The sequence below is a fragment of the Cryptomeria japonica genome, chromosome 11 (assembly GCF_030272615.1).
Source record: "Cryptomeria japonica chromosome 11, Sugi_1.0, whole genome shotgun sequence".
NCBI classification, from domain to species: Eukaryota; Viridiplantae; Streptophyta; class Pinopsida; order Cupressales; family Cupressaceae; genus Cryptomeria; species Cryptomeria japonica.
The window spans coordinates 570,304,995-570,593,352 of NC_081415.1; the positions used below are offsets into that span (position 1 = coordinate 570,304,995).

The 288,358-nt window shown below is 35.6% G+C and overlaps 1 protein-coding gene, 1 long non-coding RNA gene and 2 pseudogenes across 2 annotated transcripts; 3 read left to right on the forward strand and 1 right to left on the reverse strand.

The window, feature by feature from the left end:
• Positions 1-22,407: 22,407 nt before the first annotated feature.
• On the forward strand, positions 22,408-25,743 carry LOC131064772 (uncharacterized). Its single transcript, XR_009111313.2, has 2 exons — positions 22,408-22,539; positions 25,408-25,743. It is a non-coding gene; the product is annotated as an uncharacterized LOC131064772 (long non-coding RNA).
• A 2,992-nt stretch (positions 25,744-28,735) lies between these two features.
• LOC131064763 (subtilisin-like serine-protease S) lies at positions 28,736-88,904 on the forward strand (annotated as a pseudogene).
• Positions 88,905-96,403: 7,499 nt separating this feature from the next.
• Positions 96,404-188,672, reverse strand: LOC131064761 (subtilisin-like serine-protease S; annotated as a pseudogene).
• A 21,450-nt stretch (positions 188,673-210,122) lies between these two features.
• On the forward strand, positions 210,123-219,822 carry LOC131064771 (cellulose synthase A catalytic subunit 4 [UDP-forming]). Its single transcript, XM_057999036.2, has 3 exons — positions 210,123-211,441; positions 211,541-211,669; positions 219,433-219,822. The coding sequence occupies exons 1-3, from the start codon at positions 211,304-211,306 to the stop codon at positions 219,526-219,528; spliced, it is 363 nt and encodes a 120-aa protein (XP_057855019.2). The 5' UTR covers positions 210,123-211,303; the 3' UTR covers positions 219,529-219,822.
• The last annotated feature ends 68,536 nt before the right edge of the window (positions 219,823-288,358 follow it).

The following is a 288,358-nucleotide window of genomic DNA, read 5'->3' on the forward strand; positions in this document are numbered from 1 at the left end:
TACATGTGAGTGGCACAATCTCCTCTCAATTTCTCTAGTTTTTCTTTTTTTTTTAATAAAAGTGGAATATCCACTAAACTTATATATTAATAATAAAGAGTTTACATTGGGTTCAAACAAGGCATACCAACAGGAAATAACCCGCAAGAAAACCTCCTGTTATAGCCTTTAAAATAGATACAAGTAGACACTACCCTTACAACATATATACTGTCCAGCCATACCCCCACCCTCCTATTTCTATAATTTTTACAAGAGTCCCACATGATAATTCAAAAAACTAGAGTATCCACAACAGAAGAATAGATGAACATGTAGAACCACCAAGCAAATAAATGAGATAAAATTCCCTGTCAGGACCATAGCTAATCAACCAAGCAAAAATGAAGCCGTATAGACTTCAAGCCTACAAAAAACCATTCCACCAGCTACAAAAAAAACTTTGTTAGTTATCCAAAAACTAGGAACTAGAGCTCTCATCTGGAGGTTCATGAGATGAGGCTAGAAGAGGAATCACCCTTAGAGGGAACGTCACACAAGTAGGAGCAGAGCACAAAAACCCCAAAGTGATTAATGAATGCAATTCCTGGAAGACAACCCAAGCTTTATCCACATACTAATCAGGAGCCAAATACAACAAAAAATCCATAGAGACCTGAGTGTTTTCCATCGAATCACATATCAAACCCATTCATAATTCATGCAGTAAATGGATAGACCAGCCATTAGCCAAAATCTCATGACGAGGGAGAAAGCCACCATTGTAAAAAGAACCCATATCAAACTGATAACCAGCCAATGCAGGAGAAACCAATGCCCAATTGCATACTGTTGGAAAAACAAACGTGGACACCAAGAGGCAGACCAAGTCCATATCAAGTAAAACATCAAAACAAATAGTAACAAAGCGAGAGAGAAGCTCAGCATAAGAAACTTGAGGACAAACCTGCAACCACAACCATCCCAAAAGCCTACGGAATTCAAAATCCACCGCAGGAGTAAACAAATTAAAAACCTTACCAAGCTTGACATAATTGTCCTCATTTTCATTTTCTTCCCCCAATGATCGGGCTTCTAAAACCACTCTGTAAACACCAATTGGTAGAGAAGAAGACATTTGTAGTAGGAAGGGCTCCAAAAAAGCCACAAAAAGCATAACATAATCCACTTTGACAATAACATAAGATAACATATTTGAAAGAGAAACTGTCCTAAATTTTCCATAAAGACACTGCAAATTATCCATTTCAAGCATGCTTGATTAAATCAATTCACACGAATTAATAGCCTTCCACTAAAACCCATAAGTGGCTCTCCCACAAGTAAGGACGTCACCTACAAATATGATTATTCCATAAGCCAATTCTGTCAGGACCAGACATACTCAAGGTGGCCAGCGATATGGTACTTACATCAAGGAATAACACCTCAGGAGCGTACCAACTATTTAAGAAGTTATAAGCATGTGAAGTCTTATTGAAGGACTTGAAAATAAAGACTGCACAGATCACACATGCCACCATCCTATAAATCCTATAAATGTCTTGATTAACTCACTTGTCACAGATTAATTTATTTATGAACTCAGAAAATGAATAGTTGTTTGAATTGATATAATACAAAATTCCCATTTTTACAGAACTACAGATATTGATAAACTCACTTGTCATGGATTATTAAATATTTATGAATTCAGAAAATGAATAGTTGTTTAAATAGATACACAGTAGAATTTCCACGAGTTCCAACTACAACTCTGAGTTATACAATATTCTCTAGCAAAATAAGTATCTTTTCATATTCCAAGGAAGAGGTTCTAAATCCACCAGTTTAATCCAAAAGAAATATCTATTATCAACATGGGAATAGAGAAACTAGATTATTGGGTTTGCAAGAACCATGCAATGCTAACTGAATCACCACTACATATATTTATAACCTTCTATACAAAACTAGAGAGATTGATAAAATCACTTGTCACAGATTATTTTATTTATGAACTCATCCATTGAGAAAGAAGCATACAAATTAGTGGAAAGGTAACATACTGTTAGGCCCATATAAAATTTCCATTTCATATATGTCCTTGCTTGGAGTAATGCCCTTCTAATCCGTTGGTCAAGTCATTTGCTTAATTTTCCCCGTATAACTTGGCCTTTGTTAAGTTTCACTGCGTTGAACTTGAACCTTTTTGGTTCAAGGTTCAAAGTTCAACGAGCGTTGTTTTGAATGTTTTTCCCTTTCACACGGTTTTAAGTTTTCGCTAGTCCTTGTTAGCATTTTACATTCTTTGAACCTTGAACTTGAACCTTTTTGGTTCAATGTTCAAAGTTCATGATTTGTCATGTTAAATCTGTGTTATGATTTTTTTGTAATGTTAAGAGTTCGTGTATTGGTTTCTCAGAAGACATGTGACTTGGCGCAAGGTGATGACACACATTTCAAGAGATGATTAACAAATACAAAAGAGAGGGATATTCTTTCTCTAATGATTTGAAATCTGTCATTTATAGCAAGTATGTGTGAGGATCCGTAGTGTCAGAAGTGAAGTGATCTAGCATTTAAGGCATGCTCCAGTACAATCATTTCAGAGTAAGGCCACACGAATGAAGAGTAAGGGAGATAGTTTGTGGTAATGATGGGTAAGATTTTCTTGGCTTTAAAACTGAGTAGATGTCACGTAGATATTATTATTTTCTTGAGAAGGTTTTGAGAAGGATTTTTTGGAGCAGGAAAAATAGACTGCGATAGGGGTTTGCAGAGGACAAAGGAAGGTATGTTCAACAACTTTCTAAATTGTTGCAGTTTGCTTTAAAGATCTGCGTATTCTGTTAGCTGTTTGTTTCCGTTTCCACTTTCCTTCCTTACCTGGGTTGATTTGAGAAAATCAAGAGCTATGAGACCTATTTTTCCCAAATTAGTGAGCTCATCTTCTCTTGTAAGCACCTTACCAGAGTTAGGTGATACCGCATTAGTCCAACTGGATTTAGATGATTTTCTAGAAAGAGCCCGAAATCCAGACACAGATCCTATGAGGAGAGATGTTGTACAAAGTGGGTTATTAGAAGCGGCTGCATTTCCTACAGCTGCCCCTTGCCCTGAATTAGTTTTAGAATGTATGAATCACTATGACAAGGGTAATAGATGCATAAGGAAGAACAATGGTTAGGTTTTGTTATCCATAGATAGACAGACAGTGATGGCAGCTATGGGTATCCCACACTGGGAACCCTATGAAGATTGGACGATTGGAAAATCCTATGGAATTTTCTCCGAGAAGAAGCAGTATTATAGAATTGTTATTGCGTGGAATTGGCTTCGGAAATTCCAGAAAGGAGGTTCAAGGCTGCCAAGACCTTTAACTGGTGAACATTTAATTCCTGCAATTTGGGACTTGGTAATATTGTTGAGCCGAGTAAAGGGTAATTCCCACTCCTTTCATTGGGAGGAGTGGATGTATTTCTTCACCCGGGTCACTCTAGATAAGAATCAATTCATTGATTGGGGAACTATTATAGTGGAAAGGTTGCATGAAGGTTTGAGTAATTACCCTAGGATGGGGAACTTACATATGTCTTCATACTTGTTATATATGCTTGCTTGTGTGAGAGAATGGTCTAGACTATCCCATGTAAAATGGGTTCAAGGCATAAAGATTTTTGAGTATCATCCTAATTTGACTTTGAAAGGGCATGTAAATGACTATCTACGCTAGAATGATATTTTCGCTCGGAGGTTGACATTTGAATTACAAGGTAACTTGCATAGGAGGATGTCTGTAGAAGCCATTGAACTTGTTAACATTTATGGCAATTTCTTTACATAGTTTAGTCACTTCACTTACCTAAGGGTTGGAGGATTTAAAGGTGAACCCTTTAAGCTACCCAGGTATGTTTCAGACTCCTGTATTTTGATCAAAGTTTCTAGGCAGCTTGCCTATGTTGCAAGGGATTATGGTGAGGACTCAGACACAAGTGGAATTTTTCCCATTGATTTAGGTTATTATAGTTGTAGGTCTGTCTCTCATGCGTTGAACCTCGAGCTATAATTTAAGGGATTACATTTGAAGACCTTTGTAAAAAGGGATAATTTTGATAGCAAAGGTTTTATCGCCCAATATGTAAAGAAGATGGTGCCTGATCAACATGTGTCTCAGTCGGAAGATTATTGGAAAGGCTGCTCAGATGAATTTGAAGCGAGGAAGAGGAGTTGGTCCAGGTTAATCTTGAAGCAAATCCATGACATGAAATTGTCAATGGACACTTCAGGTGTCACCACTAATGATGAGGATATACTTGACTCAGAGTTTCTGAAGCGGGTGCATAATGAGCCTCTTCCAGAGGTGGATTGGAGTAAAAACATGGAAGATAGTATTCAGACGTGCACCTTCAATGTAATTCGCAGGACATAAAATTGGCTTAAGAGTTGCCGATTTCAGCCGGCAAGGGCAACTAGTTCAAGAAGCAAAAGTGGGAAGAGGAATACCGCAAGAAAAACTTCTATTGTAACTAATATTCCCGTTTGTGTTGTAGGAAAAAGGAAGGCAAGGATTAAATAAGAGAAACTTGACACCGAGGTTGGGCTTGCTATTAGTGGTCAAATTACCAGGTCAAGGTCCAAGAAGAGTTTTCAACTACCGGCTCCCCATCTCATTCTTGATCTAGACGCAGAGGAAACACTGTGTGATATGGCATCCCCTATTTCTGATGTAGACAAAGTTTCAACCAGCATAGACACTACTTTCTAGGATTCAGGGACGCTTGATATCTAGTCTCATATAGACAGTGCCACATTGCCACCCTCAGCAGGATTTCCAACCATGTCATCTAAGGAACTGACTCTGGCACCCAAGTGGTTAAGTGATTCAATCACCAGGAAAAGGAACATGGTTCCTATTTCGGTATCGATGGAGGATGCTGTGAGTAAATGTCTCAGGGGAAAGTCTACAAAGCCCAAAAAGTTAAAAATGGAGGCCATGATTGATTTTGATGAAAGCTCGAAGCATTGGACCACAGACATTGCCAAACCCGCGTCCGACAAAGATGCGGTTATTAATTCAAAAGTGGACTATGCTATTGAATGATTTGATTTGGGGGTCAGAACCAGAGCCAACGATGTGAAACATCTGGAGACTTCAACTAAACGAATTATCTCTCGTACTTGGAAAGATGAAAGAGACAAGGCTGAGTTAAAGCAAAATTTAATGCAAATGGCTCAGTATATTCATGCTTTACAGAATAGCCTATTGCCGTTGTCTCAAAGTTCAGGACCATTTAGCCCAAAATCACCTGGTAATCAGAAATTCTTTGATGAGGTTCAACGAAACATAATTTTTTTTGAGGTCTTCTCAAAATGGCTCACCTCAATCATGCATCAAGTGACCAATTACATAACGGATTTAGTCCAAATCTTTAAAGATGCAAATGAAGTCACCAAGGCATTGGACTCCGACTTAATCTCATGGTAGAAAGAGAAAACTAAATGGGCGGTGATTTCAAAATAGATGCGTGATATTCAATGTTATGGTCTGATGAATTTTCTTGTGGAAAATCAAGTGCCAGGGTTAACTGAGGATGTAATTTTTATTTGTAAAGAGAGTATTGAATGGCACAACCAGATTATTGAACAGGGTCATAATGAATTGGCCAGTCTGCATGGCAAATTAATAGTTCTAAGGGCGACCATGCAAAAGGATTTGCACTACGTGGATGTTCAATTACTTAAGGAAGATAACAAAACCCTGGAAGATACCACAGAGATGATTAACTAGTTTAGCAGTCACATTAAACAAATCAAAGTACATAAATCCTTGGCTGTGGATGATTTCACGAGGATTTCCAAAGTGGAGTTGATGCTCACAGTTTGTCTTGATCACCTAGATTCTCATAGAGACAAAGTACAAATGGTGAAGAGAAAGAAGGAGCTCTAGAAGAAGAGAGTAATTCACATCAGTTTGCCACACGTAACCATAATTCAAGAATTTTCAAAGGTGCATCAAGAGTGGAGTGCGGCGAAGGCGGTGATGGTGTCTATCCAAAACACCAACCCAAGTGATCACACCAGAACCAAGCAGACGACATGACTAGCACTGTTGGTAGTTGTTCGCTAGCGAGTCTAGTCATTTTCTTTAGTTTCGATTATGCAGTTAGGGTTGTTCTCTATTAACTCTTACGAGTTATCTTTACTTTGGTTAAAAACTATTGGTCTGGCGACCTATATATATGTTTTGTAATGACTTTGAAAGGGTTCACTAAGTTTTTGAAAAGACTATCTTTTAAATTAGCTATAGATACTATGTATGCAGAAGGTGGATGCTCATCATTGAATGAAAATCTCATTAACAGTTCTCTTTGATTTCAAATCTGTGCGTTTGTTATTTTGGAATTTGATTTCTGTGAAAATCTGTTTCAAGGAGGGAACCGTTATACTTTCTATGTGTGCAAAAATTATTAGCGAATTTCATCTCCTAAGGCTTTTTCATTTTGTTTTAGTGCATGTGTGAAGTCTATTGGCTTTATATAAAGAGTTATATATAAATCAGTGCTTGCACTCATTTTGTATTGACTGGTGAATGCAATTACCTTTTAGTGCTTTCTAGTTAAAAGCATCCTATTAATTATGTGTAATTTGGAGCTGATTGAATATTTATTAGAGGGAGTTGTACCTAAATTCAGAGGTTAATCAAATATAATGTTTTTTCAACTGATTGGTAAAGAATTTGTCTTTCTTTACGTGAGTCCTAATATGCAAGCTTAAATAAATAAGGAAAGACCAATCTATTTACCAAAAGGTTTTTGGCGACTCTACTAGGGAAGAAAAAGAACAATTGATTTTAAAACAAGGTTGTCATTACAGTTATGCTTTGTTCTTCATAAATGGTATTGCCTCTTGAAGGGTTTTTGCCTGTCCTGCAACCAAATTTAAACTTGGTACAAGAAGAACAAAGTAACATTACCTCTGAGCTGGATACTCTAGCCTAGAGGCATAGAATAAGCTGAGTAGAATATGACAGAATAAGTGCTCTTCTTAGCAAAATAGAAAGACAAGCAGATCAGCCTGTGTTAGTTTTTGAAAGGGTAGTGGTTCCTAGGGTTTTCTTTATTCACATCCCTAATAATCAATTACAGAACCCTATATGTTTGTTACCCTGATTGTTCCACACTAGACTCAGGGCCATATACTAGATCCCAAAGAAGGGAGGGTGTTTTTGATCCCATCTTTGAAGAACTACATAATTTAACTTACCAACCTACCTTCTCGTCTCAACGAAGGGCAAGAAGTAGACCTCCATCCTCATTACCATCATCACCTGCGTCTCCAGTTTGCCAAGCTTTGGTCTTGCATGGTGTTGCCTTGCCAATTTCATTTAACCCTACCCCTCTTAATATCATACTCCCAATGGCAGCCAATAACCCGTGGGGGGCAGCTGTAGGCCCATTGAATTTAGGATTGAACCTTAACCCCTTACCAAAAGCTACTAGGGATCATTTACCTAAATTCAGCAGAGATGGGACGGTCACTGTAGATGAGCACCTGAAATCTTTCAGTGTAGCATGTGGAGTAGTAGCAGTTCAACATGAAGATGTGGCTGTCAAGCTGTTTATTCAGACATTGATAGGAGTGGTGGCTGATTGGTTTTATCATCTGCCGAATAGTGTGATAACGAACTAGTAGGACCTGAAGACAAGATTTGAAGCTAGATTTAAGGTAGTTGAAGAAGAATACTCTCTCCTAGCTCAGTTATCTCAGTTGAAAAAGGAACTTCCTAAATCCATGAGGGACTTCATAGCGAGATTTGATAAGATCCTACACAAGATTCCGGTTAACCAAAAACCTTCAGATGATAATCTCAAATGTTTTTTTATTAATTCTATGCCCTCTAAAATAAGTTTCCTGATTCCTAGGAAAAGGGTCACAGATTTGAATGCCATTAAAACTCTCGCAGTTGAATTAGAGGATGATTTGATCACTGTGGGCAAATGGAAAAGAGAAGTGCAAACTTCTAATGCCCATCCCACTACTTCCTCATATCTTGTTATCCAACGGTTAATGAATGATGCAATTTCCCTTAAGAGGCACACCCCCAAAGCAAGTACTTCCTATTCACAACCATATCAAGACATTCCTAGGAGATATCCTAATCAATAGGGAGGAGGTGGAGAAAGAAAATTACAACTACCCCCTATACAGCAAAGACTTGCTATTGAAGCACCACCCCCCAAGGCGAACTCTTGTGTGTTTCATTTAATTGATGAACATGATGGTTCTTCATGTCGAGAGATGGTTCATTTTTCCCAAATGATCAGTAAAGGAGAGACAATCTTAGAATTTGATGAAGGAAGTTCCCAAAGTATGCCTAGCAACTCTGAAATTCATTCTATGGAATATGTCTCCGACTTAGAAAGGGGAGGAAACATGTTGGTTTCTTTGGAAGATCCTTCATATGCAATTCTTACAATGACTCAATAGAGTTTGAAATCTCAAGATGTGATAACATCGGCTCACAGCACTGTGAAAGGAAAAGAAGTTTTGACCTGTCAAGGAGGTATATCAAAAATTGTTCAAGAGGTTGCTTCTTCTAGTTCTGATTCTTTTACTAACCCTTTTGATATCATTGAATTTTGCAAGACAGATAGATAGATTGGTTGAATTTGTCAAAGGGGATGATGCCCATGCCTTAGCAAGTGAAACCCAAACATCGATGAGTAGTGATTCTCGAGCACACGATAATGTCAATCCTACCTTAGTAATTCCTAGAAGCGTATCAGAGACTATTCCTCTACAAGGTGATTTGCTTGAACCCAATTTTGAAAATAAACCAAAACCTTTTTATGTGTCCTTATATATTAATGGGCATAAGTTGAGTAATTGTATAATATATTTGGGAGCGTCTGACAATGTCATGCCCTCAGCTATAGCAAAAGCCTTAGGTTTAACCCTAACAAAGATATTCAACAAGTGTTACTCAATGGACTCCATGCAGGTTCCTTTATTAGGGAAAATTAAGGATGCACAGGTCGCTTTAGTAGCACACAATGCGAAGAGAATCAAATTGACAATCCTAGTGGCTGACATCTCAAAAAATTATGGCATGTTGTTAAGCCACACTTTCTGTAAAGACATGGGAGGGGAAATTAGGATGGATTGGTCTCAAGCAATGATCACAGTTGGAAAACAAAGAGTCACTCTGGACCCCGAAACAAAAGCTAAATACACAGTTTTTCCTTCAGATGACCCGAAGGCCTAGATTTTGCATCAAGACTGCGGTTTTGATAATTACATGATATCGACTGACCCTCAAAATGAGAGTGTGGTAATGGATTCAAGAAGATTTGACAAACTCTGGTTTATGGAATTTGATGGGAGTTGTTCATCTTCTGGATCAGGGGATGGGATTGTGTTGATACCTCCCCAGGGCAAGGTCATTCCTTATTCTTTTAAATTGGATTTCCAAAACATGAATAATATGGCCGAATATGAGGCTCTGATATTGGGTCTAGCTAAAGCAAGGAAATTGCAAATCAAAATGTTGAGGGTGAGAGGTGATACTAAACTTATTGTTAAGCAAGTGAGGGGTTTATTTGCGATAAAAAATGAGAGACTGAGACATTATAGGAATCATGTTTGGGATGAGATAAAAGCCTTCGATGCTTTTTTGATTGAAGCCATTCCTTGGGAGTTTAACTTGAAAGCTGATTCTTTGGCGGTATCTGCAGCCTTACTGGTACCACACCCATATTTCATGACCGACACTTACAAGGTTGAGTTGGTTTATAGACCTTGTGTGCCTGATAATTTTGAATCCTGGTAGGGGTTTTGAAAATGATAAAAAATTTCAGAGCTTTCTACAATGTGCTGACATTTTTACATCCTTATTTTATGAGGGGTCAGAGGCGAGTTGTAAAGAGTTTTCTCCCAATACGCCGGAAGAAGCACATGATGGAATGTTGTAGCTAAAAGGAAATAAAATCCCAAAGGGTTTAGTTTCTCTTGAACACCTTTTCGATAGGAAAGATGGATAGGTTAAGCAAAGGGATAGGGAACCTCCTGTAATTCAAAGCTCTGGTGAGTATGAGAAAATTAACATTGGTAACATTGAGGATCCTAAATTTATTAATTTGAGAAAATGTTGTTCTGAAGTGGAGAGAAGGAAGTTCACCGATTTGCTGGTCGAGTTTAAAGATGTTTTTGCATGGAGCTATGATGATTTGAAGAATTTTAGGGATGGTAAGTTCCAACATTAAATTCCTTTGAAACCAGGTGTCAACCCTTTTCGGCAGAAGTTAAGGAATTTTAATCCGAAGGTAGCTGAAGCAATTTTTCATGAGGTTGACAAAATGTTGAAGGCCCGAATCATTTATCCTCTACATCACTCTACCTTGATTGCAAACATAGTTCCTGTTTGGAAGAAAAATGGCGAGATACGAATTTGTGTTGATTTCAGAAACTTAAACCAAGCAAGTTTGAAAGACAATTACCCCCTGCCTGCAATGGATCATATTTTATAAACTATTTCAGGCTCCGAGATGATGTCCATGCTGGACGACTTCTCTAGGTATAACCAAATTAGTGTTGCAGAGCAAGACCAACACAAGATAGCCTTTATAACCCCTTGGGGCGCCTTTGCGTATAACATAATGCCTTTTGGGTTGATTAATGCAAGGGCAATGTTCCAAAGGGCGATGGATCTTTCCTTCAGGCATTTGAGGGATAAGATTATCGTGGTGTATTTAGATGACCTGACCATTTTCTCTAGAAGAAGGAAGCATCATGTACAAGATTTGAGAAAAGTTTTGGTGAGATGTAGAGAGCATGGGATATCGTTGAATCCTAAAAACGTTGGTTTTTGGTGTCACAGAAGCAAAACTTTTGGGGCATATTGTCTCACAGGAGGGGGTAAAGGTTGGTCCTCAGAGGGTAAAAGTGATACAGCAGCTCAGTCTCCCCTCGAATAGAAATGGAGTAAGGTCCTTCTTTGGACAGGTGAACTTCTTAAGGCATTTTATTCTTGATTTTGCTGAAACTACTAAATACATTGTAAATATGATGAGCGAATAGGTAGCCTTTAGATGGAATGAAATAGGCATGAAAGCTTTTGAAGAGATTAAAAGGGCCATCGCATATGCACCTACTTTAGTTAATCCAAACTTTAGTAAGGACTTTATTATTTATTATTATGCATCTGAGCATACCATGTCTGGGATTTTGGTACAAAAGGGTGAGGATAATGAAGAGGTGCCAATTTATTTCATGAGTATCCCCTTGAAAAAGAATGAGTTAAAATACTCACAGATAGAGAAGAAGGCTTATGCGGTGGTAAAAGTTGTGAAGCAATTCAGGTATTACATACTTCACTCACATGCAACTGTTTTTGTTCCCAATTCTGCAGTAAAAGCTGTCTTGACTCAACAGGATGTCGGCATCAATAATAGAGCATCTTGGGTCTCCAAGATTCAAGAATTCAATTTCGACATTAAGCCCACTAAACTGGTTAGAGGACAGGGCCATTGTAAATTGATAGCAGAGAATGAGTTTAAGGAAGAGGACAGTCTACCACTAACCCTGTTCATCGGCCATCAGGATTCTTGGTTCACCAATGTTGCGTATTATCTTACGTATGGAGACTGTCTAGATTATCTTTCTCCTAGGGAAAAAAGAAATCTGAGGTTGAAAGCTTCGAAGTACATCATCTTGAATAACATATTGTACAAGAAAGGCTTAGGTGACACTTTCCTCCGATGTGTCAATAAACCGCACCAAGAGGCTCTATTGAAAACTTTTCATAATGAGGCATGCGGGGGTCATTTCTCTTCTACGGTTACTGCATACAAAATCCTGAGGAATTGCTATTATTGGCCGGGGATGTTTAGGGATGCATATGCCTGGGTGTTGAGGTGTGAGAAGTGCAAGTTGTTTATAGGTAAACCTCAGTTGGCCACCTTACCCTTGAGACCCGTGGTAATTGAAGAACCTTTTAAATAGTGGGGATTAGATTTCATTGGTCCTTTGAACCCCATTTCTAGTGCGGGGAATACTCACATATTAACAACAACAAATTATTTCACTAAGAGGGTGGAAGCTATCCTTGTTAAAAAAACCACTTCAGAGATTGTGTGCATGTTCCTTAAGGATAATATTCTTGTCAGGTTTGGAGTCCCTTAGAAAATAGTTACAGATAATGCATCTAATTTTTCTTCATCTGAGTTAAGTCTATTTTGTTATGACCATGGAATTTCCTTGGCACACGCTTCTGATTATTATCTGCAGGGTAATGGTCAAGTAGAATCAAGTAACAAGAATTTGATCAACATCATGAGAAAGTTGGTTAGTGAGAATTTCAGGGATTGGAACAAGAGGTTGCATGAAGCACTATGGGCAGATCGAACCTCACCAAAACGAGCCATAGGGATGTCACCATTTGAGCTAGTATATGACATTGACACACAACTCTCTCTTCCTTTAGAGTTAGCAGCTTCTAGGTTGCAAACAGTGATTGAAGATGCATTTTTCCAGAGCTCTCTTGAAAAAAGAATTATGTACCTAACTAGGATCAAAGAAGAAAGGGAAAAGCTAGTTGACAGGATTACAGAGCATCAGATGAAGGTTAAAAGAATTTTTGATTAGAAAGCAAGGCCCAGGAAATTCATGAAAGGTGATTTGGTGTTGTTGTGGGATAAAAGGAGAGAGCCAAAAGGTGCTCATGGCAAGTTTGAGTCGCTATGGAAGGGACCTTATGTGATTCATGAAGAAAAGGGCCCCAACTCTTTTAAACTTGCTTACCAGGATGGTTTTGAACTACCCTTGTCCTATAATGGGTAGGACTTAAAATTGTATCAATTGTAAATAGGCATCCCCTGTCGGTTTGTACATACTTTCTTTTGTTGTGTTAGTTTAGGTGTGTCATTTTTGTTGTGAGTCAAACCTTGGATTAGTCATTTTGTGAAACCAAATATTTTTGAGGTTCATTGCTTGGTACTTTAAAGTCCCAGTCCCCATGCAGAGCCACTATTAGGCCCATATAAAATTTCCATTTCATGTATGTCCTTGCTCGGAGTAATGCCCTTCTAATCCGTTGGTCAAGTCATTTGCTTAATTTTCCCCGTATAACTCAGCCATTGTTAAGTTTCACTGCATTGAACTTGAACCTTTTTGGTTCAACGTTCAAAGTTCAATGAGCGTTGTTTTGAATGTTTTTCCCTTTCGTGCGGTTTTAAGTTTTCGCTAGTCCTTGTCAGCATTTTACATCCTTTGAACCTTGAACTTGAACCTTTTTGGTTCAAAGTTCAAAGTTCATGATTTGTCATGTTACTTCTATGTTATGATTCTTTTGTAATGTTAACAGTTCATGTATTGGTTTCTCGGAAGACATGTGACTTGGCACGAGGTGACGATGCGCATTTCAAGAGATGATTAATGAGCGCAAAAGAGAGGGATATTCTTTCTCTAATGATTTGAAATTTGTCATTTATAGCAAGTATGTGTGAGGATCCATAGTGTCAGAAGTGAAGTGATCTAGCATTTAAGGCATGCTCCGATACAATCATTTCAGAGTAAGGCCACACGAACAAAGAGTAAGGGAGACAGTTTGTGGTAATGATGGGTAAGATTTTCTAGGCTTTAAAACTGAGTAGATGTCACGTCGATATTATTATTTTCTTGAGAAGGTTTTGAGAAGGATTTTTTGGACCAAGAGAAATAGACTGCGATAGGGGTTTGCAGAGGACAGAGGAAGGTATGTTCAACAACTTTCTAAATTGTTGCAGTTTTTTTTAAAAATCTGGGTATTATGTTAGCTGTTTGTTTCCATTTCCACTTTCCTTCCTTACCTGGGTTGATTTGAGAAAATCATGAGCTATGAGACCTATTTTGCCCAAATTAGTGAGCTCGTCTTCTCTTGTAAGCACCTTACTGGAGTTAGGTGATACTGCATTAGTCCAACTAGATTTAGATGATTTTCTAGAAAGAGTCTGGAATCCAGACACAGATCCTACGAGGAGAGATGTTGCACATAGTGGGTTATTAGAAGCGGCCACATTTCCTACAACTGCCCCTTGCCCTAAATTAGTTTTAGAATGTATGAATCACTATGACAAGGGTAATAGATGCATAAGGAAGAACAATGGTTAGGTTTTGTTATCCATAGATAGATAGACAGTGATGGCAGCTATGGGTATCCCACACCGAGAACCCTATGAAGATTGGACGATTGGAAAATCCTATGGAATTTTCTCTGAGAAGAAGCAGTATTACAGAACTATTATTGTGTGGAATTGGCTTCTGAAATTCCAGAAAGGAGGTTCAAGGCTGTCGAGACCTTTAACCTGTGAACATTTAATCCGTGCAATCCGGGACTTGGTAATAGTGTTGAGCCGAGTAAAGGGTTATTCCCACTCCTTTCATTGGGAGGACTGGATGTATTTCTTCATCCAAGTCACTCTAAATAAGAATAAATTCATTGACTGGGGAACTGTTATATCGAAAAGGTTGCATGAAGGTTTGAGTAATTACCCTGGGATGGCGAACTTCCATATGTCTTCGTAACTATTATATATGCTTACTTGTGTGAGAGAATGGTCTAGACTGTCCCATGCAAAATGGGTTTAAGGCATAAATATTTATGAGTATCATCCTAATTTGACTTTGAAAGGGCATGTAAATGACTATCTACGCTGGAATGATATTTTCACTGGGAGGTTGACCTTTGAATTACAAGGTAACTTGCATAGGAGGATGTCTGCAGAAGCCATTGAACCTTTTAACATTTATGGCAGTTTTTTTACACAGTTTAGTCACTTCACTTACCTAAGGGTTGGAGTATTTAAAGGTGAACCCTTTAGGCTACCCAGGTATGTTTCAAAATCCTGTATTTTGATCGAAGTTTCAAGGCAACTTGCCTATGTTGCAAGGGATTATGGTGAGGACTCAGACACAAGTGGAATTTTTCCCATTGATTTAGGTCATTACAGCTGTAGGTCTATCTCTGATGCATTGAACCTCGAGCTAGAATTTAAGGGATTACATTTGAAGACCTTTGTAAAAAGGGATAATATTGATAGCAAAGGTTTTATCGCCCAATATGTAAAGAAGATGGTGCTTAATCAGCATGTGTCTCAGTTGGAAGATTATTGGGAAGGCTGCTCAGATGAATTTGAAGTGAGGAAGAGGAGTTGGTCCAGGTTAACCTTGAAGCAAATCCACGACATGAAATTGTCAATGGACACTTCAGGTGTCACCACTGATGATGAGGATATATGTGACTCTGAGTTTCTGAAGCGGGTGCATAATGAGCCTCTTCTAGAGGTGGATTAGAGTAAAAAGATGGAAGATAGTATTCAGATGCGCACCTTTAATGTAATTCACAGGACAAAAAATTGGCTTAGGAGTTGCCGATTTCAGCTAGCAAGGGCAACCAATTCAAGAAGCAAAAGTGGGAAGAGGAATACCACAAGAAAAACTTCTATTTTAACTAATATTCCTGTTTCTATTGCAAGAAAAAGGCAGACAAGGATTAAAGAAGAGAAACTTGACACCGAGGTTGGGCTTGCTATTGGTGGTCGAATTAATAGGTTAAGGTCCAAGAAGAGTTTTCAGCTACTGGTTCCCCATCTCATTCTTGATCTAGACATAGAGGAAGCACTGTGCGATATGGCATCCCCTGTTTCTGATGCAGACAAAGTTTCAACCAGCGTAGACACTACTTTCCAGGATTCAGGGACGTTGGATATCCAGTCTCATACAGACAGTGCCACATTGCCACCCTCAGCAGGATTTCCAACCATGTCATCTAAGGAACTGACTCTGGCACCCAAGTGGTTAAGTGATTCAATCACCAGGAAAAGGAACGTGGTTCCTATTTCGGTATCGATGGATGATATTTTGAGTAAATGTCTGGGAAAGTCTACAAAGCCCAAAAAGTTAAAAATGGAGGCCATGATTGATTTTGACTAAAACACGAAGCATTGGACCGCAGACATTGCCAAACCCGTGTCTGACAAAGATGCTATTATTGCTTCAGAAGAGAGCTATGCTATTGAACGAGTTAATTTGGGGGTCGGAACTAGAGCCGTCGATGTGAAACATCTGGAGACTTCAACTAAATGAATTAGCTCTCGTACTTGGAAAGATGAAAGTGACAAGGTTGAGTTAAAGAAAAATTTAATGCAAATGGCTCAGTATATTCATGCTCTACAGAACAACCCATTATTGTTGTCTCAAAGTTTAGGACCATTTAGCCCAAAATCACCTGGTAATCAGAAATTCTTTGATGAGGTTCAACGAAACTGAATGATTGTTGAGGTCTTCTCAGAATGGCTCACCTCAATCATGCATCAAGCGACCAATTACATAACGGATTTAGTCCAGATCTTCAAATATGCAAATGAAGTCACCAAGGCATTGTACTCCGACTTAATCTCATGGCAGAAAGAGAAAACTAAATGGGTGGTGATTTCAAAACAGATGTGTGATATTCAGCGTTATGGTTTGATGAATTTTCTTGCGGAAAATCAAGTGCCAGGGTTAACTGAGGATGTAATGTTTATTTGTAAAGAGATTATTGAATGGCGCAACTAGATTATTGAACAGGGCCATAATGAATTGGCCAGTCTACATGGCAAATTAACAACTCTAAGGGTGACCATGCAGAAGGATATGCACTGCGTGGATGTTCAATTGCTTAAGGAAGATAACAAAACCCTGGAAGATACCACATAGATGATTAACTAGTTTAGCAGTCACATTAAACAAATCAAAGTGGATAAATCCTTGGTTGTGGATGATTTCACGAGGATTTCCAAAGTGGAGTCGATGCTCACAGTTTGTCTTGATTACCTAGATTCTCACAGAGACAAAGTACAGATGGTGAAGAGAAAGAAGGAGCTCTAGAAGCAGAGAGTAATTCATTTGAGTTTGCCACACGTAACCGTAATTCAAGAATTTTCAAAGGTGCATCGAGAGTGGAGTGTGGTGAAGGCAGTGATGGTGTCTGTCCAAAACACCAACCCGAGCGATCATACTGGAACCGAGCAGACGACATGAATAGCACAACTGGCAGTTGTTCGCCAGCGAGTCTAGTCATTTTCTTTAGTTTCGATTATGCAGTTAGTGTTGTTCAAAATTAACTCTTACGAGTTAATTTTACTTTGTTTAAAAACTATTGGTTTGGCGACCTATATATATGTTTTGTAATGACTTTGAAAGGGTTCACTAAGTTTTTGAAAAGACTATCTTTTAAATTAGCTATAGATGTTGTGTATGTAGAAAGTGGATGCTCATCAATGAATGAAAATCTCATTAATAGTTCTCTTTGATTTCAAATTTGTGCTTTTATTATTTTGGAATTTGATTTCTGTGAAAATATGTTTCAAGGAAGGAACTGTTATACTTTCTATGTGTGTAGAAATTATTAGCGAATTTCATCTCCTAAGGCTTTTTCATTTTGTTTTAGTGCACGTGTGAAGTCTGTTGGCTTTATATAAAGAGTTAAATATAAATCAGTGCTTGCACTCATTTTGTATTGACTAGTGAATGCAATTACCTTTTAGTGCTTTCTGGTGAAAAGCATCCTATAGATTGTGTGTAATTTGGAGCTGATTGAATATTTATTAGAGGGAGTTGTACCTAAATTCAGAGGTTAATCAAATATAATGATTTTCCAACTGATTGGTAAAGAATTTGTCTTTCTTTACATGAGTCGAAATATGCAAGCTTAAATAAATAAGGAAAGACCAATCTGTTTACCAACACATACCCATGCCCGATCTACTATATGTAAAGTTTTAATGTCTTAAGCCATCTAACATGTTTGTGGAAAATAAAGTAGTGTTGTTTATCCAAAATAAAATGTCCATATAACTTCAACTTGTGTAGCTAAATTATTTATGGGTAGAAAACATATAGGTTCTCGATCAAGTCTTGTGTAGCTAAACTATTTATGGGTAGAAAACATATAGGTTCTTGATCAAGTGTGTATATGTTGATTCATTACGACAAAAGGTCACTAATGAATTTGAAATAATTTTGGTTGTCAAAAACTAATTTGCAGAACTTTAAAAGGCAAGGAATGTAATCTGAAAAATGATGAAAACAGTAAATATGGGGAATGTCAAACAAAACCTTTTGAAATGGAATATCATAGTCAAAACCAAAAACCATTTCAAACTAATTTCACACAAAATAACATAAAAAGAAAACGTAGGTCTTTTGCCTGACCACATAGGTCTTAAATAGTTAAGCAAGGAAATATCTATGCAGCATACAACATGCACCTTTGATCATGATTATTAATCAATGAAAAATAAAAAAATTTATTGTCTTCTAATTTTTAATCAAGTAACAAGTGCGATCAAGGGTAGATTTTGTATGCTGGATAGACAAATGTGTTAAACGAGCCCAACATCGAACAGAGTCCAACTAAAGTTATGACTTGATTTTGGCAAATTCAATACTCCCCTTACCATCAAGTTTGCTAGAAAAATAATGCTGCAAATTATATGCTTTGCTAATGAATCTTCTGTATTGATAGGGATTCAACTCATCTATGAGCTCAGGAGTAGGACCCACTTCTGTTTCCTTACCTAGACTATAAAAGATCGCAATGGAGATTTGTTCTATGTCTATGCTTGTGACCACTCTGTGCTCAATGCTCTTATATATTCTATTGTTTGTCACCTAAATCAAAGCACACAAACAAAACTTACATTTGATATCAATCTGGTGGCATCAAGCATTAATCCCAGTTTATTAAATAGAAAAATAGGTAATACATCATCAAGAATAAAGAGGGGAGAGTTTTGTTTAATACTTGAAATCTTAAATTGAGACGATCATTCACAGGTTGGATGAAAAAGTTAAAAATTATACACCCATACAAATAATCTTTGAAACAAGTTAACATCCTTTAATAGGTCCTTCACATTGTTTGGCCTAAAATCTTAAAATTTATCATCATTACTCATGCATGCCCCCAATATATATGACAAGGGCACTGAGGATGGGTTGAACAGGAATCTATTTCCCATCCTTATAGATCTATAGCCCTACCATTTCACCATCCTACAACAATAATGTCATACTAGTTGCATCTGAATGAGGGCTTAAGCCAAAAGCCAAAAACCAAATCTGGTCTTGGACAGGGTGTGTAGTAATTCATTCACATTGTCTGTGACATTTTCTCAAACATGTTAATGAAATGGTCTGGTTTTAGCCCAACATTCTCTGATAAAACGAAAAAACTATATTCCCAAGCTTTTGAACTTCAACATATTGATCCATGGTTTCTCTGCAACAAATGGCCAATGCAATCACATTGAAAATTAAAATGATATAAGTCAGATAGGAACATGCTACCATACCGTGAAATTATTTTTGAACTAGATTCAAAAAGGGAATCAAATAATTATATATTCTTTACATATCTACAACCATCAAGAGACTTCACATAAGATAAATTCAATGACATATTATCAACATGAGATTGACAAAATGATCAAGCACATTGCTTGAGCTTAAGCTTTTATTCCTTCTATTGAAAGAGGGAAAAGTTGAGAATGAGACTAATGTAATGCCGCATTTTCTTAATGAACCAAGAAGCCAAAAAATATAGAGTAATAGAAGGTGTGTGCCTATCCATCATACTATTTGCAAATCCTACTCTATATTACTTTTTTTTATGCATTCCAATTTGATGGGAGTACCCACAACCAACATATTCCCACTGTGCAAATTAACCAGTAAAAGTGTTAGTTGCCATCACTGGTAATCTAGATTAGTAGATACTAGATTAGTTGTAATTTGTTTAGTATTGTTACACTTAATAAAGCCTTGAGTTGTGTTGCCTTATCTCAGTTAATAAATCCTTGATCCATGACATGATTAGTGGAGTCTATTTCTGTATACATCTGCTTTATATGCAAAAAATGGCCTGAATAAAAAGGACATTTTTTCATCTTTTTATTTTGTTCTCTTTTCTAGTTTGCATTTTGTTAGTGGGATGCAGGGTCATATTTTCAGTAGGGTACCAGAGCTAAGTTCCCAACTTCCCAAACAAGAGGGCTAAGCCATGGATGATAACTGCAACTCTTAAATAAAGGTTTTATCAATGTTAAATTTTCATGATCAGATTATATAGAAATAATTCAAATACAACTACACAAAGTTTATCATAGGAAAACCTTCCTCTTGAAGGTGAAAAACCCAGCAATGGTATTTCTTATTGTATTTTATCAATTTACAATATGTCTTTACAATATTGAACACTTCTATTCAACATTCACAAGGTGAGAGGAATGTATACAATCTACTATGTATTAGAAGTGCAGTCCACTCGCTGTCTATGATCCAACTGCTGTGAACATACAACTGCTATAGATGTGTATCAACCTGCTATAGGTATATCACGAACTGTTGTAGGTATATCACAAACAGTTGTAGTTATATCACAAACTGTTGTAGATGAAGAATACGATCTTCTTGATGATTAATCTGAATTACCAAAGGAGATGGAATGCACTGATCTATATACCCAATCTCAACATGATCAAGCAACACGACTTATATCAAAAGTTGGCTTCAACCAACACGTCTCATTTATTAGACATCGGTTATATTATAATTAACTTGACTCTTCATAATCACATCTTATGCCAATGGTCACGACTTCCAATGTGATCGGTGTATTTATTAACAGGTCTTATTATAAATGACGTAAATGATAAATCAGATACTTTAAATGTGTAATACCATTTTGGCCCTTCACACATTTTAAGGTGGAGTCGACCCTGAGAAGTCTGACCGAAGCTATACATCAACAATCAAGTGGGTAGATTTAGATTTTTTTTTAAATGGCTGGAAAAGCTAAACTCAATATTTGGAAAAGTTCAATAGAGAAAATCTATATTCGTGAAAGGAGAAGATGAACATGCAACACCTGCAAGTATACCTATGGACTGAATTAAAATATGTTAGCATAGATGGAGCAACCATTTAGGAGGAAAAAGAATGAAAATCATTAGCCATAATTTTGCTCAATGTATAGGATGCACAACTACAACATGTAAGTAGAATGATTAATGTGGAGGAAATTCTTTCAACTATGAATGGCTAGTCAAGAACTAGTGTTATCAAACATCAACAAATTCAAATCTTTAATGATTCACCAAATCTGTTGGCTGCAATTGGTTATCCAATATTAGAAGAGGTAGTGTTATGAGTCTTATGGGGTTATGGTCCCTCAAGGCACACAAGCTAATCCCAAACTCCAAAAAATAATTGGTTTATTACTGCAGGAGAAGTTCAGAAGAAAAGACACAGGAGAGAACTCCCATTGCCTTGTAATTTGGGAAGAAAATTCAATTTTTTTGCTATTTGTGATTTTCTATTTTAAGTTATTTTTGTTGTGCCTCTTCTGACTTAAGTCACTTAGGGGGGTTCTGGTGTTATGTGGGGGTTGTGATATTCTCCTTTATATAGGAAAATAAAGATCTATTTTAGGTAGATATGAAGGAGCTATGCACATGAGATGAGCTGATCGGTTTCTATTTTCTGTTAGGTGAAATATAGTATAGAGTTTTGTTTGTTTTAATTTTTATGTTTTCTCAAACAACATAGGACTGTTTTTTGTTCTCTCTATATAAAGTTAATTCTTTTAGTTCTCTGTTAGAATTAACTTGACTTGCAAGCACAAAGGCATTCATCTGTATCAAACATAAGGAAGCAAATATAAGGAAAACAAATTGGCATTCATCTGTACCCATTTTCCTTGAACTAGTCTTGACTGTATCCTTTGATAGTCATTAATCCTCTTTGCTTGGATTTAAATCAAATCCATGATCTTAACACAAGCCCGAGATGCTATATTAAGGGATACTCTCCTTTCACTGCCATCAATTGTCAATGGACTGCAAACATCATGCTTTAGTTTGTTGTCTTCATTTGTAAACGTGTTGAATGTGGCTACAATTATAGTGTAATACTCATACCAAAAGGGATTATTGACTTTATTCCAGAGGTAAAATGCTTAGCTAACTGATTGTGCTAATTATATACTATGGTGAATTCTTCCAAAGTGTCATTTCATCATGTTTCTTAAACTCTAGATATGGCTTTGCCTAGGTACAATAATTAATAGCTGATTTGAATGAGATTCTTGCTCATGATGCTGTTAAAAATCTTTTTATGCATGTTTTTTGTTTGACTCCACATAAGAACTTCTGAATCTTCATGCATTCTAGGTGGCAAAGATAGAGACTGAAAAATGCTTATATCTATGGTTGAAACTGAATTGGGAAAATGGAAAGAACAAGGAAGCTATGCTGGCCACTTTAAAGGGTAGTCACATTTCTTTGGGTCAGATTTGTGTATCTTGTAGAAAATAATAGATGTCTTTTTTTCTATCTGTATTTCTAATTAGAATATTCTATTATCTAAAAAATTTCTACTTTTTTCTTAACAAAATTTTTATGGTTTCCATTGAGGATTGAAGCAAGAGAACCAACAAAAACAGAAAGGGCTAAATTTCACAACAGAAGGCTGCAGAAGAAGGTATAGGATTGACTTGATAATTTTTTTTTCTTAATGTTGCTTCTACTCTATTTTTTCCAAGTGAAGATAACCTTATTTTATCAAAGTTATATATTGAATGAAATGTCTACAATTACCATCCTAACTATTTTTGTTATTGTTGCTTGAGAGTTGAATCTGCTCTTTTGTTTAAACACATATTGATTGTGTTAAGATCTACTCTTGGTTGCTATCTTATATGTCAAGGTCTGCCAACTTATTCTTTTGACTGTATAGACCCTTGCAACTATAAAGACTAAAGACTCTATCTTTTTTGGTGCTATTGAACCCTTATGATTGGTAATAATTCTGAGTTTTCCCTATGTAAGGGCTTATTTGTCTTTGTGCTATATGCCAAAACCATGAAAGTGAAACCTTTCAAATAGATTGTACAGTTATTATACCATCTCACTATAGTTTCGATGTTGATCATTGAGTCTATATCCATATTTTTATAGTAGTCCTTTCATCTCAAGACGCATGCAATGACAGTAAACAGTGTATTTTGATTGTGATAATCACATATGAATATGGACAAAGGAATTGGTTTCAATATGCTTAACCCAATGCTCTTAGTATACATTTTATATTAGAAATCTTTGATTTATTTTGTATTAGAAATTTTTGATGTTAGTCTACATTTTTAATGTGTTTGGATTGTGACTTTCTTCTCTCTTGGCATGTATCTCTATTTTTGTATCAGATTACTACTCTTTTGCTGATTGATGTGCATTTGAATGTCTTACCCTTAGGCATTGTCTTACTCTTTTGCTGATTGGTTTAGGGTTGCTTCATGTCTCTATATGATCAAGGGACTCAAAGATAACTTATGTTCCACCCATGTGATTATTATCTTCATTGAAATTTTTATCTCCATTTTTGTTACAGACCTCAAGTTTATATCTTTTGTGACTATAGGATCTGTATACACTTGGCATGCAGATTTGTCAAAACCCTACTTATTGATCACGGGAAACTTATGCCCATTTGATTGCCAAATCATCATTCTCTACTATTATCTCTATCCTTTGATACTCGGATGTCATATATACTTGGGCACATGTTCATTCCTCATCTTCTTGAAAGCTCTACATCATCCTTTAGCAGTTACAATTGACTACCCTATGACTGTCCTTTAATGGTGGTGAGTTTTCTTTATTATTTCTACCAGTTTCAATCACTTCTCTTGCATTTTTGTTGTCAATAGGTTTAAAGCCACTGCTGTAACTGTATCTCAGACTTGCCATTTTTGTTTTCCTCAAGGGTCTCCTCTCTTACTATTGACGAACCCTTATTCTCATTTTGAAACCACTTTCATTGTTCCTTTTTCTTTTGAATAATCATAAATCCTTTTGTTATTCTCTGAGTCTGTGATCTTTTAGTTGGTTGTCCTAACTCTCCTTTGTCATTGGTCCTCTTTTCCTCCATATGATAAATATCTCTTCTTTGATCATTGGCTGCACAACGTCTCTTATTTTAGGCTTTGCACTGTCATGTTATTCCTCTTCTTTGTGGATGATCTGATCCATATAATCCATTCAGTAGCTTCTCCTCTTGGATGTGAAGGCTCGATCTAAGGATCAAGGCACTATCTCTTTCATTGACCTGCCCCATGGCTTGTAATATACCTTCAACCTATGACTGTTTCCTAGACCCTTGGACATTGAAAAAATGACAGTCATTACTTTTGGGTGGCTTGTTCTCACTATCACATCTCTTTCTTGCAATTACCGTGAACTTTCTTTGACCTCTTGGATTGTTGAATCGTTCAAAGTGGCAGATTCATTATTGATTGTAAGTGTAGAGAAGTGTAGAGTCATTATGATTTTCATGAAGTTCATTGTTCTTTCCATTAGATGCTTCTCTAATAGTGTTCTCATGTCTGTGATAAGGGCTTGAGTAGGGTTTGTTTTATCAAAACCCTCATCTATCACATATTTTACTGTATTTGACTTGAATGCATTATTTCATGCCCAAAATTTGATGTATTCAAATAGATGAATAGTGCTTTTTCCCACCATTAGGGTTATGATTGACTGTAAAAGATGTCCTTGAAGCTTGTGCAAATATATTATTATAGGTTTATTGAGTATCCATCTTTGTGTTTGGTGAACGTTTCAATGTGGCTGCTCATTGTCTTTTGTAATGATGCTTTGTATATTGATTTATTTTGTCTTTCACTGATTCTTGGTAGCTTGTAGTTTAGTTTATTCCTGATCAGCTGTCTAGTAGGATTTATGTTGTCTGATGTTTAGAGATCCAAAACATTGGATAGACTAAATTCAAACTATGTAGTTGATTCTAGAAAATGAAAGAGATATAATTGACAAATAAATCATTATTACTCGTTTCTATCTGTGCAATCTTGTATATGAAAATTCAATTGCATAATATTTGAATCAAGAATGAAAGAACTGATGTATCATCATTGCTGCCTTGTTGGTGGTCATGATATACTTTTTCATGGTCGAACAACTAACCAGCCAGGTTACTTTAGCCTTCCTAGTTTCACGCTAGCATGTTATTCTAGAAATAATCTCTCATTTCTTAAACCTCAGTTGCATATGTTATTCTAGAAATAATCTCTCATTTCTTAAACCTCAGTTGCATTTAGAATTCATTGCATCCTATTACATAGGAGGAAGTTTCCGGTGAGATGATTATAGTACTTGCAATCACAGCAAGGCACACAGAGAAATGGCTTATGTTGTTTCATTTCTGCCCTATTATTGGTGAGCATTACAGGTCTGCTTCTCCACTCTAATTATACAGCCTGAGAAATGTAAAACTTCAAAAAAAAATTATTTTTATTTTATTAAATGTGTGCCTCTGGTTTGGGTGTGTATATAGTGTGCAAGGAGATGCGTGGAAGCAGGAGATGCGATTCATCTTGCAAATCTAGAAAAGTATGTGTCCACCATATTTGCAGCTAGCGCAAGGCTAACGTATGCTATAGCTACTATGATTCTTTCAAACAGCACAAGGAATAGCAAGATCAGCATGTAAAATTGGCTCGTATAAAGTTGGAAATTGTTGAAAAGGAGGAGAAGCGTGTATTACCAAGTGATTTCAGATGCCAAAATAAATGGATCAGTGCTGGCACAACATATAGAAGATTTGGCAATTATAAATCTAATTTTGTATCATCATACTTGTTTAATGAATACTTGTAAATTTATTCACTCTCAAGCTCTCCTTAAGAACATGAGTTGTTGGTTGTTTCTTAAATAATTATCAATTTTATTTAGCAAAGCAAGCCTATTTTCTTGGATGAAGCTATAGTTTGTTATGGTATTTTGTTTAGTGTTTTGTAAGAAATTAAATATAATTACTTTGAATATTGTATTGCAATTTGGATACATTTCGGTTGAAAACTACACAAAATATTTAAAATAAATTATTTTTTTTTTTAATACATTTTGGTTGAAAACTACACAACAAATATTTAAAATAAATTATTTCTGTCTAGGGGGTTGAGCTTAGTTGGTTAAAGCATTGAGTTCTCAATGTGGAGACCCAAGTTCAACTCCCATGAGGGACACCTTTGTGTAGAATTCTAAGTTGCGACTCTTGGTCTTCCATTGGTGTTTAAAGTGGATTTCTAAGTTGTGACCCTTGGTCTTCCGATTGTTGTTTCTAGTTTGGTTCTCGAAAGGAGCTATTTGTAATAAGTTTGTAACATGGATGCTCCAATGAGCAAAAAATGAGCTTTATGATTCTATGATGCTTAATACAAAAATAAATTATTATTTTTAATACATTTTTTATATTGTCTCTAGAGAGACAATGGTTGAGATCTTAAGACATATTGTCTCTCAAGAGACATTATGATTTTAATCTCAACTATTGTCTCTATATCGACAATATGTCTTTAAATCCCAACTATTGTCTCTTAAGAGACAAATGTGAAATTGTCTCTACAAAGACAAAAATATCTCAGTATGCATATAATTATACATTATCTTTCATCTCCTAGATTGATGTGGTGGCTACTCTAAGGGAGAGTAGTGATTGTTGTGGTTATCCATGTAGGAGGGAGTGTTGTAGTTATTAGAGTCAACTTGAGAGTTTTGTAGTTGAAGAGAGAGTTATTGTGCCCTGTGTCCTTGATGTCAGAGGGGGAGAGAGATTCAATTGGAAGGATTTTAGTGTTGATTGGGTGGTGTAAGTGTTGCCATCAATGACAAAGGGAAGATTGTTGGCAACTTGAGTTGTGTTACTTATATTGTCATTGATGTCAACCTATCTAAAGTTGTCATTGATGTCACTGTATGTGGTATTTGTAGTTGTTCAACTATGTAGATGTTGCAAATGGTCCAAAAATGAGTGTTTAGATGTTTTCATTGCACATCTTAAAGAGGAGTATGGAGAGGATTTGGTCCACAGATTAGATGGAATGTTTTTAGTGTTATTTGGAAAAGTAGAAGATAGTTTTATTGATTTGCTAGATGTAAAAAAAATGTTGAGAAATTAAAGGTCATAAAAAGGTGAATATTTAAAACTATTATTTAGAGGATGCAAACCCTACTTTTGGAAGCATAATTTTCTCATGTAAGCAATTTGAACTTCCAATATTTACAAAATTTATGAAATTATTTAATTCTCAAGTATTTTTAATGGAAAGAGGGAGTGCTAAGGGAATTTAAACTTAATCAATACTTAGTTTATTTTTAAATATTTCCAAGAAAAAGTAAAAGAAATAGAAGATCAAAGGGTTATAGTTATACTCATTGGATACAATTAAAAAGAGTTATTGTATGTTCCAAAATTACTCCATCCACCAATATTCATAACCTTTAAATATATGATAACCTTTAGATATATGATATAAGAAATAAGGCCACAATTGTATCCAAATGACTATAATAATGGGGATGCCCTCAATCTTTGTATTAACTGGTCCTCTATATCAAATAGATGTTTAAAATCCTGCAATGTAGAAAACAAAAAAACTAATACACCAATTCTAATAATGCAGTGTTGTGCTGGTCAAACTATACACATTACCCTCCGCACATCGGAGGATTCAATAATTCTCGTTTATTAAGTTTAAACCGAAGAACAAACAAGTCGCACCAAATATTATATACGTTAAACTTTTCATCGAACTACGTTTGTGGTTTAAAACCTTGCCCTTAATCGACAGAAGCAGAACGCTCTATGTTTAATTGACATCATTATAAGTTGGACTATATATTGTTGGTTTTACCGTTGATTCGCGTATACTCAACACACAAAATGATATTCAAGCGGTGGCATATGCAGTCCAAGTGTTCATCTTCATCACCTTTCTAAAATGTGATTGAGAAACTGAGAGTCATTTTCTCTCCGGAGTCTCCACCCTATAAATCTATACTACCATGAGAAGACAGCCTAAAGCAAACTAGATCGGTTCCTGTTAAGAAGTGAAGCTTTCCTTTTCTACTATCATGTCAAAGCTCGCAAACGACATGTTCGTTTTGCAGAACCTGTTGATCTTCATTCTTTGCCCTTCACTCATCATTTACGGAGCAGAAGCTCATGCGCTCAAGGTACGTGAATCATCTAGGAAATTCATTAATTCCACCATTGAAGATTTACATTTTATTACAGCACTGCAAAATATTCAGAGCTCATGGGTGGAATTGCAGAATTATATCGTGTATATGGGTGATGTCGCCCATCCTACTGTGGAAGCCACAATATCTTCCAACCAGGAACTCTTGGCCAGAGTCACCAGTACTAGGTCTGCCATTCATTACTAACTTGTTCGTTTACTTGGGAAGGCCTTATAATTCAAGAAATTTGCTAATTTTCTTATAAGCATAAAATTGCACGGTGTTTGACAATTTTTACCCTCTTCCAATGTTCTGAAGACTTTTTTTAACTTTTGTATTTCAAAAATTCATTGAAAAATAATTCAGATGGACCGATCATGAACATGGCCAGTAATTCAGCAATAGAACATCTTTAACAGTAAATGGTAAATGGGAAGTCTTGAATTTGAGTCCTAACAAATTTAGGCAAAATTTAACACAAACTATTTTTTTAAACTATCAGCTCTTGAACTATTTGAAACTTGAAAAGCTTGCTTTACAACATCAATTGGTAGCTTTATATCTAGATTCTAGAATTGATGGTTTTAAAAATTTAAGTAAGAATTAATTATATTGTGATATATTCAAATTCTCATTGAGAAATGACTTCGAACAGAGTTGGAGTAAATGATGATGTAATTCGTCACTACACAAAAAGCTTCAGAGGGTAAATTCTGCATTGCTAACTTAGGAGGAAGCTGTTTCTCTATCAGGTACGAGACAGGATCGTCAGTGAATTTTAGTAGATGAAGAACATAGACTAAAATATATGTATAATTATTATAGAAATGGATGAGGTAATTTCGGTTTTTGAAAGCAAAACTGGGCGAGTTTCTACGACGCATTCGTGGGAGTTTATGGGCATAAATCAGATAAACTCTGTGACTAAGAGCACGGACATGAAAGATTACTTGAGTAATCAATCAGATATTATCATAGGGGTGATTGATAACGGTAAGTTGAAGCCTTGATTTATTTAAAACAATTTATTAGGATTCTATAGCATAAGTTAACAATTTTCATTAAGGGAATTAGGCACCTGAAAATTAATCTCCTTGTTAAGATTCCTCCCTAAGAATCGGAAAGTGATGTAGGTGTTTGGCCGGAATCAAAAAGCTTCAATGATGTTGGTTTGCCAAGAGTTCCAAGTCGCTTCAAGGGAACGTGCCAAACAGGCCATAAGTTCAATGCCCACAATTGTAACAGGTAAATTTTGAATTAATAACAAAGAGCTGGACAATCACTGCTGACCATTTTTTTAGGGTTTTAGATCAAATCTAGAATAGTTTTGTTACAGATATTCATAGGTTGAAACCTTTTCTGTTAAAAATTAGAAGATTGAAAAGTTATAAGATTGAAAAGTTATCGATTTTAAGATATGATTCTGATTTCATTCTTTATGATATCAAAACTTTACACTTAATAAAACTTGATTTCTGATTACTGGACTTAATTTCTGATTGCTATGAACCCTCATGCCTTTTTCTTTTCCCTAAAATTTTCTCATTTTGCCTTAATGCTAAACACTTCGGGGTAATATACACTTGAATTATATTTATACTTTGACGAAACTATTAACAAAGAGAAAACATCTTATGGGCTGACAGGAAACTGAAAACCTAATGCAGGAAAATAATTGGTACACGTTTCCATTTTAAGGGTTATGAAGCACAATTTGGACCATTGGAATCACACGGAGGCACATTCTTTCGTTCTCCCCGTGATAGAGCGGCCATGGAAGCCACACAGCCTCCATTGCAGCAGGAGCATTGGTCGATAATGCGAGCGCATACTGTTTTGGAAGAGGCATAGCAAGGGGAGGTGCTCCCGCTGCTCGGCTTGCTATATACAAAGCATGTTGGTTTTTTAAGTGCACTGATGCAGATATTCTTGCTGCCTTCGACGACGCCGTACACGATGGAGTCGATATCATCTCCATTTCATTGGTGCATGGTCCTCCTCAGCCGAGTTATTTTGTAAATCCAATAGCCATAGGATCTTTTCATGCCTTTAGGAGTGGGATCCTTGTTTCTGCATCCGCTGGAAACGACGGGCTGCCCGGATCTGTTGGCAATGTGGCTCCTTGGATTTTAACAGTTGGGGCCTCTACTATTGATAGAAGCTTCATCTCCAATGTACTTCTGGGTAACAACATTGTCTTGACGGTAGTTATAAAAATCAAGTGGACTGTCGAATCAGTTGCTTGAATAATTCATCTTGTAGTGGATTGCCATTTTCGCTTTAAACAAATGTCAAACATATGTGGCTCTTGAGTATAATAAACTTTTTTAACCAAAATTTGATTGGATTGTAGATGGGATTGATTGATTACAATATGGGCTTGTAATTTCAGGGTGAAGCTGTGAATCCACACACACAAAATGGATTTGTCGGTCTTGTGGCTGGAAGCAGCTCTGGTGTCTATGGTATCCCTCGGGAAAATGCAAGGTTTGCTAATAAAAAATAAAGCAATGTTTACCATTGATATATACAAATAGTGCTCATGCCATATTTTCAATACCAGTCTGTGTCAGGCGAACACACTAGGTCCTGCAAAAGTAAAGGGAAAGGTAGTGGTTTGCACAATATCTGAAGGGAAGGATTTTAGATATTTGAAGGGTCAGGAAGTAAAAAGAGCTGGAGGTGTGGGTATCATAGTCATTGATCCAATTGAAAATGACGTTGAATTCCAATTTGTAATACCTGGTACAGAAATAGGAGCAGAGCAGGGAGCACAACTTATGGCATACATGGCCTCAGAAAAGTATGTAATCCCTCACATAAATTTTACTTATTATTTGGTCCGAATGAGCTCTGCACCATCTATGCTTTCCTATTGTTTATCGACTCTTATGATTTGATTGTGATGATCAGGAACCCTATAGCATACATCGAAAGCACTTCCACAGTCTTGAACACCAGTCCAGCACCTCAAATGGCTGTATTTTCTTCTTTAGGTCCGAACAGTCTAACTCCAGACATTATTAAAGTGAGCCATTTTTTATCTCTTTATTATTGTTTCTATAAACTATGAGATCGACTTTAAATTTTCAGTTCCAAAGTTCAGTTCATTAAATTCTCTGGGTAACAATTTGTGCATTGGAACTCCAGCCCGATATTACAGCACCCGGAGTTAACATATTGGCAGCATGGTCACCTGTGGCAGTAAGCCTAGCCGGTAATCGATCAGTGGATTTCAACACACTTTTTGGAACATCCATGTCTTGCCCACATGTGTCCGGTGTGGTTGCTATTATCAAATCGCACCATCCCACATGGAGCCCTGCTGCAATCCAATCCGCTATCATGACAACAGGTGAGCACTTCCTATTCGATCATGAAATCCCCATATGAGACATTGCAAACTGTTGGCACCCAGTCCTTATGAATTTACAATATATGCTCAACAGCATTTGTTACAGACAAGGCGAAGAAACCCATAATCAGAAACCCTGCGGGAAACACAGCTGGATTTGATTATGGATCAGGGCATATCAATCCAATAGCGGCCTTAGATCCGGGCCTCATTTATGACTACGACGTGACAGACATGATAAAGTTTTTGTGCAGCATTGGAGCCACTGCAGCACAGCTTAAATATCTGACAGGGGGTAATGATGGCACAAGATGCATGGCAAACTCTTCCCCTCCATATAATTTGAATTACCCCTCCATCGTAGTGGCAAACCTCAATGGAAGCGTAACTGTGTCGAGGACTCTCACAAATTATGGAAGTGGATCTTATGTCTACGAAGCAGTTGTTCAGCCTCCACCAGGCGTGGATGTTAAGGTGCTTCCCAGAGTACTCAGATTTAAGAAAAAGGAAGACAAATTCTCATTCCAAGTCTTGTTCAAACTAAAGAAAGTAGCTTCTAAGTTTGTGTTCGGGTCACTAACGTGGAGTGACGGTAAACACAAGGTCTACTCTCCGATTGCCGTGAACCCAACTTTGGCTTAATCTCTATTTGGAGAAAAATTTTTAATAAGGAGAAGATTAAATGGACGAATAATATACTTGGTTACTGTAATTTTACAAATGAGAAAAAATAAAACAATACAGAAATTGTTCAATGGTAGATTTAACAGAATTACAAAACATATTTCATAACGTGACCAAGGATCAGCTGGTTGGAAAAATCAGAGATAATAATTGCATTACAATAGCCTCATTATAGAGGTCTTAGACAAATTAACAAAATGAGTTAAAATAGAAATGATTATGCACATTCATGCAAAACTATAGTTAACAATTTCATTCAAATTCTATTTTTAAAGCTCTTATTTTTAGCTTCTGCAAATTACACTTCTTTCCATACAAGTGAGAGGAATTACCATTCCAACAATCTCCCCTGGATTTCAAAAAATAATGGATGTAACACAAAACAATGATATTTTCTTCTGATTGCAGCAGGCATTTCTCATACTTCTTCTTTTCACTTCTACAAGGTTCTCAATCCTTAGAAAAACTATGGCTTTTTCTAAAGCTTTCATTTGACTTCTTCAGAAATTGAGGGCTTCACCTTTTTCACAAATGGCTTCAAACTTTGTGAATATGCTAGATCTTCCTTTGAATCTAATCTCCTCTTTTCGGGTTGGCTTCAATTTGTGGCTTATTTCTTTCATTAGACTGCAAACTCTTCTTTCCACATACAATCCAAACTATTTTCTAACTTGGTGAAACTTTCTTCATGTAGCGACCCTTCATATTTAAACTAGGTGATTTTTTTGTCCTGCAACTTCCTTGTTGCGATCTTCTTTCTGGCAAGCAACTCCAAATGTTTCTATAGAGAATGAGCTTAACAAACACAATTGACTTTTGAAACTTCGATACAAATTGAAGAAAATTAAAACAACACAAAAATTGCTCAATAGCAGATAAAACTTTCTATTCATTCAATGGAATTACAAAACCTTCTTGATCACGTGATCAAGGATTAGCTGATCAGAGAGATCAAATATAATAATTGCATTACAATAGCCTAATTATATAAATGGTCTTAGACAAATTAAGAAATGACTAAAAATAGAGATGATTTTTATGCATGTTCATGCAAAACTATAGTTAACAACTTCATCCAAATTCTATTTTTAGAGCTCTGTTTTTTTGGTTCCTATGTAAGCTAATATGCTCCCATACAAGTGGGAGAAATTAACATGAACTGTAATTTTCCCACATTGCATGAGATACTAGTCTTACATAGTTTTTTTTTGAATGAGTCAAAAATAGGTGTGCTAAATATCAATTGCATGGAGTTATATGATAAGTTTCTGATCTTCTAAATTTTTTTCATGACCTTTATGTAGAGAAGCAATTTGAAAGAGCTTAGAAGCTGTCAAGAACTAGAGATATAGGAGAGCACAAATCTAGGAGGAATTTATTACATATTCATGAATTATGATTCCAGAAGCTAGAGTTTTAGAAGAGATTAGATAGTTTCATGCACAAAGGAAGGTTGCAGAAACAAAGGAAGCTATTATTCTTTCAAAGTTGTCGTGGAAAAAATAAAATCATTTTTTATTGAATTTGTTAGGCTGCCATGTAAGGAGAAATTAAGGTACTATCTAAATAAAGAAGGTAGATCATAGAGTAGAAGATTACCCTAGCAACGACGCAAGGAGGAATGTGAGTTTGTTGTTTGACAGAAAAAGAAATAGGATTCTGATTTGAAGAAAAGAAGAAACCATTGGTTAAAGAGAAGTTGAAAGCCAAAGAAAAATAGGGTAACAAAAAAATACTTAAGAAAGGTGGATATTTCCTTATTTGCCAAAGTCAAAATTATTTATTGAGGTTGTTGCAAGTCAAAGGCTGCAAAAAAATGAAAGAAAATTGGATCAATTCTAAACCTGCCATTTAAAAAAAATGATGAACCATCAAAGAACAAGCTACCCCACTCAAATCACAACTATCAAATAAAAATCATAGTGTTCCTAAAATATTCATGGTTTATGAAAGCCAATCACCATCAAACTAAAACAAATTGTTGCCAAATCAATGATTTGCATCAGAATTGCTCTTTTTGACAAGAACAATAAATACCTACAACAGACCAAAAGAAAAAAGGTCATTGAAGAAAGTAAAATTGACCTTCAAAGGAGGTGATCGAAGTTAAAAAGACATTTGCATATCAACCAAAGAAGGAATCAAAGTTTCTAAATTGAATAATCTCATGTTTGAAAAGAAGTTGTAGGATAAGATGTTGCAACACAAATAAATAAAGAGAAGATCTAGTATAATATACCAAGTGTAAAGCCACCTTCAAAAAGGTGAAGCGCTCACTTTATGAGGAAATCAAATCAAAGCCTTCGAAAAGGCCATAGTGTTTTGTCAAAAAATATTGCAACCTTCTACAGGAGGAGAAAAAGTGTGAACCCTTGAAGGAGTTGCAATAAAGAATTTATCGAATGCAGATCATTGCATAATGTAATGTAGTAGGAGAGAATCTCGCTAAACTCAAAAGAAGATTTTTTTTTTTCTTTGGTAGAAATTTGTGGTATAAATTAAGGGGGAGAATGTTGGGACTATAATTTCCCCACTTTGCATATAAGATACTACAACCTTCCATAGTTTTTTTTGCACTGGTAAAAAATGGGTGTACTAAATGTAGATTTTGCATGGGGCTACAAGGTAAGTTGTTGATCTTCTAGAATTTGTCCCAGACCTCTATATAAAGAGAGAAAATTTGTAATGATTTCTTGTTGTTGATCTCATATTAGATGATCCTTGATTACATGACCAAGAAGTTTTTGTAATTGATCTTAATCAATCTAATATGATAATATGACGAAAATATAAAGATCCGGTCAATTACTAAGAGGGAGGGGGATGAATCAGTAGATAGAAAATTAACTGAACTTTCACCAAACTTATTTCTAACTTAGAATCAACTCACAAATTTTACCGGTTTAGACACCAAAACAAATCTGCAGCTGCACTGTTAAACCTTACCGGTTGACCTAATACTTCAGTGATATAATGCAACAGATTTGAAACTTAAATATCCTTTGACCAAAACCTTAATCCACTTCTCTAATACCAGTAACAACATATTTCAAATCATTTTGAATCATTTAAATATATCTATGCTGATTTACCAATCATTCATATCAACCAAATCAAAACACATCATAATATCATTCACCACTTGGCACAATGATTTTTCACATGGAAACCCAAATGGGAAAACCACGGTGAGGATGAATACCCACAAGTATTCGTTGAACTCTTCTGAAGTTCGCCCTGTTAGGAGGCAAGCCTGGTTAGAAGCTTATGCAATAATGTTTAGTTAGGAACAGATCCAGTTAAGGACCACCTGGTTAAGGGATTGACTACAAATACCCTGTTAAAGGTAATACCCTATTAAAGGTAACCTCAGTGGAGGATTTCAAATCCAAGCTAATGGATCACCTAGTTACAAGATTTCAACAACAAGCCTATTATAGATTACCCTGTGAGGGGATTTCAAAACTGTTGTAATGGTTAGAGAAAAATAGGTTCTTTGACCGATCTAGAAATAACTCTTCCTTTCTGAATCAAATCCTTTACTGCTCCTGTTTGCCTTCACATCATTCTCCAGACACACCTCCTAGTTCAGCATCAATCACTTTCACACTTTATCATATTTCCAACATTTATTGAATCAATCCATCGACCTTATAAGAAAATACATTAGGTCGGTAACACAACATAGACACTATAATTCTCATAGAGATTACAAACACATCAGTTCAATCTTGATCATTAGATTGCATTCCAATCAACTTCACATTCTTCTAGGCATCTACAACCACTCCTGGATCACTGCACTTTGAATCTTGTAACTCATCACGCGTTTGTCACTTCATACTATGCATTTGATCATTCCCAAGATAAATGGTTATCTTAACGCGCCAAAACCATCTAGAAGCTCATCACATGCAACATGCTTGTGTGGCATCTTCATCACCGCTCATCATCCGATCATAAACCATCACAACCAATCTCCAAGCTTCATCGGTTAGGGTTTTGCTTCTTAACTGGTTAGGGTTACTGGTTGATCTTCACTGCTTCATTACCAGTTGCATTTCTTACTTCATTACCGGTTGCTATACTGCTTTATTACTGGTTTCTATTGACATCAATGACAACACTTTCAATCTTCATGCAATGCCAACTTACTCCTTGTTTGGCATTGATGGCAATACAAATATCAATACCAATTGATTGTCATGATGATTCAAGTATAGGAATCCTAGTTAATATTTTTCACCATATACTATCCCTCAATTGTATCTTCATATCTTCAACAATCAATCATATACTTTTCTCTCCCTTTGACAACAATGCCAAAGTGAAGGTAAACCATTATGTTTCTTATCCATACTTCACTGATCTGCAATGAGATGCTCCCCATGTGAAGTAGCTCCATTCTACACCAATCCTTTTTCAATATTTTCAATAGGCTTCGAGATTGATGTCTTCCATATCTGCCTAATTGACTTCATGTAGGGGTACAACCCCTAACTCACCTCTGAGATATGCAAATGTAGCTTTAGGTAGAGGTTTAGTAAAAATATCTGCTAGTTGTTATTTAGTGGAAACATGCTCCAGTGATACATCTTTGCTTTGAATTTTCTCTCTTTGGAAATGATACTTCAGCTCTATATGCTTTGTTCTAGCATGCAGCACTGGGTTTTTAAAAATATTTATAGCACGTGTTATCATAGAAAATTCTTACCGGTTTTGATATCTTCAGCTTGAAACCTTCCAATATGTGTTTCATCCAAAATGCTTGGGTACAGTTCATGTAAGCTGCAACATATTCATCTTTTGTTGTTGATTGAGAGATACAACTTTGTTTCTTGATGCTCCATGACATTAATATGTCTCTAAGAAAAAATGCTCCTCGAGTTGTACTCTTCTTGTCATCAATATTGCCTGCCCAATCTGCATCTATATCGACTTTTAAGTCAAAGTCTCCTGCATATGGATACCATAATCCATAGTCTATTGTGCCTTTCAAGTATTTGAAAATCCTTTTGGTTGCAATCATGTGTGACTCCTTCGGATTTTTGTGAAATCTAGCAACCAATCCTACTACATGACCAATGTTTGGTCTATTGTGGACAACATAAAATAGCTTACCTATCATGGATCTGTATTCCTTTTCATCAACTGATGCAGAATCATCTTCCTTTGACAATTTATAGCCTGTAACCATTGGTGTTCCAACTGGTTTACAATCTCCCATTCCAAAAGTTTTCAATACTTCCTTCACATACTTGGATTGTGTAATAAAGATCCCTTCCTTCATCTGTTGGATTTGCAAACCTGTGAAATTTTTTATCTCACCTACGAGTGACATCTCAAATTCATTCTTCATTTCATTTATAAAATAATGACACATATCATCATTACCTCCAAAAATGATACCATCAACAAATACCTCAATTGCCAGTATTTTATCTCCTTATGTCTTGAGATATATGTTACTATCTTCACTAGTTCTTTGAAAACCTATCTTTACTAAGTGAGAGTGCAATATTTCATACCATGCTCTTGGTGCTTGTTTCAATCCATATAGTTCCTTATGTAACTTGCACACCATATCCTTTTATTTAGTTAATGCATAACCATCTGGTTGTTCTATGTAGACGACTTCTTCCAATATTCCATTTAAGAATGTTGATTTCACATCCTTCTGATATACCTAAAATCCTCTATATGCTGCAAATGCAAGTAGAATCCTTACTCCTTACAATCTTTCTACTGGTGAAAATGTCTCACCATAATCTCCACTTTCCTCTTGTGCATATCCTTTGCATACCAGTCTGGCTTAATTACTAACCAATGCCCCATCTTCATTGAATTTGTTTCTGAATACCCACTTTGTGCCTACTACATTCTTTTATTTTGGTCTAGGTACCAATGACTAGGTATTTTTTCTCTATCTGATCAAGTTCTTCTTCCATTGCCTTGATCTAGTGTTCATATGAAAAGGCTTATTTTGCTGTTCTAGGCTCAATAGTGGAGTTCATACAAGAGTTTTCTCTTAGCCATCTTATAGTTAACACACTTGCATTCTTGTCTCCAATAATCTGATCGTGGTTGTGATTGAGCCTGACATGTACCTTGGAATAAAATGATCTTGGTTTTCAGGTTCTTCTTCTTCTTCACTTTCTTCATCTTCTATTGGACCTTCCTGTTCTGGTTGAACTGGGGCTTCTGTGTTCAGTCCTCCAACTTCTGGCTTTACCAGTTTCGGTTCCAAAAATAGTGTGTTTGGTTCTTCTTCTTCCTTCTCTTTGCTTTTTTCTCCATATTTTTTAGGAAATTCATCTATTCGGACATTGACACTTTCAATGATCTTCTTAGTCTAGTTGTTGTAGCACTTGTAAGATTTTCTCTTGGTGGAGTAACTAAGAAATATGGCTTCATTACTTTTTGCATCAAACTTTCCAATACAATCGCTTCTTTTAATAAAACATCTGCTACCAAAATTTTTGAAGTAACTGACATTCGGTGATCTACCATACCAGTATTCATAGGGTGATTTTTCCTTACCTCTTTTGACCAATATATGGTTCAATGCATAAACAGATGTGCTGATAGCTTCTCTCCAAAATATCTTAGCTACACTTGCTTGGATTATCATAGTCCTAGCAGCATAAACCACTGACCAGTTGTTCCTTTCTGCAATACAGTTCTATTGTGGTATCCTTGGTATAGATAGCTGCCTCTTGATCCCATTATTTTCACAATATCTAGTGAATTCCTCTAAAGTAAATTCACCAACTTGATCAGTTCTTAAACATTTTAGCTTCCTTCCACTTTCATTTTCAACCAAGGCTCTGAATGCCTTAAATTTGTTGAATTCTTATGTCTTGTCTTTCAAGAATGTGACCCACATCATCCTTGAGTAGTCACCGGTAAATGTCATGAAGTACCGATGACCTTGAATACTCCTAGTCCTCATTGGTCCACATAGGTCGGTATGAACCAAATCTAGAAAATGTTCAGCTGAGAAAGATTTTCTCTTGAAGGTTGAGGATGTCATTTTCCCAAACTAACATTCCTTGCACAAAGCATTCACCAGTTTGTCCAACTATGGCAAACCTCTTACTGATTTTGACTTGTTGACTCTTACAATGTTATCAAAATTCACATGACAAAACCTTCGATGTCAAATCCAACTATCTTCTACTTTTGTAATCAAATAACTATTGACTTTAGATTTTAAGTGAAATAGGTTACCTTTGGTTTGTTTGCCAGTTGCAATCAGTTCACCTTTGATTCCAAAGATCTTGCAAACTCCAATATTAAATTCTAATGGGTAACCTTTGTCATTGAGTTGAGAAACACTCAAAAGATTGTGTTTCAAACCTTCAACCCTATAGACATCATTTGCACTACTCTTACCGTTTACGGAAATGGATCCTTTACCTTTCACCATGCACGGAGTGTTAATCCCAAATCTAACAACACCTCCATCAAATTCTTCCAATGTTAGAAACTTGCTCTGATCACAAGTCATGTGGTGTGAACAACCACTGTCTATAATCTATTCATCTGAATTATCCAAGTGGGAGACCAATGCCATATGATTTGATATGTCTTCTTTGATAGGAACAAAGACAATGTCCTATTTGTATCTACCTCAGATTCTTCATCTATAATATCTTCATCCACTACAATAAGATAATTTATTTTTCCTTTTCCTTTAAACTTCCTTTTCCTTTTCCTTTAAACTTCCTATATTTCTCTTGTTTTTCCTCATTATCTCCATTAGGAGAGTTAGCAGCAATATGTCCTATCTGGTTACATGAAAAACATTTTAGTGGTAATTTACCTCTATACTTACCGGTACCTTTGGGTAACCGCTTGGCCAACAATCCTTCAAGTTCCATCAATCTATCTTCATCGTCTACCTCTCTACTGGATCTAGATTCATGACTGTAACTTACTTCTCTATTTTTCCTTATTGGTGGGGTTGCGATTGAGGCTTTAAGTGCAGATTCTGATTCTGAACACTTCCATAAAAACTATTTAATTAGAATGCAATCAATTTACCAATAATAGAGTCAAGATTTACCTTTGTCTTGTCAATAGATTTGAGTTCTTGAATGGCTGCAACTCTAATAGCATAGACTGGTAGAAGGGTTCTCAATACCTTGCTAACCACAGTGGTATCATCCAGTGTACTTCCAACACTTTTGATTTATCCTATTATCTCCTTGATTCTCTGACCATACTGTTGAATGTTTTCACCTTCAACCATTCGCATATCATCAAATTTTCCTTTGAGACTTTCTTCCTTGGCTATCTTCACATGCTCATCACTACCATAGATTTCTTCCAATTTCTTCTAAACTTCATGTGCAGTCTCCAATCCATGAACATCAACATATTTTGAATCTGACAAGGTACTAATGATGGCTTCCAGTGCTTGGTTGTTCTCCTATTGCTCCTTCTTCCGATCATCTGTCAGAGTTCCACTAGGCAAGTTCTGCTTAGTAACAACAAGATTCCAATACTGACTTCATAAACTCTAAAGGTAAATCTTCATCCTATCACTCCAGATTCTGGAGTTATCTCTATTGAACTTCAGACCCTCTCTCTTCATCATTTTCTCCTAGATATTTTCCTCAAGCTATTAGGCTTATAGTCAAGAGGACATGGAATGCTCTGATACCAATTGATAATAAGATAAAACTATAAAGATCCAATTAACTACTGAGAAGGGGGGGGGGGGGGGAATCAGTAGATAGAAAATTAACTAAACTTTCACCAAACTTATTTCTAACTTAGAATCAACTCACAATGTTTACCGATTTAGACACTAAAACAAATCTGCAACTGCACTGTTAAACCTTATCGGTTGACCTAATAATTAAGTGATATAATGCAACATATATGAAACTTAAATATCCTTTGACTAAAAATTTAATCCACGTCTCTAATACCAATAACAACATATTTCAGATCATTTTGAATCATTTAAATATATCTATGCTGATTTACCAGTCATTCATATCAACCAAATCAAAACACATCATAAAATCATTCACCACTTGACATAATGATTTTTCACGTGGAAACCTGTTACTGCATCATTTATTCCTCATGATAAGAGCGAATCATCCTATAGAATTTTTAGTCAGAGTCCTAATCTTTCTTGTGACACCTCGGTTCAAGTCCTTAGTACTACGTCTCTAAATCCTTTTTCAATCATAAAAGTCAAGTTTAGGTAATTGGTTGAACTCTGTGAACACGTTGAACCATCTTGAATCGGGTTCAACAGGGTCATTTAGGTTCCATAGGTTCATGTGTGTTTAGGGAGGTTTTTCATACTAATATTTTCTTTAAGTGTCTTGCAGCGGCTCTCTAAAGTTTCTCATTCGGTGATTTGTTACTTTATTTCTTTTGGGGTTTTGAACTCATTGAACCAAGTTGAAGAGGTTCAAATGTGTTCAACATGTTCAAAATAGCACAAGTGGTTAGCAGCTTGATATAATTAATTTTCTCAGCAAGATTTTCCTTGAGCGTAGCATACATCTTGAACTACTTGAATGCTAATGAAGTCTGTTCAAGATGTTCATATGTGCTCGAATTTGGTGGGTCCTGCAGGTTTTAATGATTTGATGGTGCATTCATTGCCAAATATGAGGAAGCAGAACCATGTCTTAAGTGACGTCAATCCTTGGTTTTTTGAAGTAAGTAAACATTTTGAGAATTGGCAGTTACTTCAAAAATGCCGCCATGCATTCAATGCATGCGTGTGATGTCTAATCCACAAAATTAACACACTCAAACTAAAAATTGGAATTATTGCATTCAATGTTTCCGTATCATTACCTTCACTAATAAGGTATGAAGGATTGTTAGTGCTCCGCATTTGTTCCTCGCTGCTATGTTTTTGTTTTTCCTGGATAGGAGTCTTGTTTGCTGCTAGTCGTCGTCTGGTTGTTCAACTGTGAAGGTGAGTCTTTTTCTTGTCCTCTCCAGTGGTTTTTGCTTGCATTTTCTCTCTTACAGAAAGTTTTGTTGTAACCGGTTTAGGCTTATTGTTTTAAATTATGAAGTCCACACTACATTTGTTTGGGAACATTTTTAGCCTGGCATCCACTGAACCCATAGTTAGCGATACCGACCTAAAAGGGGAAAACCTTGAGGTGTTGAAAGAGAGGGTGTTCAAGGGAACTGACAAGTCTTTTGGTGTGGAGATTTTGAGTAGCGGTCTCATAGAAGACGCAGCTTTTCCCCCAGCCATTCCTTGCCCAGAATTGATTCGGGAATGTATTGCTAGATAATACCCAATGTCTAAAACCATTAGGAGAGACAATGGTTGAACCCTTCTTGCCATAAATCGTGAAGTGATTTGCTCAGTCTTCAAGATACCTAATTACCAGTTCTCCAAATTTCCCCTGCTCAGTTAATCACCGAGTTCAACGCAGACAGAACTGGACACCGTAACAATGTAGCAAAATTCTGGTTGAAGGTTCCTCAAAGAGGTGGTTCCAAGTTACCCAAGAATCCTAATAAAAATCACATGTTGCCTCACATTCATGACGTAATGCTTTAGTTGCACCGAGCCAGAGGGTCCGTTGAAGCTTATAGCTTCGACAACTGGATTTATTGCTACGTGTAGCTAGTTTTAGAAGGAAAGCAATATTTGGATTGGGCGAAATTGATTGGTGATTCAATGAGAGAACAACTGAGTATGGCTAAATAGTTCAAACAGAACTTCTTTATGTCTTCATATCTCTTGTATTGTTTGGCTTGTATTAAGGAGTTTGTTGGAATACCGAAACAACTCACTGAGGAGGATGTTCCCGTATATGAGTTCTATCCCATGATGCAAAAGGATAAAGCCTTACAGAATTTCAAAAGGGTGCACAATGCTCTTCTGGGTGATTTGTGTTATGAATTGAAGAATATGAAAGCCAACAGAATCTCCAAAGATGCACAGACTTTGATAAAGAGGTTTGGTAGTTTTTATATCCAGTTTCCATGCTTCTATTACATATGGGTAGGCGGCTATGAAGAGAATCCCTTCAAGCTCCCCCACTTCTATTCAGATTGCTTTGTTCTGGCGGAGATATGCAAACAACTAACCTCTGTAATAAAAAAGGCACAACCCAAGGACAAATGGGAAGGTCATTTTCCCATCCAATTGGGTGCATTGTCCTGTAGTTCGATGTCTGACGCTTTGAGTATTGGAGCAGACCTCAGGAATTTCATTTTTTCCCTATATCCTGAAAGGAAAGGTTTTGATAATAAGGGATTTCCTGAAGTCTTGGTCTAATGCCATACCTCCCAATGCCATAGTTAGAGGATTTCTGGGAAGATTGTAGAGATGAACTCGAGGTATTCAAAAGAGGAAACATGAGATTGGTGTTAGAACAAGTTGTTTCATTGCAGATAAAGTTGGATACTAAGGGGCTCGAAGAGGACTATCTAGAGCTATTCGAACTAGGGTACTTAGCCCATGCAGAAGTTGAAATGCCTCCAATTCACTGGGATGAGGAAGAGAAAGATGATATACAGTTAAGGACCAAAGGAGTTTTGGAAAGGACCACGGCGTGGGTGGCCAATAAGAAAGCATCGAAATTAGGCGTTAATTCTAACTCTGCGAGAAGTAATAAGGATCCTCTACCTTCACCAAAGCATCTTTCTAGCAATGCTTCTATGCCTGTTCATGCAAGTAAGGATAACAAGCTGCCCCAGCTTAGACATAGGTCTAATTCAGCTTTAGATTTTTGTACTCCTCGGCATACCCAGTCCCGAAGTGCCGCTCAAAGAAAGATGGATCAGGCAAAAGATACAGGGGTGAAAGATACCATTCTCGATGCCTAGATATTTGAAATTGAAGACTTGGATGGCGATGTTGCTAGTGCCCTAGATTCTCATACGGTGAGTGTGGCTATGATGCCACCTTCCAAAATGATCGAAGGAACCACTGGTTCCAGTGCAACTCCTAAGTGGTTGACCACCTCGGTGAACAAAAAGCGGAGTTTTCTTCCCGTGACTATTCTGATTTAGGAAATGGTTGTTAGGTACACAAAGAAGAATACAAAGCTGAAAAGGTTCAAGACTGTCGCTCGCCTGGACAATGATGAGGGAACTGGAAAATGGGTTGCTGAAATCACCTCGTATAAACCCAAGGATGAAAACAAGGAGGCTAGCCCTGATGATTTCGAGATCACAAAGGTGGAATTGGGAAACATGAGTAGAGACACAGACAATCATTTTTTCCAAGTATCGGCAAAGAAAATGCTCACCAGATCAGAGAAGGATGGGCGAGAAAAGAGAGAACTAAAGCGACACATAAACATTTTGGCCCAGTTCATTGATAGTATTGGTTGCCTTGGGGCACTACCAATATCTCATGCTCGAGAGAACTTCGACCCAACTTCACCGGAAAATAAAAAGCTAATGAGCCATGTTCAACGGGCCAAGAGTATTGTTGAAGCTATGGAGAAATGGACTGAGGGAATAATCAAGGATGGTGAGAAGTACATTACCAACTCCCCGAAGCTATGCGATGAGATACAGGGTCTTATTGCCGAAGTTCAAAATCAACTTGTGTCATGGAAGAAGAAGGAGCACAAATGGCAAAATATCTTGCCCTTGTTTGCCAAAATAGAAGAATATGGTGTTACCAGGTTTTTGACGGAACACTCAATCAAGCTGGTGGCGGATGAATGTCAACTTTTTGTACTGAAGAAAACCATAATGTGGTGAGTGCTTACCTTCAATTCTATGATCACCGATGCTAAGACCTCTGTTTACGAACTCTAGGATCTCCAGTGTAGCATAGTTAATGATAACAAGGTGGTTAACGCTGACCATGATTGGTAGTTGGGAATTTGTGGGTTGAGCACATAGGATGCAATCAGGTCTTTCTGTATGAACATAGAGAAAATCAAGGCCAAGGGTAATTTCACTCCGGAAGATATAACAAGGGTGGCTAGGATTGAGTCTATGACTTTCATTGGAAATGATCAACTACCGAAACATGCTAAAAATATGGTGAAGCACCAGTGGAATAAGGAGGCGGTGAAAGCGAAGCTCAACGCGATGAGTTCCAAACCAATCCATTGTTCAAGAACTCACAACCTCTCACGACACCCATGAAAGTGAAGAGGATGATGATGATGATGGAAAAGTGGCATAATGCATTGATTCAGGCCCGGTTCCCTTTATTTTTGTAATTTCTCATGGTTATGCAAAGACTTCAGGACATCTGTCCCAAAATACTTCTTGTTGGTTTCATAACTATTTACGGGGAAGGTTGAGTTTTCAGGGAGACCTCCCCTATTCTAAAAACTATAAATTAAGGAAAGATAGATAGAAGAGGGGTTAGATTTTGTGACCAATTTTTGGTTGGTTTTTGTTTTTCCCTTTGTTTTGTGTATTTTCTGTTTTGTAGAAGGAAGAGTCAGACTGCTAAATTTGGAATGGAAAAATATTTATACATGTATTATCATGCCTTTGTTGCATAAGAATATATATATTGAATGATCATATTGTTTTTGGGAGAAGGAAAATCTATGTGTTTTGAATCCGTGTAGATAGATGTCTTTGCATATGTTTATCTAATCAAATAACAGTAAGAATCTTTCCATTGCAGAAAATTATTATTCTTCTGATATTCCTTCCTTTGAGTGTTTGTTTTCTTTTAGAGAAGATTCATGTTTGAGGACAAATTTGGTTTCTTAAATCTGTTCATTCTTTATTAAACCTGTGGAAATGGTGTACTGAACTTTTTTTCAGTTGCTGTCATCTCTTATATTGAAAAGATAGGAAAAATTGTTTTCTCCTTTTTAGGAAACATGTGTGAAATATCGGCCTCTCATCCAAGAATGAAGTAGGTAGCCTTACATGCTTTCAGGTTAAAAGCTACTATTCAAATTAAAATAGTTAAAAGCATTCCTTGAAAAACTGAGATAGGGAGCTGTACCTATGGAAAATTCAGAGGGAAGTGGTTTATACAACACTTACCCAACTATTTAGTGAAATACTTGTCCTTAAAATAAGGCGACAGAGTTCAAAATTGATCATTTTAAAAAGGGACAAAACTGTTCACTAACACATTTTTGGCGACTCTGCTAGGGAGTGTAACAAAGAGAAAACTGAACATTCAGTAGACTGGTATGCCATAGACATAACAAAATTGAGCCTATAATCGGCAAAAATTCACAGAGTTTGTTTTGTCAAAGAAACAGTTTTATAATTCACGAAAACCGTTGAGATGGAGATTTGCTTGAAAGAGCTTAGGATTCCTACGGGTGATAACATTGGATTCTCGTCCATATACTAGAGTGCAAAGGAGAGAAGGAATAATTGATAATTATTTTTAAGAATTACAAGGGTTGTCGTTTGCCACAAACTTTACTCCCAAAAGAAAAGCTAAGAGCAGACCTTCCTCTATTGTCAGGGTTACTCCTATACCTTCTTCAAACCCTTGGCAAGCACTAATGCTTACTGGAGTTCAAGCCCCTCCTCTAGTAACCATTTATCCTGTGTTCATTATGGCCCAACCATGGGGTGTTGTTGTTGGACCTCTTGCTCTCATAGCTTATAATCCACTTCCAAAAGGGGTGAGGGATGTCCTACCTAAATATAATGGAGACAGAAAAGTCTCAGTTGAAGAGCACTTGAATTCTTTTAATGTGGCTACTGAGATTCTGGCAGTCCAATATGAGGATGTGGCCGTTAGGCTTTTTGCCCAAACTCTCACTGAGGGGGCAGCAGATTGGTTCAATCATCTACGAGCAGGATCCATAACTGACTAGCCAATGATGAAAACTGCTTTTGAGAAAAGGTTCAAAAGTGCTGATGATGAACATTTGCTACTGGCTCAGCTCACACAAATGAAAAAGGAAATTCATGAGCCAATGAGGGACTATGTAGCCAGGTATAATAAGATTCTCCACAAAATTCCTCAAGCCAAAAGACCAACTGTGGATAATCAACAATGTTTCTTCATAAATTCCATGCCTCCTGAAGTGGGTTTTCATCTTAGAAGAAGTAGGCCGGCTGATCTAGAAACTGCACAAAATTAAGCTATACAGAGTGAAGATGATCTGATAATAGCTGAGAAATGGAGGAAAGATATACAAACCCCTTAGGGTCAACCTCAGGCATCTACCTCTTCTATAGACCCAGTTGTTCAGTGGCTTGTCAATGATATGATTGCTTTGAAGAGGCAGATACCCAAGCCTGGAAGTTCTTATCCACAGCCTTATCAGGATATAAGTAGGAAAACTCCAAATTAGTATAACTATGGACGATCGTTGCAGTTACCTGCTATTCCACAAAGATTACAAATAGAGGCACCTCCTAACAAAGGTGTCATGTTTTCATTCCATCTTACCATAGATCACGATGGGGGTTCTTTTCCCGATATGATAAGACATGTTTAGATGCAAAACACAAAAGATGAATTAGGTGAGTTCACTGAAGCAGAAAAAATTCAAGAGGTACCTGGTGGCTCTGGAACATTCTACCTTGAATATGAGTCAGATTCGGAAAGAGGTAGTAACATTTTGGTGACCCTTAAAGGTCCTGCATGTGCGATTCTAACAAGGAATCAACAAACTTCCCAGTCTTCTTCTTTTGTGAATCCTTATGGAAGCAATTTCAAAGGTAAAGATCTCCCAAGTAATAGCTTTTCAAAGACCTGTGAAGTTAGAATTTTGCAAAGGAACTATGAAGCTAACAATAGCTCTTCCTCTTCCTTCTCCTTTGACATTATTGAGTTTTGTAAAGATTCTACTGTTCAACTTCCCACTACTGAGTATTTGAAACTAAACCCAAAAGAACTAGATAAACTGGTCAAATATGTTAAGGGAGATTCTTCTTCGGAGTCCCTGGTACACAGATGTGTGGAGAACAATGATTTAACTATTGCTGAAAAATCTTCATCTGTCCTGTGCCCACTAGCTAACTTGGTTGATCCCTGTGCTTTTCATGATCCTAAAAATGGGCTTGAAGTTGAGATTCCGAAACCTGAACCTTTCTACATATCCCTTCTCCTGAATGGTCAGAAGCTTAGCAATTGCATAATAGATTCAGGAGCATCAGACAACATAATGCCTTCACTTGTGAATAAGCCTCTAGGTTTGATTCTCATGAAAATATTTGGGAGATGATTTTCGATGGATGGGAAATAGGTTCCTCTTATTGGAGAGGTAAAAGACGTCCAGGCAGTACTAGTAGCATGCCCTGATAATAGAGTAAAATTAACTATCCTAGTTGTATATATTCCCACAAGTTACAGAATGCTTTTGAGTAGAAATTTTTGTAAGGAACTTGGAGGTGAAATTAAAATGGACTGGTCTGAACTCATTATTCCCCTTGGAAAACAGAGAATCAAGCTTAAACTCGAGCCGAAAAATAAGTACACTGTTTTTCCTTCATACAACCCCAAAGCCCAGATTTTGTTTCAAGAATGCAAGTTTGGAAACTATCTCATTCTTGCACCTAGGGAAAGGGAACCGGAAGAAGCTGTTGACAAACTTGGTGGGTTGTGGCAGATGGAATTTGATGGAAGTTGCGCCAACTCCGGCTCTGGAGTAGGGGTAGTTTTGCTATCACCCACTGGTAATATTTTCTCATTTTCTTTCAAGTTGGATTTTAAGAATACTAATAATAGTGCAGAGTATGAGGCATTATTATTAGGATTAAATGAGGCCAGATGTAAAGGTATCAAATTGCTCAAAGTTAAAGGTGATGCAGAGTTGATTGTCAGACAAGTGAGACATATTTATATAGTTAAGAATGATAGATTGAGACATTATAGAAATAGGGTTTGGGATGAGTTAGAATTCTTTGATTCTTTCTCGATTGAAGCTTGTAAAGCGGAAAAAATCGAACCCTAGTCGTTCTCCCCTCCCCAACTCCGAGGAGAGAGAAGGGAGAGTCACTAGGGTTGATGGTTTTCACTTAGGAGGGACTTTACATTCAAAAGAGGGGTTGAAACCCACAAGATCCAATCCCATGCAATGCAAGATTGGATTCTATATGAGTTTCAAGGGTTGTGATAACAAGGATACCCTCTTTTGTAAAGAATGTAGATAGAAAGATTGAGCTAGGAATACATAGAAAGTGAGAAAGATTCGCTTATAAACTGAGCTAGGGATATGATATGAAGCTGCGGACCTGGAATTAGCAGTAAAATGTCGAGACGACGCTGTCCTACAAATTTGAGCAAAAGTTGACGGGACGATGGCGCCCGGCGTGCACACGGTCCTCCGAAAAATTCGCGAAACGAAGGGGGATCTGTTCGTCTCTGCACAAGGATTCCAGATCTTCAATTTCAGCCGCATACCTACAACCTACACACAGAAAAGCAAAGACGATTGGGGGGTTAGGGATTAGGGGTTTGCCTTTAGGTCAAACCCCGGTTTTGGAATTAACCAAGAAATGAGAAATGTTGTAAATGTAAATGTCTGTAATGTAAAACAAGTACTAATACCTTGTTGTAAGGATGTTTGTATCCTTATATGGGAAGGTATAGATGTTGTTGTATGTTGTATGTTTGTATGCTGTAGTATGTGATCTCCTCTTCAATGGTTGAATCCTTGTCTTGAATGCAACACCTAGCCTTGAATGGAGACTTAGAATGATCAATTGCTTGAAGGAATGCTTGAATGCTTGAATGCTTGAATGTTTGAATATCATTTCCACCTTTTTCCATCCTCCTCCAAAATGAGAGAGGAAAAGTAGTTTATATACTTGCCAATTAGGGTTAAAAGACTGATTTTCCCGACCTTAGGCCGACTAGGAAATGTTATTTTCCAATTTGCAAACAAAAAGGCCCGAAGTCCCATAGGAGACCGGGCCCAAAATAGGGCCAGGGACTAGGGTGCTGGGCGCCCTGGTCCTGAAGGACCAGGGCGCTGGGCGCTCTGGTCCCACCTCCCGGGACAACGGGGTGCAAGGAGGATCAAGCCAGGGTGCTGGAAAAATGCAGTTTTTGATGTCGTGAGCAAGTTTCGAGGTCTCCATTCAGGTTTAGTGTTGCGTCGCCATCGTGAAGTCCCAAATGCGGTCGAAATTGCAAGTGTCACAATTTTAGGACGCTACATTTAGCCCCCACTTTAGCAGGAGTATAAGCGTACGCCAATACTTCTGGTAAAGTACAAGGAAACAACATTGAAAAACTTTCACCACGTCAAGGAGGCAAGAAACACCAAGCCCCCAGTGGACTAAGGATCTTACGACTTCGATTGACAAAGTAAAAGGGAAGATCACGAGGGAGAACCATGACTGTCAGTAGTAAGGTTCCCTCACTATGAGTCATGCACGAAAGATATCAAAAATTTTCAAGGCAAAGCTAAATTTGTCAAGAAATTTTCAAGTATCTTGAAAAGATATGGACGGGATGTATGCCCCCCTACGTTAAAGCGATCGCACACGCCTCACTGGGGGTGATTGCTTTAAGGTAGTGATACATATAAGAAATGAGAAAGGAGCACGTTATCGCAAGGATTTAGCCCCCAAGTGTGAGATAAGCCCAAGGATAATAGACACAAAACACAAAGCACAAGGTGACTTTGCTTTCCTCAGGGTCAGTATGCTGTATGATAATTCATGTATATCATATGTATGTATGCATAATTGTTCTTCATTCCCCAATCAAGGAAGGTCACCTAGAAGAAGGGAACACATGTGTCTTTTGAGTCAACATGAGAGAGACCAAAAAAGAGATCTCAATGTTTTGCATCATCCTCAAGTAGACAACACTAAGGACAACAAATAGAAGAATGAGAATAACACATAGAAGAAGTAACGAAAAAGAGGAGGAGAGAATCTGCTATGCTAATGAAACTAGTCTAGCACGTCATCTACCCCCCGATCTTGCTGATCAATGTTTCGGGAAGGCAGGGAACACGCTAGAGGAGGAACATCCAACATAGCAGATGGAGCTATCACAAGATCCAAACAAGGGCTATGTTCATGTTCCAAGCCACGTTGTTCTTGTCTAGGAGCTAGGATAAGTGCTTTAGAAAATTCATTAGATAAATGGTTATCAATATCAACAAGTTCATATTCACTATCTAGAATGAACAGGAGAAGTAGCATTTTCATCATGAATAACATTTTCATCTATATCATCATCAAGATTTATAAAAATACGATCTTTAACTCGCACAGGATCAAGACCATCATGCATCTTATGTTTAGGAGATTTCGGCTCAATCGTCGGCTGAGGAGAAAATGGAATAATGCTTGTTGAAGGTGTTTTGGGGGATTGCAAAGTTTGAAAAGCAGCTACCTGAGCTCTAAGACGACACTTTCGTCGGCGTTCACGTGCCGAACGATTTCGTCTAGTCTTAGTAGGAAGTTGCGAAGATTGAGGAGGAGGAACTGCTCCATATAAGGGAGGAATATTCGGTTTAGGAAGGAGATCAATCCCATCATGACGAGGAGGTATAGGTCTACTCTTAGGAAGTTTATTAGATATAGGCATAGTCACATCCATAGGGATGGGTTGGGAATCTTCTTGAGGAAAGACATTGGTTTTATCTTTCAAAGGGAGAACTTCCTTCTCAAGAACGATAGGAATGTCAAGTTTGGGTGTTCTAGGTTCACTTAGAGAAAGGATCATATCTTTTTTCCACTTTTGATAAGATTTGAAAAGATGATCACTTCGCGGAGGAAGAGATTGGAATTGTTTAGGCCAAAAGTAATCTATAGGAACACTAGAAGTTCTTTCAGCTGGTTTAAAGAGACTATGATTGACAGTAACAACTTCACCATTATGGGGAAATTTCAAACACTTGTGGATAGGAGAAGCAATAGCTTTCATGGAAGATAGCCAAGGATAGCCTAGCTTCACACGAAATTGTTCGGACGATGGAATAATAGCAAAGCTTACATCAAGGGATTTATTATGGACCTCAATAGGTAATGTAATAGAACCAATTGCAGGAGAAGAAAATGCATCAAATAATTTCACAACCACATCTGTTTTGTCATAAATCACTTGATTCAATTGCAAAGTAAAAAGAAATTCTTCAGTAATGATATTAACCATACAAGAAGGATCAATAAGCACTCCACGGCAAGGTGTATTCTTGACTTTTGCAACTATATATAAAGGACCATCAGGTGCCCTGATAGTTTCACTGGAATCAAAGGTGATGGAAGGTTCTTTAGGGATTTTCTGCTGCTCTACAAAGTTAATCACATTAGGAGACATAGACACAAGATCATCAGGTGAGACAGTGGAATCAGTAGTATCAATCGCATTAGAGGTATGAGAAGGCAATGGATCAGTAAAAATCTGAAGATTTTGGTTAGGAGGAGCTACAGATGTATTGCCTTTATCATTCACTCCAGAAATAGAGATAGTATTATTATCAATCAAATCTTGAATTTTCCCCTTTAAAGCAAAACATTTTTCAGTATCATGCCCAGGTTGACGATGAAATTGACAAAAAGATTTGTTATCAAAATAGGGTGAAGTAATCTTTGCAGGATCAATTTGCCTTATAGGAGGAAGAGTAAGCACATTTTGTTCCAATAACTTATTCATAATACTATACAATGATTCATTCAAAGGAGTAAACTTTCTTTCTCTCTTGAAAAACTTAGAAATAGGAGACACACCTGATGCTGCATTCACATTGTTGTTGATGATGTTTTCATTGAATTTAATGGACTCTCTATTCAATTTAAACTTCCCAAATGGTTGTTGACTACTATCACCCTTATCACTCGGAGTCATAGGATGTGATTGTTCCATTTGACTCACAGTTAGTTGATAATTGTGAAGAGTTGCGCACAACTGTTGGAAAGAAGTAAACTCAGAAAACAGGAGTTTTTCTCTAATGTCTTTTTGTAAATTAGAAATAAAGATTCTTTGAATATCATTGTCAGGCACTGGAAAAGAAATTTGAGCATACAAATGCTTATATCTACCAATGAAATCAGTCACTTTTTCTTTAACACCTTGTTTACAATGCATTAAATCAATCAAAGTAACTTTAGGACTTATATTGTTTTGAAATTGTTGAATGAAAGCATTTGCAAGTTGTTCGAAAGAAGTAATAGAATAGGAAGGCAATGAGCAATACCATTGTAGGGCTTTGTCTCTTAATGTTCTAGTAAACAATTTTGCAAGCAACCTTTGGTCATAAGCAAAATCAGTACATATTGTTTGAAAGGTCTTAACATGTGTTAGAGGATCACCCTTACCATTATAAAGCTCCAAATGCGGAATTTCAACATGTTTAGGGGGAATAGCTCAGACAATGTCAAGAGAAAGTGGGTTCACAACATCAAATGTGGGCACACTAAACTTAGATTGATTCATAGAGGCAATTTGTTGCTGTAAAGAAGAGACAGTTTGTACAAGATTGTTAATGGTCGCTTCAGTCGAAGAGTTCATATTAGACGTGTTAGATTGTGATGGAGGTGTTATGTTATTGAAAGAAGGTAGAGAGTAAGGTGGTGGGACACTATGATAGTTAGTCATAGGAGATGATTGGAAAGGAGGAACACTACAAGGAGGAATGGAATGGTTAAATGAATTGCCCCCTTGTGTCATGTTCATTTGTGGAGATATAAGAGGAACACTCACTGAAGGAATGAATGAAGAAGTTGGATTGAATGAAAGAAGAGGGTTGATTGAAGAAGAAGGATTGCCCCCATGATTAGTGATCATAGGAGGAATGTCTTGTATTGAAGTAGTCATCATGTTTGATGTAAAAGTAGGTATACTAGCAAGAGAAGTCGTCAAAGGAATAGAATGATTGTCTTGAGTAGGAGGTTGTGTATAACCTAAGGTTTCGGCACAACTTTTCATAGGCATCACATTTGAATCCACAATGTGTGCAATACCACGCAAAATATCAATTCCATTCTTATCACTTTGAAGCATACGTTTTAGACCCTCAATTAAAGGAAGAGCTTGACTATCAGGGTATTCTTGTGACATCCATTGTCGAAAATCGTCAAATTGGTTATCCAATTTTGAAAGTTGTTCTACAGAAACCTCATGGAGAGCTTCTTCATCATTAAGAGGATTAGAGGAATTACCCATGTCCTCGTTAAAAAGACCATTCAAATTAGGTTCCATCTCCTCAGTAATTAAACCTTGGAAGGACTTAATTCTAAGGCTTCGTCTAACGGGAATAGTGTAAGTAGGGCTTATTGTTGTAAAACTCATGCACTAAAGAAAGAGAGAAGATTTTGAATGTTAGAGGTAGCAAATTTCAGTAAAACCAGCCAATCTTCTAGATTTAAGCTGTTAAATACAATCAGGACAATCTCCCAAAATTTCAGAAAAAATGTCTAGGACCGTGGCGCTCGGGGTGCACACGGTCCTCGCAACTTTTTTTGAAATTTGAAGGGATGAAAGTTATGATGATTTTACAGCTAACCTGAAAAAATTGAGTGATTTTACGATCTGTAGATAGGCCAAATTAAAGTTGCAATCTCAAAATTGAACCCTACCAAGATTGTCAAAAAATGCAAAATTTGAATTTTGAAAAAGAGAGGGAAACTGAAATTTTGAATTTTATGATTTTAGAGGGAATACCAAAAGCAATGCAAGCTTTTGAAATTTGAAAATTGACTCAATTTCACGCAAAATTCAATTCTGAAAGCGGAAATCAAAGTTGTTGTAATTAAGCACTTAATTTCAAAAGTCACAAATTGCAAAAATTTGAATAAATCACTGAAATTTCGAATGAATGATAACACACTTTTCAGATTTAGGACTGTAAGAAACACAATTTTGACACAAATTCCAATTTCAACAATTTTTGAATGATTAGAAGCCTCAATCCAAGCAATCGCTAGACCAACTTTGACTGTAATTTTGAAGGTGTTAAAATTGATAAAATCAGCCAAAATTCTGGATTTTAGCAGAAAAATACAGTAAGATCTAGCTCCCGAAATTTCGGAAAAAATGTCGGGGACGATGGCGCTCGGAGTGCACACGGTCCTCGCAACTTTTTTCCAAATTTTCAGGGATGAAAGATATTGTGATTTTATTGCGGAATCCAAAGTTACAGCTGATTTGGAGATATTTTGATCAGTGAAATTGTCGGACAAAGGTTGAATCAAGAGGGTTTCAAAAATTAGGGTTTTGACACTTAACCACTTAATTTTCAAAATTAAAGCACAAATATGAATTGATAATTTGTAATAGAAGGGCAGATCTGAAACAAGCATTAACAATTAAACATTTCACAAGTTTAATTACTTAAAAAGAAAATTTAGGGTTTTTATGCAATTAACCTCTAAAATTTTGCAAAAGATCAAACATGGAAATGTAATCAAAGAATCCAATTTTCAGATCTAATTATGAATAATTAGAAAGGATGTTCATGTCAGGTTCACCAAAATGTAAAGCGGAAAAATCGAACCCTAGTCGTTCTCCCTTCCCCAACTCCGAGGAGAGAGAAGGGAGAGTCACTAGGGTTGATGGTTTTCACTTAGGAGGGACTTTACATTCAAAAGAGGGGTTGAAACCCACAAGATCCAATCCCACGCAATGCAAGATTGGATTCTATATGAGTTTCAAGGGTTGTGATAGCAAGGATACCCTCTTTTGTAAAGAATGTAGATAGAAAGATTGAGCTAGGAATACATAGAAAGTGAGAAAGATTCGCTTATAAACTGAGCTAGGGATATGATATGAAGCTGCGGACCTAGAATTAGCAGTAAAATGTCGAGACGGCGCTGTCTTGCAAATTTGAGCAAAAGTTGACGGGACGATGGCGCCCGGCGTGCACACGGTCCTCCGAAAAATCCGCGAAACGAAGGGGGATCTGTTCGTCTCTGCACAAGGATTCCAGATCTTCAATTTCAGCCGTGTACCTGCAACCTACACACAGAAAAGTGAAGATGATTGGGGGGTTAGGGATTAGGGGTTTGCCTTTAGGTCAAACCCCGGTTTTGGAATTAACCAAGAAATGAGAAATGTTGTAAATGTAAATGTCTGTAATGTAAAACAAGTACTAATACCTTGTTGTAAGGATGTTTGTATCCTTATATGTGAAGGTATAGATGTTGTTGTATGTTGTATGTTTGTATGTTGTAGTATGTGATCTCCTCTTCAATGGTTGAATCCTTGTCTTGAATGCAACACCTAGCCTTGAATGGAGACTTAGAATGATCAATTGCTTGAAGGAATGCTTCAATGCTTGAATGCTTGAATGTTTGAATATCGTTTCCACCTTTTTCCATCCTCCTCCAAAATGAGAGAGGAAAAGTAGTTTATATACTTGCCAATTAGGGTTAAAAGATTGATTTTCCCGACCTTAGGCCAACCAGGAAATGTTATTTTCCAATTTGCAAACAAAAAGGCCCGAAGTCCCATAGGAGACCGGGCCCAAAATAGGGCCAGGGACCAGGGCGCTGGGCGCCCTGGTCCTGAAGGACCAGGGCCCTGGGCGCTCTGGTCCCACCTCCCGGGACAACAGGGTGCAAGGAGGATCAGGCCAGGGTGCTGGAAAAATGCAGTTTTTGATGTCGTGAGCAAGTTTCGGGGTCTCCATTCAGGTTTAGTGTTGCGTCGCCATCGTGAAGACCCAAATGCGGTCGAAATTGCAAGTGTCGCAGTTTTAGGACGCTACAAAGCTATTTCGAGAGAACAAAATAGTAGGGCATATTTGTTAGCCGTTTCAGCTTCACTTTTGTTACCGCATCCAAACTTTAAGGATAATTCATATAGGATTGAGATGATTTATAGGCCTAGTGTCCTTGATAATGTAAATCATTGGCAAGTGTTTGATGTAGATGAACAAATCAAAGATTTCCTAGAATGTGTTCAGTCATTCTCCCAATCAAATTTTGAAGGTTCTGAAAATGCTTGCAAGGAGTTTAGTCCAAACCTAGATGTTGATCCTACAAATAGTTTTATTCAGCTCAAAGGCAAAAAAAATTCTTAAAGAGCTAGTGACTCTGGAGAGGTTTTTCACCAGAGATGATGCATTCATAGGCAAGAAAGTTCCCAAGGATGATGGGAAAGGAAGTTGCAAGAAAATAAATTTGGGCGATGAGTCCAACCCAAAAGAGGTAACAATTGGCAAGTGTTGTTCTACGGAAGAGAAGCGAGCACTTGGCACACTACTGAAATAATATATTGATATTTTCACTTGGTCCTATGATGACCTGAAGGAGTTTAGAGATGGGCATTTTCAGCATCAGATTCCGTTGAAGCCAGGCATCTCTCCTTTCAGGCAAAAATTAAGGAATTTCAACCCCATAATGGTGGATGCAATTTTTAAAGAGGTTGATAAATTGCTTAAGGCCAGAATCATATATCCAATTCATCACTCTACCTGGGTAGCCAACATTGTGCCCGTAAGGAAGAAGAATGGGGAGATTCGTATTTGTGTTGATTTTCGTAATCTGAATCAGGCAAGTCTGAAGGACAACTACGCTTTACCCAATATGGACCACATTCTGCAGACGGTATCTGGGTTAGAGAAGATGTCGATGTTAGACGATTTTTCTGGCTGCAATCAAATTAGTGTTGCAAAGCATGAACAACACAAGATGGCATTCATCACTCCATGGGGAACATTCACATATAACCGTATGCCTTTTGGTTTAATAAATGTTGGAGCCACTTTTCAAAGAGCTATGGATTCCTCCTTTAAGGATTTTCGAGATAGAATTATTGTTGTTTACCTAGATGATCTGATGGTATTTTCGAAAGAGAGGAAGAATCATCTCAAGGATTTGAGTGCAGTTTTGCAGTGTTGTTGAGAGCACGGAATCTCACTGAACCCAAAGAAATCAGTTTTTTGTGTCACAGAGGGCCAATTGCTAGGACATATTGTCTCAAAGGAAGGAGTCAAAATCGATCCTGAGAGAGTTAATGTAATTCAACGTCTTAGTTTACCTTCCAACCGGACTAGAGTAAGGTCATTCTTTGGTCAAGTGAATTTCTTAAGGAGATTCATTCTGGAGTTTGCAGAAACTAAAAAACACATCATCAGCTTGTTAAGCGAACAACATCCATTCAAATGGACTGAAGAGGCCAAAGAAGCTTTCGAAAGAATCAAGGGTTCAGTTGCAAATGTGCCTACTCTCATTAACCCGGATTTCACAAAGGACTTCATTTTGTATTGTTAGGCATCAGAGCATATGATGTCTGGAATACTGTTACAGTTGGATGAATCTAGGGCCGAAGCACCTATAGCGTTCATGAGTATTCTGCTCAAGAAGCATGAGCTTAAGTACTCACTCTTGGAGAAACACACCTATGCCATAGTGAAAGCTGCGAAACAGTTTCGGTACTATATTCTGCACTCCCACTCTTTGGTTTTTGTCCCAGACTCCGTAGTGAAAAGCATTTTAACTCAGCAAGAGGTTGGACTAAATAATAGAGCAACTTGGGTAACAAAAATTCAAGAATATGATTTAGATATTCTCCCTATGAAGACAGTCAAAGGACAAGGCTTATGTAGGTTAATAGTAGAAAATGAGATGGAAACAGAAGCTGAATTACCATTAACTCTTTTTGTTGGATTGCAAGATACCTGGTTCTCTGATGTGGCCTATTATTTGACTTATGGTAGCTTCCCAAATAATTTTTCAACAAAAGAACAAAGGAATCTTAAGTTAAAGGCTGCTAAGTATGTAATTTGGCAGGATGTTTTGTACAAAAAGGGTTTAGATGGAACATACTTAAGGTGTGTAGATAAACCTCAATAGCAAAAACTTCTGGAGATTTACTATGGTGAAGCCTATGGGGGACACTTCTCATCGTCTGTTACTGCTTTCAAAATTTTTGAGGAATTTTTTTTATTGGCTAGGCATGTTTAGGGATGTATATATTTATGTTAAAGAGTCTGAGAAATGCCAACTCTTTTCCGGGAGGCCACATTTGGCAGCCCTGCCTTTAAGGCTTGTGGTAGTTCATAAACCTTTCAAATAGTGGGGCATTGATTTCATAGGGCCAATAAACCCTCATTCCAGTGCTGGTCATATCTACATTTTGATAGCAACTGACTACTTTACCAAGTGGGTGGAAGTCATTCCCACTAAAAAAGCAAATTCAGAAGTTGTGTGTAATTTTCTCAAGGATTACATCCTAGTCCATTTTGGGGTTCCCCAAAAGATTGTTGTAGATAATGCATCATATTTCTCTTCCAAGGAGTTAACTATGTTTCACTATGAGCATCAGATTACTCTCTCGAATTCTTTTGTTTACTTTCTCATGAAAAAGTTGGTTGACGAAAATGCTCGAAATTGGCATAAAAAGGTATATGAAGTTTTGTGGGCAGATAGAACCATGCCCAAGAGGGCCATTGGAATGGCACCTTTTGAGCTTGTGTATAGGGTCGGAGCAAAACTTTCTTTACCTCTGGAATTATCAGCAACCAAGCTGAAGACATTAGTGGATAATTCTTTCCTTCAGAATGCTTTAGAGAAAAGAGTTATGTACCTGATGAAGTTGGAGGAAGAGAGGGAGTTGCTGGTGGAAAAAATTACAGTGCATCAGAGCCAAGTGAAGAGGATTTTTGACATGAGAGCTCGGCCAAGAGGTTTCCTAATAGGAGATGAAGTGCTATTATGGGATAAAAGGAAAGAGCCAAAGGGTGCTCATGGCAAGTTTGATTCATTATGGAAAGGCTCTTTCAAGTTCTGTGAAGCGGTGGGACAAAATGCTTTCAGACTCAGCTACTCCGATGGAGCGGTTATGCCCTATACCTATAATGGGCAAGATCTCAAACTCTACAATTGCAAGTCCTGTGGTCGAGGGTTCTTGTATATAGTAGCTTAGGTGTTCTTAGTTGTGACTCACCTTATCCTTTCCTCTTTTTGTTTTTGGTCATTCGAAACCAGAGTTTGGGAGCTCTTTGCATTTTCCTTTGTAAAATACAATCCCCAGTTAGAGCCAATGTTATTGCGTCATTTATTCCTCATGATAAGAGTGAGTCATCCTATAGAATTTTTAGTCAGAGTCTTAATCTTTCTTGTGACACCTCGGTTCAAGTCCTTAGTACATCTGTAAATCCTTTTTCAATCATAAAAGTCAAGTTTAGGTAATTGGTTGAACTCTGTGAACACGTTGAACCATCTTGAACCAGGTTCAACAGGTTCATTTAGGTTCCATAGGTTCATAGGTGTTCAAGGAGGTTTTTCATACTAATATTTTCTTTGAGTGTCTTGCAGCGGCTCTCTAAAGTTTCTTGTTTGGTGATTTGTTACTTTATTTCTTTCGGGGTTTTGAACTCATTGAACCAAGTTCAAGAGGTTCAAATGTGTTCAACATGTTCAAAATAGCACAAGTGGTCAACAGCTTGATATAATTAATTTTCTCAGCAAGATTTTCCTTGAGCGCAGTGTACATCTTGAACTACTTGAACGCTAATGAAGTCTGTTCAGGATGTTCATATGTGTTCGAAGTTGGTGGGTCCCGCGGGTTTTAATGATTTGATGGTGCATTCATTTCCAAATATGAGGAAGCAGAACCATATCTTAAGTGAAGTCAGTCCTTGGTTTTTTGACGTAAGTAATCATTTCGGGAACTGGCGGTTACTTAAAAAATGCTGCCATGCATTCAATGCATGCATGCGATGTCTAATCCACAAACTTAACACACTTAGACTGAAAATTGGAATTATTGCATTCAATGTTTCTGTATCATTACCTTCACTAATAAGGTATGAAGCATTGTTAGTGCTCCGCATTTGTTCCTCGCTGCTGCATTTTTGTTTTTCTTGGATAGGAGTCTTGTTTGCTGCTAGTCGTCATCTGGTTGTTCAACTGTGAAGGTGAGTCTTTTTCTTGTCCTCTCCAGTGGTTTTTGCTTCCATTTCCTCTCTTACAGAAAGTTTTGTTGTAACCGGTTTAGGCTTATTGTTTTAAATTATGAATTCCGCACTACATTTGTTTAGGAATGTTTTTCGCCTAGCATCCACTGAACCCATAGTTAGAGATACCGACCCACTGAACCCATAGTTAGAGATACCGACCTAAAAGGGGAAAACCTTGAGGTGTGAAAGAGAGGGTTTTCAAGCAAATTGACAAGTCTTTTGGTGTGGAGATTTTGAGTAGTGGTCTCATAGAAGCCGTAGCTTTTCCTCCAGCCATTCCTTGCCCAGATTTGATTCGGGAATGTATTCCTAGATACGACCCAGTGTCTGAAACCATTAGGAGAGATAATGGTGAAACCCTTCTTGCCATAAATCGTGAAGTGATTTCCTCAGTCTTCAAGATACCTGATTACCAATTCTCCAACTTTTCCCCTGCTCAGTCAATACCCGAGTTCAACGCAGACAGAACCAGACACTATAACAATGTAGAAAAATTCTGCTTGAGGGTTCCTCAAAGAGGTGGTTCCAGGTTACCCAAGAATCCTAATAAAAATCACATGTTTCCTCACATCCATGACGTAATGCTTTTGTTGCACCAAGCCAGAGAGTCTGCTGAAGCTTATAGCTTTGATGACTACATTTATTGCTACGTGTAGCTGGTTTTAGAAGGAAAGCAATATTTGGATTGGGCTGAATTGATTGTTGATTCAATGAGAGAACAACTGAGTATGGCTAAACAGTTCAAACAGAACTTCTTTATGTCTTCATATCTCTTGTGTTGTTTGGCTTGTGTTAAGGAGTTGGTTGGAATACCGAAACAGCTCACTGAGGAGGATGTTCCCGTATATGAGTTCTATCCCATGCTGCAAAAGGATAAAGCCTTACAGAATTTCAGAAGGGTGCACAATGCTTTTCTGGGTGATTTGTTTCATGAATTGAAGAATATGAAAGCAAAAAGAATCTCTGAAGATGTACAAACTTTGATAAAGAGGTTTGGTAGTTTTTATATCCAGTTTCCATGCTTCTGTTACATACAGGTAGGCGGCATTGAAGAGGAGCCCTTCAAGCTCCCCCAGTTCTATTCAAATTTCTTGTTCTGACGGAGATATGCAGACAACTAACCTCTGTAATCAAAAAGGCACAACCCAGGGATTAGGCAAAGGATACAGGAGTGAAAGATACCATTCTCGATGCCCAGATATTTGAAATTGAAGACTTGGATGGCGATGTTGCTAGTGCCCTAGATTCTCATACGGTGACTGTGGCTATGACGCCACCTTCCAAAATGATCGAAGGAACCACTGGTTCCAGTGCAACTCCTAAGTGGTTGACCACCTCGATGAATAAAAAGAGAATTTTTCTTCCTGTGACCTTTTTGATTCAGAAAATGGTCGTTAAGTACACAGAGAAGAATCCAAAGCCGAAAAGTTTTAAGACTGTCGCTTGCCTGGACAATGATGAGGGAACTGGAAAATGGGTTGCTAAAATCGCCTCGTACAAACCCAAGGATGAAAACAAGGAGGATAGCCCTGATGATTTTGAGATCAAAAAGGTGGAATTGGGAAACATGAGTAGAGACACCAGGTCAGAGAAGGATGGGCGAGAAAAGAGAGAACTAAAGCGACACATAAACATTCTGGGCCAGTTCATCGATAGTATTGGTTGCCTTGGGGCACTACCAATATCTCATGCAGCAAAGAACTTTGACCCAACTTCACCGGAAAATAAAAAGCTAATGAGCCAAGTTCAATGAACCAAGAGTATTGTTGAAGCTGTGGAGAAATGGATTGAGGGAATAATCAAGGATGATGAGAAGTACATTACCGACTCCTGGAGGCTATGCGATGAGATACAGGATCTTATTGTCGAATTTCAAAATCATCTTGTGCCGTGGGAGAAGGAGGAGCACAAATGGCAGAATATCTTGCCCTTGTTTGCCAAAATAGAAGAATATGGAGTTACTAGGTTTTTGACGGAACACTCAATCAAGCTGGTGGCGAATGAATGTCAGCTTTTTGTGCTGAAGAAAACCATAATGTGGCGAGTGCTTACCTTCAAGTCTATGATCACCGATGCTAAGACCTCTATTTATGAACTCCAGGATCTGCAGTGTAGCCTAGTTAATGATAACAAGGTTGTTAACCCTAACCATGATTGGCAGTTGGGAATTTGTGGGTTGAGCACATAGGATGCAATCAGGTCTTTCTGGATGAACATGGAGAATATCAAGGCCAAGGGTAATTTCACTCCGAAAGATATAACAAGGGTGGCTAGGATTGAGTCTATGACTTTCATTGGAAATGATCAGCTGCCGAAACATGCCGAAAAGATGGTGAAGCACTGGTGGAATAAGGAGGCAGTGAAGGCAAAGCTTAGCGCGATGAAAGTTCCGAACCAATCCATTGTTCAAGAACTCACAACCGCTCATGACACCCACGAAGGCGGAGAGGATGATGAGGATGGAAAAGTGGCATAATGCATTGATTCAGGCCCGGTTCCCTTTATTTTTGTAATTTCTCATGGTTATGCAAAGACTTTGGGACATCTGTCCCAAAATAATTCTTGTTGGTTTCACAACTATTTACGGGGAAGGTCAAGTTTTCAAGGAGACCTCCCTTGTTCTAAAAACTATAAATTAAGGAAAGATAGATAGAAGAGGGGTTAGATTTTGTGACCAATTTTTGGTTGGTTTTTGTTTTTCCCTCTGTTTTGTGTATTTTCTATTTTGTAGAAGGAAGAATCAGACTGCTAAATTTGGAATGGAAAAAGATTTATACATGTATTATCGTGCCTTTGTTGCATAACAATATATATATTGAATGATCATACTGTTCTTGGGAGAAGGAAAATCTATGTGTTTTGAATTTGTGTAGATACATGTTTTTGCATATGTTTATCTAATCAAATAACAGTAAGGATCTTTCCATTGCAGAAAATTATTATTCTTCTGATATTCCTTCCTTTGAGTGTTTGTTTTCTTTTAGAGAAGATTCATGTTTGAGGACAGATTTGGTTTCTTAAATCTGTTCATTCTTTATTAAACCTATAGAAATGGTGTACTGAACTTTGTTTCAATTCCTGTCATCTCTTATATTTAAAAGATAGGAAAAAATGCTTTCTCCTTTTTAGGAAACATGTGTGAAATATCGGCCTCTCATCCAAGAATGAAGTAGGCAGCCTTACATGCTTTCGGGTTAAAAGCTACTATTCAAATTAAAATAGTTAAAAGCATTCCTTCAAAAACTGAGATAGGGAGCTATACCTATGAAAAATTTAGAGGGAAGTGGTTTATACAACACTTACCCAACTGTTTAGTGAAATACTTGTCCTTAAAATAAGGCGACAGAGTTCAAAATTGATCATTTTAAAAAGGGACAAATTTGTTCAGTAAAAGATTTTTGGCGACTCTGCTGGGGAGTTTAACAAAGAGAAAACTGAACATTCAGTAGACTAGTATGCCATAGACATAACAAAATTGAACCTATAATCAGCGAAAATTTACAGAGTTTGTTTTGTCAAAGACATAGTTCTATAATTCAGGAAAACCGTTGAGATTGAGAAAAGGTTGAAAGAGCTTAGGATTCCTAAGGGTGATAACACTGGATTCTCATCCATATACCAGAGCACAAAGGAGAGAAGGAATAATTGATAATTGTTTTGAAGAATTACAAGGGTTGTTGTTCACCACAAACTTTACTCCCGAAAGAAAAGCTAAGAGCAGACCTTCCTCTCCTGTCAGAGTTACTCCTATACCTTCTTCTTCAAATACTTTGCAAGCACTAATGCTTACTGGAGTTCAAGCCCCTCCTCTAGTAACCATTTATCCTATGTTCATTATGGCCCAACAATGGGGTGCTTATGTTGGACCTCTTGCTCTCGCAGCTCATAATCCACTTCCAAAAGGGGTGAGGGATGTCCTACCTAAATATAATGGAAACGGAAAAGTCTCAATTCAAGAGCATTTGAATTCTTTTAATGTGGCTCTTGGGATTCTGGCAGTCCGATATGAGGATGTGGCCGTTAGGCTTTTTGCCCAAACTCTCACTGCGGGGGCAGCAGATTGGTTTAGTCATCTGCGAGCAGGATCCATAACTGACTAGCAAACGATGAAAACCGCTTTTGAGAAAAGGTTCAAAAGTGCTGATGATGAACATTTGCTACTGGCTCAGCTCACACAAATGAAAAAGGAAATTCATGAGCCAATGAGGGACTATGTAGCTAGGTATAATAAGATTAACCACAAAATTCCTCAAGCCAAAAGACCAACTGCCAATAATCAACAATGTTTCTTCATAAATTCCATGCCTCCTGACGTGGGTTTTCACCTTAGAAGAAGTAGGCCGGCTGATCTGGAAACTGCACAAAATGAAGCTATACAGCTTGAAGATGATCTGATAACAGTCGGGAAATGGAGGAAAGATGTACAAACCCCTCAAGGTCAACCTCAGGCATCTACCTCATCTACTAACCCAGTTGTTCAGTGGCTTGTCAATGATATGATTGCTTTGAAGAGGTAGATACTCAAGCCTAGAATTTCTTATCCACGGCCTTATCAAGATATAAGCAGGAAAACTCCAAATCAGTATAACTATGGACGACCGTTGATTTTACCTGTTGTTCCACAAAGATTACAAATAGAGGCACCTCCTGACAAAGGTGTCATGTGTTCATTCCATCTTACCACAGATCATGATGGGGGTTCTTGTCCCAATATGGTAAGACATGTTCAGATGCAAAACAAAAATGATGAATTAGGTGAGTTCTCTGAAACAGAAAAAATGCAAGAGGTACCTGGCGACTCTGGAACATTCTACCTCGAATATGAGTTAGATTCAGAAAGAGGTAGTAATATTTTGGTGACCCTTGAAGGTCCTGCATGTGCGATTCTAACAAGGAATCAATGAACTTCCCAGTCTTCTTCTTTTGTGAATCCTTCTGGAAGCAATTTCAAAGAAAAAAATCTCCCAAGTAATAGCTTTTCAAAGACCCTTGAAGTTAGAATTTTGCAAAGGAACCATGAAGATAACAATACCTCTTCCTCTTCCTTCTCCTTTGACATCATTGAGTTTTGTAAAGCTTCTACTGTTCAACTTCCCACTACTGAGTATTTGAAACCGAACCCAAAAGAACTAGATAAACTGGTGAAATATGTTAAGGGAGATTCTTCTTCGGAGTCCCTGGTACACAGATGTGTGTAGAATAGTGATTTAACTGCTGCTAAAAAATCTTCATCTATCACATGCCCATTAGCTAACTTGGTTGATCCCTGTTCTTTTCATGATGCTAAAAATGGGCTTGAAGTTGAGATTTCGAAACCTGAACCTTTCTACATATCCCTTCTCCTGAATGGTCAGAAGCTTAGCAATTGCATAATAGATTCAGGAGCATCAAACAACATAATGCCTTCACCTGTGGATAAGTCTAAATCTCACGAAAACATTTGGAAGATGCTTTTCGATGGATGGGAAATAGGTTCCTCTTATTGGATAGGTAAAAGACATCCAGGCAGTGCTAGCAGCATGCCCTGATAAAAGAGTAAAATTAACTATCTTGGTTGCTGATATTCCCTCAAGTTACGAAATGCTTTTGAGTAGAAATTTTTGCAAGGATCTTGGAGGTAAAATCAAATTGGACTGGTCTAAAGCCATTATTCCCCTTGGAAAACAGAGAATCAAGCTTGAATCCGAGCCCAAAAATAAGTACACTGTTTTTCCTTCGGACAACCCCAAAGCCCAAATTTTGTTTCAAGAATGCGAGTTTGGAAACTATCTCATTCTTGCACTTAGCGAAAGGGAACTGGAAGAAGCTGTTGACAAACTTGGCGGGTTGTGGCAGATGGAATTTGATGGAAGTTGCACCAACTCTGGCTCTGGAGCAGGGGTAGTTTTGTTGTCACCCACTGGTAATATTTTCCCGTTTTCTTTCAAGTTGGATTTTAAGAATACTAATAATACTACAAAGTATGAGGCATTATTATTAGGATTAAATGAGGCTAGATGTAAAGGTATCAAATTGCTCAAAGTTAAACATGATGCAGAGTTGATTGTCAGACAGGTGAGAAATGTTTATACAGTTAAGAATGACAGATTGAAACATTATAGAAATAGGGTTTGGGATGAGTTAGAATTCTTTGATGCTTTCTCAATTGAAGCCATTCCAAGGGAACAAAATAGTAGGGCAGATTCGTTAGCCATTTCAGCTTCACTTTTGTTACCGCATCCAAACTTTAAGGATAATTCATATAGGATTGAGATGATTTATAGGCCTAGTGTCCCTGATAATGTAAATCATTGGAATGTGTTTGATGCGGATGCACAGATCAAAGATTTCCTAGAATGTGTTCAGTCATTCTCCTAATCATATTTTGAAGGTTTTGAAAATGCCTGCAAGGAGTTTAGTCTAGACCCAGATGTTGATCCTACAAATGGTTTTATTCGGCTCAAAGGCAACAAAATTCCGAAAGGGCTAGTGACTCTGGAGAGATTTTTCACTAGAGATGATGCATTCATAGGCAAGAAAGTTCCCAAGGATGATGGGAAAGGAATTTGCGAGAAAATAAATTTGGGCGATGAGTCCAACCCAAAAGAGGTAAAAATTGGCAAGTGTTGTTCTACGGAGTAGAAGCGAGCACTTGGCACACTACTGAAACAATACGTTGATGTTTTCGCTTGGTCCTACGATGACCTGAAGGAGTTTAGAGATGGGCATTTTCAGCATTAGATTCCGTTGAAGCCAGGCATCTCTCCTTTTAGGCAAAAATTGAGGAAGTTCAACCCCATAATGGTGGATGCAATTTTTAAAGAGGTTGATAAATTGCTTAAGGCTAGAATCATATATCCAATTCATCACTCTACCTAGGTAACCAACATTGTGCCCATAAGGAAGAAGAATGGGGAGATTCGTATTTGTGTTGATTTCCATAATCTGAATCAGGCAAGTTTGAAGGACAACTACGTTCTACCCAATATGGACCACATTCTAAAGACAGTATCCAGGTCAGAGATGATGTCGATGTTAGATGGTTTTTCTGGCTACAATCAAATTAGTGTTGCAGAGCATGAACAACACAAGACGACATTCATCACTCCATGGGGAACATTCGCATATAACCATATGCCTTTTGGTTTGATAAATGCCAGAGCCACCTTTCAAAGAGCTATGGATTCCTCCTTTAAGGATTTTCGAGATAGAATTATTGTTGTTTACCTGGATGATCTAACGGTATTTTCGAAAGAGAGGAAGAATCATCTCAAGGATTTGAGTGCAGTTCTGCAGCGTTGTCGAGAGCACGGAATGTCCCTGAAACCAAAGAAATTAGTTTTTTGTGTCACGAAGGGCAAATTGCTAGGACATATTGTCTCAAAGGAAGGAGTCAAAATCGATCTTGAGAGAGTTAATGCAATTCAACATCTTAGTTTACCTTCCAACCGGACTGGAGTAAGGTTGTTCTTTGGTTAGGTGAATTTCTTAAGGAGATTCATTTCGGAGTTTGCAGAAACTATAAAACACATCATCAACTTGTTAAGCAAACAACGTCCTTTCAAATGGACTGAAGATGCCAAAGAAGCTTTCAAAAGAATCAAGGGTTCAATTGCAAATGCACCTACTCTTATTAACCCCAATTTCACAAAGGACTTCATTTTGTATTCTTATGCATTAGAGCATACGATGTCTGGAATATTGTTACAGTTGGATGAATGTGGGGCCGAAGCACCTATAGCGTTCATGAGTATTCTGCTCAAGAAGCATGAGCTTAAGTACTCACTCTTGGAGAAATGCGCCTATGCCATAGTCAAAGTTGTGAAACAGTTTCGGTACTATATTCTGCACTCCCACTCTTTGGTTTTTGTCCCAGACTCCGTAGTGAAAAGCAATTTAACTCAGTAAGAGGTTGGACTAAGTAAAAGAGCAACTTGGGTAACAAAAATTCAAGAATATGATTTAGATATTCACCCTACGAAGACAGTCAAAGGACAAGGCTTATGCAGGTTAATAGCAGAAAATGAGATGGAAACGGAAGCCGAATTACCATTAACTCTTTTTGTTGGATTGTAGGATACTTGGTTCTCTGATGTGGCCTATTATTTGACTTATGGTAGCTGCCCAAGTCATTTGTCAGCAAAAGAACAAAGGAATATTAAGTTCAAGGCTGCTAAGTATGTAATTTAGCGGGATGTTTTGTACAAAAAGGGTTTAGATGGAACATACTTAAGGTGTGTAGATAAACCTCAACAGTGAAAACTTTTGGAGATTTATTATGGTGAAACCTGTGGGGGACACTTCTCATCGTCTGTTACTGCTTTCAAAATTTTGAGGACTTGTTTTTATTGGCCCGGCATGTTTAGGGATGCGTGTATTTATGTTAAAGAGTGTGAGAAATGCCAACTCTTTTCCGGGAGGTCACATTTGGCGGTCGTGCCTTTAGGGCCTGTGGTAGTTGATGAACCTTTCAAACAGTGGGGCATTGATTTTATAGGGCCAATAAACCCTCATTCCAGTGCTAGTCATATGTACATTTTGACAGCAACTGACTACTTTACCAAGTGGGTGGAAGCCATTCCCACTAAAAAACCAAATTCAGAAGTTGGGTGTAGTTTTCTCAAGGATTACATCCTAGTCCATTTTGGGGGTTCCCAAAAGATTGTTCAAGATAATGCATCATATTTCTCTTTTGCTATGAGCATCAAATTACTCTCTCGCATTCTTTTCATTACTTTCCACAAGGTAATGGACTAGCAGAGTCCAACAACAAGAACCTAATAGCCATCATGAAAAAGTTGGTTGATGAAAATGCTCAAAATTGGCATAAAAAGGTATATGAAGCTTTGTGGGTAGATAGAACCACGCCCAAGAGGGCCATTGGAATGGCACCTTTTGAGCTTGTGTATGGGGTCCGAGCAAAACTTTCTTTACCTCTGGAATTATCAGCAGCCAAGCTGCAGACAGGAGTGGAGGATTCTTTCTTTCAGAATGCTTTAGACAAAAGAGTTATGTACTTGACGAAGTTGGAGGAAGAGAGGGAGTTGCTGGTGGACAGAATTACAGTGCATCAGAGCCGAGTGAAGAGGATTTTTGACATAAGAGCTCAGAAAAGAGGTTTCCTAATAGGAGATGAAGTGCTATTATGGGATAAAAGGAAAGAGCCAAAGGGTGCTCACAGCAAGTTTGATTCATTATGGAAAGGCCCTTTCAAGATCTGCGAAGCGATGGGACAAAATGCTTTCAGACTCAGCTACTCCGATGGAGCAGTTATGCCCTATACCTACAACGGGCAAGATCTCAAACTCTACAAATTGTAAGTCCCATGGTCGAAGGTTCTTGTATATAGTAGCTTAGGTGTTCTTAGTTGTGAGTCACCTTATCCTTTCCCCTTTTTGGTTTTGGTCATGCGAAACCAGAGTTTGGGAGTTCTTTGCATTTTCCTTTGTAAAATACAATCCCTAGTCAGAGCCAATGTTACTGCGTCATTTATTCCTCATGATAAGAGCGAGTCATCCTATAGAATTTTTAGTCACAGTCCTAATCTTTCTTGTGACACCTCGGTTCAAGTCCTTAGTACATCTGTAAATCCTTTTTCAATCATAAAAGTCAAGTTTAGGTAATTGGTTGAACTCTGTGAACACGTTGAACCATCTTGAACCAGGTTCAATAGGTTCATTTAGGTTTCATAGGTTCATAGGTGTTCAGGGAGGTTTTTCATACTAATATTTTCTTTAAGTGTCTTGCAGCATCTCTCTAAAGTTTCTCGTTCAGTGATTTGTTACTTTATTTCTTTCAGGGTTTTGAACTCATTGAACCAAGTTCAAGAGGTTCAAATGTGTTCAACATGTTCAAAATAGCACAAGTGGTCAACAGCTTGGTATAATTAATTTTCTCAGCAAGATTTTCCTTGAACACGGCGTACATCTTGAACTACTTGAACGCTAATGAAGTCTGTTCGGGATGTTCATATATGTTCGAAGCTAGTGGGTCCCATGGGTTTTAATGATTTGATGGTGCATTAATTGCCAAATATGAGGAAGCAAAACCATGTCTTAACTAACGTCAATCCTTGGTTTTTCGAAGTAAGTAATCATTTCGGGAACTGGCGGTTAATTCAAAAATGCCACCATGCATTCAATGCATCCGTGCGATGTCTAATCCACAAACTTAACACACTCAGACTGAAAAATTGGAATTATTGCATTCAATGTTTCCATATCATTACCTTCACTAATAAGGCATGAAGGATTGTTAGTGCTCCGCATTTGTTCCTCATTGCTGCACTTTTGTTTTTCTTGGATAGGAGTCTTGTTTGCTGCTAGTCATCGTCTGGTTGTTCAACTGTGAAGGTGAGTCTTTTTCTTGTCTTCTCCAGTGGTTTTTGCTTGCATTTTCCCTCTTACAGAAAGGTTTGTTGTAACTGGTTTAGGCTTATTGTTTTAAATTATGAAGTCCACACTACATTTGTTTGGGAACATTTTTAGCCTGGCATCCACTGAACCCATAGTTAGTGATACCGACCTAAAAGGGGAAAACCTTGATGTGTTGAAAGAGAGGGTGTTTAAGGGAATTGACAAGTCTTTTGGTGTGGAAATTTTGATTAGAGGTCTCATAGAAGCCGTAGCTTTTCCCCCAACCATTCCTTACCCAAAATTGATTCGGGAATGTATTGCTAGATACGACCCAGTGTCTGAAACCATTAGAAGAGACAATGGTGAAACCATTCTTGCCATAAATCATGAAGTGATTTCCTCAGTCTTCAAGATACCTGATTACCAATTCTCCAACTTTTCCCTTGCTCAGTCAATCACCGAGTTCAATGTAGACAGAACCGGACACCGTAACAATGTAGAAAAACTCTGGTTGAAGGTTCCTCAAAGAGGTGGTTCCAGGTTACCCAAGAATCCTAATAAAAATCACATGTTGCCTCACATTCATGACGTAATGCTTTTGTTGCACCGAGCCAAAGGGTCCGCTGAAGCTTATAGCTTCGACGACTAGATTTATTGCTACCTGTAGCTAGTTTTAGAAGGAAAGCAATATTTGCATTGGGCTGAATTGATTGTTGATTCAATGAGAGAAAAACTGAGTATGGCTAAACAGTTCAAACGGAACTTTTTAATTTCTTCATATCTCTTGTATTGTTTGGCTTGTGTTAAGGAGTTTGTTGGAATACCGAAACAGCTCACTGAGGAGGATGTTCCCATATATGAGTTCTATCCCATGCTGCAAAAGGATAAAGCCTTACAGGATTTCAGAAGGGTGCACAATGCTTTTCTAGGTGATTTGTGTCATGAATTAAAGAATATGAAAACCAAAAGAATCTCTGAAGATGCACGGAATTTTATAAAGAGGTTTGGTAGTTTTTATATCCATTTTCCACGCTTCTGTTACATACGGGTAGGCGGCTTTGAAGAGGAGCCCTTCAAGCTCCCCCACTTCTATTTAGATTGCTTTGTTCTGGCAGAGATATGCAGACAACTAACCTCTATGATCAAAAAGGCACAACCCAAGGACAAATGGGAAGGTCATTTTCCCATCCAATTGGGTGCGTTGTCTTGCAGTTCGATGTCTGATGCTTTGAGTATTGGAGCAGACCTCAGGAATTTCAATTTTTCCCTGTATCCTAAAAGGAAAGGTTTTGATAATAAGGGATTTTCCCAAAGTCTTGGACTAATGCCATACCTCCCAATTCCACAGTTAGAGGATTTCTGGGAAAATTGTACAGATGAACTCGAGGTATTCAAAAGATGAAACATGAGATTGGTGTTAGAACAAGTTGTTACATTGCAGATAAAGTTGGATACTAAGGGGCTCGAAGAGGACTATCTAGAGCTATTCGAACCAGGGTACTTAGCTCATGCAGAAGTTGAAATGCCTCCAATTGACTTGGATGAGGAAGAGAAAGATGATATACAGTTAAGGACCAAAGGAGTTTTGGAAAGGACCGCGGCATGGGTGGCCAATAAGAAAGCAATGAAATTAGGCGTTAAGTCTAACTTTGCGAGAAGTAATAAGGATCCTCTACCTTCACCAAAGTGTCTTTATAACAATGGTTTTATGCTTGTTCGTGCAGGTAAGGATAACAAGCCGCCCCAGCTTAGACATAGGTCTAATTCAACTTTGGATTTTTGTACTCCTCGGCATACCCGGTCCCGAAGTGCCACTCAAAGAAAGATGGATTAGGCAAAGGATACAAGGGTGAAAGATACCATTCTCGATGCCCAGATATTTAAAATTGAAGACTTGGATGGCGATGTTGCTAGTGCCCTGGATTCTCATACGGTGACTGTGGCTATGATACCACCTTCCAAAATGATTGAAGGAACCACTGGTTCCAGTGCAGCTCCTAAGTGGTTGACCACCTCAGTGAACAAAAAGCAGAGTTTTCTTCCCGTGACTATTCTAATTCAGGAAATGGTCATTAAGTACACAGAGAAGAATCCAAAGCCAAAAAGGTTCAAGACTGTTGCTCGCCTGGACAATGATGAGGGAACTAGAAAATGGGTTGCTGAAATCACCTAGTACAAACCCAAGGATGAAAACAAGGAGGCTAGCCCTGATGATTTTGAGATCACAAAGTTGGAATTAGGAAACATGAGTAGAGACACAAACAATCATTTCTTCCAGGTATCGGCAAAGAAAATGCTCACAAGGTCGGAGAAGGATGGGCGAGAAAAGAGAGAACTAAAGTGACACATAAATGTTCTAGCCCAGTTGATCGATAGTATTGGTTGCCTTGGGGCACTACCAATATCTCATGCTACAAAGAACTTCGACCCAACTTCGCCGAAAAATAAAAAGCTAACAAGCCAAGTTCAACGGGCCAAGAGTATTGTTGAAGTTGTGGAGAAATGGATTGAGGGAATAATCAGGGATGACGAGAAGTACATTACCGACTCCCGGAGGCTATGCGATGAGATACAGGGTCTTATTGTCGAAGTTCAAAATCAGCTTGTGCCATGGGAGAAGGAGGAGCACAAATGGCAGAATATCTTGCCCTTGTTTTCCAAAATAGAAGAATATGGAGTTACTAGGTTTTTGACGGAACACTCAATCAAGCTGGTGGTGGATGAATGTCAATTTTTGTGCTGAAGAAAACCATAATGTGGTGAGTGCTTACCTTCAAGTCTGTGATCACCGACACTAAGACTTTTGTTTACGAACTCCAAGATCTCCAGTGCAGCATAGTTAATGATAACAAGGTGGTTAACCCTGACCATGATTGGCAATTGGGAATTTGCGGGTTGAGCATACAGGATGCATTCAGGTCTTTTCGGATGAACATGGAGAAAATCAAGGCCAAGGTTAATTTCACTCCAGAAGATATAACAAGGGTGGCTAGGATTGAGTCTATGACTTTCATTGGAAATGATCAGCTGCCGAAACATGCCGAAAACATGGTGAAGCACCGGTGGAATAAGGAGGTGACGAAGGCGAAGCTCAACAGGATGAAAGTTCTGAACCAATCCATTATTCAAGAACTCACACCCGCTCACGACGTCTGCGAAAGTGGAGAGGATGATGATGATGGAAAAGTGGCATAATGCATTGATTCAGGCCCGGTTCCCTTTATTTTTGTAATTTCTCATGGTTATGCAAAGACTTCGGGACATCTGTCCCAAAATGCTTCTTGTTGGTTTCATAACTGTTTACGGGGAAGGTCGAGTTTTCAGGGAGACCTCCCTTGTTCTAAAAACTATAAATTAAGGAAAGATATATAGAAGAGGGGTTAGATTTTGTGACCAATTTTTGGTTGGTTTTTGTTTTTCCCTCTGTTTTGTGTATTTTCTGTTTTGTAGAAGTAAGAATCAGACTACTAAATTTGGAATGGAAAAAGATTTATACATGTATTATCGTGCCTTTGTTGCATAAGAATATATATATTGAATGATCATACTATTCTTGGGAGAAGTAAAATCTGTGTGTTTTGAATCTATGTAGATACATGTCTTTGCATATGTTTATCTAATCAAATAACAGTAAGGATCTTTCCATTGCAGAAAATTATTATTCTTCTGATATTCCTTCCTTTGAGTGTTTGTTTTCTTTTAGAGAAGATTCGTGTTAGAGGACAGATTTGGTTTCTTAAATCTGTTCATTCTTTATTAAACCTGTGGAAATGGTGTACTGAACGTTTTTTTAGTTGTTGTCATCTCTTATATTGAAAAGATAGGAAAAAATGCTTTCTCCTTTTTAGGAAACATGTGTGAAATATCGGCCTCTCATCCAAGAATGAAGTAGGCAGCCTTACACGCTTTCAGGTTAAAAGCGACTATTCAAATTAAAATAGTTAAAAGCATTCCTTGAAAAACTGAGATAGGGAGTTGTACTTATGAAAAATTCAGAGGGAAGTGGTTTATACAACACTTACCCAACTGTTTAGTGAAATAATTGTCCTTAAAATAAGGCGACAGAGTTCAAAATTGATCATTTTAAAAAGGGACAAATTTGTTCACTAACAAAACCCAAATGGGAAAAACCATGGTGAGGATGAATACCCACAATTATTCTTTGAACTCTTCAGAAGTTCACCTTGTTAGGAGCTAAGCCTAGTTAGAAGCTTATACAATAATGTTCTATTAGGAACAACTCTGATTAAGGACCACCTAGTTAAGGGATTGACTACAAATACCCTGTTAAAGGTAACCTCAATGGAGGTTTTCAAATCCAAGATAATGGATCACCTAGTTAGAGGATGTCAACAACAATCCTGTTAGAGATTACCCTGTGAGGGGATTTCAAAACTGCTGTAATGGTTAGAGAAAAATAGGTTCTTTCACCGATCTAAAAATAACACTTCCTTGTTGAATAAGATCCTTTACCGCTCCTATCTTCCTTCACATCATTCTCTAGACACACCTTCTAGTTTGACATCAATCGCTTTCACACCCTATCAAATTTCCAATGTTCATTCAATCAATCCATCGACCTTATAAGCAAACACATTAGATCAATAACACAACACATACACTACAATTCTCATAGAGATTACAAACACATCAATTCAATCTTGATCATTAGATTACATTACAATCAATTTCACATTCTTCTAGGCATCTACAACCGCTCCTAGATCACTACACTTTGAATCTTGTAACTCATCACTTGTTTGTCACTTCATACTATGCATTTGATCATTCCCAAGATAAACGATTATCTTAACACACCAAAACCATCTAGAAGCTCATCACGTGCAACATGCTTGCATGCATCTTCATCACTGATCATCATTTGATCATAAACCATCACAACTGATCTCCAAGCTTCATCAGTTAGGGTTTTGCTTCTCAACTGACTAGGGTTACTGGTTGATCTTCACTACTTCATTACCGGTTGCATTTACTACTTTTTTATCGGTTGCTATACTACTTTATTACCAGTTTCTATTGATATCAATGACAACACTTCCAATTTTCATGCAATGCCAACATAATATTATTGTGTGTGTTAAAAGAAATTTTTTATTTGTAGAATTTTTTTATAAATTTTTGTTTTCTTCAACAATCACTCATCAATTAAAATTTTATCAATCTCAGCTAGTGATCAAAGGAAATATGCAATGGGGATCTAAGATCCTTGGGTAATAGCTTCTTCTCAACTAGCTCTATTTTTTTTGACAAATATGTTAAAATTACAATTCAACCTAATCTACTATCATTTGGAAGGGAAACATGCTTACTTTGAAAAGGGACACATTTTTTTAGAAAGGAAACAAATTTAATGAGAAAAGAGACACACTTGAAAGAGAAAGGTAACGTAATTGCACAAAATATAAAAATGCTTGCACATGAAATATAAAAAGAATGTTATTTTATTGTAAAATATTTAAATGTAAATACTTGTAAGATTTATTTCTAAAATTAAAAAGTTAATTTTTTTTTTAAAGTAATAAAATACTTCAAAATAATAAAAATCACACCAAATTTCCTCCCCTTCAACAAGAGAAGGCTCTTCTCTCCTTCAAGGTTAGTACGTCGAATCTATGATGCCAAACTCACTTGCTTATTATTGTAATATAATAGATTCATAAACTTTTTCTCTACTATACTAAAATTTGGCTATTTTCTACTCTATTTCCTTGATCTCTTAACTAACTAGCTAACTGTGAAATACAAAAGAGTATTTATAGAATCCTAACTTATACAAGAATATTAGAGTGTAAATCATTGTAGCAATTCTTTATTCATAAATCTAATGCATATAATACAAGGATTTTTTCTTAATGTGTGGCTCTTCCTTGGTTTTAAGTATGATGCAAACATTACTTCAATCCTAACTTCAATTATTCCTAAACTTTAAGTAAAATCCTATTATTTTGCTTCATTTATACAATTAGGTGGTTTAATTAATTCATTTGAAATAAGGCATACATGTTGCTATTCCAAAACAAGGAAATCAAGAAAATCTTTACAGCATGTGCCACAAAATATGTAGCTAGAAGCATTTTATTGTAATTATCTTTTCTTTACTAGATGTCTAGGCCAAGTTTCAAATATCATTCATTACCAATTTGAGCTAGTTACATCAATATTCCACACATATTGAAGCTAACTGAGCCTTTCTAAAGTTAAGTATAATTGCATGGAAATTTTGAAGGGCTTCAAAATATTGTCATGTTCATGTTTTAGCTTTAAATTCTTCCATTATTCTCATGACCCTATATTTGACATAAAAATAAATAAATATTTTTGACTTGGTAAATAAAAGGAAACCTAGTTTGGAATTACTAGTTATTGAAAGATAGAAGGATTAGTAATCAAATATAGACCTATCTAATGAAAGAAAATGAGAATAGAAAATTAAATCTTAAAAAATAAGCTTATGAAAAATAAACTAGTGTAGGACACAGTCATAGATTTTAGATCTATGCATTTCCCACACAACTTTGATGTTGGTACTACCAACATTTATTTCTTTCAAGTCTTCCTATAAATCTTACTCTCAAACACTTTATGGACTTCTTCCACAACTTCATTCTTATGCACAATGCTCTTTGTTGCTTGCTCTAGGAACTTCTATAATAGGCACCTCTCCTTTATTTTCTTTCATTTGTTATCAATCTCCATTTATTGAATAAAGAATCCAAATGCATCGACATCTAAATTGGCAGGCTCTTCTACCCCTATTCCCTTGCACCTTTCTGCAATTTTCCCCAAATATGTGTCACTCCATATGCCTTGATCACGACCTTGTTGCATTCTTACCTCATGATCAACCCCCTATTCTATTCCCATTTTATGGTCTCTTTGCAATATTTTCTTCTATCACTCGTTCCTTCTCTACCTTCTCCCATTCGCTCCCTCCTCCATTTTCTGCATTTTTTTATGACTCTACAATAGAGACATCATGCCCTTCCCTACATCTTCATACATTTCTTTCTCTATTAAAAGTCATCTCATCGAATTTAACTTGCATCCTTCTTTCTTGTGCCAAAATGAGAGCTTTGGGGATGTTGTCATTGTAGTAATACTAGTAGACATGTACACAAAATGTCCAAAAGCTTCATAGACCAGACATGTGAAATGCATATCAAAATTCCTAAGAAAGATGTGGTCTCACAAGTTCCATGATTGCATGATGCATACAAAAAATATTTTGCCAAAAAGGCTATTGAAAATTCTCAATAAATGTAGCTGTCTAATGTGATGCAAGCTTCTCCTACCTTCTTTTGCTTATGAAAAACTTCATAGAATTGGCCTCCAAATCCAGTCTTCACCAATACCCATTCTCCTAAAAAAAACTATCTTGAATTTCTTGCTTTTAGAGGATAAGAGGTCGCACTGGTTCCAAGAGTCCAAGCATCCCTTTTTTTTCCATGTAGCTTGAGATTTTTAAGGGAAAGAAAAGTCTCACCATGCCTAATAAAATGCATGGACACCCCCCATAGTACTTGTGTCTTCCCTCATAAATTTGGATTGTCTCCTTGATCATCTCTCTTTTACCCATTTCTTACGATTTCAACAAAAAATCTAAGTTTATTTATCATCTTCTATTTAATTCTTTGATCACAAATACCCACATGAAATGAATCTATTGATAGGGATGTGACAGTAAATATGATGGTGACTTCTTCATAAGGAGTAGAGAATCTTATTGATGAAGGTAATTTAATGTTGATTGTAAAGATATAATATTTAAAAAATCGTGTTTAAATAATTGATTGATATATTATGTGTAAGATGCTTTAGCCCTCAAGTAAAACACACTAACATTAATTTTTAATATTACATAAGGAAATTATATTATGTGGTAGATTTATTGGATAATATTGGGTTTGATCAATACCTTATCATAAATTAAATATACCTACCTTCTAACTTCTTGGGAGTTGACAAACCATATCTTAGAAGTAAACCATGTTAAGTAGGTTAATTTTTTATTTTCTAGGACCTTATCACCCCTCTTTTGTTTGAAGAAAAAGGGTGTTAATGCATTATAATGTGTTATGGTATAACATTTGTGATTTAATATGAAGTGTACAAAGATGTGCTTTCTATTACTTCGCATGTAGGGAGCTATTATCTTAAGTGGAGGAATGTGGAGTAAGATGGCTTTAGTGTGGTGTTATTTTCTAGCTAGATGGTTGAGAGGTGTCTACAACATGTGTCTTCTCTATTTTCTCAATTTGTTTCTCATGGTTTGTATTAGGAATGTGAAGTAAGGTAAGCATTGTTAGGAAATAATGCATCAATACCCAGTTTCATTTAATATATTTCTTTCATAACTCACGAGAGAAAAGAACAACATAGTCTAGAACTAAGGCAATTTAGTTCGTATTTATATTTCAGATCTAGATATAGAATCAGGAACTAATAATATTAATTTTGAATATATCAAATTTCTATTTTTTATTTCACTCTTAAGCTCTTTCTAAATATTTATTTGTTCACTTTTACTTCTTTTTATGCAAATATCTATAATATCATCTACAACTAAGAAATATATTTTAAACTATTTCATAACTAGTAATACTTAAGATTTTTTCATGTAAGCAAATGGTCTTTCAATCAAAAAATATTGTTTCAAATATTTTTAAATTTTTATTCAAAATTAACAACACTATTGACAAAAAAATTGATGCATTGCATCTCTTATTATTAATTATATTGTTATCTTTACTTATGGTTGTTTTCATTTTTTATTTTCTATCATTTCAATGATACCATAAAAGCTAAAAACAATGAATCACAAATATATGACAAAATAGAATGCAAATTTTACCCTTACAATGCAAGCAAGTTTATATATGCATGCCCTATCGGATGCTCCGGAGAAGCTATCGGAGGATTTAATGCAACCCGTTTGTCTCTTTAAGTCGAAAGCAAAGCAGAAACAAGTCGCACCAAAGTTATATGCAGAAACCCCAATGACAAGAAGACATTAAAGGGACGGCCTCCCAATCAACTGCTAATGCAGATTCATCTTTGTGAAACAGAATTTTGTTTGCCGCGCTCACGATTTAAATGGCTGCCGTCATATTGACTTTTTGTGTCTGGAAAATATAGTCTCATTTTCTTTCTCCGCCCTATAAATCACAACTAGTAAGACGATCCATAAATGCATCCACATGGTTCAAAATAGTTATAAATTCAAGTGTTTCCTTTGAGCTCAACATGTCAAAGCACCCAAGCAACATGTTCATTTTGCAGAAGCTACTGATGTTAATTATGTGCCCTTCACTCCTCATTTGTGGGGCAACAGGCGATTCACTCAAGGTAAGTAAACTATCCAGCAAATTCATTATTCCTGCAATTGGAGATCAAAATATTCGAAACTAACGACTGGAATTGCAGAATTATATTGTTTACATGGGTGGTGTCTCCCATCCTACTGAGGAAGTCGCAATATCTTCCAACCAAGAACTTCCTGCAAAAGTATCCACTGCAAGGTGTCTTTCTTTCGATGTCATGTTCATTTCATTAAGAATTCGGAACTGCAATGTATTAATCCTTCGTTGTGAAATGATTTTGATCAGAGTTGGAGTAAATAACTTAGGTGTAATTCATCATTACACAAAAAGCTTCAGAGGGTTTTCTGCATTGCTAACTCCCGACGAAGCTGCTTCTTTACCAGGTACGAGATACCAAATGGATCATCAGTGAATTTTAGTAGATGAAGAACATGGACTGAAGTATCTCTATAATTTTTGTAGAAATGAACGAGGTAATTTCGGTTTTTGAAAGCAAAACCAGTTGAGTTGCTACGACGCATTCATGGGAGTTTATGGGCATAAATCAGATAAACTCTGTGACTAAGAACGCATACATGGAAGATTACTCGAGGGCTCAATCAGATGTTATCATAGGGATGATTGATACCGGTAAGTTGCAGTGTTGAGTTCTGTAAAATAGTTTATCGGAATTCCTATAATAGAGTATACATTAACCATCCTTGTAAAGGAATTCTGGCACCTGAAATTTTAACTACTTGATTACATTCTTCTTTGGGAAAGGTTGTAGGTGTTTGGCCGGAATCAAAAAGCTTCAGTGATGCGGGTTTACCACCAGTTCCAACTAGGTTTAAGGGGATATGCCAAACAGGGGATAAGTTCAATGTGCACAATTGTAACAGGAAGTCAAGTCAATTGTTAATTGTTAGATTATTTTGATCCTTTATTTTGATCATTTACGTTCTGGGTTAGATTGTCCCAGAGTTTTTTAATCATATTTTTTATTATAGTATGATGTTATTTTGATGATGGATTATGGAGTGTGATCTACAATATTCTTTTTTTTTTATAAAAGTGGATAGAACCACTGAACTATATTAATTTTAAAAGTTTTTTAGAGTGTCTGGTTCAAAAAGCACTGAAGGGAAAGAACCAGTAAGAAAACCCTTCAGTATTGCTTAAGTAACACAAGTCTATTCTATCCAATACAAAATGCCCATTGGCATACTACATCAAAAAACTCATCCCAATTACATAAGCTGTATTAGATATAAAGGAAGCCGCCAATGGAAGCATATAGGAGGAAGATTAATGTATGATCTCAGGAGGATGCATAGCCATTGCTGCCAAAAAAATACTAGTCTGAACCACCCCTGTCTATGAAACACAATTCTCCAAACCACTGGTTAGAATGATACCATATAGCAGAAAGGAAACCATAATCAAAGACCCTGTCAAAATAAATATTGTGATCAAGCATAATAGAACCCAAATGAAGAGAAAGAGAGGATGCTAAGGTTGTCGTGGAGCCAAAATAGATCCAATCCATAGAAAAAATCACAGAACGATCCAAGAAAAAAGCAACAAAAGAAGGAGCCAACTCAGATACCAATTGATTTGTAGATTCCAGGATTTGAAAGACAACCACCAGCCACCAACCCAAACCAAAAGCTTCCAGACAAAACATAACATTTTGACATATAATACGCAGTGACAAAAAAGAGAGAGACATAAAAACCAACCACAAAACTTCCATATATACCATTCACACAAAGGAGCATTATATAAAACCGTAGAAACCTCCACAAGTGTGCAAGGCGCATCCCCCAAATATGATGACAAAAGATCAAGCAATAGGTTGGTAACATGAAATTACCCAATACAATGTGGAAACGAGCATGCCACAAAACCATAATTCTCACTGAAAACCCAGAAATGAAGCAAACTAACACGTCACTATAATCATTAGTGAATGACCGAACAAGGAGAACGCATGAGCGAAGATACCCAAGACATCCCTCCCAACTTAACCGAACATGAATAACACACACAAACCCAACACCAAGAAATGATTAAGGAAAGTACCCGTGCAGAACAACAAACAATAACATGTAATGAGTACTTCCAGAAAGATACGCTAAATAGCCCCGAGTACTCAAAGCACCTTTATAATAACAAACCAATTAAATATGAAATAAAAACCACACCAGACTTATACAGAACAAAAAATATGCCAAACCAATCAGGCACACAATTGGAAATCCCACGCCCTCCTTGTTCCATGTAGAAATTCTTGCCGAATATGCCATTAACAAGGGAGTTCTCATAAGGCAAACAACACCCTCCTCAATGTCACGTATGAAAGAAAAGCCGCACCCAATAAGGAGGTTGGTGAGGAATACAACTATGCCCAAACTATTTAAGGCACCTGAATGCAAACTCCACACTCCCCTCGCTCTATACAGAGATACTTACTGAATATGCCATAAGACAAAGGAATTATGATAAGGCATATAATACCCTCCTCTATGACATATGCGAAAGAAAATATTTCCACTATCCATCCTTACTGGTTACATCAGAAAATAACCATTAAATTTACCATGTAAGCTTACCTCCTTTACTTCAAATATTCCAAAACTGAGGAAGGGATCTCATCCACACTTACCTCCCACATATTAGCATCACTGTCAATGTCTAAGTTAGCCAAGAAATCTATAATCTTATTCACTTCTCTATAACATTGGGAAATCAAGAAGGAATAAAAAAAAAATCTAATATTTGCAAAATATGATCAAGTATACATTGTAATTGTCAACAATTCGATTTCTTTTTCATGACACTTTGAATAATAACCATAGAATCACCTTCAATTATCAAGTCCTTAATTCCCAAAGATATAGTCATATCCAAACCAAAGGACAAAGCAAAGAATTATGCACAATTGTTAGACTTGAAACCAATCGCATGACAACGAACCTGAATAAATCTTACCTTATGATCATAAATTACCATACCTGCCCCTGCCAGGCCAGGGTTCCCACGAGAAGCACCATCAAAATTCAATTTAAAGTGCCCTTGCAGAGGAGGTTTCCAACAAGCAAAATTTCTCTTACTTATAACATTAATCTTATTCAAAATAGATCCACAAGAAGGTAAAACTGATAACATCCTCCAGACTCGAGTTGCCCTACCATCCCAATGAGAAAAAGAGGTAAGGTTTTCCAAATTATTATAGATAAAAGGCAAAGCAACTTCAGAGATGGAAGATTCAATCCTCAATAAAACCTTAGCCAAGGAAGAGCTTGTCTGTTTAAAAATCCTATTATTACGCTCTAACCAAATATTCCAAATCACAATAGATGGAGAAATAATCCAAAGACATGCATAGAAAGATGAGGCAAACAGGAGAGGCCAGGCTCTAAAGTGGGAAAGGAGATCCTTACCAATAACAAAGGATAGATTTATCTTTTGAAACAACCACTGCCAACAAGCATAGGCAAAACAATGAAGAAACAAATGCGCAGAGGATTCTAAATTTTATTACAAAAGACACAAGAAAATACTGCAGTAATACCAAACCTGTCCAACCTCATTCTTGTAAGGACCTTGTCTTGCCTTGCTAACCAAGCAAAAGCACTAGCCTTAGGGAGGCAAGCCATATGCCAAAACAACTTGTATGGCCAAGTAGATAAATCTTTAGCAACCAAGAGAAAATTATAGCCATCCTTAACTATGTACTTACCAGAGATATTCCTTGTCCAGATAAGTTCATCATCAGTATTAGAAAGAATTATTACTCTCTCCCCCAACATCTTTTCATATTCCAATTTCACATTTCGATCAATATCTAAAACTTCAACTGATTTCCATATTTCCACCGTAAGATTCCCACTATACTCAATTTCAAAATAATCAGCCACAAAGACACCCCAAAGGGAAGAAAGAGTGGAAATTAAAGGAGACCAATCCCTCGTATTCACCAAAGGGGGATGTCCATTCCAAACTTCTTCCCAAAACCTGACCTTTCTACCATTATGAACAATCCATGAGAGATGAGGCAAAATCACTGATCTACATTTACATAGAAACTTCCAAATAGTTGAACCAGACGGTAAATTAGAAACTTGGAAAACATACTCTCTTGGTTCGTTATTTAAATATTTAGCAAACATAATATGTGCCCAAAATGAGAACGGTCTCTCATACAATTTTTAAACCAACTTAGCACCTAATGCTAAATTCTGACTTTCCAGACTCCTAATACCTGTGCCCCCAAGGTTTTTAGACAAACAAACTTTATCCCATGCTACCAGAGAGAGTTTATTCTTACCATCTTTATTATTACTCCAAAGGAAGGACCTAAGAGTATCTTGCAAACTAACAATAGACGCTTTCGAAGACTGCAAAACAAACCTGAGATAAATAGGAACAACATTCAAGATAGACTTAATAAGAACAATCTTACTAGCCAAAGATAACCATCTATGATTCCAGGATAGGATCCTTCTAGAGATAACTGAAATAATCTTATCCCAAAACTCAACTTTATCATGCTTAATGAAGAAAGGTATACCAGGATAAGAACAAGGAAGATTTCCAGATGGAAATCCCCAAAAAATATTCAATCTATCATGAACCAATTGTGAAGCATGAAGAAAAAAAATCTTTGACTTATCAACATTTACTCTCTAACCAGAAAAGGATGCATAATTCTGTATTATCCCCTTTATCACTCTTGCCTCACCCAAAGAAGCCTAACCAAATAACAAGGTATCATCTGCAAACAAGCAATGGGAGATGCTTTGTGGAACAATCTAAATCCTAATTCCCTTCCAAAACCCTCCCAGCTTAGCGGCTCGTATAGCCCAACTGAACGTTTCAGCTAGAAAAATTAACAATAAAGGAGACAGGGGATCCCCCTGCCTCAAACTCCTAGAAGAGGAGAAAAAACCACAAGGGGAGCCATTAATTAGAATCGAGAACCTTGCAAAAGAAATACAAGCACGAATCCATTTGACCCATGCCTTGGAAAAGCCCAATTTAAGTAGAACAACACACAAAGTCTCCCATTCTTCTCTATCATATGCCTTCATCATATCTAATTTGAGGATCATGGCTGGGATTCTCTGAGTAGAAATAGAATACAGAACCTCATGCGCCACTATAGCTCCCTTTGTCGTCTCCCTTCCTGGAACAAAACCACCTTGTTCTAAAGAAATGATCCTAGGCAGAATTTTAGCCAACCTTAAAGAAATAGCCTTGGTAAAAATCTTGTACAAAGTGTTACATAAAGTAATAGGGTGAAAATCAACAAATATCTTGGTAACCTTTTTTTTAGGAATAATTGCAATCATTGTAGTATTAAGCTCTTTCAAAACATACCTATTCCTTCTAGCTTCCTCAAGGGCCAATAAAACATCATTTTCCACAAAATCCCAACATTTCTGAAAAAACAAAAGAGTAAAACCATCCAGTCCCGAAGCCTTATCAGGGTTCATTGCAAAAACAACATTCTTAACTTCATCCAAAGAAAGAGGAGACATCAGAATTTTATTATCTTCTGAAGATACCAAATAAGGGATATTAGAAGAAATGTTATTATGAAGATCTCAATGCTTCAAAGATAATAGTGACTTAAAAAACCTAATTGCATCTGAAGCAATATCCTCTTGTTCTGTTAAAAGTTTGCCATTTGGACACTCAATACAAGATATCCTATTTCTACTTCTCTTAATTTTTGTTGAAGGGTGAATTTTGTTTGTATTTCTATCACCATCTGAAAGCCAGATCTCCCTCGATTTCTGTCTCCAATAGATTTCTTCTCTTGTCAAAACTTCTTCAAGCTCTGCTTTTAGCAATTTTAGTTCATCGAAAACAAGTGGCACCATACCATGTTGAATCACATGTGAATTAAGACATTCAATCATATCTTGAATCCTCTGTTTTTCCTGAAAGATGTTCTTAAAATGCAAGATATTTCATTCTCTAATATTCAATTTCAAAAAATTTAACTTCTTAGCAATCTGAAACATTCGGGATCCAGAGCAATAAGGAGAAGAACTCCACCATTTTTTGAGCAAAGGCAAAAATGAAGAATCTCTAAACCACATAGGTTCAAATTTAAAAGCTGACTTAAAAAGAGCTTTATCTTCTAGAATTGATAGGGAAATTGGAAAATGATCTAACCCTGAAACTGGAAGAATAGAGGAAAAAAATTCAAACTCTGAATCAATCCAAACATTTGATAACAAAAACTGGTCTAACCTTTCCGCAATCTGTGAAAAATCTCTTGGCATATTTATCCATGTGAAAATCTCATTCTGAAACTAACAATCAAAAAGACCCATGTCCTTAATGAACATCTCAAAGTCTTCCATAATTTTTTTATTAGGAAGAATACCTCTTTTCTTTTCTCCCAAGTCAGTGATAGCATTAAAATCCCCCCCAAAGATTTTAAAGGGACCATACCTTAAAGGAGAGGAAATCCTCTTATATCTTGATTATAGATCACAAAATATGATTCAAAACATATATTGATTAAAAAATCTCATTTAATCTAATATAGAAATAATAGCCACAAACTTATACAAATTGTGAAAATGTTCTTAATAATGAAAAATCTTACAGAATCGATAGCACAGAATGCCCACTAATTTGGTTATAGGTCACTACATTCTATTTTCTGAGGAACAGAGATGCAAGAGAATTATCAATTTAGTTGAACACGATAAACACTTCGAAGTAATTAATTTACACTTCGATTGAATTTTTACACTGATGGACTGACTGGAAATTTAAAACGTGAAGCGCTGGAATCATATCGTGGATTGAAGTTCTTTCGATCTCCCCGTGATGCAGACGGTCATGGAACCCACACAACCTCCACTGCAGCAGGAGCACTGGTCAAGAATGCAAGTTTATTCGGTATTGGAGAAGGGATTTCCAGAGGAGGTACTCCCGCTGCTCGGCTTGCTATTTACAAAGCATGTTGGTTCCTTCAGTGTAGCGATGCAGATTTGCTCGCTGCTTTCGACGAGGCAGTAAGAGATGGAGTCGATATCATCTCCATCTCAGCGGGACAAAATACCCCACAACCGCAGTTTTTTGTGGATTGAATAGCGATAGGATCTTTTCATGCGATCGCGAGTGGAATCCTTGTTTCTGCATCTGCTGGAAACGACGGGCTGCCTGGAACTGTTAGCAATGTGGCTCCTTGGATTTTAACAGTTGGGGCCTCTTCCATTGATAGAAGCTTCACCTCCGATATAATTCTTGGTAACGATATTGTCTTGAAGGTAGTTATAAAGTTTCTTCCTACTCTACAATTCCTCCGAGTCTTTCTAAAAAAATATCATTTGGTCTGTTGGATCAATTGTTGAACATGTTGATCCACGGCTTGTATGGATCAATTAAGATTGAAATTTAGAATTTCTGTTTTCTGTTGGCCTATTCTATCAACGGGATTACTGATCCTCTTAAGCTAACACACAATCGATTCCAATCGATGTTGGAAAACCAAATAATTCAGCTTGTAGTGGATTGCCATTTTCTATTTAAACAAATTAGAGACATATGTGCCTCCTATTAAAACAATTTTCGATCTTTTTTAAACAAAAAATTGAATGTAATACAGGTGGGATTGATTAGATTATGGCCTTGTAATTGCAGGGAGAAGCTGTGAATCCGAACACACAAAATCGATTTGCTGGTCTTGTCGCAGGAAGCAGCTCTGGTGTGCCTCGTTACCCTCCGGAAACTGCAAGGTATGCTAAGAAAAAACAAAACCTATGTGTGTGTACATTGTTATATATAAATGTGCTCATGTTATATTTTAAATACCAGTCTTTGTTGGCCGGAAACACTTGATCCTGCAAAAGTGAAGGGAAAGATAGTGGTTTGCACAATATCTGTTTCAAATGATTATAGACCGTTAAAGGTTTTTGAAGTGCAAAGAGCTGGAGGTGTGGGCATCATAGTGATCGATCCAATTGAAAAGGATCTTTCAGGCCATTGTGTAATACCTGGTACCGTAATAGGAGCAGAGCAAGGAGCACAACTTATGGCATACATAGCCTCAGAAAAGTAAGAAACCTCTCAGAGATTTTAATTATTCTTTAGCCCCAACGAGCACTGACTCATCTATGTTTTCCTATTGTTTGATCGGTTGTTATGATTTGATTGTGATGATCAGGAACCCTACGGCATACATCGAAACCACTTCCACAGTTTTGAACACTAGTCCGGCACCTCAGATGGCTCTATTTTCTGCTTTAGGTCCCAATAGCGTAACTCCAGACATCATCAAAGTGAGCCATTTTAGCTCTTCATTGATTTTTGTTTAAATGATGATATTGACTGTGAATTTCTGGTAAAAAAGTTCAGTTCATTAACTTCTATTGAGGAACAATGTGTGTATGGATACTCTAGCCAGATATTACAGCACCCGGAGTAAGCATATTGGCAGCATGGTCACCTGTAGTAGGTAAACAATCATTGGATTTCAACATGATTTCTGGAACATCCATGTCTTGCCCACATGTGTCCGGTGTAGCTGCTATAATCAAATCACACCATCCCACATGGAGCCCTGCTGCAATCCAATCTGCTATCATGACAACAGGTGACCATTTGCTATTCATTCGTGAACTTCCCATATGAAAAATTGTATTTGTTGGCACCCAGTACTGATGAATTTACGATACATCCACAACAGCATTTGTTACAGATAAAGCAAAGAAACCCTATGAAGAACACAACAGGACCATTTGATTATGGATCAGGACATATAAATCCAATGGCGGCCTTAGATCCGGGCCTCGTTTATCACTACGATGTAAAAGACATGATAAAGTTTGTGTGTGTCATTGGAGCTAGTCCAGCCCAGCTTAGAAATCTGACAGCTGATCGCACAAGATGTATGCCAAATTCCCCCCCTCCATACAACTTGAATTACCCTTCCATCGCAGTGGCAAACCTTAATGGAAGCTTAACAGTATCGAGGACTCTCACAAACTATGCAAGTGGATATTATGTCTACAAAGCAGTTGTTCAGCGCGCCCCAGGTGTGGATGTTGAGGTGCTTCCCAGAATACTTAGATTTAAGCAAAAGGGAGACAAGGTCCCATTCACAGTCAAGTTCAGAGTAAAGAAAGCATCTTCTAAGTTTGTGTTTGGGTCACTAACTTGGAGTGATGGCAAACACAAGGTCTACTCGCCAATCGCTGTGAACCCAACTGCCGCTTAGCTGTTTATTAGGAACGAAAATTATTTGTCCAAATCAAGCTTGCAACAAATGTCAATCCAACATTTGTATTTTCATTTATTGTCTCATTTAGTCTTGTTACCAATGTCAACTCCACACTTGAAGCATCTTAAGAAGGAAATCTATATCTTTTGGGAGAATATTTTTCTACATATATTAATTAAAAATAAAGTTAAAATGTATATAAAGTTTTACAATAAGAAATGGTTGCAGTATGTATAACTTATTATACTTGGTCATGCTTCTATTCTTTGGGATTAGTTTGGTCATCAGATTAAGATATGAATGTCAAAATTAGATGGTTTCGAGAGATTGGGTCTTTTGTCCTTTAGTTATGCTTTCATTCTTGGGGATTAGTTTGGCCACCAGATTAAGATATGAATGTCAAAATTAGATGGTTTTGAGAGATTGGGTCTTTTGTCCTTTATACTCTCCCTCTAATGGTGTAACAAAAACTAGATGCTAGACTAGTATTTCAAAACTAAGATTAAAGCTACCAAATTTCTTGCTACAATATTAGTTTTTTTTTTCATTTGTAATCTCTTGAGTGGCAGGGTTGTTGAGTGCATACATGATTCTCATGAATCAATAGCATAATGTATTGCGATTGTCAAATTAGCAACTCCAAAAGAATGCATAGACAATCAATCCTTGAAAATAATCAAATTATTCTAAGGTAGTTCAAGTATCTACTTTTGGATTTTGATTTTGAAAAGAAGGGATAAACAATACTATGATTGGTTTTACCACCCATATGATGTTGTAACAAGAATGTGTAGTTAAATATATAATTGTATTGGGATACAAAATCCCCCACAAAGTATATGCCCCTTCCTTTTATGTTTAATTTTCTCTATTTTGTTTAGAATGCCATTAAAATAAAAGTGGCCCATCCATGACAACTTGATGATTTAGTGCAACATTTTAGAGTTGTCAAACTAACAACTCCAAAATAATATGTAGACAATTGATCCTTAAAATGGCTGAATGGTTCTAGGATAAAGTATTCCTAAACTATTTATTTTGAATTTTTTATCTAATAAAGGCTGAAAACAAGTTCCAATACAAAATTCCTAGATAGGTAAATTTACCATGTAAGTAAGCTAGGAAACATGTGCTTCTACATAATGATCTATTTGTAAAAAGATCTCATGAAGAGAGATGTGTTGAATTAGCAAGGGGAGCAATGCTCTACAATTTTGGCAATCTTTCATTTCTTTCTTTCTTCCAATAAAAGAATATAGATATTGAATCCTAACTAGTCATAGAGCTAAAAAAAGAGGGAAACAAAAAATTAAAAAAAGGGCAATACACCATAAGGAAAAAAGTATAGCCTTTCTAGGGAAAATTGGAGAGGAATACACTTTAAATTTATTGAAGCTCATTTTATTTTGTAGGCTTCAAAATGATTGACCAATTGAACATTTGGTGTCCTTATATGAAATATTTATTCAAGTCCTAAATTGTGACCTTGAATTGAAATTAAAATTGTAGCAAGGGATGAAAAGGTGTCTCAATCTCTATAGTACTTGATGTTTGTTGCCAAACCCTTAATGATGTATAGTCTACTTATCATTTCACAACCAATGCCTTCAATTATTTTTGACCTATCAAAATATAATCACTTAAAATGGGGACCAAATCCCTTATTTATAAGAACAAGAATATGTACAACTAGCTCTAAAGTGGCCAAATGGGACTAACACATTTGTTTGAATTTATCCTTGTTCATTACTTTATTTACTTTTGATGTTAGTATCTCTCCTATTTTCAATCCTAACAACAATTATATTCTCATCAAGAAATTCATATAATTTCTAGATAAAAAGTTGGGCTTGTACTATCTTTGGAGAAATAGAGTTCAATAACTTTGCAGATTCTAATTTGACCTTGTAGCAAGAGATTGTGTGGAGTTAATTCTATTCAAACAATCATATGTATCTTTGTACCTACATCTATTTAAATCTATAGAAAAATGAAGGTAACTAATACCTATGGAAGAGAATGATATGATGATCATATAATTATTGTGTAGATCCATGGCATTCGTAAGGCTTTAAACAAAAATATTGTGTAAGAAGAAGAGCTAAACAAGTTTGATATGTTTGAAAGTTTTTTGAATCTTTTTTCAAAATAAGAAAGGTGTCAAATAAGGATGTGATTTTTAAGAAGGCCACTTTTTGATAGTTCTAAAAAAGAGCAACTTCTATTTGTTGGATGCCACCATTTTGCAAGGGTGTGAGCTAGCATGGAGGAAATGAAAGTCACAAATTGAAAAGGACAGGTGGGATAATAAATTACCTTTTTTTATGTGTAGTTAACTATAATTTCTAGTCTCTAACTCTTGGGATAATGTTCATTGTGAAATGGCCACATATATAAGAATTATTACATGTTAAAGAGAAACCTAAACTATGTTTGATGGTCATTTTTGACTAGTAAAAGAAAGATTTGGTGTCATTAAATTTCCCAAGTTGAAACAATCTATTATATGAAAGGAGATTCATTGTATCTAAGTTGGAGATTAGGCATTGACACTAGAGAATTTGTTCAACAAATAAATATTTCAACAATAAGGATACATTCTAGTGGATAAATATGAGGGAAAGTGTTATACAATGTAAATGTTAATTAGTACATTTGAATTTATTGATGGAGTGATTATTCTATTGCCCCTCTATCTAGTGCTACTTGTGGAGGGTAAGGACTAATAGGGTCATACTGGAAGATAGTGCCATTGGAAGATAGAATATTTCCATCATCTCAAGCTATCTTTTCACTTTGAGATGGTGCTTTGTATGAGAAGGATTTTTGGTTTGTTTTCTTTCCTTTTTGATACTAATAGATTTGAAAAATGCATATATTGTGAAGTTTAATTTTTGGAGACAGATGAGAAGTTTGGTGTTGAGCTCAATATTGATTGTTGTCCAATAATTCAATCATTGTGATTCCATAGTTCAAGGAAATGAGAACTTGGGATTTGAGCTCAAAGCTACACTTTTACAAGGGTTGTGAGGTAGCTTAATGGAGTTCCACTTGATTCAGGATTTATTTCTTGATAAAAATATCTTCTCAAGAATGTGTATCTATTTTATGTAATCAACAAGTTTTGTTCTATAAGCCTTAAAGGGGGTTCCTTGGAAAGGTGAAGGTTATGTTTTAAAGGACACATTTATAGGAACAATTTAATAAAGGGGGGAATGCTAGCATTATTCCATTGTTCTTTTGGCATGATAGTTATTCAAACAATTCTCTTCTTTATATTCTTCATCCTTTATGTTGCTGTTCAATGAGTATAATAAATTTGATCTTCCTTCAAGGTAATCTCATTGCGCACCTCAATGCATTGAATGCTATACATAAGCCTAGTGGAAATGTGGTAGAAGAAAAAATAAAATAGAATGGTAATGAAGCCTCTAGTTTAGGATTTTGATGTATAGATTGAGTAGGATATTGGTATCTACTTTTTTCTTCATTTTATATGGTACATGTGTTCATATGTACATGGTGTCTTTATGTTTCTTTTAAATATAATTTATCTTGTTAGTGTTCTATTGTTCATGCTTTCTATCTAGTTCATGGGAGTGTGCAATAGGTTGTATTATTTTTTTTATCCCTTAGGGTGATATAGATTTTTGTTAGATTTTGGTAGTTTTATCATTTCTATGTATTTTATTATTGTCTATTATAGTTGCTAAGCCAGATTTTTATATGTTTAATTTTTTATATTTGTCATATGAGTGATCCTAAAGAATCCCCAGCTAATTAATCTAAATATATATAGTCATTTAGGTCATGGTATGATGGTTAAATTTTATCATTATTACATCAATCACCCAATAATGTAACACTAACTTGTAATGTTATTTAGATAAAATTGGTTTATTGAAATTATGAATTGTACATTGAGAATATAAAATACTTTAAGTTTATAATATACTATTATATTGTCTATATATTAATATTCTATCTTTCAATTTTTTACAATTCTTAAAAATAACGGCTAATTATTATCAATGTAAGATTTTTTTTTTAATTTAGGTTATTTCTTGATATTTAAAATATAAAATATATAAATTATAAAAAATAAAAAAAAATATAAGAGAGGATTCATAAATATATATACAATTGATATATAATATTTCTTACATGTAACGAATCAATTAATGTTACTTTATTTAATTAAAGGTTATTTTGTGGGGATCACCCCATAGTGTGTTGGTAGGGGCATGAGCATTGGAACCGAGTGGTTTTCGGTTCAATTCCCGTGTCACCCACAATGTACCCAATATGCTGGTTGGACGTGCAGAGTGTCACTTGCCATAGTGGAAGCAGTGGAAGTAGTGGTTCCCCCACGGAAAACTAAGGGTAGCGCGAACCACAAGGATGGCTCAACACTAATTTAGGGTGAGGTAAGCATGATATATAGTGTCGGCACTCATTGTCAGGTTCATAGGTCCAATCAAAAGTGTTTATCTTAAAAAATAAAAATAAATAAATAAAAGGTTATTTTGTTTTACTTTAGAATTATTTAATTTATTGCACATGTATAGATGATTTCAAATATTGGATATTAATTAATAAAAATGTTAACACACTCATACCATTGCTCTACCTCTTATTAATTACTACCATTATAAAATACCTTTCACCATTAATTAACACACTTTACCTCACTCTTAGACCTCCCTCATTTAAAAAAATCCCTTTTAAGTCAATTTAAAATTATGTTCTCTCTAATATTTAAAGAGCCTAATTCCCTAAAAACATAAAAAAAAAAATTGTTGGCATTGGTGGAGACCCTTAATTGGACTAATTTTTCTTCCCAAAGAACTAACTAAGCCGAAATTGGGTTTACGACAATTGGAGTATAGACATTCTGTTTACTGTCACTCCAAGTTAGCAACCCAAAGACAAACTTAGAAGCCACTTTCATCACTTTGAACTTGACTACAAATGAGACGTTATCTCCCATTTTCTTGGATATAAGTACTTGGGAAGCACCTCAACATCCACGACTAGGAGAGGTTGAGCTGTTGATTTAAACATATAAGATCCACTTCCATAATCTGTGAGAGTCCTTGATACTATTATGCTTCTTTTAACATTTTCTACTATGATGGAAGGGTAATTCAAATTAATGGAGAGGGAGGGTTTTCCATGCATCTTTTACCATCCCATGTCAAATTTCTAAGTTGGGTTGTGGTGGCTCCGATTCTACACATAAACTTTATCATGTTTATCACATCGTAGTGGTAAATGAGGATTGGATCTAAGGTTGTCAATGGATTGATATGCCTTTATCCATAATCAAATGGTCTTGTTGTGTTCCTTGTAGTGTTTCTGACTATCGGTTTGTTTATCATATCTATAATAGATGATGTTGTGCACATATTAAAAATTCATTAGTATTGGGTGCCAACAATTACAATTTCTTATATGGGATGTTCTAAATGAATGGAAAGTGTTGTGATAAACAAACCAAATATCACCTAAATTGGTGTTAAGTATTTTTCTCAATTTAATAAACAATAAAAGTTCTAAATTTTAAAATTTAAATTATATATAATTAGAAAACTAAATATCTTTAAGAAAAAATATATTAACTAAAAATAATAATGCAATAATATTTTTAATTAAAAACAATAATGTATAAATAACTTTTAATGTTCTTTAGACAAAATTGTTTTATTGAAATTTTGAAATTGTATATTGAGTACATAAAATATTTTTAGGTTTACAATATACTATTATATTTTATTTTTGTTCGTATTTCCTTATTATAGCTTATGTATTTCACTTCTTTAAAGTACTAAAAGAGTAACCTACTTAAAATTATTATTATTATATATCAGAGAGGAGATGTAAATATGTTTATGCACAATTTAGACATAATATTTCTTACGATTAATAAATCAAGTGAATATTATCTTATTTAATTAGAAGTTATTTTATTTTATTTTAAAATTATTATGTTTTTTATTAAGGTAAGCATGGAAAGGACCCTGCTCTATTACAGAGAAAAGGAAGCAGGATTTTGAAAGAGCCCTGAACCCTTGAACAAAGAAGGAAGGCGTCCAGGCCAATAGAGCAAAACAACTCCCGAACATGGGTTTTAAAAAGGACCCACAACCTTCATGGGTTTTCAAAAGGACCCAAAACCTTCTCTTCCAGAAACTAACTATCTAGAAAGAAAGAGAAGGGATAGCAAACAGACCATCCAACTACAAAACTTCCCAGGCAACGAAGTGCAATTTTTTAAAATTATTTTGTTTACTACAAATCCATAACGGATTTTAGATATAAGATACGTTTAAAAAAAAAATGTTAACACACTCATATAATCACTCTTCTCCATACTAATTGTACCATTATAAAATACCTCTCACCATTAATTAACACACTTTAAGACCTCCTTCACTAAGAAATCCCATTTAAGTCACTTAGAAATTGTGTAGTCTAAAATTTAAAGAGCCTCATTCCCTAAAAGCATATATTTCCTTATGAGCATAAATTCATTTTTTTATTGATAGTGGCGGAGACCCTTCATTGGACTAACTTTCCTTCCCAAAGAACTGACTAAGTTGAAACTGGGTTCACAGCAATTGGACTGTAGACCTTGTGTTTACCGTCACTCCACGTTAACGACCCAAACACAAACTGAGAAGCTGATTTCATTACTTTGAACTTGACTGTGAATGAGACCTTGTCTCCCTTTTGCTTAAATTTGAGTACATTGGGAAGCACCTCCACATCCACACCTGGGGGAGACTGAACAATTGCTTTATAGACATAAGATCCGCTTCCGAAATTTGTGAGAGTCCTCAATATTGTTACACTTCCCTTAAGGTTTGCCACTGCAATGGAAGGGTAATTCAAGTTATATGGAGGGGTAGGGTTTCCCATGCATCTTGCACCATCCCTTGTCACATTTCTAAGCTGGGCTGGGGTGGCTCCAATGCCACACATAAAATTTATCATGTCTGTCACATCATAGTGGTAAACGAGGCCTGGATCTAAAACCGCCATTGGATTGATATGCCCTGATCCATAATCAAATGGCCCTGTGATGTTCCCTATAGGGCTTTTGACTATGGGCTTGTTTGTCGTATCTGTAACAAATGCTGTTGTACATGTATTGTAAATTTATCAGAATTGAGTGCCGCCAATTACAATTTCACATATGAGAATTTCTTAAAAGAATAGCATGTGTTCTGATAAGTTTTGATTTCTTTAGTTTGTTCATTGAAAAATTACATTAATTTTTTCAATAAGATTTGTTTATAAATGTGATTTCAAATGAACAGCCTAAATAAATCAAATTTTAAAATGTATTTATTTAAATCAAAATTCAAATATTTACCTGTTGTCATGATAGCGGACTGGATTGCAGCAGGACTCCATGTTGGACGTTGTGATTTGATAAAAGCAGCTAGACCGGACACATGTGGGCAAGACATGGATGTTCCAGAAATTATGTTGAAATCCACCGACCGGTTACCGGAAAAACCTAATGATACCGGTGGCCATGCTGCCAATATGTTAACTCCAGGTGCTGTAATATCGGGCTAAAGTACCCATGCACAAATCATTGTTGTCACAGTTTAGTGATTTGAGCTTTGGAACTGGAAATTCAATGTTAATTTCATTATTAAAATAAAATCAGCAAACGGATAAAAAAATGGCTCACTTTGATGATGTCTGGAGTTAAGCTGTTGGGACCTAAAGAAGAAAATACTGCCATCTGAGGCGCTGGCATGATGTTCAAGATTGTGGTAGTGGTTTTGATGTATGCTGTAGGGTTCCTGATCATCACAATCAATTCATAAGAGTCTATCAAACAATAGGAAATCATGGATGGGGCAGTGCTCATTAGGGCTAAACAATGATTACAATTTCTGAGAGGATTTACTTACTTTGTTGAGGCCATGTATGCCATAAGTTGTGCTCCCTGCTGTGCTCCTATTTGTGTACCAGGTATTACAAATTGGACTGTAACATCCGTTTTGATTGGGTCAATAACTATGATACCCACACCTCCAGCTTCTTTCACTACTTCACCCTTCAATGGTTTCTTATCCGTTGCGCCAGAAACCGTGCAAACCACTATCGTTCCTTTTACTTTTGAAGGATCTAGTGAATTCTCAATGCAAAGACTGGAATTGAACGTATGACATGAGTAAAATTTCTATACAAGCATTGGTTAAAAAGTAAAATATTTTCATTCTTTTTATAATACCTTGCATTTGTCTGAGAGATACCAGGGGCAGCAGAGCTGCTTCCAGCCACAAGACCTGTAAATCCACTTTGTGGGTAAGGATTTACAGCTTGCCCCTGCAATGGGAAAGCCATTATGTGATTCAGATTTCATTCAAATTTGGGTTGAAACAAATAGTTCTACATAATAAACACATATGTTCTAATTTTTTAAACGTAGACAATGGTAGCCAACTACAAGATAAATTGCTAAGCTTATTCCAGCAATTGATCCAAAGCTGACTCGATGATTTTCTTAAAGGACAAGGAAGGATTTTTCATGATTACCTTCAAGACAATATTGCTACCCAGAATTACATTAGAAGCGAAGCTCCTATCAATAGAAGAGGCTGCAACAGTGAAAATCCAAGGAGCCACATTGGCAACAGATCCGGGCACCCCATCGTTTCCAGCAGACGCAGAAGTAAGGATTCCATTCCTGAATCCATGAAAAGCTCCAATCGATACAACATCTACAAAGTATTCTGGCAGAGGAAGACCGGAGCCTATTGACAAGGATATGATATCGACTCCATCGTTGACGGCATCGTCAAAAGCAGCCAGCAAATCCGAATCGGTGCAAAGATTGAACCAACATGCTTTATAAATAGCAAGCCGAGCACCGGGAGCACCTCCCCTTGCTGTGCCTCTCCCAAAACCGTATACATTTGCATTATCGACCAATGCTCCCGCTGCAGTGGAGGCTGTGTGGCTTCCATGGCCCTCTGCATCACGGGGAGAACGAAAGAATATAGCTCCATTTGATTCCAATGGTCCATTCTCTGCTTCAAACCCTTTGAGATAGAAACGTGCGCCAATTATTTTCCTGCATTAGGTTTCCAGTTTCCAGTCAGGTCATTACATGTTTTAGCTTTGTTACTAATTTCCATCAAAGAATTTAAACACATTTGAAATATGTTAGAACATGGGTCATACCCAAATTAAAGATGGATCGAATCGAAGCAAGTTAGTAGTTTAATATAAGAGCATTCCAATATCAAATAGGATGTTCAAGGTTTGAGTTTTAATTGGTTGATGAAAAGTTTAACATGGTATCAAATTTTAGATCAATAAAGTCAAGCCAAGCTATGATCTTGAGCAGCTATGAAGGGGTGTGTCACCAAATAAGCCATACTTAAACCAAAGAAGAACCAATCACCATGAGGACCAATAGCTCAATGGTAGAGCATCCCAATAGTAAATGGGTGGTCCAAGGTTTGAGTCCAAGTTAGCTTAGAAAAAATTAACATATAGTATAATAGCTTAGGTTAAGCTAGGATTCCTAATTCCAGTTTTGTGGGTCATAGGAGGTGTTGGAAAATGAGCTATAAGCAAATTGAAGACAAACCAATCATCAAAGGGAGTTAGGTCAAGCTAGAAACCCTACTCCCTTGATGTGGGTCAAAAAGAGCTAATTCAAGGTAGGATCCCTACTCCCTATAATGTGGGCCAAAAGAGTGAGGTCGAGCCAATTATCAAAAAGACAGATTACTCAATCATCATTAAAGACTTACAACAAACAGAAATTCCAAGATTCACCTCTTTAACTTTTCATAGTTTAACTGTATATTAGTTAAAGATTTATCATTTTGAAAAATTGACCCTTTTTAAGAAAAAGAAAATGAGGCAAGGGTTATGCATTATGCTTGACACATATCACAAACAGTGACAGGTTGCTCTATTAATTTTCATTATTTTATATTATCAAAGAAAAATAATCTGTTGTTGACTGAAAAGCAAATCAATTTTTTCTTTTGTTTTTGGATTCGATTGTGTGTCTGTTTTCATCAACGTTTCAGATCACACACTGTGATTTATTATGATCCAAAACATTGATGAAAAAAATACACAATTGAATCAAAGAACAAAAGATTCAAACCAATCAGTACTAATTCAAATTTTACCTGTTACAATGGTGCGCATCAAACTGAGTGCCCGTTTGACAGGTTCCTTTAAAGCGACTTGGAACTGGTGGCAAACCGGCATCACTGAAGCTTTTTGATTCCGGCCAAACACCTAGATTATTATCCAATTCTTAAAGAATGTTAAGACGGAGATTAATTTTCAGGTGCCTTTTTTCTTTTATGATGATGGTCAACTTTTATGCTATATGAATCCTGATAAACTATTTTGCAGAACCCAACTACTTCTTGAACTTACCGCCGTCAATTATTCCTACGATAACATCTGATTGGGCATTCACATAATCTTCTGAGTACGTGCTTTTACTCACAAAGTTGATCGGCTGATGCAAGCCCGTAAACTCCCATGAGCGCGTCGTATCAACGCGCCGTGTTTTACTTTCGAAAACTGAAATCACCTCATCCATTTCTGCAACAGTTATAGATTTAATTCAGTACATGTTCTTCCACTACAAAAATTTAATGATATACCATTTCTGCAAAAATTATAGAATTAATTCAGTACATGTTATTCAACTACTAAAATTTAGCGATCATCCATTTCTATAACAACCATACATATACTTCAGTACATGTTCTTCAACTACTAAACTTTAATGATCATCCATTTCTGCAATAAATATAGATGTACTTCATTAAATGCTCTTCAACTACTTAAATTCAATGATCATCCATGTCGTATCGTTACCTGAAAGAGAATAAGCTTCCTCAGGAGTTAGCAGTGCAGAGAAACCTCTAAAGCTTTTTGCATAATGATGAATTATACCATCATTTACTCCGACTCTGTTCAAAGTCATTTCACATTGAGGATCGAGTACATTAGAGTATAATTAATTCTGTTACTTTTAATTCCACCTGTTCTAGAATCTAGATATAGAACCACAAAGTCGCAGTAAAGGGAGCTTATAAGTTAAAAAATTGTTTTGGTGCTTAAAGTTTTGATTTGTTTGTGGTTCATTTGAAATTGCACTTGTTTTTTAATAGAATTTGTCTATTAGTGTGCTTTCAAATGAACCACTTAAGGAAGCCCAAATCTTATTGAAAAACCGAATACGATTTCAGATGAGCCATCAAAATAAGTCAAGAAAGTATACTAGTAAATGAACCCTACTTAAAGTTTTGATTTGTTTAAGTGGTTCATCTGAAATTACACTTGCCTTTCTAATAGAGCCCATCTATTAGTGTGCTTTCGAATGAAGTACTTACGTGAGCCCAAATCTTATTGAAAAACCAAATATTATTTCAGATGAACCACAAAAATACATCAAGAAAGCATGCTAATAAATAGACCCTACTGAAAAAATAAATGTGATTCAGATGAACCACCTAAATATATCAAATCTTAGAATACACTATTTAAAGTTAAACGATAATTTTTAAAACAATGACAGGGAAGTTGCCCATTCAACTGCTTAAAATAGTTGAAAATTTCTAACAAAATTTCAAAACATTTTATATGGGTTAAGAAATTCATCATTATGCAATTCTAGTTTTATTCAAAAATTGGGAACTTTTTTGAATTCTAAGCCCTTCTCAAGTAAACAAACCAGATAGTATTGAATGACAGACCTTCCAGTGGTCACTTCGGCATGAAGTTCTTGGTTGGAATATATTGTACCTTCCTCCGTAGAATGCGAGACATCACCCATGTACACAATATAATGCTGCAATTCCAACCATTAGCTCTGAATATTTTGCAATTCTGTGAAAACCATAAATTTCTAAGGCAGGAATAATGAAATTTCTGGATAGATTACTTACCTTGATTGCATTGCCTGTTGCCCCACAAATGATGAGTGAAGGGCAAAGAATTAACATCAGCAGCTTCTGCAAAATAAACATGTTGCTTGGCTGCTTTAACTTGTTGAGCACAAATGGCGCACTTGAATTTATAACAAAAATGAAGCTACTTTGCTTGGGAATGGCTGATACTAGTGTTCCTAATTTATAGGACGCCGATAGAAAAGAACAACATAAAAATACAATCTGCCGGCAGTAGTAAAATCATGTTACATTTTATAAAGGTGAATGTTAACCAGCAGTTGGAGTGGATCGGCCGTCTCAGGAATTTGCCTGTCATTGTGTTTTTTGAGTATATGCCAATCAGTAACACCAATGAATACTCAAGTTAGGCAACGCATGATGCCAATAAAACATTAAGCGTTTTGCTTCTTGTCGATTATGTAAGAATAAAATTTAAAAAGTTCTGTATTAACTTACTTTTTTGGAAACATTTTTGTGTGTCATGTGGATTATGAAAGTTCAATTAAATAAAAAAACGTTAAGAAAAGGCTATTACATTAAATAAATAAGAAAAGTATTTAAATATGTATTGTAGTGTCAAGTAGGGGTGGCACGATCATCCATCCATTAAATTATTCATAGGGCCCCATGTTCATGGGCCACCTATTTATCTTATATTCAGGGGACCAAAAAATCCTAGCTTGGTAGTAGATTATGTAACAAGTGTGGAATCAATGGAAGAGGAGGTTTCATAATCATAGCTTGTCAAGAACTAGGTGTCTTCTTATGAGGAGAGTAAATGACCCATGTATTAGAAAATATGAGAAGTGGCCATGGTTGTCGAAATGAATATGGTTGCATGGAGTGCTTCTTCAATGGTTAAATAGTTCTTATAAATATTGGAATTTCAATGCCATCTTTCCTATTTGATTTTGAATTTGAAAGTAAATTATAAAAGAAATCACATTCAAATTTTCAATTAATGAAAAATTGAAATTAATATCTTCATGAGAAAAAATAACATAGTTTCTAGACTTTCATAAATGAAAAAGAATAACAAATTTTTAGAAGCTCCAATCATAAATAATATAAGCATTCCATGAGGTGGTATACCCTAACATAGAAACCCTCTATGACAAAAGGAGGATGGAAGGGTAAAAAATGGCTATAAATTCATCACCATGTTAGTTGAGCATGTGATATAGTCATGGATAAGGTGTTTAATGCAAGATCATCTATTCATGCAATAAAACTATAGAAACTAAAAAATCAATACAAGAACAAAAGTAATTAGAATTATGAAGTAATAGATAAGATGATGGCTTAGGAAAATATATTACATGTATCATTTCATATGATAGAGATTGCATCGAATTTTGATTCAATAGTACATGTCAGGATTTTGAATTGTTCAATTTTTTTTTATCCTTAGTCTAATTTTTTTTATTTTTGTAGAGATTATTTTATGTAGGGGGGTAATGTTCATTGAAACATATTAAAATACAATATGCACATGTACTAAGAACCATAGGACCATTGTTAAATTATTCCATCTTTTATCTTCATTTGGATTGGGTGCATTTCCTTGATGCTTGCAAAATGACTCTTGCTAACATAAGATAAGATTTGAAACTTGATTTCACTCCAAGCATGAATGTATCTAGGAGCAAACACCAATACATGGCGTAACAACTGGTGTCCACTATTGAATAGGTTCCTTTTGGCATTTAAAAGCATGGAAATATTTATAATGAGGGAATAAAACATTGTATTTGATAGATGGATATGTTTAAAGTCTCAATAAGACGTTATGGGTGCAATTTGATGCCTTTATAATAAGTATGTCATACAAACTATGAGACTTACTATTGGTATCTCAATAGTCAAAACTTGAGAATTATATGTAAAAAATGTATTTGTGATAAGAATTAAACATATGCTCTAACAAAGCAACTTGGAAAAGATCAAAAAACACTAAGGAAATATTTATTGATGATGCAAGATTTATCAACCATTGAGATGCTTTTGCATTTGTAATACCGCATAGTTTCCTCATTTTACTAAGACACATATCAAAGAAATACCCCAGAATGATTGTATGATAAAGACCCATGAATTATTAGTCTAGATATTATTGATTATACTAATAGTATTTTATATTTACAAAATTGAAAGTGTCGACTTGATTATATTATGTCTCCCCATGATGAATAACTTGATTGAAATATAATGTATATTCAATCAAATTCTATTTAGAGTAATTTTTTTTTTAACAAAACACATTGTGTATGTATGTGTGAGTGAGTGATTGTAATACAAAATTTAAATAGAGATACCGTTTGTAGATGTTTGATCCATATGTGTTCTTGGTTGACTTTTTTTACAAAACAAACGCAAATGAGAGCCAAGATAAACCATAATCAGCTGGACCCTAAAAGGAGATGTAATAACAAAACAAAAACAAAATGTAACTAGCAATTTTCAACTTTTCCATCTTTCATGATCTCTACCATTTGTTTTATAAGATTTTCCTCCTTTGGCATTGGTAACTAAGTAATTGAATTGGTTTTTTTCCATTATTATTTTTGATTAGGGGAAAACATGTTTTGAAGGGCCCCTGAAACCCTTTACATCAAATATTCAAAAGATAGCCATTAGAGAACACCAAAAAAGAAAAAGACAACGGCCATAGAAAAGACAGTTGGCCGAAAACAAAAAGCTAGCAGTAGAAAGACACAACACCAAGAAACTAAACACCAGACAACAGAAAAAGCAAAGAAGAACAACCAAGCCTAGGTGAAGTTCTTTAGCAAATCGGCAGCTTCCAGCTCCAATTGTTCCATGGTCTCAACAATTCGCTTGATATCTTCAATGTCCTTGCTTTGGTTTTTCTTCTTTCTAGTACTTGCGCATGTTCTTTTTCCAGGACTCGCCTCCTTATCTTCAGGGGTTCCATCCTTCTCCTTAGTAGTGTCCTTGAGGGCCTTTTCCCCCTAGACATGTTCGAGTTTGTTGATAAGGACCTTGATACTATGAGAGGCGGCCTTTAAAATCTTGTAACTCTGCTCCCCAATATTTTTGAGACTCTTCTCAATCCCTTCCATCTTCTTTTTCAGTTGCCCCAACTCTATCTTCCAGGGTTTGGAAGCTATTGTGTTGGGCATTAAGACCTAAAGTTTTAGATTAATGTTCCATCCAAATAATGGCTCAAGTTAATATGCTTGGATTTTTTTAATCTCATATGCATATTTTTGACTATTAATGTCTATTTGGAGGATTAGATATTAATATTTATAATTTTTTAGGTTATTTTATTAAACTCAGTGCCTTGATGAATCACTCTAAGAATGTAGGAAATATGCTAATAGAGACAAGGCTAAACTAAGTAGTCTAAGTGTGTAGGAATGTACTAATAGAGACCAAGATAAACTAAGTAGAAAGAGTCCTAAAAACTTTTGTTGGGGTAACAATTTAAGGTTGTGTGAATTTTTGGTCAACTTAAAGGTTTTTGGGATAAATCATTTCACTAAAAAAAATTCCTTCAAAATATTTTTGGTTAAGAAGATGGTAAATATTGTGGTGTTTATGTGGATTAAAAAGTTGGGCCTAAATTTTTTTTGACCAAAAAACTTTCAATAAAATCTCTTTAGCTTCTAAGCATGCACAAAAGAATGCTTTCAAAAATTGCTATAAACTAGTTTTACCAAAAAAAAATTTTGCCTAATACATTACATGAATTTTCTAAGTGATATAAAATATCCATTGGCAGATCTAAGAGTATATATTTTTAGAATATAAGTTTTATCTTTTAATTATAGTTAATAATTTATTTTATAATTTACTAAATATATATATTATTTATGTTTTATATTTATAATTTATGTTAATAATTCATTGAAATATATATATTTATCAATCTATTTTTTCATGTGCTAGATATTCAATTTATTTCCAACTGAATAAAGTGGGAGAGTGTCCCAACCATTACATAATATCCAAGTGGCAAAAGCAAGGGGTTAGATATTCAAGTTAGTTAAGTGAGAAAAAAAAAAAGAAAAAACTTATTGTACCATATTAAAAATAGAGGCTTTTGAACATTATTTTCTATTCATTTCTATTAGAAATACAATTATAGTATGTATGTGCATGTGCATGTCCATGCATGTTTGTACATACATACATATTTATATACTATAGTAACCTAAAAATTCAACATTTCATTAATTTATACCATTTTAAAATATAAAACAAATATGTCACATTATGTTCCTCAAGTCAAAATACTAGATTTGTGTTGGTCATTTCCTTTATAATAATGTGACATAGCTCTAAAATTTCATCCATTAGCATTTGATGATAGTGCATTGAAGTATAGACTAATGAAAAAGGATGAGAAGAGGTTAGGTGTTAATCATTAGGAAATTAGGACTAACAAAAAGTGAACCTGGAGTTCACAAATACAAATAACTACATAATTGCATAAAACTAATTGAATTTATTTTTAATGTGTGTTGATAGGGAAAGAGCAGTCAAAGATATTTTTTGGAGAACATGTCGCATCTTGCCGCATCAAACTTGTGGAGCTTAAGAGTTGGAACATAGCATATATATTAGGTATATTAAGTATGGGTCACATCCCATCTTATAGATACAACTATATTGTAAGATATGATCACCATTAAGGAGGAGATATGAATGATTTGATGACAAATAGATAGAATATAAAGAAAGGAATGTAATAGAACATGTAATATGAATATATAGAAGAATATAAGGAGTTGTAAGGATGTATATGGTATATTGAATGAATACAAGTAATATAAATACTTTTGGGTCTCAATATGATATATTATGTCTATTAATATTTTGTTAGATAGATAATCTTCTATCTAGATATAATTCAATGTTCCATTAATAAGACCACATCTAGGGTATAAGACTACAACACTAGAAAATCATTGGGATTCATAAATTTTCTCTCTATCGCCAAATTTCTTGGTATCATTGGGATTCAAAAATTTTCTCTCTATCGCCAAATTTCTTGGTATCATTGGTTCTATTGTTGGGGCCCTGGTTAGGTCTTTTTAGGGACAATAGGGAAATATTTCAATTTAAAAATATATACCAAATATTGAAGATAAGGAAATGATAGGAAGGATATGAAAGTCTACCATACTTTCCTCTTGATGTCCACTCTATGAAATGGGGTTAGGATCCAAGGGAATGGGGAAAGGAAAGTGAGAAGAGGTCTAGAAGGGATCCATGAAAATATGTGGCCAATAAGAAAAACTTTATTAGATAACTAGCATGGGAAATAAGAAAAGGGAAATGTAATACAAAAACAAAAATACTCATGGCAAGAGGATACAACAAGAATACAAGAATAATCAAGGAGTACATTGAATTTGAAGAGGATGTGATAATGGAAAGACCAAATGGAGAGGAAATAAGGCAAAGATAGATGATGGAAAGAGAAGAAAGACACTACAACAAGATGGAGATTGCGGTAAAGATGAGATTAGGGCATAGTAATTTGGGTGTTGCAAAGAAGAAGAACAAATAAAATAGGTCCAGGGATGAAAATACCCTATAACGATAAAATTTATGATAAAATAGGATAGAAAAAGTATTAAATAGTTTTAAAAAGACTCTTGAATAATTTGGAAGATCCAGAAGATTTTTATTAGGGGAATGTAGTAGCCTGGAGGCTTCTATAGACCCTACCACAACCTTCGAGAAACCCTCAAAACAAATCAAACTTATTAAGTATAACAATCAAATTAGATGAAATGTTTATGAAATTTATGCAAACTCCAAAGAAGGCCATACCCTTAAATGAAGCATATTTGGAGGAGTTAGTTTATAAGTGTATAAGGAAATTAAGGAAAAAGGAGATAGATAAATAAGAGGAAGTTAAATTTATTTTGGGAAAATATTTGAGGTCACTAATTCGTAAAATCTCACTTCAAAACAAAATAATGATTATTTTTTTTAGGAGTCACAACCCCTTAACCAAGATCCTTCCCCATAGCCATATAAGAGAGGGAGAATTTTAGTGGAAGAGATACCATAGATGAGAAAAGAAGAAAATAAATAGTGAAAAGTAAAGATAACTTGGGAAGAGATATTAGGAAGAAAATTATTTCATGTTTAATTAAAGAGACATAAGGGAAAAGAAGAGAAGCCCTAGATATTTCAAAGTATTAAGAAGGAGAAAAAGGAAAGTTCCCAAATCTAGAAACCTAAATAGGAGAATAAATCACATAAAATAGAATCCTCAATAAAGATACCAATAATCAATCAAGACACAACTTAAGCCACATAATATGTGTTCCTATTGGAGTCCCTATAGGAGAGAAAAGGTGTACATGAAGATAGGTAGAGATTATTTGACTTTGTGTCCTCTTTAAGAATATAGGAACTATAATGGTATATGAACACCTATGGACAAAACATAACAACAGTTGGGATGAGGTTAAGGATGATTTTCTAGTAACTTGTGATACTCCTAACATCCCTACTGAAAGTGTCAGCAAAATAAGAGAATTGGGACAATGGGAGAATGAGTCAGCTAAGACCTCTGATAAAAGGTTCAAAGAGATTTTCCACAAATTAGAAGAACCACTCTCAAACAAACAAAAAATTAAGTGGTTCACTTTTGAATTGAAAAAAGATATCAAATTAGGATTAGATAGAAGAGTGTTTGACTACTATACATACCTAATTACAATGACCTATCAAAATGAAGAATAGCCCTCGAGGAAGTTGGAAAAAGATGAAAATAATGAATCTCTTGAAGAACTCTAATTAAAAATTTGAAAATTAACCATTCAAAGTGAAATCATAGCAAAATAGAATAAAAGAAAGCCAATGAGATATGGTGCACATACTACTCTTGAGATGGTCATGTCTAAAATGATTGTCCTCAAGCACAAGGAGAAAGAACTACTACTGCCTTAATGTATAATTCAAAACCATAATGACTAATTCAACATAATGTGCTATTTGTAGAGAATGGGATACACACTTAAATGAGGACTATGAGAATTAATGGTCTCGAGTCTTAAATGTAGGAAATCACTACCGCCAAGCATGTCATAGCCACAACTATAGTCCGAATGAAAAATATGATGGAGATTACAAACAACCCCATTGGATAGAAAATAGGAATTCTTGTGACATACAAAATAACTCACAATAGGACAATATTGATGACAATCAACAATTTAATTATAAATGAGGTAGAGGTTGAGGAAGGAACAAGTACAAGTAGAGGAATGATTCCACATGCTTCAGTTATAGTGGAAAAGTTTGTCACTATTTCATTGAGTGTTGGGGAGATAAAAATAATGAGTGTCCATGTGGTAAATAGGAGAGACATGACTTATATATAAGTATGAGAATACAAGGTAGTTCTTTCAAAATGTTGAAACGCCATCAAGAAGTGATGACTTGCACAAAGGAGCCAGAGTTATTTAGAGAGTACCTCTATAGAGAGTAAGGAGGGGTATGTGCACCAAGTTGTGGTACCAAAAGGGGGTCTTAAGATGCCACTTTTTTTTCTAAAATCAACAATGTTTGAACTTCAATGAAAAGTAGAACATAGTTACACACCAAACTTGAAGATGCAACAAGAACAAGAGTCAGTGTGCTTTGAGTCTACTTTCTAATCTACTAATTTGTTTTGAAAATGGTGGACATTGAGGGCTTCAAAAACGGGGACTACAAAAAGTGGTCCTACTTTTATGCAAAAAACATAACATAGCATCTATTGTGGACCCCCTAAAATGTTAATTTTTTATTTTATTTTTAAAGTCACTTCAGTGAGAAATTATCTAACACCTTGTAGTTTATATTAGATTTTTCAGCTAAAATGTTTAATGAGTATATGATTTTTAACTAATTTTATAAGTGGACGCATCCTAAAAAACAAAAATTTGAGCATGCTCCCCATAAAATCATTGAAAACTAATAAAAAAAAAAAAAACTTTAAGTTGTGTGAATGGAGTCTAGTTTCTAAAAGAGTAAGTTGCTTCAAATTTTGATGAACATGTAAAAAACTATACCCAAATAGCTCACATTAGTTTTTGACCAAAAATGGTCACACTAACAAAAGAAATTAAAGATGAAAGCCTTAACAAAATCAAAATGTGAAACAAATTACATGGTTGGATAGCTACGAGAGATCTTAACAATATTATGGTAATTTTTTTAGTTGCATTGAAACACGTACAGACCTAATAAAGAGCACAACCAAAAATATGTTAAATTTTTTTCCATCTTTTGATAAAAATGTGTCTTTAGTCTTAAATAGTCGTCCAAACCTTTGGGTTGGATTCCCGAGGAAAATACAACCCATAGGGTTGGTATTTCCCAAAGTAGAGAATTTGGTGCACACCAAATATAGCACTCACCCTATTTGGTGTGCGCCAAATGTGAAACACCAAATGGGAAAAGTCCATTTTCCACATTTGGTGTGCACCAAATAGGGCAAGCACCAATTGTTTAGCATTGACACAATGTTTAAGGTTCTTGCATTCTTTCTCAGTTTAATTGAATGTTTGGAGCTCAATTTACACTCAAGCTCTCTCTCTCATCATATCTAACTCATGTTCCCTCTTTAGCCCCATATCTACCCTTGACTCACTCTCACATTATTTCTCTCAATCATTACCTATTCCTCCCACCCTCTCTCTCCCCATTTGTACCTACATATTCCTCCCTCTTTATCTCAATACATATCCCTCCTTCTCTCTCTCTCTCTCTCTCTCTCTCTCTCTCTCTCTCTCTCTCTCTCTCTCTCTCTCTCTCTCTCTCTCTCTCTCTCTCTCTCTCTCTCTCTCTCTCTCTCTCTCTCTCTCTCTCTCTCTCTCTCTCTCTCTCACACACACACACACACACATATAAGTATCTCTACCTCTTGTGTCTCTCACCCATCCCTCCCTAGTCTCTAAGTATGTCACCTATATTTCTCTCCCCCATATTTCTTTCCCTCCCTCTCCACTTCTCTCCCTACCTATTTTCACCTCTTTCTCACTTTGTAGGTATCTCAAAAACTCACTATCTACCTCTCCCTTCCTCCCTCTCTCTTTCTCTCTATTCTTTTTTCTCTCATCTTTTATTTCTCACTCCCCTCTCTGAATTATCGCCTCTCCCTCCTCCCTCTCCATCTCTATAGATATTCATCCATTACCCACCTCTTAGGGTATCCACCTCTATCTATCTCACATTGAGCTCTCTCCCCAGTTAGGTCTATCACCTCTCTCTCCCTCCCTCTACGTATCTCACCTCTCTCTCCCCTATAGGTATCTCACCTCTCAGAATCTATCTCTCTATTTAAATCTCCCTCTCAGTCCACCTCTATCTCCATTCCCTTGTAGTTCCATCTCTCTCTATGAACTAAATCTCCTCTTCTCTCTCCCCTTACCTCTTCTCTCTCTTAATTCTTATATCCCTACTCTTCTTTTTCCATCCCCTCTTTACATCTCATAGTCCCTTTATTCCCCTATCCCTCTCTATCTCCCTCTCCATCCTTAACCCAATCTCTTTCCCTCTCCCACCTCTTTCCCTCTCCCACCTCTTTCTCTCAGTTTCTTCCTCACTCCCTCCTCTCTCTAGGTCTCTGCCTTGCTTTCTTCCCCTCTCCTTCTCTATCTCCCCCACCCACCTTAAACCCCCATCTCGCCTCTCTCTCCCATATAGGCCTCTCACCTCCCTTCCCCTCTATGTCCTTTATCCCTGTCTCACATTCCCTTCATGTTTACCTCTCTATCTCCCCTACCTGTTGGCATTCTACACTCTTATGAGAATGATGGTGTTGTCATTGATGGCAACCATCTGGCAACCTTTTGGCACTCATCTGGTGAAGCCACCGGTAGGAACTGGCACTGGCATAGACATCTACATACACTAGTAGACACTTCACCAGCAGCGGCAACAATGCATACCAGCACCCCAACCGATAGGGAATAAAATTTTGTTTATTGTATTTAATTGTAATTATCTTTTGTAAAGCCGACAAGGCATATTGTAAAAGAATCATATATATGTATGAGATCTTATAGGTCATTTTGTGTGAGAGTAGACTTATGAATTATGTATAAGGTGATATAGTTGACAACAAAGGTTTTGGTTATAAAATGAGCTTAAACTGGTACTGAACCTGGCATAGTTGATGTTGATTTGAAGCAGTACATTGTATTGGATTTCATAATCCACTTTTGTAGTCAGTGTGACTCTTATTGAGTAGTGAGCTCTAGGCAGTTGGCCTTACTGCATGTGCAGGCCCCTCATTGTAAGTAATATTTATTCATTGGCCAGTGAGTGAATATTGTGGGTCACAAATCCCACCGAGGTTTTTCCCACACAGAGTTTCCTCGTTAAACATTTTATGTTATGGTGTGTTTTCTATGTTGTCTTTATTGTTCCTATTTACTGCATTAATTCTTATTTACCAATACACTGTTTTGGAATGCAAAGTTCTTAATAAGGTTAAATATTCTACTAACCAGTTAGATATTGATTCACCACCCCTCTTAGTATCTTTGGGACTATCATTAATCCTAACAATTGATATCAGAGCTTGGTCCTCTATTTTCAAAAACCTAACAACTTGAGGAAGATTCTGACCCCGGTGCAGATAGAGAACTTAAGAAAACAATTGGAAGGAGTTCTTGTAGACTATGATGCAGAAAAGTTGAAAAATATCAAACTTTAAGATGATCTAAGGACTGCATAGGAATTCATTCAAGGACTTCAGGAGAATCTTACTATAGCTAGAAATAAAAGAAAAGAACTTCATGAGAAGATGCAAAATGATAATGATGAAAAGGAAACTCTTAATGAACTTGTGAACAAGTTGACATAAGAAAATAGTACTATGAGAAATGAAATGCAAGATATGACTATAAGATTTTGTAAAGACATTGAAGATAGAATGATGAATGAAGATGACTTAACTAGGAGACTCAATGATGCTGGAAATGAAAATCTAAGACTCAGTCATGAAAATGATATATTGAAGACAGATCTGATTCACATGCAACATGATAAAACTGAACTCATGAGACAAATGGAATTCTGGAAAATGAGTTGGCTATTGCAAATCAACACAAAGAGAAATTAAAGAAAAGTTCAGAGGGATTTGATAACATGCTGAAAAGTCAGAAACCTAATGGAGATACAAATGGACTTTGATTTGAAATTGGAGAAAGTTTCGGTACTGCAAACAATCATGATCACAGTAAACTGGTAAGAAAACCTAATGCTTACAAATTTAATGGGAAATGCTTTAGCTGTAACAAGTATGGTCATAGAGAAAATCAATGTAGATTCAGAAACAATCAGAACATTAATGCACCCACCGGTCAATGTTCCAAATACAACAAAATTGGTCATAATTCAGAAAACTGCAAAATGAATGTGAAATGTTATGTTTTTGGAAGATTTGGGCACTTATCTAATCAATGTAGAACACAAACGGGCATAGGATATGGAAAGGCTATTCAGAAGATTAATGCGACTTGTTATTCTTGTAACAAAATTGGACATATTGCAAAATTTTGTAGAAGCAAGACTTCATCGGCAAATAACAAAGGACCCAATTTGAAAGGAAAAGAAAAGGTAGATGAGGTAAAGCAAGAATTTTCAAAACAATGGATTAGGAAGACAGATCAAAATATTGATGAGACTATTTCTTTACTGGTAGAATAGAGTATTGCTCCACCGGCAAGAGATTCTTCATCCAACTGAGAAGTAACCCTTGGCGGTATTGCAGCAAGTTGAATATCATGCATATTACCCTCGGTCGATGGTGAGAAGATAGATTTCTTCTCTACCGGAAGATGTGTTAAGTTCTCACTTAACCGACGAGTATTTAATGTGGTTGTTGAAGGAAAAGTCATTATAAATCATCGGTTTTCCCTTATTTTTTATTCACCAAGCATTCAAATTAGCAGAGAGCATGAAATCCGAGCAAAGGCATTCAAGGTGAAGGTGTGAAGCGATTTATTTCAAGCATTCAAACATTATCAGGAAGCTAAAGGTATTTTTCAAATGGCCTCTTCTTTAGCTCCCGAATTTATTGCAAACCCTACTATCGTGGAAAATGTAAAACACCCTAAGCCCGTATTCAAAATTATTCCCAAAGTAGCTAAGCAAGATGATTCCATAGGCACATTTTCAAATATTCCTAAAGGTGTAGCTTGTTAGGTCCCGAAGACAATTGAGACGGGGGGTGAATCAGTTGTCAAATAAATTCAAACCAAAAACAACTTAACCAACCTTAATGCTTAATACCGGTAAACAAAACTTTATGCTGGTAGACAGTTTATCAATTAATTACAGTACCAGTAAAGATTAATGCATGAAACAGAAAGACAATAACATCCACAACACATAACACCAATATTTGTACGTGGAAACCCTGTAAGGGGAAAAAACACGATGGGAAACCTTACCCACAATTAGATGATACTATTGAAGATAGTATACAAATGGGGTCTACATATGCAGAAAGGCCAAGCACCTAGAGCTCACTACTCAAACAAAAATAGGAGTCACACTGACTACAATTGGATGGTTAAATCCAATAAGAATGTACTGCTCAAAATAGCATCTTCATATGCTGGATTCAGTACCGGTGTAGTTTTGATTGTCTTTACAAATACCTTGCTTCACCTTCAAATGATGTCTGTGTGTATAGCTCTTCTTATTCTCACATATACCTTCTTACAATTCCTTAGCCCTATTGCATATTGATCTTACAAATAAGATCTTACATATATATCATAACCTAAGACCAATTTTAGTAGGTTGGCTCTAAAAGATATTTTAATAAAATAATTACAAGTAAATCAATAACCAATGCAATATCCGATTCAACATGTCGGCTTAATGCACTTACAATAACAACAAAATCATCTCCAAAGCGTGTTGCGCTGATCAGGAATAGATAAGCCTGTTGGTGTATAACCTGGACCTATTTAATGGTAATAGAAAATATGCAAATACGAATATGCCAATGAACAAATCTCCAAGACAAAGTGTCCAAACGATGTCTTCAACATAACTAGATGTTTTCCATATCATTACATGTTGGTAAATAATATATCCTACCAGTGTACTAGATACTGGTGACTGTGCATAATTCACTTGCTTGCCAGTGAACATTGTTGATCCTCCAAGGTGCCAGAGTTGATAAGTGTTGATAGGTGTTGACATCAATGACAAAACCATACCAAAATACCAACATATCTTATGCTAAAGACCCTAGGATATATATTCACTGCAACATTGAGGAATTAGGTTCTGAGGAGTTGTTAAAAATGTTTAGAACCATAATTTGCAATGAAAATGGCATTGTCAAACCTGAGCACAAGATTGTGGAGACTTTAAGTTTTGTGGAAATTTTGAACATCCGCGAATTTCCGGAGGAAGTTGTGAGAATTGTCCTAAGTAGGGCACATGGAAAATTTCTTTGGTTAGATTTTGTTTGCAAATTCATCCGGCAAGCAATTAGGGCAGTGACAAGTTTACCCTCAACCGGTAGCAGACCAGACAAAACAAAGAAGGTTCCTAACAACAAAGTCATGACCCTTACCGGAGCAACATTAGATAGTAGATCTCTAAGAGTAAATGACATCAAGGACATCAATGTGATATTCATAAGTATGATTTTAGGTTACAAGACTACACATGCAAACAGACTTAATTCATTTTCTAGTCTTTGCATTAATAGTGCTTATGAAATGGTAAACAATAATGCAAAACTTGATGTGTGTGAATGGCTGAAGGATGAACTCATAGATAACTTGAAAAATATAAAAGGAGACAAGAAAGCAACATTTCATTTTGGTAATCTCTTAGTATGCTTAATGTTGTATTTCACAAAGGAGATCCCCGGTTCAGGACAAAAAGACTTTGGATATGACATACCGATAGGCAAACAATTGCAAGAAGCTTTCACCAGCATGGGTACTGCTAAGAAAAACAATATAACTAAATATTTCAAAACTTTCCAAACCAAAATGAAAATAAGAGAAAGACTACCGTAGAGTGTAGTGTATAAATATGATAAAGAAATATGTTTTATAATCAAGAAGGATGAAACATGGATGGAAGTTGTATTACCTAGAACTATATGGGTAACATAAATGGGTTATGAGGTAGATCTCAAAATAATTGAGACTTATGCAAAAGCCTTATTAGATGCACCTAGAGAACCAACAGAAGAAGTTTTTGGTAGTGCTGAAACAATTGAAAGTAATGTGAAAACAATGAATAAAAAGAAGAAAAGAGAGAAATACATAAGAGATGCTTCTAAGAAGGTAAATAAAATAAAAGAAAATGTTATGAACATTACTAGTATATCGGCTAGTGAACTGGAAGGACTGCAACCGGAGTCACACATTTCACCGGTTGGCACATCTTCTGACAGTGAGATACCAGTTGAATTCAAAAGAGTTGATAGGAAGAGAAAACCTTCACCGGTACCCTCTCCTCCACCCAAGAGGACAAGGAGTTTAAGGAAGAAACAAAAGGCAGTAAGGCAACCAGCAAAGAAACTGACTCCCAAGAAGAAATAGAAACAGGTTATACCACCATTGGATAATTTGCTAAATGAAATAACTGATGATGGTAATTTGGCTAATGTGAGGAAATTGTATTTAACATATTCAGGGATTCAGAAAAAGAAAGCATTGAAAACAATATTATCTTACATTTGGATATATATATATATATATATATATATATATATATATATATATATATATATATATATATATATATATATATATAAGAAAGTCTTAATTGAAGTTGTGGATGCCTTGCCTAATGAATTATATAGAAGGTTAGATGCAAAGAGGATTGCGGTAATGGAATTGGACAAGAAACTTAAGGTTGAAAAACTTCTAGCTGTACATCTAGTTAACTCAAAGGAAGAGATTGATGACCTGATTTGTGAAGCTAACAGATCCATTTTTGCTAGTGGTCACTAGCAAGTGAGTTTGATGGCAAGTAGAGTAAATGAGATTGCAGAAGAAACTACTAATAAATGGGATATCTTTTTTGTTGAAAAAGAAAAACAAGAAGAATTGAACAGGCCGAAGAAAACATTCAAGGTATATCAGAAGGATAAGGACAAAGGGAAAGGTAAAGTTGGTTGAATACCAAACATCAAAATAACTAACAACTTACCACCACCCTTGGATATTACACCAGTACATACTGATGATCCACCGGTTACTGACAGTATAGGTATCACACATGATGACACTAATTCTGATTCTGAAATTCTATTCACCATGAATGTGGATACTTAGGAAGTGAACATTGTTGTGGATAAGGATAATACAGAGGTCAAGGATAACATTATTGATAGTGGAAACGTTGTTGAGCAACCGGCAGAGACTGTTGAAGTTAAAATCCAAACAGAGCAAACAGAGAAAAAATGACAAACTGAGCAACCATTGGATACTGGAATGAATACTAATGGTATAGATGCTAACACAAAAATACCTACTGAGACAGAAATACCGATAGTTGACCACACAGAGAAACCCACAGAGAAACCTACAGAGGCACAGGTACATATTGAGGTAGTGAAACCGGTAATCACTGAGAAACCCAAACCATTGCTAGTTGAAATGCAAACTCAGAGAGATCCACCGGAGGATAATACAAGAAAAATGGTTACAAATGTTGGAAGCACATAGGTAATCAAGGCAGTTGGTCAGACATCCAGTACTTCATTAAGTGAATTCAGGCCTACTAATGTGACAGAGGTACTCCTAGACTCTATCAAGAAGATAACTTACAAAGAAATTGATGACACAATACCAATACTTAAGTTGATTGCACCGAAATGTAATATAGATCATGTAAAGGATTTTTTAAGTCAATTGGACACATTGTCCAAATTCATTACCAACAATGTAATAACAGTTGATAAGGTAAATGAGGACACATTCAAAGAGAAAATTGAGAAGGAAAAGGATAAATTCTTTGAGAATACAATAAAGAAATGCACAGAACATATAAATACACCTTTACTGGCACTAAATACTACAATTTTGGAATATAAAGAGTTGTATAGAGAAACATACAAGCCACATATGTTAACAAAGGAAATAAGTAGAGTACAGAAGGAGATAGATGGCATAGCTGATAACATAATTGGTTCATCCGAACCTATATCAATTATTGAGCAGGAAATAGCAGGTTTTGAGGAAAAATGGAGAAATTTGAGAAAGAGAAGGCAAGGATTAAGGCTAATGCTAGAGAACTTAAATACAAACTTGGTCCCAAGCTGGACAATCTTATCTCTCTGAGGAATGAGATATCTAAGGCGTTACTTCAAGGAGAAAGATCATCAGAAGAGCATATGCATCATCTCACTGGCAGGATCCAATAGACTCAAGCAACCTTGAACAACAACAATAGAATCATGCAGAGTTTAAATTTGGTTTTGGCAGACATATTTCAGATTGTAACCAATTGGTTACAAACTTTGAGGTGAAATTTTTGCACTCATTTGACAATTTTTGACAACCTTTGTCATTGATGTCAAAGGGGGAGTAGTGGACAGAGAAAAATGTTTAATCAGAGGAGATCATCTTCTCAAGGGGAGCACATATTTTTGGTAACCTTTTGGACTTCACTTTTTGGAAACAGTTTTTGGATTTTTCTCATAAGTATTGCCATCAATGCCAAAGGGGGAGATTGTTGGCATTCTACACTCTTATGAGAATGATGGTGTTGTCATTGATGGCAACCATCTGGCAACCTTCTGGCACTCATCTAGTAAAGCCACCAACAGGCATTGACACCGGCATAGACATCTACATACACCGGTAGACACTTCACCGGTAGGGGCAACAATGCATACCGACACCCTAGCCGACAGGGAATAACCTTTTGTTTATTGTATTTAATTGTAATTATCTTTTGTAAAGCCGACAAGGCATATTGTAAAAGACTCATATATATGTATGAGATCTTATAGGTCATTTTGTGTGAGAGTAGAGTTGTGAATTATGTATAAGCTGATATAGTTGATAGAAAAGGTTTTGGTTATAGAATGAGCTTAAACCGGTACTAAACCTGGCATAGTTGATGTTGATTTGAAGTAGTACATTGTATTGGATTTCATAATCCACTTTTGTAGTCAGTGTGACTCTTATTTGTTATTATTTACTAAGTTTTCATTAGTTTTATGTCCAAAGTCATCCTATATACTCTAGTCGGTTAATAATACCGAAATATTCCGTCGGTAAGTACTAAGGCTGTCGGTTACCGAAGAAAGGCTAGTCACCGAGATGAGTAATAGGGAGCTGCCTACCGAGTAAAGTTCCTATGCCTACCGAGCAGCAAAGAAGGTATATCGAGTTAATCTAAACCGAGTGGAAACGTGTTACCAGATTCAATGAACCTGGACACATATGTGGAAACGTGTTACAAGATTCGAGAACAGGGAACCGTTATTACATAGGAAACTGTATTCAAAGATTTTGTATGATTTTGAGGAAATTTATCCAATGAAATAATTTCTATGTTTATTCATTCGATAAAACATGTTTGTATGATCAATGTATGAACAAGATCACCGTCTCAGAGATCTATATATGCAGAGTGATTTGAGTATCTAACATGGAGAGGGAAGATTGATGAATTGATGATTTGAAAATAAAAATCATGAGAGAAGATAAGATGTGAAGAGTGACAGAGATATTCAGAGGTCACCGAGAAGGTTTTTCAGAAAACAGTTTAAGGGACAGAGTATACAGAAGAGGTCACCGAGTTGATTTATCAATTAGCGAGGTATGCTATGAGCAAGGTAATTTCATATTGAGCACATAGAGTCTGCTATAACATTTTAGATGTAAAGTTGCAGATATTTTGTAAAGATTTTTGATTGAATCATTTGAGTTGTATTAGAAACCTTTAACAGGGTAAAAGACTAACAAAGTCTATAAACTGTAAAGCCTTTAACCAAGTACAACATTTTGTAAAAGTGTTTGTAAAATCCTTTAGCAAGGTAGATCTAAAAGATCTTGATACTCCTAACAGGGTAAGCTATCAGAAATAGCTAAACATGTAGCTCTAACCGAGCAACCTTTATTATTGCAGTAGTGAAATTGTGGGTGTCATCCCCACCGCAGTTTTTCTCTCTAACAAAGAGTTTTTGCGTAACCAAAATATTTGTGTTATGGAGTGAAATGTGTATGGATGTTATTTCTATGATTATGTTTTAGCTTTATATATTATGAGATCAGCTATACATAGTTCATGTTTATCAGTAAGATTGTTTTTGAAGAAAAGTTTTGAAGTACTGGTTCACCCCTCCCCTCTCAGTATATTAGCTTTCCTAGTTGGACCTAACAATTGGTATCAGAGCTCTACTCTTGGAAAAGGATTTTACAGCCTAAAGAGAAAGATCCTATCAATGGAAGGCTATAAACAATAACACAGAATTATGAATCTTCAAGAAGAATTGGATCATGCTAATCAAGTGATTGCAGACATGCAGAGACAAATACAAAAATCACTGAAAGTCAGAAGAAGATTGTCTGATGATTTACAGGACTCTCAAGAGTTGGTGGAACAAATTGAGACATCATCTCAGAACAGCATATTAGAAGAGAACTTGAAGAAATGATTGTAGAATTGAAAGAAAAGAACAAAGCACTAAATGATCAGCTAAAAGCAATGAAAAGGGAACATGAGTACTTCAGCACATAGATGACTGAAAATCATGATGCATTGAGAATAGCTGAGGATAACATAAGAGATATAGAAAGAGAAAAACAACAGCTAGAAGCATTGGTGTCTGAAAAGAATGATGAAATCACAAGGATGACTGGAATTCAACATAATCTGTCTGATCAATTGGGTTATGCACATCATGAAGCAAATCTAAAAGAAAATGAGAATCAAGCATTGAAACTTGTATTATCAAGATTGACCGATGAACTTGAAGCAGAAAAGAAGTCAAAAGAAACACTGAAGAAAAGTTATGAAGCGTCAAGAATGTTGGATGAGAAACTAAACATAAGATCACCCAACAAATCTGTCGGACTCAATTACAAAAGAAACAACTCTACCGACAAAGGAATCAACACCACCGAGAAAGGAGAATCGTCAAAGAAGACTAGAAACAAAGATAATATGAAAGGCAAGAAGCCTATATGCAATTACTGTGGAAAACAAGGACATACTGCCAACATGTGCCGAATTAGAAAAGGTAAGCAACCAAATGTCACTAGGTCTGATGGTTATTGTTACAATTGCAATAAGTATGGTCACACATCTAATCAATGTAGGACAAAGTCTGTTAGCAATCATCAGAAGGAAAAATTCAAGGGGTTTTGCAAAAACTGCAATAGATATGGACACAATATCGAGAAGTGTTTGTTTAAGCAGAAAAACTATATGTGGTCTTCACACCGAGCAAATTCTAGAAGCTACCGAACTCACATAGATCTTAACCAACAATATACTGCAATACCATGGGATTACAATACAAGGATATGGTGTGAATGTTGTGGAAGATATGGACATATAAGTGCCAACTGCATGATAAGGTTTGGAATGAACAACCAGAGATCATGGAGAAATCCTGGAATGGCATGTTTTCATTGTCACAAAGTTGGACACTTGGCTAAACATTGTAGAGATCAACCCAGAGAAGATACTGAGGAAATAAGAAGTGAATTATAGAAAATTTGGAAAAAGAAGGAAAATGGGTCAACTAATGAAGAAAGCACCTTACCTACCGAGTTAGGTGCATCTACTTCTAATTAATCATTAAAGGTATGAAGGGACTACATTTTCTCAAGGTTAGATCCTAACAGTTCCTATTTAATCATGAACATAATTCCAAAATCTGCATACCTAAGATGCAATAACATTTTTAAATACTATCTAGTCTTTTGAAGTACCAGAGAAGTCGGTAAGTGCAGGAAACCTGTCTAGTCTGTAAAAGCATAGAAGGAAGATAATCAGTTTAGTGGAACCGAGTGCATTTAATGCTTATCTTACCTAACTGCAAGAAGCCCGATAAGGTAAAGGGTGTATTAAAAATTTCTTTGTGCGGTCATTTTACACTTACCAGTTTTCAAAGAGCAGAGTTAAGCGAATCAAAGACGATCAAACATTTCCCAAGCGAATTTCAAAGTATTTTCTCAACAATCTTAAACGCATTTTCAAGAAAATTAACCGGTCAATATCAGTTGTGAATATTTGCATTATATTTACTAAGTCGAAAGCATTTTTTTGGTTAAGTTGAAACCCTAATCTATTTTGTTAGTAGAAATCCAAGTTTGAAATGGCTCCCAAGATGCAGAAACCTCTTGTAGTTGAGACTATTGAGAAGCCCTCACTAAAGTATTCCTTACCTCCCAAAGTGGCATCTGAACCCGATGAGAAAACTGCATTCTCTCTTATTCCGGATAGGGTTCTATTGGTTGAAGATGTCACATTTTATACTAAGTGTCATGTTGAAGAGCTAGGTCATACCGAAATTAAGAACATGTATGATGAATTATGCATCGATGGAATCCTGGATAGTAAGTATGAGCATATCAAAGTTAAGGGATTGACCGAAGCCCTAACCTATCCTCGAGTTTTCAAACCCCAATGGGTCAAATTTGTCTTGAGAAGAGTGCATGATGACTTTATGTGGTTAGAGGAGAAACCGTTCAAAATCACCAAGGAGATTATTCACATAATAACCAGATACCCTATATTCGACCATGCCTGAGCATAGAAGATGATTTCACAAAAGAAATTGATAACTTTAACCGGAGTTGAGTCTGATTGCAGAGGTCTTAAGTTGAATAATGTAACAGATGCATAGCTAAAGTTTGAAATTAGAGTCATAGGTTATTGTTTCTTTCAATCAGCAAGAGAAAATAGTGTACCGTGTGCAGCTGTAGATTTGGCCTATAAAATTGTGAAAAAGGGTATGAAAGTTGATTTATGTGAAGTATTGTTGAAGAATCTTTTTGAAAATCTCAACACATTAAGGAAACATAAGAAGAATAGCACTACTAACATACTAAAGTTTGGGTCACTCTTAGTGAGTATGTTCTTCTATTTTCAAAATTTCTTTCCTTCAGTCGGTAACATCATTTGGGAATTACACCGACCAATCACCCATCAAATAAATGACTTTATCATTCAGGTAGGTGATAACGTCAATGAGATAATGGATGATTACTTTAAAAAAATTCAAGAAAAGATGCATAATAGGTACAGGATCCCACCTCAGTTAGTGGAAAAATATAAGGATGCTATATGTTTTGAAGTGGACACCGACTACTGTTATGTCAATGCAGTAGAACCCAGAACTCAATCTTTACCGCCTATGGGTTATGAGATTGATTTTTATATTACTCAACAACAAATAGATGCCTTTTTTGAACTTCCAAGGCACTCGACCGAGATGAGGTATGGTACCTATGAAGAGGTAAAAGAAAAAGTAAAATTGAGCATAGTAGTACCAAAGGCTACCAGAAAAGCCACTAAAATGATCAAAGTTTTAACTGAGAAATTTGGAGAAGGTTCTACCTCCACACCTACTAAGCTAGTAGGTAGGAAAAATGATCAACTTACAATCAAGGAAGAATTTGAAGCTCAAGAAGCAGCAATTACACTGAGCACCGAATTGCCAAAGGGAAAAATCTTGAAAAGAAAGAAACAGGATACTACTAAGGTATCACCGACTCATCCAGTTAAGCGACCTAACACTAGATCATCTGCAGTGTCACCTGATAAGAGGCAGAAAAATGTTGAATTGCCTAAAGTTACAAAGACTTATAGTAAGTCGACCAGAAGACTCATTTTGAATAAGGAGTCAAGTGACATAGAATCTAAAGATGCAAATAAATTTTAGATTGTTAAAAGCACAAAGGATGATGTACATAGTGTTGACAATTTTTGTGCAAATTTGAAACAATATGGAGGATTTGGATCATTTAGGTATGTAAAATATGACTCTCGAACAAAAGAAGAGAAGAGGCAAATAGAAGAGTCAGTAGTGTGTACACTTCTCAAATTCCGAGTAGTTCCATTGGAAGTAACTGATTTTCTTCCAAAAGCATTGTACTCTCATGTTGACAACAGATGGAAACATGCTATGGACTCGGAGAAATAGGTAAGAGAAAGATTTTTGGTACATCTCTTTCCAGACATGTCGGTAGATGATATAAGAAAACATTTGAAGAACTACCAGACAAATTTTCAAGTAAAGAAAAGGGCTTTGAAAATGATGAATGGTCTTTATCTTGAAGTAGAGAAGGAAACTAAAGAAAATTGGCAAGACATATTCAGAATTTAGACTGAAGAGCATCAAGGTGAAGTGGAAATAGTTGACATCACCAAGCAAGATCCTGCTTCAACTATTCAACTCAATGAGGATGTCATGGACACCAAGACACAGGAAGAAGAGATGATAGAAGGAAATGCCTATGCCAAACTGATATCAAGTGAATTAGTTTTGGAATAGGTTAAGTCCTATCCTCTGGTAACTCAACAAGTGTCAACCAAGCAACCTTAGGACACAGAACAAGGTAAAGAGGATCCAAAGGCTACACCAAGTGAATCTATCTCTTAGGCCACAGTCGAGAAAACTTCTCAAGCACCTGCAAACATTGAAATTGTTGCCACTGAGACCCCAAGAAAGGAAACACCGAAGGATACATCAGAGGCTACAGGAACCGAAAAAAGTGTTGCTTCCACCGAGCAACAAACCGAGGAAGAACAAGCCTCCAAAGCCATTGTACTCGTTCAACTGGTGAAGGCATCATCATCCAAAGAGAAGAAAGCAAAGAAGCACAGTTTTAAAATAGATCTGTCAAAGCCTATTGTGTTGCCAAATGTTGACATTTCAAAACTAAAAGGGCAAGCACTTATTGAATTCAGAGAGCTGTGTAAAGCCAAAGAAGAAAAGGAAAACAGATAGCTATTCATAAGAAGAACCAAGTACTTCAAAAGGTCAAAGCATTATTGACAAACATGCTACCTGAAGCTACTGTGAATAAAGATGCTGCCATCCATATGCAACTGGATGAACTACTCACTCAATTAGAAGCATTAGGAGTAGACGCTTCAGAATACCTTAGCAAATTAAAAGACAAAGAGCTAACTGCCAAGATGATTGAAGAAGTGCAGAAAGCAATTGCTATAGGTAAACTCAAGCTTGTTGGATTCATTACTGAGTTGTCCCCTCAACTCAAGCACATTATTTATTTATTTCAGAAGTTATGTACATTTTCATTCTTTATTAAAGATATCAAGCATAAGACCGAAGACATTGAAAAAGATATTACCGATCTCTCCAATAACCTGACTACTGAGCCCAATTCTATTCAGCATTTTTATACAAAATTACAAACTCTTATGGCTCAGCAGTTAGAACTTCAGAATGAAGAGCACAAAATAAGGATGGATATCATGACTCTTCAAACATTATTTATTCCCCATTTATCATCCGTTCAAGAGAAGATCAACCGAGCTACCCAATTATCCACTCAAACAGAGGGAAGCACTTTAGATAGTTTGATTTCACTATTAGCTGATATTACAGCTCAGAATTCTTTAATGGAAAGTGTCAAGAATGCACTTACCAATGCTCTCAACGATGCTCATACCAAGTATAAATCTATTTTTGACCAGTTGCCCCCACCTAGTGGTAACTAGTTTTGATGTTTGTCAAAAAGGGGGAGTGTACCGAGTATACAGAGTACAGAGTTTTTCAGAGTTTTATCCTATCTACCGAGTGTACAGATGACATTGACAGGGGGAGCATGGAACATGAGGAGCATGCAAATCAAGTTATGTACAACATATTGATAAGGGGAGTATGTATTTGAAGTATGTATTTGAACAAATGTATATAATGTCATTTTAGTCAAATTTTGTAAGTATATAGATTTTGAGTTATGACTTTGAAAGGAGTTTTGTCAAACATACCAAACTAATGTCAAAAGGGGAGATTGTTATTATTTACTAAGTTGTCATTAGTTTTATGTCCAAAGTCATCCTATATACTCTAGTCAGTTAATACTACCAAAATATTCAGTCGGTAAGTACTAAGGCTGTCGGTTACAGAAGAAAGGCTAGTCACCGAGATGAGTAATACTGAGATGCCTACCGAGTAAATTTCCTATGCCTACCAATCAGCAAAGAAGGTATACCGAGTTAATTTGAACCGAGTGGAAATGTGTTACCAGATTCAATGAACCTGGACACATATGTGGAAACGTGTTACAAGATTTGAGAACAGGAAACCGTTATTACATAGGAAATTGTATTCAAAGATTTTGTATGATTTTGAGGAAGTTTATCCAATGAAATAATTTCTATGTTTATTCATTCGATAAAACATGTTTGTATGATCAATGTATGAACAAGGTCACCATCTTAGAGATCTATATATGCAGAGTGAATTGAGTATCTAACATGGAGAGGGAAGATTGATGAATTGATGATTTGAAAATGAAAATCATGAGAGAAGATAAGATGTGAAGAGTGACAGAGATACTCAAAGGTCACCAAGAAGATTTTTCAAAAAATAGTTTAAGGGACAGAGTATACAGAAGAGGTCACCGAGTTGATTTATCAATTACCGAGGTATGCTATGAGCAAGCTAATTTCCTATTGAGCACATAGAGTTTGCTATAACATTTTAGATGTAAAGTTGCAGATATTTTGTAAATATTTTTTATTGAATCATTTGAGTTGTAATAGAAACCTTTAACAGGGTAAAAGACTCTAACAAAGTCTATAAATTGTAAAACCTTTAACCAGGTACAACATTTTGTAAAAGTGTTTGTAAAATCCTTTAGCAAGGTAGATCTAAAAGATCTTGATACTCCTAATAGGGTAAGCTATCAGAAATAGCTAAACATGTAGCTCTAACCGAGCAACCATTATTATTGCAGTAGTGAAGTTGTGGGTGCTATCTCCACCACAATTTTTCTCTCTAACAAAGAGTTTCTGCGTAACCAAAATATTTGTGTTATGGAGTGAAATGTTTATGGATGTTATTTCTATGATTATGTTTTAGCTTTATATATTATGAGATCAGCTATACATAGTTTATGTTTATCAGTAAGATTGTTTTTGAAGAAAAGTTTTGAAGTACTGATTCACCTCTCCCCTCTCAGTATATTAGCTTTCCTAGTTGGACCTAACATTATGTAGCAGTGAGCTCTAGGCAGTTGGCCTTCCTGCATGTGGAGGCCCCTCATTGTAAGTAATATTTATTCATTGGCTAGTGAGTGAATATTGTGGGTTACAAATCCCACCGAGGTTTTTCCCACAGTGGGTTTCCTCGTTAAACATTTTGTGTTATGGTGTATTTTCTATGTTGTCTTTATTATTCTTGTTTATTACATTTTTTCTTATTTACCGGTACACTATTTTGGAATGCAAAGTTCTTAATAAGGTTAAATATTCTACTAACTGGTTAGATACTGATTCACCCCCCCCCACCCTTTCAGTATCTTTGGGACTATCATTAATCCTAACACTACCCTCTTTAAATCCCCATATCACCTCTATCTCTCTCCCCTCTAGGTCTCTCACCTCCCTTCCCCTCTATGTCCTTTATCCCTAAGTGTCTCATTCCCTTCATGTTTACCTCTCTATCCCCCCCACCCTCCTCAAACCCCCATCTCACCTCTCTCTCACCTTTAGGAACCTCACCTCTCTTTCCCTCTATGTCCTTTATCCCTAAGTCTCTCATTCCATTCATTTTTACATCTCTATCCCTCCCACCCTCCTTAAACCCCCATCTCACGTCTCTCTCCTTTATCTCTCTCACCTACCTTCCCTTCTATGTCCTTCATCCCTAAGTCTTTCATTCCCTTCATGTTTACCTCTCTATACCCCCCACCCTCCTTAAACCACCTTCTCACCTCTCTCTCCCCTCAAGGTCTCTCACCTGGAAAGCCTTTCCCCTCTATGTCCTTTATCCCTAAGTCTCTCATTCCCTTCATGTTTACCTCTCTATACCCCCTGTAGACAAATAAAATTGTCTTAGCTTGATTAAATAAATATTTTATTTATTTAATTACTTTATCCTAAGTATTCTTTTAATTAAATAAATTCTTATTTATTTAATTTATTTATTTATCCTCTTCTAGCCTTTCCTTATTTAAATAAATATTTTTATTTATTTAAATTATCTTTCCCTAAATTAAATAAATTTTTATTTATTTAATTGGTCCCTCTTCCTCTATTAATTAAATAAATATTTATTTATTTAATTAATTCATTATCTTTTTCACTCTATGGCACATGTCATTTATCTCTTAATTTTCCTCTACCTACCACCCCCTTCATTATTTTATTATTTCTTTTACCTACCCTTTAATCCTAGCTGACCATGTATTTTTTTCACCTCTTAATCTTATGCCTCTATTTTCTAAAGTGTCTTCTATATAAGATGATGTTCTCATTCTTTCACAACCCTAGCTAACTAATGCATCTATCAAGCCTTCTTGCGATCAAGCGAATTCACAACCACAATCTATTCTTTGTTGATCTCTTGTGCACATAAAAAATCTAAGAGAAAATATATCAAGCAAGATCAATGGAGATAGGAAACAATGGAGACCAAACCCTACTTTGCATGTGAGTGCTATTATTGTTTCAATTTTTTAATTCACATGTTCTTAGGTTTCTTCATTGGTGTATGGTGAATGTTTTATTGTATAACTAAGGTTTGTTGTGGTTGGATCTTTGTGTTTTTGCAATAGTTTGTCATCATCATTTTTAACCTCACACATTTTGGCACACCCAGACGGACTCTTTCCCCTTAGTTTCTAATATTTATTTGTAGTTTTTAGTCTTTTTTCAAGTTGCAGGTCAGATCAGCGATGATTATAGGCAAATCCGCATCTATGAGATATATTACCGCATCTATGTTTTCTATCTTGATCTATTTTGCACGGTCAGGTTCTGATTTCATGTTTGTGGCCTATCTTTTTGCGTCTGGGTTTTATTTCCATGTCTACGATAGTTATTTTTGCATCTTTGCTTTATTACTCCATTAGGATCATCATCTTTTTGTGTTTGTAACTTCTTTTATTATGTATGTGCTTGATTATCGCATCTACATACATTTGTGTTTTTTGTTTCAGTTTATTTTGCAGGTTTAGGTTCTGATTCCGCATCTGTGACCATTATTCTCGTGTTTTTGTTTGGATTCAGCGTCTACGATATTTCTTTCCGTGTCTATGTTTTTTGTTGCATTGCAGGTTTCAGATCTAAGTCTTTTCACGTCTGTGTTAGGTATAACTGTGTTTTAGTTTCTGCATTTAGCCTTTTTCATTTTTCAATTAGGTTTAATTTTTCATTTAGATCTATTTTTTGTCCTAACCCCTTCCTTGGACTAGAAAAGTGGTGCAACTATTTGAAAAGAAGAAAAACCTATTGTTCAAGCCCCTTTTCACAATTGGATTTGGATTTTATAAAATTAACCTAATGAGTGTGCTTGTAGGTGGGGGTAATTTATCAAAACTACTATTCATTTTGTTGCTGGGGTAATCTCGGTGTGTGTCTTTGCATTTAAATTCTTTGTCTAATTATAGTCACATATTTTTCGTTTGGGGTTAAGGAACTTGTTTGAAATGTTTGGTGCGCTTTACACACTTTATGTTTATAACCCTAGAGGTTATAATAAAAGTATCCTCTCCCCTTGCCTTCCATTGGACCTTGGGTGTAAGAGAAATTATCATCATCTTCTTTTTAGGTAGGAGGGCCTATCTCCCTGGTAGCCAATAAGGCCAAGTGAGAGAGAACGACCCAAGTGGTACTTTCTTCTCCCCTCTATATAAATTAATACATTAGGAAAAAGTCGTGATGACTTGGTGATGTGTATCTACACTGATGGTTCTCCCTAGTATCCACACTTGTGTTGGATGCATTAAAAATCCTCTTTGGGGGTTAGGAGTGGGTTCTTAAATGAGTTGTCTCCGTATGGGTAGACACCAAGAACCATAGAAGTTTCCCCACTAAACATGTTTTAGAGGCCAAAAATCCCTACATTTGATAGTTCAGGGTGTGCGGATCATACCCCATAGATACCCCTAATGTACCCTTTCATGTTGAGACATGAATCCCTCATTTTATCTTTGGTCTTTTGAGATAAGAGAATCTGGTATGCCTGAGAAGTGAGTGTCATGGTGTGGGAGCTAGTTCTACCAGAATCTCTAGTTGTTCGCTTGTTTGAGGTATATATATCATGGGGCCCCCATTGAATGATTTCTCTTTCCATCCTAGGTTGTGCATGTTTTGAAGTGTCTTCAATTTGTGTTATACTAGTGGAAATCTTTTGAACATACATGTAACATTTTGGACCATAAACACCTTCAAACATTGTATCTTCATTGTTTGTTGTGTTTTCTTGGCACAAGACATAAAATAACAAGATTTGGTCATAATCAACAATTATATAATTTGAATAGACTAGAAAAAAAATTTGAAAACATGACTGCACTATTTAAAATTGTGTTTGTGCCTCAGAGGATCAAAAATTGTCAAAAAAATAGAACAAAAAACATGTCTGTGTTCCAAAATCGTGTTTGGGCTTCCTGAAACCACATTTGTGAAAGCAGTAATTATCAACTATCATAAAAATGTGTCTGTGCAAGACAACACCATATTTGTGATTCATAAAAAACTACAAGATTGTCATTATCAATAAGGAAAATATGCTTAAGTTTTGGGATCAAAAGAGCTTCCAAGGAAGCTTCCTTTAGGAATTCATTTTAGTCAACCAATTTTTATCACAAACTTGTCACACTTTGTCAATCATTTTTAATCCTTTAAATTCACTTTCTAAGATAGAGTCAAAAGGTTGCGTTGTTTTCCTAATAATATCTTGCAAAAATATTACTACATATCACTAAGTCGTGCTTGTATAAGATCTATCATTTTAGGGTCCCATTTGGTCTTCTTTAGTCAAGGTCAACTTACCTCATCAAGAGATCTATCATCTCTTTGGAAGGAACACCTTAATTTGGATCACACATATCTTGGAATTATATTTTTGAACATTGCAAGACAACCCTGGATTCATTCCATCCCATATTCCTTCTTGGTCTTCCATAGTCTTCACATTTTCTTCCATATCTATTTTAGCTAGGGTTTAGTTCATGGTTGAATTCCATTCATAAAGGTCTAGAAGAGAAGATGAGGAAGCTCTAAGATCTCTCAACATGAGTACCTATGATTTTGAAGGAGATTGATTTTACAACCCATTTGAGAATCGTAGTAATATAACAGATAATGGTAATGAGAACAAGAATGACAATGATAATGCATCTATTACTTCCATAGACATTTAAGAGACCATCATAGATCCAAGGTTCAATATATTGGTTGAAGAAATCATGAGAAGAGATAGACAATACTTCTTACAAGTCATGGAACAAAGTGGAACAAAGATACCTCATGATTTTGATGTGTCACAAATTCTAGAGGAGGATCCTAATCAAGTGAATCAAACAAATTGAAATGCTAGAGGACATAATGGTGGTAATAAAAGATAATTTTTTGTGTCTGAGTAACCCTTGTCCTTATTTCAAAAACCAAAAGTTACCAAAACTCATACTCAAACCAATTTGGCTAGGAACTCTCATGAACAACCTCGCAGTTGTCCTCTTCCATGGAGGAGAAACACTATTACACATTCCCATACTCATGATAACACCCATGATCATACCAATGCATACAATTACACTCAAGAGAACACTCAAAATCATGACATAAGGAGACCCTGTGTCAGATTTGGGGGCAATATCCAAGATTATTCTTATGATACCTCCTATCCTCGTAGTCATGACATGTTGAATAGACCTCAACCTAGTTCTCCTTATTATAATACCATACCAAGTGGTCCATATGCTAGCTACAACTATGCTCCTCCTCCATATGAACACATCTATGACAAATATCATCCATACATGCATTATATCCCTCCTCTTGTGGCTCAGGCAAGGGACTAACTCAAAGAGAAAAGATACTACCTAAGAATGACTTGCAACAACAAATCAAGGATTTGCAAAAACAAATGGCAGACGTGAATGCACCAAAGCAAGAATACATAATGAAAGACATATGTCCTTATCCATTTGACATAAGTATTCCAATGCCTCCATTTCCTCCACACTTCGTGATACCAAAATTTGATAAGTATAGAGGCAAGGGACATCCTAAGGCAGACATTAAAAAAAAAATTCACAACTTGCATTGAGGTAGAAAGAGAAGAAACACACTTTATGAGATTGTTCCCACAAAGTTTAGGTGGGCAAGCTATGGAATGGTTCTCCCAACTTCCACCTATAATTAAGTCTTCGAGTGATCTAGCAGAAGCTTTCATACAACACTTCTCATACAATATTGAAACAAAAATGTTAGTGACTACTTTGTGCAATACCAAACAGAAAAATAGGGAGTCCTTTGCTTCATTCTTACAATGATGGAGAGGTCTTTCTAGTCGATTCTCTTGTGATATCCCACAAAAACAAATGGTGGAAATGTTTACTCAAAATTTCAACAAGGATATTGGATGTGAACTAAGAAAATCTTGTTTGTCCACTTTTAATGAAGTCATTGAAAAGAGATTGGTAGTAGAGACAATCCTTATTGACCAAAGCACCATTAAGCTATTCAATGATAACAAAGAGGAATCAAATGGAAAAGATAAACTCCACTTTTGAAACAAGAACAAGAATATAGCTAATGATAGGGTAGTAGACACAAACAAGGTGAAACCACAGATGACTTTCTCTTGTGCAAGTTCATCCAATTTGAACAATCAAGTGAATGCTCAAAGGCCATCAAAGCCCCCAAGAAAATACACTCCACTGGGAAAGCCAATTGAGACATCATTTAAGAGATTGGTTGCAAACAAGCTTATAACAATACCAGACAATCCATCACATGAACCAAAAGTGAAACCTGCATGGTGGAATGATGATGAGTATTGTGAGTACCACAAGAGAAAAGGGCATACAACTAGCGATTGTCATGGATTGAAGAACATTATACAAGATCTTATTGACAAGGGTGACAAAGAAGTTGATGGTCATACCTCAAATGAGGAAAATGCGATGTTTAAGGAACCATTCCCTAAACATGATAAAGGAAAAGCCAGAGTAGATAATTAAGATAATTATTATAAAAGATAAAACTCTCGAAGGTTCTACCCAAAGGAGTAAAGTTGTTTTGAAAGGAATTGGACCATCCTCTTCATCATCTAATGGTGAAACCTCTGAATGAAATGTTACAACTTGACAAGGAAAAGTCACCTTGCAAGGTGTTCCATACAAGGCCGTAGCTTCATCATCTACCAAGAATGAGTATGACCTTGTAGATCAGCTAGGGAAGACACCCGCCCTCATCTCCATCCTTGAGATTTTGTGTATATCCCCTTAACAAAAGGATATCCTTGACAAAGAAATGAGAGAAACTTTCATTCCTACTAATCTAAACGTGGGCTAGTTTCAAGCCATGGTGGGATACCTTTCCACTCCACATTGCCTTACATTCACAGAAGAAAATAGCGTACCCATGTGCCAACCACATAATGCACCTCTCCATGTTAAAACATTTATCCATAAAAGCCATATCAAATGATTCTTGATAGATGTAGGAGCAGGTCTAAACATTTGTACATTAAATATTATTAAACAATTGGAATATTTTGAGCAAACTATGGATTCAAGAAATAAGATCACCATTAAAGCATATGATGACAAAGAACTCTCATCAAAAGGAACAGTCACCCTACCCATGGGGGTTGGACCAATCATGAAGGATGTGATTTTCCAAGTCCTTGATCTAGATCTCACATATAATATACTCTTTGGACATCCATGGATACATGAAATGAGAGTAGTACCATCAACATATCATCAATGTATCAAATTTCCTCACAATGGAGTTGAAGTAACAGTCAAAGGTGATCAAAATCTATTTATATATTGCAATAACCTATGACCAAGACCAAAAATAAATGTTCTAGTCAATTGACAGGTTATTCCTTTTTTAGCATATGTCGATCCTGAGTCTTTGAAAGCTTTCTCATCAAAACAAGGAGAGCTCAAAGAAAAAATCAAGGTTAAAGACATGGGATTTGGTGAGTATATATTTCATGTTGATCAACTCCCACTATCTTCTAATAAATTTAGTCGATAAGAATAGCCTACAAACAATTCACAATATCAAGGAATTGGGTATGAACCACCTAGTGTTGTGGCTACCAAGTCTAAATGCAAATCTCCTCTAGTGGTGCAAGTGGCTCTTGATATCAATAGTCCTAAGAGTGGTTCCAATGAAGAATCTGTTGAATATATTTCCAACCCTTTTAAAAATTTATATAAACTTACCATTTAATCCACTCATTCCATTTCCACTCTGCTCCTAGACTTGGATCAACAAGAATTATAAAAGCCCTTACTTATTAGGATCAAAAATCAAGCTTTGAAAGGAAAAATCCAAAAGTAAAAAATAAAGATAAGTCCTTTAGTCCAAATCAAAGTCAAGGATAAAAATCCTATGAAGGAAAAATAACAAGAGTTGATATCTCCTAAAATCAAAATAACTAGGGACAAAAATTCTAAAATATCAAATCAAAAGGTATACTTGTTGATCCTAAGTCTCCATCATGCCATTCTACTTTCACTTATTTCCAATATTATAAGACATCATCATGTTCATCCACTTGTTCCACACATCCATCCCCTTTTGGTGATATATCACATCAATGGACCTTTAATGGAACTTTCTTGAGGGACTTTGTTATCAGGAATGCCCAAACTTCTTTAGGTGACATGCATATGGGACAATTTAGTCCACACACTAGTAATTATACCTTATTTCCTTCATCAAGGAATAAAATCAAGGGAGCTACATATCATTCAGTCAAGGAATGACATGGTTATAACCACAAAGTAAAGCCTCTCACATTTGAGGTGGGTGACTTGGTCTTAAGAGAGAATCCTAAAAATTAACAAGACAGAGAGAAAAAGGGTAAGTTTGAACCAAATTGGCTTGGCCCTTATATCATCACAACAATATATGGATCGGGTGCATATCAGCTCTCAACACCAAAAGGGGAACCTCTCGAAGATCCTATCAACAACATGCACCTTCGCAGGTTTTACACATAGTTTTAGAGTATCTCAATCCAAAATACAAAAAAAAAAGTATAAAAAATAAAATTAATTAATTAATTAAAAAAATAAATAAATAAATAAAAATCATTACTTGGTGAAAACCTGACAAATAGGCACCTTGTAACACAAAAAAAATAAAAATTACAAAAATTTAAAGAGAAATAAATTCATCTAATGGTGAAAACCACTTCGATGGCACCCTAGGCAAGTACCATGGTGAAAATTGGGTTACCGGTGCCATGTGTAGATACTTTTCTCCTCCCTCCTTCAGGATTCAATCTCATCCTTTCACTTTACACACACTCACAACTTACCATCCCATAAAAAAATGACCTATTCCCATCATGGATTGGTATTGATCTACCTAAGATTGGTTCTCCATTCATAATAAACCCCTTTTCACCCTTTCCTTCCATAATAAATCAAGTCTAATCTATAATTGGGGAAAAATCCTAAATCTAGTGATGGAAGTGGCACCTGAGCATTACATGTTTTGAGGAGCATCGTCTTTTCATTCCTCTTTTTCACACATAATACGCAATAAAATATCATCGATCCGCAATTAAGTTTTGTTCTTCTTCCCAATTAAAGTATCAGTTTCATGTATTCAGTCAATTTCAGATGAGATGCACTCAATAGTGGGCTTTCAACAAATCAAATCTTTTAGTAGACTCTGGCAACGACGTGGTTTTTTTCAGTATTTATAGTCATTAAATTGCGACCATATTAGGGTCCTCACACACGCGATTCAAGTCCCTAAACCAGATCAGAGATCGTAGACTTTCTCGGCACCTGAGAACTACACCTTTCTTGCCCTTTGCTCTGCCCAAACTGCATTTTGTCCTACAAAAAAGGGTGGGACAGGGGTGTGGCACCCTTTTCCTCTGACCCATTTTGGGGCAGGACCCTTTTCAAATGTGCTCTGGAGGTTGTACATTGAGCAGGAAAACTCCCCCAATGTCAGTCTGCGATGGAAAATCAGTCAATTAGCCCTAATTGACAAGTATTTAAGTCACATTTCCCCTTCCATTTTGGCATAAGACAAATACATGAGATCATGCATTCAAGCATTCGAGAGAATTAAAGCATTCAAGCATTCTTTTCCAGCATTGAGCATTCTCAAGTCTCCTTTCAAGGCTAGGTGTTGCATTCAAGTCAAGGATTCAACCATTGAAGAGGAGATTCACTCCAACATTCAATTTCACACAAGAAAATATATCTACATTCTATTTGCAACCTCCCTTGAGGTGATTTATGCCCAATCCCAACACTTCCCTCTCTTTTCTATGTGTAGGTTGCAGGTGCACAGTTGTACTTTCAAATTCAGGCTCCATTTGTAGAGGTGGAAAAACCCTTTTTGTTTCATGGATTTTTCGAAGGAACGTGTACATTCCCACCATGGTCCGAACAACTTTTTCCCAAATTCATAGGGCGACTTTGTTTTGACAGATTATTACCAAATCCAGGTGCACAAATTCATCATATGCTTCTATCTTGAGTTATATTCAGATCTTTGTCACTTTTACACTTGATCATAAGTACACAATTCAACCAATTCAAATCTCAATCTCAAAAGAGGGGATTCACTTATCATCTCTTAGAATTCAATTTCTTTCTCTAGAGGTTGAATCTAGTGTATCTTCCCCCCTCTTCCAATGTAATGCGGAAAATGTGTTTGAAGGGAAATCCGAAGTGAGACTTTCATCTCTCCTCGGAGGGAAGAAAAGCTTTCCTCTCAATCTCTCCATCATTCACCATTTTGCAACATTACAACATTATATGTCCTTTATCAGGAAAACAATATTGTGACCAAATCAAACATGTTAACATATGTGGAAAGAAACACAAATAACTTGAGGATTATAGTTTATGTTGGTGTCAAGTCTTGTTTTCTTAGATTTTATCTTTTGGTGACATGTCTTTGAGCTTTTCCAGGATGTCTCTGACTAGAGATTCTATCTCCATCATGTCTTTGACTACAAAGGAAAGGATGGGGTATACTCACCTATTTTGCTAGTTGTGGATTGTCTCTTAGTAATACTATGGCTTGTCCAAGAATATGAGGACATGGTGAGTCTAGTGTGAACTAGGACATTCCTTGTTTGTGACTGTCTTATCTCCATGCAAATGGGTATAATGACTTTCTAGGTTGAACCTATACCTGGATGGTCATAATCTATTTGTCATAATAAAAGCTCAATGATGATAAAGCACACGAAGCTCTTTTCACCTCCATATATTCTACCTTTCATCCCCTTTTCTTTTCATTTGTCATCCATTATCCCTTCCTAAGTCCATGTAGCTTTCTATCACATGACTGAGTATAATGACATGCCAAAAATATTTGCATCTCATGTAGTGTTCATCTGCATCATCACATGTTAGTAAATTTCATCATATGCATATAGGAATAATAATAATATCCCATCCTGCACAGGCCACTTATTAGTACATAATATAAGCATTATATTCATGCATTCATTTGCATTATACATAACATTAACATATATATATATATATATAAGGCATTTCATCATTCACATAGATTGCATTGCATAATCAAAAGCATCACATAGAATATAAGCATCATAAAGTCATATATATGCATCCACATCATAGATAATCACATAGACGCATTGACATATAAGCATCATGCATGATAGATACATCCCATGAATCATATAGAAAGAACACATATACTGCATCATCTCATCACAAAGCATATAGAAACATCACATAAGAATACATGCATATAATAGCTGCAAAGGGTAGGTCATCTCATATATATATCAAAAATAATGTCTTATAATACAATGATGTCAAAATATCATATGGCTAAAAAATCACCTGAAGGTTTCTTACATCATCATACAAAAAACTAATAACAAAATGGGATCCAAGAGAGCTATGATGAAGACCCTCCCTCAGAGTCGGCAGGCCTCAAAAGAATCTAACTCTCGACGGCCCAACCCCAGTATCATCTTGTCTATCTCCTCCTATTGACCCTGTTGCTACTGGTGGTGCGAGTGGACCCATAACACCCCCACTAGATTCTCTCTGCCTATGTCATCTTGTCATTGTGGAGCTAGATGCCCATCTATAGCTACCCGCTTGGAGATGGGAAGGAACTAATGCATGATACAAGTTCCTCCAATACTCTATCTCCTCTCCTGCTCTGATGTAGTATGCAAAACCTAACCTAGAGTCACATGTTATTGTGTCATGTGCTACCCTCAGTGCCTCCTCTGTATCTATGTATCACTGGATGGCTTGATCTCAAGCATCCTGCATCTCTCTGAGTTGTCACCTCAATCAAGTCATCTCTCTCTCATGATCATCGATCTGATCGACCTATCCCTGTGTGAGCTCTCAGAGCATGAGTAGCTCATCCTCCTCCTTACCCCCTCCCTCCACCTAGCTAACCTTCTTTGGGACATCCTGCACCTATGCTATCTACTCATGTCCCTGTCCTTGTCCACCCTATATGTGTTCATGTCTCTGAGCAAGTACCTATAATGGTTTTCCCCCTCTTCCTTTGTGTGGACTCGTTGGTCTCCCCCCCTCACCACCCCCCTAAACTCCCTCTTCCTTCCCTCCATTCCTCTATCCTCCTCTCCCTCAGACAATCCTCCTCACTCCTCCTCTCCTTTGTCTCCTCTATCATCCCCCACTATCCTCATCAGCATTGTCATCCAATGGTGGTATGGGCTCATCTGGATCCAACAATCATGGAAAAGGATGTGCCTCCAAATATGATGAATATTCCTTTTTCATGCCAGCATCGACAACATCAGACAAAATACCCCAAGGCATGGGAACCAACTCCTAAAACTGTGTAAGAGTTGCATCATATGACAAAATAGGCCCCCAATGAGCGTGCTTTCGGACAATGTGTGCAAAATCTCGTGATCCTTGTGGCATATGTTGTCTCATGCCAAACTACCTAGTAACTGTGTCAATCAAATGTCAATCTATAATTTATGGAGTATGTCCAATGAGATACCTGCTTTAGAAAAAAAAATGGTAACTCCCTTTCATCCTCCTCATAAGCCTCACAGTCTAAATAGGGTTGCCATATCACACTATCAATATCATCTATAATCTTTCGCCAATACTCCAACTTCCCAATCTATGGCTGGGAAGTAATCATGTTGTATACTTGTGAACATATGCCTCACCATGCTCCCTGAATCTAAAGTGAATTGGCCTCATCACTGCAATATGCTCATAGGCCCATGCCTGTAACAATGTCACTCCACACCCTATCCTGTAGCCATCAAGGTATACAAACTAGTGCAGCTCATGATACAAATGAGTTAATACGCATGTCCCCCAAGTGAATCTCCTCCTTTCTGTCATTAGGATCTCCAATGCCCTCCCTCATCATATAGCCAATTCACGTGTCACTATGTTAGGACATAAGTACCCACTAATCATCCCCCCTACCATTGTTGCCAAGGTATGTCTGTTGGTGTACATAACCTCCCAGCTCAAGTGTCCTGGTCTCAATACTAGCTTTGGGTCTCCAAAGACTCATTGAAGTGCATCTACATCCCCCTCTCGGTCATATACCACCATCTCTCCATGGATAGGTATTCGCAGTATCCAATATGCATCATCTAAAGTGACTGACATCACTCTAGTTGACAAATCAAATGTGCACTTCTGAAATATGCATCTCAAACTTTGAGAACACCTATATTTTTGTATAGAAAGCCTAAGTATTTTATTGATATTGATGCTAATGTTTTGAAACCAATGGTTGATAATATTCCAAAGTGTACTTGTTATAGACATGCTAATTGGAGATGGAGATTATTCTTTAAGCCTTTAAATGAGACAGGTGTAGACACCTAAATTTGATTAATTAAATTAATTAAATTTAACTATCTAGAATGCCTTTTAATTAAATAATTACGCATTATTTTATTAATTAGTGTTTCCACTTTCTAACTAGTTAATTTTATTAATTACACTATAGTCTTCCTTTAATTAATTATTTGACAACCATAAATCATTTAATTAATTAAATCCACCTCCTTCTTCTATTAAATAAATCAAATGCATAATTTGACTATTTAATTCATTTTTCCTTTCCTCCTAATTCTCTCATAGAATTAATTAAGTAAATTAATTAATTATATTTCCCCCAAATGTCTCCTAATTGTAACCCTCATCTAACCTTTCCTCTAAAAACTTACCCATTGGCTAACAATATATTTTAGTCAACCTTATCCTCTTTCCCTCCCCATATGTGTGCACATTCTCAAAATATCCTGAATATCCTGATATTTGGGGAAATCTTTCAGAATTTGGGGAAATTTCCTAAAATTTGCGGAAATATATCAAATATATTAATATTTGGGAATATCTTCATTTTGGAATAGAACCTTCCTCTTTGAGTGTCTCTCTCTCAAATAGGCATGTGTCCTCAAGGACACTTGTCATTCTTTTTCATGACATTCGCCCTTCTCAATGACACTTGCCATTTCTATCATGAATTATTTTGATATTTGGAAATATCTTCATATTGGAATAGAACTTTCTTAGTTGGGTGTATCTCTCCCAAATAGGCATATGTGCTCATGACACTTGTCATTATTTTCCATGAAACTTTCCCTTCTCAAAGACACTTGTCATTTCCATCCATGACACTTGCCCTTATCAAGGGAAAGTGTCTCATTTTAATTCATACCTCCTTCTCCTACCTTGGTCTATTTAATCCCCTCATTTTCCTTCACAATCCATCCACTTTCATTTTCATACCATCATAATACCAAATTATTTACTCATCCTTTGCATAACCATATCATTATGACATCCATTTTGCATCCATATTTTGAGCTAATATTGCATAATTCCTCATCATTGAGCATATCTAACACCCTTGGAAGCATATATTGAGCACACATCAAATCGAAGGACAATCAAATCAAAGGAATAATCTAGAGTTTGCATCTTAATTGTTTATCATTTTCTTTTTCATCTAGTTTTCTTCCTTTTTAGCATCCTAATGTTGAGCGTGGTTGAAATTTGTGTTGCTTGATTGTTAATTTCATCTTTTTAATTTTGCACTCACAATTTTTTGCATACAATAGGAAGATGTCAACTATTTGTTTTTGATTGAGATAAACAGGTTTTACAGGGAACCGAAACCCAAATCCAACAAAACCATAACCAATAGCATACCAAAGTCTAAACAACTACTAAACAGTATAAAAAACAGGGGAAGCTCCCCATTCGACCAAACAAAAAGTTACTAGCCTACAACACAAAAAAAGACAGAAACCACTAACTAAGAGATTTCATGAGCTCAACATTATTCTAAATCATACTATTGTTAATCTCTTCGAGCTCCTCTATAATAAATCTTGAGGTGCCTTTTTCCTATTTTTTGCTTCTGGTCCTGGTAGAGGGCCTCGTGGAAGTCTACATTGCATTGTATTTCTTGTCCAAATTGGTTGTTCAATACAGATCCAAACTGGTAGGCTGGGCTTTCTGTATTGCAATTTTTTTTTGACCCTTTTGAGGCCTTTCGCACTACTAAAAATAGTTTATTTGCTAATCTCCACCAGTCCCCTAAGTTTTCCCATCAAATCCTCTATACCTTTTTCTAGGAGTGCAATCCTAGACTCGTGCTTTGTTTTCATAATCTTGATGCCCTCCATTATTTTTTGAGTCAACTTTAGAAGCTTATCAATTTTATTAGGCTCTAGATTCTCATTAAATGTGTCAAAGATGTCCTTGATGCACTGTTTAAGGAGGTCAATTTCACTGATAACCCAACAAAAAAATTTCTCCTAGTTGGAAGTTGAGTTAACTAGGAGCCTGTCAATATCTATCTCGTCCTTTTTGCACTCCTCTGAGTCCATAATTAGGGGAATATCCAATTTAATTTCTTCACAGCCTTTAGTTTGGGTCTCCACCCTTTTCCCCATTTTCTTCTTTTTTAGACTCTAAGGGCCCAAATTCTGGGAATGGGAAATTGGGGATTTAAACTTTTTCGCTGCCCATCCAGGTGGATTTTTGTTTTTCCTGCTGCTAGTAGTGCTGAAAGTGGGCTTATGAGGGGGAACCTCATCCTCCAAGGGCCTATAATCTGAATCATCTAACACAAGGATGTCATTCCAATCTATGGTCATTCCACCCTCCTCCTCATCAAATTTTGTATCTGAGACCACATGCACATCCTGGCTATCTAAGGGTTTAGGTTTTCTCAAGATAGGGGAGGGTTTAACCTCATGCACTTTAGCATACTCCATGATGAGGAGGATTAACCCCTCATGCAACACATGATTTTCATTGTTTCTAACATGATTTAGAATTCCATGCTCAAGAGAAGAAACTAAATAAATGGGCAATGAATTTTTTTTATCATGCATAAAGGGATTTACGATCGTAAAATGATAGAAAAATATGCTTTCATAGTGGCCATCAAGGGTAATGTACCTCATGATAAATTTTTCCATGTCTACCCAGAGCATTAGAAGATCCTTTTGGTTGTAGCCTCCATCTGGATTTTTTCTAATTCTGCTTCTCTCACTGTGTTTATCATAGAAGATAGATAGGGATTTCTCTGATTTTTTTCTTTCTTTGTAGAGCTTCCTGCCTTCCATACTCAACCCCGTAATCTTAGCTATGAAGGGCTCATCAATCCTAAATTCAGCCCCATACACACTAAGCACCCCTTTGTTCCAACCTTTCACAAACCTTTCCATTAACTTGTGATCCTGGCCATGGAGTTTTCTAACATAAGGTTCTAGACCGCTATCCACAACTTCCATATGATAAATTTAGGCCCATAATGAAGATTCTTGGGCTAATTAAATTAAGTGAATCAAGTGACAAATCTATTGTGAAGAATCTAATGAGTACATATGATAGTGTGGGTTCTAACTCATGCACAAAAGATAGTAATGCCACATGACGTGTCATTACATCAACAATTGTAAGTACTCAAACTAAGAAAGATCGCCTCATTATAAATACAAGTAAAGCATTGAAGATAAGTAAAAAAACTCTAATGAGAGCTATGGGAAGGCGTCAAAGAGAAAAAGGATCCAAATAACAATGAGTTTTGGGCATTCCTCGGTAGACTACCATGGAAAGATAAAGCAATTATTGAAGCCTTGATATCCATTACTGAATAATTTTGGAAGAATAACACAAGGGTCTCTCCAAATCAAAGAGAGGTTGTAATAAGGAGGATTGGTAGTAAAATCCATGATCCACATCTGAATTTTTTTTTCGATATGACTCAAACACAATTTTTTGCCAAGTCTAAACATATATATGCTCAAATTAAAATTACTCAAATATTCTTTTAAATGGAAAAACATTTTTATGTCAAAAGAAATCACACACGCACAACTTGTTGTTGTAGAGTACATATTGACTTTTCTAACCATTATGATGTTTATCAATAAATATGTGTATATTTGCATGCTAACAATATTTTGCAGGAATATACAACATAAATGCTCCATCCACATCTTCAAGAGAATTCATATCTAGCATCTTATGTGAAAGAGTGGATGGTCAACTATATTACAAGAAGTGTTGCTTATATGACACGTGTTCATTATGATGACTTGAACATTTATAAATTTGTCAACATATTGAGAGTACACATGCAATTGAAAATGAATTAGTGGAATTTGGAAAGTATAATCTATGGTGGTCTGCATGCTAAAAGATGGCAAAGAAGAAAAAAGGTGTGAATTGGTTTGTGACAAGATTCCAGTGCATCAGTTTATGGACCTCTTTCATGAGTATAGTGTATGAGTATGCAACGCATAACCATTAAGCTTGACGGTTGGACTCACAATTTAAATTATGCAAGGACACATTTCTACTTGATATAATCATTTTAGTTGTTGACTTTGCAAAACACTACACACTACAACCGCAGAATGAGGTGCAACAACAATATTACAACTCCACATAGGTTGCTATATTTGTGCATATAACATTCATTCATGCACATGATAGTATGGAGGAGGAAAGGAAGATATTGAGGGAGTATCATTTTTACATCAGTGATGACCGCGCACACTCTACAGAGTTTGTTCAAGGTTGTTTTCAGATATTCTACCATGATTTGGCTAGCAGGGGCATATCATTCCATTAGAATATCATTTGGTCAGATAATTGTGCAACACAATTCAAGAACTCTTAGATGTTTTATTGGTTGAGTAGGATGCATAAGTTTACTGGTGTTCAGCATATGTGGAATTTTCTCTAATGTTGGGCATGGAAAGGAGGAGCATGATATTAGTGCAAGAGCTTGCATTAAAAGAGCTTTAGCACGAGAAGAGTTAAAGTATAAAGAGAATGCAAACTTGAAAGATGTGAAATCAATTGTTGAGTAGTGCAATAATATAATGGGTCTATGTAATGAAGGTAAGCCTTCAATTCATAGATTTTTTTGGTTGATAGATGATACTAACACTGCAAAATATGAGGATCGTTATACATTGACATGATCGAGTGAGCTACACTCTTTCCGAAGCGCTAAAGAAGGCTCATGGAGTAGCGATATGCGATGGATGACATGTTATTATTCCTCATGTAGAGATGGAGCCTAGAATGAGTTTGAGTCAAAGGAGTGGTAAGATGAATGGTGTATAAGGCCTCTAATCCCGCTTGAGACATATAGACCTTTGAGTGTGCTACAACTCACATAGATGGAACAATCAATTGACCTTTATCATGTGGTAGATTTAGTCCAACCAGGTAAATTATCAACATGCAAAATATATTTCAATATTTTACCTTAATTGTTTGCTAAATTCATCTCATTTTATCATTGCACTAGGGCATGATCATGCATTTATTGCAACTGAAGACAATGAAGAAGGAATAGATTATTATTTGTGTCAGTGTGTAGAGGAAAAAAAGAAATTGGATATGGCCCTATGGTAGATGGAGAAAATATTGAGTACCCTACAGGATAGTGGTTGTTAATGTGTAGCAGAAAACGTGAGACTAAGAAAACAAACCCTAATCCCACTCTCATGTACACACTATGGAATATGAAAGAGCCTAGGGAGGTAACACGCTTTGGCTAATTCTTGTGAGGAAGTGACAGCCAAGGATTACCTCTTAGGGTTTCTATTCTTTTGTTGCAAATGAGGGGAAGAAGTGATACAAAGAACAGATTTGAATGACTTAACCTACAATACAAATATACACAAGCAACCCTAATCTGGAAATGCATAAATTAGAATAACTGATATACTGCTGAAAAGTATAGATTAAGAGACAAATTCAGAGGTGCACCTATGTGCCAGAAATCTAAGCCAAAATGTCTAGGACAGGAGTGTTACACCCCTGTCCTAATCTTGCAGACTGGAAGTTGTACCTAACAGGCTGGAATCTGAGAGTTCTGAAATATTGTCTTGTAAAATTATTCTTGAAAATGGGAAGACCAGGGCACCATGCCCCTATCCCAAGGGTTTTTGCTGAAATATGGTCCCTAGAACTATCTTTGTGTGTTCTGTTAGTCCTAAAATTCGCTACAACGCTTGGATGTCGAATCTACACTTATAGCTGAAAATAGGGTTTTGGGTGGCTATATGGGGTTTTTCCTTAGTCAAACCCTTGTTTTGGTGATTTCCACCTCAGCATATAGCTGATTTCTATAGTAAAATAGTGTGTGCAATAATCTTGTGTGTGTGCAAGATCCTAAGATGAATGCAAACAATCTAGAGCAACCCTAAAGAGTAAACCCTAAATGCTTGTAATTGACAAAGTAAATTCCCTATATCAATGATGAAAAGTGATCTAAAGCATGAATGCAAATCAAATTGATGTATTGAAGCTCATACAAATACATGGAAATAACATGAAATCATACCCAACCCTAAGGGATAGGTATAAGACAATCTTCAATCGGCAATCTCCTATTGCTTTCCTATATCTTCCAAAGCCCCCAATAGATGAAAGAATTATTGATGAATGCTTGATAGGTGTTGTTGAATGTTGTTCAAGATTTCAAAAGGTCTTCTCTTTTTATACATAGAAGGTTCCTTGCTCCAAAAAAATTTTCCTAGATTCGATCCCTTAAAATGAAAAAAGAGAGCTCTTATGTATGAAACCCTAAATCTTAATTTCATCTTTAGGTCAACCTAGGATTTGAATTTCCCACCAATTTCTACCATGATTCAGATAGCAGGGGCATATTATTCCATCATAATACCATTTGGTCAAATAATTGTGCATCACAAATCAAGAACTCTCAGATGTTTTATTGGTTGAGTAGGATACATAAGTTCACTGGTGTTCAACATATGTGGAATTTTCTCTGATGTTGAGCATGGAAAGGGGGAGCATGATATTGGTGCAAGAGCAGAGCTTTAGCACGAGAAGAGTTAAAGTATAAAGAGAATGCAAACTTGAAAGATGTGAAATCAATTGTTGAGTGGTGCAATAATATAATGGGTCTATGTAATGAAGGTAAGTCTTCAATTCATAGATTTTTTTGGTTGATAGATGATACTAACACTACAAAATATGAGGATTGTTGTACATTGATAGGATTGAGTGAGCTACACTCTTTCTGAAGTGCTAAAGAAGGTTCATGGAGTATTGATATGTGACGGATGACATGTTATTGTTCTTCATGTAGAGATGGAGCCTAGAATGAGTGTGAGTCAAAGGAGTGGTAAGATGAATTGTGTATAAGGCCTCTAATCCCACTTGAGACATATAGACCTTTGAGTCTGCTACAACTCACACAGATGGAACAATCAAATTACCTTTATCATGTGGCAGATTTAGTCCAACCAGGTAAATTATCGACATGCAAAATATACTTCAATATTTTACCTTAATTATTTGCTAAATTCATCTCATTTTATCATTGCACTAGGGCATGATCATGCAGTTATTGCAACTGAAGAAAATGAAGAAGGAATAGATTATTATTTATGTCAGTGTGTAGAGGCAAAAAAGAAATTGGACATGGCCCTATGGTAGATGGAGAAAATATTGAGTACCCTACAGGATTAGTAGTTGTTACTGTGTAGTGGAAAACATGAGACTAAGCAAACAAGCCCTAAACCCACTCTCATGTACACATTGTGGAATATAAAAGAGCCTAGGGAGGTAACACACTTTGGCTACTTCTTGTGAGGAAGAGAGAGACAAGGATAACCTCTTAGGGTTTCTATTCCTTTGTTGCAAATGAGGGGAAGAAGTGATACAAAATACAAATTTGAATGACTTAACCTACAATACAAATATACACAAGCAACCCTAATCTGGAAATGCAGAAATTAGAGTAACTGATATACTGCTGAAAAGTATAGCTTAAGAGACAAATTAAGAGGTGTACCTGTGCCAGAAATCTGAGCCAAAACGTCTAGGACAGGAGTGCTATGCCCCTATTCTGATTTTGCAGACTAGAAGTTATACCTAACATGCTATAATCTGAGGGTTCTGAACTATTGTCTTGTAAAATTCTTCTTGAAAATTGGAAGACTAGGGTGCCACACCCCTATCCCAGGGGTTTTTGCTGAAATCTGGTCCCCAGAACTATCTCTATGTGTTCTGTCAGTCCTTAAATTTGTTGCAACGCTTGGATCCTGAATCTGCACCTGTAGCTTAAAATAGGGTTTTGGGTGGCTATATGGGGTTTTTCCTTAGTCAAACCCTTGTTTTGGTGATTTCCACCTCAACATATAGCCAATTTGTATAGTAAAATAGTGTGTGCAAGAATATTGTGTGTGTGCAAGATCCTAAGATGAATGTAAACAATCTAGAGCAACTCTAAAGAGTAAACCCTAAATGCTTGTAATTGACAAAGTAAACTCCCTAAATCAATGATTAAAAGTGATCTAATGCGTGAATGCAAATCAAATTGATTTATTGAAGCTCATACAAAGACATGGAAATAACATGAAATCATACCCAACCCTAAGGGATAGGTACAAGACAATCTTCAGTCGACAATCTCCTATTGCTTTCCTATATCTTCAAAAGCCCCCAAAAGATGAAAGAATGCTTGATGAATGCTTGATAGGTGTTGTTTAATGTTGTTGAAGATTTCAAAAGGTCTGCTCTTTTTCTACATAGAAGGTTCCTTGCTCCAAAAGTTTTTTCCTAGATTCGATCCCTTCAAATGAAGAAAGAGAGCTCTTATGTATGAAACCCTAAATCTTAATTTCATCTTTAGGCCAGCCTAGGATTTGCATTTCTAGCCAATTTCTTGGGGTTAAGCATTATAATATCATTGATTTATGCTTCTGAAATTTCAAGAAAATTGTCGGGGACCATGTGCAAAGTGCACCCAGTCTGACCAACTTTTCACCAATTTTTTTGGGTCGTTAGATATGATGATATTAGAGTGAATCCAAAAGTTACAGTTGATTCCAATATGTTTTGATATGTGAAATCAGGCCTAAAAGGTCAAAATAGGACATAATTAGGGTTTATGATTAAATAATTTATTGAAGGAATAAAATGAAAAGGGGTATGCTTAGGGTAAAGGGCCCAAATTTATTATGTGTGTAGTGATGAAATATGAATTTAGATTTAATTAAATTAATTAATTAAATGCTTAAAGGAGATTAGAAATGCAAGATGAAAAACACACTAAGGTGGGTGCTAAATCAAGCGTGGAATTGTACCACCCTAGCAAGGGTGTACAATTTATGATGCTACATTTAGCCCCCACTTTAGTGGTCATATTACACTATGTGCATATGTAAGATAAAGTACAAGAAAGTAAACATTATTTTGAAAAAGGATATATCCATAAGTTATCGGACGAAGCCCCTAAAGGTATCTATAGTACACAATTAGGAACTGCACCCTACAAAACCACATGTTAGATCACAAAATCACCTAATAATTACTAACAAAGGTGATGAAATTTGTGGGTAGCTATATGCCCCCCTATTTAGGCTTTCTTATTAGTGAGGTGGAATAGGGTATCATGTTTACCACAGTGAATTGTGATAGAGACCTTAATGAGAAATTTCCGCAACAAGGCTCGATTGTACAACAAAGTGCTTTATGGAACAAATGTGGAGCAAGAGAGTGAATTCATGATCCCGATGCCACCGTCGACGTGAAAATTGAAGCTCTCTAGCTCAAATTACAATAGATTAAGTAAAAAGAGCAAAATTAGGGTTTTGTAACTTAAAATTATAAAAAGTGAAAAAGTGCATACCTCATAAATATGAAAGCAATACTTTCATTTGTCACTTTTTGAATTTGTGCACTATTCACTGTAGAGGAGCCCACATGTCAACCATCATGCATTGACATCATCCCGAGCGACCTACGTGGATGGAGATCTTGTGCCAGGTCGTGCTGACCGGCAGACTGCTCGACGAGGTGAGTTAACCTTTTGTTGACTCTTTGTTGACTTTTTTGCTTGCTTTGATTTTTGTTTTGATGATTTCAGCGTCAAGATCATGCACATGACCCCCTGTCCAGGCACCATGGTCTCCTAGCGCACCCTGGTCCCATCTAGGTGCCCTGGTCCTTCCAGGACACTCTGGTTCCATTTGGCTTCCCTAGTCCTCCTAGGGCCCTCTGGTCCTCCCAAGGCTCCCTAGTCCCTACTCAGTGTGATCAAGGGTTGCATGGGATCAGGCGTTCGATGTATAGAATATCTAGAATGATGTTTAGATGATGATGAGCAATGAGTGATTACTGATGATTGGATTATTTTGTTTTGCATATTCTTCCCTACATTCGAGAGCACAATACCAACCATACCTTTCCGAGCCTCCAGAGTCAGATTATGAGGCTTGCAGCAGAGGACAGAGAGATGCTACATGCAGTAGGTCTATGGTATGTGATGAGAATGCCTACCATCAAGTTCCACACTATGATATTGATGGCCTTGATGGAGAGATGGGATGCAGATACCTCAATATTTCTTCTACCTATGGGGGAGATGACGGTCACTCTAGAAGACATGCACCGCATACTCTGATTGCCTATTAGAGAAGAGATGGTGAGGTATCGAGTTGATCATACTGCTATGGAGTACAAGAGGGAGAAGATATACTATATTGGGAGAGATGTCTGGTGAGACGAAAGGCCCCATTATGATCAGTTGGCTTTTACATCCCACTAGTGAGGTACCACTAGTGAGACGGTTGATGATTGCTACCATTACATTAGTCGTGTGCCCTAATGGGTGCAACACACATATGCATGAAGGTCTCACTTATGTGGTGAGATCTATGGAGAGACATAGGAGGGTATTCTCCTAGGGCTAGAGCATGTTATCCCACCTCTATCATGACCTAAGAGAGTACGTTTTTGGATAGGGATGCAGCCTAATGACCTGTACACTACTACAGGTTTGGATTCTTGAGCACATCACGTGCACTAGACCTAATAGGGTTCCCATTGATTTGGTTTTGAAGTAGCCTAGGGTGTTTTCATATCCTATTACCTGTGAGTGGCAGTTGAGAGAATTGTTTCATTGGACAGTGACCTTGGATAGGTTGACAGTGGAGGTCATCAGATGGAGACCCTACCTTAGGATGTACATGTGGGCAGGTATACATAGGCAGTTGCTTTGCATCAGAGGAACTATCTTCCTGGAGGGACGATATAGCCACACTATAGTCTCATTCTACTTCGATCGATTCTAGTAGTAGTTTGGGTTTGAGCAGCATGTCCCTATAGATGTGCCTATCTGCATACAACACTCAAGTGTGACCCCTAGGCTAGGAGCCATTCTGAGACCTACTAGTGATGAGATTGATATCACAGATTTAGATGGGTCAGATCGATATAACGTGACCGACTATAGAGATGATGTGGGCGTACACTAATAGTACATCACTTGGTGGGGTAGGACATACCCTAGAACTATCTTTTCAATAGACTTCCCTAGAGGGAATCATAGACCATGGAGACACGTGGGTGACGAGGAGGACCCTGATACATCCAATGACCTTGGTGAGGAGGACATGGATGATCAAGATGATGATGTAGGAGAGAAGGAGACTGGTGGTGATGGAGATGATCTTGATGCAGGAGAGGGAGATTAGGATGGTGATGATGAGGATGAGGAGGATGAGTCAGATGTAGTTCCACATCACTCTAGAGATGACACCATTGCCCTACATCCATTGAGTATTCCATTTCAAGGGGAGAAGGACCCTATAAGGGGTCCTGATTGTAGTCCCCACTATCTCGTGCACACCATACATAGGCATTATGATTATGGAGAGCCTAGCGTGTCCCAGTTATGGGAGGTCTCTTTCCATGACCCCTATTGGCGAGAGGAAGATCCAGGTAAGGTGTTTTATTATTATTCAATTTATGCGTCTCAATTATTCAAATTTGATGATACAAAATGTTACTGATGAAAAACTCTTTCTATCTCTGCAGCTGGTGTTCAGGAGTGGTGCTCCCTTATCCAAAATGTAGTGATAGACATCATCACTACCACACACACTCCTAGCTCCTCGAAGATAGTGCATAGACCTCAGAGGAGTTCTAGGTACAATGAGGACCTGTTCACCCCCTTCCCAGTGGAGTTAGAGGTTAGGTGAGAGATGGAGAGTACCTTGTTAGAGAGGCTATAGCGGATAGAGCATGATCTAGTAGTGGCTCAGGAAGAGGCAACTACATATCGCAAGATCATGATGGATAAGGAGCGTAGGAGCTCCACACAGAGTCACTCGCGTTCCACATCATGATACACACCCATGGGTCCACCCCATGGCTAGATCAAGAGGGGACATCTAGTCACCATCCTCCAGCTACTAGTCCTAGGGATAGGAGATGACTATAATGTGACACTTTTTGATGTAGAGTGATATACATGTTATGAAATTTATGCTTATGTTTTATCTCAAACATTTTATTTTAATTCTTGAAACAACCTATGTATTGCCTTGATTAAAAGTAACATATCTGGTAATGAACATGTATGTCTAATTTAATTTCCATCTCATTGATTTCTCAATGCTTCATGATTAAATTTATGCATGTGTGATTTAATTAAATAACTAAGTATTTAATTAAATGCTACCTTGGTGATGTAGAAAGAAAATGTGTTAAGCTTAAGAACTATATGATTAATGTGATTAATTAACTCTAAAGGAGATTGTGGGTCGGATTGCCATTGTTGGGGCCGGGGAATGGTCCCCCAATTCATGCCCCAATGGCATGATCAGAGTATTAAACACAACATGATATAATCCTACTTAACACATAAGAAATTGTATAACATGCTAGCACATATAAAATGTAAATCTATTACAAATTACATAAATGATTCCAAGACAAAAAATAAAGTGAAGAAACATGCTTGTCAAGAATGAAGTGATGTAGACTAAACAATGCAACATCATTTAATACCACATACTTTAATGAATATATGCTAACATATTATCTAATTTTGAAGAAAGAAAAGGTACAAGGAGAGAGAATAAACTAGAAAAAGAGAGAGAGAAAGACTAGGCATAGTATCTACGAAGGTGCATAGCATTTATAGGCTCTTTTAGAGGTGTGCCTTACACATCTACTATCTTGTAAGCACCTGATCCATAGAATTTGGAAATGATGTATGGTCCAAGCCAATTAGGGCTGAATTTTCCTTTCTTCACGTAAGGCATTCATGTTGTGTTCATTCTCATAAAGCACTAATTCACCTACTGGGAAGGAATGCTGAATGACTTTACCATTGTAACTTTGTTGTAAATTTTTATGATTTGCTTGAATATGCTCAAGAGTGTTTATGCACCGGTCATCAAGCATCTCAAGTTGTTGGAGCCTTTGTTCTCTATAAGAATCATCATCCACTATACCCTTAAGAGAAATTCTTAAAGATGAGATTTCTAACTCCAAAGGAATAATAGCATCAGCACCTAAAATGAGATTATAAGGAGTACAACATGTAGCAATACGTACGCTTGTTCAGTAAGCCCAAATAGTATAGATTAATTGAGTGTGCCAATCCTTACCATGATTGTTCACAGTCTTATGAAGGATTTGTTCGATTATTTCATTTGAAGATTCAGCTTGAGCATTTGATTGAGGATAGTAGGGTGTAGAAAATTTATGTTGAACATGATACTTCTCAAGGAACTTCTTCACATCTTTTTTTTTAAATGAATTCCCATTATCCGAAACCAAAGAGGAGGGTATTCCAAATTGGGAAATGATGTTATCTAAGATGAATTGATAGATTACTTCGGTGGTAGTGGATCGAAGAGGAACTACTTCTACCCACTTTGTAAAGTAATCAGTAGCAATTATGATGAAAGTATGTCCTTGAGATGAGGGATGAGATATTTTACCAATGAGATCCAAACCCCATGTAGAAAAGGGCCAAGACACCACTTGAGATCAAATTTCTTGGGCGGGAGCATGGATCAAATTGCTATATTGCTGACACTAATGAAATTTCTTAACAAAAGAAAAGGAGTCATTTTCCATGGTCTTCCAATAATATCCCATTCGGAGCAACCTTTGAACTAATGATCTACCCCTAAAATGCCCACCACAAGTACTTGAATGTGCTTCCTCAAGAGCAATAGGGATTTTAGCTTTGTTAAGACATTGAAGGAGAAGACCATTATAACCCACTCTATAAAGAACATTAAAAAGGATAATGTATCTATTAGCTAACTTGCAAATCCTATCCCTGATATTCTTGTTTGTACAGTTGGGAAAGGTACCATCACTTAAATATCTCACGATATGCATGATAGTTCTGAAACTTAATATAAGTATAGATCCAATAGCCAACGAGATGATAGGGGGGGGTGAAACATACAAACTTAATCATCCATAAAAACATCAGATTCAACCTCGGTAACACATATATCAGTCATATAACCAAAAATTGTCAAACATGCAAACTCAAAAGCATATGAACAATATAAACCTCATAACACCAGATTTAACGTGGAAACCCAAATAAGGAAAAACCACTGTGGGATTTTGGACCCACTAAGAAATATACTCTTCTAGAGTATGCTCGGTTAAAAGCAAATCCTGTTAAAGATTACAAACACATTGCTAGATGTGACCTGGTTAAGGGATTTCCCTCAGATCTGTTAGGATCTTCACTTTGTTAGAAGTGACCTTGTCAAAGGATTTCAAACACTCAATCAGAATGTCACCTTGCTAGAGGATTTACATATAAGATTGTTAAGTCCACTTGGTTAAGAGATTTCTTGTCACTTTCACAAAATAACAATAATAAAAATCTATCTGCAACTTCACATCTAAAATGCTAAAGTATATTCCTATTTGTTCAATACAATCTAGACATAGAAATAATCTTGTCTATCTAGTGGGCATCAATACTCTGTTATTCTAACAGGTCTTCAAGCTTCTATGCTCGGTAATCACTATGTAGCATCCCTGTGCATACACTTGTCCGCATACATTGTTTATCAACAGTTTCCTATTTATAAACAATCTTCTAACCGCTTAATCTCATTGATCACATTTCCCATGATCAATCATAGCCATCAGATCTTCAATCTTGTCCAGGTTCAATGTATCTTTCGATTTGAAAATGTTTTACCCCACCTTGGAACTTGCATATTCACCTTGGAACTTAAGTTAGGGTAATGCGGTTCAATCTGAGCTATACATCTTCTTGTCAACTTTCCATTGCCTTAGATTCGTTAACAAACTACTTCCATGGCTTACCAATCAATGATCTGCTCCAGCTCATCAGCATCATTCATTAAATATCACATGTAAACATTTAATGCATTCTATTATAGCTCGGTTACAACTTCATGAATACTAAACTTCACTTGGTAGACATTCTGCCTTCATTAACCGATAGCGATAACCTTAGGGTTTACCGACTAGGTTCCTTAGGGTTTACCGACTAGGTTCTTTTCTTGATAACATAGTATAGTATTAACCTTTACATTTTACAACATATGTATGATGTTAAAACAATCTAAAACATCAATATCTCATCATTGTCTGACTCGGTAGAGTTGCCCATTGAATAATTTGTCCCCTTATTCATCATATTCTTTCATGTGTCTTTACCGACTTCTTTATAATCTTCATATCATACTTCTCAAGATATGGCAACATCATACTAAATTAGAAAATCAATTTCTTGACATCAATGACAAAATAATAATATCAAGATAGTAAAACATCTTTAATCAGTTATGTCCATAATCATCAACAACATTCTCAATATCCTTATTGAAATGTCAACAATCTTTCATTGTCTGTTATAATGCAATATTGCCAACAATCTCCCCCTTTGGCATTGATGGCAAAACCAATTGATTTGACCTTTACAAGATTCAGATTGTTGTGATTCTGAAATGTTGAAATGCTCTCCCCCATACATTAGACTTCTCTTCTATTTTCAGTCTTTATTTCAATTTGTAGTCTTCTCTTAGTCTTCTCAGGTCTTCTACCCCTTTGGTAGATCTTCTCCCCCATAATAGTCTTCTCCCCCTTTGACAACAATGCCAAAAAGAATAGATCTAAAACATAATTTCTTTTTGTAAGAAGTTATTTCCTGTTGTTGTGTATCAACTGAGTCTAGGTCAGAGTATTTGTCTTCAATTCCTGTTCCCTGTATCATTCTCTGTATTATTCCAGTATTAATTCCAGTACACTTTCATAAAAACATTCTAAAGTGTATCACTCCAGCATCAACTCCCCAAAAGATATTCAATAGAGTCATCGAATTGATGCTTTCACCGAACTCGGTCAGTGAGTAGAAGATAGGGGTAGGACCCCTAACTTACTTCTGAGATATTCAAAAGTGTCCTTTGGTAGTGGCTTGGTGATGATATCTGCTATTTGCTCCTTTGTGTTAACATATTCCAACACCACTTTCTTCTCTTGAGCTTCTTCTCTAAGATAATGATATTTGATAGATATGTGCTTTGTCTTAGAGTGCATAATAGGATTCTTTGAAATATTAATGGCACTAGTATTGTCACAGAATATAGTTATTGGCTCGGTAACTTTCTCATTTATACCTTCCAACAGTTGTTTGATCCATGCAATATTGGTACAATTCAGTGTTGCAGCAACGTATTCAGCTTCTACTGTTGACTGAGAAACACATCCTTGTTTCTTGCTAAGCCATCTCACTAGTCTTTCTCCTAAGAAAAAAGCTCCTCCACTTGTGCTTTTCCTTTCATCAATGTTGCCTGCCCAATCAGCATCAGTATAAACTTTTAAATCAAAATCATTTCCTTTCTGATATACTAAGCCATACTCTTTAGTGCCTTTTAAGTATCTGAAAATTCTTTTGATTGTTGTCATGTGTATTTCCTTAGGATCTACAGATAATCTTGCAACAATACCTACTGCATGTGCTATATCTGGCCTACTGTGAACAACATATTGCAACTTTCCAATCATGGATCATTAGAGTGTCTCATCAACAGATGCAGATTCATCATTCTTTGATAGTTTACAGTTGGTAGTCATAGGAGTACTTACTGGTTTTGAATCCTCCATTCCAAATTTCTCCAAGATTTCCTTTATGTACTTGGATTGGGTAATGAAAATCTCATTTTTCATTTGTAGTATCTTTAAATGTATAAAATACTTTATCTCACCGATTAATGACATCTCAAATTCATTGTTCATTTCATTTCCAAAGTTCTTGCATAAAGAGTCATTTCCACAAAATATAATATCATCAACAAATATGGTTGAGATTAGTATTCCATTTTCATCATTCTTCATGTACATGTTATTGTTCTCACTTGTCCTTATACAACCAATCTTAATCAAATAAGAGTGAAATCTTTCATACCATGCTCTTGGTGCTTGTTTCAGACCATATAAAGCTTTGTTCAATTTGCATACCTGATCTTTATTATTGTCTTCAACAAATCCTTCAGGTTGTTCAATGAAAACTTCTTCTTCTAATATTCCATTTAGAAATGAAGATTTGACATCCATTTGATATACCTTGAAGTTCTTGAAAGCAGCATATGATGAATACTCAGAGGGGGGGGTGAATTAGTATGCCAAAAATCTCTGCACTAAAACACTTACACAATCTAAAGATAAACCGGTAAAGCAGTCTAACAGTCAAACTGGTTACCACACATGCAAACCAAAATGCGAATAAAGCATTCACCCACAAAAGCAATACAACCATAACACAAGATATTTGATGTGGAAACCCAACTGGAAAAAACCACGGTGAGATGGAACTCACAAGTCACTATCTGCAGAATAGAAACCAGACTGGTTAAGGTCAGACCGGTTAAGGTCTTACAATGTTCTTCACCAGAACAGATCCTGTTAGGAATCTCAATCTCTGTTAGGAGATAAGTCCAATTAAAGACTACCTTGTTAGAGGATTTTAGATTCACATGTGTGAACCACCTTGTTAGAGGATTTTACAAAGACTTTGAGGCCTACCCGGTTAAGGGCTACAAACTTGTCAAAGATGTGAGTAATCAACAAGTGTTTGATCTATCTAATAGCACAAACTACTTGGTTAGATCCAGTATTGCTCATAGCTAATGTATTTCAGCATTACTTCAGTCTTCTCTCTCTCTCATAGTTACAACTTGATCTTCTCAGATAAGATCATTCTCAACTTCCACCTTAAACCCTAGCTCGACATTAACCCTTTCAGCAACAACTTACAAACCCTAGACATGATGTCCTTTTAAAGGAATCTGATTTCATGTCGGTCCAATAGGATTACATTACAATTTCCTAGGCTCAATGAATCTAGACATACTTAGTAACACGACACAAGAAGCACCATCAATGTGTCGGCACCGTCAAACAATTGGTGGATCGGTAACTCATCACAAAATGTCGGTTGGTAACTCATCACAGAGTATTACCGGTTCATACAAAATACTGGTAAGAATGTGTTGTGCTGCTTTTCTCCCTCGTACCGCTTGTGATCTACGAACCGCTTGGGGTCGACATGCCGCTTCAGACCAGGAAACACATTCTGCAAAATCACCACTAGTCTAAAGACTAGTATACAACATACCGGTTGGAACAAATACCGGTTGAGCACAAGCTCATACATATAAAGGGGATCTCAATACAAGTGTGTGTCCATCAATGACAATCACAACATAAACAACAAAAATGCCAACAATCTCCCCCTTTGGCATTGATGGCAACACTTAGGAAAATAAAATTTTGACATCTAAGTGTTTTACAACAAAAACTTGCCATTAACAAAATTGCTCCCCCTAAGCATATACACTATCCCTTAATCAACACAGTGTATAGAAATTTTGCATACAGAGCATAATCATCACAGCATATATCAAAATTTCAAAATAGATACTTCTCCCCCTGTGTCAGAAGATCAAAATTTTAAAACCAAAAACCAGATATACTTCTCCCCCTTTGCCAACAATGACAGAGTACTGCTTGAAAAACCCTGTTTCCATATATATCTATAAAAGTTTATGACAATAATGAATGATACTTGTCAAAAATCGATTTATAGTCCTGCAAAAATTGTTTCATGGATAGGGACCAGGACTCAAGTAGGGAGGTTGCCACTTCCTTCTCTATCTGCATCTGGGATACCTGTTTCTCCATGGCATCTACTGTGCTCAGTTCCTGTGTGATTGTCAAGGCATCCAAGTTTAGATAACACTTCTGAAGAATTTGTAATCGTGGAAGTAATACCAGTTGAAGCTCTTGCAAATACCTAGACCGTGTACTGATCTCTTGCTCCATCTTGGCTAACTGGATCTGGAACCGGTGAACGGTTTGCCCATATGCTGCAAAGGAATCATAAGGAGTCTTAAATGTGCCCAAGTAAGACTGTAAGTCCATTTGAAGTTGTTGCTTCTTGGCTAGTACATCATCACAGAACAGATGAGGTTGACAGATTTTGCTGAGTAGCAAGTTACCCTCATCTAAGGTATTCCTTATGTCCTTTTGATCTTTCAGCAGTTCAGTCCTAAGCTCATTCAACTTCTTCACTAGAGCAACATTAAGAGCTTTTTGGTGCACTTTCTTTACATTGGCCTCTGCTGCTTCTTCCAGACTCTGTACCTGATACACAGAAGTTTGAGTTGTGCTAGTGATGATTCAATGTCAGGAAGATTAGTACCGGGGATTAAACCGGTAAGTGTGTCTACAGCCACCTGTATAATATCTTGTTCCCTTTTCCTGCGAATGCCTTCAAGGCGCTCTTGGGCAACCTTGATGCTCTGCATAAGCTCAGACTCACTTGCAGATTGGAGGTCAATAGGACTCGAGATAGCAGCCGGTTTGGCTTGGCTACCAGTTGCCTTAGGAGTCTCCATCTGTGTGCTCTTCATTGCTTCGATTGTCTTGTCTTCTTGTTCCTTCTTTTTCCTCTCCTTCTCTTCCTTCTCTTTCTCTTCTCTCTTTTTCTTCTCTTCCTCTTCCATCTTCTTCTTGTCTTCTTCTTCTTTCTGCTTTTGCTCTGCTTCTACCTTCTTCTTTGCTTCTTCTTCCTTCTTCTTCTTTGCTTCCTCTTCCTTCTTCTTTTGTTCTTCCTCTTCCTTCTTCTTCTTCTCTTCTGCTTCCTTCTTCTTCTTCTCTTCCTCTTCCTTCTTTTTCTTCTCCTCTTCTTCCTTCTTTCTCTTTTCTTCCTTATCCTCTTCTTCTTTCTTTTTCCTGTCATCTTCTTGCTTCTTCTTTTCTTCATCTTTTCATTTCTCCTCTTCCTCTTTTCTCTTCTCTTCCTCTTTCTTTTGTTTCTCATCTTTATCCCTCTTCTTTTTCTCTTCATGTTCCTTTGCCACTTGTTGTGTGTCCTCAACTTGTTCACCACTCTAATCAACTTGCTGCCCCTGTCCAGTTCCCTTAGAAGGTATGTCCTGAGTGACATCTTCTACATCCAGGGCATCGACATCGATGGTGTTGATTGGTTCTTCCACTAGGTTTCCTTCCTCATCAAAGACCTCATCCGGTTTGGAAATAACCGGTTCCTTTTCCGCTTGGAGGTTGGCCATTCGTGCCTTGTGAGAGCTGATAGCATGAGCTGATGTGTATCTTTTTCAACATCATCAACTCTCCCCTCCAACAACCAGAGTCTTCTTCTCCTTGTGAAGAAGAGACCTTTATTTTGATCCAGGGCATCAAATAATTCTGAATTTGAGAGTTTGGGGAAGTACTGTGCAAAGACTTTCTCCCTAATCTCTTGTTCCTTTTCAATGGAAATGTGCCATTTATTATCTAATGCTTTAAATAATGAATCCGGTGTCTGAGATTTAATCTCTAATGGTGATTGGTCATTTTTACATAAATAAAGAATGATTTCCTGTAGTACTTTATATTTTTCCTCACTATTAAATTCATCATAATAGTCTACTAAATCATGAAGTAACTTTCTCCTAATATTTTTTATTGTTCTTTGACAATGTGTCAAAGGTTTGTATGAGGAGATGTCTATATTTACCAGTGCGGATGTTGCCGGTTCATTCTTCTTCATCTTCTTTGTCTGTCTTGCCTTCTTTGGTTGTTCATCAGACTCGGTTTCTTCGAAGTCCAGTTCATTTGCCTTAGTCTTCCTCTTTCTTCCAAAGACTTTTGTTGGTGTTACCTCTGGCTTCTTCTTTGCCAGTGACTGCTTGGTCACTCTTGGAGTTGCAGTGGTAGTCGGTGCCGATGCTGCAGGCACTGCCTTAGCTTTCTTAGCTGCCGATTCTTTTCCCTTCTTCACCAATGGTTCTTCAACTAGTGCAATCCTCTCCAAGTAGGTTCCGGTCCTCTTAGCCTTTGGATCAAGAGGAAAGGCAATAAGGGTTGAGGCATACCCTTCCAGCATGTCAAACATAACTTCATAGCCCATAGGCTCCACTTCCTCCATTCTAGGTTCAACAGCCTCCATTAAACATTTGTCCACCTGAATAGTGAAATAGATGTCATCTTCGTATTTCTTCACTATGTCACCTGAGATTCTTACCCTCTGACTCATCTTTCTTCTGAACTCATCAAAATATTTGTTCAGTACCTCAGGGTATCTGGTTCCAATGGCTTGTACACTTTCCTTTATCTGCTTGGTTACCGGTTGGTCAGGGGACCACTGGACATCTCCTACACCCGGAAAGTAGCCTTGGAAATAAAAGAACAACCCTACCAGTAGTTGTCCAAACTTAAACCTCAGTGAATTGTCCTGTTTGATTGCCTTAAGATTTAATAGGAGTTGCCTCTGCATATCGGTGCATAAGTCAAAAGATGCATCCTCTTTTATCATTCGGTAAGCAGCATTTACTGCTGCAGCAGATACAGAATTAATCCTGCTAGCTAAAAACATTCTGTATCCTATCACCATGCAGGTGTATTTCACCAGATCATCCTTGATTGGATTGACTGTCATACCCTGTGAATCACTTGTTGAACCGGTGAGCTTGGTCATTTCTATTTTGCTCACTTTTCTCAGGGTTGGCACTTCCCTTGTGTTGCAGAAAGCGATGACTGAATGAATTGCCTGAGGCGTGATATCATGCGTCCTCTCCAGGTACATCTTGTCACTGTGGACTCTGCTCAAAATAATTTTGATATGATCCTCCGTGAAATCTTCCAGAAAATATACTGCATTGTGGAATTTCTTCTTCTCTATGACACTAAATTCTGGTTTGATCTTTTTGTCCTTGCCACAAAATAGACCTAACTGAGTGTGAATGGCTAAAGACCCTAGGTCTTCTATTTTGCAATCAATATAATGAGAAATTCCTTCTTCGACTATAACTCTAGTCGGAACTTGTGACAAAGCATTATATTTAGACTTCCTCTGAATAAAACTTTCTGACTCAATTGATGTACTCGAATTGGTATGTGATGCAAAAGCCATTGAAGAGTATTTCAAGAACACAAAAAATGCCTTTCAGATACAAATTTAGGGCTTCCTGATTCTGCTTCACTTCACTCTCTATCGGATGCCAAATCACCGCTTTGTGTTCTCCACTACCGCTTGCAAACTGGATTTGAATCTCTTTCAAGGTTGTCCAATTTCTTGAAATCTAAGCTCAAATCACCTTTTCTTCGCTCTTCACTTGAAAACTTTTCTTCGCTCAAAAACAGATAGTGAGAAATGATTTGAAAAATGCATTTATACATGTCTCTCACCTACCATCATTAATGCTCCTCTATTAGGGCGTAAACCCTAATTTGCCTTTTTACTATTTCTGGTCTTCTACCAAGTGACAAGTATCGCATACCGGTTAAGGTCTTTTACCGGTGTCAACCAGGGGTTCGAAAGCATTTCATCGTTTGCTCCCCCTAAGCCTTTAAGGCTTAGTTTGCCGGTTCTGATATTTCCACACTAGGTGCAGAAACTGGTTCCTCTTCCGACATTATTGGTTTCTTCTTCCATGTTTTCTTCATGTCTCCTTGAACTTTTTCAACATCTATTTCTCCTTCCAGAGTAACTGGCATATCATAAGATATACTTTTTCTGCTTCTGCAGAATCTTGCAATGTGACCCGGTTTGTTGTATTGATAGCAAACAAGCCCAGGTGCTCTCCAAGGTCCATTGTACATATTTCCATTCTTCCTTCTGCATGTTGCAGCAGTGTGACCATGACCATGATAGATCATACAACTTTCTCTCCATCCAGTTGTCGCTTGATGACCACCGCTTCTTGACTGATGATTGAGACATTAAACCAGTTGTGGTTTCAGTTCATAAAAGGTTCAGGACCAATTCCTTGGGTCCTCTGAGGATATCTTCCAGTGTTATCCATTACAGACCTGCATTCAAATGCTCTATGCCCAAACTTGTTGCATGCATAACAATGACCATTGAACTTATTGGATCTAGGTACATTGTTGATAAAATAAGGAAAATTATTGTAGGCTTTGCTCCTACATACATTGGCAGTGTGTCCTTCTTTAAGACAGTTAAAGCAAACAGGTTTGAATTTTTGCTTACCTTTTCCTTTGAGTGCCAGTTGCTTCTTTGATGCTTCAGCATTTGTTCTTGAGGATTCTCCTTCCTCATGTCCAAAAAAACCAGGACCATTGGTATTCTTTGCCAGTCTAGATGACTCAAGCTTTTGCTCTAGCTTGACAGTACTTTTGCCAAACTTAGCAAGTATTTCCTTTGACTCAAAGAGTTCTTTGGAAATAGCAGTGTTTGTCTCCATTAGACTTGCATTTTCTGAGATGGCTATATTCAGTTCTCCTTGCATGTCTTCTTTTTCCATTCTGCTCTCATGAAGGCGAGCAATCAGTGCACTAATCTCTTGTTTCAACTTAGAGATCTCATGATCTCTATCCTTTATCCGATCTTCAGCTTTTCTTCAGTTCTCAAGCTCTTGACTAAACCTAATAGTCAGTCCTTCCAACTCCTTTCTCAGATTGGATTTTGAATCATTCAGCTTATTTACTTCAGCAATCATGGCTTCCATGTTAGCTTCATCTTCAGAACTACTTTCAAATAGTTCCATCAGCTTTTCTGCATGTTCTCTCCTTTTTGCTTGAGATGCCTTGTATTTGACCATAAGATCATCATAGGCTTGCTCAGACTTAGTAAGTCATTGAGTAAGTTCCCTCATGGTGTATTCCCCCATATCTCTTTCCAAGTGGTTAAACTTATAGAAAGGTAGGCTCTGATACCAATTGATGAATACTAAGAGGGGGGGGTGAATTAGTATGCCAAAAATCTCTGCACTAAAACATTTACACAGTCTAAAGATAAACCGGTAAAGCAGTCTAACAGTCAAACCAGTTACCATGCATGCAAACCAAAATGTGAATAAAGCATTCACCCACAAAAGCAATACAACCATAACACAAGATATTTGACGTGGAAACCCAACTGGAAAAAACCACGGTGAGATGGAACTCACAAGTCACTATCTGTAGAATAGAAACTAGACCGGTTAAGGTCTTACAATGTTCTTCACCAGAACAGATCCTGTTAGGAATCTCAATCTCTGTTAGGAGATAAGTCCGATTAAAGACTACCTTGTTAGAGGATTTTAGATTCACATGTGTGAACCACCTTGTTAGAGGATTTTACAAAGGCTTTGAGGCCTACCTGGTTAAGGGCTACAAACCTGTCAAAGATGTGAGTAATCAACAAGTGCTTGATCTATCTAATAGCACAAACTGCTTGGTTAGATCCAGTATTGCTCACAGCTAATGCATTCCATCATTACTTCAGTCTTCTCTCTCTCTCACAGTTACAACTTGATCTTCTCAGATAAGATCGTTCTCAACTTCCACCTTAAACCCTAGCTCAACATTAACCCTTTTAGCAACAACTTAAAACCCTAGACATGATGTCCTTTTAAAGGTATCTGATTTCATGTCAGTCCAATAGGATTACATTACAATTTCCTAAGTTCAATGAATCTAGACATGCTTAGTAACACGACACAAGAAGCACCGTCAATGTGTCGGCACCGTCAAACAATTGGTGGATTGGTAACTCATCACAAAATGCCGGTTGGTAACTCATCACAGAGTATTACCAGATCATACAAAATACCGGTTGCCAGTTTGACAAAAATGAAGACTGGTAAGAATGTGTTGTGCCACTTTTCTCCCTTGTACCGCTTGTGATCTACGAACCGCTTGGGGTCAACATGCCACTTCAGACCGGGAAACACATTCTGCAAAATCACCAGTAGTCTAAAGACTAGTATACAACATACCAGTTGGAACAAATACCGGTTGAGCACAAGCTCATACATATAAAGGGGATCTCAATACAAGTGTGTGTCCATCAATGACAATCACAACATAAACAACATAAATGCCAATAGCATATGCCAACAATGTTCTTACTCCTTCAAGTCTAGCAATAGGTGCAAAAGTCTCACCATAATCAATTCCTTCTTCTTGGGCATAACCTTTGCAAACTAGTCTCGCTTTGTTCCAAATGACCTCACCTTTTTCATTTAGCTTGTTTCTGAAGATCCACTTTGTACCGATTACATTTTTGTCCTTCAGTCTTGGGACCAGTGTCCATGTGTCATTCTTCTTGATTTGATCAATCTCTTCTGTCATAGCATTTGTCCAATCTTCACTGTTAAATGCCTCTTTCACTATTCTCAATTCAAATTTAGATATCAAACATGTGTTCTATCTCAGTTTGTTCCTTGTCATCACTGGACCATCCTTATCTCCTATAATCTGACTTGGTGCATGGTGTCTTCTGACATACTTGGCTAATACAGGCTCGGTAGGCTCTATATGATCTTCTTCATCACTCGGTAACTAGATATTTTCTTCATTTTCTTCAACAGTTATCTTGGTAGAACTTCTCGGTTGCACATAGACAAATTCATCATAGTCTTCTGGTTCTTTGGAATTTCCTTCATCATTTCTTTTTGCAAAATCATCAATTTTCACATTTGCACTTTCTACTATTTTGTTAGATGATTTGATCAGACATTTAAATGCTTTTCTCCTGGAAGAATATCCTAGAAATGTTCCTTCTTCACTTTTCTGATCAAACTTGCCATTTCTATCATCTTTATGAACATAGCATTTACTTCCAAAGATTTTAAAATAACTTACTTTGGGTTTCTTGTCATACCAGATTTCATAAGGTGTCTTCAAAGTACCTTTCTTCAATTGAACTCGGTTCAAGGTGTAAACAGCTGTGCTTATTGCTTCTCTCCAAAATGTTTGTGGAACCTTCTTCTCAGTCATCAGTGTTCTAGCACAATCCACAATAGATCTGTTTCTTCTTTCAGCTATTTCATTCTACTGTGGAGTTCTCGGTGCAGAGACTTATCTTTTAATACCATGATCATTGCAAAATCGGTTGAACTCATCAGATGTGAACTCTCCTCCTCTATTTGATCTAAGACATTTCAGTTGTCTTCCTGTTTCATTTTCAACTCTAGCCTTGTACCATTTAAACATTTGAAAAGCTTCTGATTTTTCTTTTAAAAACATTACTGACATCATCCTTGAATAATCATCTACAAATAATATGAAATACTTATCACCATAATAACTTTGAACTTTCATAGGACCACAAAGATTAGTGTGCACAAGATCTAAAATTCCCTTAGAAGTGTAGGACTTACTTGTAAAGCTTTATCTTGTCATCTTACCCATCTGGCATCCTCGGCACATAGCATTCTCAGGTTTTTCAAGACTCGGTAGACCTCTTACTCGGTGCTTCTTACTTATTTTGATCAGATTATCAAAATTAACATGACAAAACCTTTTATGCCATAACCAGGTATCATCAATCTTTGCATGCAAACACTTATCGTGAGTTGAGTCAAGGTGAAATGTATTACCTTTTGTTTTTGTCCCGGTAGCAGCTAACTTTCCATTCTTGTCATGAACTTTGACAATTCCTTTCCGAAATTCTATTCGGTAACCTGTGTTGTTTAGTTGTGCTACACTCAACAAATTGTATTTCAAACCTTCAACCCAATAAACATCATTGCATCTTGCATTATCAAGAAGTGTTATGGATCCTTTGCCTCTTACCGGACATGGTGCATCATTACCAAATCTAACATAGCCTCCATCATAATCTTCTAACATAACAAACTTGTGTTTATCTCCTATCATATGATGTGAGAATCCACTATCTATAATCCAAGAATCATTAGTGTTTATGTGAGTTATTAGGGCTTTTTCTTCATACCTTTCTTCATCTGATCCATCCTTGATAGCCACATAAACAACTTCCTTTGGATCAGTCTCATCTGATTTATCATCGTCAGATTCCTCATCAACAATTAAGCATGTCTTTCTATCTCTTCTTCTGAAGTCTCGATGTCCTCTGTAATGATTATCTTTTTGTCTGTCATCTCAGTAATCTCTCTTTTCAGTGAAAACTTTGTTAGGACAGTTAGAAGCCATATGTCCAATCTTATCACAATTGAAACATTTCAAAGGTAGTTTTCCTTTATACTTACCTTTGCCTCTCGGTAACCTTTTGGCCAATAGTCCTTCAAACTCTTCTTGCTTTCTGATTTCTTCATACAGTTTGTGTACCTCCTCCATGTTCTTTTGAAATCTTTCACTTGCTCCACTGTGATCTCCTTCAGAGTACTTATACTTTTTTTCATTGTAATCATTAGATTCATTCAGATGAAAAGAACTAAATGCAGATTCAACTTTATTTACCAATGACCCACTATTATCAAAATTACTTAACTCAAATGCATGTAGCTTACCAATAGTATCATCCAAGGATACTGGCATATTAGGTATAGACCTCAATTCATTGATTGCAGAGACTCAGATTGCATAAGCAGGTAGAAGGGTTCTTAACAACTTACTTGTCACATCCTTTTCTTCAATAGTTCCTCCTGCTCCTTTGATTTGATTTACAATCTCCTTTAGTCTTGTACTGTACTGGGTTATGTTCTCACCTTCATTCATCCTCATAGATTCAAGTTGTCCTCTTAAACTATCTAGTTTTTCTCTTTGAACATGTTCATCTCCTCCATATATAGATATGAGCTTAGTCCACATTGCCTTTGCATCATTACATCCTTCTAGATCATTAAACTCAGAATCGGTCAATGCAGATGTTATTTCAATCATTTCTTGAATATGTTCTTGCTTCACCTTTATCTCTTCCATAGTCAATGGATAGGTGCTCGGTGCAACAAAATCATTCTCCAGATAGTATATAGCATATTCTCCAACTCCTAATAGATGTAGCTTCATCCTTTTCTACCATGTAAAGAAACTTGACTTATTCAGCTTAGGTGCATCCCTCTTAGACATCTTTGAATCTTTAAAACAAGTGCCTTTAAACTTTCCTTTCGGAGTCCAAGGCTCTAATACCAATTGATAGTTCTGAAACTTAATATAAGTATAGATCCAATAGCCAACAAGATGAGGGGGGGGGTGAATCATACAAACTTAATCATCCATAAAAACATCATATTCAACCTTGGTAACACATATATCAGTCATATAACCAAAAACTATCAAACATGCAAACTCAAAAGCATATGAACAATATAAACCTCATAACACCAGATTTAACGTGGAAACCCAAATAGGGAAAAACCACAATGGAATTTTGGACCCACTAAGAAATATACTCTTCTAGAGTATGCTCGGTTAAAAGAAAATCATGTTAAAGATTACAAACACATTGCTAGATGTGACCCAGTTAAGGGATTTCCCTCAGATCTGTTAGGATCTTCACTTTGTTAGAAGTGACCTTGTCAAAGGATTTCAAACACTCAATCAGAATGTGACATATAAGACTGTTAAGTCCACTCAGTTAAGAGATTTCCTATCACTTTCACAAAATAATAGTAATAAAAATCGATCTGCAACTTCACGTCTAAAATGCTAAAGAAGATTCCCATTTGTTCAATACAATCTAGACATAGAACTAATCTTGTCTATCTGCTAGGCATCAATACTCTGTTATTCTAACAGGTCTTCAAGCTTCTGTGCTCGATAATCACTATGTAGCATCCCTATGCATACACTTTCCCACATACATTGTTTATCAATGCTTTCCTATTTATAAACAATCTTCTAACCGCTTAATCTCATTGATCACATTTCCCATGATCAATCATAGCCATCAGATCTTCAATCTTGTCCAGGTTCAATGTATCTTTCGATCTGAAAATGTTCTACCCCGCCTTGGAACTTGCATATTCACGTTGGAACCTGTGTTAGGATAATGTGGTTCAATCTGAGCTGTAGATCTTCTTGCCGACTTTCCATTGCCTTAGATTCGTTAACAAACTACTTCCACAGCTTACCAATCATTGATCCGCTCCAGCTCATCAGCATCATTCATTAAATATCACATGTAAACATTTAATGCATTATGTTATAGCTCGGTTACAACTCGGTGAATACTAAACTTCACTCGGTAGACATTCTACCTTCATTAACCGATAGTGATAACCTTAGGGTTTACCGACTAGGTTCCTTAGGGTTTACCGACTAGGTTCTTTGCTTGATAACATAGTATAGTATTAACCTTTACATTTTACAACATATGTATGATGTTAAAACAATCTAAAACATCAAGATCTCATCATTGTCTGACTCAGTAGAGTTACCCATTGAATAACGTATCCCCTTATTCATCATATTCTTTCCTGTGTCTTTACCGACTTCTTTATAATCTTCATATCATACTTCTCAAGATATGGCAACATCATACTGAATTAGAAAATCAATTTCTTGACATCAATGACAAAATAATAATATCAAGATAGTAAAACATCTTTAATCAGTTGTGTCCATAATCATCAACAACCTTCTCAATATCCTTATTGAAATGTCAACAATCTTTCATTGTCTGTTATAATGCAATATTGCCAACAATGCAAGTACCACTCATCAGAATCTACCATGCAACAATATGCCACATCACTAGGATTGTCACAAGAGAGGATACACATGCCATTGCATCAGCATATCAATTATCCTTTCAAGGAACAGGCTCCATGGTATAAGAATAAAACTTTTGTAACAAAGATATAGCTAAATCTCTATATTTTGATAATTTATCTTGTTTAGCTTGATAAATTCATGTCACTTGACTTATGATTAATTGAGAATATCCATAGATATGTAAATGTTTTATATTTAATACTAAGGCCTCTTTAATTCCATCTATAAGAGCCTCATATTCAGCAATGTTATTTGTACATAAGAAATTGAGTCGATATGACAAAGGGATAGGTTTCTTTTTTGGAGAGATTATGACAACACCTGCCCCTGATCTTGTACAACACCTAGAGCCATCAAAATATAATTCCCAAATATCATCAACCTTAATAGAGAGAATGCATTCATTAGGAAAAGACTCTGGGATAGGTAGGGAGAAGGGTGAAGGAGCCCCAACCAAGTGGTCAGTCAACGCTTGACCTTTTATTGCCTTCGGTGAGACAAACTTAACGTCAAACTTGGTCAATATAATAACCCACTTGGATAAGCGTCCTAAAAGATCAATTTTGGAGAAAAGATGCTTTAGAGGGTAAAATTTAATGATAATATGAACTTTAGCATTCAAAAGGTAATGCCTTAATTTTTGGGTTGCAATAACTAAAGCAAGTCATTATCTTTCTATCACAGAATATCGAACTTTGTAATCAAGTAGAGTGCAACTTATATAGTAAACTGGACATTCTCTACCATCCTTATCACGTTGTGCCAATAAGGACACAAGAGAAAGAAGGGAAGAAGTTGTGTATAATGGAAAGGTTTTGGAAGGGTCAGCAAGTTGAAGAATAGGAGGGTTGGCCAAATATGTTTTTAAGTCTTCAAATGCTTGACAACAATCCTCATTCTATTGAACGATGATATTATTTTTAAGCAACAGAGTAAAATGAAAGGTATGATCCACAAGTTGAGAAACAAACCTAAGAATAGCCTGAATCTTTCCTTGCAAACTTTTTAGTTGGGAAATATTTTTAGGAGGCGACATGTTAACAATGGCATCTATCTTCTTCGTATCCACCTCGATTCCATGATGCGAGAGTATGAATCCTAATAGTTTTCCACTATCAACACCAAAGACACACTTTCGGGGATTCAAGTGCATGTTATACTTGCAAATTCTTTCAAAGACTTGACAAAGGATCTTAACATGATCTATACGAAGAAGGAATTTAGCTAAGATGTCATCAACATAATATTCTAAGATTTTATGCATGTAATCATGGAAGATAAGGGTCATAGAACATTGATAGGTAGTGCCTAATCCAAAAGGCATCATAACCCAACAAAACATGCCCCAAGGGGTGGTGAAACTAGTTTTAAATTGATCTTGAGGATTAATAAAGATTTGATTATATCCTCAGAAACCATACATGAAGGATAATAAAGCACGGCCTACTATGGAATCTACTATCATATTGATATTTGGGAGAGGGAAATCATCCTTCAAAGAAGCTTTATTAAGATCTTGAAAAATAGTACACATCCTAATCTTGTTATCACATTTAGCCATGACCACAATGTTTGAAATCCATGGGAAATAATAGATAGGATGGATGAATCCAACATCCAATAACTTTTCAATCTCAGCCTTAACAAGCAATGCTACTTTAGGGTTCATCTTTAGAATCTTTTGCTTCACAATTTTAGCATCAAGAACTAAGACAATGTTATGAGTGACCATTTTAGGATCAATTTTGGGCATGTCAGAATATATCCAAGAGAAGATTTCAAGGAATTCATGTAACAATTCAGAATATTGTTTTTGTTCCTCTTCATCAAGACATTTTCCTATCTTAATGACTTTGTCTTTGATACAAGGATCCATCCCAATATCAATAGTGTCACTTATGAGGAGATTACTTTGTTGAGGAGAGTCTTTCAACTGAGGAAATTCTTTAACTATCTCATCATTATTTGTTTCTTTCCCAAAGTAAGCCTTTGTATTTAAACAATAGGGAAAGCCACGATTATGGTGATAATGAGGAAGGTTGTCATGGACTCCTAGGAATTCAGCTAAGGAATCATCGATAGGAAAACCATCCAAAGCAAAGACACTAGAAGAGTCAAAGTCAATATGCTCTAGATATTTTATTGAGAGAGAAGTAGAAATGACATTAACACTAATAGATTCTCTCATAGAAGCTTTATTACACTCAAAAGGATCATAGCCAAGCTCGAATGTTGTATCACGAAAGTTATTTTCCAAGGGAACTTTTATCCCTTTTTCTTGGACACCGCAACCATTACCATTATATCCACACTTAGCTACTAGGATGTGAAAACCAAGACCATAAAGGTTAGCCATTTCTGTAAGATAAGGAGGGTTTTCATAAAGTAACGGGTCCAAATCCTCTAAATCAGAAACTAAGGGAGATGAAGTCTGAGAAGCCACCACAAAGTTATTACTCAATGACTCGAGTAAGGTGGATTTCCTTTTAGGTTCTTCTTCTTCTTTCTTCTTTTCAACCTTGGGTTCTTTGGGGGGAATTTTATATTTCCCTATGAAAGTAGGATTAAATTCAAGGGATCCCCAATCATCTTCTGCAAGAATCTCTTCAGGAGAAAAGACATATTTAGTGGTAGAATCAAGTTGAGAAGGCTTTTCAGGAACCTTAGGTTCATTTGAGGAATCATTGGGAGATGAACCAGAGGTAGGAGATATACTTGAGGAAATAGACACACTAGTAGGAGTAGGAGTTTTGGAATAATCATCTAAGATAGTTGGGGAAGAACCAATTGAAGAGGATTTGGATGTTGATGTTTGGAGACAAGCCTAGAGATTAGTATCACCTAGTAAGATATATGTATTATTTTTGTAAATGAGTTTAACTTCCCTATGCAATGTAGAGGGGACAACTTGCATGCTATGAATCCAAGGTCTCCCTAATAAAAAATTATATGTCAAATTTCTAGGCATGACATGAATAGGTGTGGGAAAAGTAATAGGACCTACCTTAACAGGTAAGGTGATGATATCTAATGAAGATTTACCAACATTATCAAAGTCTTGGATAGTGAGAGAATCAGGCTTAATGAGATATGTATCGACATTGATTTTATGCAACAAGTTAATGCTACAAACATTAAGGCTAGAACCATTGTCCACTAGTGTTCATCTTATCACACTATCATTTATGATAACCACAATCATTAAAGGATCATATTGATGTTGGATCTTACTAGTGGGTAACTCATCTTGGGTAAACACAATTTGAGCCTTAGGAAATGTAATAGAATCAATCAAGGAAGCCATATTATTGAATTTCACTGTGGGTGGGACATTCAAATTTTTCAAGGCATCTTGTAACATTCCATGATGGGTTGAAGAAGTTTGAATAAATCCCAAAGTGATATCTTGACAGAAGTAGATTTGAGTTGTTCAATAAGATCATATTCCTTACCAAGAGTTTGTAAAATGTGAGGTTCTTGAGGAAGAATAGATTGAGGATCGGGAAGAGAATTGATAATAATCAGATGAGGATTAGGTTGCCTACTATTTCTTGTGTTATAGGTGTGGGAAACTACATGATGACTCTCCAGAACTCTTAGTGGGATTTCCTCCTTGTATAGTAATGACAGGTTTGTTAGGAGTACTAAAGGAATCGTGACTATATCCACCTTGAACAGTGAAAAGGGGTTGATTGGGAAGTTGTGAGGTTGGGGAAGGATACACACCTTGGACTACAAAAAGAGGCTTGCTATGTTTATTCGCATTTATCATGTTGATTAACCTTTTAGATTTATTATTCTTGTTTAAATATTTAGGCAAAGATATAAAGTCATCAAGGGCATCATCCAACTTATCCACATTTATTCACATTTATCTTTTGATTCAAAGGGATACATATCCTCATAAAGGGAATTGTTGTAGGAAACCATGTTGCTAGATCTAGTGGAGGAGTTAATAGAAATGTACCCATGAGAGGAATCATTCAACTTATCTTTCTCATCACCATAAAATGGCATAGTAACAAGGTTGATCAGTTTTTGGCAAAATGAAGGTTTAGAAGGTTTAAGGTTCAAAAACTCATCTAGAGCTTCATCTAATTCATCCTTACTAAACTCATAATCAACATAATTGCATACATCATCATAATTATGAACATATTGCAAATAAAAATCTTACATTTTGAAATGGAATTTGAATAAAATATAAACACACAATGCAAGTAAATAAAGGGACATCTCTCTTCTTCTTTTTTGAAATTTTCACTTTTTTTGGAATTTTATGTTTATAAAGAAAACAAAAGATGCTAAGCCTATATCTAACAATGCAATACAATGAAAATGAGATTGAATTCATGTCGGTTTCACCAAAATGTGTAGGGGAAAAAGTGAGACTAAGCAAACAAGCTCTAATCCCACTCTCATGTACACACTATGGAATATGAAAGAGCCTAGGGAGGTAACGCACTTTGGCTACTTCTTGTGAGGAAGATAGAGCCAAGTATTACCTTTTAGGGTTTCTATTCATTTGCTACATATGAGGGGAAGAAGTGATGCAAAGTGAAGATTTGAATGATTTAACCAAGAATACAAGTATACTCAAGCAACCCTAATCTGGAAATGCAGAACTGAGAATAACTGATATATCCTTGAAAAGTACAGATTAAGAGAAAAATTCAAAGGTGCACCTGTGCTAGAAATCTGAGCCAAAATGTCTAGGATAGGAGTGCTACACCCCTATCTTGATTCTATAAACTAGAAGATGTACCCGACAGGTTGGAATCTGAGGGTTTTAAACTACTATCTTGTAAAATTTTGCTTGAAAATGGGAGGACCAGGGAGCCACGCCCTTGTCCTAGGAAGGAATAGGGCGCCATGCCCCTGTCCCAGGGGTTTTTCCTGAAATCTGGTCCCCGGAACTGTCTTTGTGAGCTATGTCAGTCCTAAAATTCGCGGTGACCCTCGGATCCTAAATCTGCACCTGTAGTGGAAAATAGGGTTTTGGGTGGCTATATGGGGTTTTGCCTTATTCAAAACCCTATTTTGGTGATTTCCACCTCAAAAAATTGCCGATTTGTATAGTAAATAGTGTGTGTAAGAATATTGTGTGTGTGCAAGATCCTAAGATGAATGCAAACAATCTAGAGAAACCCTAAAGAGTGAACCCTAAATGCTTGTAATTGACAGATTAAATTCCCTAAATCAATGATGAAAAGTGATCTAAAACATGAATATAAATCATTGTGAGGAAGGGGAGGGAGGCAGGTCCCCATAGAATAGTAAGGCCCTTCAAATAGTAGGGGGTGGTTAACCCATTAAAGACATTTTATATCTCGCAATGGTCCATTAAGAACCTCTTAGATATGTCATAATAAATATGAACACGTGTCTCAAATTGACTTCCCTAAAACCTTCATTCAGGGGTAGACTTTAAACTTGAATCAAGAGGCATATAAAAGATCAACCACTCTTCTCAATTCCAAACCAATTTAAAAGGTTATATTGCATACCTACAGACCTTCATTCAATATTTAAGATCATAAAATTCACCATACATGAGAGAACAAATTCTTATTTGCCATGGAATACCCTAGTTCAGGGTTTCATCCCTTAAAAAAAAAAATTCACCAAAAATATCACAAATTATTCAATTCTTAACTAAATTAAGTAAGACAAAAAGCACAGGAAAGAGAATTCAAATACCTTTCCAGCACATATAGCCTTTCTTCATTATTATTCCTCATGTGACCACACCAAATGTTGCAACCAGACTTCTACTGTCTTCACCAATCTGCCTTTCACCATGAACTGTAACAAATAGTCATCAATAACTTTTTAAATATTGGTCCTAAAGAAAATTGCTTCAGTCAGACTTTAAACTACTAAATTAAACAAGTTCTCTCCATGTTTCAGCCAGATCCAATAGTTAAATAATAATTTATGAGCATTTTCTCAAAAATGGGTAACCCTTGGCGGGTTTTTGTAATTATTGTAAAAACAAACATATCTTGCCAAATACTCCACAAAAATGCATAAGAAAGGATTAATCTGAAATATATTTCATTAATATATCATTCAATAACATATACATATAAAAATTACACCAAATGTGATCCTCCATGGATCTATGACAGCCATAGATTCCTTAAAACCTCATGACAGATTGAGGGTTTGATGGATAATCTTTGTCAAATCCCCTCCAAACTGATCTACCCTCTTGATTTCAACCAAAGATGGTTTTATAAACCATTTCCAACTCCTTCCTAACTACTCTAACCACCTCATGACCAATGGATTTCATTTTTACACTTTTGTTGCACTTTTTGGCAATGTTGCAACTTTGCAATTTTTACATTTTTTGCATTTTTGACATAAATGACGCTAACCCTTACATGGTCACTTTTAACACTTCAAGATAGACAAAATATGATATCTTTGGACAAAATGGCTTATTTAGCCTTAAATATTATGATTCAATGGACTCAAATAAACTTAATACATTATGAATGACTCAAATACAATAAAATTGCTCATATTATGACTTTTGACCTCCTGGTATGCTTGTGTGCTTAGGTGCCTCTACACCATAATCCCAACCTTGAAAAGTTTCCAAGTCCCTTGGAAATGTGGGTACAATGACCTGCAAGAAAAATTTTGAGCGAAAAATTCACCTTTGTCTTCATCTTTACCTCTTTATGCCTCTTTATGTTGTTGCTTCCTTCTCAAACAATCTCTTTGTGACTCCTACCAATGGAGTTTGTAGTGGCTGCCATCCAAGTACTTTTACCAACCATAAGTCCACCTCTCCATGTTGCATCACCTCACCAACAACCTTTTTGCCTCACCTAGGAGTTCTCCTCTTTGCCTCTCTCCCTAGTCTTTTGGCAATCAATGGACCATCTCATGGCCCTGGACCATCCCTTTGGCCCTTCATAGACCTTCCTTGACGAGCACCTTGCAACCAAAAACTCATCAGAAAAAACCAAATAACAAATCCTTCTTGGCTAGGTCCTAGTGTGAGTTGTCACTCCTCACACTCTCAAGCTCTTCTAGCTCTGATACCAATTTGATGCAGAGCATCTATCACAAACCATAAAACCTTCATTGAAAGGTAGACTTTAAACTTGAATCAAGAGGCATATAAAATATCAACCACTCTTCTCAATTACAAACAAATTTCAAAGGTTATATTACATCCCTATAGACCTTCATTCAATATTTCAGATCATAAAATTCACCTTAACATGAGAGAAAAAATTATTATTTTCCATGGAATACCCTAGTTCAAGGTTTCATCCCTTAAAACTTGTTTTCACCAAAAATATCACAAATTATTCAATTCTTAACTAAATTAAGTAAGACAAAAAGAACTAGAAAGAGGATTCAGAGACCTTTCCAACACATATATCCTTTCTTCATTATTAATCCTCATGTGACCACACCAAATTCTGCAACCGAACTGCTACTGCCTTCACCAGTTTGCTTTTCACCATGAATTGTAACAAACAGTCATCAATAACTTTTTAAATATTAATCCTAAAGAACATCTCTTTGGTAAAACTTTATATTATTGAGTGACACAAGTTATCTCAAATTTTTATCCAGATCCAATGGTTAAATAAAAAGTTATGAGCATTTTCCCAAAAAATGGGTAACCCTTGGCAGGGTTTTGACAATTATTGTAAAAACAAACATATATTGCCAAATACTCCACAAAAATGCATAAGAAAGGACTAATCTGAAATATATTTCATTAATGTATCATTAAATAACATATACATATAAAAATTACAACAAATGTGATCCTCCATGGATCTATGACAGCCACAGATTCCTTAAAACCTCATGATAGTTTGAGGGTTTGATGGATAATCTTTGTCAAATTCCCTCCAAACTAATTTACCCTCTTGATTTTGACCAAAAATGGTTTTATAAACCATTTCCAACTCCTTCCTAACTACTCTAACCATCTCATGACCAATGGATTTCATTTTTACACTTTGTTGCACTTTTTGGCAATGTTGCAACTTTGCAATTTTTAAAATTTTTGCATTTTTGACATAAATGACTCTAACCCTTGCATGGTCACTTTTAACACTTCAAGATGGACCAAATATGATATGTTTGGACAAAATGGTTCATTTATCCTTACATATTATGATTCAATGGACTCAAATAACCTTAATACATTATGAATGACTCAAATACAATAAAATTGCTCATATTATGACTTTTGACCTCCTGGTATGCTTGTGTGCTTAGGTGCCTCTGCACCAATGAAGCTCATACAAAGACATGGAAACAACATGAAATCATACCCAACCCCAAGGGAGAGGTACGAGTCAATCTTTAGTTGGTGATCTCCTATTGCTTTCCTATATCTTCAAAAGCCCCCAATGGATGAAAGAATACTTGATGAATGCTTGATAGGTGTTGTTGAATGTTGTTGAATACTTCAAAAGGTCTTCTCTTTCACCACATAGAAGGCTCCTTGATCCAAAAACTTTTTCCTAGATTCAATTCCTTCTAGATCTAATCGCTTTAAATGAAGAAAGAGAGCTCTTATATATGAAACCCTAGATATTAGTTTCATCCTTAGACTGAAATAGGATTTGAATTTCCTATCAATTTCTTGGGGTTAAGCATTATAATATTATAAAATTATACTCCCGAAATTTCGAGAAAAATGTCGGGGACCAGGTGCAAAGTGCACCCAGTCCGACCAACTTTTCACCAAATTTTCAAGGTCATTAGATATGATGATATTAGAGTGAATCCTAAAGTTACAATTGATTTTGAGATGTTTTGATATGCGAAATTGGGCCTTAAAGGTCAAAATAGGACATAATTAGGGTTTATGATTAAATGATTTATTGAATGAATAAAATGAAAAGGGCACGCTTAGGGTAAAGGGCCCAACTTTATAATGTTCGTAATGATCAAATATGAATTTAGATTTAATTAAAATAATTAATTAAATGCTTAAAGGAGATTAGAAATGCAAGATGCAAAACACACTAAGGCAGGTGCTAAACCAAGTGTGGAATTGTACCTCCCTAGAAAGGGTGTACAATTTACGACGCTACAGTTACTGGTACATGTCTTATAAGGTACCTAATGAAGAAGTATAACTTGTGGTTGTTCAAGGACTTCGAGATACATAGGAAGATTCTTCATTATTCTAACCTTGTTATAGCATCAAATGTTCAATTGACCAAATATGGTGGTAGACCACTAAACAAGAACCTCTAGAAGGTTCATGGGTTTGACCATGAGGAAATACTAGATATGATAAAGATTAGAGCGGATCTAAATGGTTCATTGGATTAAATGTAGATGTAAAAAATTATAATGTCAATCATACTTGGATATATGTACATATGACATTTATTTTTTAACATATAAAATACTTGAGGCATTCTAATATCAAATGTCTTTACGATATACTTATGTGCAATATAATTTTGTTTTTTAATGATTTAGATACTTGGTGTTACAATTGATGTGTGACTGTTTTTATAAAATCTAAAAATGGTGTATTGTAATAATGTTGTGCATGATTTATCACTTTTTTTCCCAAACTTCCTTGATGCACTTGATAAATAGGCCCAAAAATCATAATATAACTTTCATTCCACTCATCGTGGTAGTGAATCATTAGTTTTTACATGTATAGGTGGCCAATTTTACACTAGGAATTCCTTTCTTTTGGTTACCAAGTTGTCTGATCAATTTGAATCATACCCTACCAATGAATTCACTTAAGTGCTCAAAGTGTGAAAATTTGTCAAAATTTGATAGTGCATTTCTTGGTGCCCATGAAACACACAGATTATTTATTTGATCCCATGGGTTCATGAGTTGCCACTCTAAAAAAAACTCTCTCAGTTTAGGTAGAATTGGATCCAATTGCCCATGGCGACACTTTTTCTATTACTACAAAAAGCGTCATATGCATTCAATCAAAAGTTGCATTAAATCCTAACTTTTATTCCACTCATCATGGCAGAGAATTGTTAATGCATAATGTCTAGGTGGCCTGGTTTACACTAGTAATGTCTTTGTTTTCTCACCAACTCGTTCGATCGATCTAGGCCAACCCTACCGATGAAATCACTTAAGTGCTCAAAGTGTGAAAAATTGTCAAGATTTGATGGTGCATTGCTCGATGCCCATGACACACAAGAACAATGTCTGATCCCATGGGTTCATGAGATGCCACTCTAAAAGAACCTCTCTCAATTTAGGTAGACTTGGATCTAATTGCCCATGGTGACACTTTTTCTGTTGCGACAAAAAGTGTTAAAAGCATTCAATCAAAAGTTGCATTTTTTCCTAACTTTCATTCTTCTCATCATGGAAGTGAATCAATGGCACGTATGTGTTCAGGTAGTTTATTTTACAGTGGTAATTCTTTTGTTTCACTTGCCAACTTGTTCGATCCGTCCCGGCCATACCCTACTGACGAATTCACTTAAGTGCTCAAAGTGTGAAAAACTGTCAAACTTTGACAGTGCATTTTTTGGCACCCATGACACACACGAATGATCTATCTAATCCCATAGGGTTGTGAGATGTCACTCTAAAAAAATCTCTCTCATTCTAGGTATACTCGGATCCAACTACCCATGGTGACACTTTTTTTGTTGCAACAAAAAGCGTCAAATGCATTCAATCAAAAGTTGCATTGTGGACCTATGCAAAATTTGCACAACTAAATACAACTAAACATCTTCTATAACCTTTTCACTTCTATACACAACTGACTATGAAGTCAATGACAAACACCAAACAAGTTTGACATCCACAACAACATAACTCAACATAATTCAAGTTTCCAACACAAGTGACATTGGTGTAAAATTTGAGGTGATGGGTGCTAATGGAATAAGTATAGCAAGGGTCAAATCAAAGAAAGTAATGTTTAATTTATTTGTGATACACAACAAATATTTACTATAAGTTACCAATGGCCATAGTAACTTGGTATTTTGTAGGGATTCAATACACAAGTCTAAGAGAAGAGCCAAAGTATGTTAGCATTATTTATTTTCTAGATGACATGACAATTATTCTAACTATTGTCTTCTTTATATTCTGCACCATGTATGTTGTTTTTCAATGAATAATAAATTTGATATTCTTTTAGTTAGTATCAAATCATATACATCATTGTACCTATGTATTTAAATCAAGGTGTTTGATACCAATGGAAGAGAATGGTGTGATTATCATGTAATTATTGTTTAGAGTCATGACATTTGCAAGGATTTACATAGAAATATTATGCAAGAAGAAGAGCTAAACCAGTATGATAAATTTGTAAGTTTTGTGAATCATTTTTTAGAATGTGAAAGGCACCAAATAAGATGTGATTTTTAGGAAGGCCACTTTTTAATAGTTCTAAAAAATAACATGTTCTATTTTTTGGATGTCACCATTTTGTAAGGCTTTGAGCTAGCATGGAGGAAATGAAACCCACAAATTGAAAACGAAAGGTGGGATAAGAAATTATATATTTTCATGTGCAATTAACTATATTTTCTAGTCTCTAATTATTAGGATAATGTGCATAGTCAAATGAAACCATAGATAAGAATTATTATGTGTTGAAGAGAAACCTAAACCATGTTTGATGACTATTTTAAACAAGTATGAGACAGATTTGGTGCCATAAAATTTCCCAAGTTGAAACAATATGTTGTACAAAAGGAGATTCATTGGATGTAAGTTGGAGATTAGGCATTGATATTGGAGAAAATGATCAAAAAATAAATATTTCAATAATAAGGATACATTCTAGTAGCTAAATATGAGGGAAAGTGTTATACAATGTACATGGTAGTTATTATGCTTGGATATATGGATGGAGTGATTGTTTCTATTACCCCTCTTACTAGTGCTACTTGTGGAGGGTAATAGGGTCATACTGGAGGCTAGTGACACTAGAGGATGGAAGATTTCCATCATCTCAAGCTATCTTTTTACCTTGAGATGGTGCTTTGTATGAGAAGGACTTTTGATTTGTTTGCTTTCCTTTTTTGATGTTGATATATTTGAAAAATGTATATATTGTGAAGTTTAATTTTTGGAGATAGGTGAGAGATTTGGTGTTGAGCTCAATAAGGATTGTTGTCCAATAATTTAATTTTTGTGATTCTCTATATGTACTATCTATATTTTATATTGATACATACTTTTAGGCTTCATGCCTTTTGCCAAAAAAAAAAATTGTGATGGAAGAGTTAAAGGAAATGGGAACTTGGGACTTCAACTCAGAGCTACACTTTTACAAGGGCCATGAAATAGCTTGATGGAGTTCCACCTAGTTCGGGATTTGTTTCTTGATAGAATCATCTTCTCAAGAATATGTATCTATTTTATGTAATCAACAAGTTTTCTTCTATAAGCCTTAAAGGGGGCCCCTTGTCAAGGCAAAGGTTAAATTTTCAAGGACAAATTTATAGGAACATTGTAATAAAGGAGGGAATGTTACCATTTTTCTATTGTTTGATTGACGTGATAGTTATTCTAACCATTTTTTTCTTTATATTCTTCATCCTTTATGTTGTTGTTTAATGAATAATAAAGTTGATCTTCCTTCAAGTAATCATATTGTCCACCTCAATGCATTGGATGTTATAGGTAAGCCTAGTGGTAATGTGGTGGAAGAAAAAATAAAATAGAATGGTAATGATGCCTCTAATTTAGGATTTTATATGTGCATTGAGTAGGATATTGATAGCTACTTTTTCCTTCATTTCATGTGGTACATGTGTTCATAAGTACATGTTGTTTGTATGTTTCTTTTAAATGTAATATATCGTGTTAGTGCTCTATGGGTCATGCTTGCTATCTAGTTCATGGGAGTGTGCTATAGGTTGTAGTATTTTGTTGGTATGTTAGGGTGATAGGGATTTTTGTTATATTTTAAAAGTTTTATCCTTTCTATGTAGTTTTTTATTGTCCATTATAGTTGCTAAGACAAATATTTATTTATATTCTATTTCTTATATTTTCATGTTAGGGACCCTAGAGACTACCCAAATAATTAATCTAAATGTATATAGTTATTAAGGCCGTGGTATGGTGGTCAAATTTTATCATTATTACATCAATCACCCAATAATCTAACACTAATTTGTAATGTTTCTTAGACAAAATTGATTTATTAAAATTATGAATTGTATTTTGAGAATATTAAATACTTTTTAAGTTTATAATATACTATTAAATTGTCTATATGTTCATATTCTATCTTTCAAGTTTTTACAGTGCTTAAAAAAGTAATGGCTTAAAATTATTATCAATGTAAGAATTTATTTTAAATTTATGTTATTTATTGATATTTAACATATTAAATATATTATAAATAAAAATGAAAGAGAAATATAAGAGAAGAGTCATAAATATATTTGTATACGATTGATATATAATATTTCTTATGGTTAAGAAATCAAATAATATTATTTTATTTAATTAAAGGTTATTTTATTTTACTTTAGAATTATTTTATTTATTGCACATGTATAAATGATTTCAAATATTAGATATTAATTAATAAAAATGTTAACACTCTCATACCATCACTCTACCCCTTACTAATTACTATCATTATTAAATACCTTTTACCATTAATTAACACACTTTACCTCACTCTTATACCTTGCCCATTTAAAAAATCCATTTTAAGTCAATTTAAAATTATGTTCTCTCTAATATTTAAAGATCCTAATTCCCTAAAAACATAGATTTTTTTGTTGACATTGGTGGAGATGCTTAATTGGACTAATTTTTCTTCCCAAAGAACTATCTAAGCCAAAATTGGGTTTATGGCAATTGGAGTATAGACCTTGTGTTTGGCTCACTCCAAGTTAGTGACCCAAACACAAACTTAGAAGCCACTTTCATCGCTCTGAACATTACTATGAACGAGACCTTATATCCCATTTTCTTTAATATAAGTACTTTGGGAAGCACCTCAACATCCACACCTAGGGTAGGTTGAACTACTTCTTTATAGATATAAGATCCACTTCCATAACTTGTGAGAGTCCTCGACACTATTATGCTTCCCTTGAGGTTTTCCGCTATGATAGAAGGGTAACTCAATTTATATGGAGGGAGAGGGTTTTCCATACATGTTGTACCATCCCTTGTCATATTTATAAGTTGTGTTGTGGTGGCTACAGTTCCACATACAAACTTTATCATGCTTATTACATCATAGTGGTAAATGAGGTCCAGATCTAAGGTTGCCAATGAATTGCTATGCCTTGATCTATAATCAAATGGTCATGTTATGTTCCTCGTAGGGTTTCTAACTATGGGTTTGTTTGTCGTATCCATAAAAAAATGTTGTTGTGAATGTATTATAAATTCATCGGTACTGGGTGCCAACAATTATAATTTCTTATATGGAAAGTTCTAAACGAATAACAAGTGTTGTGATAAACAAACCAAATATCACCTAAATTGGTGTTAACTTTTTGTCTCAATTTAATAAACAGTAAAAGTTATAATTTTAAAATTAAAAAATATATATTAGAAAACTAAATATCTTTAAGAAAAAATATATTAACTAAAAATAATAACGCAATAATATTTTTAATTAAAAACAATAATGTAAAAGTAATTTTAAATGTTCTTTAGATTGATTTATTAAAATTATGAAATTGTATATTGAGAATATAAAATATTTTTAGGTTTACAATATACTATTATACTTTCTATATGTTCATATTTCTTTGTTATAGATTATGTAAGAATATATTTTTAATTTATGTTATATATATAAGAGAGGAGTCATAAATATGTTTATGCACAATTGAGACATAATATTTATTACAAATGATATATCAAGTGGATATTATCTTATTTGATTAGAAGTTATTTTATTTTAGAATTATTTTGATTACTACACATCCATATAAGATTTTAGATATAAGATAAAAAATTTAAAAACAAACCTTAACACACTCATATAATCACTCTTCCCCATACTAATTCCTACCATTATAAAATACCTCTTACCATTAATTGACACACTTTATGACCTCCCTCACTTAAAAATCCCTTTTAAGTCACTTTGAAATAGTCTTGTCTAAAATTTAAAGAGCCTCATTTACTAAAAGCATAGACTTCCTTGTGAGAATAACTTCAATTTTTTATTGACATGGGTGGAGACCCTCGATTGGACTAATTTTTATTCCCAAAGAACTGACTAAGCCGAACTTGGGTTTACAGCAATTGGACTGTAAACCTTGTGTTTACCATCACTCCACGTTAGCGACCCAAACACAAACTGAGAAGCCGCTTTCATTACTGTGAACTTGACTTTGAATGAGACCTTGTCTCCCTTTTTCTTAAATTTGAGTACATTGGGAAGCACTTCAACATCCACGCCTGGAGGACAATGAACAATTGCTTTATAGACATAAGATCCGCTTCCAAAATTTGTGAGAGTCCTCGATATTGTTACACTTCCCTTAAGGTTTGCCACTGCAATGGAAGGGTAATTCAAGTTATATGGAGGGGTAGGGCTTCCCATGCATGTTGTACCATCCCTTGTCACATTTCTAAGTTGGGCTGTGGTGGCTCCAATGCCACACATAAAATTTATCATGTCTATCACATCATAGTGGTAAACGAGTCCCGGATCTAAAGCTGCCACTGGATTGATATGCCCTGATCCATAATCAAATGGCCCTGTTATGTTCCCTATAGGGCTTCTGATTATGGGCTTGTTTGTCGTATCTGTAACAAATGCTGTTGTGCATGTATTGTAAATTCATCAGTATTGGGTTCCAGCAATTGCAATTTCATATATGAGAAATTCTTAAAAGAATGATATGTGTTCCGATAGGTTTTGATTTCTTTAGGTGGTTCATAAAAAAATTACATTATTTTTTTCAATAAAAATTATTTATAAATAGGATTTCAAATGAAGAACCTAAATAAATCAAAGTTTAAAATGTTTTATTTAAATCAAAATTCAAATATTTACCTGTTGTCATGATAGCGGACTGGATTGCAGCAGGACTCCATGTGGGCCGTTGCGATTTGATAAAAGCAGCTAGACCGGACACATGTGGGCAAGACATGGATGTTCCAGAAATAATGTTGAAATCCACCGACCGATTACCAGTAAAATCTAATGATACCGGTGGCCATGCTGCCAATATGTTAACTCCAGGTGCTGTAATATCGGGCTAAAGTACCCATGCACAAATTATTGTTCTCACAGTTTAGTGATTTGAGCTTTGGAAAATGAAATTCAAAGTTAATCTCATTATTAAAATAAAATCAGCAGACAGATAAAAAGAAATGGCTCACTTTGATGATGTCTGGAGTTAAGCTGTTGGGACCTAAAGAAGAAAATACTGCCATTTGAGGCGCTGGCATAGTGTTCATGATTGTGGTAGTGGTTTTGATGTATGCTGTAGGGTTCCTGATAATCACAATCAATTCATAAGAGTTGATCAAACAATAGGAAATCATAGATGGAGCAATGCACATTAGGGCTAAACAATGATTAAAAATTCTGAGAGGGTTTACTTACTTTGTCGAGGTCATGTATGCCATAAGTTGTGCTCCTTGTTGTGCTCCTATTTGTGTACCAGGTATTACAAATTGGACTGTAACATCCGTTTTGATTGGGTCGATAACTATGATACCCACACCTCCAGCTTCTTTCACTACTTTACCCTTCAATGGTTTCTTATCCGTTGCGCCAGATACCATGCAAACCACTATCTTTCCTTTTACTTTTGAAGGATCTAGTGAATTCTCAATGCAAAGACTGGTATTGAACGTATGACATGAGTAAAATTTCTATACAAGCATTAGTAAACAAGTAAAATATTTTCAATCTTTTTATAATACCTTGCATTTGTCTGAGAGATACCAGGGGCAGCAGAGCTGCTTCCAGCCACAATACCCGTAAATTCACTTTGTGGGTAAGGATTTACAGCTTGCCCCTGCAATGGGAAAGCCAATATGTGATTCAGATTCTATTCAAATTTGGGTTGAAACAAATAGTTCTACATAATAAACACATATGTTTCTAATTTTTTAAAAGTAGACAATGGTAGCCAACTAAAAGATAAATTGCTAAGCTTATTCCAGCAATTGATCCAAAGCCGACTAGAAGTTTTTACATAAGGACAAGGAAGAATTTTTCATGATTACCTTCAAGACAATATTGTTACCCAGAATTACATTAGAAGCGAAGCTCCTATCAATAGAAGAGGCCGCAACAGTGAAAATCCAAGGAGCCACATTGGCAACAGATCCAGGAACCCCATCGTTTCCAGCAGACGCAGAAGTAAGGATTCCATTCCTAAATGCATGAAAAGCTCCAATCGATACAACATCTACAAAGTAATCTGGCAGAGGAACAGCAGAGCCTACTGACAAGGATATGACATCGACTCCATCGTTGACGGCATCGTCAAAAGCAGCCAGCAAATCTGCATCGTTGCAAAGAATGAACCAACATGCTTTGTAAATAGCAAGCCGAGCACCGGGAGCACCTCCTCTTGCTGTGCCTCTCCCAAAACCGTATACATTTGCATTATCGACCAATGCTCCCGCTGTAGTGGAGGCTGTGTGGCTTCCATGGCCCTCTGCGTCACGGGGAGAACGAAAGAATATAGCTCCATTTGATTCCAACGGTCCATTCTGTGCTTCAAACCCTTTAAGGTAGAAACGTGCGCCAATTATTTTCCTGCATTAGGTTTCCAGTCAGGTTATAATATGTTTGAGCTTTGTTACTAGTTTCCATCAGAGGAATACGTTAGAAGATGGGTCAGACCCAAAATAAAGATGGATTGAATTAAGTAACTCAATAGTTCAATGGTAGAGCATCCCAACATTAAATAGATGTTCAAGGTTTGAGTCATAAGATGAAAAGCTTAACATGGTATCAAATTTTAGATCAACAAAGTCAAGTTAAGTTATGATCGTGAACACTTATGAAGGGGTGTGTCACAAAATGAGCCATACTTAAACCAAAGATGAATCAGTCTCATGAGGACCAATAGCTCAATGGTAGAGCATCCCATGAATAAATGGGTGGTCCAAGGTTTGTATCTAAGTTAGCTTAGAAAAATTTAACAGATAGTATCATAGCCTAAGTTAAGCTAAGATCCATAAGTCTAGTAATGTGGGTCAAAGGAAGTGTTGGAAAATGAGCTATAAGCAAATTGAAGATAGACCAATCATCAAAGGGACCTAGGTCAAGCCAGGATCCCTACTCTCTTAATGCGGGTCAAAAAGAGCTAATTCAAGCTAGGATCCCTATTTTCTATAATGTGGGTGAAAAGAGCTAAGTCAAGGTAGGGTCCCTATTCCTTGTAATGTGAGTCTAGGAAGGTGTTGGAAAATGAGCCAAAAACAAATTGATAATAGACCAATCATCAAAAAGGTCGATTACTCAGTCATCATAAAACACTTACAACAAACAGAAAATCCAATATTCACCTCATTAACTTTTCATAGATTAACTGTATATTTGTTAAAGATATCATTTGACAAATTGACCATTTTTAAGAAAAAGAAAATGAGGCAAGGGTTATGAATTATGTCTGAAACATATCGTAAGGATTGTCTTATTAATTCTCACTATTTTATATTACCAAAGAAAAACAATCAATAATTTGACTGAAAACAAATCATTTCTTATTTTTGTTCTCATCAACATTTTAGATCACACTCTATGATCTATCATAAACCGAAACCTTTATAAAAAAAACACAATAAAATTTATATCCTCGAACCAATCAATACTAATTCAAATTTTACCTGTTACAATGGTGCGCATCGAACTGAGGGCCCGTTTGACACGTTCCTTTAAAGTGACTTGGAACTGGTGGCAAACCGGCATCACTGAAGCTTTTTGATTCCGGCCAAACACCTACATTATTATCCAATTCTTAAGGAATGTTAAGACGGAGATTAATTTTCAGGTGTCCTTCCTTTTATAATGACGGTTAACTTATGCTATATGAATAACGTTAAACTATTTTACAGAACCCAGCTCTGCAACTTACCGCCATCAATTATTCCTACGATAACATCTGATTGGGCATTCACACAATCTTCTGAGTACGTGCTTTTACTCACAAAGTTGATCGGCTGCCCGTAAACTCCCATGAGCGCGTCGTATCAAGGCGCCGTGTTTTACTTTCGAAAACTGAAATCACCTCATCCATTTCTGCAACAATTATAGATTTAATTCAGTACATGTTCTTCAACTACTAAGCTTTAATGATCATCCATTTCTGCAATAAATATAGATGCACTCCATTAAATGTTCTTCACTTACTTAAATTCAATGATCATCCATGTCGTATCATTACCTGATAGAGAAGCAGCTTCCTCAGGAGTTAGCAATGCAGAGAAACCTCTGAAGCTTTTTGCATAATGATGAATTATACCATCATTTACTCCGACTCTGTTCAAAGTCATTTCACATTGAGAATCAAATACATGAGAGTATAATTAATTCTGTTACATTTAATTCCACCTGTTCTAGAGTCTAGATATACAACCACAAAGTAGCAGTAAAAGGATCTTATAAGTTAAACAATTGTTTTTGGAACTGGTAATTTTGGTCAGGTTTAAACAACATACTTAAAAGTTTTAATTTGTTTGAGTAGTTCATTTTAAATTACACTTGTCTTTTTAATAGAATTCATTTATTAGTGTGCTTTCAAATGAATCACTTAAGTAAGCTTAAATCTTATTGAAAAACGGAGAATGATTTCAGATGAGCCATCAAAATAAATCAAGAAAGTATACTAATAAATAGACCCTACTGAAAGTTTTGATTTGTTTAAGTGGTTCATATGAAATTGCATTAGCCTTTCTAATAGAGCCCATCTATTAATGTGCTTTCAAATGAACCACTTAAGTAAGTTTGGGTTCTATTAATGTGCTTTCAAATGAACCACTTAAGTAAGTTCAAATCTTATTGAAAAACCAAATATGATTTCAGGTGAGCCACCAAAATAAGTCAAGAAAGCATACTAATAAATAGACCCTACTGAAAAAGAGTGATTCAAATGAACCAGCTAAATATATCAAATCTTAAAATACACTATTTAAAGTTAAACGATAATTTATAAAACAATGACAGGGAAGTTGCCCATTCAACAGCTTAAAATAGTTGAAAATTTCTAAGAGAGTTTCAAAACATTTGATATGGGTTAAAAAATTCATCATTCTGCGATTCCATTTTTATTCAAAACTAGGGAACATTTTTTAATTCTAAGCCCTTCTAAAGTAAATAAACCAGTTAGTATTGAATGACAGACCTTCCAGTGGTCACTTGGGCATGAAGTTCTTGGTTGGAATATATTGTAGCTTCCTCCGTAGGATGCGTGCTATCACCCATGTACACAATATAATGCTGCAATTCCAACCATTAGCTCTGAATATTTGCAATTCTGTGAAAACCATAAATTTCTAAGGCAGGAATAATGAACTTTCTGGATAGATTACTTACCTTGAGTGCATTGCCTGTTGCCCCACAAATGATGAGTGAAAGGCAAAGAATTAACATCAGTAATTTCTGCAAAATGAACATGTTGCTTGGCTGCTTGAACATGTTGAGCACAAATGGAACACTTGAATTTACAACAAAAATCAAGCTACTTTGCTTGAGGATGGCTGATACTGGTGTTCCTAATTTATAGGACGCCGATAGAAAATAGCAACATAAAAATACAATCTGCCGGCAGTAGTAAAATCATGTTACATTTTACAAAGGTGAATGTTGACCAGAAGTTGGAGTGGATCGGCCGTCGGCAGGAATTTGCTTGCCAGTGTGGTTTTCGAGTATATGCCATACTCAAGTTAGACGACGCAGGATGCCAATAAAACGTTAAGCGTTTTGCTTCTTGTCGATTATGTAAGAATAAAATTTTAAAAGTTCGGTGCTAACTTACTTTTTTGGAAACATTTTTGTGTGTCATGTGGATTATGAAAGTTCAATTAAAAAAACGTTAAGAAAAGGCTATTACATTATATAAATAAGAAAATTATTTAAAAATGTATTGTAGTGTTAAGTAGGGGTGGCACAATCATCCATCCATTAAATTATTCATTAGGCATGTTCATTTGGCCACTTATTTATATCATATAGAGGGGACCGAAAAACACTAGCTTGGTAGTAGATTATGTAACAAGTTGTGTGGAATCTATTCACAACCATAGCTTATCAACAACTAGGTGTCTTCTTATGAGTGGGCTAAATCACCCATGTATTAGAAAATATGAGTGGTTATGGTTGTGGAAATGAATATGGTTATATCAAGGATTGTTAAGAAGCGTGGTGTGTCCATCAATGTCATGTGGGGATACATGAGTTGTAATGTATGGAGTGCTCCTCTAATGGTTAAACAAATCTTATAAATGTTAGAATTTCAATGCCACCTTTCTTATTTGATTTTGAATTTGGAAGTAAATTGTAAAAGAAATCACATTCATCTTTTCAATTAATGAAAAATTGAAATTAATATCTTCATGAGCAAAAATAACATAGTTTCTAGACTTTCATAAATGAATAAGAATAACGATTTTTTAGAAGTTCCAAACTTAAATAATATAAGCATTCCATGAGGTGATATCCTCTAATATAGAAACCCTTTGAGACAAAAGGAGGATGGAAGGGGTAAAAAGGCTATGAATTCATCACCATGTTGACTCATCATATGATATAGTCATGGATAAAATGTCTAATGAAAGACCATCTATTCATGCAATAAAACTATAGAGACTAAAAAATCAATGCAAGCACAATAGAATTGGATTTTTTAAGGAATGGATAATATGATGGCTTAAAAAAATATATTATAAATGTATCATTTCATATGATATAGGTTGCATCAAATTTTGATTCAATGGTACACACCAAGATTCTGAATTCATTCAAAAAATTTAATCATTGGTCTATTTTTTTAATTTTTGTAGAGTATTTTATGTAGGGAGGTAATGCATATTGAAAAATATATACTAAGCCTACCATAGATTCATTATCAAATAATTCCATCTTTTATCCTCTATTTGGATTGGGTGCATTTCCATGTTGCTTGCAAAATGACTCTTGCTAATGTAAGATATAAGATTTAAAACTTGATTTCACTTCAAGTATGAATCAATCTAGATCCAACCTCCAAATGTATGACCTTACAATTGGTGTCCAATCTTAAATAGGTTCCTTTTGGCATAAAAGCATGCCAATACTTATAATGAGGAAATAAAACATTGTATTTTATAGGTGGATATGTTTAAATTCTCAAGAAGATAATATGGTTGCACTTTGGAGCCATTATAATAAGCATTTGATACAACTTATGAGACTTACTATTGGTAGCTCTATAGTCAAAACTTGAGAATTATAAGGAAAATGTATTTGTGATTAGAATAAAACACATCCACCAACAAAAAAAACTAAAGAAATATTTATTGATGATGCGAAATTTCTCAACCATTGAGATGCTTTTGCATTTGTAATACCCCATAGTTTCCTCACTTTACTAAGATAGGTATCAAATAAATAACACTAGAAAGATTGCATGGTAAAGACCCATAAATTATCAATTGAGATATTATAGATTATACTAATAGTATTTTATAAATAGATAATTAAAATTTTGGACTTGATTATATCATGTCTCCCATGATGACTAATTTGATTAAAATACAAATGAATATAAAATCAAATTGTATTTAGAGTAGTGTTATGATTAGATAAAACCAAGATAGGCATGAATTGTTACATAACCGCCTCATAAGTGCACTAAAGGGACATTTTCTAGAGTAATATTATTAAAACTCAAAATTTTAGATTAATATTGAATCCAAACAATGACTCAAATTAATATGCTTATATTTTTTTATATCATATGAATATTTTAAACTGCTAATGTTTATTTGGGGGTTTGCTTATTTATATTTATGTTTTGTTAGATTATTTTATGAAGCTCAATGTCTTGATGAATCACTCTATGTATTTAGGAAATGTGTTAATAGATACCAAGCTAAAATAAGTAGAAAAGGTCATAAGAAATTCTTTTGGGATAAAAATTTAAGGTTGTGTGAATTTTTGGCCAACTTAAAGGTTTTGGGCAATAATCTCACTTGAAAAAAAATCACCCAAAATATTTTTAGATAAGAGGATGGTGAATGTTGTGGTGTATATGTGGATTCAAAATTTGTGCCTAAAAATATTTTGACCAAAACACTTTCAATAAAAATTCTTTACCTTCTAAGCATACACAAAAAAAGGCTTAACTATAGACTATTTTTTATTAAGCTAATTTTGGTCCTTAAATAATTTTACCAAAAACAATTTTCCCTAAAACTATATATCACCATTTTCTAATTGGTTTCCAAATTTTCAAAAAACCCTATCTTATCAAGGATCAAATTTTATTCCATTCTGTGGATTTTTCTAAGTGATTTAAAATGCCCATTGGCAGATCCAAGAGTATAGATTTTGAAATTATATGCTTTATCTTTTAAATATAGTTAGTAATTTATTTTACAATTTACTAAATGCAGATCACTAAAGTCAAATATATGTTATTGGATATGTTGCATCAATGAATCCATTGACCACAAGCTATAATTTTTTACCATTAACTATCTTCATCTTCTTCACCCACGTGTCATAGTTATAGCCATTAGAAAAAGGGTTTTTGTTGCCTACTCTTTTTTTCTTTCCCATCCATTCTTTAAATTGCAACAAATATTCAATACTGATTCATTCAAGAATATTTGAGCTCTAATACCAATCTATTTGGATAAAAACAAAATGAAACCAAAAAACACAAAGATTGTAAGTATATTTAAAATAAATAAGCTATGGAGACCACTAGAAAAACAACTCTTGTGAAAACATAGAAAAACTATTTTCTATTCATCCTAAGATTTCATTTTAAAATTTATCATATTTGGATTACAAAGAATATTTATAATAGTTTTAGTATTGCTACAAATGACTAGTTTTTTTCCAACTATCTAGAGCTACTATGTATCATTTCTCTATCTATAGCTTCTAGATACTACACTTCAATACTTTCTCTTTTATCATCTATTATCTCTTCTTCACAAACTCTTCTATTGTATTAACATTACACTTTCTATTCAAATCAGTTACTATTGTACAAACATTCTTATGTTTTGTCTCTTGTTGTCTCTGCAAGAAAATTCCCTCTCATTTCCAAACATACCCACTTGCATTTACTTCACTACCAATAATATTAACTCCTACAACAGATGTTAGAGGGGAAGAAAAGATAAAGACCCCAAAAAGATAGTTAGCGGGTTGTCATCTGATATTTTCAAAAGTATAATAAATTCCCACACAAATCCTTATTATTTTCCTCATTAATAGTTTTGGCTCCAAAATATTATGCTAGCTTTTTAAATCTGTCTAAAATGAACTTTTCCTTCTACCCTAGATTAACCTATCATTAAAAAAATTTAAAAAAACATTAAACATTATTTAAAGAAGAGTCTTCTCTAAGGAGTTAAGAGAGTGATATCTTTGATTAGATAAACAATGACCCCTCTTTGTACTTTCTACTCATCCAACATTAATATTCATAACCTTTGGATACTTTTTAGTCTCTATCATGGACAAATACACCATGCGATAAGTGCACCAAGATGATGTACAATTTAGTGGTCAATAGCCAAAAAAATGCCTAAAACAAACAAAACATGTGTGTGTTTTTAATAAATTCAAAGATCACGTGTGTTAAGGCTCAAAAAATTTAAGCCTTAACATGTATGTGGTTTTTGAATTAAAAACATGTGTGTTCTTTTATGAGAGAAAAATATGCACGCATATTTTTCTCATTAAGCATAACGCATACATATTATGTTGATACTAAGTTACAAAAAAAACATGCTCATGCTCAAATTTTTAGTTCTCAAAAGCACGTATGGTTTGTGAATGTTACTTCCTTTGTCCTCCCCTTAGTGTTTTTTCATCAATATATACATAAAATATGACATGTTATATTTTACCTTTGTCTTTTACCTTTCTTATACTTTAAGTATTATGTATATATTGGCAGGATATTTGAGAATGGTTTCAAGAGTCATAATACATATTCTAGATTTTAGAAGATCTAATAATTTTTAGACTTAGTCAGATTCTAGTAATCAACAAGATCCTATTATCATTATCTTTCTATTTCTTGATCTCACACTATATATTCGTGGAATGTTTGAGAATGGTTTCAGATCTCCAAGAGTCATAATGCAGATTCTAGATTTTAGGAGATCTTATCATTTTTTAGACTTAGTCAAATTCTAGTAATTATTAGGCTCCTATCATCATTCTCTTTCTATATCTCTATCTCACACTCTTTGTCTCCCACAAGCTCCATACCTATCTATTTCTCTATTGAACTATACTTCTCCTCCCCCTCTACCTCTCTCTATCTCACTCTCTACTCTCTCCCCAACCTCTAGATTTTACAATTTTTAAAATAGTTAAAAATTTCAATAATCACTAAGCTCTTATAATCATTCTCTCTCTATCTCTATTTCACTCTCTTTGTCTCCCTTGATAACTAGACCTATATATCTTCCTATCACTCTCCCTCTTTACTCTCTCCCCCTCTTTCTATATATCTCTCTCCTTTCTCCCCAAGCTTTAAACCTATCTCTCTCACCATTCACTCTACTCCTTATCTCCCTTCTCTTCTCTACCTACCTCACACACATTCTCTCCTCTCTATCTCACCTCTCTCTCCCCCCCCCTCTCTCTCTCTCTCTCTCTCTCTCTCTCTCTCTCTCTCTCTCTCTCTCTCTCTCTCTCTCTCTCTACATACTTCCTCCTTGCTCCCTTTCTACCCCTAATTCTCTACATACCTCTCCTTCCCTCCTTCCCCACCCCTCTCTCTCCCCTTCTATCTCTAAGTATATATATCTCCCCTCTCCCTCTCTCTATACATACCTCTCCATCCTTTCCTTTTCTCTACAAACATCTCCCTCCCACCCTCTCTCTTTATACCTACCTCCCTCCCTCCTTCCCTCTCTCCAACTCTCTAATTAACCATTTACCTCTACTCTATCTTCCCTCTCCCTCTCTCTTTATATCCTCTCTCTCTATCTACCCACATATCTTCCCTCTTATTGTCTTCATATCCTCTCTCCCTCTCTTTCCATCTCTATCTACTTCCTTCATTCCATGCTACTCTTTATCTCACCTTTTTCTCTATCTCCCTACCTCTCTGCCATTCCCTCCATACTACTCTTTATCTAACCTCACTCTCTATCTGTCTATATCTCCCTACCTCCCTCCTTCCCTCTCCATACTACTCTCTATATTTTCTCCCTCTCTCTCATTCTCTCTACCTACCTCTCTCTCTACTGTCTCTATCTTTCTCTCTCCTTCCCTCGCTACTTGTCTCTATCTACCCTCCCTCTCTCTACATGTACCTCTCCTTCCCTCCATCACTCTAACTCTCCCTCTCCACTTATGTCTATCTCACCTCTCTCTATCTCTCCTTCCCTCTCCACCTCTCTCTCTCTATCCATATCTCCCCTCCCAACTTATCTCTATCTCCCCACTCTTTCTCTCTCTTTCTCTACATTTATCTCCCTCCCTCTATCTCCTAAACCTTCTCTTGCCACTTCTACTGGAATATCACCTCTCTCTCCCCACTCTCCCTCCCTACCTCTCCCTCTCTCCTTCTCTCTCAATCTACATATCTCTCACTTTCCCTTACTCTCTACTTAATTCATATACCTAGACCTTTGCCTTCCTCCTATATTTATTTGTATCTATCTCTCTTTTTCTCAATCTCTCTCTTTCACTCTATCTCATCTCTCTCTCCTTTTTTATCTACTTATTGATAAAGAGAGACAAAGGGAGAGAGGTATAGAGGTGAGATATCTAGTGAGAGAGAGAGAGAGAGAGAGAGAGAGAGAGAGAGAGAGAAAATATAGAGGGGAGTGACAAATGTGTGTAATGAGATAGGCAAAGAGAAGTGGAGAGGTAAAGAGGGAGGTAGAGAGAGATTTGGAGTGGAGAGAGATAAAGAGGTGAGAGAGAGAATAGAGGGAAGGGGAAAGGGGAGGATCTATAGAGAGGGGTAGAGAGGTGAGAGACCTAGTAAGGAGATAGGGGGTGAGAGACATAGAGGTGGGGAGAGAGAGGTATATAACGAGACATGGAAGATGGGGTATAGAGGAAGATATATTGTTTATTAAGGTTTGTTAGTGTTAATACTTGAGTTTATAAACCTAAATGTATGTAGATAAATAGAGGTAGATAGGGAAGGAGGGAGAGGGGAAATAGATATTAGTAGAGATAGAAGGGGAGAGAGAGGGGAAGGAGGGGAGGGGAGGTATTTACATAAATAAAGGTAGGAAAGGAGACGTGAGATAGATATAAGTAGAGATAGAAGGGGAGGTATGTAGATAAATAGAGGTAGGAAGGGAGTGAAGAGGAGGTGTGTGTGTACACACACACACACAGAGAGATTTATATATTGACTATATATTAGGGGAGAAAGGAGAGATTGAGATAGAGAGAGGTAGAGAGAGAGGGGAGAGAGGAATAGAAATAGGGAGAGAGATAGGCATAAATCTCAATAAAGACAAAATGAGTGAGATAGGGAGAAATAGAGAGGGGAGGAGGGACGGAGAGAGTGAGAGAGAGGGAGATATATGTCGATAAATACATGTAGGAATGGAGGGAGATAGAGGTATGTAGAGAGAGGGGGGAGATAGTGATAATTAGAGAGGAAAGGGTGGGAGAGCTAAGTGCAAATGGAGCATGAGAGGGTGGGAGGGAGAGGGGGGGTATGTAGATAAATAGAGGTAGGGAGGGAGGAAGTGTAGGTATATAAGAAGAGAGAGAGAGAGAGAGAGAGAGAGAGAGAGAGAGAGAGAGAGAGAGAGACTATGATAGATAAAGAGGAGAGTGAAGGGTGAGAGAGATAGTTTTAAAGATTATGGAGAGAGGAGAGAGTGAAATAGAGATAGAGAGAATGATGATAGGAGCTTGGTGATTATTGAATTTTAACTAAGTCTAAGAAATTATAAGATCTAAGGCTTGGGGAGAGAGGAGAGAGTGAGATAGAGAGATGTAGAGAGGGGGGAGAGGAGAGTGATAAGGAAACAGATAGGTATAGAGTTTGGGAAAGACAAAGAGCATGAGATATAGAAATATCAGGAGAATTATGATAGGAGCATGTTAATTACCAAAATTTGATAGTCTAAAAAATTATAAGATATCCTAAAATCTAGAATCTGCATTATGACTCTTAGAAATTTGAAACAACTCTTAAACATCTTGCCAATTTATACATAAAATATAACCTAAAGTATAAGAAAGGTAAAAGATAAACGTAAATTATAAGGTCCTATACTTAAATTTGTTATACTTTAAGTATTTATCTTGATGAAAAAACAATATGAGGAGGTTAAAGGAAGTAGCATCCAAAACCATAGCATATAACACATATATATTATGCTGATTCCTAGCATAACACATACATGTTATTCTTATTGACCAAAACATGTATGTGTTTTGTTCTCATAAAAGAATATACATGTTTTTAATTAAAATAATGCATACATGTTATTAACACGTAAATGTTTTCTCTTGTACTTAAGCTTGGATGAGAAGCCTAAGGCTTGAGAGCTTCATTTCCCTCACTTGATGTGATTTTTTCTTCCTTTCTCATTTTCAACTTTCTCGTTATCAAGTTTACACATTATATATTAGGTCTTAGTAAAATTACCATCATAATTTCACACGTCCTTTGAGCTTTCTAACCATATAATTATTTTTTTAGATTTGATCAACATTAACATATTCAAGATGTTCAAGATGTCTCTAATACAGATATGGAGATGTAGGATAGTGGGAGCGCCAAACCTCTTGTTGACCCTGATTACAAGCCGGTTGAAGAGGGTGAGATGTTGGTCACTCCTGAAACCCATAGCAGCAAGAACCCCCCTAGATGGGTTGCAAGTAAATATAAATCAACCAGCAAGATGGTTTCTCAAACTGAGCCTTATTCCAAAAAGAAGAAGCTGGTTTCTAAAGACTATGGTCCCAGACCTTGGACCAGGAAATCAAATTGGACATTCCTCTTCATGTCCTAAAGGAGAAGTAGGGGACTCTGCCTAAAGATATGGATAGTAGCTTACAAAAGGAAAGTACTCTAATGAATCTGGTGATGGAAGCGACTAGAAACCAGGAGAACTGCTGGAAGTGGGTGGGAAAGGAGATTGATAACCCTCAAAGAGGGGATTAAGGAGTTAATTGATTTCTTCACTGATTCACTTGAGCCTAACAAAATGTAGAAGCTCGTGATCATGACCCAAAAGCTTTCCCATGATTTGGAGGTTATGAAATGTAATCATGAGCAAAGAATTGAGAAGGTTGAGCAGTCTATGGAGGAGATCAAGAAAAACCTTAAGAATCTGGTAGACATAAGCAAGGAGGCCATGAGGAATAGTATGGAGGGACTGGAAAAGATCAATGCCATGGTGGCAGAGTACATAACCAATCCTATTGACAGTGAATATCTTGGTGACAGTAACAGAAAGAAAGATCTGGGCGATGAAGACTCTGTTGTGGGTGGCAATAAAACTATGGGCCCTAGTTCCAAGACCATAAGCAGGAGCAACAATAAGGGTACCTCCAGGTTCATTATGGAGTACTTGGAGGAAATCAACAAGGTTATCATCTAGAAGAACAAGGAATTGGCGATCTCGCTTAACTGAGTGTTTGTCTGTGCTTTGTTTTGTTGTCTGTTGTTTCTTTTTGCTTTTGAGTTCGATCTGGGGTGTTCCCCTATTTTGTTGTTGGTTTCTATTTGGTTGGCTGATGGCCAGTTTCTGTAAAACTCTTGGTTTCAGGTCCATGTAAAACCCGTTTATCTTTATCAAAAACATTAACATATTTATTTTTATTTTCTTTTCCCAATGTTCCCATAGTTATCAGAGACATATTTTTACCCTTGTTTAAATAACTTTTGACCTACTTTTCCAAATTTTAAATAAATTATATAATATTGTTCAACACTTCTTTCTTTACACATTAAAACAAATTGCATTTTTTTTATTTTTTTAGCAATTTATGTGATGTGCACACTCAATGATCTAATTTTCGGGATGTATCCACTTTGAAAATCATAAAAAAGAAATACTCAACAAAAAATTACAAAAAACTAATATAAAATTCCTAGTGCTCACTCTTACCTATATTCCTACCAATGAGTTCTTCAAAAAATTTAAATGCAACTAAAAAGATTTCGGGGCACACACTAGACACTACATTATGTTTTGTTGAAAAAAAATAGGAACACTTTTGTGTGCACAAAAAATTTGACCCTCTTAATCTTATCCATTTTTTTTTAAAATAAGTTTTTAGAAACTAAATTCAGAGTAATACAATTCTTGTTTTTTTGTTATCTTCAAATTTTGAGTGCATGAGTCTCAAATTACTCCTCAAAGTTAAAGTTTAGATTATTTTTTAAAAAGTGGCCACTTAATACCCCCTTTTTGCACACCATCTTGATGCACTTAACCCATAATGGCTACAATTTCCCATATTCATTGATTACTGAAGAGTGGTGATCTATTCTCTCCAAAAAATTCTACAAAAATAATGAAACTATCCTATAGTCTAGGGTTTCTTTAATTCCCATTATTCTCTTCTCACATTTCCCTTTTCTAAACTTTTAAATTTTCTATTTAATCAAAATGATTTTATATTAATCTATCTAAAGTGATAAATAGAGTAAGATCTCATCATATATGTATTAAATATTGTAACCTTTTAATTAATGCATAAATAATAATTGAATCTACTTCACAGCTCAATCCTTACAATAATTGTGATATAATACAACTATTAGGAAAATACCTGAAGATTTTGTATTAATATGCAACCAAACTTAGACCTACTTTTTAAAATTTATGACACATTATTAAATTACAATTTCATGTAATTTGCATATTCTCAAATTAACATGGTTTATTTGCCACATCATCATTATTTACCATCATCTCTTGCATGATACTCTCCCTCAACATGTCAAAGGGAAAAATACTTTGTTGCATTTGCCCCACATTAATACAATTAGTAGTGATTCCAACATTAATAATATAATTCCAAAGAAAATATATCAACATTCTATAATAAAATGTAATATCCCCTATTGAAATATACATTACATAATGAAAAATCCAAAATATCATTTTTTCTACTTGAAAATTTATTTGATTAAAAATATATATCTAAAATAGGTGATAATCACCCAATCAAAATGAGGATGGAAAGTTTCAAAAAAAAAAACCTAAGAGTTTTGTTGTGATGGAAAATCTTTAGAAAGCAATTTGAAATGATTAAGGAGCTAGCTTTTGATTCTTGAGCTGCCCCTATTTACCTTAATTTTTTTGTTATCTAGGTGATTGGTCTCAATTATTGATATTTTAGTTTGAGGCTTACTTATATCACATGTATTTCAAAGCTAATTCAGTAAATCTAGACTTAGGCCATAGTTTCATAATGGCCACATAGGTATAATGTGTAGGTTACCAACATAGTTTATCTTTCTTTTCTTAGTCTCTCTATTTATACCTGTCATTATTTCATTCTAAATAAACAATTTGATTCAATCAACAAAATGCTTGTTAGGATGTTCAATCAATATACTATCCAATGGTCTCATGCAAGACAATATCACCATAATTTTTTTGCCCTATTTTTCCCATAAGTTTTATTTTATATTTTATTCTATGACTTATATCAAACGTTTTTCCTAGCAAGAATGATTATGAAGTCAAATTACATATCTTAATGAGAAGAACTGAGAGGATTTGATTTACAATTTAGATGGATTATTTTTAAATAGTGTTTCTTGGAATTGTAGAGAGGATAGTTTTATTGATTTGCAAGATATTAAAAAAGTGAGTAATCTCAATAATTAAAACTATTATACAAAGTATGTAAAACTACTTTTATGAGCATTATTGTATCCTTCCCTTATGATTTCTTTTATCAATATTCCATATTTAAATAATGTGTTTAAAGGTTAAATGTTTTTGTAATCACTCAACATTGCAAATATTCTCATGCAATATTAAGGTAAGCAATCTAAACTTTCAGTATTTATACAATTTAAACAATATTATCAAATGATTTCATAATTAAAAGTTTTTTAAATGGCAACAGGAAGTGGTAAAGGAATTTGACATCATTATAGCTTTGTTGTCACAAATATAATATTTCGGACTATTTTTAAATATCCATCACACTATAATTATTACATAAAACTTAACTAGTACTTAGTTTATTTTCTTTGATTTCTAATGACAATTATAGAAAATCAAATATTTATGGTTCAGTTGGTTGAATGCAATTGGTGAGAGTCATTTTACGAAGGCTCAAAACTCCTAGATCTATGATATAAGACATGAGATCACGTTATGACCCAAATGAATTTGGTAATATGAATACCCATCAATTCTTAACTTTTAACTGAAGAAGTATTAAAATAAACTCAGGCTAAAGAACTTATAAATGATATAGAATTCTCCATATGCAAAAATTTATAAAAAACACTATAGTAATACGCCAACTCCAATAATGTAGTGACTATGGTGGTCAAACTTTACATATCACCATTGGCACGTCGGAGAATCGAAGTAAAACGTTTCTCGTTTGATAAGTTCAAACCAAACAAACAAGTCGCACCAAATATTATATACTTAAAAACTTTTCGTGGAACTTATACATTTGTGGTTTAAAAATCTTGCCCCTAATTGACAGAAGCAAAACGCTCTATCTTTAATTGGCATCATGTGTAGTCTGATTTGGACTCGTTTTTTTTTGTGTGTTGATTTTACCGTTGATTCGCATATACTCAACATACAAAATGATATTCAAGCGACGCCATATCCAATCCAACTGCTTATCTTCATCACCTTCCTAAAATGGAATCATTTTCTTTCGGCTGTCTCCACCCTAAAATTTATACTACCATGATGAGTCGTCCTGAAAAAAACAAGATCGGTTCCTGTTATAAAGTGAAGCTTTAAATCTTCCTTTTCTACTATCATGTCAAAGCTCGCAAACGACATGTTCGTATTGCATAAGTTTTTGGTGTTCATTCTTTCTCCTTCACTCATCATTCTTTTATCCGACAGCTTAAATCACACAATTAAATTATGATTTCTAAACTTAAAAGTCTTAAACATTCAAAATTGATTGACATTCTTTAGACTAAAATAATTGCTAAACATTCAAAATTGCTTGACATTCTTTAGACTAAAATAATTGCTTAGTGTTACCATCATTTCGCTCAAGATATGTAAATAGTTTATCTAAAAAATTATTGATTCTATCATTGGAGATTTATAGATTATTGCAGGACTACAAAGTATATAGAGCTCATGGGTGGAATTGCAGAATTATATCGTGTATATGGGTGATGTCGCCCATCCTACTGTGGAAGCCAAAATATCTTCCAACCAGGAACTCTTGGCCACAGTTACCAGTTCATAGTCTGCCTACTTGTTTGTTTACTTGTGAAGGGCTTATAACTCAAAGTAGTTGTCAAATTTTTTATAGACAAAAATTGCGCAATGATTCACAATTTTTACCCCAATCCAATGTTCGAAGACTTCTCTTTTAACTTTTAAACTATTTAAAAAAATAATTGGAAAATGATTCAGATGGACCAATCATCAAGATGATCAGTAATTCAGCCATAGAGTTCAATTGATTTATGACCATAGAATAATATTGCAGTTTTGGGTTCCATATATAATAGTTTATTACGATTCTATAGCATAAGCTAACCATCCTCATAACGGGAAAAAAGCACTTGAAAATAAATCTCCGTGTAGGTGTTTGGCCCGAATCAAAAAGCTTCAATGATGCCAGTTTACCAACAGTTCCAAGTCTGTTTAAGGGAACGTGCCAAACGGGCCATAAGTTAATCCCCACAATTGTAATAGGTAAAATTTGAATGCAATCTCAATCCTTCGACTAGCCTTGATGTGCATGTTGTGTCGGATATCGAAATTGAGGATGAAAAGGGGATGGCTATGGATTGGCATGACCTTCAAGTGCTAGAAGATGACTCAAAGTATTGGCCCTCTAATGAAGAGGGACCTCAGAAAGTCACTCTTGACACTAAAAGTAGTAGAAAGAGTTAACCCCCTCCCACCCACCTAAAATTGTAGCCAAAAAGAACAAAACCCATTTTTCATAGCCCCAAGAGATGGGTCATAATAGCTCTAAAAAGAAAAAGGTGGGGAAGTCTGTGGACGTAAAGGACAAAGGGGATAGTGAGATTAAACTAGATATTCCCCTTAACCTAAAACAAGTGGACCCTGATAACAGTAAAAGTGATAAGGTAGATATTGACATGCTGCTAGCGAACTCCACCTCTAGTCAAGAGAAGTGCTTTCGTTGGGTGATCAGTAAAATTCTCTTCATCAAACAGGGCATAAAAGATATTAGAAACACCTTCATTGAAAACCAGCTACCTAATAAAACTAATAAGCTCCTTAAAATGACTCAGAAATTGACTGAAGATGTTAAGGTCGTGAAAATCGAGCATGAAGACAGAATCGCCAATTTGGAGAAAGGAATGGAAGAGTTAGAGGGAAATCTCAAGGTTTTGGTTGACATCAGTAAAGAAGCTAAGAATAACAATGTTGAAGGTCTCAAAAAGATAAATGAGAAAATTGTAATTCATAAATCCCATCCATTCAACAGTATCCTGTCATCTGCTATTAAATCTAAAAGAAAAAATTTGGATACTAATCCACAGGGATCAGAGGTGCAGGTGTCTACTAGCCCATCTACTAGGACCAGGACTAGGAATCAAGAGCATCATGGAGGAGCTGGAAGATATCAACAAAAATATTATTGAAAAAAATTATGAGCTTATGAAAGCTCTTGCTTAGATTTGTGTAGGTTTGCCCAGAGCTTTATTGTTGCTTTTTAGTTGGGCTCTGTAGGGTGTTTCTCCTGTTTTTGTCCTTGTTTAGTTGTTGGTTCTAGACTGTTTAGCTACTATTTTTCTTATTCTGTTTTTGGATTTGGGTTTTGGGTCCCTGTAAAACCCATTTTATCTTAATAAAAAACATGTAAAATTTGAATTAATAACAATGAGATTGATAATGAGTGTTGATCAGTTTTAAATGGTTTTATATAAATTCAAAATAGTTTAGATATTTGTTGGTGTAAATAAATATTCATTATGGATATTATTATACTTTACTTAAGTTAACTTAGGATAATGCATCTCTTCGTAGTTTGGATTTGAGGCACTTAGGGAAGTGTACACATAGGGATAGAGCTTGTAGGAGAAATTCCACCTTTTGTGGTCTTATTTTGCTGTTACACTCCACATTCGGTGGGTCATCCACCTCTTATGGAATATTATATTATTTCTCCTACCTACCCCTAGTATTTCTTACCTACCCTTGTTTCTCATTGAGCCACATGTCATGATTGTGTGCTCGTACATCCATATGGCCTTACCTATATAAGCAGGCCTATATTCATTGTATTGGGAATCCAATTGATTATTTGCATATTGATGAGAATACAGTTTGTTCTTGTCATTCTTTTGTCTCTCTTTTATACTTTTCATTCTCACATGGTATCAGAGCCATTGGGGCTTCATTGATTGGTTTTTGGAGACATCGTGGAAGGCTTCTATTTTTGGATATGAGGAAACTGTGCTTTTTGGAGGCATCTTGGAGCGTTTTCAACCTCACCATTGCGTTCGAGAGGTCGTTTCCATAAAAATCAAGTATAAACTCGACCTATTTTGGCGAAAATCGATTTTTGGGTGTGGAGGAATTTTTTGCCCAATTCGGGCGGTACAGTACGGAATTTTCGGATTTTTTTTTAAAAAAAATTATTTTTTTTCTGAAAATTATTTTCCATCTTGAAAATATTTGAAAAAAAAAATTCGGGTCCATACCTTCTGCCCAGTCAACGCTCAGTCAACAGCGCCTAGTCAACATTTTCTTTGGAAATTTTTAGACCCCTCTCCGTTGAACAGTTTGGATTTTGGGTCAAATATGGAGGCCTACAACTTGCTCAATTATGCTCCTTTTTGGGTGCAATTTTTTTTTATTTGGGCTAATTTTTCGTGCTCTTCGTAGTGGTGTGGTTATTTTCTAGTTTTGGTGCACAGGTATTTCGGAATTTTCGGATCCTCTTAGTTGTACTTGTCTAATCCTCAATTTTGCAACTTCAAAGGCCTCGTTTGAGCTCATACAACTTCCTTTTCAGGTGCCATTTTTTCTAAAGTGCATTTTTTTTTGTCTACTTTCATAATCTATGATCAAATTTCAGATATTTTGAGTGTAAATTGTACTTTCAGATATTGGTCTTATTTGGCCTATTTGGTACTTGTAAAATGCTTGGATCTTAGTTTAGATCTCTTGCACTATTAGTTTGAGTCTCTTTTGGCCTTATTGAGGCAGTTGTAAAATTGAAATCAGAAATCCACTTTGCCATTTTTTGCAAGTGGCCCATTGTACATGCACTAAGTATAGTGTCAAATCATCACTTTGTGTCTTGTGTGATTGTACCTCTCTTTCCTTGTGCTTTTTAATATTTGTTGCAATGAGTCCTCATAAATTTCCACCTTTAACTCCACATAATTATGCATCATGGAAAATTAAAGTATGGAGCAAATTAATGGAAAAAAATCTCACACATTACATAGATGGAACAATAGCAGCACCACCTGAGCCTAAGGTTGATCCTAATGCTCAGTTAGAATGGCTCACTAAGAATTGCATGGCTCTTGGAACTTTGCGCAAGTATGTATCAGATGATCTCATCTTTTATATTGAAAAGTGTACTACAATCAAAGATGCTTGGGATATGTTTCAGAAATTGTATGGTCAAGTTGATGAAATCAGAGGTTATAAGATTGACAATGAGCTCACCAACTTGGATCCCAAGAGTTTTGATACAATCCAAGATTATGTCACCAAAGCAAATGAGCTAAGAGCAAAGCTTAAGGATTGTGGAATTGACAAAAAGGATGCACAGTTGATATTCAACTTGTTGGACAAGCTTGCACCAGAATATGCAGCATTTGTGTCTAGCTTCCAAACTCATCGTTTGATAGTGGGGAGCTCCTATGTTATGCCTTCATTTGATGCTTTCACAGAAATGATGATATTGGAACAATCTAAGTTGTTGAACATGTTGTTTCTCAAGTCTTCAAAGTCCAAGGCTTTGGTGGCTAATCAAGGGAATCAAGGAGGTCAAGGCAAAGATTCCAACAAGAAGAAGAAGCACTCTACGTCAAAGCCACAACAGGAAAAAGGACAATCATCCTCTCCATCACAAGGCGATTTTTCATCCTCTTCCAAGAAGGGGACACCACCTAAGAAGGATAAACCAACTTGTGCATATTGCAAAAAGTATGGTCATGATGAGCATCGATGCCACACCAAGAAAGTTGATGAGTTGACAAATCTTCTTAAGAAAACAACATCAACTTGTCATCCACCTACACAAATAAGGATTCATCTCCTTCCTCTTCCTCACAGTCTAAGAGAAAAGGGCAAGCATTTGTGGCTACAACAGGTTCTTCACAGCAGTGGATACTTAACTCGGGTGCCTCATATCACATGGGTTCTACAAAGGAGTCGTTTTCTTCATTGGAGCCATCTAAGGTACCTCACATTTACATAGGTGATGATACACAAGTAGAGGTTGAAGGGAAAGGTTCAGTTGACATGGATGATGGAATATTTGAGAATATTCTCGATGTTCCTAACTTGTCTACCAACCTTCTCTCTATCTACCAAATTACTCACTATGGGAATGGGAAAAAGGTTGAGTTTACACCTGATTCAGTTGTGGTAAAGGAGCTTGATGATGATGCCTTGGTAGCAGTGGGACAAGTCAATGACAGCTCAAGGCTTTATTCATTCTCCCACTTTGTGTCAAGTTCACCTTCTAGGCTCTTGCTTACAAATTCAAATTCTGAAAGTAAGCTATGGCATGAGTGGTTTTTTCACCTCAACTACCACTATCTTCAGCAGCTCAGCACTAAAGACATGGTCACAGAACCCAACTCTGCAACTTACCGCCATCAATTATTCCTACGATAACATCTGATTGGGCATTCACACAATCTTCTGAGTACGTGCTTTTACCCAAAAAGTTGATTGGCTGATCTAAGCCCGTAAACTGACCAATGCGGGAGCACCCAGACTGAACTAGGAGTAGCAGCAAAGATAAAAGGCAAGTGGGGGTTGGCTCCCATCTATGGATATCAGCCAATTCCACCTATACTTTACCAATGATCATGAGTTATTATCAGGTGTCAGTTGCAGGATTTTTGTTACTAGATTGATTAATCCCATTTTCACTGCTTTCGTCTTGCTTTTCTGCTTGTTAGTCCTAGAGTTTCCCTAGGGAGCGACTACTTTACCTCCCATCCATCCCCTTTATATTGGGTTGGGTGGGATGAGAAGGACCCATAGGGGTTCTATAGCGGTAGCAGGTGGTTGTGACCAAGGCTCGAAAGATTATTATCTCATTTGCCTTTGGAGGTTTATAATAAGGATCTTTGGGAAGAAATTCAAATGCCCTATTTTAGAATAAATAATGCATTTTAGCTTGCCTGTTTGTGGTGTTTATAGTTGAGGCGCTCAAAGTAATTGACAACAAACTGAAGGTTTTGAGTTGGAACTTCAATTTGGATCCCTGCAATAATGATGATACAAACAGGCATCATCTTGACGACATAGCTGGGTCACGTGGGGTCATATACAGCTGTGCTTTTTAGAAAAACATACCACTTGCCATGTTAAGCTGTGAGTAACTCTTACCTTCAAAATCACATTTCTTAATCATTTATGGAATGAGATATATATTTACCTTTTTATATTACAGAATAATGATATATCTAGAACAACAAGGGATTGTGCACCCTAAATTGGCTAATATTGCACACTTGCTTAGCATGTGAGTACAACTTATATAGTTTCAAGCTTCTATTCTTCCTACCAATTCAAATTGATTGTAGTGATGAAAATAAGCTTAATTAAATGAATTGTATAATGTTTTCAATAGTGACCTAGGATACAATTTTTTTAGCAGATCAATTCCGGCTATGTTAGGCTCGTTATCACATCTTTGAGTATCTGTAAGCCAGTGAGAGCCTTTTTCTATATAAATTCTGCATTATTTTGCTCAAGATGTTTGGTGTTAATGGTTTAAGTTGTAATATGTATGTTATGACATCTCTTTTGAAAAAAATCGTTTAAGTGGTGAAATTCCAAAGGAAATGGGGAATCTAGCTAAATTGATATCTCTGTAATATTTTCATCCATCTCTGTGCACATAAGAATGAATTCAGCTACATATTTATGTTGATTTCCAGGAAATAATTGTTGTTTTGTGTGTGGTACAGGAATTTTAGTACGAATTGTTGTTTTGGAACACTACCACCAGAGCTAAGGAAGTTGGCAAATTTGGATTAACTGTAAGTTAATGTTTATGCTTTGTTGCTGCATTTTTAAAAGTGTTCTATTCTTAAATCTTATAGATTGCTTCATTTTTCGTGGATGTTATTAAAAAATTTCATTCATTCATTAAATTCTTAAAGACGAAATTGAGTATCCAGTCCTTAAGATGGCCTTTTGCCTTTCAGAGAACCCACACTGTCATTCGAGTTTGTTAAGAATTGAGTATCCACTCGGCCTTTTACCTTTAACCTGCACTGTCATTCAAGTTTGTCTTTGCAACAGAATAAATTATTGCATTTCAGAGAACAATTTGACTATGCTCCCCTTACTTGAAATAGTATTTAACTATGCTTAATGGATCTTTTGCAATTTGTTTTGTTTTTTCTTTTAACAATTTGACTCTCAGTAATAAATACAACACTTGAACAAACAAAATTTAATACTAGATGAACGATATTATTACCTTTTTTTACTGATCTTAATGAGTTCTTTCACACAAAACGGTTTTGCATACATCCAATAGGAAAATCGAACATACCCTTAATTAAAATATGATCTTTGACGTTGTTGATTGTCTCAGACATATTTTAGACTTGCGAATTTTATCTTTTTGGCATCTAGACCCTCCTACAAGCCGCACTTTCCTTTTCCATGGGCTGCCATGGATATAGACTGGATCTGTGCATGACTGAATAATGAATGCTACTATTGTCAAACAACCTGAAACCCTCGAACTACTTCAGATTGAACTTTGTGTTGATAAGTGATGCTGCTCTAGCATGTAGCTCCATGCAACTCCAGTTTGGACATGAAGCTATCCATTCATCACCATGCATAAGCTATTTTTAGTTAATAGTTTTTTTTGTTTATTCATGCAAATAAAGCATGTACTCCAGCATGCATGAATCCTTAGGACTATTTTTAGTTTTGCTTTTTGCATGAGTTTGTTTTTAGTAAATAAAGCATGTTGTGCATGCACTTATTGTATTCTTAATTTAGGGAGTAGTTTGCTTTTTTTAGTTTGAGAGCCTTAGTAGCTTTCCATACAAAGCTAGGAATATATTTAGAACTACAGTTATTATTTATTCTTCTAGACTGCAAATTCTTTATATATACAGCCTCTATGTAATTTTTTAATTAAGCTTCAATAAAGATATTGGTGTTTTCTTCTTTTTGTTGTTATTGTTTGCTAATCAGTTGGTTCAGAGAGGATAGATCAGGTTCAAAATTCTACACTTTGTCACCTTCAAATGCAAGGAATATTGCCTCTGTCATCCAACAATTGATGTATTTTTGCAACTCAGTGCTGGTAATAGCTCATTCCATGTTCTGTAGCGGTACTCTTCGGCTATTTTTTTAGCCTTTTCAACAAGATTACCTACAGCTACTCTGACCTCTTCCGAGGAATTGTCAACAGAAGTGGACATTCCAAGATGGTTATGTAACAATTTACCTCTTTTCTGCAAACCTTGAAATTGTTTGTCAGCTGCTTTACTTACAAGGAAAGCTTCAGTGTCAGAGTTTTCAACCAGATCCATGATGCTCCATGCTTGAGAACAAGCTTCAACAGCTCCAATGGCCTTTTTCACATCCTGAGTAAATGGGCAAAGCTCAACAATGACAGTAATTATTGAGACTGCTTTCATCTTAAAGAGCATTGGCAGATGTCTCGTTTTCCACTTCCAATCTGATAGGGACACTCTTTTGCGGATGCGGACTTTTGTAACTGCTAGGAGATTTGTTCTTGAGCAAAGTTATCGATTCCTCACATGAATTGCCCTCTTCTAGGCCCCTTTTCACCTGCGACTTTATGCCTTCAATACATTTTCTGTTGGCTACCCATAGATAAGTTGTATTTTCACCAATCATGGTGACGAATGCTTTTGAATATTTGTCATAGTATGAGAATTTTCCCAATTCAATTTCACGCCGCCCTTTTCCTCCATACAAATCGGGAAATTCTTCTACTGATGAACCCATTACAAGCTTACGCAAATACATGTTAGAGAGCAATAGCTGAGATACTAACCAGCATACTTTACTAAAAAGAACCAATAGTATCTGCAGCCATAGAAACAGAGGAATCAGCTTATGAACTCTCACTCTACGGCCCATCGTTAGCATCAATTTTTTAAGATAGATGTCGCCCATTTGTCTGTGGCTTTTACGCCCATCTTTCAACTCAAGCAGATACCGTTTCCAGAAATCTTCAATCTGAAAATACTTTATAATGCTCGCCCATTGCTTTGAAACACTTCTCGGGAAAAATACTACTGCTGTGATCCATCTCCAATATATGACAGTAGATCCCAAAACGATGACTAACCAATGAAGAATCATGTAAATACTCGCCCTAAATTGCTTCTGTACTGCCTCAAACACCAGAGAGAAATTAATATTTCATCATAAACACTTAAATTATTAGCCAATAGTAGGTAAACTGTCTACAACTGAAAAGTCTCACGGCGTGTTTTCGTGACCGCCAAATTTGTTGTTAACGGGATTGAAGAGGGTTTGAAGGCGATAAATCCACTTTCCAAACTACAGACAGAGCCTCCGTTAATCACTGTAAATAGAATTATTTCTATATGATTTTGGAGGTTTTCGCATTTTCTCACAAGTGGATTCCTTTGTGCAAATCACATTCTATTGAACCTCATTCCCCGGCTAAATTCTTTTCTTCTCACACGACATCTTCCCTTTCTGAACAGAGGAATGAGTTGAAGGTAGTGTTTCACACCTTTTTATTTTATAGCCTTGTAATATGAGCTGATTCATTGTTGTTTCTATAATGAGGTAATTATGCATTTATTTGTTGAAATCAGGAAGAATATGAACAGTTGGAGAATCGAGTTAACGATTTAGCACAAAAGCCTCAGGAAGCCCTAAACATTTTGCAGCGGTACACGTCTTGGGATTCTGATAATCCATATGGTCACCCGCCTATAGTTGAGGTACGGAGCAACTGCTTCTTATGTAGCCTATAACTTTATCTTAGGGCTTCGATTTTTAAATCTATCAATGCCTATGCAGGTTGTGAACAACATTGGAATTGATAGATCTAAATAGCTTGCTCCTTTGCTTGTGTATGCGGCACTGGAAAAGAGAACCACCAAAATCCTCTGCGATCTTAATGAGAAATTTTGTCAGTATCACCCTCCCGCCACTAAAATTCTCTACGATGTCAACAGCAAATTCAATGTGTTTTTCAGTTTTTGCAAAAAAGATGTGAGAAAAACTTTTGTCGACTACCTATATGAATCTCTCTCTGGAGTAGGGATTAGGGTTTTCCTCGACAGGGATTAACTGGGGAAGGGCAAAGACATAGATTCCTGCCTGCAAACAGCCATTGAAACAAGTTATATTTTCATAGCACTATGCAGAATCAACATGTTGTCTGAAGGAGGCGTCCCAGATGTGTAGATCTAGTGGCTTCATCATTCCCCTGTTTTATGATGTGGAACCCTGTGATGTTCACTACCCTCAAAGAGAGGGAGGTCCATTTGCAGAGGCATTCAAAAAACATTACAGTGATTTAGATCAGCAGGATGAGAATACAATCAAGGAATGGAAGAATTGTCTTCATCAAATCTCTTCTCTTTCTGGTTGGACAAGGGTAGAAGAATTTGGGTAAGTAATTTGCATCTCTTTTTTTTCAATTAACCCACGACAAAAACCAAAAGAGAACTTTTTTGAGAGTCCGGTCATTATATTAGCTATTTGTTTAGGGGACAAACTGTTTGGTTACTAATTCCTTTAAAATTGGCCTGATTTTCCTCTTGTTCAACTTTCTACCTTGTTTCTATCATAATACTAGATTATGGGCTCCTCCTTAGATCCTATTGTTTGGTTTTGGTGATTTATTAATTTCTTTGAGATTTTGCTTCAGATCTCTTTCTAGCCTCAAAATCTCTTTCATCCCTCAAATTATCTAGCCATCCAATTTCTGCCAACATCAAATTAGTTCACCTCTTGTTCATGTCGTTCGTGACATTTTTTGGGTTCCTTCAGTCTGATGAATTATTCTTGGTAGTCTCATTTCATTTACTTGAGGATATTCATGTCATTCCACGATATAAAATTTCAGTCATGTGAATCTCACCTTTGTTTGATTTGTTAGTTTCCAAAGGTGCGATTGTGTGGGTATTTTTTTGCTCTTCTTCAAACACAAATTTTCCCTAATTTGGATATAGTTACTCCAACACATTATTTTTGGATTTTCCTCCTATTAATCCTGTACTAGACAACTCATTCACTGTCACCAGTCACCTATTAAATCTGGTGAAAAAATAACCCCCTCTTGACTCAGTTTATCCCTGTACGCATCAGCGATCTCCTATACATTTACCTATTCGTCATGAAAAAATGTAGCTCTTTTTTCTGAGTAAATAAGGCATTAGTCCTTAGTAAATATAAAACCTAGAGTCTGAAAACCTTTCTCATATAGAAATCCTATTGTAAATTTGGAGTTGAAACATAAGTCTGATGGTAAGCTCTGCTCCTCTTTAAAATATCAAATAGTTGTTAGTCTTGATCACTATGTAAGTTTCTTTTCATGAGACTTTGGAAGAAATAATGTCGAGATGTTTTATATATAAATCAGTCATTTGTAGATTAAGAAAATCATTTTAATATGTAAATATCTTCTACACGAGAACTTTTCCTTATCAAGAACAATTGTTGTCAAAGGATACTTTAATATAGGGCAGCTATTTTCAATATACACCCACACGGCAAATAAAAAGGATTGAAGAGATATCTTTTAACATCCTTTAGGCCTAATTGGTCTATATCAAATATAGATTTACTTGTAAAGACAATTGTTTTCACAGGTGTTTAGTTTTAGAATACATTCTCCAAGCTTTTGTTTGATTCCCTTGGTTTAAGTTTTCATATAGTGGGTTGTTTGCAAGTATGCATGTTATTGAACCTTTTTCCATTATATGAGAGTCAGTTCTAAAGGAAATATGCTTTGCATGCAAAACAAGAACTTACACAGTTAATTCCAGAAGCTTTCTAACTAATTTTCATGGGCTTTGGAAGAATGACATTTCATTCACGATATCAAGTTTCCACTTTCCATATTATTGATCAATGTTTTTCTGGATTTGGTGCAAAAAGCTCTAACACAATCAAATCCAGAAAAACATTGAACAGAAGGACACATGCTAATTATAAAAGAATGCTGATAATAAGTGAGGTAGATAAAAAAGGGGGCATGGAGAGAAAAAGGAAAGAGGGAGAGAGGAGGGACGAAGGGAGAATGGAGAGATGGCACAAGGAGGCATGGAGGGTGGAAGGGAGGGATGGGATGGTACGAGGGGGCCATGAAGTGAGGGAGGAAATGGCAGGGTGTTTTGAGGGATGGAGTGGGAGATAAGGGTTGATGATGGGTTTGATAGTGTCATCCCTTAAAACATCTATCCACGCTCATGTTGTGAAACTAAAGAAAAGTTCTATTGAAAAATTCGGTAAGTGGATAAAAATGTCAATTTGTGTACTATTCTCTCTTATGGTGTTGAGTTCAATGTTAAAATTGTATGGTAGTGTGGAAATGTTTATTTAGGTACATCTTCATTGCGTATCATTTGGCAAGTGTTTATTTAATTGTTGAATTTTGGAAAGAAATTTGTATCACAAATTTTCCAAAAGATTGTTCTCTTTATATTATGGTTTGTAGAAGCTTAAAGTCTTTAAAATCATTGTTGTTCACGAATTTCTGGGACTACATATCAACTATGTACATTGTATATTTAGGTGGTCGATTCAACAAATAAAATAATTTAATTCTTCTTGAAGCCTTTCTCCAGTATCTAAACTCCATCTATTTTGTTTTCTTTATTCATTTTTTCTTTTGACTATTGAAGTGAGTCACAAAGTTTATGTTGTATCTGTATGCGTGGTGGTCAAAATAGGGGATTTTAAGGCTATCCATTCTTAATCTATAACTTTTTCTTCTATATAGCATTACAAGGTTGTTCATTTTCTAGTTTTACAATGGAGGCCATTCTATAGTGTCTTGTATTAATTTATTCTAAGGATTTATATCCCTCTCAGAAGATGTTTAAAGTTTGAATACATTTCCTTTCCTTCTTTGTCTACTTGTATTGATTTAATTTAATTGAATGCATTACCATTGTAATAGTTACAATTGGTGCTAATGTTGATTGTTGTTCACTTAACTTGAATAGATTGGAGTGAGGAAATTCCCTACAGAAAGCATAATGGCTTAATTTTAATTTTAATTTTTGTGATAGATTACTTGAAGATTTATTAGGGGCTATTCTTTCTTAGGTCAAGTGCTCTCTTTCTATTCAAGTCCTAGTTTGGGTTAAGATTTTCAATATTCTTTCCCTAATGAAAGATAGAGGGTCGCTGAATCCTTTTCAATTTGAAACTCTTCCCCTATACTAATCAGTTTCACAATTCTTGAAAGTTCAGGAGGCCATAAACTAGAATTAAACTCTTCCCCTGTACTAGTCAGTTTCACAGTTCTTGAAAGTTCAGGAGACCATAAACTAGAATTGTGTTCTGAGATTTTGGATTCCCAATCGATATGAATAATCTTTCCTCCTTTCAAGATAGTGTGCAAAGCACCCCAACGTATAACTATAATTAGACAGAATAGGTCCGATCATCCCAAACTCACTGAGTGATTGAAATATCCCTTACGCCACTTTAATTTTTTTATTCACACTCCAAAGTCAAGGTTAATGAACTGTCGATAAAATACCAGATTGTTATAGTTGCTTTCAACCAGTTTTATGCTTAGTTTTAGTTGCAAAATAATTATCACAAGTTTGCAAGTTTAACGCATAGATGAAGAATCAAAACTACCTTGATAGTGATCTCTATTTTCTCAGGTCTTATTCCTCTATTAGAAGTGTTTACTTTTCTTTAGTGTTCCACGGGCGTTGGGGACGAGGGGACGCATTTTTGGGATGGGGGGACCAAGGGCCTAAGTTTGGGGATGGTTGGGGGACAGTGATGGGAGCTGGCGGGGTGGTGGTGCTGATATAGTTATACATATACATATAGTACTTGAAAAACTAGTTTTGAAAAGATGTATGACAATATTACAGTATAAGAATTACATTTCAAGTGAGACTATAGGAAATTTGAAATACTAAATCTAAATACCAATATTTCTGAGTTGTGTTGTTATAGTGAGCCTAATCAGACTCGGATGTTAGATTTTCCCAACTTCTATCGGCACGGTTTCCCCCTATATTTTTTAACGGGAGTTTGGGGGCAGCGCCCCTTGCACGTTCCCCCTATACTTTTATTATTTTCTAAAGGCGTGATTGTCTTTGTTTTTCTCTTTCACAACTTAAGCCTATCCTTATGATTGTTTTGAAGCTCTTTCTCTGTTCTAGATATCTTTGGCATTTACTCTTATGATCTTCAGCTTCCTTGATCCTTTTCATTTGTTTTGTCTTCAAGTGTAGAGGCTTGTCCCTGATCTTTGGATTTGATGTCGATATATTTGTGCTTCTTTATGCTACTATCACTGGGGCAGGTTTGAAACTCTGGGAGACTGTTCTAGCCTTTGATAGCTTTTGCCATGTGACTGACATTCAACATTGTTTTCCTTCTCATGGTCTCACTATTGCAGAGGTTGTCATTTATTGCTTATGACTGTATTAACCTTGTTTTACTGATTACTTGATGTCGCAAATTGTCTTTGTTGCCTTGATGAAGGTTTTTCTTGTATTCTCTAAGTTTGATATTCTCATTATCACCGATGTCAAGTTCTTTGTATGTCTGCTCTTTGGTTTGCTATAATGCAATTCAAACCTGTTGATTTTTCTCTTTATTTATGGGTGAAATCTGCTAAAACCTATGCCCTGTGATGTTCTTTTCCATTGATATCTCTGTCCAAAAGCCTAGGATTGTTGTCTGATCTGCAGTAGCCTCTATTCTTCCATTATGAATTTTAACTTTTGACTGCGGTTTCTCAGTAATATTTATTCTTTGAAGGACTGCTCCCTTGATACCTTCTCTACTACCTTTGACAGGTTTGAGACTACTTCTATACTATCAATATCTTTTGATACTGTTTCCGTATAAGCTATCATTACTGTTTACATTGCATTTGCTACTGTTACCTTCTATTGTGCTACATTGTGTTCATGATTGGACTGTCATCTTGCTTTGGATTGCTATCATTGCATCTTGTAGAACTTCTATCTTTGTTCTTATTTTGTCACTGTCTTTTCACCTTGACAGTCCTCCTAAATATTTTCTTTATGCACATCTCTGTGATATTGATTTTCAAAACAAATTGTCCTTCAGTCGCTCTCAATGTATTATGACTACAAAGATAATGGACTGTACTTCCAATCTCTTATCTTTATGGATATCATTTACCTCTGATTCATAAGGATTTTGTTTTAAATATTCTTGAAGCTCCGACACTTGTTTATGAGAGCATTGATTGTTACATTCTTAAGTGCTCTGTCACAACTGAGATGTCCTCATTTTTTACTACTACACCACTGTCTTTTAGGTTTGACACATTGAGATTGGTCCTTGAAACAATTGTCATTGCATCGTCCTTGATTTTTACAATGATTATCACTATTCTCTTATCCTATTATCCCATGCATACAACCCCACTATTGTCTACGTACTCTTTGAGTGTATTATCTAAGTTTGGTGAGGACGGCCATTGGGTCTTTTCATGGAGTGATTGGTCCTATCTTTTCTATGTATAGATAGTGATCTTCATTGTTCCTTGTCCTTTAATCTTGCCTTCACATCTTACATACCATCAATACCCTTTGATAGGGATGCTTTTGATGAATATTTTCACACTTGTGATTGTTATATGATGTTGGGCATTGCTCTATCATTTTTGGCTTCTTATGCTACTAAACCTTCTCTTTGTTTTGGTCATTGCCACCTTTCTTAGGACTCGTGATAGTCATTTTGTGATCTTCGGGACTGTATTATTTCATTAAATTGCCAACAAATATTTTCCTTCTATTGACTTGTGTATTCATTGCTTGTAATTGCTCTATCTTTGTCCTTTGTACTTTGCAAATGACAAAGAATAAACATTTCTAATACTTCTCTTTTCTCTTGGATCACTAGTAAAGTTGTGTTTAGGTGTAGGGCTTACTATCCTATGATTTCATTTTTTTGTATCCTCAAAAGTTCTTCCTTGTTGTCCATTATGATTGAATTTGTAGTGTGTTCTATTTATTGTCTTTAAACCTTCATCTCTGTCATAAGAAGTACAAAGCATCTTGTATAACGTGTTCCTCTTTCTACTATCTCTACAAATGATATCATTTTCTACCTCCTTGACCTGCAACAGTTCATAATAGAAGGATATTATTGGCTTTGGACTATACTTTGACGGAGGCCTATCTTTTGTTTCACACCCTCATATCTTGTATATAGCTTATGTTGGTTTGGGAAGGGGTAATGAACTACTTTTGATCTTCATTTGTTGCTCTCCCTGGACTATTTCTGCTCTTGACAGTCTCCAAACTTTGATAGTGATTGTATCCTCACTGTTTCTTGGGGATTGTTTTGATGCTATTATTCATGTGATAATCTTCTGACCTTCTAATCAAATCTAAACTGCATCTATGATCATTGCAATCCTTGTTTCCTTTGACAGTCCTTTGTTTGTTTCTACTGTCACAGGGTTATCTTAGGGCTTGTTTTGATGGTTTTTTGGGTTTTTGTGTGCATCAAGCTTTCTTGGACAAAGGCTTTGAAAGCAAAGATAAAAAAACATTGATGCATCTGTCATGAATGGTGAGAAGATCATAATATTTACATTTAGGATCAATGAATCTTTCATAAAGAATGATTCAAACAAATGAAAGAAAGATGAAATAGATGCATGAAGGCGTTGAAGTCTGAAACCCTACCTCCTCTTCTTTGAAAACTCATTGTTATCTATTGCTTTTATTTTGAACTTGTTGTTTCCACTTATAAACCCTTAAAATGATGCAGATCATTACTTTCAAATGAATCCTAGGTGATGAAACAAAATTTTGAAAACCATACATGCAACTCTTATCCTCAAAACTTAACATGGAAAGGTGGGATGTGAAGTAAAACTCTTCGTGAACTCAACAAGCCCTAAAGAAGTGTAGGGAAGATTTTTTCAACTTTTATTTTCCCTCTTATTTGCATGGTGAACTCAACCTTGACTCAATGTGGGAGGGGTTTGATTTCTTTTCCTTAATTTTCTTTTATAGAAATAAAACATTGGCAATGATTTATTCATTTTTACAAGTATAACTCATTCAAACTCTTTGAAATGACTCCTACTCTCTTTTAAAAAAAAACTAAAGACCCCTTGATAGCTCTATTTTAGGCCTAAGACCTAACATAAGAAATTTTTTAACCTAGATAGGTGAAAAATAGGTAATATTAGTCAATGACAATTACATTGCTGATTTCTTTCTTTTTATGTTCAAGATATATTTGAAGGCATCAATGAGTATATCGATGATGCTGAAATGATGGATGAAATGACTACTAGGAGCCGTTGTGAATTGAAACATTGGCCTGTATGATTTTGATTTATTTGGAATTGTTTTTCAAGCTTTTTTTATTGAATAATATTCTATAAATTACTTCCAAGATTGTAAAGAGTTGGTTTTAGAATCCATTCTAGGTGTTTGATGAAATTTAGTTAGCAAGAGGGTAGTTTGAATTTGTGGACTGATGATTCTTGTTTTGCATTGAACAGGTTCACACTGAGGATAAGAATCAAACCATGTCGGTGCCAATTCACAAACATAAATGTATCATTCAAAATTTATGTACATTCTCTTTGTGTTGCTAGAGCCAAATAGATATTGTAAGGTTTTGTCTAATAAACATGCAGTTGTTTTATTTTCAAGGCAACAAAAAGATGTTCAATACAAAAACACAAAATCGCTGGCAATGGTCACATGTTCTCAACCATTATTCAGACTTAAAACTTACTACTAAACCAAAAGGTGTTTTGAGACCCAAGATTCTAGAGGGTACAATTATTCTTAAAGGGTGCTAGCTCAATGGAAGAGTGCCTGCTTTACAAGCGGGAGGATGGTGGTTTAATTCCATCGCGCCCTAACATGAATTAATCAATGATTGTAGTTTACATTTAACAATAGTGATTTATTTGAATAGTGAGCTATTTTTTAAAATTCATTGTTTTATATCTCTAGAGAGACAAAAGTGGTATTCTTTCTAATAAGAATATTTTTATTGTCTTAAGAAAGACAATAAGTGAGATTAAAGAAATATGTGTCTCTATAGAGACAATATGAGACAAAAATACAATTGTCTCTCAAGAGACGATAATACTAGTGTTTTTTATTGTCTTTATAAAGACAAATCTTTAAGACAATAATTTAAGACACTCGATTAAACACATTTTTTAAGACAATACAAAAGTTTTATTTTGTCTCAAGTTAAGACAATTCACTCAAGAATTGTCTCAAATACTGTCTTAAAACCCCCTCTATATAATAATGATAGATTACTTACCTTGAGTGCATTGCCTGTTGCCCCACATATGATGAGTGAAGGGCAAAGAATTAACATCAGTAGCTTCTGCAAAATGGACATGTTGCTTGGCTGCTTTAACATGTTGAGCACAAATGGAACACTAGAATTTACAACAAAAATCAATCTACTTTGCTTGAGGATGGCTGATACTGGTGTTCCTAATTTATAGGACGCCGATAGAAAACAGGAATATAAAAATACAATCTGCCAGCAGTAGTAAAATCATGTTACATTTTACAAAGGTGAATGTTGACCAGAAGTTGGAGTGGATCGGCCGTCGTCAGGAATTTGCTTGCCAGTGTGGTTTTCGAGTATATGCCATACTCAAGTTAGACGACGCAGGATGCCAATAAAATGGTAAGCGTTTTGCTTCTTGTCGATTATGTAAGAATAAAAATTTTAAAGTTCGGTGCTAACTTACTTTTTGGAAACATTTTTGTTTGTCATGTGGATTATGAAAGTTCAATTAAAAAAACGTTAAGAAAAGGCTATTACATTATATAAATAAGAAAATTATTTAAATATGTATTGTACTGTCAAGTAGGGGTGGCACGGTCATCCATCCATTAAATTATTCATTGGGCATGTTCATGGGGCCACTTATTTATATTATATAGAGGGGACCGAAAAACATTAGCTTGGTAGTAGATTATGTAACAAGTTGTGTGGATTCAATTCACAATCATTGCTTGTCAACAACTCGATGTCTTCTTATGAGTGGGCGTCTTTTTATGAGTGGGCTAAATCACCCATGTATTAGAAAATATGAGAAGTGGTCATGGTTGTGGAAATGAATATGGTTACATCAAGGATTGTTAAGAAGCGTGGTGTGTCCATGAATGTCATGTGGGGATACATGAGTTGTAATGTATGGAGTGCTCCTCTAATGGTTAAACAGATTTTATAAATGTTGGAATTTCAATGCCACCTTTTTTATTTGATTTTGAATTTAGAAGTAAATTGTAAGAGAAATCAAATTCATCTTTTCAATTAATGAAAAATTGAAATTAAAATCTTTATGAGCAAAAATAACATAGTTTCTAGACTTTCATAAATGAATAAGAATAATGATTTTTTAGAAGTTCCAAACTTAAATAATATAAGCATTCCATGAGGTGGTATCCTCTAATATAGAATCCCTTTGAGGCAAAAGGAGGATGGAAGGGGTAAAAAGGCTATGAATTTATCACCATGTTGACTCAACATGTGATATAGTCATGGATAAGATGTCTAATGAAAGACCATCTATTCATGCAATAAAACTATAGAGACTAAAAAATCAATGCAAGCACAATAGAATTAGATTTTTTAAGGAATGGATAATATGATGGCCTAGAAAAATATTATATATGTATCATTTCATATGATATAGGTTGCATCAAATTTTGATTCAATAGTACATACCAAGATTCTAAATTCATTCAAAAATTTAAATCATTAGTCTAATTATTTTATTTTTGTAGAGCATTTTATGTAGGGAGGTAATTCTTAATGAAAACTATATACTAAGTCTACCATAGGTTCATTATCAAATAATTCCATCTTTTATCCTCTATTTGGATTGGATGCATTTCCTTGTTGCTTGCAAAATGACTCTTGCTAATGTAAGATATAAGATTTGAAAATTGATTTCACTTCAAGTATGAATCTATCTAGAACCAACCTCCAAATGTATGACCTTACAATTTGTGTCCAATCTTAAATAGGTTCCCTTTGGCATAAAAGCATGCCAATACTTATAATGAGGAAATAAAACATTGTATTTAATAGGTGGATATGTTTAAATTCTCAAGAAGATGATATGGTTGCAATTTGGAGGCATTCTAATAATCATTTGATACAACTCATGAGACTTACTACTGGTAGCTCTATAGTCAAAACTTGAGAATTACAAGGAAAATGTATCTGTGATTCGAATAAAACACATGCACCAACAAAAATAACTTGGAAAAGACCAAAAATACTAAGGAAATATTTATTGATGATGCAAAATTTCTCAACCATTGAGATGATTTTGCATTTGTAATACCCCATAGTTTCCTCACTTTACTAAGACAAGTATCAAATAAATAACACTAGAATGATTGTATGATAAAGACCCATAAATTATCAATTGAGATATTATAGATTATGCTAATAGTATTTTATAAATAGATAATTTAAATTTTGGACTTGATTATATCATGTCTCCCATGATGACTAATTTGATTAAAATACAAATGAATGTAAAATCAAATTATATTTAGAGTAATATTATGATTAGATAAAACCAAGATAGGCATGAATTGTTACATAACCACCTCATAAGTGCACCAAAGGAACATTTTAGTGTAATATTATTAAAACTCAAAATTTTAGATTAATATTGAATCCAAACAATGACTGAAATTAATATGCTTATATTTTTTTATCTCACATGAATAATTTAAACTACTAATGTTTATTTGGGGGATTGATTATTTATATTTATGTTTTGTTAGGTTATTTTATGAAGCTCAATGTCTTGATGAATCACTCTAAGTATTTAGGAAATGTGTTAATAGAAACCAATCTAAACTAAGTAGAAAGGGTCATAAAAGATTCTTTTGGGATAAAAATTTAAGTTTGTGTGAATTTTTGGCCAACTTAAAGGTTTTGAGCAATAATTTCACTTGAAGAAATTTCACCCAAAATATCTTTAGCTAAGATGATAATGAATGTTGTGGTGTCTATGTGGATTCAAAATTTGTCCCTAAAAATATTTTGACCAAAACATTTTCAATAAAAACTCTCTACCTTCTAAGCATACACAAAAAAACGCTTTAAAAAATTACAATAGACTATTTTTTATTAAGATAATTTTGGTCCTAAAATAATTTTACCAAAAAATATTTTGCCTAAAACTATATATCACCATTTTCTATTTGTTTTCCAAATTTTCAAAAAACCTATCTTATCAAGGATGAAATTTTATTCCATTATGTGGATTTTCTAAGTGATTTAAAATACCCATTGGAAAATCCAAGAGTATAGATTTTGAAATTATATGATTTATCTTTTAAATATAGTTAATAATTTATTTTATAATTTACTATATGTGCATCAATAAATATATGTTATTGGATATGTTGCATCAATGAATCCATTGACCACAAGCTCCCATATATAATTTTCTATCATTGTTATCTTCATCTTTTTTCACCCACGTGTCATAGTTATAGCCATTAGAAAAAGGGTTTGTGTTGCCTACTCTTGTTTTCTTCCCCATCCATTCTTTAAATTGCAACAAATATTCAATACCAATTCATTCAAGAATATTTCAGCTCTAATACCAATCTATTTGGATGAAAACAAAATGAAACCAAAAAACACAAAGATTGTAAGTATAATTAAAATAAATAAGCTATGGAGACCACTAGAAAAAACAACTCTTGTGAAAACAAAGAAAAAATATTTTCTATTCATCCTAAGATTTCATTTTAAAATTTATCATATTTGGATTACAAAGAATATTTAAAATAGTTTTAGTATTGCTACAAATGACTAGTTTTTATCCAACTATCTAGAGCTACTATGTATCATTTCTCTATCTATAGCTTCTAGATACTACACTTTAATCCTTTCTCTTTTATCATCTATTATCTCTTCTTCACAAACTCTTCTATTGTATTAACATTACACTTTCTATTCAAATCAGTTACTATTGTACAAACATTCTTATGTTTTGTCTCTTGTTGTCTCTGCAAGAAAACTCCCTCTCATTTTCAAACATACCCACTTGCATTTACTTCACTACCAATAATATTAACTTCTGCAACAGATGTTAGAGGGAAAGAGAAGATAAAGACCCCAAAAGGATAGTTAGTGGGTTGCCATCTAATTTTTTCAAGAGTATAATAAATTTCAACACAAATCCTTATTATTTTCCTCATTAATAGTTTTGGCTCCAAAATATTATGCTAGTTTTTTTAATCTGTCCAAAATAAACTTTTCCTTCTAGCCTAGATTAGCCTATCATAAAAAAAATTAAAAACAACATTAAACGTGATTTAAAGAAGAGTCTTCTCTAAGGAGTTAAGAGAGTGATATCTCTGATTAGATAAATAATGGCCCCTCTTTGTACTTTCTACTCATCCAACATTAATTTTCATAACCATTAGCTACTTTTTAGTCTCTATAATGGAAAAATACACCATACGGTAAGTGCACCAAGATGGTGTACAATTCAGTAGTCAATAGCCAAAAAAATGCCTTTAAAAAACAAAACACGTTTGTGTTTTTAATAAATTCAAAGATCACATGTGTGTTAAGGCTCAAAAATATTAAGCCTTAACACGTACGTGGTTTTTGAATTAAAAACATGTGTGTTCTTTTATGAGAGAAAAATACGTGCATATTTTTCTCATTAAGAACACATAAATATTATGTTAATACCAAGTTACAAAAAAAACATGCTCATGCTCAGATTTTTAGTTCTCAAAAGCACGTATGGTTTGTGAATGTTACATCCTTTGTCCTCCCCTTAGTGTTTTTTCATCAATATATATATACATAAAATACAACATAAGCTATATTTTACCTTTTTCTTTTACCTTTCTTATACTTTAAGTATTATGTATATATTGGCGAGATATTTGAGAATGGTTTCAAATCTCTAATAGTCATAATACATATTCTAGATTTTAGAAGATCTAATAATTTTCAGACTTAGTCGGATTCTAATATTCAACAAGATCCTATCATCATTATCTTTCTATTTCTCAATCTCACACTATATATGTGTGGGATGTTTGAGAATGGCCTCAGATCTCCAAGAGTCATAATGCAAATTCTAGATTTTAGGAGATCTTATAATTTTTTAGAATTAGTCAAATTCTAGTAATTAGTAGGCTCCTATCATCATTCTCTTTCTATATCTCTATCTGACACTCTTTGTCTCCCACAAGCTCCATATCTATCTATTTCTCTATTACTATACTTCTCCTCCCCCTCTTCCTCTCTCTATGTCACTCTCTCCTCTCTCCCCAACCTCTACATCTTATAATTTCTAATATAGTTAAAAATTTCAATAACCACTAAGCTCATATAATCATTCTCTCTCTATCTCTATTTCACTCTCTTTGTTTCCCTTGATAACTAGACCTATATCTCTTCCTATCACTCTCCCTCTTCACTCTCTCCCCCTATTTCTATATATCTCTCTCCTTTCTCCCAAAGCTTTAAACCTATCTCTCTCACCATTCACTCTACTCCTTATCTCCCCTCTCTTCTCTACCTACCTCACACACATTCTCTCCTCTCTATCTCACCTCTCTCTCCCCTCCCCACCTATCTCTCTTTTCCTCTCCCTCTACTTATATTCTCTCTCTCTCTCTCTCTCTCTCTCTCTCTCTCTCTCTCTCTCTCTCTCTCTCTCTCTCTCTCTCTCTCTCTCTATACTGCCCCCTTGCTCCCTTTCTACCCCTATTTATCTACATACCTCTCCTTCCCTCCTTCCCACCCCTCTCTCTCCCCTTCTATCTCTACTTATATATATATATATATATATATCTCCCCTCTCCCTCTCTCTATACATACCTCTCCATCCTTTCCTTTTCTCTACAAAACTCTCCCTCCCGCCCTCTCTCTTTAGACCTACCTCCCTCCCTCCTTCCCTCTCAGCTTATCCATTTACATCTACTCTATATTTCCTCTCCCTTTCTATCTTTATCCCCTCTCTCTCTATCTACCCACCTATCTTCCCTCTTATTCTCTTCATATCCTCTATCTGTCTCTATACCTACCTCTCTTTCCATCTCTATCTACTTCCTTCACTCCATGCTACTATTTATCTCACCTTACTCTCTATCTCCCTACCTCTCCCTCATTCCATCCATACTACTCTTTATTTAACCTCACTCTCTATCTACCTACATCTCCCTCCCTTCCTCCCTCCTTCCCTCTCCATACTACTCTATCTTTTCTCCCTCTCTCTCAATCTCTCTACCTACCTCTCTCTCTACTATCTCTATCTTTCTCTCTCCTTCCCTCACTACTTGTCTCTATCTACCCTCTCTCTCTCTACATGTACCTCTCCTTCCCTCCATCGCTCTAACTCTCCCTCTCCACTTATGTATATCTCACCTCTCTCTATCTCTCCTTCCCTCTCCACCTCTCAACTTATCTCTATCTCCCCACTCTCTCTCTCTCTTTCTCTATATTTATCTATCTCCCCACTCTCTCTCTCTCTTTATCTAGATTTATCTCTCTCCCCACTCTCCCTCCCTACCTCTCCCTCTCTCCTTCTCTCTCAATCTAGATATATCTCACTTTCCTTTTCTCTCTACTTATATAATATACCTATACCTTTGCCTCCCTCCTATATTTATTTGTATCTATCTCTCTTTCTCTCAATCTCTCTCTTTCTCTCTATATCACCCCTCTATCCTTTCTTATCTACTTATTGATAAAGAGGGACAAAGGGAGAGAGGTAGAGAGGTGAGATACCTAGTGAGAGAGAGAGGTGGGAGATATAGAGGGGAGTGAGAAATGTGTGTAATGAGATGGGAAAAGAGAAGTAGAGAGGTAAAGAGGGAGGTAGAGAGAGATTTGGAGTGGAGAGAGATAAAGAGGTGAGAGAGAGAATAGAGGGAGGGGGAAAGGGGAGGATCTATAGAGGGATACATAGGTGAGAGTCCTAGAGAAGAGAGGGGGGGGTGAGAGACATAGAGGTGGGGAGAGAGGTATATAATTAGACATGGAAGACGAAATATAGAGGAAGATATATTGTTTATTAAGGTTTGTTAGTGTTAATACTTGAGTTTATAAAACTAAATGTATGTAGAGAAATAGAGGTAGATAGGGAAGGAGGGAGAGGAGAAATACATATTAGTAGAGATAGAAGGGGAGAGAGAGGGGAAGGAGGGGAGGGGAGGTATGTAGATAAATAAAGATAGGAAGGGAGAGGGGAGATAGATATAAGTAGAGATAGAAGGGGAGAGAGAGGAGAAGGAGGGAAGGGGAGGTATGTAGATAAATAGAGGTAGGAAGGGAGTGAATAGGAGGTGTGTGTGTGTGTGTGTGTGTGTGTGTGTGTGTGTGTGTGTGTGTGTGTGTGTGTGTGTGTGTGTGTGTGTGTGTGTGTGTGTGTGTGTGTGTGTGTGTGTGTGTGTGTGTGTGTGTGTTTTTGTGTGTGTGTTTTTTTTTTGTTTTTTGTTTTTTTTTTTGTGTGTGTGTAGAGAGAGAGAGGGAGAAATATAGGTATAAATCTCAAGAAAGACAAAAAGAGAGATAGAGAGAAATAGAGAGGGGAGGATGGAAGGAGAGGGTGAGAGAGAGGGAGATATATGTAGATAAATACATTTAGTAATGGAGGGAGATAGAGGTATGTAGAGAGAGAGGGGGAGATAGAGATAAGCAGAGAGGAAAAGGGTGGGAGAGATAAGTGCAAATGGAGCATGAGAGGGTGGGAGGGAGAGGGGGAGAGATATATAGATAAATAGAGGTAGGGAGGGAGGAAGTGTAGGTATATAAGAAGAGAGAGAGAGAGAGAGAGAGAGAGAGAGAGAGAGAGAGAGAGAGAGAGAGAGAGAGAGAGAGAAGGGTGAGAGATAGTTTTAAATATTATGGAGAGAGGAGAGAGTGAGAGAGATAGTTTTAAATATTATGGAGAGAGGAGAGAGTGAGATAGATGAGAGAGAGAGAGAGAGATAGTTTTAAAGATTATGGAGAGAGGAGAGAGTGAGAGAGATAGTTTTAAATATTAGGGAGAGAGGAGAGAGTGAGATAGATGAGGAGAGAGGGGGAGAGAGAGCGAGTGATAAGGAGAGTCATTGGGAAAGAGATAGGTCTAAACATCGTGGGAGATAAAGAGAGTGAAATAGAGATAGAGAGAATGATGATAGGAGCTTGGTGATTATTGAATTTTAACGAAGTCTGATGTAAATAGGGGGGAGAAGGAGAGTGATAGGTAAATAGATAGGTATAGAGTTTGGGAAAGACAAAGAGCATGAGATATAGAGATATCAAGAGAATGATGATAGGGGCATGTTAATTACCAAAATTTGATAGTCTAAAAAATTATAAGATATCCTAAAATATAGAATCTTCATTGTGACTCTTAGAAATTTGAAACAATTCTCAAACATCTTGCCAATATATACATAAAATATAACTTAAAGTATAAAAAAGGTAAAAGACAAAGGTAAATTATAAGGTCCTATACTTAAATTTTTTATACTTTAAGTATGTATCTTGATGAAAAAACAATATGGGGAGGTTAAAGGAAGTAGCATCCAAAACCCATAGCTATAACATATATGTATTATGCTTATTTCTAGCATAATGTGTACATGTTATTCTTATTGACCAAAAAAATTATGTGTTTTGTTCTCACGAAAGAATATACATGTTTTTAATTTAAATAACACATACATGTTATTATCACGTACATGTTTTCTCTTGTACTTAAGCTTGGATGAGAAGCCTTAGGCTTGAGAGCTTCATTTCCCTCATTTGATGTGATTTTTTCTTCTTTTCTCATTTTTCAACTTTCTCATTATCAAGTTTACACATTATATATTAGGTCTTAGTAAAATTACCATCATAATTTCACATGTCCTTTGAGCTTTCTAACCAAATGATTATTTTTGTAGATTTGATCAACATTAACATATTTATTTTTCATTTCTTTTACCAATGTCCCCATAGTTATCAGAGACATATTTTTACCCTTTTTTAATAACTTTTGACCTACTTGTCCAAATTTTTAATAAATTATATAATATTATTCAACACTTCATTCTTTACACATTAAAAAAAATTACATTTTTCATTTTTTTAGCAATTTATGTGGCATGCACACTCGATGATCTGATTTCCGAGATCTATCCACTTTGAAAATCATAAAAAAGAAATACTCAACAGAAAATTACAAAAACCTAATATAAAACTCCTAGTGCTCACTCTTACCTATATTCCTACCAATGAGTTCTTCAAATTTCTAAATGCAACTATAAATATTTCAGGGCACACACTAGACACTACATTATGTTTTGTTGAAAAAAGTAGGAACACTTTTGTGTGCACAAAAAATTTGACCCTCTTAATCATATCCATTTTCAAAAAAAATAGTAGTTTAGAAACTAAATTTAGAGTAATACAATTGTTGGTTTTTTGTTATCTTCAAATTTTGAGTGCTTGAGTCTCAAATTACTCCTCAAACTTCAAGTTTAGATTATTTAAAAAAAAGTGGCCACTTAATACCCCCTTTTTGCACACCATCTTGGTGCGCTTAACCCATAATGGCTACAATTTCCTATATTCATTGATTATTGAAGGGTAGTGATCTATTCTCTCCAAAAAATTCTACAAAAATAATGAAACTATCCTATAGTCTAGGGTGTCTTTAATTCCCATTATTCTCTTCTCACATTTCCCTTTTCTAAACTTTTAAATTTTCTATTTAATCAAAATGGTTTTATATTAATCTATCCAAACTGATAAATAGAATAATATCTCATCATATATGTATTAAATATTATAACCTTTTAATTAAATCATAAATTAATGCATAAATAATAATTGAATCTACTTCACAACTCAATCCTTACAATAGCTATGATATAATACAACTATTAGGAAAATTCCTGAAGATTTTGTATTAATATGCAACCAAACTTAGACCAACTTTCTTAAATTTATGATACATTATTAAATTACAATCTCATGTAATTTGCATATTCTCAAATTAGCATGGTTTATTTGCCACATCATCATCATTTACCATCCTCTCTAGCATGATACTCTCCCTCAACATGTGAAAGGGAAAAATACTTCATTGCAATCGCCCCACATTAATAGAATTAGTAGTTAGTCCATCATTAACAATATAATTCCAAAGAAAATATATCAACATTTTATAAAATAAAATGTAATATCCCCTATTGAAATATACATTACATAATAAAAAATCCAAAATATCATTTTTTCAAATGTAATATCCCCTATTGAAATATACATTACATATGAAAAATCCAAAATATCATTTTTTCAACTTGAAATTTTTTTTGATTAAAAATACATATCTAAAATAGGTGATAAAAATAGGATGCAACATTTCAAACCTCTAGGGATCAATCTCATGAACAATCTACCACCTTTTGGAAACTAGGACTAATCACCCAATCAAAATGAGGATGGAAAGTTTGAAAAAAAAAACAATACCTAAAAGTTTTGTTGTGATGGAAAATCTTTAGAAAGCAATTTGAAATGATTAAGGAGATGGGTTTTGATTCTTGAACTGCCCCTATTTACCTTTTTTTTTTGTTATCTAGGGATTGGTCTCAATTACTGATATTTTAGTTTGAGGCTTACTTACATCACATGTATTTCAAAGCCAATTCAGTAAATCTAGACCTAGGTCATAGTTTCATAATGGCCACATAGCATAATGTGTAGGTTACCAGCATAGTTTATCTTTATTTTCTTGGTCTCTTTATTTATACCTGTCATTATCTTATGTTAAATAAACAATTTGATTCAATCAACAAAATGCTTGTTAGGATGTTCAATCAATATACTATCCAATGGTCTCATGCAAGACGATATCACTATAATTTCTTTGCCCTATTTTTCCCATAAGTTTTATTTTATATTTTATTCTATGACTTATATCAAATGTTTTTCCAAGCAACAATGATTATGAAGTCAAATTACATATCTTAATGAGGAGAACTGAGAGGATTTGATTTACAATTTAGATGGATTATTTTTAAATAGTGTTTCTTGAAATATTTGAGAGGATAGTTTTATTGATTTGCGAGATATAAAAAAATATTGAGTAATTAAAGGTCATAAAAATGCTCAATAATTAAAACTATTATACAAAGTATGTAAAACTACTTTTATGAGCATTATTGTATCCTTCCCTTATGATTTTTTTTTTAAATCAATATTCCATATTTAAATAATGTGTTAGGTTAAATGTTTTTGTAACCACTCAACATTGCCAATATTCTCATGCAATATTAAGGTAAGCAATCTAAACTTCTAATATTTACACAATTTGAACAATATTATCAAATGATTTCATGCTGAAAAGTTTTTTACATGGCAACAGGAACTGGTAAAGCAATTTGACATCATTATAGCTTTGTTGTCACAAATATAATATTTCGGACTATTTTTAAATATCCATCACACTATAATTATTACATAAAACTTAACTAGTACTTAGTTTATTTTCTTCGATTTCTAATGACAAATATAGAAGATCAAAGGTTTATGGTTCAATTGGTTGAGTGCAATTGATGAGAGTGATTGTGCATTCCTTGATTACTTCATTTTGACTCGGCTCAAAACTCTTAGATCTATGATATAAGACATGAGATCAGGTTGTGACCCAAATGAATTTGGTAATATGAATACCCATCAATTCTTAACTTTTAACTGAAGAGATATTAGAATAAAATCATGCTCCTATAAGAAACAAGAAAAAAACTTATAAATGATATAGAGTTCTCCATATGCAAAAATTTAAAAAAAACACTATAGTAATACGCCAACTCCAATAATGTAGTGACTATGGTGGTCAAACTTTACATATCACCATTGGCACGTCGGAGAATCGAAGTAAAACGTTTCTCGTTTGATAAAGTTCAAACCAAACAAACAAGTCGCACCAAATATTATATACTTTAAAACTTTTCGTCGAACTTATACGTTTGTGGTTTAAAAATCTTGCCCCTAATCGACAGAAGCAAAACGCTTTATCTTTAATTGGCATCATGTGTAGTCTAATTTGGACTCGTTTTTTTTTTTGGTGTTGATTTTACCGTTGATTCGCATATACTCAACATACAAAATGATATTCAAGCGACGCCATATCCAATCCAACTGCTTATCTTCATCACCTTCCTAAAATGGAATCATTTTCTTTCGGCTGTCTCCACCCTAAAATTTATACTACCATGATGAGCCGTCCTGAAAAAATCAAGATCGGTTCCTGTTATAGAGTGAAGCTTTAAATCTTCCTTTTCTACTATCATGTCAAAGCTCGCAAACGACATGTTCGTATTGCATAAGTTTTTGGTGTTCATTCTTTCTCCTTCACTCATCATTCTTTTATCCGACAGCTTAAATCACACAATTAAATTCTGATTTCTAAACTTAAAAGTCTTAAACATTCAAAATTGATTGACATTCTTTAGACTAAAATAATTGCTAAATATTCAAAATTGCTTGACATTCTTTAGACTAAAATAATTGCTTAGTGTTACCATCATTTCGCTCAAGATATGTAAATAATTTATCTAAAAAATTATTGATTCTATCATTGGAGATTTATAGATTATTGCAGGACTACAAAGTATATAGAGCTCATGGGTGGAATTGCAGAATTATATCGTGTATATGGGTGACGTCGCCCATCCTACTGTGGAAGCCAAAATATCTTCCAACCAGGAACTCTTGGCCACAGTTACCAGTTCATAGTCTGCCTACTTGTTTGTTTACTTGTGAAGGGCTTATAATTCAAAGTAGTTGTCAAATTTTTTATAGACAAAAATTGCGCAATGATTCACAATTTTTACCCCAATCCAATGTTCGAAGACTTCTCTTTTAACTTTTAAACTATTTAAAAAAATAATTGGAAAATGATTCAGATGGACCAATCATCAAGATGATCAGTAATTCAGCCATAGAGTTCGATTGATTTATGACCATAGAATAATCTTGCAGTTTTGGGTTCCATATATAATAGTTTATTACGATTCTATAGCATAAGCTAACCATCCTCATAACGGGAAAAAAGCACCTGAAAATAAATCTTCGTGTAGGTGTTTGGCCCGAATCAAAAAGCTTCAATGATGCCAGTTTACCAACAGTTCCAAGTCTGTTTAAGGGAACGTGCCAAACGGGCCATAAGTTAATCCCCACAATTGTAACAGGTAAAATTTGAAAGCAATCTCAATCCTTCGACTAGCCTTGATGTGCATGTTGTGTCGGATACCGAAATTGAGGATGAAAAGGGGATAGCTATGGATTGGCATGACCTTCAAGTGGTGGAAGATGACTCAAAGTATTGGCCCTTTGATGAAGAGGGACCCCGAGAAAGCCAGACCTGGCACTAACAGCAATAGAAAGAGTAAACCCCCTGCCCCCCACTATAAAATTGCAGCCAAAAAGAACAAAACCCCTTTTTCCAAGCCTCAAGGGATGGGTCATAATAGCTCTAAAAAGCAAAAGGTGGGGAAGTCTGTGGACGTAAAGGACAAAGGGGATAATGAGATTAAATTGGATATTCCCCTTAACTTAGAATAGGAGGACCTTGATAGCAGTAAAAGTGATAAGGCGGATATTGACATGCTATTAGCGAACTCCACCTCTAGTTAGGAGAAGTACTTTCGTTGGGTGATCAGTGAAATTCTCTTCATCAAACAAGGCGTAAAAGATATTATTAACACCTTCATCAAGAATCTGATGCCTATTAAAACTAATAAGCTCCTTAAAATGACTCAAAATTTGACTGAAGACGTTAAGGTCATGAAAACAGAGCATGAAGACAGAATCACCAATTTGGAGAAAGGAATGGAAGAGTTAAAGGGAATTCTCAGAGTTCTGGTTGACATCAGTAAAGAAGCTATGAATAACAGTGCTGAAGGTCTCAAAAAGATGAATGAGAAAATTGCAATTCATAAAGCCCATCCATTCAACAGTATCCCGCCATCTGCTATTAAATCTAAAAGAAAAAATCTAGATATTAATCCATAGGGATCGGAGGTGCAATTGTCTACTAGCCCGTCTACCAGGACCAAGAGCAAGAATCAAGAGAAAAGTACCACCAAGAGAATCATGGAGGAGCTGGAAGATATCAACAAAAATGTTATTGAGAAAAATTTTGAGCTTATGAAAGCCCTTGCATAGATTTTTGTGGGTTTGCCCAAGGCTTTATTATTGTTTTTTAGTTGGGCTCTGTGGGGTGTTTCCCCTATTTCTATCTCTATTTTGTTGTTGGTTCTGGACTATTTAGCTACTGTTTTTCTTATTCAATTTTTGGATTTGGGTTTCGGGTCCCTGTAAAACCTATTTTATCTTAATCAAAAACATGTAAAATTTGAATTAATAACAATGAGCTTGATAATGAGTGCTGATCATTTTTAAATGATTTTATATAAATTCAAAATAGTTTAGATATTGATAGTCATAAGTTGAAATCTTTTTGGTAAAGAGTTAAAAATTAAGAAGATTATACATTCCATCAAAATCATTTTAAACACATCTAACCTCATTTCTTATGATATTGAGACCTTATACTTAATAAAACTTGATTTCCTACCATCATGCTATTTTCCTTTTCCTGGAAAGTTCTCAATTTTCCTAAATGATGAAAACTTCAGAGTAATATACTCTTGAATTATATTTATACTCTTGACGGAAACTATTAACAAAGGAAAAATATATTATGGGCTAACAGGAAACTGATTGCAGGAAAATAATCGGTGCATATTTCTTATTCTATTTTAAGGGTTATGAACCACATTTTGGACCATTAGAATCAAACGGAGGCACATTCTTCCATTCTCCCTATGATTTAGAAGGCCATGGAAGCCACACAACGTCCATTGCAGTAGGAGCACTGGTATATGATTTTGAAAGAGGCATAGCAAGGGGAGGTTCTATTTACAAAGCATAGCAAGGGGAGGTGCTCCTAGTGCTCGGCTTGCAATTTACAAAGCATGTTGCTTTTTGTGTAGCATTGAAGCCATTGTCGCTCAACTTAGAAATCTGGCAGGGGATAATGATGGCACAAGATGCATGCCAAACTCTCCCCCACCATACAATTTGAATTACCCTTACATCATGATGAAAAACCTCAATGGAAGCATAACAGCGTTGAGGACTCTCACAAAGTATGGAAGCGGATCATATGTCTATGAAGCAGTTGTTCAGCATCCCCCAAGGTGTGGATGTTGAGGTGCTTCTTAGAGTACTTAAATTTAAGCAAAAGGGAGACAAAGTTTCATTCACAGTCAAGTTTAGAGTAAATGAAGTGGCTTCTAAGTTTGTGTTTGCTTTGTTAATGTAGAGTGGCCATAAACGCAAGGTATACTCTCCAATTGCCTTGAACACATTTTTTCTTAATCCTTGCTTAGAGGAGATAAAAATTTAATATAGAGAAGATTAAATGGATGAATAATATCCTTAGTGAGGTCACTATAATTTTAGAATCACTTATTTAATTTTATCAATCCTAGAATAGAAGTCTAAACTCCTTCGCTAATAGCTTCTTCTCAACTACTTCTATTTTATTTTACAAACATGTTAAAATTGAAATCTAATCTAATTTACTATTATTTGGAAGGGAAGCATGCTTACTTTGAAAAGAGAAACGCATTTTTAGAAAAGAAACAAATATGTATGAGAAAAAAACTTACTTGAATGAGAAAGCTAACATAATTATCTATATTATGTAAAAATATGCATTTTATCATTCCCCCCATCGTAGCCATTTGCTTACACTCCCTAGGAATTCTGAGCAAAAAATTGAGGCCCAATGCTCTTCTGTCAAAATCAAGCTTATAAAAACTAACCCCATTCCTTCGAATGAGAACACCCTTGTTGCAAAATCTAAAGGCAAAAAACCCTATGTCAAGTTGGAACCTGAAGCCCTAGAAGTGGCCCTGCTCAAAACCAACCCTGATAAAAGAAAGTCAAAAACCCTTAAAAATAGCCATGCTAAGGTTCAAAAGTTAGAAAAGGATTCTAGCAAGAAAAACATCACAATTGACCTTGATTTACATTATTCTAAGGACAAAGAGGATAACCTACATGAAAAGGAGGAGGGTAGCTCTAGCAAACGAAGATCGACTAGTCTCCTTGCTAAAGATAAGAGAGCCAAAATGAAAACCAAGGATTCCTCCCTTGAATCGGTTGAGTTCACCTCAGAAGATGATGCGGAATCCTCTAGTAAGGATATAGAAGATGAGGAATTTCAAGCGAAAGAGGAGGAACAAGAGGAGTGTAAGGAGGATTTGGATGGATTGAGTGATTCTCTGGAAGACAAGGAGGACTCAGAATAGAATTCCCTACCTCAAAATTCTCTTAAGGATGTGGAAATGGTGCCTTTCTCTCAGGACACTCCTACTGATAAGGAGAATTATAGTGCCAAAAAATAGAAAAATTAGGTACTTGATCTGTAGGTTAAGGTCATGAACCTAGAAGCGAAGGTGAAGGAATATAGGCAGGGATATCAGTTAATGGGAAAGACCCTAAGTTCCCTATGTTCTATAACTAATGGTATTATACGGAAAGTGGCCATTCCATTCATCTTGGGACAAATCAAGATAAATAAAAAAGATAAAAAGATGGAGAAGGATGGTGACCTATGGAAGGAGGAGCAGAAGGGGGACACAATGTACCCTGAGATTTGGGATGAACAAGTGCAACAGCTAGAGCAGGACTAGAATCTCATCAAGGGCAACTAAGATGCATTGGTATTGTAGACACCCAAAATTGTCCAGTTTAATTAAATAAATATTTTATTTATTTAATTATCTAAGCTTAATTCTTATAAATCTTTATTTATTTAATTAATTCATTTATCCTCTTCTAGCCTTATTTCTCATTTAAATAAATACATTTATTTATTTAAATTTTCCTTTTTCTAAATTAAATAAATATCTTATTTATTTAATTATCCCACTTCTTCTATTAATTAAATAAATCTTTATTTATTTAATTAATTCATTAACCTTTTCTACCCATGACACATGTCATTCATCTCTTAATTCATACACTACCTACCCCTTTCATTATTTTATTATTTTCTTTACCTACCCTCTAATCATAGCCGACCTCCTTTTACACCTCTCAATCTTATCCCTCCATTTCATATAGTGTCTTCTATATAAGGAGATGTTTCCTTCATTATCAAACCCCCTGTTGACTACTTGACTACACTACGCTTTTGAACATAGGCGATCTTACTTGCAACCACATTCTATTCTTTGTTGAGCTCTTGTGCACATAAAATCTGAGAGCAAATATATCAAGCAAGATTAATGGAGATTGGAAGAATGGAGATCCAAACCCTATTGGACATGTGATGGTATAATCTTTGTGATTTCATTTGATTTGCATTGTCTTAGGTAATCTTCATATGTTATGGTGGATCTTTGTTGTTGTTAGGCTAGGGTTTTGTGGTTGAATCTATTTAGTCTTTCAACATTGTTGTTAATCCATTTTCACCATATACCTTTTGGCATGCCCGGTGGGACATGGATTTTTGTTAGATCTGTGTTTTTTGCAGATTTTTCTAACCCTATATTGTTGTTTTGTAAAACAATTTGGAGAATAACCTTGTGCGGCTAGGGTTTTGGACACAAAATCAAGATCTTGGAGAGATTTGATCATATCTCACAAATGGCTTGGACATTTTGTACCAAATTTTTTTTGCAGGTTGAAGAAAGTATCAAGAGATCTCAATAAAAAATTCAGAATTTTTGGAGCATATTTTCATTCTATATGAATTTTTTATGATTTTTAATTAAAAATAAATTTTGAGAGAAAATGAGAGAATTTTTGGGATTTTCTTACATTTTTGGAAATCTCTCATAATTATACACAGGATCTGTTCTTTGTGATTTTAATTTTGATGCAAAATATTTCCCTAAAAATCGGATCTTTAAAAATTAGGGTTTTTCCTTATTTTGATCAGATCTCACAAACGGCTTTGAATTTTGGCATCAAATTTTTTTTGTAGGTCGGGAACAATATTAAAAGGACTCAGTAAAAATTTTAGATTTTTTGGATCAGTTGTTCAATTTATATGAATTTGTTATGATTTTTCATAAAAAATAATTTTGAGAGAAAATTAGCGAATTTTTTGGATTTTCTTACATTTTTGGAAATCTCTCAAAATTATACATAGGATCTGTTCTTTTTTATTTTAAATTTTATGCAAAATCATTCCTCAAAAATTGGATCTTTGAAAAGTAGGGGTTTGCATTATTTTAGTCATATCTCACAAACTGCTTGGATTTGTTGCAGAAATTTTTTTATGCAGGTTTGGAAGACCATCAGGACTCTCCAATAAAAATTTCAGATTTTGTGGATAGATTTTGCATTTTATATGAATTTTTTATGATTTTTCATAAAAAAATTAATTTTTGGAGCAAATTAGCAAATTTTTTGGATTTTCTTACATTTCTGGAAATCTCTTGAAATTTTACATGTGGTCTTTTTTTATGATGAATCAGATCTTTGAATTGGTCAACAAAATGCATTGTTGAAGGCCCCTATTTCACAAAGTCTTTTGGATCTAAAATTTACCTAACTTGTGTGCTTGCAGGAAGGGGTGATTATTTCAAACAATCCAAACTACTAATAAATCTTTGTTGTAGGTCCTTGGCAAGGGTTTCTGGATTTTTATTATGTGTCTTGTATTCATAGACTAGCAAACACTTCAATTGGTGCACTAAAATTGAATCATTGTCTTTTGTGTCTTGAGCAATAGGCTTTTTTTGTTTAATCTTTAGATGGTCTGTCTTCCCGTGTGGTCATTAGGACTACTAGTGAGAAGAGAACGACCCAAGTGGTAGCGAGGAAAACCCACCTCTTCCGAACCACTATAAACAACTATATTCATGGTGAAAACTATGGATAACGTGTGTTGATTAGTTCATACCGACACTATGTCTCCCCATAAACCCGTTTGATCAAATTTATTTGATCAGTTGTAGGGCGTAACCCCTACCGGCTGGGAGCCTTCTGTATTTACAGAACTAAAAGTGTCGCATGTATGGCCACACAAGCGAATGCCCTTACTAGCACCTTTTTGTTTTAGAAGCCAAAATTCTTTTAGTTGTTGGGGCAGGAGGTTAGACACATACGGTTCTTAGTAGAGATACAAAGTTCGCCACGGGGAGTTTTCATGGGGATTGATGCTTGGCTGACCCGAGAAGTGAGTGCCGAGGGTGGAGCCAATGAGGTCAAGCATCTAAGTATCCGCTCTGAATAGCGTAGCCTCGGGGGTAAAACCTCATGTGGGATCAACAACTATTGTCTTGGCCAACCATAAGAATTGTGCTTGACTTATTTTAAACATTCAAAACATACAAGACCAAACAGCAAAACATTTCTTTTGTGTCTTCAAGTGTATGCAAAACATTTTTACATCAAACAACACACTTTTCTTGGAGTCATTTTGAGTCTAAACACTTGCAAACATTGAGTCCTCATCAACATTGTGTCCTCTTGTCACGAAAAACAGTCAAACATTCAGATTTGGTCACAACCAACAACTTCACAAATTGGAAAAATTTTACAGTCCAGCAAACAAGAGCAATCAGTTTCAGAATTCTTGAGCTTCCTAGGTTGTTTCTCTAGGTTTTCATCTAGCATTCAACTTGTCTTTGGGTCTCACAAAGTCCATCATTGCTTTACATCTTGCACTAAATTTACATTTGTCTAAACTTGAGTCAAAAGGTCACTTGCTTGTCCTCATCATACTTTGTCAACACACTACATACAACAACATTTTGCTAAGTGGTCCCTCATCAAGGTCTATCACCTTTGGGTCTCATTTGGTCTTACTTAGAGTCAAGGTCAACTTACCTCATCAAGAGAAACTATCCTCTCTTTGGAAGTCACACCTACTCTACTACATACATACTTGGTCTTACACTTTGGACATTGCAAGTACACTCAGATTCATTTACATTCCATCCAACCCTTGATCTTCCATACTTTTTCCATTTTCATCTAGTCTCACACATCTCGGTCAATACCTAGTTCATGGTTGAAACCCGTCTTCAAAAATCTAGGAGAGAAACTAAAGAGGCTCAAGAGTCCGCAAACATGAGTTCTTATGAGTATGACAATGATATCTTTTTCAATTCTGATCATACTACATTACCTGACATGGATGCCTATAGAAACATTCCAAATGTTGAGAACATGGACACTACAAACAACAATGATACACACAATGATGATATGGACAACTTTTTAGTACATTCAGCAGATGTGGAAGAATCCATTATGGATCCCCATTTCAATCGATTGGTTGAGGAAATAATGAGGAGGGATAGACAATACTTCTTACAAATGATGGCACAAAGTGGAGCCAAGATACCTCATGATTTTGACATGTCTCAAATAATGGAAAATCGACCTTTGCAACAAACTCACTCCAACATGGATCAAAGGAGGCCTAATAGTGGAGGCAATAGAGGACCACATCTTGTGCCTGAATCACCATCATCTTTGTTTCAAAAACCAGAGGTCCCACATACACATGATCAAGCATATGATACTCACCTTCGCAGACCATTGTGGAAGTCTTATGCAGAGAAATATGCTCAATCACATATCAATGCTAAGGATCAACCACCAAAGCAATTGGATATTCAAAGGCATGCTCAAAATTTGGACACAAGGAAACCCCGAGTCAAATTTGGGGGCAACACATTAGAACATGACATGCCTGTAGAGTATGGTATACATGGACAAAGCAGATATTTTGTTCCTCAACATGACTCTATACCAAGTGGTCCATATACGCAGCATCATTATAGACCTCCTCCATATGAACATGTGTATGATCAATATCATCCATATATGCAACATGCTCCTCCTCCAATTGGTGCCTCAAGCATGGGGTATGGTCCAAGGAGTCGATCTCCACCTAAGAACAATTTGGAGCAACAAATCAGGGATTTACAAAAGAAAATGGAGGACATAAATACACTGAAGCCAACATACACAATGAGAGACATATGTGCTTATCCATTTGACAAGAGCATTCCAATGCCTCCATTTCCTACACACTTTGTGACACCTAAGTTTGATAAGTACAAAGGCAAAGGGGATCCTAAGGCACACATAAGACAGTTTTTCACAGCTTGCATTGAGATAGCAGCAGAAGAGACATATTTGATGAGATTATTCCCACAGAGCCTAGGCAATCAAGCTATGGAATGGTTCTCCCAACTTCCACCTGGAATTAAGTCATGGGGTGACTTAGCAGAGGCATTTATTCAACATTTCTCCTACAATATAGAGACAGACATATCAGTCACTACTTTGTGCAACACCAAGTAAAAAGAGGGAGAGTCTTTTGCATCATTTTTACAAAGATGGAGGAATCTAGCCAGCAGATGCTCTTGTGAAATTCCACAAAAACAAATGGTAGAAATGTTCACCCAAAATGTTAACAAAGAGATTGGTTATGACTTAAGGAAAGCTTGGTTATCCACCTTCAAGGACGTCATTGAAAAAGGCTTAGCAACAGAAGAGGTCCTAATTGAACAAGGAGTCATTAAGATACTCAAGGAAAACAAAGATGACTTTAAAGGAAAAGACAAGCCAAGATTTTGGAATAAAAACAAGAACACAGTCAATGATGGTGTTGTTGATGCCAATACAGTGCGACCCAAATTCATTTTTTCTGGATCAAATCAGGTAAATACTCAAACAACTTCTAAATCACGAAGGAAGTACACTCCATTGGGAGAACCACTTGAGTCAATTTTCAAAAAGCTAGTGGTAAACAAGGTAATCACTATTCCAGATTTTCCTCCATATGAACCAAAGGTTAAACCAAATTGGTGGAATGATGATGAATATTGTGAATTTCATAAGAGCAAGGGTCATAAGACAGGAAATTGCCATCGACTGAAGAACATCATACAAGATCTCATTGATAGGGGTGACATTGAGATTGAAGGGCACTCATCCAATCAAGAACATGAGATGTTTAAGGAACCATTCCCAAAACATGACAAAGGAAAAGCTAAAGCCACAGATGACCAAACCAACTATACTAGAGCATCTTATAACTATGATTCAACTATAAATCACATTTCAATGGACAATTATGTCTCTACTATTATCATCAAGGACAAAACCCCTGAGAATTCTACCCAGAGACCCAAGATCATTCTAAAAGGAATTGGATCTTCTTCCGAACCTACATCTGAATTTAATGTTACAACTCATCGAGGTAAATTCCCTTTGCAAGGTGCTCCAACCAAAAACACCACTTCTTCATCAACCAAGCCTGAGTATGACCTTGTAGAATAGTTAGGGAAGACACCCGCACTTATCTCAATCCTTGAGCTCTTACGCATATCCCCCACACATAAAGCCATTCTTGACAAAATCTTGAGAGACACTATTGTTCCTACTGATCTGAACGTGGATCAGTTTCAAGCCATGGTGGGATACCTTTCCATTCCACACTCCCTTACATTCACAGAAGCTGATGATGCCTCCGTAAGTCAGCCACATTATGCACCTTTACACATTGAAGCCTTAATACACAAACATCGAATAAAACAAGTCCTGATAAATGGAGGAGCTGGTCTAAACATTTGCACATTGAGGACTATTAAACAATTGGGATATTCTGATAAAGCTGTGAATTCTACAAACAAAATTACCATCAAGGCATATGATGATGAAGAGCGTTCATCCAAAGGCACAGTCACCTTGCCTCTCAGAGTTGGGCCAGTTACAAAAGATGTGGTTTGTCAAGTCCTAGACCTAGATCTCACATCCAACATATTGCTAGGACGTCCATGGATTCATGAGATGAATGCAGTACCATCTACATATCATCGATGTATCAAGTTTCCACACAATGGAGTTGAATTTACCATCAAAGCTGACCCAAATCCATTCATATATTGCAATAACCTGCAACCTAGATCAAAAATAACAATTCCAGTCAATCGACAAGCTATTCCTTCATCAACATATGTTGATCCTGAATCCTTGAAAGCTTCTACATCCAAACAATCAGAGCTAAAAGAAAAGATCAAGTTTAAAGGCATGGGATGTGGTGAGTATATCTTTCATGTTGATCAACTCCCACTATCTCCTAAGGTATTCAGTCAACAAGAACAACCTATAAATAATTTTCAATGCCAAGGAATTTGGTGTGAACCACCTAGTGTTGTCACTACTAAGTCCGAATGCAAATCTCCTCTAGCGGTGCAAGCAACTCTTGATATCAATAGTCCTAAGAGTGGTTCCAACAAAGAATCTATTGAGCGTATCACCAACCATCTTGAGAACTCACATAGCTTTACCATATCATCCACTCATTCCATTTCCACTCCACTTCCAGACTTGGATCAACAAGAATCACAAAATCCCTCACTTATTAGGGATCAAAAATCAAAATTTGAAAAGAAAAATCTAAAAGTCAAAAATAAAGAGAAGTCCTTTAGTTCAAATCAAAATCAAAAGCTATTGGACTCTGCAAAAATCAAAGTCAAGGATAAAAATCCTATGAAAGAAAAAGAGAAAGAGTTGATCTCCCCTAATATCAAAATAACTGGGGGCAAAAGTTCTAAAATTTCAAATCAAAAAGCATACTTGTTGATCCTAAGTCTGCATCATGTCATGATACTTTCACTTCTTTTCACAATCATAAGCCTTTATCACTCATTCACTTGTTCCGCACATCCTTTCCCTTCTGGTGATACATCATGCACCTTTAATGGAGCTTCCTCGAAGGACTTTGCTATCAGTGATGCCCAAACTTCTTTAAGTGACACGCATATGGGCCTACATAGTCCACACGCTAGTAATTCTATCTCAATTCCTTTATCAAGGAAGATAGTCACTCAAGCTACACATCATTCAGTCAAGGAATATCACAACTACAATCATAAGGTTCAGCCTCGCACATTTGAGGTAGGTGATTTGGTTCTTAGAGAAAACCCCAAAAATCAGCAAGATAGAGAGGAGAAGGGCAAGTTCGAACCAAATTGGCTTGGTCCTTACATCATTACAGTAGCATATGGATCTGGGGCACATCAGCTCTCAACTACAGAAGGTGAACCTTTGGAGGATCCTATCAATAGCATGCACCTTCGCAGGTTCTACACATAGCTCTGTGGAATATCCTAATTCAAAATATACAAAAAAATCAAAAATTTCAAAAATACAAAAAAATCAAAAATTTCAAAAATACAAAAAAGTCAAAAATTTCAAAAATACAAAAAAATCAAAAATTTCAAAAAAACAAAAAAAATCAAAAAATTCAAAAATACAAAAAAAGTTATAAAACAAAAAAATCATTACTTGGTGAAAACCTGACAAACAGGCGCCTTGTGACACAAAAAAAAAAAAAAAAAACATTGAAAAATCGAAAAAAGTAAAGAGAAATAATTTCGTCCAACGGTGAAAACCACTTCGATGGCGCCCTGGGCAAGTACCATGGTGAAAACTAGGTCACCAGCGCCATGTGTAGAGACATTGCTCCTCCCTCCTTCAGGATTCTCTTTCATCACTTCACTTTGCACACACTCACATCCTATCCATCCATAATAAACTTTACACATTCCCATCATGGCTTGTTATTGATCTACCCAAGATTGGTTAGCCATTCATAATAATCCTTCCTTTTCATCTCTTTCCATCCATAATAAATCAGATCCTATCTGTGGCTATGGCAAATCCTACATCTAGTGATGGGTGTGGAACTGAGAACATCACATGTTTCGAGGAGTACAGTTTCTTCCAGCTTTCTTCAGTCTATTCGCGTACAATCCACAATAAAGCAGCATTTGCATCACAATCCGCAATAAAGTTCCGTCTTCTTCGCAATAAAGTATTAGTTTCATGGATTTAGTCAGTTTCAAATGAGACAGCAGCAACAATGGGCTTCAACAAATCAAATCTTTCAACAGACTCAGACAACATATGGTTCAGTGTGATCTATCCTTTTTGTGAAAGTAAACATTGTGACCACAATCAAATAAGACTTATACAAGTGACAAGAGACACTAAATTTGAGGACTACAGTGGATGTTGGTGTCGAGTCTTGGTTTTCTTTTGATTTTATCTTTTGGTGACATGTCTTTTAGCTTTTCCAGGATGCCTTTGACTAGAGATTCTATCTCTAGGATGTCTTTGACTAGAAAGGCGAGGATGGGGTATCATCACCTATTTGTATTTGTTGTCTGCGGATTGTCTCTTAGTAATGCTTTGACTTGTCCAAGGATATGAGGACACTGTGAGTCTAGTGTGAACTGGGGCATTCCTTGTTTGTGACTGTCTTATCTCCATGCAAACAGGTACAATGACTTTCTGGGTCGAACATATATCTCGATTGTCATAACCTACTTGCCATAATAAAGCTCAATGATGATAACGCACAAGAAGCTCTTTCACTTCCATATCTTCTATCTTCCATCCCCATTTCTTGATTGACTTCCATCGTCCTTCCCGAGTCTGTGTAACCTGCTATAACATGACTGAGTATAATGACACACCAAAAACATTTGCATTTCATGTAGTTGCACCTGCATTACCACATATAAGCATTTCATACATACATATAGGTATCACAATTGCATCACATCCTGTACACAACACATGTTAGCACATCTTACATTTTCATCATGTAAATTGTTATTTGCATCATCATATCCATCTGCATTTCATACATTCACATTCACATATGCATAACATATAAAACATAAAAGGACAAAAAAAATATTGCATTTCATCATGTACCTTTTTGCATCCATATCATAACCATCACATCGAAACATACATCATAAAACATATAGAAGCATCACATAAGTACACATGCATATAGCTACCGCAAAGATGAATCATCTCATATATATATCAAAATCATAAGTGTCATGATACAATGATGTCAAAATCATATGGCTACAATCACCCGCAGGTGTCTACATCATCATACAAAATGGTACAAAACTAATATAGAGGAACCCACTGATCACTCCTCCCAGCACTGCCAGTAGTGATAATCATGTTCATGTCATCGTGTCCCATGCCACATGTCTAGCCCTCATCTCTAGTCCTGGATCCCGGAACACTCGCCTCAGTGCCTCCCTCTCTCCATCTCGATCATAGGGTATCAACTCCCCGTCAATCGATATTCTCAATATCTTGTATACATCCTCCAAGGTGACTATCATCTCACCCATTGGAAAATGAAACGTGCATGTCTCAGAGTGCCATCTCTCAGCAAGTGCAGTCAGCAAACCCATGTTCGCCCGAAACTCAGGCACATACAGAATGAATCGCAAACCCATAACCTCAATCGCGGCTTTGTCCTCAAAAGTCAACTCAGGTCGCAACCTCTGAGTTGATGGGAATCTCTCCCATGACTCTAGCATAGGCAAATACTCCTGCAGCCACACAAATCAATCATCTCAGTCCTAGTGACACTCACTGTTCATCACAAAGTGTTGCTTCTATCCTAGTGGTACTCCCTGTTCATCACAAAGTACTACGTGTTTGGCACTCCCTGTTCATCACAAAGTGCTGCTCACATTTGCACTCACTGTTCATCATAAAGTGTTGTTCATATTTTAGTACTCCCTATTCATCACAAAGTACTATATCTTGGTACTAACTATTCATCACAAAGTGCCTTGATCTATCCTATCCTAGGGCCTCTGCTTGAGTGAATCCTCTTGAGAAGTTTCCTAATTGGTAACATATGTTCTATCACAAAATTGTCAATCCTAGCCCTATTTGTTATCCTAGTCTTCCCTAGAGGACCTTCTTGAGTGTATCCTCTCAGCAGCTTATCCAATCAACGGCGTATGTTCATCACAGAACTGTCGATTTGACCTAGAGGACACAAATTCACATTTTTGGACACAAACGCGCTTTCCTGACATAAACACACATTTATTACATTACCTAGCATGCATTAATGACAACAATAAATGCATAAAAGTACAAGGAGGTTTTGTGGTACTTACTGGCTCTCTTGCCTCTGCTGGCCTCTGGAATCGGCGAACGTAGACGAATCTGTGAACCAAAGCCATTGCTGCTAACTGTTGTTGTTCTTTTCTCTCTCTACACTTTAATCTCTTGGAGGTGTAGATGACAATGAGGATGTATTTCCCTCGTGGTCTATCTTATAGACTGCCCTACCCCTCGTTTCCCGAGTCAGTCTTCATTATCCCGTGACTTTGTCACTTTATCCAGTCAGTCCATTCTATCCCGTCTTTCTTATCAAGAGATTGTCTGTGGCCTTTTCACACATTTTCATCCAATCTCTTGAGGGGGCATATCATTCCCATCTTGGGGCAACTCTATATCAGTTCATCTTATCTTCTTTGAAACAACGCGACAAGCCGCATTGTCTCAAAGAGGGGCAAAATGTAGACACCCAAAATTGTCCAGTCTAATTAAATAAATATTTTATTTATTTTATTATCTAAGCTTAATTCTTCTATTAATTAAATAAATCTTTATTTATTTAATTAATTCATTTATCCTCTTCTAGCCTTATTTCTCATTTAAATAAATACATTTATTTATTTAAATTTTCCTTTTTCTAAATTAAATAAATATCTTATTTATTTAATTATCCCACTTCTTCTATTAATTAAATAAATCTTTATTTAATTAATTAATTCATTAACCTTTTCTACCCATGACACATGTCATTCATCTCTTAATTCATACACTACCTACCCCTTTCATTATTTTATTATTTTCTTTACCTACCCTCTAATCATAGTTGGCCTCCTTTTACACCTCTCAATCTTATCCCTCCATTTCATATAGTGTCTTCTATATAAGGAGATGCTTCCTTCATTATCAAACCCCCCGTTGACTACTTGACTACACTACGCTTTTGAACATAGGCGATACTACTTGCAACCACATTCCGTTCTTTGTTGAGCTCTTGTGCACATAAAATCTGAGAGCAAATATATCAAGCAAGATCAATGGAGATAGGAAGAATGGAGATCCAAACCCTATTGGACATGTGATGGTATAATCTTTGTGATTTCATTTGATTTGCATTGTCTTAGGTAATCTTCATATGTTATGGTGGATCTTTGTTGTTGTTAGGCTAGGGTTTTGTGGTTGAATCTATTTAGTCTTTCAACATTGTTGTTAATCCATTTTCACCATATACAGGTATCCTTTTTGGTCTATGTTTATCTTGGAAGTGGTATGTCTTAGTTTTTCTATAAACTTTAATATGAATAGGCATGTGTGTTGTATGTTAGGGGTTTCTATTAGAATCAAGTTTTCTGATATAATCATGGACTCTTTATACTTATTTGCTAGTTCCTATCTTATGGATAGATGGTGGTTGGACAGGATTATTATATTTAGTTATGTTGGTATGCTTGTTTTTTACTACTTCTGATCGGGCTATTTTTTGAGCTTCCTGGATGTATGGTTGTCTGAAGTCAGTGGTTGTGTTGTTGCTCTCTAATTTTTTTGTTTTGTGAGGGTACAGGGGCCCCTCCCTACTAAAATAATAAAAAACATAATTACATGTTGCATAAAAAATAAACATAACTGTACGTGAAATTATAATATTTTCTAAGATATTTAAATATAAATACTTGTAAGATTTATATAAAAAATTAAGAAACTATATAGAAAGAAATAAAATACTTCAAAAATAAGAAAAATCACACAAAATTTTCTCCCCTTCAACAAGAAAAGGTTGTTCTCCCCTTCAAGACTAATACCTTGAATCTACAAAGACATCAAAATTACTTGCTTCTTATTGTACTAATACAATGGATTCATACACTTTTTCTTTACTAGACCAAAATTTGGCTATTTTGTACTATATTTCTTAGATCTCTTAACTAACTAGCTAACTATGAAATAAGGAAGAGTATTTATAGAATCCTCACTTATACAAGACTTTTAGATTGTAAATCGTGTAGGAATTATTTATTCATAAATGTATTACATAAAGTATTAAAAAAAAATCTTAATGTGTAGCTCTTCCCAAGTTTTAAGTATAATACAAACGTTACTTTAATTTTGACTTGAAGTATTCCTAAATTTTAAGTAGAAAAATATTTATTACATCATATGCACAATTAGATGATGTAATTAATTCATTTGAAATAAGGCATGCTTGCTAATATTCCAAAATAAGGCAATCAAGAAACTCTTTAAAATGCACGCCACAAAATATGCAACTCGAAGCATTTTATAATAATTATCTATACTAGATATCTAGGCCAAGTATCCAATATCATTCATTATTAGTTTGAGTTGGTTACATTGCAATTCCACACATGTTGAAGCTAACTAGGGCATTCCAAATATAAGTGTAATTGCATGAGAATTTTTGAAGGGCTTCAAAATACTTCGACGTGTTCATGTTTTAGCTCTAAATTCTTCCATTATTTTGAGTATTCCATGCTACATTTGACATAAAAATAATTGAATATTTTTGACTTGGTAAATAAAAGGAAACCTAATTTGCAATTGGTAGTTATTGAAAGATAGAAGGGTCAAAACCCAAACACATTCTTGCCTAAGGGAAAAAATTGAGAGTAGAAAATTAATCCTAACAAAGAAACTAGGTAAAATTATCTAGCGCAAGGAAAAATCAATCAAATACTTTGCTAAGCTAGGATAAGATTAAAAAATGTATACAAAATTTGGGCCAACAACCAGTAGATCTTTGTTGGAACAAGTTTGTGCTCTCCAAAGTGGGTTCCTTCATGTGGACTACCTTACACAAATGAATCTTGACTGGTGACATATTGCATACCCTTGGTTTTGTTGGACCCAATCATTGCATCATGTGTAAAGAAAATGAGGAATCTGTGAATCACCTCCACCTCAACTGTTCCTTTTCTAGATGTTGTTGGGTTTGTCTTACAAGTCAAAAGTTAAATTTCTATAGAACAAGACAACAAGACTTATTCACTTGGTTCTAGAGTTGGCCTAAAATGTGCCAAAATACATTCTAAGAAACATTTGGCTTGCAAGTCCCTCCCTCCTAATATGGTAGATCTAGAAGGAACATAATCGAATAATTTTTGTAACAAAGAGAATTCTTATGTAGGTCATCAACTTGATAGAAAATAATAGCATCACTAGAATAATCAATTCAATGGTTAGGTCTACTAGTTGTAGAACATTCACAAATTGGGACAATAATTTTATAAAAGATTGGATAGGCCTCAAAGTCACCACTACTACTCCTCAAGATCTGAAAGTTATAGTACATTGAGATTGTAGGCCAAATGGTCTCTCCCACAAGTGGAAGTCTCAAACTAAACTTTGATGAGGTCTCAAAAGGAAATCCCAAGCCATCAAGTGTCAAATACATCATTACAAACCATAGCAATAATATTGTTTGGGATTGGTACTAATAACGAGGCCAAAATGGTTGGAATTGTGGTGGGTCTCAACCTATGAGTAGATAAAGGGATTCATGTAGTATATGTTACTACTTATCAAGTTTTCATTAGTTTTATGTTCAAAGTTATTCTATATACTCTAGTCGGTTATCTCTATTGAGAGATTCAGTCGGTATGAACAGTCTAGTCGGTTACAAAAGAAAGTAGTCTCAAAATGTAGTATACGTAGTATACACCGAGCTGTCTACCGAGTATCATTTCATGTCTACCGAGCAACAAAAATGACACACCGAGTTGATATACACTGAGTGAAACGTGTTACCAGATTCATTGAACTTGGACATACATATGAAAACGTGTTACAAGATCGAGGAACATCTAACTGTTATCACATTGGAAATTGCACTTAAAGATTGTGTATGATTTTGAGGTCATCTAACCAATGAAATATTTTGCATGGTTATTCATTCGATAAAACATGTTTGTAAGATCGAAGCAATGAATGGATCACCATCATAAGAGATCTATTTATACAGCATAAGTTAAGAATTAAAGTGTGTGCATAAGTGTAAGAAGACTGTTACAGAGACATAGAGGTCACCAAGAAGGTTTCCAGAGAACAGTCAAAGAACAGAGTAAACAGAAGGGTTTACCGAGTTACTATATGGGTTACCGAGGTATGCTATAAGCAAGGTAACTTATTCTGAGCACATAGAATCTGCTATAACATTCCAGATATAAAGTTGCAGATATTTGTAATGATTTTATTGTAATATTTTGAAGTTGTAAGAGAAACCTTTAACAGGGTAAAAGACTCTAATCAAGTCTATAAATTGTAAAGCCTCTAACCAGGTGCAGAATTTAGTTTAAGTGTTGTGAAATCCTTTAGCAAGCTAGATCTAACAGATCTAGATACTCCTAATAGGGTAAGCTATCAGAAATAGCTAAACATGTAGCTCTAACCGAGCACTCTTTATTATTGCAGTAGTGAAGTTATGGATGCCATCCCCACCGTAGTTTTTCTCTAACCAAGAGTTTCTGCATAACCAAAATATATGTGTTATGGAGTGAATCATGTATGATTGTTATCTATTTGTTTTAGTTTTATATTATGTTACTACACTATTTGGTTTATGCATAACAGTAAAGTTATTATTGAAGAAAAGTTTTGGAGTACTAATTCACCCCTCCCCTCTCAGTACATTAGCTTTCCATATTGGACCTAACAATTGGTATCAGAGCTTGAATCTTGGAAAAGGGTTCAACTGCCTAAAGAGAAAGATCTTATCAATGGAAGGCTATAAACAATCTCGGAGGATTGTATATCTACAAGAAGAACTGGATCATGCTAATCAAGTGATTGCAAACATGCAAAGACAAATGCAAAAATCTCTGAAAGCAAGAAGAAGATTATCTGATGATTTGCAGGACTCTCAAGAGTTAGTGGAACAAATTGAGACATCATCTGAGATCGGTATATCTGAAGAAACTAAAGAAATGATTGGAGTATTGAAAGAAAAGAACAAAGCACTGGTTGATCAACTGAAAACAATGAAAAGAGAACATGAACATTTCAGCACATAGATGATTGAAAATCTTGATGCATTGAGGACAACCGGGGATAAAGTAAGAGATCTAGAAAGAGAGAAACAACAACTTGAAGTCTTAGTATCTAATAAGAATGATGAAATCACAAGTTTGACTGGAATTCAACAAAATCTGTCAGATCAAATAGGTTATGCAAATCATGAAGCAATTCTGAAAAATGATGAGAATCAAGCATTGAAACTTGAAGTATCAAGGTTGACCGATGAACTTGAATCAAAGAAGAAATCAAAAGAAACATTCAAGAAGAGTTATGAAGCATCAAAGATGTTGGATGAGCAATTGAATACAAGAAGACCCAACAAAGATGCAGGACTCAGTTACAAAGGAAAAGACTCTACCGAGAAGGGAATTCATACTACCGAGAGAGGAGAATCATCAAAACAAGCTGGAAATAAGAATAACATCAAAAGAAAGAAGCCTATTTGCAACTACTGTGGAAATCAAGGTCACACTGCCAACATGTGCCAAATCAGAAAAGGTAAGCAACTGAATGTCACTAAGTCCAAAGGTTATTGTTACAATTGCAATAAATATGGTCACACATCTAATCAATGTAGGACAAAGTCTGTGAACAATAATCAGAAGGCAAAATTCAAAGGGTTTTGTAAAAACTGCAATAGATATGGACATAGTACCGAGAGGTGCTGGCTTAAGCAAAAGAACTATATGTGGTCTGCACACTGAGCAAATGCTAGAGGTTACCAAACTCACACACATCCTTACCGACAGTATTCTACAGTACCATGGGATTACAATACAAGGATATGGTGTGAATGTTGTGGAAGATATGGACATATAAGTGCCAACTGCTTTATAAGGTTTGGAATGAACAACTAAAGTTCATGGAGAAATCCTGGTATGGCATGTTTTCATTGTCACAAAGTTGGACACTTAGCTGGAGATTGCAGAGATCAACCTAGAAAAGACACTGAAGAAATAAAAGACAAATTAAAGATGATTTGGAAAAAGAAGGAAATTGTGTCAAATGAAGAAATCACCTTACCTACCGAGTTAGGTGCACCTATTCCAAATTAATCGGTAAAGGTATGAAGGGACTGCATTCTCTCAAGGTTAAATATTAACAGTTCCTATTTTATCATGTACTTAATTCAAATCTACATAATTAAGATGTAATAGTAAGTTTGAAATTATATCAAAGTCTTTTGAAGCACTATACAGGAAACCTGTCTAGTCGGTGAATGAAGGAAGTTTGGTTACTCGGTTAAAGCGGAAAAAGGAAAGAAGGTTTAGTGGAACCAAGTGCATTTAATGTTTTTAACCTAACCCGCACAGAGCCCGATAAGGCATATTGTGTACTTAAAAGTATTTTTGCGTTCATTTACACTTACCAAGTTTTCGAGAAAGCAGAGCAAAGAAAATCAAAGGCAATCAAACCTCCTACAAAGCAAATTCAAGGTATTTACATCAATCTCAACGCATTGTTAAGTTGGTTTACTAATCTTATCTAGTTGCCATTATCTGCTAAGTATAAAGCATCAGTCGTTCGAAAATCCTGAAACCCTAAGGATCCTTTGTTAGCTTTTATCTGAAATCTACAATGGCGCCCAAGATCCAAGATCCCATAGTTGTCGAGAATGTAGAGAAGCCCTCACTAAAATACTCTTTGACTCCCAAAGTTGCATCTGAACCGGATGACAAAACCGCCTTTTCACTCATCCCGAATAGAGTGTTGTTAGTCGAGGATGTGAGATTCTTCACCAAATGTCGTGTTGAAGAACTCAGTCATGTTGAAATTAAAGACACCTATGATGAGTTGTGCACATATGGTAAATTGAATAGCAAGTATGAACACATTAAGATCAAGGGATTAACTAAAGCCCTAACCTATCCCCGTGTGTTCAAACCCTAGTGGGTTAAGTTTGTTCTAAGCAGAGTTCACGATGATTTCATGTGGCTAGAAGAGCAACCATTTAAGATTACCAAGGAAATCATTCATCTGATTACCGATTACCCCATTTTTGATCATGCCTGAGCCCAAAAGATGATATCACAGAAGGAATTGATCAGTTTAACCAGAGTGGAGTCAGATTGCAGAGAATTAAAACTGAATAATGTCACAGATGAAGAACTAAAATTTGCCATAAGAGTTTTAGGTTACTGTTTCTTCCAATCAGCAAGGGAAAACAGTGTACCTTGTGCAGCAGTAGACCTAGCATACAAAATTGTGAAAAAGGGAATGAAAATTGATCTATGTGAGGTATTGCTGAAGAACCTGTTTGAGAATCTGAACACCATCAGGAAGCCGAAGAAAAACAACTCAGCTAATACATTAAAGTTTGGATCATTACTTGTATGCATGTTTTTCTATTTTGAAAAATTATTTCCATCAGTCAGTAAAGTTGTTTGGGAACTACACCAACCAATCACACATCAGATTAATGACTTCATCAAGAAGTTAGCTGATAATTTCAATGATATTATGGATGACTACTTCAGTAAATTTCAAGAGAAAATGCATAACAGGTACCGGATTCCACCCCAACTAGTGGAGAAATACAAAAATGATATATGTTTTGAAGTTGACACCGATTAATGTTATGTGAATGTTGTGGAACCAAGAACTCAATATTTATCACCTATGGGATACGAGATTGATTTTTACATCACACAACAGCAAATTGATGCATTTCTCACATTACCGAGGCATGCTACTGAGCTAAGGTATGGAACCTATGAGGAAGTAAAGGAAAAGGTAAAGATGAGCATTGTAGTACCCAAAGCTACAAGAAAGGCAACAAAAATGATAAAAGCACTGTCAGAGAAATTTGGAGAAGACTCTTCCTCTACACCTGTCAAAGGCACCATTGCCATTACCAAAGAGGAATCTGAAGCCCAAGAGGCAGCAATAACACTGAGCACTGAATTGCCTAAGGGAAAAGTGTTGAAGAGAAAGAAACAGGACACATCAAAGGCCTCACCAACTCCACCTCCAAAGCAACCTAACACAAGAGCATCTGTAGCCTCACCGAGTAAGAAAACAAAAAGTGATACTGCTCCCAAGGTAACAAAGACCTACAAGAAATCTACATGGAGACTCATTTTGGCAAAAGAGTCTAGTGATACCGAATCAGAGGATGCAAGCAAATTTCAGATTGTCAAGAGCAAGAAGGTAAACGTACATAGTGTTGAAAACTTATGTGCTAATCTGAAAGAATATGGAGGATTTGGTTCATTCAGATATGTAAAGTATGAAACTAGAAATAATGATGAGAAGAGACAAATTGAAGAAGTTGTCATCTGCACACTTCTAAAATTCCAGTTAGCTCCATTGGAACTAGCTAAGTCACTTCCGAATGAACTTTACTCGCATATTGATAATAGGTGGGAGTATGCAATGGACTCGGAGAAATAGATCAGAGAGAGAAGTCTGATTCATCTATTTCCTGACATGTTAGTAGCTGAAATTAAAGAACATCTAACAACCTACAACTCAAAGTTTCTTGTCAAATAGAGAGCCTTAAAACTAATGAATGGGCTATATATTGAAGTTGAAAATGAGACAAAAGCAAAGTGGCAGGAAATTTTTTAAGTCAAGGATGCCGGTGAAATTGTTGATGTCACCGAGCAAGATCCTAATGTTACCGAGCAAGACCCTGATGTTACCGAGCAAGACCCTGCTAACACCATTCAAATAGATGAAGATGTCATGGATACAGAGGCACCGGAACAGGAAATGATAGAAGGAAATGCATACGCAAAACTTGTATCTAGTGAATCAATATTGGAACAAGTTCAGCCTTATCCACTGGTCAAGCAACCTATCTCAACCGAAACCCCTCATGACATGGAGCAAGGCACCGAAGGTCACAAGTCTACAACAGGAGAAGGTACTACTCAAGAACAGACATCTCAAGCACCTTCTAGCACTGAGAATGTTGCAACTAAGACACCAAGTACCGAGACACCAAAGGAATCTACAGAGGCTAAAGAAACCGATCAAAGTATTGCCTCTACCGAGCAACCTACCGAGGGTCATCAAGCCTCACAAGCCCTTATCTTAGTTCCATCAGTGAAAGGTAAAGAAAGGAAGATGAAAAAGCATAGTTTTAAAGTTGATTTGTCAAAACCAATAGTGTTGCCCAATGTAGACATATCAAAATTAAAGGGGCAAGCACTCATTGATTTTGGTGAACTATGCAAAGCAAAGGTCGAACAAGAGAAGCAAATGGCCATTCAAAAGAAAAATAAGGTGCTTCAAAAGGTGAAAGCACTCTTAATAGATATGCTACCTGAAGCTACAGTATCAACAGATGCAGCCATCCACATTCAACTAGATGAACTCCTAACAAAGATAGAGACATCTGGAGTAGATGCATTGGAGTATTTGAGCAAACTGAAAGACAAAGAGCTCACTACAAAAATGATAGAAGAGGTACAGAAAGCTATAGCTATTGGCAAAGTTAAACTTGTCAAATTTATTGCTGAGTTGACTCTTCAACTCAAGCATATTCTTTATTTATTTCAAAAACTCTACACATTTTCTTTATTCATTAAAGACATTAAGAATAAAATAGAGGCAATTGAGAAAGAGATCACTGATCTCTCAAGCAAGTTGACCACAGAGCCAAATTTAGTTCATAATTTTTATACAAAGCTACAACAGCTCATGGCTCAACAATTGGACCTAAGAAATGAAGAACACAAGATCGGGATGGACATAATGACACTTCAGACATTATTCCTTCCTCATCTTTCATCCGTCCAAGAACAGATCAACCGAGCCACCTCCTTATCTACTACACAAGAGGGAAGCACTCTAGATGGCTTAATATCATTATTGGCTGATATTCAAGAATAGAATTCTTTAATGGACAGTGTAAAGAATGCACTCTTTGTCGCTCTCACCGAAGCCCGGACCAAGTACCAATCCATTTTTGATCAGTTACCACCCTCGAATGGTAATTAAGTTTTGATATTTGTCAAAAAGAGGGAGTGATATGATATAGTATTAGAGGAGTGATATAGTATTAGAGGAGTGATACAGTATTGGGGTCAAAGCATCAAAGTATAAAATCAAACAAAAGGAGTATAGTATACAGGGGTAGTATACCGAACAAAGCAAGCAGAGTATCCAAGAGTAGTGAACCGAGTAGTGAATAGGACAGTAAGCAAAGATCAAGAGCAGCACACGAGAACAGATCACCAAGCATGCAAAATCAGAGTTTTGTACAGTATATCAATAAGGGGAGTATATTTGGATTTATTATTTCAGTGACTATTGTATACTGTCAGTATAGTCAAATTTTGCAAGTATATAGATTATTGAGTTATAACTTTAAAAGTAGTTTTTGTCAAACAACTCAACTAATGTCAAAAGGGGAGATTGTTACTACTTATCAAGTTGCCATTAGTTTTATGTTCAAAGTTATTCTATATACTCTAGTCAGTTATCTCTACCGAGAGATTCAGTCGGTATGAACAGTCTAGTCGGTTACAGAAGAAAGTAGTCTCAAAACGTAGTATACACCGAGCTATCTACCAAGTATCATTTCATGTCTACCGAGCAGCAAAGATGACAGACTGAGTTGATATACACCAAGTGAAACATGTTACCAGATTCATTGAACCTGGACATACATATGAAAACGTGTTACAAGATCGAGGAACATCTAACCGTTATCACATTGGAAATTGCACTTAAAGATTGTGTATGATTTTGAGGTCATCTAACCAATGAAATATTTTGCATGGTTATTCATTCGATAAAACATGTTTGTAAGATTGAAGCAATGAATGGATCACCGTCATAAGAGATCTATTTATACAGCATAAGTTAAGAATTAAAGGTGTGTGCATGAGTGTAAGAAGACTATTATAGAGACACAGAGGTCACCAAGAAGGTTTTCAGAGAACAGTCAAAGAACAAAGTAAACAGAAGGGTTTACCGAGTTACTATATGGGTTACTGAGGTATGCTATAAGCACGGTAACTTATACTGAGCACATAGAATCTACTATAACATTCCAGATGTAAAGTTGCAGATATTTGTAATGATTTTATTGTAATATTTTGAAGTTGTAAGAGAAACCTTTAACAAGGTAAAAGACTCTAATCAAGTCTATAAATTGTAAAGCCTCTAACCAGGTGCAGCATTTAGTTTAAGTGTTGTGAAATCCTTTAGCAAGGTAGATCTAACAGATCTAGATACTCCTAACAGGGTAAGCTATCAGAAATAGCTAAACATGTAGCTCTAACCGAGCACTCTTTATTATTGCAGTAGTGAAGTTGTGGGTGCCATCCCCACCGCATTTTTTCTCTCTAACCAAGAGTTTCTGCGTAACCAAAATATATGTGTTATGGAGTGAATCATGTATGATTGTTATCTATTTGTTTTAGTTTTATATTATGTTACTGCACTATTCGATTTATGCATAACAGTAAAGTTATTATTGAAGAAAAGTTTTGGAGTACTAATTCACCCCTCCCCTCTCAGTACATTAGCTTTCCATATTGGACCTAACAGTATATGTTGAGGGGCACTCTCTCATCGATATCAATGCAATAAAATAGAAAAAATCAAAACTGGCATCTCAAGAGATGGATTGATGTCATTTGGTCCAAATCGAAATAGTTGGATGATTTAACACTTAATCATGTTTTTTGGGAATCAAACCATGTGATTGATCTCCTCACCAACAATGGAGGTATGGATGTTAATATCTCTACCTCCACCATATGTGCTTGGAATGGTCTCTGATTGTCTCGATGGATACTAAGTGAGATTAATAGATGGAACCTTAGATAGATTCTTTTGGTTTGTTTTCTCCGTCCCTTGTGTGCTTTGAGATTTCCTTCCTCTCGGCCCTACTCTCCATCATGCTCTATGTTCTTCCTAATGCATGTTTTTCCTTTCTTTGTGTCACATGCAACTTTTATTATTGTTGAATTCTCTAATGTGTTATACTTGGCCTAGTCTCCTCAAGATGTCTTTCTATTGAGATCCCCTTTAGGATCTTCATGTTTGATGCTCCTCTCTCCTCAAGCTGGGAAAGCATAAATTCAAGTGTTTTGGCCTATCAATGGCATAATGGTAAGTCACAACATCCTTGATGTCATTTTTCTTCAATAAATTTAACAAAGGAAGCTCAAGTGTGAATATTATTCAAAGTCGTGGATGAGGTATATATAGGAATTGTGATCATCAATATGATTGATGTGGCTAGTTGGTCAAGAAAACATTTGCACAATGGTTGTGTGTATGAAATCATATTCACAAATTTGGTGCACATCATTAGAGTGTCAATGTGGCACATTATCTTTGCACACAAATTGGTTTTAAATGCCAATGAGGAGGCTATGTGAATGGTCATTCCCTCCATCAACAAAGTAATTATGTTTGAGTCGATCATTAGATCTTTGATGCAAGTGTTGTTAGCAAAAAAAATCAAGTTGAAAAAGCTTTGATCCTTTACATGGATGGTCTAGAAAGGAGTTTCTAAGGAACCTTTGTAAATTTCATAAGTTGGTATGGAGAAATTTTCTCTTGCCTACAAATTGAGGGAATCTATGAATTTGTCAATGATATCATTCATATAATGCATAACATTTTGTAATTTCTCTTTTGAAATTTAATGAAGGGATTTGCCCCTTATAGAACCACTTATCTATACAAATAAATAAATAAATTTACATAGAGAGAAAGAGAGAGATAGAGAAAATAAGATATTTCATAGTGATTTATACATGTTTAACATATAGAAGTTTTCACTTTAAAATAATTATTAGATATTAATGTTACAATTAAATTCACAATTTTTTTCAAAGAAAATAAAAAATTTCTTTTGATAATAGATGAGGCTTTATTTGATGTCATGAAGACTCCTTTTATTATATAAGATTTAATTTTATTTAAATTATTCAACTTCAATTTTTTTTAAATTAAATTTTATAAACCAAAATAATTTGAAACATTTTTCTATACTACTTAATATAAATCAAACTATAAAGAATGATACATTTTAAAATATTTAAACATCAATGACTATTATGTATCTGTCTCTTTTCTTAACATAAGGATTATAAATATAGGTCTCTTTATGCACTGGATTAAAAAATATAGGACATGAAATCTATACAGAGGGAATAGAAACAAATAACAAATCTAATAATATACTACAAATAAAAAAATTAAATATAATAAATCATAATTCATATAAATCAATTTTATTTTAAATGATTGAAAATATCATTATATAAAAAAATTCTAATTCTAAAAATATATTTTCATATATTATGAATATAAAATATTATATTTTTATGAATTTATTTTTTATTGTTTTGATTAGGTAAATCAGGGTAGGGCTTGAACCCTTTTGCATCATAGCCATTAGGCAGAAAAGAGGTATCTCACAAGAAATGAGACTACAAAAAACTAATGACTAGAAATGACAAAAAGATAGTAGCAACCAAACAAAAAGAAACTGGAACTAGGAGAAGACAAAAAAACACAAAGAAACCAACTATTGGGTTCCCAAAAGACTCTGACCGTTCACAACCTACCACTCCTTGTTGATTATATGGAGCTTGTCCATAAAAGACATCTCCCTATTTGTAGAAACCACCTTGCAGGGAGTAGCATCTAGAGTAACATTAACATTCACTTCTTTGGAAGACCTATCCAATGGACCAGTAGAAGCCTCTGCCATCTCAGCTCTCTTGCGATTAGCATTCTTCCTCTCCAATTCTTGCTACAAAACCTACATAGAGACTATTGTTTTTTTAACCATCTCCTTATTGAATGCCACAATATCCTTCATATTTTTCATCATTTTGTTTTACTTTTCCTAGATATTGGAATGGTCTTATCCAAATTATTTATTTCCTCCTTAGAGACCACATTGGCCTTAATGTAATTCAGCTCTTTTTCTAGGATTGCCCACTTGTCAAACTTCTCTACCAACCCCTTTATAGAGGCCTAAAATGTATCATCAGCAACCTTTGAAGGCCAATTTGCAACCTTGGCCTTATCCTAAGCCAAAGCCTCCAATTTTATAATCTTACCCTTTAACATGTGGAGTTAAACAATTGCCATTTTAGGGTTTAATTTTGTAGGTTATAGGTAGTAAATATTTCATTTACTTTAGAGCTAAGATCTTTGCAGAGCTTGTAATCGAGGGTTTGAACAAGTGAGTGAGTTGAGTTGCCTAAATTACGGAGCCTATTCTTAGGAGAGGACCTAGAACTATGAGGTAAAGAGTCTTATGGGACCAATTAGAAGAAGGGGACCTAGTGGAGGAAGATCATCAAAAATTTCTTCTACGGATTTCGTAAAGCCAACCTTTTTCATTTTATGGGACTTAGAGGAGGCTTCCATTATCTTCATTTTATGGGAGGGGTTTTAAGAATAGTGGAGGAAGATGTCCTTGAGTTCTTAGGCACAAGAGACTAGTTCAAATTAATAATTATGGATGGATTAGTGATATAGAGAAGCAAGTTCTAGGCCAAGGTAAGGCTTAAATTGTAATTAAAGCCTAAAGATCAAACCTTGGTGGAGAGGGATACCATTGGGTTTAGACTACACCAAAAACACCAATTAAACTAGGGAAGAATGAATCCAAAAGGAAATTTTAATTTTAATACCATGCCTAGAGTGACTTAGCATAGGGAAAAGACAAGAGTGATATTTTTTTAATATTTCATCTAGGGTATATACCTCATAAGGACTTCTACCATGACCTTCCACTCCCCAGGAAGATCTTCAAGATTGAAGTTGTTCTATAGACAGGTAATACTCTAGCCTTTCTTTAGGAATTTTTTGAAATCCTCCTTGTAATTATCTTTGGGCTTGTTGGGCAAGGAAACCCCTTCCATGGGGAGAAAAATAGCAACCAAAATAAGATACAAAATCACATTGAAAGACAACCCTCTAAAAGTCAACCCTATCATCATTCTAGGAATAAGCAAACTTAGCAGATTGAGAGGGATCATGGTCAGATGTTGCCTTTATATAGGAATAAAAAATACCTCTTTCAAAAATATGCCACAAAATACTACCATTTTTATGGAAATATAATATTTGGGCTTCACTTGGATTAGATCATCGCCCATGGTAGACTAGAGCACAATTTAGTGAAAGCAACTCTGATTGAAAGAGACAAATTTTGCTAAATTAAGTTAGAATACAAAATGGGAATTTAACCATTAATGTTGTAAAAGATATTAATCACATTTGAGAAAGGAAATGACTTACCCAAATCAAAGTAATAATGATTACTTAAGAGTGCTTAGCATTTCATTAAGCGGATCACTGTCACCTTTGAGCTTCAAGCTCTTATCAATTTGCTATTTTGCCTCTTTCAATTCTTTCCTCAACATGATGACTTCTTCTTCAGTCTTAGTACATTATTCATATTTTATATGTAGATTTGTTTCAAGATCATCAATGATCTTCTTTCCTTCTTTAATTTGTCTTTTTAGATGGACAACATGTTCTTCTTCTTTCTTGGACTTTTTGTAATAATCTTTTAGATCAAATAGAGAGTCATAATTCTCTTTCAAGATCCACTGCTACATCAGTATCCCATTCATGTGATTCGATAGCATCCAAATCATTTTTAGGTTCAAACATTGTGTTCAAATCCTAGATCTACCTTAGTTGATAGACTATTTCTTCAGGAACCTTTCTCTAATACCAATTGTTGAACACTTTTGGATGTTGAGAGGGGGGTGAATCAACAAATATCATTCATTCTAATTATACACGTGTGAAAAATTAAACAACTAAAAGTAAAAGATCAATCACACAAGGACACCAATATTTTCTATTGAAAACCCAATGTGGGAAAAACCACAATGAGAACTATCTCACTCTATGAAAACTTGCATGTCTAAGGTGCACAACCTTAGGGAAAGATATAATAGACTTGCAAAAGACTAAAGATCACTTCTTCAAGGATAAAGAATAATTATTGCTAAATTGAGTAGAAGCACATTCTTTGAGATGTTGATTATAATTCACTATTCCAACCATCTAAAAATGACTTCATCACAGCTCATCTACAACTGTGCACCTTCGCACTTACTTGAAACACCATATATCTCTTCTCATTACACACCTACAATCATCCAAAATATCTCATCCTTTATATATCATCTGCACAAGAACATCAATTAGGTCAGCCTAATTAGATGTAATTTGTAGAGTATAAATAAACAACCACAAATACTTTCTCCAAAGCAATGTGGGAGGATAAAAAGATGTGTGAAGCATCACACCTTGTTATAACACCTTCCAGTCACTCCCAAATCATTGCCTTCAACTCCACATGCTACCTCAAAAACCCAAAAAACTCAAGATGACTCTGAAGGATAGAACCAATAATACAAGCTAGTCGAACATGTTCAAAATGTGATGCAAACCTCCACAACACCTACAAATTTATAAAATAGAATCACCTGACACAAGAAATACTATATCAGAGAACCACAACACTAGGAACATCAAAAGACAGAGGAACGGAAAACAGGTACACTATCATTCCATGACCGACACTCAGATCAAAATGAAAACAACTATGGAACTAATAAGAACATGAAAACTTATATAAAACATTCTCTTACATCCACCAACATCATACTACAAGCACAAGCAAATATGAATCAATGTGATAAAATGTGAACTATCATATTGAACCCTATCTAACAAACTGTTCACCTGGTCCCTAACAATCAGGCCAAGCTTCTAGGAACATGTCTAACACATCTTATTTTACCTAGATCCAAGTTTGTGGCTCAGTGGGTTATCTGTAGCTTACTATTTATGTTAAATTGCTTTGAAATAATTCATTGCTTTTCCCTAATTTCACAATCAATCCAATTCAACTTAAGAAAGAGGCTAAATCATAATCAACCAGTTAAATCCAATCAAAATCTTAGTCTCCTTCCTATTAGGATTAATTCTAGATCTATTGGGTTCAACCCTCTTTCAATGTGGTGGTGTTAATTGGGCTAGTTAGTCGTTTTATTATATTAAACCCTAATTCCTAATTTTCAACATTATAATTTCCATTTTGATATTGTTGGTTCTTAGAATGAATAAAAAAAATTAGGAAAGTGATAGTCATGTCTTTGTATAGATAATCATATATCACTTCAGTAGGAACCTTAGATCCATACAGAAATATTGTAGCTCGGTAATCACATTATGACCTATAGAAAAATAAATAGAATTTGTCTTTTCTCGATCCCTATTGCATTGACATGATTTTGAATCTATACTTACCCACTATCATTCTAATATTAGATGAAGGAACTCACTTGATCCTGTTGTCATTACTGATATTGACAAAATTGGTTAATCCAGTGAACTGGTATATTAGTTGAGATTTGTCATTGATGACTAACATTGACCGATGGAGTGGTGTATCTGTTACTACTTATCAAATTTCCATTAGTTTCATATCCAAAGTCATACTATATATTCTAGTCGGTTAGTTTATCGAATCATGCAGTCGATACACACAGAGAAGTCGGTATGAATAGTCAAGTCAGTTACAGAAGAAAGCAGTCACAGAACATAGTATTCACCGAGCTATTTACCGAGTAAAGTTTCATGGCTACCAAGTCGTAAAGTTAACTCACCGAGTTGATATTCACCAAGTGAAATGTTTTACCAGATACATTGAACCTGGACATGGACATGAAAACGTGTTACAAGATCGAGGCACATCTAACCGTTTTTGCATTGGAAATTGCATTAGGAGATTGTGTATGATTACACAATCAATCTAACGAATGAGATATTTTGTTTAGTTATTCATTCGAAGAATCTTTTTGTAAGATCGAAGCAATGAATCAGATCGCCATTGTAAGAGATCTATTTATACAGCATGATTCTAGGGCTAGACATAAGATATGCAACAAGAAAAACAAGTGTGTGTGTGTATGCATGAAGGAAGACTGTTACAGAGACACGGAGAGGTCACCGAGAAGGTTATCAGTGAACAGTCGACGAACAGAGTAAACAGAAGGGTTTATCGAGTTTCATTATGGGTTACCGAGGTATGCTACAAGCTAGGTAATCTTATTCAAAGCACATAGAATCTACTTTAGCATTTCAGATGTAAAGTTGCAGATATTTGTAATTTATTGTAATATTTTGAAGTTGTAAGAGAAACCTTTAATAGGGTAAAAGACTCTACCCAAGTCTATAAATTGTAAATCCTTTAACCAGGTGCTACACTTATATAGTGTTGTAAAAATCCTTTAGTAAGGTAGATCTAACTGATCTTGATACTCCTAACAGGGTAGGCTATCAAAAATAGGTAAATGTAGCTCTAACCGAGCATTCTTTATTATTGCAGTAGTGAAGTTGTGGGTGCCATCCCCACCGCAGTTTTTCTCTCTAACTAAGAGTTTCTGCATGACCAAAATATATGTGTTATGGAGTGAATCATGTATGATTGTTATCTATTGATTTTAGTTTTATTTTATGTTACTGCACTATTCTATTTATGCATAACAATAAGGTTATTATCAGAGAAAAGTTTTGGAGTACTGATTCACCCCTCCCCTCTCAATACATTAGCTTTCTATATTGGGCCTAACAGTATCTCAGTAGCAAAGGTGATGGCTTGCAAACAACATGGAAGAAGCATCAGAGATAGATGATCAAGGTTCAATCGGCTCAAGGGAAGACAAACTAAGCTAACCGGTCTATCATTCAAGAAGATCAGTGTTAAGGTCAGATCTTCAAGTTGGCTACTCTAATGATGATAAAGTCATAGAAGGTGACTTAGGCAAGAAAGCTTAAAGTCCTATGCAAACTGGAACCTCATTGGAAAACAAAAAAAAGTCTTGATGGAAGTAATGCAAATCGGTATCAAAGGATGAACCGGTAGTGGAGAGTGTAGTGGTATATCGATAGACTAGTGAAGCAGAAAGAAGATAGGTTGTCACCGTAAATCTTGGAGCGGTGATCGGTTACACAGTTGTGATGGAAAAAGGTGAGTTGGTGAGTTTGTGTCTATGCCAAACTAAAGGTTGGTGAAGTCAAATTCAGTCATCATGCAGTTAAGCCATGATTACTTGTGGATTTTCTGGTTCGCATTTAAAAGACTGAACTCAACTCTGAAGTCGCTATTTTGGGGGGATGTAGTGGAAGATTTGGATGAGTAGTTGGCGGAATTGTTGCAAGGCGTGCAGAGAAAGAGTGGGAAGATTTGAATTTGAAATCTACCGAGACCTGTGATTGCATTGATTAAGGAAACACCTGAAGGTGACGACAAAGAGAATATAAAAGTGTTTTGAGTTCATAAAAACATTTTGATCAAAAAATTTGCAAAGTGCAAATCCTGTGAGAGGCAATCCAAAGTGCGGAGTGAAGAGTGAGGAAGTGTTAAATGATTTAGCATAGCAGAATGTGTGTACAGTAGACCAGAAGAGTGTAGAGCCAAGGGTATAAGAAGAGGACCGGTGTAGTGCAGAGCAGACAGAGTATAAATTTCATTGTGATCTAATCAAGCTATCAGTAGCTATTCCAGCAGATCAACTTCGATTTGCTTTCTGACCATTGCAACTCAAAATCCCTTAATCGGGTGGACTTTAATAGGTCCCTTTGTAAAATCCCTTACCCAGATGACATCTTAATTGATGATCCTAAGTCCTTAACAAGGATACCTCTAACAAGGTAAAGACACTAACATGCCTTAAATAAAATCCCTTAACTAGGTGGCACCTAACAGTCTCTTTGTAATCTCCTAACAAGGATGGCTCCTCACCAAGCGTACTCTAGAAGAGTGTAAAGTTTGTGAGTTTCTACTCACACCGTGGTTTTCTCCCATTTGGGTTTCCACGAGATAAATCTTGGTTTTATTATGTATCTTTTCATGCATGCATGTTCTCCTGCAATAACTGTTTGTATTGATGAATATTAAGTTAGTGCAAAGTTGAGTTAAAAGGTTTTACTTTTAATTAATCGGTAAAGTGTTGATTCACCCCTCCCCTCTTAGCACCAGTTGGGACTAACAATTGGTATCAGAGCCTTGGTCCTTAGATTCAGAAGAGCTTAACAGCTCAAGGAAAGATCCAAGATGATGCAAAAGGAGGGTCCTAAGTTCTCTAAGGAGAATTATACTTTATGGTATGGTAGAATGAAGCTCTACCTAAAAACCCTAGGAGATCAATACTGGAATCGTGTAAGCATAGAGTACAATGAACCTACAAGGATTCTTACTGCAAATCATATCAAAGAAAGGCAATACAACATTACAACTATGGATATGATTGCTAGCACACTATCTGATAATGAGTATGTTGAGGTTCAAGATCTAAAAACAGCCTATGAGATGTAGAATAAGCTGAAGATTGTCTATGGAGGAGATCCTCATGTACAAAAGGCCAAGGTGGACAGCTTAAGAGGAAAATTTGATGAGATGAGGATGCAAGAAGGAGAAAATATAGAACAGTATAGCAAAATAATAAAGGAAGTGGTAAATTCCATCAGAAGTGCTGGAGGAAATCTTGAAGAAGATGATGTGATTAGCAAAATCCTGAGAACCTTGCTACCACAATATGCCATAAGGGTTTCTACAATTCAGGAACTCAAATCATTGGGAACGGTTAGTATTTTGCTTGACTCACTGATCAGTAAGTTGACTACCTTTGAACTGAGAAACTATGAAAATAGTGTACCAAATATTGATGATGTCTTCAAAGCTTCCATGATATCTGCACCAACAAGGAGAAGAAAAGAAACTAGAAATAGTTCTACGACAATAACCGGACATTCTCATGAATGTGACAACCTGTTATCTGAAGAATGGGAACAAGATGAGATTGAAGCTCTATTAGCAAGAAGGTTGCCAAGAGGAAACCGGAAAGTATAAAGGTAAACTTCGCTTGAAGTGTTTCTCTTGCAATAGAATAGGTCATATAGCATCCATATGTCTTGACAATGATAGGAAGGATAATTTTAGAAGCTACAAAGACAAGAGCAAGAAGGAGTGCTATCTTGCAGAAGAAGGAGTTACCGATGAAGAATCAGAAGGATTTGATGGAGATGGAATTGCATTTGTAGTGGTAAAGGAAGATAACACAGAGGAAAGTGATATGGCACTGATCTCTAGTTCAAACCGATGTGGAGACTGGGTAATTGATAGTGGTTGCACTCACCACATGATTGGTGATAGAAACAAATTCCTCAGCATGGAGGACTATAATGGAGGAATGGTGAGATTCCGCAATGATGCTCCTTGTGCAATAAAAGGTAAGGGATCTATAGCCTTAAATGATAAAACAAATTGTGAAGATGTTTATTGGGTAGAAGGGCTAAAATATAGTCTGTTAAGTGTTGCACAACTTAACAATAAGGGTTACCAGTTAAAATTCAATGAAGGAATATGCAAAATAAATGATAAATCAAGAAGTCTGATTGCCACCGGTAAACAATCTAGAGGTAATATGTTTCACCTAGACACCACTGTAGGTAGTTGTCTAATGGAAAAGATAGAAGACAGTTGGTTGTGGCACAAAAGAATGTGTCACATGTTAACTTTGATAGCATAGTAAAAGTCAGTAAAATGAAGTCTATCAGAGGTATGCCTAATATTATGAAACCTAAAAATGCTATGTGCAAAGAATGCCAACTAGGAAAGTTAACTGGGTCTAGTTTCAGTAGCAAATCTTATTCATCTGAGAATGTGTTGGACTTAGTTCATACAGACTTGTGTGGTCCTATGAGGACCAAGAGTTTCTATGGGGACGAGTATTTCATGTTGTTTGTAGATGATTTCTCAAGAATGATGTGGGTTGTGTTCTTGAAAGAAAAATCTGAAGCCTTTCACATGTTTAAGGCCTTCAAGGCTCAAGTGCAAAGAGGAACCGGTAAGAGTCTGAAATGTTTAAAATTAGATAAAGGAGGAGAGTTCACCTCTCAAGAGTTCATGAATTACTGTGAAGAACAGGGGATTATGAGACAGATGTCTGCACCCAGAACACCTTAGCAGAATGGGGTTGCTGAAAGAAGGAACAGAACTCTGATTGATTGTGCGAGGACTTTGATGATATAGAAGGATATTCCACATATCTTCTGGAGAGAAGCAGTAAGCACTGTTGTGTATACCTTGAACTGGATATAGGTGAAGAAAGGGGAAAATAAAACTCCCTATGAATTATGGTGTGGATACTCACCCAATGTGAGCTATTTCAAAGTATTTGGAAGTAGGTTCTATATCAAGAGGGATGAGTACTCTAGAAAGTTCTATCCCAAGAGTGATGAAGGAACCATCTTGGGTTACTCCACAAAGAGTAAAGCATATCGGTGTTTGAACAAAAGGACTGGTAAGATTGTGGAGAGTGCCAATGTCAGAGTGGATGAGTTCTCTAAGAAAAATGAATAAGACAGCAAGAGTGAACCAGAGGATTATCAAGGATTCAAGTACACTGTACCGGTCGAACCTGCTCAAGAGAATCCTATTGTGGTGGCAAATGAGGAAGCATGTGAAGTAGAACCTACACAACCGGTAGAAGAAGCTCCAAGAAATGAACCGGTACTAGCAAGGTATGTCAGAAACAATCACTCTGCTAACAATATCATTAGTGACAAAGATGCTAGAGTTTTGACTAGAAGAAGAGAAAGAGAAAATACCTGTCCGCTCTCCAAAATTGAGCCCAAAACAGCAAAGGAGGCTCTAAAAGATGAAGACTAGATTAAAGCCATGGAGGAAGAACTAGAGCAAATTGAGAAAAATGAAACTTGGACTCTTGTGCCCAGACCAAAGAACAAAAATGTGATAGGCACCAAATGGGTGTTTAGAAACAAAATGGATGAAACCAGTCAAGTAGTAAGAAACAAAGCATGGTTAGTCTGCAAAGGGTATGCACAAGAAGAAGGTTTGGATTATGGAGAGACCTTTGCACCCATGACCAGATTGGAAGGGGTCAGAATCTTGCTTGCTTATGTTGCTTACAAGAAGTTCAAAGTTTACCAAATAGATGTCAAATCGGCATTCTTGAATGATGTTTTAGAAGAAGAAGTGTACATAGAGCAACCAGAAGGGTTTGTTTCAGAAGATAGAAGAGATATGGTATGCAAGCTAAAGAAGGCTTTGTATGGGCTAAAACAAGCACCAAGAGCTTGGTATGAGAGGTTGCACTCATATCTGTTAACTAGCATAGGGTTCATAAGAACCAGTGACAACAGCAACTTGTATTTGAAAACCGGAGAAAAGGAAAAACATCTTATTGCAGAGATTTTTGTAGATGGCATCATCTTTGGGGGAGATGATGAGATGAGCAAAGGTTTTGCAGATGAAATGAAGTGAGAATTTGAAATGTCCATGATCGGTGAAATAAAATTCTTCATCGATCTGCAAGTATCTCAGCTAAAGAATGGTATATTCATTAGCCAAACCAAGTACATAAGGGAAATCTTGAAGACTTTTGGAATGGAAGATTCCAAACTTGTTGGAACTCCAATGGTTACAGGTTGCAAGCTCTCCAAAAATGATGAGGCTAATGAAATGAATGGGACACTTTATTGATCCATGATTGGTAAGTTGTAGTGTGCAGTACATAGTAGACCTGACATAGCACAAGTCATTGGCTTGGTTGCTAGATTTGTTGCAAATACAAAAGAGACTCGTATGGTGGCGGTTAAGAGAATATTTAGATACCTTAAGGAGACTGATGAGTATGGTCTCTAGTATCCACATAAGGGAGATTTCAACTTAAGTGTCTTCACCGATCAGATTGGGTAGGGAACATTGATGACAGAAAGAGCACTAGTGGAGGTGCATTATTTCTTGGAGATAGGATCGTGTCATGGACAAGCAAGAAACAAAATTGCTTCTCTCAATCCACAGCTGAGGCAAAGTATGTGGCTGTTGCAATCAACTGTACATAGGTAGTATGGATCAAGCAATCATTGGAAGGTATCCAAGAAAAGGTGACTAGACCTATGGTGATTCACTATGACAATGCCAATGCCATCAACATATCCAAGAATCTGGTGATGCATTCGAAAACAAAGCATATAGTTATCGAATACCACTACCTCAGGGAATAGGTTCAAGACAAGGAAATGAGATTGGAGTATATACCAATAAAAGAACAAGTGGTTGATATCTTGACCAAGTCACTACAGAAGGACACCTTTGAATACCTCAGAGGTAAGCTAGGGGTGATACCCCTACCTACATTAAAGTAAGTGAAGAAGGGCTCTATATCAATTTGGTATGATTTCTTTATGAAAACTTTCTAAGACTAGATTGATAAGTGTGGACTACTCTGGTTAGGGGGAGCAGTCTTGTAAGTGTACTGAAATACATCTTTGGCATTGTTGTCAAAGAGGGAGATTATTATAGTGTTTGAGTTTTCATGAGTAGTGGGTAGAATGTGTGAAGTAGTGTTGAGCGGAAGTTGTTGAAGCAGAGGGTTTCTAGAAGTGGTTAGAGTGGTTTGTTGGAAACAGAGTATTGCCAGTGTTAGGGAGAGATACTCATTACTCAGAGCAGAAGTAATGACCAGTATAGAGACAAAGAAAGAAATGAAGAAATTACATGCAAAAGCAATGGATAAGATAGATTCTGAAGTGTTGTCGTCAATGCAAAAAGGGGAAATTGTTGGCATTACTGATATTGACAAAATTGGTTAATCCAGTGAACCGATATATTAGCTGAGATTTGTCATTGATGACTAACATTGACTGGTGGAGTGGTGTATCTCAGTAGCAAAGGTGATGGCTTGTAGACAACATGGAAGCAGCATCAAAGATAGATGATCAAGGTTCAATTGACTCAAAGGAAGACGGACTAAGCTAACCGGTTTGTCATTCAAGAAGATCAGTGTTAAGGTCAGATCTTCAAGTTGGCTATTCTAATGATGATAAAGTCACAGAAGGTGACTTAGGCAAGAAATATTGAAGTCCTATACAAACCGGAACCTCATTGGCAAACAAGAAAAGAGGCTTGATAGAAGTATTGCAAACTAGTATCAAAGGATGAACTGGTAGTGGAGAGTGCAGTTTTATATCGGTAGACCGGTGAAGCAGAAGGAAGGTAGGTTGTCATCACAAATCTTGGAGCAGTGATCAGTTACACAGTTGCGATGAAAAAAGGTGAGTTGGTGAGTTTGTATCTACACCAAACTAAAGGTTGGTGAAGTCAATTTCATTCATCATGCAGTTAAGCCATGATTACTTGCGGATTTTTTGGTTCACATTTAAAATACTGAACTCGACTCATAAGTCACTATTTAGGGGGGATGCAGTGGTAGATTTGGATGAGTAGTTGGCAGAATTATTGCAGGGCGCGCAGAGAAAGAGCAGGAAGATTTGAATTTGAAATCTACTGAGATCTGTGATTGCATTGATTAAGGAAACACCTGAAGGTGACGACACACAAAGTATAAAAGTGTTTTGAGTTCATACAAAACATTTTGATCAAAAAATTTGCAAAGTGCAAATCCTGTGAGAGGCGATCCAAAGTGCGGAGTGAAGAGTGAGGAAGTGCTAAATAATTTAGCAGAGTGTGTGTGTAGTAGACTGGCAAAGTGCAAAGTCGAGGGTATAAGCAGAGGACCGATGTAGTGCAGAGCAGACACAACCGGTTCAGACAAAGTATGAATTTTATTGTGATCTAATCAAGCTATCAGTAGTTATTCCAACTGATCAACTTCCAGTTGCTTTCTAACCACTGCAACTCAAAATCCCTTAACAGGGTGGAGTTTAATAGGTCCCTTTGTAAAATCCCTTAATCGGGTGACATCTTAATTGATGATCCTAAGTCCTTCACAAGGCTACCTCTAACAGGGTAAAGGCACTAATAGGCCTTAAATAAAATCTGTTAACTGAGTGGCGCCTAACTGTGTCTTTGTAATCTCCTAACAGGGATGGCTCCTCACTGGGCGTACTCCAGAAGAGTGCAAAGTTTGTGAGTTTCTACTCACACCGTGGTTTTCTCCCATTTGGATTTCCATGAGATAAATCTTGGTGTTATTATGTATCTTTTCATGCATGCATGTTCTCCTACAATAACTGTTTGTATTGATGAATAAATTAGTGCAAACTTGAGTTAAAAGGTTTGAATTTTGATTAACGGGTAAAGTGTTGATTCGCCCCTCCCCTCTCAGCACCGGTTGGGACTAACAAATCCAATGACACCTTAATTAATGATGGTCACTAATTCTAGTTATTTAGGAAATTCATTGATTATAATATGCCTATTTGATCTATCAAAATATACCTTCCAATTAATACCAAAATAATCTTACCTTTACCTTGAAATTATGATGTTGCAATGAGAAAACTTAAAGGACTTAGACGTAAGATTTGGAAGAATAATATAATTGAAATTACGTGACATGATCTTAATGAATTGATCATTTTAACAATAACCATTAGCATAATGTTAACATGAACAATTAGTACAAAAAATAAAAAAGGGAAAATACCTTGAGTATCTCACGGACATTATATCTTGTTTCATAACAACTTGATAGGATCCTAGTTTATTTCACCTTTAATGTTTATTCTAAACATAATATAGTTCTTGAATAGTTTTATGAACTAAACATACAATCTTTTTTGTTCTAAAATGTAATCCTGAGACATTCATTTTATTTTTACTACTTGAAGTAAACTAAATGAGATGTTAATTATTTTCTATCAAATCATAAAGTGTAATCTCTCCCATTGTGATAAATAATTGTATTCTTGAAGGATGATTAGGATAGATAAAATCATCTATATGAGTTTATAAATAGCCAATATGTCATTTCATTTTATTTTAAATGGCAAGTAATGAAAATTATAATTTGTTACTTGTTATCTTTCTGTAATGATTGATTTAAAATGATTCCTTTGCAAGAAAATTTAAATCATTTCTTTCCTTTTAAAATCTTATAATTACCTTCCAAATATTTAAATGGACAAAATCTTCAATACATTATTTCATTGTAGCCTTCCCCTCACGTGCGCAGAAGATGTGGAAGATTTTTGTTTTATTAGATCTTAAGAACTAGTCATTAACATAGTCACATATCACATTTTCCCAAATGTTTCATATGACTTTGAAGTCTACTACAAACCTCTAATTATTAATTTACCATAAGCCAATATATCAACAATCCATACATCATACTTAGGAGAATATGAATTAAATCGGTGAGTGGTTCTTATGAAACGAATTAAAAATCTTTTACCCTTAAGTTCCTATACATTCAATAAAAATATCCAAAAACTATTCAATTAATCACCCATAATCTAATGATGTGATCAATATGATATCTTAACATAGCTAGGAGGAATTTTTAATAATATAAAAAATAATTTATATATACATTAAATAGTTATTTCCTATTAAAATGTATATGTAAATGAATCTATCATTGTAAAAGATTATATAGAAGTATTCCTTACCTTCTCAATAATTAAACATCTGGGATCTCATATAATTCAAAGATGTTCTAGAATAAATCTTAGTTAGTATTATTACCTATATATAAACTTTTGGGGAAATATACCACCTGAAAGAAAAGATAAATAAAGTTTAGATTTAAAATTTAAAACATTAAGATGAATGCTAGAAACTAAGGATTAAGAAATATATGATTCACTCCATAGTTGAATAACAATGTAGTTGGAAATATATTTGAACTAGAAGCATTCCTTTTCCTTCTTAATAATGAATTTATGATAGCATACAAATCATATTTTAACTCCTTAAAAAAATTGCATATTAATATTTTTGTATGTCTTATCTAAAGCACTTAATATAATTCTTAAATAGAATATTTTTTATCAATGAATGCCTCAAAGTATAATTCATAATTAAATGAAATTTTATTATATTTCCTATAATTTCTTTTGTATAAATCTTGAGAATGATTAAAAGAGATAGAATTATCTTTTGAAAGGATAATATTAGATGGTATGTTGTATAAATTATCTTCCTTTTTAAATTTAATGAATAATGAACTCTAATTGTTATCTAATAGTTTAATTTTCCGGATAGATAGAATGATTCCTTTCTAAATCTTGTAATTTCTTTCTATTTTCCTCCATATGAAGCACTTATTTTTATATATTGGTTTAGTTGCATTTTTTATTTTTCTATTATTTGTAAACATGAACAAGAGGAGCAACATAGAAAAACCCTAGCAATGTTCAATATATATGGTGCCTCTGTCTCACACTTACAAGTATTGTCATCATGATTGAGTTGCTACATCTAATGTCTAATAAAGCTATAACAACTGCGTATATGGCATCGTCCCTATAAATTGTTGGGGAGTAATAAGCGACATTGTAGAGTTAAAATTCAAGAGGTGATAAATCCCCCTTGGATCAAAAACCTAATAAGATAAAAAAAATTAATGAACCTACATCCGCTAGTGAAATGATAGAAACCCCCAATAGGACTTGTATGTGTGCAATTCTTCCATTTTTTATTTTAATTTTAGGATTCTATATTTCAACACATGGCATAAGGGTGACGTGATGTTAGGACTAGGATCTAGATGGAATTAGGTAAACAAGAAAGGAGCTAGCATTGACCCTTTTTACTTTATGTTCACAATGTGGGTGGCAACTATAGAGAAACTGTCTACGACAATGACCCTAGAAAGGGTTGCATACCCACTGAATAGTTTACACCAAACCTAGTTTAGAAACCAAAACCACATAGGCCTTGATATCATTTGGAAGCAATGTATGTAGGCAATCTAGGGATGGATTACATGTCCCTTGTACATAGGAAATAGGGGATGGGGATTTAGGAAGGTTAAGCTCTATAAAGATTAATAACTCAAGATAACAATTAAGGGGGGGTGGGGGTGGATAATAATTTCACACATAAATGATAAGAAAAAATGTTTTCATGTTATACTCGAAAGGATCTCGGATGGACCGCTTGACACCCTGAGGCCATGGGCTAAATTTTTAGGTGGGTTTCAATCTTGAGTTTAAAATAATACTATAGCATCCTAAAACTGTACCACTTTACAATTTTGACCGCATTTGGGTCCCTACCTTAGCGTTTGTGTCCCTAGGCCTGACTGGGACTTAATTTTGCTTGCACCATGCAAATATGACTTCATTATTGCTATTCACATCAACTTGGCACCTTGTCCTAGTCTTAAAATGGGGTAGGACTAGGGCGCCACACCTAGGTCCTCCCTATTTAGGCCCCTCTTCAAACCCCTTTTTCCATTTTAAATTTGAGAAGGAATCCCAGCCCCGTGTCGGCTCATGTCAGAAAATTAGCAAGTTTTTTGATGAGCAAGTATAAAATGAGGCTTTCCACTCTCATTTCGCCATCCACACACATGTGAAATTCAATTCAACATAAAGTATTCAAGCATTCATTCAAGCATTCAAGTAATTGAGCAAGTAATTAGTTTTCCTTCAAGCCTTGGAGCAGCAACGAAGTCAAGATTTAAGCATTGAAGAGGGCATTCATATTCTATTTTGTCAAAGAATTCATGAAACCCTAATCCTGTGTGGAGGCAAACAAAACTTCACAAGGAGGTATATCATTTGGTTTTTAGTCATTATTCAACATCTCTCTCAAAGGGAGAATCTTCAATTACAACAATTCAATTATCTTTTATCTTTGTTTCATGGTTAATTCCAAAACTAAGGTTTGACATAGGCAAGACCCTATTCCCAACCTATTTCCCTTTTTGTATGTGTGCAGGAAACAAGTATGGAGCTACAATCCTCAGAATTGACGTTATTTACAGAGACGATTCAATACCCCTTTGGTGTGTGTAAAGTTTGAAGGACTAGGGTGAATTTCTCCATGGTCTCAATATTTTAGGAGCTCATTCGGGGATAAAATTTGAATCTACTTACATTTCTTAGATCCAGGTGCATGCCTCAATCCAATGACTATAGCTTGTTGTTTCTATGTGTTTGCCTTCATTTTTAGCACTTTACCCTAATTTTAGCAATTCAACTTATAAAAGAGGGGAAACAAATCCATCCCTTGAATTCGATCAGTATTTTAAGTCCTTATCTCTAATGGTTTGTGACTAAATCTATTTTATTCAACCCTTTTTGAATGTAGTGGACCCTAAGATAAATATTAGCGGTTTTCATCCTTCTTGTGGTGGAAACCCTAAATATCTTTTTCACCATTACATTTTGGTGAACCCGACTCCTTACACCTTTAATTCTGATTTATGTTCTCATATCTGAGTGTCTATGCAATTTAAAATTCAAATTTTCATTTACAAGTTTAATTTCCAAGTGAATTTTGGAAATTTGGAGGTTAAATTCAACAAAACCCTAATTTTTAAATTTAAAATTGAGCTTGTCAATTGCTTAATTTGGATTAATTATTTCAGATTTGAGTGTCTTCCCATTTCACAATTCAAAATTTTCACTTACAAGTTTAATTTTCAATCAAATTTTTAAAATGTAGAGGTTAATTTCAAAAACCCTAGTTTTTAAATTTAAAATTGAACTTGTGGGTTGTTTAAATTTTGGATTAATTATTTCAGATCTGATAGTTCAAATTCAAAATTGTAATCTTAGATCCAATTTCAAATTAATGTTAATTTTTAAGAGATTTTCACAAAACCCTCATTTTTAAATTTAAATTTACTAGTGGATTGCATGCTCTTTATGAACTTATCTTTTCAAAATCACAAATCAATTTGCTTAATTAATTGAATAATCATTTTTACAAAAAAAAATCATTGTTTAATTATTTCAAATTTTCAATTTTCAATTATCCTCCTTTGTGCATGAGTTTTACTACTATTAATCCAACATATAATATCCCTGTGAGAAGAAGTTGTAGAATTAAGGCTTCCCAAGGTTTATTTGCCGAGGAGATGGAGCCTAATTTGGATAACTTGTTCCATGAGGATGTTATTGGTTCTTCCAATCCTATAAATAACCATGTTTATTCTCATTCTTTCCTTAATACTCATGTTGTGGATGAGTCACTAAATAGGGTTTCCATGGACCAATTGGCGAAGATTGACAATCAATTTGAAAATCTTCAACAATGGATGAGTCAACAATACCTGAAAAGTGAAGCTCTACCATTGATTGAAGGATTAAAAAGAATGGTTCAAAGTGAAAAACCTGGTGTTGATATGTTGTGTCGTATTGCTCATATTGTGGATACTAATATTATTCCTATGAAGAGTTGTGTTGAAGTCCTTGGTTATACACAAAGTCCTAGTTAAGTTAATCATTTCATTCCTATGACTACTCCTATGAATAGTATTCCCACCTTTACATCTAACATCATGGCTACCTCTACACAAAATCTCATACCTACACATGTTAGTCAAGGGAGAAACTCCTCTAATCATAATTCCTTTATAAGGAAGTTAAGTAGCGGAACAACTTCCTAAACTAACCTTGAGAGGAGGGTAATGCAAAAACTTTTATAGATCGTTACAGCAGTTACAAAAACTTAACAAAATAAATATAATATCATGCATACCATAACATAGAAACATAGTGATTTACATGGGGAAAACCCTTTTGAGAGAAAAACCCCACAACTAGCTCAATATATTATTTAGCAATCAATAACAGATTACATAATACTTGCAGAGAAATCTCTTTGTAGGAGTACCACTATTTAGAGATTCAAAGGTAAATCAATAGCCATAAGACTCTTACACACAACCTCTATCTCACGCACCTCATACATAGGAGATACAATACAAGAAACTGTCAAATGGTATTACAAAACCATGGGCTAAAAACACCCAATAAAGTAGAGTCAACCTTATCTCCATTCTATATGCCCTATGACGTGTCAAAACATACATCAACACACGTCCCTCCCTTTTACAACTCATTTGTGTCTAATGCATTTTATATTTCTGGTTTCAGGAGTACAAACTTTTGAAGGCCATAACTTATGAACCGTGTGTCTTATTGACGAACTGTTTGAAGCGTCAGAAAGATCGCGAAGTTTTCTATCACCTCATAAAATTCTATGCCATTTATGCCCACTTTTCAAGGTGTTTCGGAGCCTCTAAATTCCTTAAAACTAAATTTAAACATTTCATTGCATCCCTTCAAAATCAAAACTTTAATATCTTCAAAACTAGTTGTGATCTTGCGATGTAACATTAATGGAATGCTTATCTAGCCATCCAAAAGCTTCAGAGATAATTTTGCACCATTTTGTGCTAGAACAAAAACTTACTATAAATTGTAACCTCATGTAAATGCAAGGTTGAGACACTATTTTCCCAACATCCTTCATCCCTCCTTCGGTGAGTCTTCCATTTGTTTTACAATCGTCTCCCATACCTACCTATCATAGTGTCCCACCTCCTTATTCTCAAGCTCCTCCTTCATTTAATAATGTCACCCCTCCTTCTCAATCAAACATGTCCAATTTCAATCCATCTAGTGAAGCTACCATCAATAATCTATCCCAAATAGTGTCTTCCTTACAACAACAAATAGCTTCCATGAATCAATCTAAGTATAATGTGCCCACATTTGATATAGTGAGCCCATTATCCAATGACATTGTTCATGTTGTCCCTCCTAAACATGTAGAAGTTCCTGAATTGGAGCTTTATAATGGAAAAGGTGATCCCTTGACTCGTGTTAAAACATTTCAAAATTTGTATAGTGACTTTGCCCATGACCAAAGACTTTTGGCTAAATTGTTCACTAGAATGCTCAGGGATAAATCTTTGCAATGGTATTGTTCTTTTCCTCCTTATTCTATTACTTCTTTTCAACAATTATCTAATGCTTTCATTCAATAATTTCACAATAATATTGGTCCTATGATTACTTTGAGTGATTCGATGCATTGTAAGAAAGGTGTTAAAGAAATAGTGACCGATTTTATTGGTAGATATAAATATTTGTATTCACAAATTTCTTTTCATGTGCCTGATCAAGATATTCAAATAATTTTCATTTATAATTTTCAAAATGACATTAGAGATAAACTTCTAGATTTTATGAGTTTACTTCCTTTATGCAGTTGTGCATAATACTTCACAATTATCACCTTATCGTGAGTCAATTGGAACAATCCTCTTCAATGGCTCTGACTGATAAAAGTGAAAGTGATCAACAACCTTTTTTGAAGTTCAAATCACATAAGGGATTCATCAAGTTCAATGACTACAACAACACTCAAGTAGCAGCCACAATAACAGGTGTGCCTCCTTTGTCCAAATACTTTAGAAAAGAATTCACTCCTCTCAGTGAATCTTTGTAGAGTATTATGACGCAATTGTTACAAAGTAATGTGTTGAAGCTTCCCCTATTAAACCACTTGATCCATCAAAGACCTCCTCACCTTACTTTGATTCCAATGTTTTTTTCCAATACCATCACCAACATGGTCATGACACTGAAAATTGTTATCCTTAAGGAGTAATATTCAAGACTTAATTGATAATAATACCATATATGTGGCTGGTCTGAATAATAAAGAAAATAAATTCATACCTCCTCCTAATTAAAATCTTTAAATTTTCACTAATCATTTACCTTCCCATTCCACTAATGTGATTGAGACTAATCGTCTTGCATTCTCTCCTAATGATCTTAGCCTTGAGTCTAATAATGTGATGAACCTTATTGATAAAACTAAACCTCCTAAGGACTTATGCATTACATTTGATCCTAGTGAGACAATTGAAGCACCCAATGGCCCATTATATATCACCGTGAGAATCAAATATATACCCTCACTAGTGGTTCTCATTGATCTAGCTTGTATGGTTAATGTGATAACTGAATAATTTCTTTATACCTTGTATTGCATCAAGTGACATATGATAAATTTGATGTGATGATTAAAATCTTTGATGTTTTTTCTTGTCCCGCTATTGGTTCTATTACTCTTCCTGTTGAGGCTGGTACTAAATCTTTAGATGTTAATTTTTATATTATTCCTACATCGAAATAATTTTGTATGAATTTGGGACATCCTTGGCTCTCTTCCATGGAAGTGATCCCTTCTACTATTCATAAGTGTTTGAAATTTTCTCGTGATGATAAAATTATAACTGTTAATTATTGCATGTATCAACCTATGATGAGGCATGGAGATGTTTTTCTTGATTATTTTTTCTCCAAACAATTCTAGCCTCTTCAGCCTAGAAGTGGTGTTCTTTTTAAATCCTATCAAAAATGGAAAATGGCATGATTTTATCTTTGAGTAAACCTAGAAATCCAACACTTAGTCTTCCTCCTAGCAATGACCATAGTCCTTCTCCTAAGGATACTCTCCCTCTTCCTCCTATGGATAAACCTATTCTTCCTCCTAAGGATAAACATATCATTCCTCCTAATGATAGACCTGTTCTACCTCCTCGTGATGGACCTAGTGTCCTTCCAACACCTCTTATTCCCCCTTTGTATAGTGCAGTTCGACCTCCTAAATCTTACAAAGGAAAGTGTCTCACATCTCCTATTGTTAAACCTAAAAGACTTTCTCCTATGCATCCTTACTTAAAAGAAGAAAATAAGTCTATGTCTATTGAACCTAAACCTTCACAACCGACAGTTAAAACTAAACGAAATTGTTGTGAGAGAGAAAACCGACGAAGATGACGTGGTAGGACTCATGAACTTTCTTATCAAACCATTTCTTATCCGAAGACACCAACTATTAACATAATAAAAATTTCTCAACCTTCTCCTAAACAAGAGGTTCAACCTAAATCTCCCAAACATAAAATGCTTAAGAAAAATGATGGTTCAAATTATATTCCTATTAGAGCTCCTATTTTTATATTGATGAAGAAGTAGATGATAATGTTGTTCCTGATGAAAATGTTGATGCTAATAATTCCAATGATGAATGTGAATATATTTATGTTGACAATGATTTATCTAAACAATTTTAAAAATCATTAATCCTATCTCCTAGTAACATACAAAGTGACTCATCATTAGAGAATGGTCCTTATTTGGAACTTGTGTTAGCTCCATCTGTAGTGCTTGAAGTGGTTCCTCTTGCATGTCGTCCATCATCCCAAAATAGTGATGAGCAAGATTGGGTGATGGATTATTTACATGATTAGATTCATTTGTGTCATAGATTCTCTCTCTCTCTCTCTCTCTCTCTCTCTCTCTCTCTCTCTCTCTCTCTCTCTCTCTCTCTCTCTCTCTCTCTCTCTCTCTCTCTCTCTCTCTCTCTCTCATCTCTTCATTTTTATGGCCTTCTTCTATTTGTCTCTCAATTCTTCTATTTTTTATCTTTAGTGTTGTCTACTTAAGGACTATGCAAAGTGTTGAGATCTCTTTTGGTCTCTCCCATATTGACTCAAAAGACACATGTTCCCTTCTTCCATGGTGGTTATGATTTCTTTTGGGCATGAGGATAATTCTATGCAAATAAATATACATGATATACATTATTTATCATAAAAATCATACTAACCCCAAAGTAAAACCACCCCATGTTTTTTGTGTTGTGATCATTATCCTTTGGTTTTCCCTTTCTTTGGTACGTTTTATTGTGATAACGTGCTTGTTTTTTGGGGTGTATCATACTTTAAAGTGATTTCTCTTGATGAGGCATACACAATCGCTTTAACATGGGGGCATACACTCTGCTCAATGATCTCTCTCTTTTGCATATCTTGATACTTAAGTTACTTAGCAAACTTAGTCTTTTGATTTATAATTTTGGTATTTTTTAATTGTTTTTCATGACTCATAGTAAGAGAACCTTACTAGTTTATAGTCATGGTTCTCTCTTTCTCTCATGATGTCCCTTTTATCTTGTCATCAAATTTGTAAGATCCTAAAGTCCATTGGGGGGCTTGGTGTTGTGTGCGGGAAAAGTGGTGCGATGAAACGGAAAATATGAATTCAGGACAAGTCCACACACCAATGGGACTCTTGGTGCAATTTATGGAGCTATATTGAATAATTCAACTTCCCAAGGGATGTTCCATTGTTCTCTATCTCACAAGACCCCTCAAGCCAATGCCTTTTCTCTCAGATCACTGAGCAAAGTGACTTAGGGATGACAATTATGAGAATGAGGGATGTTTGATCAATCTAACATGAATGCAATCCTATATATGCATGATATTAACAAACATGAATTAAACTAGCATGTATTTGATGATAAGATGAAATGTTTAGTAAAAGAACTATCCTGACATGATATACTGGCTTAATATGATTATTTATGATAATAGAAATGCTTCTAAAATGTTAATTAGATTATTTATATTCAAAGAGAGACTAAATGCTTGATAAAATGACTAGATATGCTTATTAAAATGCCTATAAGTGTGGTGCTAAAGACTTGGATATTAGAATGGAGGAAGGAGGGCTCTATTTATAGGAAAAACAAGGCAATGGATGGTCAAGATTGGATAATCTTATCAAGGGCCAGGATTGAAAGTTATCAATCCATGCACTCAATTCTCACCAATGAAATGGTGACAATTGTCAACATAAGATTGCTTGAGAGGAGATGTAAGAAGAATTAAAAGCTTGATAAGACCTCATGGTTATCTTAGGAGGTAAGGGTTAAGGTTAGGTTAATGGTTATCCATTGGACAAAGTTTTTACCCAAAGGATAAACTCTTGTGCAAGGGTTAAAGGAATAACCATGGTCAAAGCAATGAATGCTTGATGAGACCCCTGGGTTATATGTGGGTTGAGTTAGAGAGAAAGTCTTTAATCATGCAAGAGGGTTGAGTTAACCATTAATGGTTTGGAAGACTTTCAAGGTTAACTTGTTGAAGACATAAAGCCTTTAATGGTTTTCAAAGACTTTGAGGGTTTGAGAAGTGACTTCCCTTTTCTTAGGGATGTGACAATATTTAGTAGAAGGGTTGGGCTAATTTAGAAGTGATTAGAAGAATCTGGAAGGGGGGTTAGAGAGGCAAGTGGGAAATGTAGGAGAATGCAAGTGGATGGAGGGTAATTTTAATTAAAATAAATTACTTTATTTCAACAAAATAGATGCAAGTGGAGGATTTAAATAAATTAGATGTATTTATTTGTCATGAGCAATTTAATTAAATCTAGATTTAATTAAAAGGGGTGGGAAGGGGATTTAATTAAATAAAGTGATTTATTCAATTAAATGGATATGAAAGACCTAGGTGAATTTAATTAAATAAATTGAATAACTTATTTAATCATTCACATTCATCTATTTGATTAAATAAGTTATTCAATTTATTTAATTAAATTAATTAAATCATTCACATTCATCCATTTGATTAAATAAGTTATTCAATTTATTTAATTATATTCACCTAGGTCTTTCATAGCCATTTAATTGAATAAATCACTTTATTTAATTAAATCCCCTTCCTACCCCTTTTAATTAAATCTACATTTAATTAAATTGCTCATGAAAAATAAATAAATCTAATTTATTTAAATCCCCCTCTTGCATCTATTTTGTTGAAATAAAGTAATTTATTTTATTTAAAATTACCCTTCATCCACTTGCATTCTCCTACATTTCCCACTTGCCTCTCTAACCCCCCTTCTAGATTCTTCTAATCACTTCTAAATTAGCCTAACCCTTCTACTAAATATTGTCACATCCCTAAGCAAAGGGAAGTCACTTCTCAAACCCTCAAAGTCTTTAAAAATCATTAAAGGCTTTATGTCTTCAACAAGTTAACCCTGAAAGTCTTCCAAACCATTAATGGTTAACTCAACCCTCTTGCATGATTAGAGACTTTCTCTCTAACTCAACCCACATATAACCCATGGGTCTCATCAAGAATTCATTTCTTTGACCATGGTTATTCCTTTAACCCTTGCACAAGAGTTTATCCTTTGGGTAAAAGCTTTGTCCAATGGATAACCATTAACCTAACCTTAACCCTTACCTCCTAAGGTAGCCATGAGGTCTTCTCAAGCATTTAATGATTCTTACATCTCCTCTCAAGCAATATTATGTTGACAATTGTCACCATTTCATTGGTGAGAATTGAGTGCATGGATTGATAACCTTCAATCCTGGCCCTTGATAAGATTATCCAATCTTGACCAATCATCGCACCACTTTTCCCGCACACATTTCACCGCATGGCTACAGTCTAGCCAACTCAGATCTCTACAAGGATGGTTATAGTCTATCAGGCGATTCATATCCCAATTAGTAGATAAAGTCTACCATTCAATCATTTTATACATAAAAACATACCATTTATAAGTTTGCTCCTCTTTGAAGTGACGTGTGTGCACATGTTAATTCAAAGAAAAATTTGATGTGTCACCAAAATTTGATCGATGTAATGTCAATGTCGTGCCCTAGATTTGATAAATGATATTGATAATTCCCCCTCAGGAGATGAATCAAAAAAATTAGAATTTGTTGAGTTGATAATCGTGTTTGAATTGATTTTAATATGAGAATATTGACTGCATTGAATGCATATTGATTGATTCATCTCCCGATAATGATGTTGATAGAAATGATGAAGACTAATATGGGCATAGCATGTACATGTCCCACACGTCCACCAAGGTTGCGTTGATATGAATCTTGATTGTCGATATGGTTCAAGTGTTGATATGGGTCCTAATTTGATGCTTGCGATATGGTTCCTGATATGATTTTTTGAGTTTCTTGCGTCATGGGTCTTTGATTTGATTTCTCAATATGGTGCTTGCGATATGGGTCATTGATTTGATTTCTCGATATGGTGCTTGCATTATGGGTCTTTGATTTGATTTCGATATGGGACTGGGTTGATTTTTGATATGATATCTAGGGACTTTGGACATTTATTTGTTTTGTCTGATGATTGGTTTTGATTGATTTCCTTTGGATCAGCATGTGGTCACACATGTGCATGATGATATGATATGGATGCAGCGATTTTGATTTTGATGAGCTATATGATATGCTTTTAATCTATAACTTTTGCAGATGATGATGTATATGATGGTTGATTTTGATGAATGCAGATGTTTCTAACATGTTGTCGATATGATATACTCATGTATGGGGATAATGATATGATCAATCATATGGATTAGATTGATAAGATTGGGATCAAGTTTGGGTTCAGGTATGACACCTTCAATATAAGACATGGATGATTGAGCATCTGGTTTCAGGAATTACCACCTGTATAAGACATGGATGATCGAGCATCTGGTTTCAGGAATGATATATCCTGTATAAGAGCTGATCAAAACATCTGGTTTCAGGAATGATATATCCTATATAAGAGCTGATCAAAACATATAATTTCAGGAAAGATACATCATGTATAAGACATGATAGAAGATAGTTTGGAAGAATGATGAAGATATGAAAGTGAAGAAAGATCCCATGATGATATGATAGATATGCATGTGATGGATGCAATGATGAATGATATGCATTATGTTTTGATATGAGATTTTATGAGGATGATGTGATGCTTAGATAAATGCTCTTGATTTCGATTATGACGTGAATGTATGATTTATGATGAGATGAGTGAAAATGTGATGATGTATTGCATTGATTTATGAGATGTGAGAAGTATCTTGAAAATGAGATGTATGATAATGATATGATATATAAAAATGAGATGTATGATAATGATATGATGTGAGATGTATCTTGAAAATGAGATATATGATAATGATATGATGTGAGATGTATCTTGAAAATGAGATGTATGATAATGATATGTTGTGAGATGTATCTTGAAAATGAGATGTATGATAATGATATGATGTGAGATGTATCTTGAAAATGAAATGTATGATAATGATAATGTAACTAAATGCAAGATTAAAATGATATGCAACTAATTGATCATCCTCATTCATTCATTTGTCATTCCTGTATAGTCACATGTTTTTGCTTTCTTTGTGTTTATCATCATTGAGTTGTTGAGATGGTGAAAATTTATACAAGCATAATGGTATAATTGAACCATAATGACCTGAGAAAAATTTACATGGATTTTGATATTGCAAGATGGTACAAGCGTCGAGGTATAATTGAACCAAGATGACCTGAGTGTTGCTTGCGTATAAATAGACAAGATTAAACCCTTTGTATGCGCAAAGTGGAACAATGTCTTCAGTGATATGTTTTGAAACACGTCACAAGACAAGATTTGCATAGTACAAGTGATTGCCTCACAGACAGAAAACTAAAAAAATATCAGTCTCCAGCCATGTTCTTTAGCTCGATGCATCGGTGAGAAAATTCAGGAGATCTAATAATTCAAAAATTTCAAGTGAAAAATAGTCAAAAACTTCATGCAAGATGCAAACAAATTATACTTTAAAAAATCATCCATCATGTGTGTTGAAGTTGTTAATCGGATCAGTGTTTTATTTTCTTGGCTGCTAGAGTTTCGGCTTAACAGGATTTGTTTGGCATGTTGTGATTCTTGTTTGCTTGAAGTTAGATGAATGTTGCCCCTAGTTAGAGATATTGATCGATGTGGATATGTACAGTAATTACCAAGACATGGTGGGATATAACGAACTGATATTCAGATAAGCAAGGACAGTGACTACGCCAAGTATGTCTAGGATAATGTTGCTTATAAAGTGTTGGGCAATGGCCAGTGGTTTTGACTCCAGATACAAAAGATATGAGTAATGATAGATAGAGGAGTTGTTCCCTCACAAGTAGTGTATGTTGCCAGGTTTTCACCATTTTTTTTTTATGCAACTTTTTGTTGTTTTTTTTTTTGTTGTTTTTCTAATTATTTTTTTATTTTTTTTGTATTTTCACTTTTTTTGTGCATTAGATCACTCAAGTATAATATTTATTCAGATGGATGTTGTTGGTTGGTTCATCGAGCACATCACCTTCTGAAGTTGTTAGCTAATAGGCACCTGATCCATAGGATGATATTATGACATAGGGACCCAACTAGTTAAGCTCAAATTTGCCCTTCTTTTCTCAATCTTGTTGATTTTTGGGATTTTCTTTGAGTACAAGATCACCGACTTTAAAAATCCTAGGGATGACTTTGTGCTTGTAGCTTCTGCACATGCACTGTTGGTATGGTTTGAGGTGATTATAGGCTTGTTGGTATTTTTCATCCAGAAGCTCTAGTTCTTGTAATTTGTTGACCCAATACTCCTCATCTGGAATGAGGCCTTTCAAAGATACTCTGAGTGATGGAATTTCTACCTCAAGAGGTAAAATTGCTTTTGATCCATACACCAATGAATATGGCATAGCCTCTGTAGGTGTCCTGATGCTAGTCCTGTATGCCCAAAGTGTCAGATTAAGTTGTACATGCCAATCCTTTCTTGCATCATTTACTGTCTTCTTTAGGATTTTTAGTATTGTTTTATTTGATGCCTCTTCTTGACCATTCCCCTGCGGGTAGTAAGGTGTAGAGAAATGATGTTGGATTTTGAATCATTCACATAGTTCTCGCACATCCTGGTTTTTGAAGGGACGCCCGTTATCTGTGATGATAGAATTGGGGATGTCGTATCTGCAGATCAGATAATTGAGAATAAAAGAGGCAATTTGTTTTCTAGTT

What these genes read in the sequence shown, in the direction of transcription:
- LOC131064771 (XM_057999036.2), top strand. Translation starts at nt 211,304, where the DNA reads ATGATTTTGGAGGTTTTCGCATTTTCTCACAAGTGGATTCCTTTGTGC. An exon ending in AACAGAGGAATGAGTTGAAG is followed by an intron (nt 211,442 to 211,540) that starts GTAGTGTTTCAC and finishes TGTTGAAATCAG; the next exon opens with GAAGAATATGAACAGTTGGA. An exon ending in GTCACCCGCCTATAGTTGAG is followed by an intron (nt 211,670 to 219,432) that starts GTACGGAGCAAC and finishes TGCATTGAACAG; the next exon opens with GTTCACACTGAGGATAAGAA.